This window comes from Budorcas taxicolor, chromosome 2 (genome assembly GCF_023091745.1).
Source record: "Budorcas taxicolor isolate Tak-1 chromosome 2, Takin1.1, whole genome shotgun sequence".
Lineage (NCBI taxonomy): Eukaryota > Metazoa > Chordata > Mammalia > Artiodactyla > Bovidae > Budorcas > Budorcas taxicolor.
This window is the reverse complement of record NC_068911.1, coordinates 134998358-135262879: the sequence shown is the minus strand read 5'-3', so window position 1 is coordinate 135262879 and position 264522 is coordinate 134998358. Positions and strand designations below refer to the sequence as shown.

The following is a 264522-nucleotide window of genomic DNA, read 5'->3' as shown; positions in this document are numbered from 1 at the left end:
TTTCCTTCCCACTTCCCAGGCCCTGAAGGCAGATTGCTTATAAATGTTCAGTTGCAACATGTTGAAAGGTTTTCCAGTAGTCATGTTTGGATGTCAGAGCTGGACTATAAAGAAAGCTGAGCGCCGAAAAATTGATGCATTTGAACTGTGGTGTTGGAGAAGACTCTTGAGAGTCCCTTGGACTGCAAGGAGATCCAACAAGTCCATCCTAAAGGATATCAGTCCTAAGTGTTCATTGGAAGGACTGATGCTGAAGCTGAAACTCCAATACTTTGGCCACGTGATGGGAAGAGCTGACTCATTTGAAAAGACCCTGATGTTGGGAAAGATTGAAGGTGGGTGGAGAAGGGGACAACAGAGGATGAGATGGTTGGATGGCATCACCGACTCAATGGACATGAGTTTGAGTAAACTCTAGGAGTTGGTGATGGACAGGGAGGCCTGGAGTGCTGCAGTCCATGGGGTTGCAAAGAACCGGACACTACTGAGTGACTGAACTGAACTGACTTGTGAAGCTAAGGTCCAAATCCTAAACCACATCTTAATATGGGCCCAGGCAGACCATCAGCTGGCATTTACCTTTGACATTACCATTTCTGTTTTAATTTCTACATTCCTTGCCTGCAGGGAGCTTACTATTTTTTCAAAAATAAGATCTATGTGTGTTAAACAATTACAAAATTCTAAAAGATAAATAATTTTTGATATACCTACTACATACTAGATCATATATTTTGTTTTGGTCATTCAAAGACATGAAGTACATAATCCTTGCTGTGAAGGAGCCTATGATTGGTGGAGAAAGACAATTAATACAATATAAAAATGATACAACAGAAGTAAGCAAGAGTCTAAAGCTCAGTCTTGCCTCTTACTACTTATAGGTCTTTGGGTCCTTGAGTAAATGATTTAACTTCTTTGGTACTTTTTTTGTGTGTGTATAAAATAAGAATAACATTTACCTCACAGAGTTTTTGTGACTTAAATAAGATAATATTTTTGTTTGACATAAATGCTCAGTAAATGGCCTTTGTTACCATGCAATTCAATTAAGTTAAAATAATAATTCAGATAGACTAGTGGAGGGAGATGTCAAGAAGGAAACTAAAGAAATGTGAAACTAAATTGACACTGACTGCTTCTGCTAAGGATAAGCGGACATACTGCATCCCCCTGATAGGAAATAAACATACACACATGAAACGGAGCAGGACCATATGGTGCTTGCCCCCCACCATGTCCTCTGCCTGCCTTTTGCCCGTGGAAAACTTTAGTCAAAGAATAAGTTTAATCAGAGAAGTGAGAAATGCTGAAACACAGGAAAACCAGCAAAGGAGACTAAATAATAATGTAGTCATTAAGCATGGTCATGGGTCTTCAGTTCTTTCTCAAGGGCTGTAGATAATATTCTGAGCCATATCCTGTGAGCTGTCTTATGGATACTAAAACCTCAGGTGGAGAAGTTAATTACCTGATGACCAGACTGTACCCAGGACCTGAGCTGCCACAATTCTGAGAATTGACTGCAAAGAAATGGGAACAAGTGCACCCAGGAACTAAAGATTAACTGTACCTAAAACAACCAAGATGATGGTAGTCAGACCAGTGATGACCAATTTGAAGATGACTGTTAGACTGTGCTGTTTCTGCATGTAACCATCTCCCCACACTCTGTCTATAAAAGTTCTCACCCTCTTCTTGTGGCCGGGTGGGGGGGCGGTGCAGGGCAGAGTCGGCCTTTGGACAGATGTCTGTCATCCTCCACCTGCCCCTCCAGTTGCTGGCACCTGAAATAAAGCAAACTTTCCTTTCCACAATCTGACCTGTTTACTGTCTTTGAAGCAGCAAGCAGCCGGACCCCCCATGACTACCCTTCAGCACATACACCACTTTGCACACTGGAAAAACAGAAACAAAACGGGACAAAGCCAGGATCCAGCTCTGGATCCCAAATTAAATGAAACCTTGAGCTGTCCTATAACTTCCTGACTCTCAAACAAAAACAATTCTGTTTTTGACTTTTGCAGTGAGACTATCTGAAGATATGAGGGGAAGCTTTACAGATAATCGTGTGAGAAAATTGTTATTTTTCCTCTATTTACAGATTGTTAACTTGATAAACTTGGCAACTTTTTGAGTATTTTTCTTTTAATACATGTTTGTTCATTTATTCTTGTTTGTTTTGTGGTGAGCCAGCCTTTAAAATACTGGCCCCCTTAATAACTTTTTGGCAAGTAACATTTTTTTTTTTTTCTAAATTACTTTCTCCCTAGTCTTCTTTTGGCAGTTTCAGATTCCACTGAGAATTCCAGGTGCATTTTACCTATAAGATCTGAGTACACTGCATTGCCAGAGAAGGGAGCCAGTGGGCTATTTTCACTAGACATAATCTTGCTGACTCCTGAGTTCACTCTCATGTGACAACAGAGTTTACTTGGACTAAATCTCTGGGTTTCTGGTTCTGTGTTTCTAGTTAGTGGTAAAGTCTGGATGTAGTTCTGGTTTTGATTTGTGTACAACTGGTAGCAGAAACATTAAATCTGGCATTTAGTTGTTTATGATATAACTAGTCTACGCCAGATGGCAGACAGCCAGAGGGAATCTGGTCATGACTGGGTAGCAGAAGTCAAAGTATCTTGCTTTTTCTGTTTTTTGAGTTTTTTTTTTTTTTTTTTTAAGTTCTTGTTGGTTTTTCTATTTGTTTGGTTTGGCACTCTGTATTGTTTTTCTTGTTTGTAGGTCATTATGAATTAAAGAACTAAAATTAATGTATCTGTCTGTGAACAGAAAGTTTTTTTGAGGTTTGGAACTGCTATAACCAACTGGTGAGTACTGTGTTCTGTGTTTCCTTTCAACCCGTGGCTAAGGTTGAACTATGACTACTGGTTTACTTTTCTGTATGAATAAAAAAAAGCCTTTTCCTTCCCTGCAAAAAGTTTAGATAGCTTTTATGATGGTTAATTTGTATTTCTGTATCTATAGCTGTCTACCCTTTCTCTGAAAACTATTACAGATTAATTGGTGGTAAAAATCTGTCATTAGTATGCAATCAGGAAAATCACCATCAAAGGGGAGAAAATGTATACAATGAAAGAAAAATTGGGTGAATTCCCTTCCCTGGTGGTCCAGTGGTTAGGGCTCTGTGCTTTTACTGCTGAGGGTGTGGGTTTAATCCCTGGTTGAGGAACAAAGGGAGATTGCAACCCAATGGATTGCAGCACACCAGGCCTCCCTGTCCATCACCAACTCCCAGAGTTTACTCAAACCCATGTCCATTGAGTCAGTGATGTCATCCAACTATCTCATCCTCTGTTGTCCCTTTCTCCTCCAGCCCTCAATCTTTCCCAGCATCAGGGTCTTTTCAAATGAGTCAGCTCTTCCCATCAGGTGGCCAAAGTACTGGAGGTTCAGCTTCAATATCAGTCCTTCCAATGAACACCCAGGACTGATCTCCTTTAGGATGGACTGGTTGGATCTCCTTGCAGTCCAAGGGACTCTCAAGAGTCTTCTCCAACAGCACAGTTCAAAAGCATCCATTCTTTGACACTCAGCTTTCTTTAGAGTCCAACTCTCACATCCATACATGACCACTGGAAAAACCTTAGCTTTGACTAGATGGACCTTTGCTGGCAAAGTAATGTCTCTGCTTTTTAATATGCTGTCTAGGTTGGTCATAACTTTCCTTCCAAGGAGTAAGTGTCTTTTAATTTCATGGCTGCCATCACCATCTGCAGTGAATTTGGAGCCCAGAAAAATAAACTCAGCCACTGTTTCCACTGTTTCCCCATCTATTTGTCATGAAGTGATGGGACCTGATGCCATGATCTTAGTTTGGCCCATATACTTTGGCTGTAATAAATTGTAAGCATGAGTATAACAGCTGTCAGTAAATTCTGTGAGTCCTTCTAGTGAATTATCTGAGGGTGGTTTTGGGAACCCTCTCAACTTGCAGCTAGTGTCTGAAGTGAGGGCAGTCTTGTGGAGGACTGAGTACTCTCTAAACAGGACAGATGACTCTAAACTCTTCAGTTTGGCTAACTTCAGGCATATAGATTTAGAATAAAGAAAAGAATCAGTTTAAAATGGATTCACAAGTATAGGAATGAATAAGTATATGAATGTGTGACAGAATGGAAATCTAAATAGAGGACTTACTGTTTAGGGGTTGTCTGGAATTTCACCATCTCCTGAGAAATCTAAAGGATTCTGGAGGCATGACTTTTTCTCTCCCCTTTCTTGAAAGTAAATAGGAAACTCCCATAAGTGAGTGAAGTTGCTCAGTCGTGACCGACTCTTTGCAACCCTATAGACTGTAGCCTACCAGGCTCCTCTGTCCATGGGATTTTCCAGGCAATAGTACTGGAGTGGATTGCCATTTCCTTCTCCAGGGAATCTTCCCAACCCATGGCTTGAACCCGGGTCTCTCGCATTGTAGACAGACGCTTTACCATCTGAGCCACCAGGGAAGTCAGGAAACTCCCATATAAATATACAAATGCACTAAGTCAAGTTGTGAGGGAGAGCTACAGGTATAAACAAAGTATTAATAAATCCTATAGTTATGCCCCTGGATTAATCCATAACCTAGATTAATCCAAACAAATATTACAAAACACAGTGCATGACTTGGGGAGAGATCCAGTGAGAATATTCAGAAACCCCTTGCTTGCCCAAGATTTCAATAAGATTCTACTAATTTGTGTGTGTGTGAAATATTTTCTGAGTAAAGATGTTAGTATACTCTTGCCTAGCTCCAGAATAAAAGTATTAAAAATTATTTTAAATTTAACAGGGCCTCTGTTTCAGATGGAAAAAGCATCTGCCTACAACTCAGGAGACCTGGGTTTGATCCCTGGGTCGGGAAGACCCCCTGGAGAAGGAAGTGGCAACCCATTCCAGTACTCTTGCCTTGAAAATCCCATGGACAGAGGAGCCTGGTAGGCTATACAGTCCATGGGGTTGCAAAGAGTCGGACACAACTGAGAAACTTCACTTTCACTGTTTTATTTGGCTTACAGAGATTAATAGTTACTTATATGACTTACATTCATATTGTCTCCTCTGATAAGTTTTTAATTACGGTCCTTCTCCAATTCAAATCCCAAATTCAAAATGATAAAACTGTTCAGATGACTTTTATACCTAAACCTTACTTGAAGTTTCCTAGATAGCAGTAGTGGGCTTCCTTGGTAGCTCAGCTGGAAAAGAATCCACCTGCAACACAGGAGACCCCAGTCTGATTCCTGGTTCAGAACCATCCCCTGGAGAAGGGATAGTGAGAGAGAGAGGGAGGGACTGTGCAAAATCTTGATGATTTTTGAATCTGGATGATGTATGAGATTTTTGAATCTGGATATTTGGGCTAGAGATGAGGTGGCTGACTGAGATACTATTTGAGTTTCATGGGAAATAGATGGGGAAACAGTGGAAACAGTGTCAGACTTTATTTTGGGGGGGCTCCAAAATCACTGCAGATGGTGACTGCAGCCAGGAAATTATGAGACGCTTGCTCCTTGGAAGAAAAGTTATGACCAACCTAGATAGCATATTCAAAAGCAGAGACATTACTTTGCCAACAAAGGTCTATCTAGTCAAGGCTATGGTTTTTCCAGCGGTCATGTATGGGTGTGAGAGTTGGACTGTGAAGAAGGCTGAGCGCCGAAGAATTGATGCTTTTGAACTGTGGTGTTGGAGAAGACTCTTGAGAGTCCCTTGGACTGCAAGGAGATCCAACCAGTCCATTCTAAAGGAGATTAGCCCTGGGTGCTCTTTGGAAGGAATGATGCTAAAGCTGAAACTCCAGTACTTTGGCCACTTCATGCAAAGAGTTGACTCATTGGAAAAGATTCTGATGCTGGGAGGGATTGGGGGCAGGAGGAGAAGGGGACGACAGAGGACGAGATGGCTAGATGGCATCACCGACTCAATGGACGTGAGTTTGAGTGAACTCTGGGAGTTGGTATTGGACACGGAGGCCTGGTGTGCTGCAATTCATGGGGTCGCAAAGAGTCGGACACAACTGAGTGACTGAACTGAACTGAACTGAAATAGATAGAAATGTTCCAAGTGAAATGAACTAAGACAGAGATAGGATTCTCTTCTAGTCAGTGATTGCATTAATCACTTTTTTAAATAGTCCAAATTTTATGGTGACCTTAAGGACCAAGCGAGGGCTGCCCCTCCCTGTTTAATTCCTAGAGATAGTAAAGGACTTGCTTGGGAACAGACAAGCCAGTCAATCCTGAGTCCACACCCCCACCCATCTCCTTTCATCAGGCTGTTGCAGTTCAGGATGCTACCATCCTGCCTTAAATCACTCCCAGGCCAGATATGGGACACAGACACCTAGGGACCACCCCTGCAGTTCTCTACCAAAATCAAACTGTCCAATCCTAAACCTGCTCAGCTTGCTTACCCTGCCTCACCCTTTCCTTCCTGTGAAAACCACAATAAGGTCTTTTGCCCATGCTTTCCCCTCACTCCCGTGCCTCACGGTGCTTCCGCATGTGGTCCTGTGTAGTGTGCCATGTCTCCTGCTTCTAGGGATCTATGAGTATACAAACTTCTTCCTTTATGACAGTCATTTTCGTCTGCATGTTGCAAAAAGTCAGACAGGACTGAGCGACTGAACAACATCTTACTATACCTGATTAAAATGAATCCTAAAACAAAAAAAAAAAAGACACAAAAGAAACAAATCTGGAGCATATTTTAAAACAAGCATGTCCTTCCCAAAATAAAACCATACTTTATTCTTGCCTGGGAAGGAGCCTGGTAGGCTAGGCTATAGTCAATGGGGTGCCAGACATGACTTTGCGACTAAACCCCCACTTCTCTGGTGGCTCAGTGGTAAAGAATCCACCTGCCAATGCAGGAGGCACGGGTTCAGTCCCTAATCCATGAAAGATCTCACATGCTGTGGAGTGACTAAGCCCAAGCGCCACAACTACTGAACCTGTTCTCTAGAACCTGGGATCTGCAACTACTAAACCCTTGTGCCCTAGAGCCAGTGCTCCACAAGAGACTAGCCCCCACTTGCCACAAGTAAAGAAAAGCCTATGCAGCAACAAAGACCCAGCAAAGCCAAAAATAAGTAAGTAAATAAAATTAAAACAAAACAAAAACATACTATAGAATGTAAGCTCAGGGAGAGTAGACACTTTATGGTTTTGCTTCCTGGCCATGCCATGTGGCATGCAGTAACTCACTGTCTCCTGACCAGGGGTGGGAGCCACACCCCCTGCAGTGGAAGTGCAGAGTCTTAACTGCTGGAGCGCCAGGGAAGTACTGGGTGGACTTTGTTTTGTTCTCTGCTTGAAGTGGAACACTACTGCGGAACAAACAAAAAAACTCCAAAAACCTACGTGGCATTTACAGAGCAGGTGGGTTGCAACAAACTTAGTATTAGTGGCTGTAAAGATGGTTAGCCAGGAGATGTAGCAGCAGCACATTTTGCAACATTGTTGCCTGAGGTTACTTGAGCATCAGACCATGTGTCTACCCAGTCCTGGATGACCAAAATAGAAAACAGAAATTTAATAGAGGTTATTTTTAGTGGTGTGTGTCAAGATATTATAAGAAAGAGATGAGATCAGGAAAGAATTCTTTCATGGGATTGTAGGAAATAGAAGAAAACCGAGGCAAAAATTTAGAGCCTTGCAAGTAAAAGCTGTGGCTACTTCTAGACTTCCATAGTAAGAGATAAGAAGTCTTTGAGCTTTTTCTTTTCCTCTTCCTCTTTTCCCTTCACTTTCTCTTCTTTTTTCTCTTTTCCTTCTGGAACTATGTCATTAGGTAGAGTCATTAACTAATGTCCTGGTGTTACTTGAATAGGTGTGAAGAGCCTGGGGTGAGAAGGGTGTCCTATAGACGGGAGGGTTAGAAAGGGATGTCAGAACTTGGGACTTCCCTGGTGGTCCAGTGGCTAAGACTCCACACTCCCAATGCAGGGGTCTCAGGTTCAATCCTTGGTCAGCGAAGTATTTCCCACATGCTGCAACTAAGACCTGGCCCAGTCAAATAAATACTAAAAAAAAAAAAAAAGATATCAGAACTTGGGAGGGAGACTTCCCTGTGGATGACTACCCAGTGCAGGATATTAGAGCTTGAGGGGCATGAGGGCATCCTTGTAGAGTAGCAGGCTGTTGTGAGGTATCAGAACCACATAGGGGTTGACCCTACCCCCAGAGAAGGAGACCTTCACGTGTTTACCCAGTGGGATTTCAGAATTGCTGTGGCCCAGTGAATACTGTGTGTCTTCAGTTTTTCCTTGTTCTGATTAAAAATGTTTCTCACAGTCTTCAGTCTTCCTTGAGTTACCAGTGGGTGTGTCTGGGAAGATGACTTATCTTTTTAGTTCATAGGTCATTGGACCATAACGAGTCATATCTGAGCCTGATGAAGAAAACTAACCACCACCTGGAGAGCTTGGACTTTGAGCTGGATGTATTTACTGGGGAGGGCGGGGGCGGGAAGAGGGCATGGAGGGGGACTTTCAGCTGTCCTCTTGCAGAAAGCATTATCTATACAAAGAAAAAAATAGTAAACAATATATGGTGACAAAAAGAGCTGACAGTGCCACAGCCTTGCTAGCAGATAAGCGATGGCTTTTCCTTGCATTGAGTCATAGAAAACTACATACCCTAGACTCATTTCGCTGAGGCCATGTGAGTGGATTCTGGCCAACAGGATATGGGTTGAAATCATGTCCCATTTCTAGGCCTTCCTCATTCTTTCTCTTGACCATTTGAAAGCAGAGAGGATTCAATTCAGGACTCTGAGAAGACTTTGGAACAGGGTTGGTAAACTATGGCCCATAGGTCAAATCTAGCCTACTATATATTTTTTGCTAATAAAGGTTTATTGGAACATTGTTGTTTAGTTGCTAAGTTGTGTCTGACTCTTTTGCGACCCCATGGACTGCAGCCCACCAGGCACCTCTGTCCATGGGATTTCCCAGGCAAGAATACTGGATTGGGTTGCCATTTCCTTCTCCAGGGGATCTTTCTGATATAGGGATCAAACTCGAATCTTCTGCATTGGTTCTTTACCACTGGGCCACCAGGGAAGCCCCACTGGAACATGCCCATTTATTTACATATTGTCTATAGTTGCTTTCATGACACAATGGGATCATTGAGTAGTTATGACAATATGCCCCACAAAGCCTAAAATATTTGCTATCTGTCCCTTTACAGAAAATATTTGCAGGTCTCTGCTTGAGAAGATGGTGCCATCACATGTTGACTGGAGGCAGAATTCTGAATCAAAATATAAAAAGCTGCCTGCTGAGCACCCAATTCAGGCTGTGATATGAGTGAAAAAGAAAGCTTAATTTTGTTAAGACATTGAGATCTTTGAGTTATTTGTTAGTAGTTAACTACCTTATTACTAAAATACTGCTCTCCCTGGTACCTGGCTCATAGTGTTAGCAGCTCAGTCATGTCTGACTCTTTGCGACCCCATGCACTGTAGCCCGCCAGGCTCCTCCGTCCATGGGATTTTCCAGGCAAGAATACTTGAGTGGGTTGCCATTTCCTGGCTCATGCCATTTCCTGGCTCATGGCAGGAACTAAATAATTTTGTTTACAAAAGTAGTATATCCATGGTGTAAAAAACAATCTAAATATTACCCCCAAAAGTAACAGAATTTGAAAGTCACTGTAATCCCTCCTTGATAAAGAACTATTGTTTAGAGTTTGATGTATATCGTTGTAAACTGTGTGTGTATAAGCTTACATACAAACATTAGGTGGCCTGGCATAGTGGCTTAGCCAGACTGCCAGGGTTCAAATTCCAGCTTTTTGTCTATGAATTCTTGGGTAACTTACATTACCTATTTGTCCCCCATTTTGCTCATCTTCAAATAGTGTTATCTCATAGGGTTGTTCTGAAGATTAAATGAAATAATTTATATTTCACATAGGACATTGTCTTATAAATGGTGTTTGCTGTTATTAGCAATAGTACTACAGTTAGCAGTGGTATAGCAGTTTTTTTTTTCTTCATAGAAATGGAAATTGTAATAAGCATATAATTTTTTTTTAACACTAAGTATAGCTTGGACATTTTTCCTATGTCAGTCTCTACAGATTAATCTCATTTTAAAAAATGATGGTATGTAAATCTAACGATGTGGCATAATTGTTTTTAATCTTATCCCTCATTGATTGACATAGGTCTCTTTTGATCTAGAGACTTATGAACTAAAGGGGCAAGGTATCTGTACCCACATACTCAGAATGCCAAGGTGTAGCAAGGACTGGGTACTGGGTATACATAATATAATAAAGTTCCTATTTGGCAAGTGGGGAAGGATGGGAAATACACAGTAGTCATTTGTCCAAGGACCCCAGATCCTTGTGGTGGGGAATATGGTCCTGTTTAGGTCTAATTCTAGTCCTTGGGAGGAACTCCCTTGTCCATTGTTCTCCAGGCTTCTTGTCGATCCATTCTGGGAGGTTTTTTGGTTATTCTTCTTAGTCATATGTGAAGTGGACATTTCATGTATTTTGGGGTAGTTTGCTCTGCTTTGTCAGCCTATTTTCTGCTCATAAAATGTTGGGGCCCCAAGGTTAAGACCCTAGGGGCAGAGGGACCAACTGGGAGATTGGGATTGACATATACGTACTACTATATATATCAACTAGATAACTAATAAGGACCTGCTGTATAGCACAGGGAACTCTATTCAATACTTTGTAATGACCTATATGGGAAAAGAATCTAAAAAAGGGTGGAGATATATATATATATATATATATATATATATACACACACACACATATATGTGTAACTGATTGACTTTGCTGTATAGCAGAAACTAACACAACACTGTAAATCAACTATACTCCAATAAAACTTTTAAAAAATAATAAAATAAAATGAGGAACAAAGTTCAAGGACTCATCTGCTTTCAAGATATCATAAAGTCTGACATGTATCAGTTAACTTACTTTTCAGCAAAGACACCAAAGCAAAAAAAAAAAAAAAAAGGCATCTGAGGCTTACCTAGGCAGTGAGGATTTTCAGGGAGAAGCTGCCAAAGAAGAGGGAAGTCCAGAGAAGTGAGTCCCTACTTTGGTGCCATTTCTCACTTTGTAGAATTTGTTAACCCAAAGGTGATGACTATGGGAATGAGAAAGTAAACATAAAGCAGTGGCTGAGAGATAGAGAAGCTAAACAGACCTTTGGGGGTGAGGGGTCAAAAACTAGAGTTCAATTGAAGGAAATGTTTTTTTTCCAAGGATATGTGTGGTGGTGGTGGTTTAGTTGCTAAGTTGTGTCCAACTCTTGTGACCCCAAGGACTGTAGCCTTCCAGGCTTCTCTGTCCATGGGATTCTCCAGGCAAGAATACTGGAATGGGTTGCCATTTCCTTCTCCAGGGTATCACTTATCAAAGCTAACCATATGCTAGGCCTTAAAGTAAGTCTCAACAAACTCCAAAGCACAGAAGTTGTGTACAGAATATTCTCTGACATTAATAGAGATATTATTTGAGATAGATATTAATAACAAAAAGATAAGTAGAAAATTACCATACATTTTGAAATTAAGGAATAAACTTCTAAATAATCCATGAGTTAAAGAAGAAATCCCAGTGAACATTATAAAATATTTTTAGTTAAATAATAATGGAAATATGAAAATTATATGTCAAATTTTGTGGGAGGAAGCTGAAGCTACATATAGAGTGAAACCTTTTATAGATGATGAAGAATATAAAGTTAAAAATCAGTGATCTCAGTATTAACTTCAAGAAGCTAGAAAAAGAACAGATGGTGGCTCAGACGGTAAAATGTCTGTCTACAATGCGGGAGACCTGGGTTTGAGCCCTGGGTTGGGAAGATCCCCTGGAGAAGAAAATGGCAATCCACTCCAGTACTATTGCCTGGAAAATCCCATGGACAGAGGAGCCTGGCAGGCTGCAGTCTATGGGGTCACAAAGAGTTGGATATGACTGAGCGTCTTCACTTCACTTCAAACCCAAAGAAAGCAGAAGGAAGGAAGTAGGATAAAAGCAGAAATAAAATAGCAAGAAACATACAATATAGAGAATCAAGAAATTAAAAAGTTGGTTTTTGAAACGATTGATAAAATTAATACAACTCTGATGAGACTGTTCAAGAAAAATAGAGAAAGTATAAACAAACAATATTAGGAATAAAAAGGCAGGCATCTAACTGATTTTACATATATTAAAAAGATAACAAAATAGTTATATACTTTACATCTGATACATAATAGTTTCAGAATAAGGCTTCCCTGGTAGCTCAGCTGGTAAAGAATCCACCTGCAAAGCAGGAGACGCTGGTTTGATTCCTGGGTTGGGAAGTTTCCCTAGAGAAGGGATAGGCTACCCACTCCAGTATTCTTGGGCTTCCCATGGTGGCTCAGATGGTAAAAAAAATCTGCCTGCAAAGCAGAAGACCTGGGTTGATCCCTGGGTTGGGGAGATTCATGGCAACCCACTCCAGTATTCTTCCCTGGAGAATCCCCATGGACAGAGGAGCTTGGCAGGCTACAGTCCATGAGGTTGCAAAGAGCTGGACATGACTGAGTGACTAAGCACAGCACTGTTTCAGAATAACATTGGTAACACTGTTGTTAATACTAAATTCATTTAAGATTTGTGTTTTTTGTCTCTAGAATATGTCCCATTTGCTGGGTACAATCAAATTATTGTCCTTTAAATAATTCTTTACTAATTGTTAGGTCATTAATTTCACACAGTTTAGGTTGAACTGATTTTTTAAAGAGGAAAATATAAGACATGTTACTGATACTATGTCCCAACTTTGTAATTTTTATGAGATATAGTGACTTAAGTAAAATATTTTGTTTAGAAATGCTTCCCCTTGTTAAGTTCATCTGTTTTTATCTGAGGAGGCTATTTTCCTTTTGATTTCCAAAAAAAATTTACTCTGACATTAGTCAATATTTAACAGGTTTTTAAAAATGGATTTGTTGCAATAAATACAATATACTTAAAATTTTGAAATCAGAAACAGAAAATAGGCTAGGTCCAAAAATCACTCCAAAGACCACCTAAGTCACATTTTGACGCTAAAAAGCAAGTGGAAAAGAAGTCAAATTTTTCATTCTATGTTTTTTTCCCCTTTGACTCAATTTTTTTTCTCTTCCTTTTCTTAAAAGAAAAAAGAAAATTCTCTATCTTCTGACTTCTTTCCCCAGTGTGGCGATTACAGATTTCACCAGTTTCTAATTTTAGGCACTTTTTATTCACATCAAACATATAGTTTTATTGAAAAAGCCTCATCTTCAGAGATAATAGGGGAATTATTAGAAAAACAGGAATAGTTGAAGTTATAAGCCTGTTGATCTGCCAATGGATGGGAAATCCTTCCACTTTGTGTTACTTTGCTCTTGCACCTGAGGCAAAAGGTACCACATTTTAACAAAGGCCATTTTCCCACCATTTCTTACTTTTACTTTTGATGCCTTTTCCAGCCCTTAAAAATGTTCCAACTAGCAATGGCTTCCACAGATAGGGCTTAATTCCCTCAAATGGCAAAGAAGTTGTTTATCCCTCACCTCAGGAATTTATTCTTGGCTGGTTTGTCCATCAATTAACATAGCTGTGGAATTCTGCTTCATCCAGAGTATCCTGCTAGTGTAGGAAAACCACTGTTGTCATTCTTTTCTGGAGAAGGGAAGGAGAGCTGGTGACAAAAAAGAATGGCCCGGGGCATGGGTACAGAATAGATTTGCAGGTAGTTTCATTTTAATTTCTTCAAGAATTTTGTTTGAGAAACACTAAAAGATTGGTCAAAGTTCTTCCTGTTTCCCAGTCTTTCCAATAGTACTTTCAGACAAGCATTCTTTAGTTTAGTTTAAACACTTGTTCTTCCTCTTTACACTAAACTTGGTCCCTGGTTCACTGGCTTCCCCAAGCCCTGCTGTCTTCTAGGGCTAAGTTGCTTCAGTCATGTCTGACTCTTTGGGACCCTAGGGACAGCAGACTTCTAGGTTTCTCTGTCCAAGGGTTTCTCCAGGCAAGAATATTGGAGTTGGATGCCATTTCCTACTCCAGGAGATCTTCCCGACTCAGGTATCAAACCCTCGTCACTTTCCTCTCCTGCACTGTCAGGCGTGTTCTTTACCCCTAGCGCCACCTAGGAAACCCACTGTCCTTTAGAGTGGCTTTAATTTTTATGTTATAATTCATTTTATAACACCCTAATCTTATATTCCTCTATCCCTTCATTTCTCAGAACACTTTAGCCACTCACTTCCAAGACCACACCCTACTCCTTGTTATAACCAAGAATTTCTCACCTCTGAAATCTTAAGACACTCTATTATTGCCATAACACACCTGAGGAATGTCAGGCCTCCTGGCAATAACTGTGGATTACCTTGTCTGTGATTCTCAAGCTGAGGAGTGACGAAGAAAGGAACTAACTCCTAAGTGCATTCATCTGAATCTAGGAGGTTTGCTTAATTTGAAAACCTCCACAGATGACTCTGATGGGCATCCTACAGGTAGCATTTATCCTGCCCTCTCTAGCTGATATAAATCACTGAAGGAACTGGAGTAAATGTCTCCTGTGTTTAAATACTGACACGTCACTTATTTGTGTGAATTCAATCTCTCTTGCCTCTGTTTTTGCATCTATTAATATAAGATGAGGATAGTATTATCATTTACCTTATAGGATTAAGTAAAATAACAAACATATAGTACTTGAAAGAGGGTCTGCTGGTAAATAAATGTTAAGAATGATCATCATCGTCAACATCTATATGCCAGTGATTTCCAAATCTCTTATCTTCAGCGTGGGTTTCTCTCAGTGCTTCAAACTGTATCAGTTGCCTGCTGGACATGTTTTCCTGAGTGACTCTGTGCACTTCACATTTACATTTAAATCTTATCATTTTTTTTCTTTTTAAATCTGTTCCTCATCTCAAAGGTTTTCTATCAAATCTCAAAATGCATCATCACATCAAATTACCCAAGTCAGAATCTAATAAAGAAAAATAGTATAGATGAACTTATTTATAAAGCAGAAAGAGACACAGATGTAGAGATCAAACATTTGATACCAGGGAAAAAGGGGTGGTGGTGGAATGGATTGGGAGTCTGGGATTGACACATATACACTACCATGTATAAAATAGATGACTAATGAAAATCAACTTTATAGCACATAAAACTCTACTCAGTGCTCTGTGGTTAAAAAAAAAAAAAGCTCTGTGGTGACCTAAATGGGAAGGAAGTCCAAAAAAGGGGGGATATATTTATATGTAGAGTTGATTTACTTTGCTGTACAGCAGAAACTATCACAACATTGGAAAGCAACTATACTCCAGCAACTCTGGAGAAGGGCATGGCAACCCACTCTAGCATTCCTGCCTGGAAAATCCCATGGACGGAGGAGGCTGGCAGCCTACAGTCCATGGGGTCACAAAGAACTGGACATGATTAAAGTGACTTAGCACACATACTCCAATTAAAAAAAATCTAATCAATTTCCAAAACCTGTTGGTTGTATGATATCCATTTCCCTCTCTACTACCACTGATCTGATTTTCTGTCATTCTCTTTTTTTTCTTCTTGACTACTGCTGCAGTTTCCTTATTTCCCTCTTATTTTGTCTATTTTTCACACTGCAAGCCTATTGCTTCCACTGATTAGAAACACTTTATGCCTCCCACACCCCTTCACTGCCAACATTATGCCTTTCAGGTTTAAGTCCAAATTTCTTAAAATGGTTTACTAGGCTTAGTTTTTGGAGAAGGAAATGGCAAACCACTCCACTGTTCTTGCCTGGAGAATCCCAGGGATGGGGGAGCCTGGTGGGCTGCCGTCTATGGGGTCTCACAGAGTCGGACACGACTGAAGTGACTTAGCAGCAGCAGCAGCAGCAGGCTTACTTTACTAGACTTATGGGCCCTTACTTTCCTTTTTGGTGTTTTCTTCTAGCTCCTTCTTTTCAAACCATGCTCCTACTACAGAGAACTTGTAATGCTTGCTTCTTTATGTCCTGTCATTTGTCTAGGCTAGGGAAAACCTTTACTTCCCTTCTTCTAGATCAAAATATAGTCTGTGGACTACTGGAGGACCTGGCACTTTTATGGAGGTCTGCAAGGTCAAGATGGTTTTCACAATAATATTAAGACATTATTTCCTTTTTCCATTGTGTGGACATAGGGACTAATAGTGCAAAGCCAATGGTTTGTAAAACTTCTGGCATTTTAGCATGAATCAAGACAGTGACACCAACTGTACTATTATCTATTGTATTCCTCACTGTGGTGCACTTAAAGTTTCACTTGGGATTGTCATTGATGAAACAGTAAATTAATTATAGTAGGCTAATTAATGGCATCCCAAAGATGTCTACTTCCTAATCCCTGAAACCTGTGAATATGTTATTTCACTTGGCAAAAAAATATTTTGCTGATGTGATTTAAATTAAGGATCTTGAGATAGGGTGGCTACCCTGGATTATCTGGGTAGCTCAATGTAATCCTAAGAGTTGTTAAAAGAGGGAGACAAAAGGGTCAAAGTTAGAGATGGGATCACAGAAGCTAAGGAGAGAGAGAGAGGGAGAAGGGGAGAGAGGAAGGGAGTTGTGAAAGATCCAGCTAGGCCCTGAAGATGGAGGAAGGGGCCATGAACTAAAGAATGCAGGTGGTCTCTAGAAGTTGGAGAAGAAAATAAATTCTCCCCGGGACTTCCCTGGTGGTTCAGGGCTAGGATTCCACATTTCCACTGTATGAGGCATGGGTTCAGTCCCTAGTAGGGGAACTAAGATCCCTCATCATGGCCAAAACAAAACACCTCACAATTCTCCTCGAGAGCCTCCAGAAGATATTGACTCAGCAACACCCTGAGTTTAGGATTTCTGACTTTCAGAACTATAAGATAAATAAACCTATATTGTTGTAAGCCATGAAGTTTGTGGGAATTTCTTACAGCAGCAATAGGAAACAAACATTAATTTTGCTAAGTTTTAATACTTGAGATGGTGACTGCAGCCATGAAATAAACAGACGCTTACTCCTTGGAAGAAAAGTTATGACCAACCTAGACAGCATATTAAAAAGCAGAAACATTACTTTGCCAACAAAGCTTTGTCTAGTCAAGGCAATGGTTTTTCCAGTAGTCATATATGGATGTGAGAGTTGGACTATAAAGAAAGCTGAGTGCCGAAGAATTGATGCTTTTGAACTGGGGTGTTGGAAAAGACTCCTGAGAGTCCCTCGGACTGCAAGGAGAGCCAACCAGTCCATCCTAAAGGAAATCAGTCCTGAATATTCATTGGAAGGATTGATGCTGAAGCTGAAACTCCAATACTTTGGCCACCTGATGCGAAGAGCTGACTCATTTGAAAAGACCCTGATGTTGGAAAAGATTGAAGGCAGGAGGAGAAGTGAACAACAGAGGATGAGATGGTTGGATGGCATCACCGACTCAATGGACATGAGTTTGGGTAAACTCCGGGAGTTGGTGATGGACAGGGAGGTCTGGCGTGCTGCAGTCCATGGGGTCACAAAGAGTTGGACACAACTGAGAGACTGAACTGAACTGAATGCTGGAGTAATGTTTAAAAAATATTCTATGTGAAGAAAAGCAGTCTTTTCTGTTCCATAAGGTGACTATATGTAGGGAAAAAAAAGCTCACAAGAGATTGAGTTATAAGCTTATTCAGCTGTTTTAAAAAAAAGGAACAGTATTTTTATGTCAGAATGAATGACAGGTCAATAATGGTTATTCATTATTGGAATAACCAATGGAAATATAGCAGACATTTTCTCAAAAAATGAACAGATGAGCCTAACACTTAAAGAAAACAACTGACAATGACAAAATTTGACCTTTCACACAAAAATTAGCATTTTAGAAAAATTGTATTCATCACTGTGAATTTGACAGTTTCTCAGAATTTAAAGACTTTCTGATGTCTGTGAAAATAATATGATCTTTATATATTGTATAATGAAGTGTATCAACATTTAGGAAACCTGTATAGCTCAGCAAATCAGTGTTTTTCTAAATGACCAACCCATCACGTTACAAAATTATTCATGGAAAAAAGACCTTCCTGAAGTGTAAGATAAACCAATGGAGTTTTACTGTAACAGAGTACAAAAAGTTCATTGATACAGTTTCAAATTCTACATTCCAATTAAGAAACTATGTCAAGTTTGGTGTGCTATTGAAGAAAATATTACATTTAGCTACTAATATAGTCTTCTCCCTTCCCCCAATTACATACATGCCTGTATGAGGTTGGATTTTTTTTGTTACATATTTCGACCAACCACAACCAGTATGGTAACAATTGAATGAAATAGTATATATAACTACCCTGCTGTCTCCTCCAAATCAGGCATTAAGGAAATTAAAGATACTTGCAGAAATGAAATACATTGTGACTCTACTCACTATTTTTTGTTTTTGGAAAATATGGTCATTTTTCATACAAATATGTTATTTATGCTAATATATAAAGGATTTATTATTTTTCAATGAGTTAATACATAGTTTAAAATTTTGTTTTAATCTTTAATATGGTAAATATCAATAGATATAACACACAAAGGAAAACTCTTTAGAGTCTTCAATCAATTTCAAAGTTTAAAGAAGTCCTATGATCAAAACGTTTTAAGACCGATGCTCTAGCCTATTTCAACTTCCCCTCTGGATTTTAATTTAGATTTTAAAGTTCAAATAAAAAAATTTTGGGGGGAAGCTGTTCATGACAATCGTTATTGGATGTGAAAATCCTATATACTCCTTTAATAATACGCTATACTTCACTTATTAGCATTGTATTTTTTGCTTTATATAATAGTTTGAGAGATACAATTAACATATCATACAGCTCACCTATTTATACAATTGGTAGTTTTTCAGTATATTTACAGAGCTATACAATCATCACTCAATTTTAAAGCACTTTGATCACCCCCTGCAAAAAACACTTTGCCCTTTAATACTCACTCCCCATTTCCCCTCAATTCTCCAGCCCTAGTAGAATTCACTGAAGCAGTAGCCTACTAATCTATTTTCTGTATCTATAGACTTACCTGTTCTGGATACGTCATATAAACAGGATCATACTTTGCAACTGGCTTCTTTCACTTAGCATAATGTTTTCAAGTTTCATCCACCTTGTATGAGCACTTCATTCCTTTCCTTTTGTGCCTAATAACTTTTCTTTGTATAGCTATACCACTTTTGGTTATCCATTAGTCAGCTAATGCACATTTGGGTTCTTTTTCTTTTTCTACTATGAATATGTCTGCTGTGCATATTTGTGTACGTTTTTGTGTGAACATATGTCCTCAATTCCTTGGGTGTATATCTATTAGAATTACTGGGTCATGGTAATTTTATACATAATAGTTTGAGGAAGGCAGGAATGTTTTTCAAATGAAGTGTTTTCCAAAGCATTTTATGCTCCCATTAAGTACAGTACAACAGTTCCAATTTCTTCAGAACTTATTTTTCTTTTCAGTTATAGACATATATCCTAAAGGATCTGAAACGTTATCTCATTGTGGTTTTAATTTGCATTTCCATGACGGCAAATGATGTTGAGCATCTTTTCATGTCCATTCGTCTATCTTCTTTACAGAAATTTCTATTCAGATAGTTTGTCCATTTTTTAATTGGACTGTCTTTTAATTGTTGAATTATAATAGTTCTTTACGTATTCTTTAGGGCTTCCCTGGTGGCTCAGATGTTAAAGCGTCTGCCTGCAATGCAGGAGACCTGGGTTTGATCCCTGGGTCGGGAAGATCCCCTGGAGAAGGAAATGGCAACCCACTCCAGTATTCTTGCCTGGAGAATCCCATGGACAGAGGAGCCTGGTGGGCTACAGTCCACAGGGTTGCAAAGAGTCGGACACGACTGAGTGACTTCACTTTATGTATTCTAAATATTAGACCTTTATGAGATACATCGTTTGCAAATATTTTCTCCTATCCCTTAGATTATCTTTTGATGAGGTCCATATTATTTATTTTTCTTTGGTTGCTTGTGGCTGATCCAAAGTCGAGAAGATTTATACCTATGTTTTCTCCAAAGTATTTTAAAGTTTAAGCTCTTACATTTAGGCCTTTGATTCATTTTAACTTTTCAAATGTTATGAGTTAGTAATCCAAATTCATTCTTTTATATATGGATATCCAGTTGTCCAAGTAACTTCTCTTTTAGCCTATCCATTTATTCTGGAATCTCAATTCAATTCCGCTTATCCATATCCTTATGCTCTATGCTTTTGCCAGTAGGGCCACTAGTTTTGTTTGCTTGTTTGTTTGTCTTTTTAAACTAACTCATGGAAAGACCCTTCATTAACTCAAAACAACCAAGTCAAGCGTGGGAATCAGCTTCTTCGCACTACCAGTTTAGGAGCTAAAGATGCTCCTAAAGTTTCAGGAGCATCTTTTTCATCAGCAGCCATCAAAATCCCGCCCAATGCGATTGTTTTGTTTTGTTTGTTTTAAATTAAGGTGTGTTTGGCCAGGGTTGGTTAACCGAAAATGTTACCTCCAGGCTAAGAATCACTGGTATTCAGTCCAGTTTATTTAGGGAGGTAGATGAGCAAGGCCAGAAGCAGACAATATAAGTACTTTGGCTCAGCCTTCAGAAACGCGCAAGGTGTCGGCGGGAGGAGGCTGGCCTGTCAGTACGGTTCCAAACAGAGACTGGGCACCGGAAACTTTTCAGAGGATGGGCTCGGGCCCGAGGCACAAGGCCTATCTCGGAGCTGCGGTCATTAATTCATCTGTGCGACCGCAACTAAAGCCCGCTCTCAGTCCTCCAGCCTGCGGTGAGCCCTCCTCGGGGAGCGCCCCCGACATCCGCCGCCCCTCGCCGCCCCCCACTAGTTTTCCCGCGTCGCCTTTCCTCTTTCCCCTCTCTGTCCTCACTGCGCGTAGCGGAAGTGACGCAAGGCGTAGCGGAAGTCCCTCCAGCCGCGGTGTTGTGCTGTCGGGTAGAGAGACGGATTTGTAAACCCCGGAGCGAGGTTCTACCTACCCGAGGCCCCTGGTGTGCGGAGACCCCGGGGGAAACCACCGTCACCATGTCTGACCAGGTACCGGGCTGGGAGCCAACCGATGGCGGTGGCCGAGGCCTTACTCTGCAGGTCCGCCTGCTGATCGGCTGGGGCCGGGGATGGAGGCGCGGGGGAGGGGAGCGCGGAATGGGGGAGGGGGCGGCCGGTGGGGACTGGGCTTGAAGAGGGAGGGGAGTAGACTAGGGCAGGAGACGCCTGGGCCTGCCGCGGGCCTCTAGGAGCCACCCTGCCCCTCTCCGGGCTGGCTCATCACCCCCTGTGCCCCAGCGCCTCTGGTCGCGGCCTCCCTCCAGTCGTCCCTGTCTTTTCTCCGAGGCGGACCAGGTGCAGAGCCCAGCTTCCACTTTCCCAAGAGGGTCCCTGAGGATCCCGCCCGCCTGCCTCTCCGGAGGACTCACTGCAGAAGCAGGGCCCTAGGCCCCAGTTATGTAACGGGAGAGAATCCCTGCCCCGGAGGCTCTGTGGCCCTGAAAAGCGGGTGGACTCCACTCCTTGATTCTTGGTCTTTAGATAGTCGCGAAGTGGGACGTGGGGACGGAGGGAGGGAGACATTGTCTCGTGTTGCTGAGAGCCTCGAAAGCTCCCCTTTCCATTTGGATTGCAGCTAGGCCGCCGCTGCTCTGCTCTGAGTGTTTCTCCGTGTGGGGGTGCAGAGCTGTCGCCTCTTTCCTTGTACTTTCCCATTTCTCACTCGGGATTGGTTCAGTAGCTCTCCAGTTGGAAGAGAGCGCTCAGAATAACCAAGAAACTAAGTAGAACGAAACTGCTAGAGCTACAGAAAGCATTTCATCTGGGAGTTAACCTGAAGATAACTGATAACCTTTGAGGAAAAGGATAGGAAAACTTCGTGTGCGGTGAAGCAGTTGCAGAACATTTGCAGAAAGCTTCGTGTTATAGCAGAGTGCTCCATCTCAGTGTTATTAGCAGGAATTTACTTGGGATTTGCATTCAATCAGGAGTGTTCGATTTTCCGTGGTGAGTTTTTCTTCCTCATACATTTCTAGTTAACCTTGTTTGTGGCTGATGGGCTTCGTTGTTGGCTCAGAGTAAAGAATCAGCCTGCCAGTGCAGGAGATGCGGGTTCGAGCCCTGGCTCGGGAAGATGCCCTGAAGGAGGAAATGGCAACCCACTCCAGTTTTCTTGCGGGAGAAATCCCATGGACAGAGGAGCCTGGAGGGCTACAGTCCATGGGGTTGTAAAGTCCTACACGACTAAGTGACTAAACAACAACAAAATGTTTATAGCTAGTTTTTACTTTATAGGTTTTTTTTTTTAATAGGGTTTTTGTCTGGCCTTTGTTTTGTTTGCTTAGATGACTTTGACTTTTTAAAGTATTATTGAACCTTTTGCTTGTTTAGTGATAGTTATTTAGAAAACTGTTTCTCATTCAACTCCACAATGTACTTGAACTTTTAAATTTAACACACTATTCCCTTGGCTTTCAACCCAGTTCAGTTTTGTGCCACTTGGTGAGAGAAAGTGAGGCTTTTGTGGGTTTGTACTGTTGCACAAAATGTACATTTATAAGGTTAAATCATAATCTAGATTAGTTTTGAGTGGATCTTCTAACAGTCTAGATTAACTCCCAATTGAAATGGGAACGGAGTTATAACTATCTCCCTAGGTAGTTGTTTACTTGATTTCCAGGGAGGAAAGAAAGGTGTAAATGCTTTATTTCATCAGCCTTTTATTTTGATGCTCAGAAGTGGCTAGGAAGTATGTTGAGATTTACTATGTAGTCTGAGGAAAGAGCAGTGTACAGAAGGAATTATAAAATGAATTGTAGAATTTATTGCTCCAGTTTCAATTCCAGCTATTTAAGAGAAACTTGAAGAAATAAAGGACCTAGGACACTAACAGGTGGCCCAAACTATTTTCACAATAATGCTGGGACATTGTCTTTTTCACTCTCATTCTTTCATGGGGTTGTCTAAAGATTGACATGACCTGGGATATCACAACAGATTGAAACATAGAGGCAGATGTGAAAATCCAGTTGCTTTCTATTAAGCCAGACATTGAAGAGATTTGCAAAAAATGCAAAACAGTACAACTTTTCTTATTAATTTTGTTTTAAAAAAATGTTTTTTTAAGATTGATGCTTTATTGCTACTTTTAAGAAATTGTATTTTATATACACAGTACCATTTAATGAGGGTATCATCATATCCTTACAGGTGTTTCATATTGTTACTATTAAAATACTTTTCATAAGTAGCAGTGTGATTTATTATCCTAAAATGAATTATATGTTTATAAAACATATTTCAGATAAACTTCAATAGATACAACCAACCTAACAAAAGCTTTATGGAGTTCTAAATTATTTTTAAGAGGAATCCTGAGACTATAAAGTTTAAGAACTGTTGCTCTATGCTGATCAACCAATATCATTATTAATAATCAGGAGCCATTACAATTTTAGTGTTGTAGTGCTAAGGATTTAAAGAGATAAGAAGCAGAACTCTTACCCTGATGAAGCTTATGCGTGAGAATCCCGAGTTACTCCTGCACCATACCAGTATCATGAGACTGGACCACAGTCCCCAGAAGACAGTCTTAATATCAACCAAGTGGTTTTAGAATGACGTATATTCTGAGGCACCTCTCCCAGAGTTTTTTGTCTGTGCTGAAGATACTGGAATTGAGCAATAATTTCAAGTTAAAATAGGTGGATGTTAAAGTCATGCAAGACTTCAGTTGCTGGGTTCTGCACTGATTAATGGAAAATGATTATTTTTGGAATTTGAGTGAAATAATTTCTCATAATTCTAACAATGCTAGCATTGTCCAGTGGACCATTTTTGAATAATCCTCTAATACAGATTCTGAACTTGAGGATCATGAATCCTCAGGGCTGAAAATCCACTGAAATTTTATGGCAATCTGTGGTTTTTTTGCATGTGTATTTGTTTAGGGAGAAAGGATCCATAGGTTTCATTAGGGGTACCTGATCACTCAAAAAGGTTAAGGCCTAGCCTTTAACCAATAATAGAGATCCGATGATGTGCTTACTTTTAGCCTGATTTCACCTTGCAGCAAAACTGAGCACAATATATAGACCCAGATGCCAGTGTCAAACTGGTAAGGATAATTTGTACAAATATTTTTCCTTCTTTCTTCTCTGTATTCACATTTATAGTGTTTCTTTTCCATACTCAAATCCTGAAAGACAGCATGGACTTCAGCTCTTCAGTTTAGGTCTGTTAATTTGTAATAATTGAATGACTGGTTTGATTCAAATGCTAACTGAATGTGTTGTAGCAGATTTACTCTCTCCATCCCAACCTCAGAGAAAGGAGGGGTGGAGAGGGAGACAGATACTGATTGATTGAGCTCCTTTTATCTTTAGTCAAGGATTTGGAAACCTTTTGTAATTTTGGCTATCTGTTGGTACCTAACAAACTACTTCAAAATGTAATGGCTTAAAACTACAGTCTTGTTTTGCTCATAAATGTTTGGGCTCATCACTGCTTCTTGACGTGTGGGGCCTCTGCTGGGATTACTGCCATGACTGTGGGCTGTAATGGATGGGTTCTTCATATAGTCTCAAGGCCTCTCTGAGTGGTCTTGTCATGTATTCTCTTCAGCACAGGGAACCCAGGATATTCAGACTTACGGCAGCTCAGGGCTCACAAGACAGTGTTCAGAGAACCTTGGGTAGAAACCCCAAGCCTCCTAGAACCTAACTTTGGAAGTCACTTTTGCATTGTTTGTCAGGCAAATCACTAAGTTCAACTCAAATTCAAGGGAAAGGCATTTATTTATTTCAGTGGAGATATAATTGACATATTAGTTTCAGGTTATACAATGTAACGATTTGTGTATATTGTGATATGATCCCCAGGATAAGTCTAGTTAACATCCATCAACACACACAGTTACAAATTTTTCTTGTGTTAAAAGCTATTCTCAGCAACTTTCAAATATACGATACAGTATTATTAACTATAGTCACCAAGGAAAAGACATCTAGATTCCATTTCTTAATGGGAAGAGTAACAAAGAATTTGCAGTTATCTTTAATCTACCACACTAGTTGTATTTCTTTTGTTAGGATAGCATTATTCCCTGCAGCATTATTTATATCTCCCTGTTTTTGGTGTTTGCTGATCTCCCTGTTAGCCTGAGATGGCAGAAGAATATGATAAACTAGGTGTGTATTGAATTTCATAATTATGTGTACTACTTACCTCGTAGAATAAATATGTTACACTGATGCTATGATTTGAGCATTTAGTTACTGATACGTATGCATCACCGACTTGATGGACGTGAGTTTGAGTGAACTCTGGGAGTTGGTGATGGACAGGGAAGCCTGGTGTGCTGCAGTTCATGGGGTCGCAAAGAATTGGACTGGACTGAGCGACTGAACTGACCTGATACTAAGTATTCCCTGCCCCAGGAGAGGAATGTTATATTCTGTTTCTGTCTGACAGATACATGAAGTGCTGCTAGTAGATGTTGCAAACATATTGATTATAATAAAACATTTCAAATAAAGTGTAAATATTATTTAATAGTATTTTTAAAACTGAGTATGATTATTATGATTAGAGTATTTATGAGTGTTAGTGGAGTAGTTCAGATTTCAAAACTAAAGCAGTTGTCAAATATCTCTTGATACTCATTAGCCTCCCCCCATACCAATTAGAATAATATTATATATTATAGCTTTTATATATAGTGTTACAATTATTTAAGTACCTTTCTCCATTACACTGTTTGCTTTCCAGGGTCAGAAATCAGGCTTTACTCACCCTTTTTTCCTGAAGTTCCAGCAGTGACTGAATACTTAGTAAAAGTTTTTAAAGGAATGAGTGGTAAGAGTCATTCATTTAACAAGTATTTATTGAATGTCAATATGTTCCAGGCACCATTCTAAGCCCCAGAACTGGAAGGTTGTCTCAAAAATGTGAACCAGCAGGTATTTTCCTCCTCCTCTTTTAATTCCCGTTATGTTTTGTTATTGATGAAGGATTGATTGTCATGCAGTAGTTTTCCTTTTATGATGTTTGCTTACCTTCTTGGTCTTTACTTCTATTAGCAATAGAACTAGTAACTTTACCTCTAAAGTTCAATCATTTGCTTCTTCCAGGACATTGGGATTGTTATGGATAATAATAATCCCACGTGGTTTGCAGGATCTTAGTTCCCTGAGTAAGGCAGTAGGGGATTGAGCCCCGGCCCAGGATAGTGGAAACGTCAGGTCCTAACCACTGGACCACCAGGGAATTCCCCACGGATAATTTTCTCAGCGTTATGTTTGGTATCTCATTTTGGAATTTATTGAAATTGTGTTTTTTTCTTTTTGGTAATTATTTCTCTGATACTCTAGAGAAGTCATGTGGGTAAAGTTGCACAGATCCTATTATTGAATACTTAGTCTTACAGTTTAAATTATTTTGAAATTCCTGGAACATGATTTAAGTTTATTTAAAGATGTGTTGTATTTGTTGTACTTTTATATTTTGACCATTCTTTTTGTATTTGATTGCCTTTACTGAGCTAGTGAGAATCTGAAGAAAAAGACCCGAAGGAAGCTAGGGTGGAGTTCTGTTTGCTAGACCCACTGTGCTCAATAGCTAAGGCCAGATATTTTGAAAGGTTTTACTGAAGATTAATGCATATATGAAAAAATGTGCATAAATGTGCAGTTTGCTAAATTTTCACAAACTGATCACATCCATGCAGCCAGCACCCAGATTAAGAATGACTGTCCTGACTGTGTGCGTGTGTTTCTCTGTCATGTCCAACTGTTTGTGACCCTATGGACTGTGGCCCACCAGGCTTCTCTATCTATGAGATTTCACAGGCAAGAATAATGGAGTGAGTTGCCATTTCCTCCCCTAAGTGCTTCTGTGTATGGCTTCTTTTGCTCAGCATTGTTTGGAAATTTGTCTGTATTATTGTGTGTAGTTTGTTGTTAAATCTCATTACTATGTTGCATTCCATTGTGTGACTATATACCACAATTTACTTATCTCTTCTGCAATTCGATACACACAGGGGTGGTTTTCTAGAAGCTGTTTTTTAACATAAGCCAAATGCTTCCTATTTAGACCACCTTCTATGTCAGTTTGGATTGCTTCTGGACTAAATAACAGAAAATCTGATATATAGTAGGTTAAACAAGTATGCAGTTTGTTTTTCTAATGAAACAAGTCCAGACATAAGTAGTTCAGGGATGGTAAGACAGTTCCACTATGCCTTCTTACTCCTGTCTCCTTAGCAGATGTCTTCGCTGAAAAGATAGTCTCCTTTTGGGCGAGATTACTTTGTTTCTTTATTCCAGGCAGGAGAAAGGAATGGAGAAAAGGGAAAAAGTATGTCAAAAAGTATATACCAGGAAAAAGTATGTCACTTTATATCTCCATGGCCAGCACCTCATCACATGGCCATGAGAGAAGCTTAGAATTCCCTCCACCCACCCCGCCGCTGGCAAATTTAGGAAGAAGGGGGACATGGATATTGGATAGGTAATTAACAATGTCTGCCATACCTGTCTACATTTGCATGCTATACTTCTGGATACAGTGGACCCAGTTTGCTCTAGGCTTTGCATAGGTCCAAAGTATGGCTGCAGAGAGTAGGGCTTATACAACCAGTGGGATTTTCAGTTATAATTTTCAGTTCTTCAGAAGTTGTCTGTGTTTGTCTGGTGTTAAACTGCAATTGTAGGGTTGAATGTAAATTTACACAAGTCCCAGTGTCTCGACAGGCTGACATAAACCTCCAAGTTATAGAGCTAAGTCTGGTCAGTTTTATTCCAAATGTCTAGTAGTGTCTCCTTAAGTTTGCACATAGGTAGCATGAACTGAAACTATATGAGTGTGTGCTTTTAGAATTGTGGTAAATCTACTGAAGTATTGTAATTTGGGTTTTTATATCGTTTAACAATGGATATAATTGTTAGAATCATCCAGTTTAATCCTTTGTTGAGCTTTCTTTATTAGGAAATAAAATGAAATAAATGGACATATAGTAAGAACTACAGTTACAGAAATTTTGGAAACTTTGAAGGCATTTAAGTGATTTATTATGGACAAATTTAGTGTATATATAATTATACCCATATCTTATTTCATCTACATGACCCCACACCACTTCATAATATCATTTTGAAACTAGTCCCAGACATTGTATTATTTCATCCACAGATATTTCAATATATATCTCTAACAGAGATTTACTTTATTTTTTTGGCCATGCCATGTGAGATTTTAGTTTCTGGTCCAGTGATCAAACCTGAGCCCCCTGCATTGGGAGCTTGGATTCTTAACCACTGGACTGCCAGGGAAGTCACTCAGTATGTGACTTTTTTTCTTTTAACATAAACAGAATACTGTTGTTGCACCTTTAAAGTTGAACAGATTTGCTAATGTCATCAAATAAGAGTAAATGCAGTCTTTATTTTTGGTTTTCCCCAGAATCCCCCCTCTTTCAGAAGAATGAACAATCCTTGTACAACTAACTGGAAGGGTCAGTTTCAGGCTGGGAGTAGTTAAGTGTGGTGCTCTTTCCCTGTGATTGAATTGTCAACATACAGATTGTCATAGAGATTCTTAGCAAAATTTTTGTTCTTTTGACTTTGAAATGGCACAATAAAATTATTTTCTTGAATTCTGTGCATTTGTAAATGAGGATTGTTGGGTTTTGTGTCCTTTCCTGTCTTGTTCTTCTTTTCAGATCCAGCCATCTTCTATTTCTAGGCTGTTACATTTATATCTTGGTAAGAAGAGTTGATAGTGCCTGGTGTCTGATAAATTCTTTTCTACCATTCTAGTTACCATGATTCAATCTCTAGATGACACAGACCTGAAAATTTAGAGGTTTCCAGTTCTTGCCTTTGATCTTGTACATTCCTTTACTTTTCTTTACATTATTAGTTTCTTCTGCTCTGGGACTATGTAACCTTCCCAGCTAATCAGCCAGGCTCTCTGGGATTATCTTTTCTCTGATGACCTACTGTTCTGGGTCCAGTGCTGAATGCTTTTAGTGTTTTGTGACTCGTGTGCCATACCATTCTGTATTGGCAGCTTCTTTTTTATTTAAACAGAGGAGAGAAGGAAAGAAGAAGGAAAGAAGGCATACGAAAGACACTGAGATAGCTAGAGACAAACTTTGGCCTTTTTCTGTACAAGATCTTCTCATTTTCCAGACTAGTTTGTTGAAGGGAAAAAAACACATGAAAAGTTAGATGACTGCATCGGGCAAGCGTGAGGCTATTAAACAGTGGGTACAGATGGCATTGCTCCTGTGCTTCAGAGTTGGGAAGAGATTGCCAAAATGGAGTGACTAAGGAAAGTGGCAGTATTGTTGGAAATTTCAAATTTTAGTGTTCACATGTTCTTGTGAAATTGAAGTGAATTACCTCTTCTTCCCAACTGTGAATATAAAATGCTGAAAGGATTTTGTTTGTATTGACTGCTGTGTACGGTAGAAGTATGAAACATTAGTAAGATTTTGTGGATGATACAGATGATAGTGCTATCAACTTAATTCAGCCAACATTAAATAATTGCCTGGTATCTGTCAGTATAGAGAGTATAAAGATGAAAAATGTGGACCTCCTCCTTGTAAACTTGTAGGAAAGTCAAGACATACAAAACTGTCACAGAAAATGTTAATTTAACAAGCATATTGAGTATCTTTAAAATACTAGACACTGTACTTGACCAGAAATACAAAGAATAAGACGTGTCAGTAAGGAACTCAGTCTTGTGGGAAACACAGATAAGCAGACATGTGGTTATAATAAAATTAAAGTAAGCAGTATGAGAACATTTAAGAGGGTGATCAGGGAAATGATTTTGTGGCAAGTGATGCTTGAGTGGTCTTAAAAGGGGGATAGGGTAAGAACGGGCATACCAAGCAGAGGTGAGTAATAAGTACAGGGATAGTGGAGATAAGGTAGAGAGTGCCATGTTTAAGGAGCTGTAGATAGTTCAGTTTGGCTGGAGCAAAGAATATTATTAGCAAGAGAGGTAGGAGAATAAGGCTTGATTGCTAGGCAGGGACCAGCACATGGAGGACCAGTATGTGTCAGCTAAGGAGTTTGAACTTAATCCTGAAGATTCTGGGCAGATCAGATTGCGTTTTAGAGAAATGGCTCTGGTTGTAGTTGGGAAGAATTAAATTGAGGGAGCTAAACTTGGGGCATCTGTTATGCCATTTTGGTATTGCTAATGAGCAACAGTGACTGCCCGAAATAAGGCAATGGGATAGAGAATGAGAGTCACTAAGAGATATAGTTGTCAGAATGGTGAATTATTAAGTGTGAGATTTAGGAGAGGAAGATAGCCAAAGATGACTACTAAATTTCGTTCTGTGCAGTTGAGTGTGTGTTAAACATTTATTGTAATTGGGAATCCAGGAGGAGTTGTAGTCTTTTTTGGGTTTTGGTTTTCAGGAAGAGGAGCTAGAAGTAATGCACTCAGTTTTGGACACTTAAGTTGAGCTACCCATGGAGACATCCAGAGTGGAGATAAATGTTCAAGATCTTGGGTAAATTGAGTGAAACTCAGGAAAGTGGTCAGGTTTTTGAGAATGGTTAGTATCTGAGAGAGAGTTGGAATTGTAGGTCACCCAGGAAGACGAAAAAAAGAAGCTTAAAGACTTAGGGCCCAGAGGTGCACCAGCATTTAAAGAAGTGGTCAAGATGAGGGGACATAGAATCTTAGAGGCCAAAGGTAGAGAGTTTGAAGGAGTCATCAGTGTCTATTGTTTAAAGATAAGACTTTAGATTGTCCTTTGGGTTTAGCAGTAAGAAGTTGAACTGGTAACCTTGGTGAAAGAAGTGTCAAGTGGAATGGTGGGGTACTATATAAACCTGATGGCAGTGAGTTCAGAGTAAAAGTGGAAATAGCAAATGCCAATGGGAAAACAGTGGAAACAGTAGCTGAGTTTATTTTTCTGGGCTCCAAAGTCACTGCGGGTGGTGATTGCAGCCATGAAATTAAAAGATGCTTGCTCCTTGGAAGGAAAGTTATGACCAACCTAGACAGCACATTAAAAAGCAGAGACATTACTTTGCCAACAAAGGTCCATCTAGTCAAGGCTATGGTTTTTCCAGTAGTCATGTATGGATGTGAGAGTTGAACTATAAAGAAAGCTGAGCGCCAAAGAATTGATGCTTTTGAACTATGGTGTTGGAGAAGACTCTTGAGAGTCCCTTGGACTGCAAGGAGATCCAACCAGTCCATCCTAAAGGAGATCAGTCCTGGGTGTTCATTGGAGGGACTGATGCTAAAGCTGAAACTCCAGTACTTTGGCCACCTGATGAGAAGGGCTGACTCCTTCGAAAAGACCCTGATGCTGGGAAAGATTGAGGGCAGGAGGAGAAGGGGATGACAGAGGATGAGATGGTTGGATGGCATCACCGACTCAATGGACATGGCTTTGGGTGGACTCTGGGAGTTGGTGATGGACAGGGAGGCCTGATGTGCTGCGGTTCATGGGGTCGCAAAGAGTCGGATACGACTGAGCGACTGAACTGAACTTACAAGAAATCTGAAGAAAAATATGAGGACAACTTGAGGTGACAGTAAAGGGAGAATGTTTTTAAATTGAGAATAAATGCCTTTTAAAGGATATGAATACACTGTCAATAGGAGCATTAAAGGAAAATATTAATCTCAGTTGGAAAGTTGAGGGGTGATGTGGTTCCCAGAAGAGTTGTTTACATACTGGACTTCAGATGATGGACCTCTGTGAGATGATTTCAGGAGAGGTTATGGTAAAGGGAGGATGTGTATTACAGGTAAAGGAAACGAGGACAGTAGAGGGCTGAAGATGGAAGGAAGTTTATAGACATGTTCAGGGAACAGCACAAATCCAATCTAACAAAATCCTTGGGTTGTAAAGAAAGTGGTGAGGGAAAAATGGGAGTTAAGGTTGGTACTGGCGGAACTGAATGCCGTGTTGTGGACTTTGTTTCTAGGCCTTAAAGTGCTGGGAGCTATTAATGCTTCCTGATAGGGGTAGTTATATAGTCAGAGGGGAGCTTCCCAGGTGGCGCTAATGGTAAAGAACCTGCCTGACAATATAGGAGACACAAGAGACGCGGGTTCAATTCCTGGGTCAGGAAGATCCCCTGGAGAAGGGAATGGCAACCTACTCCAGTATTCTTGCCTGGAGAATCCCACGGATAGAGGAGCCTGGCGGACTACATACAATCCAAGGGGTCATAAAGAGTTGGACACGACTGAGCGCACGCAAACAAACATACAGTCCGAGAAGCTATGCTTTGGAAAGAGTTTTGAAGCAATGTGGAGGATGGATTGGAGAAGAGGGAAGAACTCTTTTGTTCTGAATATCCTCTGTCTAGGAAACACTGGAGCACAGTCAGTCCCATTGTGCTGATGTATTGCTGATCCTCTTGGAGGGGGATGTTTTCTTCCTTGTGCAAACTCAGATAAAGCTTAACACACCTTCTCTCAGTTAAAGAGGACTCAGGGTTTCTTTCACCCCACTCCAGCACTTGCCTGGAAAATCCCATGGACGGAGGAGCCTGGTAGGCTGCAGTCCTTGGGGTCGCTAAGAGTTGGACATGACTGAGTGACTTCACTTTCACTTTTCACTTTCATGCATTGGAGAAGGAAATGGCAACCCGCTCCAGTGTTCTTGCCTGGAGAATCCCAGTGATGGGGGAGCCTGGTGGGCTGCCGTCTATGGGGTTGCAGAGTTGGACATGACTGAAGCGACTTAGCAGCAGCAGCAGCAGCAGCAGGGCTTCTTTGCTCTTTATTGCCTTTCACTGCATGGAATAAATTGTCCTTGTCCTCTCTCAGTACTTAAAGGAAGAAGGAATTGTTTACTTTGAATATAAATTCAGAGAAATGTGGTTGTGGGACTGTTTGAAGACAGTCTTCTAGTTTTCAGGTGAAATACTGTCTCATTTAAGAAGGTTAATTTTGCCAGCTGCCATAAAATGCAGTAGTCAGCAAATGTTGAAAGTAGTGCAGAATGATAAACAGGCAAGAATTCATACTAGTGAAGTCAGTTCTGTTATCTAAGCATTTCCCTGGACTCTAGCCTGTATCTTAAATTTGAAAGCTACTTCTAGTTTAATATATTTTGTTAAATTTTGAATGTTAAAGAGTTTGTTAGTTTTCAGTTACTGGCATGAAATAAACAGGTAAAGTCCCTGTTACTTCTGAATTACAGAAGTATTGTATATTAAATTGTTAAGAATACACAATATTCTGATTGTATGTTATTAAGTATACAAGATTCTTATTCTATATTCTTAAGTAAGCTGGTTGTATTCTTACCAAAAGGCTTCCCTGGGGCTTAGTGGTAAAGAATCCACCTGCCAATGCAGGAGACTCGGGTTCGATCCCTGGACGAGGAAGATCTGGAGAAGGAAATGGCAACCCACCCCAGTATTCTTGTCTGGAAAATCCCACAGGAAGAGGAACCCAGAGGGCCACAGTCCATGGGTTTTCAAAGAGTCAGACATGACTTAGTGGCTGAACAGCAACGGTTCTTACCAAGAGTAGATTAACAGCTTGAAATTACTGTGAATAATAAAGAAGTATATATTTAAATAAGTGAATAATATGGTTGCCAAACTAAGGTAAAGTGCATGGGAGAGCTACTTTCATCACACCATTGAGTGAAATTTACCAAGCTACCCTTTTACTAAAAATGGCTTACCTTTCTTAATACTTCATGGCAGAGTTGTTTCAACTAGTTTATTCTAACTTCATTTTCTTATGGTATAATTTGTGAGAGGGTTATACTCTTTCCTTCTGTCTTCCAGTTTTGTTTGCTCTTTGCTGTTAGTACTTACCCTGCTTGGGCTTTTTTCTTGTTCCAGTTTAATTCTCCTAATTTTTTTTTTTCACCCAAGCCTAATCTTTTGAAATTGCATATACTGCTTCAGATAGTCTAAAATAATAACTGATATAAAATGATTTGTTTTGACTCAAGTACATTAAGCCAATACTTTGCTGTTTGATTCTCCTTCCTAAAAAGACCTTTGCTTGTGTTAATGTGATTAATTTATATTTCTTAGTTCAGTTTTGTAATTGGAGTATTTAACTTCTCCCACTAGGTTGTAAGAAAATAATCTTGGATTCAAAATGTTTGGTCAAGGATTCCTGGAGGATGAGCTTCCTCTGACTGATAGTAGTTGACTGTAAGATAATGGCTTCCAGGTTGTTCCTTTGCCCAGAAACATTAGTATTGCCTGGTAATTAGTCAGAAGTGCATATTACAGCCCTACCCGAGACCTCCTGAATAAAAAGCTGGGTGTGAGACCCAGCCACCTTTTTAACAAGTCCTTCCAATGATTCTGAAGCACCGTGAAGTTTTAGAACCTTTACTGTAGGATTATAATAAAAGAGACTTCTTTCTTGATTTTCAGTGAACTGTTTGAGAGAGTAATTGACTTAGAACCTTTTTTGCTTGATTGACTGGCAGAGAAAATAAATGCTTGCTGTATTTTTAGTTGCAAATTTTGTACCCTAAGTCAAAGTAATGAATGAGTAATTAAAATAGCAATGGAAACTTTTATATTTATATGTACTTTCAGGAAGCAAAACCTTCAACCGAGGACTTGGGGGATAAGAAGGAAGGAGAATATATTAAACTCAAAGTCATTGGACAGGTGAGTTTCATTATTTTTCTCCTTTGACTCTGGAATGTGTGAATGATTTCTGAAACAGAAAAAATGATTCAACTAAGGCAAGTTATTGAAAAGTGGAGTTTCGTTTACTGTATGTGCATCTGGTAGAGGTAGGAGAGGGTGATATTGTATTTTTAAATTGCTCCACTAGGCAACTTATCACTTTAATTTCTTCTAGTAGAACTTTTTCTTGTTTAGCATGCTTCAGTGGCAAATACAGTGACTACTATTAAGTGATAACGCTAGAGGCCTTACACAAAAAGGCCTCTCAGGCCTTTTCCTGATCCCTTTCTCTCTGTTGGCACCTTATTTCTCCAGACTCTGATCTTTATCTTATTGACCCTTTTTGAGATGCTGCTGCTGCTGCTAAGCCGCTTCAGTCGTGTCCGACTCTGTGTGATCCCATAGACGGTAGCCCACCAGGCTCCCCCATCCGTGGGATTCTCCAGGCAAGAACACTGGAGTGGGTTGCTATTTCCTTCTCCGTGTGAGATGCTAATAGATAATAAAGGTTAGCTGGAAATTAGTGGAGGAATGAATCGTCATAGTTGTTTTTTTTAAGGGACAGAAGAACTAGTACACTCTCACCATGGAAGTGTGAGAGTACCATTTTCCCACATTCTCTGAAACATGGGGTATTATTATACCAATCTTTCAGTTTTGGGCCAGTGTGATAATATTGCTTTGAATATTCATTATAATTTTTGTGTGGATATGTTTTCAATTCTCTATGGAGAATGTAGGAGTGCAGTTATTGGGTTTAATATAGTAGTAACTTTGTTTAACATTTTGAGGAGCCTTCAAACAGCTTTTAGCAGTGGCTGCACCATTTTATACATTATTCTCACCGACAGTAAATGAAGGTTTGTTATTTTACATTTTACCCAGTATTTGTTGTTGTTGTTGTTTTTTAAATATATATAGTCATCCTAGTGCAGAGAAGGCAATGGCACCCCACTCCAGTACTCTTGCCTGGAAAATCCCATGGACAGAGGAGCCTGGTAGGCTGCAGTCCATGGGGTCTCGAAGAGTTGGACACGACTGAGCGACTGACTACATTTTCACTTTTCACTTTCATGCATTGGAGCAGGAAATGGCAACCCACTCCAGTGTTCTTGCCTGGAGAATCCCAGGGATGGGGGAGCCTGGTGGGCTTCCATCTATGGGGTCACACAGAGTCAGACATGACTGAAGCGACTTAGCAGCAGCAGCAGCAGTCATCCTAGTGAGTGTGAAGTGGTATCTCATTGTGTTTTGGATTTGTATTTTCCTGATGGTTAATGATGGATATCTTTTCCTGTTCTTATTGGCCATTTGCACATCTTTGGAGAAATGTGTCTATTCAGATCTTTTGTCCATTTTTAGATTGGATTATTTGTCTTTATTTTTGAGTTGTAATAACTTTTCACATGTATTTTGGTTATTAGATTCTTATCAGTTAGATGATTTGCAGATGTTTTCTCCCATCTTTGGGTTGTCTTTTCACTTTCTGGGTTGTGTCCTTTGCACAAACAGTTTTTGATTTAAATGAATTGAATTTATCTTTTTAAAAACTTTTTGGCTGTGCTGGGTGTTTGTTCTTTGCACAGGCTGTCTCTCGTTGCAGTGAGTGGGGACCTCTCTGTTTGCTGCGTGGGCTTCTCATTGCAGTAGCTTCTCTTGTTGTGGAGCATGGGCTCTGGGCACTGGGGCTCAGTAGTTCCCGGACTCTAGAGCACAGGCTCAGTAGTTGTGGCACACGGGCTTGGTTGCTCCTTGGCATGTAGAATCTCCCCAGACCAGAGATCAAACCTGTGTCTCCTGCATTGGCAGACAGGTTGTTAACCACTGGACCGCCAAGGAAATCCCTATTTTTTTCTCTTTTTGCTGTGATTTTAGTGTCATATATAAGAAACTATTACCTCAGTCAGGGTCACAAAAATTCACAGCTATAGATTCTTTTAAAGTTTTATGGTTTTAACTCTTACATTAAGTTTTTGATCATTTTGAGTGCTTTTTGCAAGCTTTTAGTACGGGTTTGAAGGAGAGTCTAACTTATTTTGCATATGGCTATGTTTTTCCTAGAACACTAATTGAAAGTTCTGTTCTTTTCCCATTGAATTGCATGGCATCTTTATCAAAATCAGTTGACCGTAGATATATATGAATTTATTTCTGGACTCTCAATTTTATTCCGTTGATTTATAGGCATACTTCAGAAATATTGAGAATTTGGTTCCAGACCATTGCAATAAAGTGAATCACATGGATCTTTTGTTTCCCAGTGCATATGAAAGTTATGTTTACACTATAATGTGGTTTAAGTGTATAATAGTGTTATGTCTGGAAAAAAAACAATGTACACACATTAATTTAAAAATACTTTATTGCCAAAAATTACTAACCATCATCTGAGCCTTCCGTGAGCTTTTTCTGTTGGGGTAGGATTTGAATTACTGAGAGAATTACTAAAGTACCGATTACCAAACTGGGACACACAGACCTGAAATGAGCAAACACCATTGGAAAAACGGTGCGGGTAGACTTGCTGAATGCAAGTTTGTTACAAACTTTCAATTTGTAAAAAACGCTGTAACTGCAAAATTCAATAAAGAGAGCACAGGGGCTTCCTTGGTGGTCCAATGGCTAAGACTCAGTGCTCCCAGTGCAGCGGGCACAGATTCGGTTCTTGGTCAGGGAACTGTGGATCCATGTGCTGCAACTGAAGATTCTGTGCACCACAACAGATCTGGCATAGCCAAGTAAGAAAAAGCAGAGTGTAGTAAAGCAGCTGTGCTTGTGTACGTTTCTCCTATGCCATGGATTACCTTTTTAACAACTACTAATTTGTAGGAATTCTTCATGTTTACTTATTTTTTCTTGCCTGCTATATATGTTGTGAATATTTTCTTCAGAGTCTCTTAACTTACTTATAGGTGGTTTATGTTTTTATTAAGTTGGCTTTATCAGTCTCCTTTTTTTTTTTTTTTAATGTTTTATGAGTTAAAATCTTGCTTTAAAGTAAGGATTTACTAATGTCAAGATTAGGGAAAAAGTCTTTCCCAAAGAAGAGAAGATAATTAAATTTTTAAAAAATATTTTAATTAATTATTAAACATTAATTAAGCTCTTTAATTCATCTAGAAATGATTTTAGCTGATGGAGTGAGATATTGCTCTAGAAATTTTGTCTGTTCCTGAAATTATCCACAGGATAAGAATTTATTTATTATTATTTTTAAAGAAAATTTGGCTATACCACACAGCATGCAGGATCTTAGTTCCCCAACCAGGATCAGACCGAGTCCTGGCAGTGAAAGCACCAAGTCCTAACCATTGGACTGACTGCCAGGGAATTCCTTTTTTTTTTTTTTTAATAATTATAAACAAAACATGCAACTTCCGCTAATATATATCTGTGAATGTGTTATGTAATCATTAGAATTGGCTTTGAAATTTTTACAGTGTGCAAGTGCCAATATTTTTTTCTGATGGTTGCCTGATAGTTTACTTGACAGTCTAGGTAGAAGAAAATTATCTGTGGTCCCATATTTCAATTTGAGTGACTTAGATTATTCATTTTACTCATGCAAGAGAAACCAGACTCTGTATGGTGACTTTTTACGGCCGGAAGAATTGTTCAGTCTGCTGTTTTACGGTATACATCTCTCATAGCTTTGACCATCTTTAATGGCACTTCAGTTATAGGGGGCACTTTTTATTCTGAGTTGCCTTTGGGAATTTGTGATAGTTTAGGTTTTTATTTTGAAAATAGAATAGGTATGCAATTGTGAAGGAATGCATTTTTGACATACATACTTTTACTTATACTGCTGATTTTAATACCTAAAATAGATTATGTTTTGACACTTACTCCTTGGAAGGAAAGTTATGACCAACCTAAACTGCATATTAAAAAGCAGAGACATTACTCTGTCAACAAAGGTCCATCTAGTCAAGGCTATGGTTTTTCCAGTAGTCATGTATGGATGTGAGAGTTGAACTATAAAGAAAGCTGAGCACCGAAGAATTGATGCTTTTGAACTATTGTGTTGGAGAAGACTCTTCAGAGTCCCTTGAACTGCAAGGAGACCCAACCAGTCCATCCTAAAGGAGATCAGTCCTGGGTGTTCATTGGAGAGACTGATGCTGAAGCTGGAACTCCAATACTTTGGCCACCTGATGTGAAGAGCTGACTCATTTGAAAAGACCCTGATGCTGGGAAAGATTGAGGGCAGGAGGAGAAGGAGATGACAGAGGATGAGATGGTTGGATGGCATCACCAAATCAATGGACATGGGTTTCGGTAGACTCTGGCAGTTGGTGATGGACAGGGAGGCCTGGCGTGCTGCGATTCATGGGGTCGCAAAGAGTCGGACACGACTGAGCAACTGAACTGAACTGAAACTTGCTTTGAAATGAGTATAAAGCAACTTTGAGGATGATTATTTTAATAAAACCTGTTAGGAATGCTAAAAAGAATATTTCGGAGGGAAAATATAGGTGACAAGTTGTATGTTTTTGTATGTAGTATATGTATAATTAAATAATTTGTTTCAGGCAAAGCAAGTAACTTACACAAAGAGAGATAATCCTTTTCCTCTTATCTCCTTAGGATAGCAGTGAGATTCACTTCAAAGTGAAAATGACGACACATCTCAAGAAACTCAAAGAATCATACTGTCAAAGACAGGTCTGTATGTTGTAGTATTAAATTCAGTGCTTTATATATCATTAATTTTTCTTTTAAGAAAGCTTGTCAAAAGAAAATAATCTTTTGGGAATTCTCTGGTAGTCTAGTATTTAGGACTTTGCAAGAAGAAAAAGAGATCATTTAGGTGTTGGGATAAGGAAAACAGTGGGCTTCCTGGGTGGCTCAGACATTAGAGTATCTGCCTCTAAGGCAGGAGACCTAAATTCTATCCCTGCAGAGTCAGGAAAATCCCTTGGAGAAGGGACTGGCTACCCACTCCAGTGTTAGGATAAGTGAGCCAATAAACATTTTTTTTTTTTTTTTTTGCTGTGCTGCATGGCTTGTGGGATCCTAATTCCTGGACCAAGGATCGAACCTATGCCCTTGGCAGTAAAAGTTCAGTCCTCACCACTGAGCTGCCAGGGAATTTCCTGTTTCTGTTTTTGATGTTAATTGTTAAGCTCAGTAAAGTCTTATTAATTGGGGCTCAACTAGCTCACGTTTGCAATAATATTAATGGGAACTAAAACTGGAAATGAACATGTATTAACTGCCCTGTGCTAATGGGTACTTAGATACATTGTCATTTACTCTTCACAATAACTCCAAAGAAAATATGTAGTCTTTTACCTCATCTGTAGATAATAGAGTTGATTATTGAGGAGAAAGTGCAAAAGTGAAAACTAAACTGATTCAGGATTGAAATTGCTGTGCTGTGTCTAGTCACTCAGTTGTGTCTGACTCTTTGTGACCCCATGGACTTTAGCCCACCAGGCTCCTCTGTCCACGAAATTCTCCAGGCAGGAATACTGGAGTGGGTTGCCATACCTTCCTCCAGGGGATCTTCCCAACCCAGGGATCAAACCCAGGTTTCCTGCATTGCAGGTGAATTCTTTACCAGCTGAGCTTACCAGGGAAGCCCTAAGGTGCCAGGGGAGATAATATAACATCAAGTTGGAATAATTTTTTATGCTTCAGAGTTTATAGTCTTTAGAAAAAGTTTCTATACTCAGTTCACAAAGGCTTGATAATTTTTTTTCTTATGTTTGCTGATATACACGCAGTGGGATACTTAATTTATCTGAAGTATGGAATTCTTACCCAACAAGAGAGCTGAATCATCTTTCCATTTTGATATTATAGACTTGTTTCTGTAGAAACTTTTATAACTCCAATATAAGATACTTACTTTTTGAAAGATCCTATATTTAAAATCAAAGAATATTTTTTCCTTGTCAGTTATGTTTATTAGTATAACCCTGGAAATAATTTAAAAGTAGAGAATTTTCTGGTGGTTCAGTGCTTAGGACTTTGCAGTTTAACTGCTGGGGCCCAGGTTCAATCCCTGGTCAGGGAACTAAGAAAAAGTTTAAAACCACTTCCAGGGTAAGTTTGCACGGTCTTGTATATATAAGTGTAGTACATATTGGGAAGATAGTTTGAGTTTTTTATGATGTTTTTGGGATAGTACTTAAACATGGCGGAAATCTTAACACATTAGTTATTGAGCAGAACTTTCTGATACTTGTGGACTAAATAAATGATTCTTGATTTATACTTGTTAGTGAAGTTACTTCTCTTTAAATGAGCCATCTGTTCTCTTTTAGCCATTTTTGTGGAATAAGTGATTAGAAACATATATTTTAATACCTTTTGTGATACTTACAGTGCTATAAATACCATCACAGGTTTTCTGTAGTTTATCTGCCTTGCTACTGTGCTTTGCCAAATTTCTATGATTTAGTCTGTTTATAACTAATTTTGCTTGTACAGTTGGTAGCTGGTGCTCATCCAATATCTGATTTTATTTTTATGTTAGCTTATAGATTTGAGAGGAAACTGTATAGAATAGTGGTTAAGAATACACAGGGTTGGGAACAGATTTGGCCTTCAGTTGTTGACGAGCTTGTGTGTCCTCTCTATACCTTGGATTTTCTAGCTGTAAATGAAGATAAGGTGATAATGATTACCTTTTAGGGCTGCTGTGATGAAAAATTTATGATTCTGTATATAAAATATTTGGTATCAGGAGTACCTAGCGAATAGTTTTTACTCAGTTAAAGGTAATAATAATAGAATTAGCTGTCTAGTTTTATGTTCTACACATTCTGTTGAAGCTCTCATGTTTGCTTTTTGTGCATCAAAGTTTATCTCTTGTAAGGTTTGTATTTGTACATTTTCTGTCTTTTTAGGGAGTTCCCATGAATTCACTCAGGTTTCTCTTTGAAGGTCAGAGAATTGCTGATAATCACACTCCAAAAGAAGTGAGTATAATTTCTTCTCTGAATTCAAGACATATTTTGAATTTTGCATTGAATGATGTGGTTTGCTGGTACCATTAAACTGCCCTTTTCTTGAATATTCTCTGAGTTAAGTGCTATATTATTTGTCAGAGAGAAACACAGTCTTTTGGGTTGAATTTCCCTTTTAGTGCCTTCAAATATGCCAGTAAAAAGAGGTGAAAAGTAGGGACTGAGTGCTTAAATTGTTATAAGGCACATACTATGCCTTTTTAAGGATGGACAGATGGTTCTCAAATTTGGCAGATTTCAGGTACATTTTCATGGTGATAGTGATCTTTAGAGTTCGATTTTGACTTTTGGCCCATTTTGAGAACTTAATATAGAAGCTTAATATATGTTTTTGGCTTTGTCCTTTTGGGTTATGGTTTTTAATGCTTCTATGCCTTCATTTGTTTTATTGAATATATTGTTTTATTTTCCTGTTTATATATTTCACCCTCTCTACCCTTATTCTCACTCCCACCTCCAGATATCTGAAAGTAATAAAATGTGAGAAAAAGAGCGTGTGTGTATTTACAATTATACAGATTCCCCTCCTCCACATACAAAATAACATTTCTGGTATTTCTGATAGTGGGAACGATATATGGTTATTATTAGCTTTTTTATTTGAAAACATTTCAAACTTATTGAATGATGAGACTAGTATAATATTCTCCTGTATAACCTTTTTTGTAGATTCTTCATTTATTAACGTTGTGCTGTGTTTGATTTATCATTCTCTCTGTATGTACAGATTATCACTACTGGTGGACCATTTGATATTAATTTGCAGGTGATATGGCTCTTTACCCCTCAATATTTCAGTGTTATTGTTCTCCTAAGAGTCACAGTTAAATTATCTAGGTGATTTACCTTGATACAATACTGTAATTGAATATACAATCAAAATAATCTGATTTTGCAATTTGTCTCAGTAAGGTCCTTTATAGCTCACCTGCCTTTTTTTTTTTAACTTAACCTGGGATCTCATCAGGATATGCATTCTAACTGGTTATCATGCCTCTTAGCTTCCTTTTCATATGAAACAGTTCCTCAGCCTTCGTTTTTCATTATACTGTTGTTGTTCAGTCGCTAAGTTGCGTCCAACTCTTTGTTTCCCCGTGCACACAACAGTCTTGCAGCACCCCAGTCTTCCCAGCCTGTCACCGTCTCCTGGAGTTTGCTCAAACTCATGTCCATTGGGTTGATGATGCCATCCAACTATGGGGTCCCCTTCTTCTCCTGCCTTCAGTCTGTCCCAGAATCAGGGTCTTTTCCAGTGAACAGCTATTCGCATCAGGTGGCCGAAGTGTCGGAGCTTCAGCTTCAACATCAGTCCTTCCAATGAATATTCAGGGTTGATTTCTTTAGGACTGACTGATTCATTACACTGACATTTTAAAAAAATTCAGGCCAACTGTGTTTTAGATTGTCCTTCATGTAAAGTAATTAGCCTCCGATTAAAATAATTAATTAAAAAGAATGTCCTTCGGTTGGGGTTTGTCTGTTGTTTCCTCATGATTAGATTCAGGTTTGAACATTTGGTAAGAGCAACACCGAGTGAAGCTGTGAAAATCCAAGTGCATCGTGTCAGGAATTATATGATGTCCATGTCTTACTCCTTGGAGAAGGAAATGGCAGCCCACTCCAGGATTCTTGCTTGGAAAATCCCATGGACGGTGGAGCCAGGTAGGCTACTGTCCATGGGGTCGCAAAGAGTCGGACACGACTGAGCGACTTCACTTCACTTCCATGTCTTACTATGGGTAATACTAATTTTGAGCACTTAGTTAAGATGCTAACTGCCAGATATTTTATCCATTGTATCATTTTATCCACTGTAGCATTGTATCAATTTATCCAAGTTATTTTGTGATTAATAAGTAATTTGTGGGGAGATACTTTGTATGAGTGATGTTCTTTAGATATTAGCCAGTGGGAAGCCCTTCAAGTTGGCACATCTGTTCTTTTTGACATCCCTTCATCTTTTTAAAAAGTTTTAATTTTGTGATGATTTTCAAATTATAGAAAAGTGGCAAGAATAGTGCAAAACATTGTACTCTCTTCTACCTAGATTTACCAGTTTTTAACATTTTGCTACCTGTACTTTATTATTCGCCTTCCCCCCACCCCCGCCATATGTGTGTGTATGTGTATCGTCTGAACCATTTGGGAGTAGGTTGCATACACCATGGCCATTTACTAAATATTTTAGTATGTATTTCTTGAGAACAAGTATTTTCTTTTACATAACCAAAGTACTGTTGTTAAAATTCAGGACACTTAATACTGTTAGAATACTGTTCTGTCATTTGTCCCAATTTTCCCTTTTTCTCCCTCATTGTAGGATCCAGGTCAGTATGAACACATGGTGACTCAGCTGGTAAAGAATCCGCCTGCAGTGTGGGAGACCTGGGTTCGATCTCTAGGTTGGGAAGATCCTCTGGAGAAGGGAATGGCAACCTACTCCAGTATTCTTGCCTGGAGAATCCCATGGACAGGAAGGAGCCTGGTGGGCTATCGTCCATGGGGTCGCAAAGAGTCGGACATGACTGAGTGACTTTCATTTTCACTTTAATTATCTTTAGCTTGGAACAGTTCTTCAGACTGTCTTTGTCTTCATGACATTTACATCCCCCCCCCGCCCCCGCCCCACCCCGCCTCGACTGGAGATCAGTTTATTTCACCTAAAATACACTTACATGTGGAAAACACTAAGTTATTTGTACTGGGAAAGGTAGTTTAGACCCAGAACAGGAATCCCAGAGAAACCAGATCAGGAGAAGGTACTCAGGAATATATAGGGGAGAAAGAACAATGGCGGGGGGTAGAGAGCAGGGAAGAGAAGGGAGAAAAAAACTACTACAATGTAGCCACTGGATCAGAAAACAAACACAAAAATATAGTAAAATATAAACATCAACAACGTGTCATATTCGTGGGAGAGAGCAAAGATGTGGAAAATACCTGGGAAATCAAAATTTCCTGCTTGATTTCAGTAGGCGGGCATTATGATCAAGAGAGGGGAAAAAGTTCCATGTTCAAAAGAAACAAGAAAATTAACAAGGAAAGATTCAGTCATCACATTTTCATCCTGGAACATCCCAGGGAAAATTAAAGCTGATAACGATCTGAACATTAGGAGAAAACAAACTAGTAGCCTCACCCCTGCTTCTGATCACTTACACACAACATCCTCTTCTTACCTCTGTACCTCCTGCGCTGGGCACTGAATGGAATGAACTCCCAACCTGCTGTGTGTCTTCAACATTCCCTCTGCCCTCACCAGCATTTTGACAGGCCCATCTGAGTCTCACAGGTTAAGGACTCGACTCCCCAGCCTTCAACTGCCATCGTCAACACCAGCATGGTGTTTTGTTTTGAACTGGAGGTGGGTGGGTGCCTCGTCTGGCTCAGAACTTGAGTCCAGAGTAAAGATTCTCATTACTGAACTCTGTTCTCAGAGAGGGCAAGTGGCTCATCACTGCCAGACATTTACATTTTTGAAGAGTACAAACCAGTTATTTTCCAGATAGACTCTCATTTGGGCTGTTCTGTTAACTCATGACTAAATTTGGATCATGTGTGTTTGGCTGGATTATTATGTAAATGGTGATGTGTCTTTCTCAGGCTGTAATATCTGGAGTATCTGAAGTCCTTTATCACTGGGTTTAACAGTTACTGTTTTGTTTTGTTTTTTTCCCTGTGTAGTTAAACCATTTTTCCTGTTGTAATTGAGTAATATGTGGGCACATGCTTTGAAACTATATGACTATCCTTTTTCTCATCAAATTTTCCCCTGTTGGTTTAGTATCCATCTACTTTCTTGAGTACTTCCTTACTGTCTGGCACAAGATATTCCAAACTCATTTTATATTTTCCCTGTCTTAACTTGGCTAAGGCACAGGGATAGGGAGGCCTGGCATGTTGCAGTCCACGGGGTTGCAGAGTCAGACTTAGTGACTGAACAACAAAAGCTTGCCATAATCTCAGCAACACAGAAGGTTATTTAATACATTTTAGTGACACCTCCCTTACTATCATTAAAAGATTTATCTTTTTAGAAGAATAATGGGGCAGTGGGAGAGAGTAGGTATTTAGGGAGTGACCTCTTTGTACTGTTGTTTATTTACTCTTATCTGCCAATGTACTTAAAGCTGATGGCTTCATATTCACCATAGTTTAAGGACATATGCTACCTTCCCAATTCAAGGGTTCCTTGTAATATTTAGAATTCTAGTCCTTGCAGTGTTTACCAGGCTATGTGTGCAATTAAAATTAAATTTTAATAGCACCTTTAATTAATAACTATTTTAACATTCATATGTTTTATCACAGTCAAGATATCTGTGACACCAGAACCAATTAATCACTTTAAAAAATTCTAAATTCACTTATTTTTCGATTTCTTAGCATATTTTAATTTTCATATTTTGTATTCTGCATAAAATTGTCCTGTATAAAATATAGAACTTGTCTCATTAGAGATTACTTGAACTTTCCTTTGAACCTGTTATTCTTCATTTGCTTTTGTGATTCACTGTAGTTCATTGGAAACAATGCTGAGTTTTGTTTTCAGTCTGCCTGTTTCAGTGTTCTTTAACCTGGCTGCACACCAGAATCAATAGATTTGCAGTTCTTTACAAGCCTCATTGAGGGGTCTATGGGTTTCTATGCAACACCAGCCCCCTTCTGTACACTTTTATTTTTTAAATAAAGAACACTTGTAGTTAAAAATGAAAGTATTAAAAAACCAAACTACCAAAGTATATAAAATGGGAAATACACTCTAGATATCTCTGCATTCCCATTTCTCAGAGGCAACCATTATTAATAATGTCTTTAAGAAAACATTCCAGAATACTTCACGCATATAAAAAAAAAATTGCATATATTTTGCTTAATGTTCTGTAAAGGGCATTTTAAAGGGTCTTTTTTTTCCCCCCTTTTCTATAAGAATTGAGAATTGGCCTGAAAAATCAAGCCTATAGAATTGAAGTGTCAAAAGTAGATGTATAGTAACTCTTCATTGAGAGTGGTCACTATCAAAGAAAATAATAGAAATGAACCCTTAGACAGTATTTTTCTAGCCAAAACCTACATATATTTCAACTGAAGTCAGGTTTTTTGAAAGAGAAGAAAGAGATTGTATCGAGTAATTACATCTGGAAGTAAAATGATTTTTAGAAAATATGGCATCAAACTATTACTTAAAAACTATTCTATACATGTTTCATTAGATTTAAAACTCCTTTAAGGTACTTTTCAGAAACACTTAAGTTTTACATGGTGAATAAACTGGGAAGTGAAGTTGGCTCAGCAAAGTAACATGAATGATTTCATATCCACATAGTATCAGAAGAAAAGAATATACCTCTCTGTTCTTTGGATTAAAGGAAACAAGATTGTTAGTTTCAGAACAGGATAACTATGGATTATTTTTGTATCTTTTTTGCACAGTTGCCATGTAATTGCAGCCAGTTAAAAAAATAGTACTTTTTATTCTACTACTAACACTTTTCTTTCCTCTTACAGCTGGGAATGGAGGAAGAAGATGTGATTGAAGTTTATCAGGAACAAACAGGGGGTCATTCAACGGTTTAGATATTCTTTTTATTTTTTTTCTTTCCCCTTAATCCTTTTTTATTTTTAAAAATAGTTCTTTTGTAATGTGGTGTTCAAAACATAATTGAAAACTGGCACCCCATCTCTTTAAAACATCTGGTAATTTGAATTCTAGTGTCCATTATTCATTATTGTTTCTTTTCATTGTGCTGATTTTTGGTGATCAAACCTCAGCCCCCTTCATATCACTCTCTCCTTTTTAAAAATTACATGTGTGCATAGAGAGCCCGCCTTTTCCAGGACTGTGCATTTGCAGGCTTGTGATAAATAAGATCAACTAATGCAAGTGTTCTTAATGACTTTCCAATTGGCCCTGAAGTTCTAGCATGTGATTGCTTCACTCCTGGACTATGACTTTCAGTGGGAGATGGAAGTTTTTCGGAAAACAGAACTGTGGAAAAATGACCTTTCCTTAACTTGAAGCTACTTTTAAAATCTGAGGGTCTGGACCAAAAGAAGAGGAATATCCAGTTGGAGTCAAAATGACAGAGAATAATGACTAACTCCAAAGATGGCTTCACTGAAGAGAAGCATTTTAAGATGAAAGAAAAGTCTTGTCAGAAGATCCCAGAAAAGATCTAATTTTCATTAGCAGTTAAAGTTATTCATGCAGAAGTGTATACAACAGAACACTGCTCTTTTTGACTTTATTTGTACTTTTTGGCCTGGGATATGGGTTTTAAATGGACAGTGTCTGTACCAGCTTCATTAAAATAAACAAAATATTTGTAAAAACTGTACCCATGTTTATTTTATTTTTAATTGTACAGAAAGAAAAAAGAAAATGCTTAAAACATAAGGTTTTTTTGCATCATACTGGCAATTATTGTTCATACATGGTACAGATTTTTTCCCAGATTGTGTGGTGATGATCATGACTTTGAAGCACTGAAAGTTACTGAAGTGCCTTCAGAATTAAGGATTTAATTAAGGTCACAATACCTTCTTAAATACCCACTGTTGTTTTTTAAAAAAACTTGATATTCCTGTATGGTGCATTTGTATGATACAGTTAACCCAATATGTTGAATAAATGGGCACGCCAAAAATTCTTAATTAATATTGATAATTTCAGTTTTTCCCTTAACAAATTTCAAAATGTTCTCTGTAGTTAAGGTTGTTTATATTTTCTTTCTTTATATTGTCTTTTCAACTGTAAAATTAAAATACTAAATTAGTTCCTTAATTAGAGGGCTTAACTTTTTCTTTTAACTCCTTAATGAATCACAAAATTCAGAATATATATGCACATATGTAATCCAATTTCGTATTATTCCAAATAGAATGTCATCTAAGCTACCTTAGAAGAGCAAATAAAACCTATCTCTAATGGAAACTGTTATAGTTTGAATACCTTCTCAAATTTTCTGTTGAAAAATAATTGGCTTGTCATATAAATTCTTATTTTGACCATACCTGAAAAATTATTTGTATTGTACATATATATATAGTCTAGGTAAATTAGAACTTTTAGACCATTGTATTGAATAGTAAATAGAAATAAGGCCCATTTCCAGAAAGTCCTCATTGAGTTGCATGTTTCTGTCAGGCCTGAGAAAGCTGATAGGCTCTTTGAGCTATCCAGAATGCATGTGTATGTAGTTTGGGATCTTAGCTTTGTTTGCATCTCTGAAGACTTGGCATTTAGGTGGTGGAGCTTAGCTATGGGGGATACTTGATTTTAGTTTATTGGATTCTTCTAAAATGCTGTGCATTCTGCTATGGTTAACTGAAAAATGTGCTTATCTGGTCAGTAGTGCTGATAAAATAGGCCTTTAACAGCAACAGTTTAATAGAATATCAGATTTGGAAGGCACCTCGAATAACAGTGTAGCTACTTTACCTGGTGCTTGACTGCAACTTCTGAAATTTGTAAAACAGAGAAAATAAAATCAGGAATGGTGATTTTCCCCGCAAGGATGTTTTCCTTGAGTGTTCTTTCTTCTCTTGGTTGAATTATTTGAGATGCTTGTTTCTCATCTAAGTATTATTGAATCAGTTGAATAATGAATGAATGTACGAGTAGGGTCAACAAGTTTGAGGAAGACTGTGACATATTCACTACGATAGCCAGTATTTTGGCCATTTTATTTCTATGTTACATAAAGCAAGGAGTTGAATATCAAATTTAAGCAAGTCCAGTAACAGCAGTACAAACACAGAGCTTGACTTCTGGTTTGTGGAAGTGGCAGCTCCTGTAGAAAGCACCTTATAAGCATTAGTGTGAGATTTCCAGGGAATCATCTGTAAGTATTAAGTTTTTAAATGCAGACTGAAGTATAGAGTGGGGCTAAAGGAAATTTGTGGGAAAATTTTGCTTCAGATACTGCTTGCTTTATGTATCTTAAAGGTTCTTCATCCCCTTTAATGATCGATCTGTAGTAGATACTTATTAAAGAGATGTTAAAGATACATTATCTAATCAAGACTTGATAGAGTCAGTATGGTTTTTAAAATGGGGAAATCATGTGAGTGGCTGGTTTTTCAAAGCACAGTTAGGAGCAAAACCTCAAGGCTGGTTAATTTTCAGGGCTCAAGAATACAGTGTTGTCCAATATAACTTTCTGTGATGAAAATGGTCTGTATCTGCTGTCCAATATTGTAGCCAGTGGCTACATTCAGTTATTGATTACTTGGAATGTGACTAGTCTGACTGGAGAACTGAATGTTTTACGTTTATATAGCTACATGTGGCTACTTACTGGACAGTGGTGTGGATGGAAGTCCTAGAGTGAAGTTAGCTGTACAGTGGGGTGAACTAGATGAAATGGAACAAATTGAGCTCAGTATGGAACTTCATTATAGAAGGAAGGTTCTCTTTTTCCATCACTGTCTTTCAACTTTTAAGTTTTCTTCTTTAAGGTCTTGGTATTTGTAGGAAGTAGAAGTAAGAGTAGACCCATGGTCTGGAAATGTTGTGTGTCCACTGTAGGCCACTGGCTTCCTTACGGAGTTCTTGGTGGAAATGAAGATGTTTCTTCAAAGCATCTTTTTGCCTAAGAAACAATTCACACCCATGATCACAGCACCGATAAACCATCCTAGAAAACTGTCTTTATAAGATAGTTGAATAATTTTCACTAAGAATTTCAGTAATCATCATTAGACTTGGGGCTACTGACTTGCATTTTAGTGGAAGGTCATACTGTCTTCATACAGTAACTTTAGATATGAGGTTTCAAGGATCATGATCTTCCTACTAGAAATGTTGAAGGGTGTAACAGTTCTTAAATTTGTATTCATGAAGGGACTCTCTTGTCTTAGGGATGAAGAAATAGGCCAGAGAAAGTATACCTGGGCCAATGTCACACAAGTGAACATGAAATCAAGCCAGCTAGCATTAAGTTCTAACACTTGCTGGAATGAGGCTCTTTCACACCCTTCACATACCCCTTTACTTACTTATTCTTGGTGGAGATGAAGATGTTTCTTCAAAGCAACTTGGATTAGCATTGCACAGTAGCTCAACTTCCCCCTTGTATTTCTAGCCAGTTTTCTTTGAGGAAAATTGCAACTCAGCTTTGCTTTTTGTTTCCATACTTACGAACCAGTCCTACTGTTGTGATACGTGAACACATAATTTTGAAACTGAATCAAGACTTCCCTTAATCTATTTTGTAATTCCCATAACAGCTGAGGAACATCCAGGAGAACAACTCAAGGTAAGGTGGAAACCCCTGAAATAGAGTTATTCTGGTTTCCTTCTTTTTTTTTCTTGTCCCCTGAAGAGTATTTATTAGCTTAGATTCAGCTTAAGTTGTAGAAAATAAATTTCAAGGGGGTAAATTGTTTACAGTTAAGATTGGAATCACATGGTTTTCTTTGTCGGACTTCTTTACGCTTCAGTTGTGATGGTTCTAAACAAGGATGACTTTGTTGCTTTCACTATGGAGGGGAAATTTATGATAATAGCCACTATGGAGGACCTGGTTTTTAAGGAGTCAATTGAAAGCACATTACTAAAGAGATTCTGTTATCAGAAAGGTGTAATAATCATTATTGTAATGGCTGATTCTGAGCTATTTCTACTAAAAAGGCCTACCTCTCTGACCTCATCTACAAGTATTCTTTGTGCCTTGTTCACTTGGTTCCAGCCATGCTAACTTTTCTTTTATTCTTTCGCCATCCCAGCCTTATTCTTTTCTTTGAACTTTTTGCACTTGGTGTTTACCTCCTGGGATATTTTTCTTCCAGATGTTCCTGTGACTAACTCATTGTCATTCAGGTCCCACCCTTATATATCGCCTCTGCTAAGGTTTTGCCCTGGCGAACCTGTCTAAACCAAACCTCCCGCAATCCTATTACATCTCTTTAAAAAATTCTTGAATAACATTTATTGCCAACTCAACCTTTGTTTAGAGTCTGTCTCCCCACCCCCATCCTTAGAATATAAATGCCATGGGAGAAGAGATGTCTGTCTTTCTTCATCCTGAGTTCTCAGTGTCCAGAACAATGTTTGGCACATAACAGGTACCCAGTAAATACATACTGAGAAAGGCAGTGGTTCAGAATCAGGGGTGGGGGTGGAGTCTTTGGTCTAGTCTTGGGACTGCTCCTAGTTCACCGGTAGCCCTGATCAGGGTCCTCCTCTCTCGGACTTGCTTTTCTCATCTGTGAAGCAAAGGGCTGAGCTAGATAATCTCTAAACCCTGTCTAGCTTCAATGCCAATTCTTTAAGTTATCAAACAATTCTATCACCTTTGCAGCAGGAGAATCTCTATTTTTCAGTTCTTCCAAACATGCTATGGGAAGTGGGAAAACACGTGTCCAAAAGCAGCTCAAAGCTAGTACTAGAAGCAGGCAGTCAAGTCCTTGAACAATCCCACTCTTGCAACTGTTGTTCAAATGTCAAATACCTGGCTTGATCCTGGGCTTGTTTCATGGCTTCCTCCTGAGCCAGCCTTGCCGCTTCCTTTTCCTTCTGCCATCTGTCCTCTGCTTCCCGCCGAGTCTTCTCTTCTGCTTCCTGTTTCCGCCGCTGGTACTCCAGCCGTTCTTCTTCAGCCATTTCCATCAGGTGCTTTTGCTCTTCTGCTAACTGCATTTCCAGCTCCTTCAGCCTTTGCTTTTCTGCTTCTGCAGAACAGAAGAACAGGTAGGCTCAGCAGGGGTCTCATTATTCAAGAAAACAACTCTCTGATCTGACTCTCAGGTCTGATTCCCAGGGACGCCCAATGAGATGTTCTATGGCTTACCTGAGAGCTGGTTGCCAGATCTTCTGTGGGTATTACCCTGTGTTCATTTACTAACTTGAGTCCTTTATCAGGTACCTACTGTGTGCAGTGCAGTGTGCAATGAACACAAAACTTTGGGGAAGAATCTTCCAGAATCTGGTATGCAGATGGGTTGGAGACAGGTGTCAGGGCAGGGCCTGGAGAACCTTGGTGCTTACTCATCTGGTCTGACCACTCTACAGCGGCATCATCTGCTGAAGCACTTTCCTATTCCTCAAATATGAGGCTACAGAAAATCCATACACCACCTGAAAGGCTGCCCAGCAGCCATCCAGGTGTTTGTTTCCATCTTCTAGGGAAGCAGGCAAGGAGCAGAGCTGTGTCTCCAATGTAGGCAGCTTCTGAGCAATGCTGGAAGGGCAATGCAAGGGGCTGGGTCCCACTCCAGGAGATCACTGGGACCACAAGAGTCATTGCTACAAACAAGTCTTTCTTATTTTGATCTTCTATCTCAGCTCACTAGAGTCACATCTACTAATCACTTTGAAAAAAAAAATCAGCTTACCCATTTAGAGTGCTTCACACTGAGACCTGGGATAGGAATAACTGGGAAGAATCAAATGAACACCCACAGGGGGATAAAAATATTTCTGTCCCAGATAGAGGGAGTTGCAGAGAGCGGAGCACCTCTCACCAGCCCTCTCAGCTTCCTCCTGCTGCTTCTTTCTCTGCAGCTCCTGACATTTCCTCCGGAACTCCTCCTGTTGCTGCCGAGCTCTCTCCTGGGCCATTCGCAACTGGAGCCACTGCCTTCTCTCCTCCTCCTCCTCCCGCTGTCGTTCTTCCTCACGTCTCTGTTTCCTCAAGCTGAGAAAACCCATAAACAGGTAAGGGAGATGGCAGAAACACTGCAGTGTCCTTACAGGACAAGCTGTGCCTCTGGTGAAGGGTTTGCAGGCTGTAGTTCACAAACAGCATCTCATGCAGAGACTGCTTTTCCAAGGGAAGCCTGACTGAACAGCAGAAGCCAGAACACAACAGGACAAACTAGAAGCCTGAAAGTTTCGACAGCTCTGTGCTCTGGGGCCCGGCCTTCAGTTCCCAGATCCTCATTTTCCATTCCTATCAAATGGATTTTGAAGTTCCTGTTTCACTGGGTTGTTGGGAAGATTAAATGAGCCCAGAAGCTTATGGAAGGGCCTTGCGCAATGCAGACAGTGTGGCAAGAGGCATAACAAATGTTCGCTGGAACGGATCTCAAAGCCTTCCTGGGAAGATCCACAAACATCTGTCTGGAGTAACCCTAACGGTTTAAGACAGCTTATCTTATCTTTGGTCCAGACTGTCCCTGGGATAACTGAAGATAAAATGAGACATGCTGTTTTCCCTTAGGGCATGAGCCTCTGGAGAAGATTCTTTTAAAGAGTCCCTTGAACAGCAAGGAGATCAAACTAGTCAATCCTAAAGGAAATCAACCCTGAATATCATTGGAAAGACTGATGCCGAAGCTGAAGCTCCAATACTTTGGCCATGTGATGCGAAGAGTGGACTCATTGGAAAAGACCCTGATGCTGGGAAAGATTGAAGACAGAAAGAGAAGGGAACCTCAGAGGACGAGATGGTTGGATGGTATCACCGGCTCAATGGACATGAGTTTGAGCAAGCTCAGGGAGGTGGTGAAGAGAAGCCTGGCAGTGGTGCAGTCCATGGGGTCGCAGAGTTGGACGTGACTAAACGACTGAACGACAACAACAATGAGCCTCAGAGCCAATGTACCCCCAGAGGAGGTCAGCCCCACTTGTCTTCTGCTTCCCGTCACAGCCGTGGCCACGACCTCTCCACCCACCGGATTTCCTCCATGCGGTGTTGCTGCTCCAGCTCCAGTTCCTCCTTCATCCTCTCTGCCCTCTCCAGCTGCTCCTGCTGGAGCCGCCTCTGCTCCTCCTGCTCCCTTCTCTTCCTCTCCACCTCCAGCCGTCTCATCTCAGCCCGCTCTGCTCGCAGCCTGTCCCGGGAAGCCTTCTCTTGTTCCCTCGTGACGAGGAAGGCCTGAGGAGCCAGAGTGTTGTCAGTGAGCAGTGACTGCGGGTGACCTCGTCTTGGCAGCATGCCCTCCTCCACCCCCACCCACATGGCCTCTAATCAGAGGTAAGGTGGTTTCCACACTCTGACCACAGTCGTACAAACTCTGCTACCACTGGCCCGGGCTCTGGGCTCTGACTGACCTGGATCCAAGTCTCTCTCTTACTTGCTTCAGAATTCAAGGGTAACAACTTAATTTCTCTGAACTGTCTTCCTCTTGGCTGGCTATTACCAGAATTAACTCAAACAGTGAAAGTGCCAACATAATGCCTGCTGTGCTGTGCTTAGTCGCTTAGTTGTCAGACTCTGCGACCCCATGGACTGTAGCCTGCCAGGCTCCTCTGGCCATGGAATTCTCCAGGCAAGAATACTGGAGTGGGTTGCCATGCCCTCCTCCAAGGGATCTTCCCAACCCAGGGATCAAACCCAGATCTCCCACATTGCAAGCGGATTTCTTACCATCTGAGCCTCCAGGGAAGCCCAAGAAAACTGGAGTGGGTAGCCTATCCCTTCTCCAGGAGATCTTCCTGACCCAGGAGATTCTTTACCAGCTGAGCTACCATGTCTGCTGCTGCTGCTGCTAAGTCGCTTCAGTCGGGTCCACCTCCTAGCAACCCCATGGACTGCAGCCTACCAGGCTCCTCCGTCCATGGGATGTTCCAGGCAAGAGTACTGGAGTGGGGTGCCATTGCCTTCTCCGACCATGTCTGCTACATGTGTCTAATAATCACCCAAGGAGCTTTGAAAGATTACTTGAGGCCAGAGCCCCACCTGGACCAATTTAATAAGAATACTTAGGTGGGAGGCCTTGGCAGGTTTTTAAAATTTAATTTAAAACAATTTTTTTTTTGGCTACTCAGCAAGGCTTGTGGGATCTTAGTTCCCTGACCCGGGATTAAGCATGGCTGGCAGTAGAAGCACAGAGTCCTAACCACTGGACTGCCAGGAAGCTTCTCCTCCACCTCAACCACCTACTTAAAAATATATTATTTTTCTTGGTGGTTTTAAAAAACATCTTCAGTGATGCTAATGTGAAGCCAGGGCTCATAACCACAGGTTCTAGCTAAAGGCTCCTCTAGGAGCAGTCTTAGGTGTAGGTGTGTCAGACTCCTATTTAATCCTCTGCAAATCTACTTTTCCAATGAAACGTTCTCTCAGTTTCTGTGAAGAGTGTCTTAGATTTCTTGTTCTTCCTGATGCCTCCTCCTCAGTCAGAAGCATGCCTCTGAGGGGAACACTGGATGGCCGCTGTCCCATGGGAGCTCTGTGTATCCAGTATGGGGGTGGGTACTTCCTTATCTTATTTAGTCTTTGCAGAGGCAATGCAGTAGTGTATATTGATAATAAATCCAGAAATTCTGAGTCTAGAGCAGGCTCAGAGAAGTTCTGCCCACAGCTTAAAATTTCCATCTGCTATATGGAGTAGAATGCTGTAGCCTTGGCAGCTGGGAAGACTGAGAACCCGAAAGGAAAAAGCTTCCTGAAATCCTTTTTGGAAGACCAGGGGCTATAAAATACACACATAATAATTAAAAATAGTGCAAGAGCTCTGGAGCTCTTTTGGAGTCAAAAGATCTAAGTCTTGACGCTGCCACTTGATGGTTGCCCAACTTCTGGCAGCAAACATCTAACCCTTTTAATCTTAGCTTGTAGGTGTATGAAACGGGGTGCATCATACCTGGGTCACGAGTGTGGCTGTAGAGATTAAATGAAAAATCAGCAGAATTGTTCCTATTTGCACGTAACTTCTGTGAGTTTAACCATAGTGGTTTAGCTGTGGGTATGTTTGCAGTGTTCAAAGAAAAGGCAGATAGATGTGTGTGTGTGTAAGTTGCCTGTGGCCCAGGTTTGTGCCGCAGTAAAGCAGATTAGGAATGGAGGAATTTCTACAGTGTTGGGTAGGCAAGCCATGCATAAACTCCTGGCTAAGTCAAGAATATGTGCTTGGCTCTGAGGCCTGAATTCACCTTTCCTTTTAACTGTGAGGCCTGTACTTCTCACAGACGAGTGCTGTGCCGCCTTTCTGCTCATGGGGGTGGGTACATGCCCTGGCAGTTCGGGAGCCTCACAGAATGCCTCATTTCAGAGGGACTTTGCCACCCTAGTGTCTTTTATCAGATCTGGCATCTTAAAGGGTCAGAAAAAAACAAAGTAGAATAAATAAAATCATTAGGCAGTTTAATATAATCCAGGGCAGTTTTCCCCACCTCTGCAGTTGTACCAGTGAGGACAGAGATCCCTTTGGCCAGGGTGAGAATATTGAAGCCTACCTTGGAAGGGTCCTCGTGGCTTCTCTCTTCTTCAGGTTCCATGTTTCCAGGGACAGTTGCAGTCTGGGTGGGTGATGACCTTCCATCTATAGAAACTTGGCTCTCAGGAGCCTCAACTTTGGAAGAGAGCCAAGGGTCCTCTACCCCAGAGCCTGAGCGGAAGAAACCTCCACCTGAGCGGTCTTTGGTTTCCTTAGAGTTAATGACAGCAGGCCCACTCAGCTCCACAGCTGTTTCCAGATTCCCTTCCTTCCGTGTCCTTTTCCCTTTGGCTCCTGTTTTTTTTCCTTTGGGAATTAGCTGTGATTTCTTTTCAGCTTTTGATTCCTTTGACTTTCCTAGGAGAGAACAATTGGGGATAGGAGGCATAGCTAATAAATATGATCTCTGTATCCTTTTCAGTGACTTTAAAACTCCCATGTGCAATGGAATCATCTGTGTGCAGATACTTGAGCCCCGCCCTTAGAATCTGATTTTGTAGGAATCTGCATTTTAGCTATCACTCCAAAGATTTTGAGAAGGGTAGCCCATAGACCCAGGTGGTGCTAGTGGTAAAGAACCCGCCTGCCAATGCAGGAGACATAACAGACGTGGGTTGAATCCCTGGGTCAGGAAGATCCCTTGGAGGAGGGCATGGCAACCCAAATCCCATGGACAGTGGTGTCTGTCCAGCTACAGTCCATAGAGTCACAAAGAGTCAGATACGACTAAAGCCACTTAGCACAGCGCAGCCCATAGACCACCCTTTGAGAACCTGCCTCAACTGTGATCAGCAGTCTTGCTACTAAAAAGACTTCTGATTCACCCTGACCTATGGTGGGGACAAGACTCTCTGGAGGGAAGAAGACCTATAGACACAGCTGGAAAATCATGCCTCAAGAGTCTAGCTTGAGGTTGCAACTTTGTAACCTGGCACAGTTTGAGTCTTCCATACTGTAGGGCTTCTTTCTCAATTCACTGCTGGGGGCCACAAGTATTTCTTTTTCCAGTCCTGCCAATGCTACCCAAGTTACAGGCTACAGCAATGTAAACTCAGCAAGACTTTAAAAAGCAGACCTCAAAAATAGATCTGGATAAGCAACAGAGTCCTACTGTATAGCACAGGGGACTATATTCAATATCCTGTGATAAACCATAATGGAAAAGAGTATTAAAAATGTCTATATTGTATAAATGGGTCACTTTGCTGTAGAGCAGAGATTGGCACAACATTGTAAGTCAACTACACTTCAGTTAAAAAAAAATCTGTCCCAGAAGTCTGGCTATCCAGTGTCATTTCTTGCTACGGCCTTTGATTTGTTTTGAGGGTCTTCGTATGGCCAGGAAAGAATGAATGTGGGTTTCAGGTTAAAGAAAGTCCTCAGAACACAACATTGTAAATCAACTACACTTCAATAAAAATTAAAAAGAAAGAAGGTCCTCAGAAGCATAGGCACCTGAATTCCTAGTGAGGTGCAACACAACGAACCAAGAGGAAAAATGGTAGCTGGAATAACCATTCAGCTGCTGCTGCTGCTAAGTCGCTTCAGTCGTGTCTGACTCTGTGCGACCCCAGAGACGGCAGCCCACCAGGTTCCCCCATCCTTGGGATTCTCCAGGCAAGAACACTGGAGTGGGTTGCCATTTCCTTCTCCAGTGCATGAAAGTGAAAAGTGAAAGTGAAGTTGCTCAGTCGTGTCCGACTCTTAGCGACCCCATGGACTGCAGCCCACCAGGCTCTTCCGTCCATGGGATTTTCCAGGCAAGAGTACTGGAGTGGGGTGCCATTGCCCTCTCCGGTAACCATTCAGAGCATGCTGCAAACTTCTTCCCAAATGCTCTCATGGCCCAATTCTCAGCTTATGGCTTATTTATTATTCATAGAGGCAGGGTTTGAAAGGCATGAATTTGGAATCAAATGGCAGGTTCAGACCCTGGGTCCACCACTTTTTACTGTTCGATGTTACTCAAATCAGCCAGCCTCTCCACATGATACAATAATGGTGATTAAGGATGTGTGGGGATTTCATGACATCATAAAAGCAGAGCTCCTAATGAGAGAGTCAATTCCTAGGCAGGTTGATAAGAAGTCTGGGGTCCCTGAGGAGGAGAAAGGGGTCTGGGGCTCTCAAGGAGACAGGGGCCTAGAATTCTCAAGGAGGAGGAAAGGACAACTTTTTTCCTACATTCTTTAGTAAAGACTATATAACAATAATGTATCCTGCTTGAGGACATGTTTCTCCTTCCTGAAAACCTTCTGACTAATCCTGTTATCTTAAAATGTATACTATGGGAGTGGGTCTAGTAAGATCTTTACAACCATGAGATATTCATTTGATTTATTGTAATAACTAATTTAAAAAGTATATAATTCCCTTCCTAAGACTAGCGAGTGGGACACTCTCCATCCCCCTTCTGATGTCTATGTCAGAAGCTTTCTTTGTTTCTTTGAGTGATCAAGCCTGGTCCCTGGTCCTGAAGCTAAGTGTTCTTTGGAGATCAAGAATCCGACACCCGTTCACCGTAAGCTATCACTAATACAATGCGAGTTCATTTAGTAGGTGTTGGTATTATTATTGTAATTTCCTTTCTTGTTAATTACAGGCCTCCAGGCTCTCCCAGTTTCCTCTATCCCTGTCTCCCAAGATACTGACAGGAAGTAAGGCCGCAACACCATCTTAGCTGTGGTCGTCAAGGAGACTCAGCACAGACAGTTTGTCCCATAGGATCTATGCTAATTCTCCGTAACACCTTCCGGCTCCCATTAGGTGTCTTCTCTCGGATGGACCCTTACCAACAGCAGCCTCTGCTTCCTCATGGAGTTTTCCTTCTTTCTCCCTCTTGGGTGCCTTGGACTTATCTGTCTTGGCCCTTTTCCTGCTCTTGGCTTTTTCAATCAACTCCATCTCCTAAAGGGGAAAAATTAAGGAAAGGGAACATTTTAAAGTAGAAAGCAAGGGAAAAAAAAAATCAAAAGGAGATTATTTTGGGAATTCCCTGGCAGTCCAGTGGTTAGGACTCAGCACTTTCAATACCTGGTCAGGGAACTAAGATCCCAATTGCCAACAAACAGAAATAGAAAACAGAAGAAAAGGGAGATTATGTTGAACAAGACAGAATGGCTTAGAATGGAATTTATATGGGTTCCAGATGAAGCAAATGGATGAGACAGAGAGTGTGGAGCTGGAGGGGAGATCCTAAGATTCATCCTTTGATATAATTTCAGGTGTAATTTCATAGAAGAAAAGAGAAATAGAACGTACTTGGTGATCTGCCCCCCCTTTTAAAATAATTATAAAAGAATAATTTTATTTAGTTATATCTTTTTGGCTGTGCTGGGTCTTCGTTGCCACAAAGGCGTTTCTCTAGTTGCAGAGAGCGGGCTCCTCGTGGATGGCCCCTCTGGTTGCAGAGCTGGGCTTCAGAGTGCAGGCTTCGGTAGTTGCAGTATTTAGGCTTAGTTGCCCTGTGACATGTGGGATCTTCCTGGACTGGGATCCAACCCATGTCCCCTGCATTGGCAGGAGGATTCTTAACCACTGGATCACCAGGGAAGACCTGCTCCCTTTTTTGATGCTAAACCATCATCTACAGAGCTGGATCAAAGTGAAGCAGTTTTCACCTTTGACAGATTGCTGTTGTCACAATTAATGATTAACTGGTTTAAATCAAAGCCAGCTTTATTCCCTGTTTCATCATTTGCTAGCTTTTGGGAAACTTCAAGCATATGACCATGGCTATGTCAGTTTTTGCCTTTCTCCAAGGATTGGGACAATATAGTGTTTCTTCCTAACAGGGGATGGCACAGTCAGGCCATGACTACCCCCTCAGTACCTGTAATATTGTGACAAAATAAGAAATATATGTTTGGCCTTTGAACCTAGCCTCTGACACAGAGTTCCTAAAACCCTTGCACAAACATACCTCAGAGATAGTGTGGGTTTGGTTGTAGACCACCCCAACAGTGTGAATACTGGAAATAAAGCATGTCACATGAATATTTTGTTTCCCAGGGCATATGAAAATTATGTTTACTTGTGTAGTCTATTAAAGTGTGCAGTAGCATTATGTCTAAAAAAATAGTGTGCATACCTGAATTTTAAAATGCTATATTGCAAAAAAACTTAACTATCATCTGACCCTTCAACAAATTGTAATCTCTTTTTTTCTTTTTTTGCCGTGTCACAAGGCATGTGGGATCTTAGGTCCCCTACCAGGGACCGAACCTGGGCCGCAGCAGTAAAAGTGCTGAGTCCTAGCCACTGGACAACCAGAGAATTCCCCACAAATGTTCTTAATGGCATCTAGGATGCTGAATACTTTTCAGAAGGTTCTCAATCGACTTTACCCAGATCCATCCAAGGAATCACCAAGTGTGGCAGCTATAGTCTTAAGAAGTGTATTTGTTAAAAAATAAGAATTGAAAGTCAAAATGGCTCCTTGATATGTGGGCTGCACAATGTTGTGTTAGAAGGCATGAAAACAACCCTAATCTTGTCCATCTCCATTAGAGCTCTTGGCTGGCTAGTTGATTGTTAATGAGAAGTAATATTTTGAAACGGATCTCTTTTTTTTCTGAGCAGTAGGTCTTAACAGTGGGCTTCAAATACTCAGTAAAGACGTTGCTAACAGATAAGCTGTCATCCAGGCTTTGTTGGGCTACATATAGAACACAGGTGGAATAGATTTAGCATAAATCTTAAGGGCCCTAGGATTTTTAGAATGGTAAGCATGGGCTTCAACTTCAAGTCACCAGCTGCATTAGCCCCTAACATGATGTCAGCCTGTCCTCTGAAGATTTGATGCCAGGCATTGACGTCTCTCCAGCTCTGAAAGTCCAAGATGGCATCTTCTTTCAACGTAAGGCTGTTCATCAACATTGAAGATCTGTTGTTTAGAGTATCCACCTTCATTAATTATCTTAGCTAGAGCTTCTAGATAACTTGCTGCTTCACTTTCATGCCTTAAACCTTATGAACCAACATTTGCTCACTTCAAATTCTTCTTTTCCAGCTTCTTCACCTCTCTGAGTCTTCATAGACTTGAAGAAAGTTAAGACCTTGCTCTGGATTAGGCTTTGGCTTATGGGAACGTTGTGGTTGGTTTGATCTTCCATCCAGACCACTTAAACCTTCTCCATATCAGCAATAAGCCCATTTTGTTTTCTTACCATTCATGCGTTCACTGGAGTAGCACTTTAAATTTCCTTCAAGAACTTTTCCTTTGCAGTCGCAACTTGGCTAACCGTTTGGTGCAAGAGGCCAAGCTTTTTGGCCGCTCTCAGCTTTCCACGTGGCTTCCTCATTAACCATTTCTAGCTTTTGATATAAATTGGGAAACATGAGTTGTTGTTGGCTGTTGTGAGACACGTGAGACGTTTCCTTTTACTTGAACACTTAGAGGCCCCTATGGGCTTCCCTGGTGGCTCAGAGGTTAAAGCGTCTGCCTCTAATATGGGAGATCTGGGTTCGATCCCTGGGTTGGGAAGATCCCCTGGAGAAGGAAATGGCAACCCACTCCAGTATTCTTGCCTGGAAAATCCCATGGACGGAGGAGCCTGGTGGGCTACAGTCCATGGGGTCGCAAAGAGTTGGACATGACTGAGCGACTTGACTTAACTAGAGGCCCCTACAGGGTTATCAACTGGCCTATTTCAATGTTGTCGTGTCTCAGGGAATGGGGGTCGGGGAGAGGCTTGAGGAAAGGAACAGAGGGAACGGCTGGTTGGTGGAGCAGTCAGAACACACACATTTATTGATTAAATTCACCATCTCATATGGGTATGGTTCATGATACCCCCAAAACAATTACAATGGTAACATCAAATATCACTCACTGATCACACTTCAGTATCAATATCAATAACCTCAGATACACAGATGACACCACCCTTATGGCAGAAAGAGAAGAACTAAAGAATTTCTTGATGAAAGTGAAAGAGAGTGAAAAATTTGGCTTAAAACTCAACATTCAGAAAACTAAGATCATGGCATCCAGTCCCATCACTTCATGGCAAATAGATGGGGAAACAGTGGAGATGGTGGCTGACTTTATTTTTTGGGCTCCAGAATCACTGCAGATGGTGACTGCAGCCATGAAATTAACAGACACTTGCTCCTTGGAAGAAAAGCTATGACCAACCTAGACAGCATATTGAAAAGCAGAGACACTGCTTTGCCAACAAAGGTCTGTTTAGTCAAAGCTATGGTTTTTCCAGTAGTTATATATGGATGTGAGAGTTGGACTATAAAGAAAGCTGAGTGCCAAAGGATTGATGCTTTTGAACTGTGGTGTTAGAGAAGACTCTTGAGAGTCCCTTGGACTGCAAGGAGATCCAACCAGTCCATCCTAAAGGAAATCAGTCCTGAATATTCATTGGAAGGACTGATATTGAAGCTGAAGCCCCAATACTTTTTTACCTGATGCAAAGAACTGACTCATTGGAAAAGACCCTGATGCTGGGAAAGATTGAAGGCAGGAGGAGAAGGGGACGACAGAGGATGAAATAGTTGGATGGCATCACTGACTCGATGTACATGAGTATGAGCAAGTTCCAAGAGTTGGTGGTGATGGACAGGGAAGCCTGGCGTGCTGCATGCAGTCTATGGGGTCGCAAAGAGTTGGACACGACTGAACTGAACTGATCACATATCACCAAAACAAATACAGTAATAATGAAAAAGCTTGAAATGTTTCGAGAATTATCAAAATGTGACACAGAGACAATGAAATGAGCAAATGCTGTTCGAAAAAATGGTGCTGATAGACTTGCTTGAACTTTCAATCTGTAAAATCACATTATCTGTGAAGCCAATAAAGTGAAGCACAATAAAATGAGAGACATGCCTGTAACTTCCAGAGCATAAGCATGAAAGGATTGTCTTTTGTTATTCATTAACAAGCCCCTTTCAACAACACCTGAGATTATGTTAATACCATTATTTTGGAAAGCCCCTAAAAAGGGGCACTGGTTGCCAGGAGAACCAATCACGTGATCAGAACGTTGGACCTTTCAGCCCCTGCCCCTCCCACTACCTTGGAGGAGGGGAGAAGTGTTAGAAGTTGCATTAATCACCATTTGCCAGTGATTTAATCAATCGTGCTTTTGTAACGAAGCCCCTATAAAAGCTCTAACCAAACATGTTCAGACTGCTCCAGGGCTGGTGAACACATCTGTGTGGTAGGAGGGTAGCACATCCCAAACTCCAAGGGGATGGGAACACCTGTGTTTGGGACCCGTCAGGGCCTTGCCCTGTGTATCTCTTCCTCGCTGTTCACTTGGACGGTGAGTCCCCTACATATGAACCTTCAAGTTGTGAACTTCCAAAGATGTGGACATGCCTTTGCATGTCCAATCACATAAGTTAGTTCACGTGTCTGGTGTACATTGTCACATGCATGCATCCTCTACAAGTGGTTGTGTTTTGGTGTACTTTACAATTTGATAGAGTAGTACAGTATCTTTACTGCAAGACCAGGATGTTCACCCAATGCCAGCTTTTGTACGCCAGCACTGTACTAGTCTACTTTTCAAATGTTAGTCGCTCAGTTGTGTCTGACTCTTTGGGACACCACAGACTGTAGCCCACCTGGCTCCTCCCTGTCCTTGGGATTCTCCAGGGAAGAATACTGGAGTGGGTTGTCATTCCCTTCTCCAGAGGATCTTTCTGACCCAGGGATCGAACCCACGTCTCCAGGACTGCAGGCCAATTTTAGGGAAGATTAAAAATGTTTTGTTTCTGTATTTGTTATGTATTATTTGTGTGAAAGGGCTTCCCTAGTGGCTCAGATGGTAAAGCGTCTGCCTGCAGTGTGGGAGACCTGGGTTCGATCCCTGGGTTGGGGAGATCTCCTGGAGAAGGAAATGGCAACCCACTCCAGTACTCTTGCCTGGAAAATTCCATGGACTGAGGAGCCTAGTAGGCTACAGTCCATGGGGCCCCAAAGAGTCGGACATGACTGAGCGACTTCACTTTACTTTATTTGTGTGAAAAGTATTACAAACCTATTACAGTATAGTACTATATAGCTGACTGTGTTAGCTGCGTACCTAGGCTAACTTTGTTGGACTTAATGAACAAACTGAACTTATGAACACGCTCTTGAACTCATTCGTATGTAGGGGACTTACTGTATCCTTTAAAATATCTTTTGTAATAAATCAGTAGTAGTAAGTAAATGTTTCCTGAGCTGTTCTAGCAAATTACTGAACCTGAGGATGGGTTGTAGGAACCCCCTATGTGTAGCTTTCTGATCAGAAGTATAGGTGACAACCTGGGACTTGGTGGCTGAAGTGGAACAGGCTTGTGGGACTGAACCCTTCACCTGTGGGGCCTGTGCTAATTCCTGGTAGTCAGCGTCAGAGTAGAATTGTAGGACCCCTGGTTGGTGTCCAGAGAGCTGCAGAATTGGTTGATGTGGGAAAACCCTTCACACATTTCATGTCAGAAGTGATATGAAAGTGTAGGAAAACTAAATGTCCTCCTAGTACCTTTGTAGAAATTAGAAAAGTGTACCCCATGCTTCAGAAAGATGCAACCCATTACTGGGATGCAGGGCATGGTGAGTGAACCACAGAGTGGATTTGAGGTCTCACTGCCCCCTTTGCAGGTGCCCTTGTCTAGTAAGCAGTCTATACAACTGGACATGGCAACCCTGCTGGGAGCACCTTCCAGGTGGGGTTTTGGACCAAGCACATACCGAGGTGTTTGCACTCACGTTACTGACGTCATTTGATGTCTGCTGGTTGAACAGCCTTGGCTCAGTCTTCCCTTCTTTTCCTCTTGGAAGAAAAGATGTGTCTATAGGATCCAGCCCTTCTGGTGAGTCAGGCCCACGTCCTGGAAGTCCTCTGTGCCGATGGTGTACATTATAATCTTTGCCCCTGTGAAAAAAAGTAAAACAGGACCAAACTAAAGAAAAACCCTGGTGTACACACCACTATATGTAAAACAAACAAGAGAATTTGCTGTGTAGCACAGGGAACTCTAGACGACACCTTGTTACAGCCTACGACGGAAAAGAAGCAGAAAAAAAGAGCCATGTGCAACTGAGTCACTTTGCTGCTCACCTGAAACTGTACCACAGCCTTGTCATGGCGAAGGGGCTTGCATAACCCCATGAAGCTGTGAGCCATGCCTTGCAGGGCCACCCAAGACAGGGGGTCAGAGTGGAGGTTTTGACAAAACGTGGTCCACAGGAGGAGGAAATGGCAACCCACCCCAGTATACGTGCCTAGAGAGCCTCACGAACAGTGAAAACGCAAAAGATGTGACGCCAAGATAAGACCTCCAGTTTGGAAGGTGTCCAATATGCTATGGGGGATAGCAGAGGGCAATTACGAATAGCTCCAGAAAGAATGAAGCGGCCGGGCCAAAGCAGAAACAATCCTCAGTTGTGGATGTGTCCAGTGTTGTAAAGAGCAATATTGCATAGGAACCTGGAATGTTAGGTCTGTGAATCAAGGTAAACTGGACGTGGTCAAGCAGCAGATGGTAAGATTGAACGTCGACATCTTAGGACTCAGTGAACTAAAACGGACGGGAATGGGTGAATTTAATTCAGATGACCATTATATCTACTACTATGGGCAAAAATGCCTTAGAAGAAATAGCCTTCATAGACAACAAATGAGTTCAAAATGCAGTACTTGGGTACAACCTCAAAAGTGACAGAATGAGCTCGGGTCATTTCTAAGCAAACCATTCAACATCATCGTAAATCAACTATACTTCAATTAAAAAGAAAAAGAAAAACTCTAGTGAACAGGAAGAGGGAAAATGAACAAACACTGATTGAACAACTGTGTTCTGCCAGGCACTGCACTGTGGCGGGCATTTGACACACTTGATCAGCCCTCTTTTTCTCAACACATCCTGAATAAAGGAGATTAGAAAGTTTAGCCTTCACTTTTGGGGTTCTCTCAGGCTCAAGTTTCTTTTATCAGTGGCTTAGTAAAGTAAAGTAAATGTTGCTCAGTCGTGTCCGACTCTTTGTGACCCCATGGACTGTAGCCTACCAGGTTCCTCCATCCATGGGGTTTTCCAGGCAAGAATACTGGAGTGGGTTGCCATTTCCTTCTCCAGAAGATCTTCCCGATCCAGGGATTGAACCCAGGTCTCCCGCGTTGTAGGCAGACGCTTTACCATCTTTATCAGTGGCTTGGTTGAAGAAAAAGTGACCTTTAAGAAAGAGTGCCATCAGAACATGAACCTACCTATATATCTACTTTTTACACCCTCTGAATTCTATTCCTGATCAAATTCAGCCACCAAAGGTCATTGCTGTTTGAGTATGATCCTGTGTAGAACCGCTGTCATAGACCATGTGCCTGGAGGGCAGCTGACTTATGTTCTCCAGGTAAAAATGTCACTACGACAGAGCCACATGGATTCAGTAACAGCTGCTGCAGCAGCTACTGTTGTGTCAGGCCTGGTCCTGAATATTTTACTTTTTAGCTAAATCAGTATTGTATTTACTGTGCTGGGCTAGTACAGAGCCTTACTATAGAAACTTGAGAAATACTTGTCGAATGAGGTAAATGGAATTTCCTATAAATATATGAGTCTTTAAATCATTCAGTGTCACTCTATAAAAACCCATAGAAGTATCCTTTAGAATTTAGTGGTAGGAAAACCTTTATTTCCCCTGAGGAATAAGCATGCTGCAAATGAAAACCACAAAACCTGACTGAGTTGCTCCTTTTTGGCTTTTTTTGCATTCACATTCAGTCTGAAAGTCTGAAGTTTTCAATTTTTCAGTTTTTTCTTTTTTTTGAAAGTCTGAACTTTAGTCACTTATTGAAGATTGCTGATGTCCTTTTTTTTTCCTCCAGATTAAAAAAAACTGGGGGGGGGGGTTATTATCTAGTCTTTTTTTGTGTGTGTGGGTAGGCTGGGGTGGGGAGGTGTGTTATTATAAGCAGTTTAAATCCAATTTGGAGAAGATGAAATACAAAAGTTAAAAAGTGGAATTCTTCAGATAGCTGCCTCACCACCCAAGTGCTCATCCTTCTTTATTCCTAGGGAACACCCAGCCTTTTTTTGACCCAGGAGGGAATCCTTATACCACAAGGCAGGTGAGGACAGATTCACATATCACTGAGGCTCATGGGAGGTCACAAGAGGCTGTCGTTCCAGCTGCTACTGCCAAACAAGGCTTAGGTCAAGTGACTAAGCCTGACTGGCTGAGCTGCTGGCTGAGGAGCTCATAGTTAGCACATAGTCAGCACGTAGGAAGCACTTAATACATGTTAGCAATTTATTAGTATTAATGGTATTATTGATTTTACCCAGGGCTGGGTGAATGCTGAGAGGAGAAACCAAGGTTGGGTTGCCCATGCCTTCTGGGCATGGCCGCAGAGCTCAGATGTGGAGAAATGGAGAAAGCAGCTTCCACACGGTTTAGAGTTCAACTTTGCTTCTCACCCACCCAGCCAAAGAACAGGTTTAAAAGTAGGAAACACATCACGATATAATCTTTCCCCCAAATCTTTGTTTCTTAGCCAGTAATTTGATTCTGGCTGCCAGAGCCTGTGGTTGGTTAGCTGAGAATCTTCATGTCGCTTAGGAAAAAACAGAAATGAAGTTCATTAAAAGCAAAGAAAACCAAAAGTTGAGAAGTCCATGTTAGGACGGCTTTGAATACTTACGCCTTTTGGACAGTATCTGCCTCAGGGGTCTGCATGTGCTCAGCCAGGGAAGCACAAAGAGGGTCAAGGGTCATATTCCTCGGCACTGTGTCTGCAAAGACAAAGAGCATCCTGAATCAGCAAAGGACAGCAGGCTGTGATCCCAGACACGAGAATACATCTACCTGGTGAGCAGTCAACAGCATGCCAATTAGAACAATAGGGTATGTTATACCTAGGAAATTCACAAATACTGCAGAAACTAGAGCTGACACATGGCAAGTGATATTAAAATCAGTAAGCCCCATTGGGAAAGCGATATGACAGTACATACCAAGATCTAGAAAAACGTTCTTGTCTTTGATCAGGAATCTCACTCCTGGGTATTATCATAAGGAAATAATTTAAAAGAAGAAACAAGCTTTTTGTACAAAGTTGTTCATTACAACATCATCAGTAATAAAAAATTAGAAACAGCCAAACAATGGGAAATTTGCAATGCATTATTTTGACATTTAAAATTATGGTTGAAAAGATAAATCAGCAGTATGGAAAATATGATATAACGACAAGTTTAAAAATAGTAGACTATAGAATTGTGTGTTAAAGCTCTATAAAATATGTGTGTAGATGGATAAGAGCTGGAAGAGAAAACAGAAAGAGGAAATAATATGTTAAAGGGGTTTATGGGTGTTTAAATTTTTTCTTAAAACCCCAGCATTGTTATAACCTTGAAAAGAAAATTGATTAAAAATTCTTATATTTTGAGGAAGGTTTATGCAGGCTACACAGCTATTACTGGGTTCTCTGAAGACCATACTGGGTAGTTTTTAGAATGAAAAGAGTCTCCAGACTGACTTCATATTAACTAGGATACTTTTAATGTTAGTTACTTTAAACAATTTTTAATTATGAAAGATATATTTCATTGAAGAATATAGGAAAACACAAGTATAAATAAGAACCCTCCCCATCAACACGTAATTATTACAATGACTAAAAAGACTGACTATACTGAGAACAAAGATCCAACGGAACCGGAATGCAAATTCACTGTTGGTTAGAATGTAAAATGGTACAATCACTTAGGAAAACAGTTTGACCGTTTCTTGAAAAATTAAATATTAAATATACCATATCATCCAACCATTATACTCCCAGGTATTTTACTCAAAAAGGATGAAAGCATATGTCCACATAAGTACTTATACACAAATGGTCATAGCAACTTTATTTGCAATAGTCAAAAACTTGTAACAACCGACATACCCATCAACAGGTGAATGGATAAAATGCTAGTATATACATACAATGCAATACTACTCAGTAGCAAATAGAAAGGAAATATTGATACACTCAGCGATATGGATGAATCTCAAAAGAATTATGTGGAGTGAAAGCAACCAAAGAATGGTATATATGGTATGCTTCCGTTTATATAAATTCTAGAAAGTGAAAACCAGTCTGTAGTGACAGAAAGCAGATTGGTTTGGAAATGAGAGAGACTGGTGTTAGAGACTAGAGGCAGAAGAATCGTTTGGAAAAGATGAAATGTTTTGTCTTGACTGTGGTGACTTTCATGAGTACAGACATGTATCAGAACTTACCTAGTAGACCTTGAGTTCTCATCACAAGGAAAAAAAGTAACTATGTGTGCTGGCTGATGTTAACTGTGGTAACCATTTTGCAATATATATCACATCATTATGTGGTACCTCTTAAACTAATTACAATGTTATTTGTCAATTATATCTCCAGAAAACTAGAAGCTGCCCCTTCAAATCATAGCAATATTTAATGTTTCTATAGAAGAAAACTGATGGTTGAATAATTTTATATTCTACTAAATAATTATATATAATTAAAATCTAAGGAAAAGTGAAGTTGATTGCATTAAAATCTTTATAGAAAAATAGCAGTATTTAACACTTAAAGATAATTTATCTAATTGTACAATTTAAATAGGTGTAATTTATTATAAGGCTGTTTAAAAAGTTTAACAAAGTTAAGTTTTATGGCCACCTCATGCGAAGTGACTCATTGGAAAAGACTCTGATGCTGGGAGGGATTGGGGGCAGGAGGAGAAGGGGATGACAGAGGAGGAGATGGCTGGATGGTATCACCGACTCGATGGACATGAGTTTGGGTGAACTCTGGGAGGTGGTGATGGACAGGGAGGCCTGGCGTGCTGCAATTCATGGGGTCGCAAAGAGTTGGACACAACTGAGCGACTGAACTGAACTAAACTGAAGATATATTAATACAAATAAAGTGTTTAAAACAGTGCTGGCACCTGCTAAAAACAAGAATCAAAAAAAAAAAAAAAAAAAAGACCCCACCACTACAACAACAAGACCCCCAAAACCCCAAAAAACCTTGACTCATGATCCCTCTACTTACATACAACTACAGCAAATATTTTGGTGTATATACTTTCATGCATATATAGTAAATATACACTCATATTTTAATAAGTTAATGAAATGATAGATATAATTCAAATCAACTTTTATGTTATTAGAATCTCCCATATCATTAAATATTCTAAAAATGATTTTAATAACAGTATGGCATGTCATCCTATGGATACCTTAATTGACTTAACCAAACATGTAGCTTTTAAAATTCAAGTTGTTTTGAATTTTTATAACTAAAATATACTTTATATAGCATATGCTTATCAGGAATGTTTCTGTTTACCAAAGGACTTAATTCTTTGTCCACATCTATTACTATTGAAGAGTGTACCGGCTTTTGGGTAAAATGTCTATTGCTGAATTTCTTCCCAGAAAATTTGTACCAATTTACATGCCAAAGAAATGGTCATCCATCCCTTCATTTATCCCATGTTTATTAAGTACCTGCTACATGATGGTCATTATATTAGGTGCTGGGAATATAGTGGTGAGTAGGATGGATACACACCCTGGTCTCAGGAAGCTTAAATTTTAGTGGGGAAGATGGATACTAGCACAAAGAAAAACAAAGAAAAATGAAATAATTTAAAAAGTTAAAAAAAAAACTTTTTGAAAGGAAGACTCTACTATTCAATCCCCTCTCTCTTTGAGCAGTAGATTCTTGCACGAATTAATTGATTTTTCCTCAATTTTGTTTATTTAAAGATATCATAACTTCAAAGAACCTCTTGATGAAAGTGAAAGAGGAGAGTGAAAAAGTTGGTTTAAAACTCAACATTCAGAAAACTAAGATCATGGCATCCGGTCCCATCACTTCATGGCAAATAGGTGGGGAAACAATGGAAACAGTGAGAGAATTTATTGTTTTGGGCTCCAAAATCACTGCAGATGGTGACTGCAGCCATTAGATTAGAAGTTCCTTGCTCCTTGGAAGAAAAGCTATACCAACATAGACAGCATATTAAAAAGCAGAGACGTTATTACTTTGCCAACAAAGGTCCATGTAGTCAAAGCTATGGTTTTTTCAGTAGTCATGTATGAATGTGAGGGTTGGACCATAAAGAAAGCTGAGCGCTGAAGAATTGATGCTTTTGAATTGTAGTGTTGGAGAAGACTCTTGAGAGTCCCTCGGACTGCAAGGAGATCCAATCAGTCCATCCTAAAGGAAATCAGTCCTGAATATTCATTGGAAGGACTGATGCTGAAGCTGAAACTCCAATAGTTTGGCTACTTGATAAGAAGAGCTGACTTATTGGAAAAGACGCTTATGCTGGGAAAGATTGAAGGCAGGAGGAAAAGGGGACGGCAGAGGATAAGATGGTTGGATGGCATCACTGACTCAATGGATATGAGTTTGAGTAAGCTCCAAGAGTTGGTGATGGACAGGGAAGCTTGGTGTGCTGCAGTCCATGGGGCTGCAAAGAGTCGGACACAACTGAGCAACTGAACTGGTAACTTCAAAAAAAGATTTGAAAAGAAAAAATGTACCTGTTATCCCACCAGCATTATTCCCTTAATAGTAGTAATAGTTTACTCATTTTTCAGTGTTCAGTGGTGTCCGCACTGCCATGCAGAGGCACTTGGGTTCCTTTCTGCTATTGCCAAATGTTAAGGATGGCATCTACTGTCTCATACATCAACCTCCAGACTTTGGAGTGGGGACAAAATTGTCAATGTATGAGGTTGTTGAGGAAGCTGGAAAGGTTGATTGGCTTGGTACCCGGAATTTATTTGGTCTTGGATAACATGTAAATATTAATAGAGAGTGGGAACTGATTTAAGTATTTTTGTGATTAAGAGGAATTCTGTGAGGGTTTCTTTCCCTAACTTGCCGGCTCAGTAAAATCTGTCTCATGGAACGTATTTCACTGCTCTTCACCACTGTTTTGAAATTTGGGACAAAGCACTATATGACCAGCAGAGGGCGCTTTGGTATTGACCAAAAGCTGAGGGTTTACAACTGGTGTGATTTCACGGTTTTGATTGGAATTGATATCCTGTCACTGGGGTGTGGACCATAGAAGGGTGTTTTGTATTGCTTCTCTAGTAAAACAACCTTATCTTTAGGAAGTATTGGAATAAACCAAGTCAGCACTTTGACTAATAACGTACAATTTTAACTGTTTTTTAAAAAGCTAGAACAGCAGAGCATAGAAACACTGCTGTATAATGATTACCCATGTACTTCCCACCTACCTTTGTGAAATCTTAACATTTTGCTGTATTTGATGCACATTTTTTCTGAAGAGATAAAACAATTCAGATATCACCTAAGACTTAATTGTATCACATAAAATCCTATTTCTCTCACTCTCTCCCCAGAGGGGAGTCACTAAGTCATGTCCAACTCTTTGTGACCCCATAGACTATAGTCCGCCAGGCTCCTCTGTCCGTGGGATTATCCTGGCAGGAATACTGGAGTCGGTTGCCATTTCCTTCTCCAGGGGGTCTTCCCGATCTGGGGATTGAACCCCCATCTCCTGCAATATAGGCAGATCCTTTACCACTAAACCACCATGGAAGCCCTTAAATTTGGTATTTATCAACTGAGTTCAGAATATGCTACCCCCTAAACACTGCACCTTGGCATATTGACTACTTTAAGCGGAAGGAATCTGAGAAAGGGGAGTGCAAATTATCAGACCTACTACTCATGTAAGAGGTAGGTTCTATTGGTTGGCCGAAAAGTTTGTTTGGGTTTTTCTGTAAGATGTTATGGAAAAACTCAAACAAACTTTTTGGCCAACTCAATATCTGGAGGAAGGGAGCACCCTTATCTCTGAAGACAGAGGGACTCTGAGAGGAAAGCAGACAAACAAGCCTTGCTCTCTTTCCTCCACTTGATCACCCTTTGTACTTACCCCTTTCTCCTATCACATTTTCCCACAACTTTCCACTCTTCGTCAAACCTACTTAAAAAAATGCTCAGGCTTAACCACTTCTTTGGGTCCTTATTTCTTAATGAAACCTCCCTTGTGACATAAAGCTTGTATCAAATAAATTTGTGTGCTTTTCTCTTATTAGTCTGTCTTTGTCATTTTAATTTTTCAGGCCCAGCCAGGGCCTCAAAGAGAGTAGAAGAAAAGTTTTTCCTCTCCTACACAGGTCTCTCCCAGGTGGCTCAGTGGTAAAGAGCCTGCCTGCCAGTGCAGGAATCATAGGAGACGTGGGTTCGATCCCCGGGTTGGGAAGATCCCCTGGAGGACGAAATGGCAACCCACTCCGGTATTCCTGCCTAGAGAATCCCATGGACAGAGGAGCCTGGTGGGCCCCAGTCCATGGGGTGGCAAAGAGTTGGACACACTGATTGCACACACTAACACAACTTCCAGATTCTAACAACCAGTAGAGCTACCAGGCTGCGATGGCACAGGAGTGGCCGAGAGGAGCTACCCCAATTCTGAGGGTGGGGCAGAAGCCGAGAGGAGCTAACCCACATCCAAGGAGCGGTGGCGGTGCGGGCGCAGGAGGGCCGACAGGAGCTACTCCATGTTCAAGGTCAGGAGGGGCACTTGTCCAAGGTAAGGAGCAGCAGCTGCGCTTTGCTGGAGCAGCCATGAAGAGATACCCCACGTCCAAGGTAAGAGAAACCCAAGTAAGACGGTATGTGCTGCGAGACGGCATCAGAGGGCAGACACACTGAAACCATAATCACAGAGAACTAGTCAATCTGATCACACGGACCACAGCCTTGTCTAACTCAATGAAACTAAGCCATGCCATGTGGGGCCACCCAAGACGGACGGATCATGGTGGAGAGCTCTGACAGAATGTGGTCCACTGGAGAAGGGAATGGCAAACCCCTTCAGTATTCTTGCCTTGAGAACCCTGTGAACAGTATGAAAAGGCAAAATGATAGGATACTGAAAAAGGAACTCCCCAGGTCAGTAGGTGCCCAATATGCTACTGGAGATCAGTAGAGAAATAACTCCAGTAAGAATGAAGGGATGGAGCCAAAGCAAAAACAATACCCAGTTGTGGATGTGACTGGTGATAGAAGCAAGGTCTGATGCTGTAAAGAGCAATATTGCATAGGAACCTGGAATGTCAGGTCCATGAATCAAGGCAAACTGGAAGTCAAGGCAAACTGGAAGTGGTCAAACAGGAGATGGCAAGAGTGAACATCAACATTCTAGGAATCAGCAAACTAAAATGGACTGGAATGGGTGAATTTAACTCAGACGACCATTATATCTACTACTGTGGGCAGGAATCCCTCAGAAGAAATGGAGTAGCCATCATGGTCAACAAAAGAGCCCGAAATGCAGTACTTGGATGCAGTCTCAAAAACGACAGAATGATCCCTGTTCATTTCCAAGGCAAACCAGTCAATATCACGGTAATCCAAGGCTATGTCCCAACCAGTAACGCTGAAGAAGCTGAAGTTGAACGGTACTATGAAGACCTACAAGGCCTTTTAGAACTAACAACCAAAAAAGATGTCCTTTTCAATGTAGGGCACTGGAATGCAAAAGTAGGAAGTCAAGAAACACCTGGAGTAACAGGCAAATTGGGCCTTGGAATGCAGAATGAAGCAAGGCAAAGGCTAATAGAGTTTTGCCAAGAGAACGCGTTGGTCATAGCAAACACCCTCTTCCAACAACACAAGAGAAGACTCAGCACATGGACATCACCAGATGGTCAACACCGAAATCAGATTGATTATATTCTTTGCAGCCAAAGATGGAGAAGCTCTATACAGTCAGCAAAAACAAGACCGGGAGCTGACTGTGGCCCAGATCATGAACTCCTTATTACCAAATTCAGGCTTAAATGGAAGAAAGTAGGGAAAACCACTAGACCATTCAAGTATGACCTAAATCAAATCCCTTATAATTATACAGTGGAAGTGAGAAATAGATTTAAGGGGCTAGATCTGATAGACAGAGTGCCTGATGAACTATGGATGGAGGTTCCTGACATTGTACAGGAGACAGGGATCAAGACCATCCCCATGGAAAAGAAATGCAAAAAAGCAAAATGGCTGTCTGATGAGGACTTACAAATAGCTGTGAAAAGAAGGGAAGCAAAAGGCAATGGAGGAAAGGAAAGATATCAGCATCTGAATGCAGAGTTCCAAAGAATAGCAAGGAGAGATAAGAAAGCCTTCCTCAGCGATCAGTGCAAAGAAATAGATTAAAAGAACAGAATGGGAAAGGCTAGAGATCTCTTCAAGAAAATTAGAGATACTAAGGGAACATTTCATGCAAAGATGGCTAAATAAAGGACAGAAATGGTATGGACCTAACAGAGCAGAAGATATTAAGAAGAGATGGCAAGAATACACAGAAAAACTGTACAAAAAAGATCTTCACAACCCAGATAATCATGATGGTGTGATCACTCACCTAGAGCAGACATCCTGGAATGTGAAGTCAAGTGGGCCTTAGAAAGCATCACTACGAACAAAGCTAGTGGAGGTGATGGAATTCCAGTAGAGCTATTTCAAATCCTGGAAGATGATGCTGTGAAAGCGCTGTACTCAATATGCCAGCCAATTTGGAAAACTCAGCAGTGGCCACAGGAATGGAAAAGGTCAGTTTTCATTCCAATCCCAAAGAAAGGCCATGCTAAAGAATGCTCAAACTACCGTATGATTGCACTCATCTCACATGCTAGTCAAGTAATGCTCAAAATTCTCCACGCCAGGCTTCAGCAATATGTGAACCGTGAACTTCCAGATGTTCAAGCTGGTTTTAGAAAAGGCAGAGGAACCAGAGATCAAATTGCCAACATCCGCTGGATCATGGAGAAAGGAAGAGAATTCCAGAAAAACATCTATTTCTGCTTTATTGACTATGCCAAAGCCTTTGACTGTGTGGCTCACAATAAACTGTGGAAAATTCTGAAAGAGATGGGAATACCAGACCACCTGACCTGCCTCTTGAGAAACCTATATGCAGGTCAGGAAGCAACAGTTAAAACTGGACATGGAACAACAGACTGATTCCAAATAGGAAAAGGAGTGCGTCAAGGCTGTATATTGTCACCCTGCTTATTTAACTTCTATGCAGAGTACATCATGAGAAATGCTGGGCTGGAAGAAGCACAAGCTGGAATCAAGATTGCCGGGAGAAATATCAATAACTTCAGATATGCAGATAATACTACTCTTAAGGCAGAAAGTGAAGAGGAACTAAAAGGCCTCTTGATGAAAGTGAAAGAGGAGAATGAAAAAGTTGGCGTAAAACTCAACATTCAGAAAACGAAGATCATGGCATCTGGTCCCATCACTTCATGGGAAATAGATGGGGAAACAGTGGAAACAGTGTCAGACTTATTTTTTGGGGCTCCAAAATTACTGCAGATGGTGATTGCAGCCATGAAATTAAAAGATGCTTACTCCTTGGAAGGAAAGTTATGACCAACCTAGATAGTATATTAAAAAGCAGAGATATTACTTTGCCAACAAAGGTTTGTCTAGTCAAGGCTATGGTTTTTCCAGTGGTCATGTATGGATGTGAGAGTTGGACTGTGAAGAAAGCTGAGTGACGAAGAATTGATGTTTTTGAACTGTGGTGTTGGAGAAGACTCTTGAGAGTCCTTTGGACTGCAAGGAGATCCAACTAGTCCATCCTATAGGAGGTCAGTCCTGGGTGTTCATTGGAAGGACTGATGCTGAAGCTGAAACTCCAATACTTTGGCCACCTCATGCGAAGAGTTGACTCATTGGAAAAGACCCTGATGCTGGGAGGGATTGGGGGCAGGAGGAAAAGGGGACAGAAGATGAGATGGCTGGATGGCATTACTGTCTCGATGAGTTTGGGTAAACTCTGAGAGTTGGTGTGGACATGGAGGCCTGGCGTGCTGCGATTCATGGTGTCGCAAAGAGTTGGATATGGCTGAGCGACTGAACTGAACTGAACTGAGAGCTACACTGAACCCACTCCAGTGTTTTTGCCTGGAGAATCCCAGGGATGGGGGAGTCTGGTGGGCTGCCGTCTATGGGGTTGCACAGAGTCGGACATGATGAAGCGACTTAGCAGCAGCAGCAGCAGAGCTACCCTGGATAGTACTGTTGTATTGACTGCAAGTGAGACCAGGGGACTGATTGACACAGTCCTTATGTTTATTTTTATATCTTTACCACATATAAATGCACCTATAAACAACAGATGATGTTATTTTGCATATTAAAACTTCATATCAATAGTATTATATCACTTATGAAACCTGCTTTATTTTGCTTATCATTTTGTCTTTGAGATTGTTATTGTTGTTTAGTCACTCAGTCATGTTCTACTGTTTTGTGACCCCATGGGCTGTAGCCTGCCAGGCTCCACTGTCCATGGAATTTCCCAGGCAAGAATACTGGAGTGGGTTGCCATGCCCTCCTCCAGGAGATCTTCCCAACCCAGGGATTGAAGCCGTGTCTTCTGCTTGGCAGGTGGATTCTGTACTTCTGAGCTACCTGAGAAGTCCATGTTTTTGAGATTAATCCCTGTTAATACACGTAGTTTCCATTCATTTATTTTAAGCTGCTGTACCTTATTCCATTGTATATGTGCGTGCTAAGTCACTTCAGTTGTGTCTGATTCTGTGTGACCTTGTGGACTCTAGCCCACCAGGCTCCTCTGCCCATGGGATTCTCCAGGCAAGATTACTGGAGTGGTTGCCATGTTCTTCTCCAGGGGATTTTCCCAACCCAGGAATTAAACCCATGTCTCTTATGTCTCCTGCATTGGTAGGTGGGTTCTTTATCATTAGTGTCACCTTGGAAGCCCTATTCCATTGTATGGTGTTACTTGCTCAGTTGTGTCCAACTCTTTGTGACCCGGGCTCCTCTGTCCATGGAATTTTCCAGGCAAGAATACTGGTGTGGGTTGCCATTCCCTTTTCCAGGGGATCTTTCTGACCCAGGGATAGAAGCTCGGTCTCCTGCATTCCAGGCAGATTCTTTACTATCTGAGCCACACAGAAGCCCATTCCATTGTATAAACCTACCACAATTTATTTATCCGTTTTGGTGTTGATGGCCATTTTATTTCCAGGTGTTTTTTTTTGGTGATTACAAACAATGCTGCAAGGTACCTTCTTGAGTGAGTAACTGTTTACATGTGAGTTTCTCTAAGGTATATCTAGGAATGGACTTGCTGGGTTGCAGAGTACATGCATCTTCAATTTATTCAGTTCAGTTCAGTTGCTCAGTTGTGTCTGACTCTGTGACCCCATGGACTGAAGCACACCAGGCTTCCCTGTCCATCACCAACTCCTGGAGCTTGCTCAAACTCATGTCCATCGAGTTGGTGATGCCATCCAACCATCTCATCCTCTGTCCATCCATTTAATTTATTGGGTATCATTGGGTATTTCCAAATTGCTCTGAGTTTCTAAAACTCCATACCTTTATAAATAATGAGTGTTTAGAGACTTAAAATTTTTTTGCTAATCTGATTTATATGAAATCAGATTTTTGTTTTAATTTGAATTTTCCTGATTAGCAAGCTTGACTAATAAATAAATGGTTATTTATTTAGGTTCCCCGCTAAAGAAAACAATAAACAAACAAAAAAAAACCCCCCACAACAACCCATTTTTCGTTTGAGCTCATTGTCTTTTTCATTCTTTATTAGTAGCAGTTCTTGGTGCATTTGGGGTGCTAATACTTTGTTGGTTAAATGCACTACAGAAATTGTCTTCTGTATTTCTTTTTTCAACTGTAACATGTCAAAAACTTTAATTCTAATATAATTGGGCTTGTCAATAATTTTTTTTGGTTTGTATTTTGAATCATGTGTAAGAAAATTTTCCCTTCTTGAATTCATAAATATATTCTTGTATATTTTCTTCTAAAGGCTTAAGAATTTTGCTTTTCACACTTAGATCCTGAATATATCTGATACTTTGTGAAGTAAGGATTAAAAATTGGATAACCAGTTATCTCAAAATTATATAGTGAATAATAGTTTGTGCTTTCCCTACTGTTTTATAATACTTTTCCACATATCATTTCTATATGCTGCTGCTGCTGCTGCTAAGTCACTTCAGTCGTGTCCAACTCTGTGCAACCCCAGAGACGGCAGCCCACCAGGCTCCCCCGTCTCTGGGATTCTCCAGGCAAGAACAGTGGAGTGGGCTGCCATTTCCTTCTCCAATATATAGGGGTGCATTTATTTCTAGATTTTTTATTCTGTCTGTCCCTAAGTCAACATCATACAACCTGAAAGTAATTTTTGATATTTGACTAGGAAAACTCTTCCTCTTTGCTTTTCTTCAAAATTGTATTGGCTATTTTTAGCCCTTCTTTATGAATTTTGGGATCAGCTTCCACCAAAAACCCTATTGGGGATTTTTAAAAATGGAGTTTCATTGAATTAATAGATACATTTAGGGAGAACTGTCACCTTCAAATCTATGAATATTATATGTAGCATTATGCAGAATATTATATTTATTCAGGCCTATTTTTAGTTAATTTAATAAAATTTATAATTTCTTCGTGAAAGTCTAATACTTTTTTTAGATTTATTGATTTATTGCTAGGATATATATATGTGTATATTTTATATACATAGGATATATACAATATTTTATATTATAATAATTATTATGTATGTATATTAATATAAAATACATACATACTATATATGTCTTAAGATTACATTTATTCTGCCTTCCTATATAATCAATACCACTAGACAACTAAACAGTAGAAGGAAAAAAAATTCTGGCAGGAGTTTCCCAAGTAATAAAAGAAGAAAGTATGATAGGATTTCAATATTACTATTTCATAACCTCTAATGAATTAAGGGATCTGCAGCTGCTAGCATCATGAAGAGACCAGTAAACACCATGCCTCCCCAGGGAAGAGCAAGAACACAGTGCCCTCCTCCGTAAAGTTGTCTTGTCAAATGGAAAAACCAAATTGACTCTGATCAAGTCTCTAGAGCTAAGTACTAATTTACAGAAAATACAGAAGACAGAGAAGCATGGAAAACTGTGCCATGAGAACACAATCAGCAAAGTCTAGATTGTGGGAAACTCTATAGGGCAAGTGACCCAATTTCCTAAAAATAAACTAAATGAGGGAGGAGAAAAATAAATGAGGAAAACCGATAAAGCCATATGTCAACCAAAAAAAGTCATATTAACTAACCACAAACAAAAAACAATTATAATAATTTTGATACAATTAGGATGTTGAAAAAACTGATCAGACATCCAATTATATTAAAGAATAGTTCTAATTTTTAGATACAACAGTGGTATTATGGTTATGTCAAAAGAGTCTTTTCTTGTCTTTTAGAGATATGTACTCACATGTATATGAGTAAAAGGGTATGAGCCTGGAACTGGTTTCAAATACTATGGAAGGGAAGAAGGGATTGGGAATATGGGTGAACAGTATTGGCCAGAAGATGGGTACATGAGACTCATTGTCCTGTCCATCTTTGTGCATGTTTGAGGTTTTTTATAATAAGAATTATTTTAAAATTGCATTATAAATTGTACTTTATTTTGCAAACACTAATTTTTTCCACAATTGATTTTTTTAATATTGATCTATAGTTAGGAAAAGATTGAGGGCAGGAGGAGAAGGGGGTGACAGAGGATGAGATGATTGGATGGCATCATCGGCTCACTGGACATAAGTTTGAGCAAACTCAGAGAGATATTGAAGGGCAGGGAGGCTTGGTGTGCTGCAGGCCATGGGGCTGCAAGGAGTCAGACACAAGACTGAACAACTACGTTTAGTAATCTTGCTGAATTTTGTTTGTCTTTTAATAGCTTGTCTTTAGAGGCCTTCAGACTTTTTACCTAAGTAGTACTATTGTCTGAGAATAATGACAGTGTCATTTCCTCCTTTGTATTCTCTTCTGTTTCCCTTATTTTGCTTTCTCTACTGTACTGGAACGATGGTGAAAGAGAAGCAGTGATAGAGGGCGTCCTTATCCTAGTCTTGCCTCTAATGAGGCTGCTTCAGAAGTTCTACCATTCAAGTGTGATGTAAACTACTCTTTAACAAAGTCAGGTATTCCTCTTTCATTCCTCGTTTGATCATTTTCAGTCAAATGGGTGAATTTTATAAATTGATTTTTCCTTTTGGATCTGTTGAGATGATCCTAAGTACAGACGTGTTAGACCATTTTCAGTTTGTGGGGTAAACTGAATTCAGTTGTGGTAGGTTTGGATACACGTATATGAGTGAGACTGGTCTATAAATTTTCTTTCTTATGCTGTTCTTGTCTCTAGTTTCAACTTCTTTTTGGTTTTGATGAATTTGAGTGTCAAGTTAGAAATAAGCTTTACTTCCTGGGAGGTGAAGAGGATTTTCAGGATCAAGGGGCAACAGCTGTATTCTGGGATTCTGGAGGGTTTCCATCCTGGGCTGAGTGGAGTGAGCCAGAAACGGTCTTTTATAGTGAGCCACTCCTCACTATAGAGGAGAACTTTGAAATCCTTTCCAGAAGGAAAAATAAAGGAGTGATAGAGGGTGCAGGTCATCTAGGCTGCTAAGAGCTAGCAGACTAGGCTGAACCCGGTGCCAGGGCTCCAGGCAGCGGAGCCTGACAGTGTAGGGAGACTGTGCAGACCAAGGCAGAGCAGTTCTGGAAGTGAGGAGCTGAGACCCACGTTGCAAGGAGGCCCTTTTGCAGTGGGAAGCACCTTCCAGGCTATGGATGCTGGTGCAGGAGCAGTGCCTCCTCTCCTGGGTACATCCTTCTGGTGTCCCTATTTTATCCCCAGCTGTAAGAGAAACTTTTCATCAATGGCTGCTTCACTTCTTGGCACAGATTAGGTAGTCATTATTCTTGTTCCTTTCGGAGCTGTTTATTCCTGGAGTTGGGAACCGCTCCTGAGGAAACGCCTTCAAAACCAAACTAAATTGATCTAAACTAAATGAAACACCTAGGGACACTGAGTTGAGACAGACTTGAGTTACCTCGGTTTTCATTATTAGCCACGGTTTTGCATGATTTTCTTGGCTTTTAGACCTCAAGTTCCTTTACCTACAATAGAGATTCTAAATAATCTCCAAGTTTCATGCTGGCTTAAAAAAGAAAAAATGCTGCCATAATTTTGTGGTGTTTCTCCGACCTTGTAATTATTTCCTAGTCAGAAACACATGGACGGCTTTTACCACTTCTAAAGAGCCAGAGGCTTGGCGTATAGAAACCTGGGTTCATGGCTCAGCTCCTTCACTTAGGGCTGTGTGACCATGGGTTAGTTACCTAACCTCTCAGCCTCATTTGCCTCTTCTGTGAAACAGGGATAAAGCACCTTATCTTCTACGGTTATGGTGAGGATAAAATGAGATAAAAGTACCAAAAGAAAAAAAAAAAGCACCTTGTAAAGTGATCTGCTTCAGAGTAAGTGTCAAACATTCCTTCCCTTTTCTCTACCCAAGTGATGATGTCCCGAAAGCTACCAAAAGATAAACTTTATAAATGGCAAAGTTTATACTGTTTGGCTGGCACTTCAGAGTGTTGCCCATTTGCCTGCCTTCCACCTTCTTCCTACAGTCTGAGTCGCTGTTGGGCAGATTTTGAGACCGTCTGGCTCTGAGGGTGTTCACCCAGGCCTGGGATCCGCAGGAGGTCTTGGCAGGGAGAGACATCACACACCACAGCTGGGAGAGGACAAACAGACACAGGAGGCCCGGAGCACAGACCCTCAGGGGCCAACCGAGCCTGCAGTCCCGGCCTCGCTGCAAGGAGGTCAGGAACGACAGGTGGGGAAGGCCTGGTGCTGGCGGCGCTGCAGGTCCGGGAGCCTCAGGTGGGCGTGGGGTGGGAACCAGAGAAGCCACCACCCCCTGGGAAGCAGAGACAGATGCTGCTGGGCCCTTCTGGCCTCTCCTCCCTCTCCCCGATTTACCACACATTTTTTTTCCTCTTGGAAAACCTGCCTGAAGACTCTCTTCATTTCGATTTCTCCTGGGTGTGTGTGTGAAGCATTTCTTCTCCATTTCCCTTTGACCTTTCTGCTTTCTCCCCGTCTACCTGCCAGCACTCCAGGGTCTGCAAACGTTCCTTTTGGTAACTGTTAACAACCAGGAGAATTGATCTCTACAGATGGAGTCTGCAGCCTTGCCTCTGCCCAGTTCTGTGAGAAAGGACAGTTCAGTTCAGTTCAGTAGCTCAGTCGTGTCCAACTCTTTGCGACCCCATGAATCGCACGCAGCACGCCAGGCCTCCCTGTCCATCACCAGCTCCCGGAGTTCACTCAGACTCACATCCATCGAGTCAGTGATGCCATCCAGCCATCTCATCCTCTGTCATCCCCTTCTCCTCCTGCCCCCAATCCCTCCCAGCATCAGGGGCTTTTCCAATGAGTCAACTGTTCGCCTGAGGTGGCCAAAGTACTGGAGTTTCAGCTTTAGCATCATTCCTTCCAAAGGAATCCTGGGGCTGATCTCCTTCAGAATGGACTGGTTGGATCTCCTTGCAGTCCAAGGGACTCTCAAGAATCTTCTCTAACACCACAGTTCAAAAGCATCAATTCTTTGGCGCTCAGCCTTCTTCACAGTCCAACTCTCACATCCATACATGACCACTGGAAAAACCATAGCCTTGACTAGGCGAACCTTTGTTGGCAAAGTAATGTCTCTGCTTTTGAATATGCTATCTAGGTTGGTCATAAATTTTCTTCCAAGGAGTAAGCGTCTTTTAATTTCATGGCTGCAGTCACCATCTGCAGTGATTTTGGAGCCCCCCAAAATAAAGTCTGACACTGTTTCCACTGTTTCCCCATCTATTTCCCATGAAGTGATGGGACCGGATGCCATGATCTTCGTTTTCTGAATGTTGAGCTTTAAGCCAACTTTTTCACTCTGCTCTTTCACTTTCATCAAGAGGCTTTTTAGTTCCTCTTCACTTTCTGCCATAAGGGTGGTGTCATCTGCATATCTGAAGTTATTGATATTTCTCCCGGCAATCTTGATTCCAGCTTGTGTTTCTTCCAGTCCAGCATTTCTCATGATGTACTCTGCATAGAAGTTAAATAAGCAGGGTGAAAATATACAGCCTTGACATACTCCTTTTCCTATTTGGAACCAGTCTGTTGTTCCATGTCCAGTTCTAACTGTTGCTTCCTGACCTGCATACAGATTTCTCAAGAGGCAGGTCAGGTGGTCTGGTATTCCCATCTCTTTCAGAATTTTCCACAGTTTATTGTGAGCCACACAGTCAAAGGTTTGGCCTAGTCAATAAAGCAGAAATAGATGTTTTTCTGGAACTCTCTTGCTTTTTCCATGATCCAGTGGATGTTGGCAATTTGATCTCTGGTTCCTCTGCCTTTTCTAAAACCAGTTTGAACATCTGGAAGTTCACGGTTCACATATTGCTGAAGCCTGGCTTGGAGAATTTTGAGCATTACTTTACTAGCATGTGAGATGAGTGCAATTGTGCGGTAGTTTGAGCATTCTTTGGCATTGCCTTTCTTTGGGATTGGAATGAAAACTGACCTTTTCCGGTCCTGTGGCCACTGCTGAGTTTTCCAAATTGGCTGGCATATTGAGTGCAGCGCTTTCACAGCATCATCTTCCAGGATTTGAAATAGCTCTACTGGAATTCCATCACCTCCACTAGCTTTGTTCGTAGTGATGCTTTCTAAGGCCCACTTGACTTCACATTCCAGGATGTCTGGCTCTAGGTGAGTGACCACACCATCGTGATTATCTGGGTTGTGAAGATCTTTTTTGTACAGTTCTTCTGTGTATTCTTGCCTCCTCTTCTTAATATCTTCTGCTTCTGTTAGGTCCATACCATTTCTGTCCTTTATTTAGCCATCTTTGCATGAAATGTTCCCTTGGTATCTCTAATTTTCTTGAAGAGATCTCTAGCCTTTCCCATTCTGTTCTTTTAATCTATTTCTTTGCACTGATCGCTGAGGAAGGCTTTCTTATCTCTTCTTGCTATTTTTTGGTGGAACTCTGCATTCAGATGCTGATATCTTTCCTTTTCTCCTTTGCTTTTCGCCTCTCTTTCACAGCTATTTGTAAGGCCTCCCCAGACCACCATTTTGCTTTTTTGCATTTCTTTTCCATGGGGATCATCTTGATCCCTGTCTCCTGTACAATGTCACAAACCTTGTCCATAGTTCATCAGGCACTCTGTCTATCAGATCTAGTCCCTTAAATCTATTTCTCACTTCCACTGTATAATCATAAGGGATTTGATTTAGGTCATACCTGAATGGTCTAGTGGTTTTCCCTACTTTCTTCAATTTAAGTCTGAATTTGGTAATAAGTAGTTCATGATCTGAGCCAAAGTCAGCTCCCGGTCTAGTTTTTGTTGACTATATAGAACTTCTCCATCTTTGGCTGCAAAGAATATAATCAATCTGATTTCGGTGTTGACCATCTGGTGATGTCCATGTGTAGAGTCTTCTCTTGTGTTGTTGGAAGAGGGTGTTTGCTATGACCAGTGCATTTTCTTGGCAAAACTGTTAGTCTTTGCCTTGCTTCATTCCGCATTCCAAGGCCAAATTTGCCTGTTACTCCAGGTGTTTCTTGACTTCCTACTTTTGCATTCCAGTCCCCTATATTGAAAAGGACATCTTTTTTGGTTGTTAGTTCTAAAAGGCCTTGTAGGTCTTCATAGAACCGTTCAACTTCAGCTTCTTCAGTGTTACTGGTTGGGGCATAGACTTGGATTACTGTGATATTGAATGGTTTGCCTTGGAAACGAACAGGGATCATTCTGTCGTTTTTGAGATTGCATCCAAGTACTGCATTTCGGAGTCTTCTGTTGACCATAATGGCTACTCCATTTCTTCTGAGGGATTCCTACCCACAGTAGTAGATATAATGGTCATCTGAGTTAAATTCACCCATTCCAGTCCATTTTAGTTTGCTGATTCCTAGAATGTCAACGTTCACTCTTGCCATCTCTTGTCTGACCATTTCCCATTTGCCTTGATTCATGGACCTGACATTCCAGGTTCCTATGCAATATTGCTCTTTACAGCATCAGACCTCGCTTCTATCGCCAGTCACATCCACAGCTGGGTATTGTTTTTGCTTTGGCTCCATCCGTTCATTCTTTCTGGAGTTATTTCTCCAATGATCTCCGGTAGCGTGTTGGGCACCTACTGACCTGGGGAGTTCCTCTTTCAGTATCCTATCATTTTGCCTTTTCATACTGTTCATGGGGTTCTCAAGGCAAGAATACTGAAGTGGTTTGCCATTCCCTTCTCCAGTGGACCACATTCTGTCAGACCTCTCCACCATGACCCGCGAGCAAGGACATATTCCCTAATTTCGCTGTGCCTCAGTTTTCCCATCTGGCAAAATGAAAATAATAAGAGCTCCTTCTTTACAAGATTGTTATAACAATTAAATGAAGCAATTTGCAGAAAATGCTTAGTCTGATGCCTGGCACACAGTGAGAGTAAACTGCTGCCCCTGTCACTGGCTTCATTGCAAATGGGTGAATGCACTCTGCGTTCAGTAAACTCCTTCCAGCATGTCTGGCATCACCGCCTCCAGGCAGCCCTCCCTGACTTTTCCCCGTCTCTGCCATGTTGGTCTGTACCAGCTCTCTTGGAGTGCTAAATACATTGAAGACACAGATGGTTTAAACCATGCCTGCACCTGTCTGGGTCCTCTATCAGAGTAGGTGTTCCATAAGAGTGTGTCTTATCCAGTCATGGAGGGCCTGGCAATTAGCACCCTGCTAATCAGCAAATAGTTGCTAAGTAAATGAAGGAAATCCCCGTTTGTGTAGTGAGTGCTTGAAGACTCAAGAAGGCCCAAATCTGGGGTCTGAACCCTGGAGCTTCTTGGTGGTAACACTGAGACTTCCACTCTTCGCTTTAACAGAAACAATCCCAAGATCACCGAATCACAGGAAATGAGCAGTAGAGATTGAAAGGTGAGCCTTGGTATTTCCTGATGAGGGAGGAAGCCAAAGCCTAGAAGCCAGCAGGTTCCTGGCTGCCTCACGCTGGTACAGGAGGACCATGGTAAAGCCAGTACTCTCATTCTTGACCTGCTGGGCTCTCACTCACCAGCTGCTGTGGCTGAGCCTGGGCTCCTTGTGCAGCACGGGAGCTGCTGGTGTCCTCCCAGACTCTCTGGGTCAGGGCCCACCCAAGGTTGACTGGGCGGCAGAGCTTTATGTGTTGAATGGCGGTTGGCTTTCCCTGGGAGTGGGTGTGGTGGAAAGAGCTTGGGAAGGAGCTCTTCCCAAGAAGAGCTCCTTATCACTTATCACCAAGCCTGGTGACTCACAGATGCAGAGAGAGTGAGGGTGGGACATGGACTCAGAGGTTATCCAGCCCTCCTTCTTGGTTTAAGGGAAAGGAATCTACCGCCCAGAGAATTGATGTTCTCTAGGCTCTGGGGCCTCATCAAAGGCAGAACTGGTAACTGAATCCATATCTTTCGAATCTGAAACTCAGTCTCCTCAATGAGGCTATTCCAGGGTTTTTGAAATAATAATGGACACACGAAGCACTTGAAGATCTTGTTAAGGCACAGGTAGGCCTGGGAGGAGACCCCAGATTCTGCCCAGATTTCTAACAAGTCCCAGGTGGATTTTAATCCTAAAGGAAATCAACCCTGAATATTCATTGGAAGGACTGATGCTGAAGCTGAAGCTCCAATACTTTGGCCACATGATGTGAAGAGCTAACTCCTTGGAAAAGACCCTGATGCTGGGAAAGATTGAAGGCGGGAGGAGAAGGGGACAACAGAGGATGAGATGGTTGGATGGCATCGTCGACTCAATGGACATGAATTTGAGCAAGCTCTAGGAGATGGTGAAGGACAGGGAAGCCTGGCAGTCCATGGGGTCGCAAAGAGTCGGACAGGACTGAGCAACTGAACAACAGCAAGGTCTGGGAGGAGACCCCAAATTCTGCCCAGATTTCAAACAAGTCCCAGGTTCTAGCTAGAAAGGGCCTAGGCCAGTGATTCTCACAAAAACCAGGGCTAGAAAGGCCAGCTCTACTATGATATAACTACTCAGTGCATTAGCCGTTAGTTAGACCAGACTGTTGGGTTAATGAAAGCATGCCAGCTATAGGGCCCTTCACACAGAAGCCAGTGGGGCCAGGTCCTCCTCACCAGCTCGTCCTTATTGGTCACCCCTATTGGCTGCTTCTGTGTCTTCTGTGCAGATGCAGGTCCTGACTGGTGGCTGTGGGTATGTAAGTGCAGTCCTTCTGGAAGACTTGGACCTTACTAGCCCCTGCAGGCACTGTTTCTTCACAGCAAGTATGCTAAGCCCAAAGTTGAGTCTTCCCTGTAAGCTCTTAAGGGTAGGAGCTTGGTTTGTCTTCTTTGAATCTCCTGAATGCTCAGGCACTCATTCCTCCATTTACTGGACTGATGCATCTATGAAACATCTGCTGCTGCTGCTGCTGCTGCTGCTGCTAAGTCGCTTCAGGCCTGGCTAAATAATGCACATCCTTGCCTTCAAGAAATATACCTAACATGTGGGCTATAATGTGGTACTTAGAGGTTGCTCAATAAGTATGTTGGAGAAGGAAATGGCAACCCACTCCAGTATTCTTGCCTGGAGAATCCCAGGGACAGAGGAGCCTGGTGGGCTGCCGTCTATGGAGTTGCACAGAGTTGGACATGACTGGAGCGACTTAGCAGCAGCAGCAGCAGCAGCAATAAGTATGTGTGAAATTGGATTAGACTTCAGTGCTCTGGGGGAAGTGGCAGCGTCATCAAATGACAGAGAGGGCGAAGGAGAGCAGCTGGTGTTGGCCGCTCCCTAATAAGGGGCTCATTTTCAAAGAAGGAGGTCTGGCTCCTTTGGCAGTTCCTACTGGGGTTGCTGGAAATGAGAGCACTGAAGCCTTACTGAAGTCTCCGCACTTGAAAGTTATCAGGCAAATTCTCAAATGCATCGTAATTTTTAGTTTTCCCTTTGACGCTGTAAAGACCAATGGGAAACAGGGATACACAAGCTCCTCTTCTCAGGCCAGTCACAGAGGAGGTGGCTAAAACATGTATGGTGTCTGCAGCAGAGAGAGAAATGGAACTTCCCTGGCGGTCCAGGGACTGGGACTCTGAGAGTCTAAAGCAGGGGGCATGGGTTCGATCCCTGGTCAGGGAACTAGGATTTCGCATGCCGTGTGGCACAGCCAAAAAAAAAAAAAAAAAAAAAAGGAAGAGAGAAATGGCCCACCATGTTGACTCTGAGTCTATGAGGTAGGGGAAGTGGTAGCATCTGCCAGACAGAGCCATCTACCCACCTTGGCAGAGATGCTAAGTCCCACCTAATGTCGATTCTGCCCTGTGTTTGGGTGGCAGACCCCCTCACATTTTAGCTTGACACATGAACACACAGCAAGACATTTCATTCCCCAACCTCACTTGTAGCCAGGTAAGCCAGCGGGATATGAGCAGAGGTGGAAGAGGTGCAATTCCTGAATTAGGCTCTTACAAGGCAGCTGAGCCTTTCCCTCCCGTGTCCTGCAGGGTGAGGGGGAAGCTGAGCCAGCTCTGACCAGGCAGACAGGGGTGACAGCAAATGGAGTGCCAGAGAGATGATAAGAAAGAGCCTGGGTCCCTGGACAGCCCTGTGGAGCGGAGCTGTCCCACCCCCTGCCTGCCAGCTCAGATTCTTCCCTGAGAGAGAAATAAACCTTCCCTCTTGTTTGGTCTTTGTTAGAACCAACATCCTAACTACTGCGCGTCTGTCTCTTGCATGACAGAACAATGATGCTCTGGGCCTTTCTTCCTGGTAGAATAGAAATGGTTGGTCTCTAAGGCTTTCTGCCAGATCTGCCTTTTGTCTCCTACCCTGTATTTTTTCAGGCTAGTCACTGGGGAGCCCCTGAACTCATGCAGGGGCTCCCCCGATCTTTCAAAGCTCCTGAGACTATTTTAAGGTCTGCCACATTCCGAGGGGTTCTGTCACGATGCAACATGACCTCATTCAGACTGGGTCTGCTACCTGGCCCCGGACCTCAGCAGAAGAAGGACTCTCAAAGAGGACTCAGTCAGCCCCTGAGAGCCAGCAACCCCACCCTGCCTCCCTGAAAATGAGATGGATTTGGAAAGTAAGTAAATCATTGTGTTACATCACGTTAAACCGAGAACAAATCTTTCCTGATAGGGCTACTAAAATAAGGTATTTAAGAAGTAGCCTGGTATCTAACCTTCAGTGAGTACTCACTGTGTGCCGAGCATTCTTGCAAGCACACTATATGTATTAACTCCTGTATGTCACAACCACCCAACAAGAGAAGTACTGTAGTATCCCCGTTTTACAGATGAAGAGAAAAGATACCCAGAGAAGTTTAGTAACTTACTCAAAGCTGCACAGTTAGTAAATGGTGGAGCCAGGATTTGAACGCTGGGACTCAGATTTGATAATTGGTGCTCTTTTTTCTTTTGGCTGTACTGTGAGACTTGAAGGATCCTAGTTCCCTGGCCAGGAATTAAACCCAGGCCCACGGCCCACGGCCCACGGTCCCAACTGCTAGACCACCAAGGAATTCCCAATAATAGATGCTCTTGATCATTGTGATGCTGCCTAAACAGAGCCCTCCAATGTTCATACTCCTATCATGTCCAAAAGAACAGATTAAACTGAATCACTGTCAAAATTCAGAGAGATAAATCCTCGAAGCAAGGCCCAAGATTGTGGTTCTCAAAGTGTGGTCCCTAGACCATTAGCCTCAGAATCACTGAGGAACTTAATAAAATTGTAAATGCTATGACCTCAGCCCAGATCTAGTGAGTCAGAAACTCTGGAGGCCCAGACATCTTTATTTTTACAAGTCTTCCACATGGTTCTGAGGCACACTGAAGTTTGAGAGCAGTTGGCCTAGGAAATAAACAAGAATTGAAAGAAGAATGGAAATTTTGGACTTCGCTGGTGGTCCAGTGGATAAGAATCTTCCTGCCTATGCAGGGGACACAGGTTCGATCCCTGGTCTGGGAAGATTCCACATGCAGAAGAGCGACTAAGCTCATGTGCCGCAACCTCTGAGCCACGTGCTGCAATCACTGAAGCCTGCATGCTCTAGGGCCCGAAAGTCACAACTATTGAGACCCTGGGCTACAGCTACTGAAGGTCCTGCTTTGCTACAAGAAAAGCCACCACAATGAGAAGCCTGTGCACCGTTTAACTAGAGAAAGTCCACGCACAGGGGTGAAGACCCAGTGCAGCCACAAAGAAAACAAAAGAATGGAAATTTTATTCCTTCCTTGGACTTTGGGGGTGAGAAAGAGAGGCAGAAAGAAAAGTTTCATATTTAAAATAAGAGCTGTTTCCCAAGCCCTCTCTGATTTGGGGGTTGCTGATTTGACCTGTCTTGTGAAAACTTGCATGCTGTGTTCTCAGCAAGTCCAAGACTCGGGGTATTCTCACTGGATGTGGCCCTGGCTCATTGCTTATAGTTAATCTTGCAGCTCACTACTTAATTTAGAGGAGGAAAAAAATCCTGACAATTAGTTGTAAGACCTATGAGGGGAAAACTGATCCTTAAATAGTTTAAAAAAATTCCTTGGCATTCCCTCCTTTATTTCCCTTCAAAGATTTGAAATCCTTTTTGAACATTAGCATTTATCATTTGGGACAGGCAAATGCTTTCTTTAATTTTCTGTGGTGATATTTCATTGGGTTAAAGACTGTCTGAGTAATCTTTATGGAACTGAGCCGGGGCCTGTCCCTCCCAGGAAATCTGTTTTGACTGACTTGGTCATTGCTTAGATTTGGCCATGTTCTGCACTGCGTAAAACCTCCACTGCACTTGGCCAAGACCTTGGGGCCTCATCAGTGTTCACAATCTGGACATGCGATTTGATATGGAAGATCTGAAGACCGGAATACATTTCCCTGGCTATTGTTACTCAGCTTTTAAAATGGAGGTGGCAGGAGATGTAGGTCAGCAGAAACCTTGCTTAAAAGTTTGACTGAACACAGGGATCAGGCTACTGTAATATTTTATTGTCTGATATTCAGAAGCAATGCAAATTTTTAAAATGAGTATAAAATTATACTGAATATTAAAATTAATTTGAGGAGTGGAGTGTCATTTGAAAAAAATAGCAAAAGATATAAACTAGAAAAAGATCAAGTTAGGGTGCAACCCCCAAATCCATGACTTGCACTTTTATCTCCAGTGAGCTCTATGGTCTCTCTCACCCTAGGAGGGTCCAGACAGCATAGAAAGAATTGTGCCGTCATTTCATTCTCCAAGCCAGGCTTCAACAATACATGAACTGTGAACTTCCAGATGTTCAAGCTGGTTTTAGAAAAGGCAGAGGAACCAGAGATCAAATTGCCAACATCCGCTGGATCGTGGAAAAAGCAAGAGAGTTCCAGAAAAACATCTATTTCTGCTTTATTGACTATGCCAAAGCCTTTGACTGTGTGGCTCACAATAAACTGTGGAAAATTCTGAAAGAGATGGGAATACCAGACCACCTGACCTGCCTCTTGAGAAACCTGTATGCAGGTCAGGAAGCAACAGTTAGAACTGGACATGGAACAACAGACTGGTTCCAAATAGGAAAAGGAGTACGTCAAGGCTGTATATTGTCACCTTGCTTATTTAACTTCTATGCAGAGTACATCATGAGAGATGCTAGACTGGAAGAAACACAAGCTGGAATCAAGACTGCCGGGAGAAATATCAATAACCTCAGATATGCAGATGACACCACCCTTATGGCAGAATGTGGAGAGGAACTAAAGAGCCTCTTGATGAAAGTGAAAGAGCAGAGTGAAAAAGTTGGCTTAAAGCTCAACATTCAGAAAACGAAGATCATGGCATCCGGTCCCATCACTTCATGGGAAATAGATGGGGAAACAGTGGAAACAGTGTCAGACTTATTTTTTGGGGCTCCAATATCACTGCAGATGGTGACTGCAGCCATGAAATTAAAAGATGCTTACTCCTTGGAAGGAAAGTTATGACCAACCTAGATAGCATATTCAAAAGCAGAGACATTACTGTGCCGACTAAGGTCCATCTAGTCAAGGCTATGGTTTTTCCTGTGGTCACGTATGGATGTGAGAGTTGGACTGTGAAGAAGGCTGAGCGCTGAAGAGTTGATGCTTTTGAACTGTGGTGTTGGAGAAGACTCTTGAGAGTCCCTTGGACTGCAAGGAGATCCAACCAGTCCATTTTGAAGGAGATCAGCCCCAGGATTTCTTTGGAAGGAATGATGCTAAAGCTGAAACTCCAGTACTTTGGCCACCTCATGCGAAGAGATGACTCATTGGAAAAGACTGATGCTGGGAAGGACTGGGGGGAGGAGGAGAAGGGGACGACAGAGGATGAGATGTCTGGAAGGCATCACCGACTCGATGGACGTGAGTCTGAGTGAACTCCGGGAGATGGTGATAGACAGGGAGGCCTGGCATGCTGCAACTCATGGGGTCGCAACGAGTCAGACACGACTGAGCGACGGAACTGAACTGAAAATGTGGCTGTGAGAATGGTTACTCATTGAGATATCCAAGTTGAGATTCATATTCATTAAAGGGCTATGGTACATGAATTACTTCATTTATCCCTCATATACACTTATGAGGGCAGGGCAGTACTTTTTTTTCTTTTTTTTTTTCTGACAATTTTCCGGGCAAGCCATGCAGCATGTGGGATCTTAGTCCCCCGACCAGAGATCAAACCCGCAGCCCCTGCAGCGGGAGCTAGGAGTCTTACCCACTGCACCACCAGGGAAGTCCAAGGGCAGTCCCGTATTCATCTCTGAAAACAGGATACTGAGGATACTGAGGTGCGGAGGTTAAGGAATAGGTAGTCCATCTCCAGAGTCCAGGCTCTCCACTCATCTGCTCAGATCTGCTGCTGACCGGCTATCCAGAGAACCTTATGTGACTTACAGAAAGGTGTCCCAGTAGAAGGACCAAGTAGGGAAAGGAGCCTCCCCTGGGTGGATGCACCCAGTGGTGGAGCGCCTGGGAACAGAGCAGAGGTGGGATTTCAGCCCCCCCTGGCTCCCTCTAGGGATTCCCTGGTGGCTTAGACGGTAAAGTGTCTGCCTGCAATGCGGGAGACCTGGGTTCGATCCCTGAGTTGGGAAGATCCCCTGGAGAAGGAAATGGCAACCCACTCCAGTACTCTTGCCTAGAAAATTTCATGGATGGAGGAGACTGGTGGGCTACAGTCCGTGGGGTCGCAAAGAGTCGGACACGACTGAGCGACTTCCCTTTCACCTTCTGGCTCCCTCTGCTGGACGCTTTTATACAGCAATCCACGAAAGCAATTCTGGCGGACCCTGCATCCACTCCTTGAGAATGCAAGTGTTTCTCACACAACTGTTTCCACTCCTGCAAGATAAATACCACCTCTGTGGACCTGGGCCTAGCTAACTGAAGCATCCTGTAGCAAGCCCAGGTGCTCCCCGGCAGGGAAGAGCTTCCAGTTCAGGGTATCAGAATATGAGCTATGCCCCAGAGCCTAATTCTGGGCCCAGTCTTTCCCAGAGTCATCATCATCATCAAATGCAGCATCGTTTTTGGAGGAAGCCACATTCAAACAGCTCTGGTCACCCAGAGCTGTGGGTGTCAGGGGCTGGGTTTCCAAAGGTGCTGGTCTACCTTTGTTGTAAGGTCGTCCCTCCAGACAGGGAATCTCAGGTCCCTCACCTGTATACCCAAGTGCTGGGGAAAGCAGGAGAAGCCAGAGACAGACGTGCATGTGGGGTCTTTTTGTAAGGCCCCAAAGTCTCCACTGCCTTCCATCAATCTGCAGCCGCTGGCAGGCAATAAATCTCTCAAGTCCAAAGACATAAAAGCATGTCATTATCAGTTGGCTTGTGATGCATTAAGAGTGCATCAGAGCCTATACTCTGACTTCCAGCCCATGGCCTGACAGGAAATGGAACGGCCATTCCTCTTTGACATCTTTGAACAATGCACAGATGCACAGTTCATCCCACAATTATCCTAATCAGTTATGATAAAACCCAACCCAACTGTCTCTACCTGGAGCATCTGGATGATTTTCTCTGAGTTCTCCGCCTTCCTCATGATCGTCCATCTCTTCTCTACTTGCCTGTTAGATAACAACAACAAAAGACACATAAGACCCAATAAATGCAAGTGTTCCTAGGGTCCATGCCCTTTGCTACAACAATCTAGCTTTCTTAGTGGTCTCTTCTCCTCCTTTGTCAGTTTATTTTAACTTAAGTGTCCAAGAAGTCTGCTGCCAGGGTGAATGGCCCTGAAGAGCCAGGTGGGCTTAGCAGTGACCTTGAGCACTGTCTTCATCTGTCATTCTCTGGGGAAGGCTTGTCTACGTGTCCAAGCTGTGCTCCATGCCTGGCATACCTGGGGAAAAGAATGTTGCTGGCAAAGATTGACTGACAGAAGGCAGCGAGGTACCCGCAGGGACTCGAGGGGGTTCCAGTGTGACCGCTGCAGAGATGGGGCAAAGTGGAAAGGCTGGGGACAAGTCAGACTCTCAGTACCTTAGTCCTTACCTTGAAAACAGATGGAAGGTACTGAGGGATTGAAGTGAGGGAGCGAAAGGGTCAGGCTTGTAGGGTTTCCAGGATAACCATAGATTGGATTTCTTATCACATGAAACCCTTTCTTCTTTCTCTGACTGATACAAGCTGCTTGCAATCCCACAACCCAGAAATCTCCATAATGATGGTCCTCAACACTGGCTGCGGAGAAGGCAATGGCACCCCACTCCAATTCTCTTGCCTGGAAAATCCCATGGACGGAGGAGCCTGGTAGGCTGCAGTCCATGGGGTCGCTAAGAGTCGGACACGACTGAGCGACTTCACTTTCACTTTTCACTTTCATGCATTGGAGAAGGAAATGGCAACCCACTCCAGTGTTCTTGCCTGGAGAATCCCAGAGACAGAGGAGCCTGGTGGGCTGCCGTCTGTGGGGTCGCACAGAGTCGGACATGACTGAAGCGACTTAGCAGCAGCAGCAGCAGCAACACTGGCTGCATCTTAGAATTATCTGTGGAATTTATACAAAAAAATTCTTAGGCAGTTGTTGTTGTTCAGTCTCCAAGTCACGTCTGACTCTGCAACCCCATGGACTGCAACATGCCAGGCTTCCCTGTCCCTTACCATCTCCCAGAGTTTGCCCAAATTCATGTCTATTGAATTGGTGATGCCATCCAACCATCTCATCCTCTGCCACCCTCTTCTCTGTTGCCTTTAATCTGTCCCGGCATCAAGGTCTTTTTCAATCAGTTGGCTCTTCCCAGCAGGTGGCCAAAGTATTGGAGTTTCAGCTTCAGCATCAGTCCTTCCAATGAATATTCAGGACTCATTTCCTTTAGGATTGAAGATTCCTAGGCCCTAACCTCAAACATTAAAATCAGACTTTCTGGAGCTAGAGCATTTTTAAGGCTTCTTGGCTGATTCCAATATGCAGCCAGGATTGAGAACCATGGGTCTTCTCTAGAGGGCAGGAAGAGCAGTCCTTGAGTTGCCAAGGAGATGTGGCTGGTAGAGTCAATGACTCAAATAAAGCCCCCAGTGTCCAAAAGGCCAGCTCTTGGCCCTTGTCACCTGAATCTGCTTAATACACAGCTTCACTTCAGCCATGGAGAGGGAATCTGAAGGGCCTAGAAGCCTCCCCTGGGACTCAAGTTCCTCACCCTTTAGCTGACAGTCAGTTTTCCACTTTATCATCAAATACCTAAGCTCCTTTGAGAAGAGACAGTTATCTGCTAATTCGTTTGGACATTCTCTGCTTGTTTGGTGGCTTTTTACCCTGTGTGCTTCTCACCTGTTACCTTAGTGTTTGTGGCTGCTAAGCTATTCTGACTAAGAAAACCTACAGCAGGTAAGTAACTTTCCTTCTTTTGCATGTGTCCTTTTGGAAACAAAGCAGATTTGGCGTGATGCAGTAAAAAAAAAAAAAGAAAAAAAGAAAAATTCATCCCTGAGTAAATGGAAAGGTTTTTAAAAAAAAAAGATTGCAGGAAAAACCTGCCTCAGTCTAGTAAACTGCTAAGTTAGAAGACTAGAAAAGAGATAAATTTTAAAAAATCCTGTTTATAAATCCTTTTAGTCTAACAGGAAATTGGATTAAAAGGGAAAAACAAGCTTCCTCTTTTGGAAGAATTTCAAAACCCAGAAGAATAAACCTTCAGTCTTAATAGCAAGCAGCTATGAGCTTTCAGGGGCAAGAAATACTCTTCTTTCACAGATGGAGAGATGGAGACAGAATTGGGGATTTGGGAAGAATTTTCTGATGAGTCCCTGTTAGAAAAATAGTTTTAATTTGAAATTCTGGGGGGCTTCCCTGGTGGTCCAGTGGTTAGGACTTCCTGCTTCCACTGCCAAGAGTGTGGGCTCAATCCTTGGTCTGGGAACTAAGACCCCACAAGCCATGTGGTGTGGCCTTAAGAAAAAAAATTCTGCCTGTTGCTTAGAAAGGTGTCAAAAACCTATCATTTTTTACATATATGAACACACATGTGAAAAGACATCTGAGATCATTCATTGCAGCCTATTGGAAACAACTTACATGCCTCGTCAATTGGGGAGGTAATAAGTAAATCATGGTAATTTACATGATGGAATACAATGCAACCATTAAAGAGGATCTCTTAATGAATTGAAGTAGAACTCTAAGATATATTAAGTAAAACAAAAAAGTAAGACCGTAAGCAAAGTGTATAATACATAACCTGCCAAGTCACTTCAGTATTGACCGACTCTTTTTGATCCTATGGATCAGGCTCCTTTTGTCCATGGGATTCTCCTGACAAGAATACTGGAGTGGGTTGCCATTTCCTCCTCCAGGATAATATGTGAAAACATATATAAAATATGTCTTTACCCCAGGAAGGGTACCCAGGAAACTAGGCCATAGTGGTGTCTGATGGGGAGGGAGCCCAGCTGGGAGACATGCCCTTTAATAGTTAAATATTTTAAACCTCCCGAATATATTTTGAATTCAAGATTTGAACGGAAAAAACTAAAACTAAATAAAATGCTGTTGCTTTTAATGAGTTACAAAGGCAATGATTGAAACACAGGCAATAGTACTCGTTAAGTGAGCAAACAAACCGAAAGACAGAAAATTCAGATCCCAGCTCAGTTATTCTGGCCAAGTCGTTCGCTCTTCATCTGTTCATTCAGCTTACGACTATATATTGAGTGTCTGCTGTGTGCAAGGGACTGTGCTGGGCACTGGGGGCACCGAGCTGAAAAAATCTGTGAGAAGCTCAGTAGCTTGTTCTCAGTAGAGAAACAAGAAATCTCACCGTTGCCATGCAGTATGATAAATGTAGTGATATGACAGATTTCTGCAGGACCTCAGGGGAGGTGAAGCTAAATTAGGCTGGGGAGGTTTGTTTACCAGTGGACGTGGTGCTAAGTCCTGCGGGGAAGGGGAGGCGGGCAGTTCCCGCGGAGCAAGGAGGCTGTGCTGGCGCCAGGGATGGTGGGCATGGCTTCAGTGCCCAGACAGCGGGGATCAGACTCTGACCAGCCAGATCTTGCATATTGCAGTCTGGAGTTTTTAAAAAAATTTTTTGTTTGCTCTATTTTTCTATTTATAAAAGAAATACATTTTTTGATGCCAGGATTTAACCGGAAGGCCAATGGGGACGTGGTAGGAAATTTCAAGCAAACCAGTGGCATGACTGAGCTGTATTTAGAAAGAGTGCTGGCAACAGCGTGGCATTCTAGGGTTGGGGAGGGGTGCGGGTGAGAGGATGTTAACAGACACCTGGTAAACACAACTGCAGCGCTAAAACCAGACGAGAGAGACAGTTGCCTGAGGGGTTGGGATGCAGGCCCTGCACTCAGACCTTGTGCGCTGAAGCTCGGATCCTACATCTCAGGCCTTACAGATCATGGAGGTCCTTACTTCCTGAGCCTCAGTTTCTGCAACAGACAGGGGCTGGGCCAGGTGTCCTGAAGGTCTCAGCTATTCTTGGAGAAACTTCCACTGGCCCTGCCCTCTCCCCTCACACCCAGCCCACTATCTGAGCATGGTACTTCTAGGCCCATGGCAGGCGCCAGGAAAGAACTACAGGGTGAATTGGGGAGCAGGAGCCAGAGGTGGGGCTCCAGCTGGCCTCGCGCTGTATGAACGGTCACAGCCTCTCCATCTGTGAAGTGGGAGTAATGATACATTTTGTAGAGAGTTCTTGAAAAGCTAAATTAGGAAAACATATTTGGAAATTCTTTGTAACATATCATTTAACACATGCATCTACATGACCAATTTCAATGTCTAATTGATGCTGGAAGGAAATTAAGGTCTCATTTGTGAGTTTCAACTGCAAGGTTGTTCAACTTTTCTCATGTATTAAAAAGATCTCATATTCATTCTTCAATAAAGTGAGTGGATTTATGAAAATCATAAGGTATCTTGCATTATTAAGATGAAAGTGTTAAATCTCTGTTCCTCTTCCAGGTACTGAAAGCCTGCACAAAGATTTACAATTAAATTCTTCTCAGGAACAGCACAGGTAAACCTCATCAATAAGAGGAATTGTGCATTTGGTGGCTTTGAAAACTAGCTCCCTCTCCCGCCAGTTACATCACCCTTTGGTTTGCTCACCTCACCAATCCTCAGTTTCCTCATCTGCACAGTGGTGAACTCTACCACCCCCAGGAAGGGGGTGGGGGAAATTAAATAAGGTTTAATATGTGGGAGGCCTGCTCTTAGCAGGGATCAGTGAATAGTTCTTTCTTCTTTGTGAATTGAATCCTTTATAGATGTGAACACTCTTTGAAAATTATTATTTCATTTAATTCTCACCTCACCATTGAGAGGTAGGTAGGGAGGTTCCAGTATTATTATTTCCATCTTACTGAAGAGGCAGCTGAAGAGGAGTCCCACAGGCGTGGCAAGGTTGCTCAGAGTCCAAGAACACCCGGGGCTTCCCAACTGCTGGTCAGATACTTTAATATTGATAAGAGTCCACTTAATTCGGGCTTGTTTTTTTGGGGGGGGAACTGTCACAGACTCAATGCCCTGAATATTCTTGCTGGCAAAATCATTTTCAAGTGTCCTGGGGTCATCGCATCTGGAAACCAGCTTGGGATTCATCTGCAGCTTGCCTGCTGGTGGTCAACAAAGCAGGTTTCAATGACTGGGCACCGGCACTTCCCTCCTCAGGGGCCCACTCCACCTCTGGACAACGTCCCGAGCCCAGGATTGTTTTGCTGTTACTTCTCCTCACTGAAATCCATGTTGTCTCTTCCCCACATGACCACAGGGTTCAGGGTAGTGACAGCCAGATGCGTCTTGGTGGGATGTACCCACACCTGCCTGCGTAAGTTACATCCAAGTAGCACCTGACTCCCAACCGAGGACAGGGGACAACTCAGGGTACCTCATTTCAGGCAGGTCCCTCTGTCGGGATTCAAAGGCACCAAGCAATGACTGCCTGTGTGATGGCTGTGAGGTGAAGGCTTATTTCTCATTCTTCATATCTTCTGGGCATAACGTACATACCCTTTGATGTCAATGTCAAGTTTAAGCATATTCAATTCTGTCTCTATCATTAATTGCCATTATTGCTGTTTTCTTCCCCACGACCATGACCTAACCCTGTAATTTATTAAAATTCCCAGGGGAAAAAAATCTCTATCTTAATTTATTCATGAATTACCATTTCTTTTACAAAAAATAGATTTAAAAAGAAAAAACATGGGTCAATTTTTATGTGAACCCAGATGTACTCTGGATTGATCATGTTTCCCCAAATCTAAGCCTGATACAGATTATCCTATAAAATGGGCTGACAGCATTGCCTTCAGTGTTATAAAGAGGTTCTTGAATCTGAGGAGGATTCCACGTGTCATAAATGAAGGAGTCTCTCCTGTAGCAACCTGGGCCGACCTCTGCACAAAACTGTGCTGATACTCTCCACTTCGTTGTTTATCTGCCTGTTAGATTACGGACTCCTTGGAAGGCCAGGGATGGCGATGATTCATCTCTGTACATTCAGTGCCTAACAGTGTCTGATGCACAGTGGACGCTCAGTGTATCCTGTCTGAAGGGAAATGAGCGATCATAGGGGAGAGAAAGCTTTACGCTGACTCCACAGAACGCAGGTGAAACGGAGGGGAATGGCAGAGTCCCGCAGAATCAGAAAATCTTCCTGCAAAAGACTGGATGAGTGCTTAGGGATGGAATTTTCTAGAAGGAGCTGTGTTGGATGCTTATCTACTTTGGTAGGCACTGATTTTGATTGGATAGGACTCAGCTGAGGTGTGCAGGGAAGTTTCATGGTGAAGTGGTTGAAAACATGGGTCCCAGGATTTCCCTGGTGGTCCAGTGGTTAAGCCCACACTTTCACTACAGGGGGTGCTAGTTTACTCATGCCATGTGTGTGCCCAAGAAACAAACAAACAAACAAAACATGGACTCTGGAGCAGGGCTGCCTGACCAACTGTATGACATTTGAGAAGTCACTTCACCTCTCAAGACCTTACTTTTCTCATCTGTAAAATGGGATAATGCTACCTCATTCTTAGATTCGCTTTGTGAGTTAAATGAGTTCTTGCATGTAAAACTTATAACAGAGCCTAGCACAGAACAACTGTTCATTCATGTTAGCAATTGTGATTATTTATATCCCTTTCCATTTCCTTTTTCTGCTCCAATATTGTTATTTCTTATCCTCATCCCCTGAAATGTATACTGCTTCCTACATGCACCAGCCAAAAATGAATGAAATGCCTTGTGACTAGGCAGGAAGTGCAGAGATGAAAAGTATAGACTGAGTTGAAGAGCCTGTGTGCCTTTCTTGATTTGAGCTTTCCATCCTTTGATGTACCATCCTGAGATCTGAGTCTTTCTACAAGGCAGCCCCTAAGAGTCTGGCATCTGCCACATCAGCAAGCAGAAGGTCTATCTAGGGAGAGCTGTTAGCACTGAACATTTGCAAGGAAAGATGTCGTATGAGGGGCAAGGACTGGTCTGGGAGTCAGAAAGTCTAGAGTGTCCCCATCAGTCTCATGCATAAGCAGACTGAGTTATAATTTCTGTGAGTCCTGAAAAGGATGGAGTAGAAAGTGGGCCTTGGGGATGACAATGCCTTTCCTTCTATTACATGGTGCCAAAATTGCTGAATGAAAACGTGTAACAGGAAAGCACTGTGGACACTAAACACAAAAATATTGTAAAATCCCTCACTTGCAGCTTCTGGAGGCTCCATAAAAGTGTTCTTGTCTTATTTACATAGCACTTATTAATTTACTGTATACGTTGCCTGGACAAGGCTTTATCTGTTTTGTTTGTAGATGTATCTCAAAGGCCCAGAAAGTGCCAGACACATAGTAGGTAGTGGATGCTCATTATGAGTTGAATGAATGAATAGTGCTAACGACGATATCACCTCCCAGGAAGCATCAACCATAATTCTTCAAGCTCTAAGGGAAACTAAAGCGTTGCTAAGGAAAAGAAAAACATAGTTTCATTAATATAAGTGTTTGGGGATGAATTGTGTTTCTCTGAAATTCGTATGTTGAAGTCCACCCTCAGTACCCTAGAATGTGACTGTGTTTGGAGATAGGATATTTAAAGAGGTAAAATGAAGTTGTTTGGATGGTCTATAAGCCAATACGACTGGTGTCTTTAAACAAGAGATTAGGACATTGACATGTGTAGAGGAAAGATCACGTAAAGACACATAGAGAAGATGGCTATCTGGAGCAATGAGAAGACCTCAGAATAAATCACCTCTGCTGACACCTTGAGTTTGGACTTTCGGCTTCCAGAATTGTGAGAAAATAAATTTCTGTTGTTTAAACCACCCAGACTGTGGTACATTGTTTTGGTGGCATACGATGAGTAATGAGTGAAAGTAATTATTTTGAATACTTCTAGGAAAATCTTCAGTTTTTCTTCCCAGAACCATTCTCTTCTTCTGCTTTCAAGTTTTCCTTTTGGAAACACTCCTCTCCTCGCCACTCTGCGTTCCTGTGGCTCCAGGCTGGGAAAGTCAGTGTCTTCCGTTCCTCTGGCCACAGGGATTCATCTGTGCATGGCCATGTGACTCAAGCTGGGCCAGCGATTTAGAAAACAGAAGCTCATGGCTGTCTTGAAACCATGGGGAAAGAGCCTATCTAAGAGGAAATAGGAAAGAAGAGCCCAGCCATGGAGAGAGACAGATTTGGGGCAAATGAGTGACTCTGAATCAAAGCCCCACCTGGCAGAGCTGGGACTGGGACCACTCAAAGCAGTTGGAACCTAAGAACTCTGGACCAGTGAGGTTAGGAGGGTGACCCACGTGAACCTGGAAGTCTCTGCCAGTCTACAGCACTGGGAAGTGCTCCCATCACGAGCCCCATGATGTTTGACGTCTTCACCTTTGTTTCTATCTTTCTTAGTCACCACTTCTTATCAAGGACCTGGGATCTTGTGTTTTGAGGGCAGTATGAAGGATCTGAGATCCTTCCAGGCCAAGACTTGCTTTGTTTCTGATCAGTTTCTTTCACTCCAAGGTCATTTATTTCTTGTTCATTCACCTCTGAGGGGAGCAAATAATGGGGAGAAAGAGGCTCTTAAGCCAGAGGATTGTGGGATTAAAAAGGGATCCACTTATGGAGCATTTAGGAAGCATCTTCCATGAGCCAGTTGCTGTTAGATCGCAGGGCAGGAGGGTGTATTGCAAAGATGGACAAGCACCATCCCCACCACAGGAACTCTCAGTACCCTTAGCTGAATTGAAGCTGAGCTTGGGAAAGTAATGAACTCCTAGTGAGCGGAAAACAGGGTCAGACATCCAGAAGAGGATTGGCTGTTGCCTTCTAAATAGTTAACTCAAGAGTTAGCCTTCTCTATGGTAGGATTATCAGCTCTACCCACTTACAGTGGTAAAACAGTAACAATTATTGTAACGACTGTCAAGATAAAATGAGTTATATTTACCTGTTTTATGAGTGGTTCAAGGTTATCCTTTCTCCTCTCTCTTCCCTGTCCTCCACCAACCAAACCAGACACCCAACTGATTTGTCCCCGATGGCTGCCTGTGATTACTGTCCTAATTTGTTCTATCTTCCTCTGCTACAAGCTGCCTATTTTCTGTCCTTTCTGATAAAGCAGAAACTCTGAGGGACTTCTGAAGCTGTTTTTTTGTACCATGCAGAAGTGTATTAACTGGAATTCCTGTGTATGTGTCTATAAAACCCCTCGTCTTCTCAGTGTGAGATCACCTTCAGGAACGGCGTCATGTCGAGGTGCAGCTTGCGCGTGTAAAATTCTTTTCTGTTTGAACATATCAGCCCTTTATTTATACAACTTTGAGGCTCTCCTGTCTTCTGAGCTGCTGCCTCCAAGGACTGCTGGGCTCCCTGTGAAGAGAAGCAGAAAGCCCAGCGTTCATAGGAATGATATACAGTGCGACAAGAGCTAGTCCGAATTCCCAAATATTTATAGAAAGCAATTCTTCATCGTTGGAACACTAATAGTAACACCTATTTTTACCATGGAAGAGACAGGGGGCTCATATGTGTGGAGGCTAACTTGAGGCTGGTTATGAATTCACACCTGGAGTCGGCATGATGGGAAATTGGGAAAAGGCACCTTACTGTATTGCTGGGTAGGAGTCACTTTATATAATCCTCCCAACGGCTCTGTGAGGCATGTATTGCTAGTTCCATTTTGCAGATGAGGAACTGGAGGCTCTTGGAGGTTAAGTAACTTGCCCAAAGTCACACAGCAGGTAAATACAGAGCCGAAATCATGGACTGCCCTGAACTCCTTTTTTTTTCCAAACTCGTTTTTTTGATGAGATTTTTTTGCTACTTCTACAGCTTCCATGAACAGTTATTAAATCTGCCTTTCAGCAAACACAGTTATATAAAAACGTCAGTTTATCTCCAAATTTAAAATGTATTTGATGTGTTAGAAAGAGTGATTTGAACAAATCTAGCAGAGAGGGAAGGAAGAATGGGCTGGTGGAGGTGTCCGGGGGCTTTTCTGATCTCCTGTGGCTACAACATGCAAATGCTGTCACCCCACAGAGCATGACAAAGTATATCCTGAACTTGCTTGCCAGCCCATCCTCTGTGCTGCAACCTAGGTGCTTTTTCCGGATGCAAACTGGATCATATCATTCTTCTGCTTAAGACCTTCAAAGGCCTTCCCTTCAGGATGCAGGCCAACCCACTTAAAAGGTTTACGTGACTCTTCTTGCCTGGCCCTGGACTATCTTTCCTATCTCATTCAGTCATTCGACAAATACTTATTGTGCGCTTGTTCTATGCCCAGGAGAAAGCATAGGGCAGTGCAAGAAGCAGACAGAGGCTTCACTCTCAGGAAACTGCACATACATTCCACTGAGAGAGGTGAGATAACAAGCAAATAGGTGGAACATCAGTTACATCTGAAGGTTACTCGTGATATGGAGAAAAATAAAGCAGAGAGGGGAGTGAGGAGCAGCTGGGCAAGGTGATGGAGGTTGCAATTTTAAGTAGTCAAGGACTGCCCCCCCACCAACCCCCACAACCCCTAAAGAAAGCAGTGTTTGAGCAAAACTCTGAAGGAGGTGAGGGGAATTTTGGTGGGGCTCTCTATAGGAAGCTTTGACCTCACTGTGGGAAAAGCAAGTTCAGAGGGCTGCCATCAGCTCTGACCTTTCAGTTCCAGGAGCAAGGCTGCCCACATGCCCCCCATCTCTGGGGAACACACCCCTCCCTTTTAACTCCTCCCCATCCTTTGGGTCTGGCTCATCTGTGCCTCCCGTGACATCTTAAAGAACACAGCTCTTCCCACCACTGCCCAGAGAGATGCTCATGCATGTGCAGCCACCTTTTCCTCCCCACCAGACTGATTGTAAGCTCCACGAGGGCTGGAAACCGTGGCTGTCCTGGTCCCAGGTATCTGCTGTGCCCTGCACAGGGTCAGGAAATGAATACACACTTGCTACATACTGGCCAAACGAAACAAATATATTAGCACGTATATGTGGAATCTAGAAACATAGTACAGAAGAACATTTTTGCAACGCAGAAATAGAGACACAGACAAAGAGAACAACCATATAGACACCAAGGGAGGAGAGAGAGTGGTGAGATAAATTGGGATATTAAGATTTATATATATATATATTCACATATACACTATATATAAAATACATACATAGGGCTTCTCTTGTGGCTCAGATGGTAAAGAATCCCGCCTGCAATGTGGGAGACCTGGGTTTGATTCCTGGGTTGGGAAGATCCCCTGGAGAAGGGAAAGGCTACCCACTCCAGTATTCTGGCCTGGAGAATTCCAGGGGGAGAAATACATGGGGTCGCAAAGAGTCAGACACGACTGAGCGACTTTCACTTCACTTCATGTATAAAATAGGTAACTAATGAGAACCTACCACAGGGGGAGAAAAAGAAGGTACAATCTGTAGGACATAAATTAACATTAAAATGCATTCCAATATACATTAGGTGCACACAAATACGGTTTGATTCCACTCATACGAGGTACCTAGAATAGACAAATTCATTGAGTCAGAAAGTACATTGGTAAATGCCAGGGGCTGGGGAGTAGAGGCGTGGGGTGGGGGATAGGGAGTTAGTGTTTAATGGCTCAGAGTTTCAGTTTAGGAGAGGTGAAAAATTTGGGAGATGGATGATGGTGAGACCTCCACAACAATGTGAAAGTTCTTAGTGCCACTGAACTGTACAGTTAAATGCAGTTAAAATAAGTATATTTTATATTATATGACTTTTACCACCATAAAAAAGCATGGGGAAAAAAAAAGTAAGGATAACATTGTGCACAAGCTACATGTTATGGCCCAACTTGCTTGGGGAGGGCAAGAGAGACATCCAGGAAGCACGTGCTGACCTCGAGGACTGTCCTCTGCGTAGCGCTGGCTTCCTCATTCCCAGAGGAAAGTGACGTGTTATTTTTCAGGGCTGATTTCCTGGGGTCACATACATTAGTGTGCTATGAGATCACCCTGGGCGTGGATTTGATCATTTCCATATTTTCTAAGAGACTAACTCTCAGAAGGCTGTCTCTGGGCATAGCTCTCCCTCCCGTCACATTTGTATTACTTTTAAGTGTTAATGATGAATTAGCAGTCAGTGAACCCCCATAAGCAGCCATCATTCCGATGAACATCCACACCCTTTTCCTTTGTTTTGAAATGGGGCTAGATATAAAGATTTTTCTGGACAAATATATACGCTTTGTGTGTGTGTGCGTGTCATTTCAGTTATATATCTGATTAGCTTCTCCAAGTGAGACCTCCCCTCCCTGTTTCTAGATCAAATGAAAGCATTTGGTCCAAACAAGAATCAAACAAAGCATTTGAAGCTTTCTAGCTTCCAAAACCATACATGAATCACTGGGTGGAATAACAGAAATCAGACAACACTGATTTTGAGGGAAGTTTCTTCATGATCTTCAAGAGAAGATTTTGTGTTAGGTTGGAGGACAAAAGACACAGCCAAGACTTGATCCAATGGCTGGAATTATTTTAACTCCTTATGTGGTGCTCAGATTAAAGAGCAGGGAGCTGAGAGACTTTGAGAAATCTCTCCAAATCACTTAGCCTATAAATCATTTGATAAAACAAGTTTCTTGACTGTATGGCTCATCTCCCTAAGGTTCAGGGGCCATCAATTCTAGCTTGATGGAATGTTTCCAGTGAGACTCTGCAGTCACTGGAATGTGCAGTACTGGTTTTTAAAATTTATTTGTTTTTTGGCTGCACGGGGCCTCAGCTGCTGCACGCAGACCTTCTCTAGTTTCGGAGAGCGGGGGCTCTCTCCAGCTGGGGTGTGAGGGCTTCTCTTGCTGTGGAGCACAGGCTCTAGGTGCGTGGGCCTCAGGAGTTGTGGCACACAGGCTTAGTTGCTTCACGGCATGTGGAATCTTCCTGGACCAGAGATCAAACCTGTGTTCTTTACTTTGGAAGATGACTCTTATCCACTGTGCCACCAGGGAAGTCCATGCAGTACTGTTTTTGCTTATTATGTTCAAGTATTCTAACAAATATATGATAGAGAAAGGGCATTTGGGAGATGAGAGGAAAGAAGATTAAATACATAAATAGGATTCTGGAAAGTAGTGATAAGAGGAAAAGGAAAGCTATGCATTGGGGTGGTTTTTCATTTCACTTTATTAATTTGCTGTTTTTCAGTTGCTAAACCATGTCTGACGCTTTGTGACCCCATGGACTGCGGCACAACAGGCTTTGCTTCCCTGTCCTTCACCGTCTCCCGGAGCTTGCTCAAACTTATATCAAGTGAGTCAGCGATGCCATCCAACCATTTCATCCTCTGTTGCCAACTTCTCCTCTTCCTGCCTTCAATCTTTCCCAGCATCAGGGTCTTTTCCAATGGGTTGGCTCTTTGCATCAGATGGCCAATGTATTGGAACTTCAGCTTCAGCATCAGTCCTTCCAATAAATATTCAGGGTTGATTTCCTTTAGGATTGATTGGTTTGATCTCCTTGCTGTCCAAGGGACTCTAGAGAGTCTTCTCTAGGACCACAGTTTGAAAGCTTTATTCATTTAACTGTTATTTATTGAGTGATACTGTGTGTGCCAGAAAAACACATAAACAAGCAGAGTGATTTTAGATGGTGATAAATCTATGAAGACAATGAAATGGTGATAGGATGGAGGTTGGTGGGGAAGGAGTGGGGTTTTACTCTGGGTGAGCAGGGATGACCTCTCTGGGGAAATGACATTTGAGCAGAGAGCTGGGTGACAGGAAGAAGCCAGTCCTGGAAGGATCTATCTTTGGCAGTCAGCATAGCCTGTATCTCATTATTCAGAGGGGTTCTTTGGAAAGGAGAGTTCCTGATACCCAGGCCTGTTCGGCCCCAGCCTTCTGACTCCATCCGGACCCTGTGAGGCACCCCTCTGTTTTCTGGGTGGTAGAGTCACACGCTAGGCTCTTAAAGATCACAGAATAAATAGTCACAGGGAGTCAAGGTCTCAGGGAGTAGAGGGGAGGAGAAAACACAAATTGAGAGAAGGAAAACAGGGCAAGCAGAAGAAAGCAGAGATGCCTGAAGCTTTTTTTTTTTTAATGTGTCTGCTTCAGTGAGAATGATTACAAAACTGAGGCAAGGGTGAAATGTTTAGCAGAAAATCAAAACCCATTCCTTCACCTGTATTGTACTGTAAATACTTTAATATTATTATGTTCTGCTGAAAACCCCAGGAAGCCTTTCTCTTCAGGAAATGAAATAATAAAGATTAATGAGCTAATTTGGTAAAGCTGATTTGAATTGCACAGAAGCCATTGTGTTAAGTGCTTGGCATTTAAGAATTTATCTGACATTTAAAAGGAGATGACTGTTAATGAATTCAAGAGCTAATCTTATGCTCTAACAGACTGAGCCATGGAAAATCCAGGATTATTATCATGCTGTAAACATAATGGGAGTTACTTGAAAGCCAGAACAAAAGACAGCTATTGGCTGTGTACAAATATCCATTTGCACACACATATAAAGTAGGAAAACCAACAAAGGACGTCCATCAAATAAAATAAATATCATTTCCTTTCTTACTCTGGGATTATAATATCTGAGCCACAAACTCAAGGTGAAATCCTCTCTTAGATAATTTCCTTCCTCCTTTCAAGTTGTTTTTCGAGGGTTCACTACCATGGGCTGCAGCTACAGGAACGTCTTTTGTTAAGAAGGGAAGGAGATTCTAACACAGCCAGCTAGACTGTCCCGCCCCTTATAGGTCCCACAGAGCCACACAGATTTGGGTCTGTTGGGGGCGTCTCTTCACTTCTCCCACTCCTTCCTAACTGGGGTCCCCTATCTCTGTAGCTGCAGCTTCGCGGCTCCAAGAGGAGCTATTGTCCCTCATTAAGGAGGCTGCAACACTCTGGCTGTCTCACCGCCTCCCACGCAGTTCACAACTTCAGTTCTGCCTGAGAGCAAGCTGCCAAGAGTCTCTGGGAACCTGTGGGCCAGCTGGGCTGGAGAAGGAAAACAGAAGGAAGGAGGGCCTTTGTAGGCAAGATCTGAAATATGCTACACACCCCAGCATTATCTTAGTGCATGGAGAGCGGGGTCGGGAGGCCTTTGCTGAAACCCTTATGTGGTCTATCAAGTTGTCACATCAAACCTCTCTGCACACTGGGCGTTTGTCCCCCTCCTGTGAGCAAACAAAAGGAAAAGAGTCAGAGGCTCCTTTGGACCACCAGGTCCCCTCCTTGGCCGAGAATCTGTCCCTCCGCTTCCCTGGAAGGTGGGGGTGGGGGGTGGCTCTGAATCCCAGTGGGGATGGGTAAGTCACTGGGGATGGGGACCAAATCCTGGAAAAGGTCACTCCTGCCTGGAGTTATGAGCTGAAGGGCCTGGCGAGTTCCCCTGCATTTGGCCTTCTCAGGCTCTTTCTTGCCCTTGGCAGCCTGTGGAGCTATTATAAAAGCAGGCAGTAGGAATGGGGACACAGGTGGGGCTGAGTGGGGCCCCCCATGGCTGGACTGCCTGGGGAGGGATCTGAGCCCTGTATACACTGTCAACTCAGGGTGACGCAGAGGGACCCAGCCGTGTAAGGCCAGCCACTCAGCCTCCCCAAGTCCCACTCTGAGACCTTGTCTGTCTAGGTTTCCCTGGCCTGGAGGATGGGGAGACCTTCGATCTTCAGGAGGCCAGAGGAAACACCAGGATCTCAATTCAACAACCTGGGCTGCGAGACGTCCCTGGTGGTGGTCCAGTGGTTAAGACTCTGCATTTCCACTGCAGGAGGTGAGGGTTCGATTCCTGGTTGGGGAACAAAGAGCCCACATGGTGTGTGGCCAGACCCCTGCCCCCTGAACAACCCTGTCTGCCTGCACAGCCTCTTTCTGAGGAACACATGGGGCCCCAAATGGCAGCGTGGTTCCACCCACCACAAGTCTGCTCAGTGGTCCGCATGCCCGTGACCTGTGGTCATCCTGCCCAGCTGGGCCACTTGACATCCTGGCCCTCTTTTTACATTCTCAAGGCAATTTGTGCTGGGGAAACAGGCCAAGTGGACGGTGTTTTAGGAGTTCTCCACAAGGAGGCGTGGTGGAGGTACAGTTTTGTTGGAGGCCAGAGAAGAGCTTTCTTGTTCCCTGCCTGTCTTCCTTCATTTTATCCTCACTTCTGTGGAAGGAGATTTTACATCTTCCTAAGCATTTACTTACTGTTCATACTGTTAGTACAGTATGTAAAAGCAAAGGAGAAAAGGAAAGATATAAGCATCTGAATGCAGAGTTCCAAAGAATAGCAAGAAGAGATAAGAAAGCCTTCCTCAGCGATCAATGCAAAGAAATAGAGGAAAACAACAGAATTGGAATGACTAGAGATCTCTTCAAGAAAATTAGAGATACCAAGGGAACATTTCATGCAAAGATGGGCTCGATAAAGGACAGAAATGGTATGGACCTAACAGAAGCAGAAGATATTAAGAAGAGGTGGCAATAATACACAGAAGAACTGTACAAAAAAGATCTTCAAGACCCAGATAATCATGATGGTGTGATCACTCACCTAGAGCCAGACATCCTGGAATGTGAAGTCAAGTGGGCCTTAGAAAGCATCACTACAAACAAAGCTAGTGGAGGTGATGGAATACCAGTTGAGCTCTTTCAAATCCTAAAAGAGAATGCTGTGAAAGTGTGGCACTCAATATGCCAGCCAATTTGGAAAACTCAGCAGTGGCCACAGGAATGGAAAAGGTCAGTTTTCATTCCAATCCCAAAGAAAGGCAATGCCAAAGAATGCTCAAACTACCGCACAATTGCACTCATCTCACATGCTAGTAAAGTAATGCTCAAAATTCTCCAAGCCAGGCTTCAGCAATACATTCAAGCTGGTTTTACAAAAGACAGAGGACAGAGATCAAATTGGCAACATCCGCTAGATTATGGTAAAAGCAAGAGAGTTCCAGAAAAACATCTATTTCTGCTTTATTGACTAGGCCAAAGCCTTTGACTGTGTGGATTACAATAAACTGTGGAAAATTCTGAAAGAGATGGGAATAATAGACCAGCTGACCTGCCTCTTGAGAAACCTGTATGCAGGCAAGGAAACAACAGTTAGAACTGGACATGGAACAACAGATTGGTTCCAAATAGGAAAAGGAGTACGTCAGGGCTGTATATTGTCACCCTGCTTATTTAACTTCTATGCAGAGTACATCATGAGAAATGCTGGGCTGGAAGAAGCAGAAGATGAATCAAGATTGCCAGGAGAAATATCAATAACCTCAGATATGCAGATGACACCACCCTTATGGCAGAAAGTGAAGAGGAACTAAAAAGCCTCTTGATGAAAGTGAAAGAGGAGAGTGAAAAAGTTGGCTTAAAGCTCAACATTCAGAAAACGAAGATCATGGCATCCGGTCGCATCACTTCATGGGAAATAGATGGGGAAACAGTGGAAACAGTGTCAGACTTTATTTTTTTGGGCTCCAAAATCACTGCAGATGGTGACTGCAGCCATGAAATTAAAAGACGCTTACTCTTTGGAAGAAAAGTTATGACCAACCTAGATAGCATATTGAAAAGCAGAGACATTACTTTGCCAACAAAGGTCCGCCTAGTCAAGGCTATAGTTTTTCCTGTGGTCATGTATGGATGTGAGAGTTGGACTGTGAAGAAAGCTGAGTGCCAAAGAATTGATGCTTTTGAACTGTGGTGTTGGAGAAGACTCTTGAGAGTCCCTTGGACTGCAAGGAGATCCAACCAGTCCATTCTGAAGCAGATCAGCCCTGGGATTTCTTTGGAAGGAATGATGCTAAAGCTGAAACACTAGTACTTTGGCCACCTCATCTGAAAAATTGACTCATTGGAAAAGCCTCTGATGCTGGGAGGGATTGGGGGCAGGAGGAGAAGGGGATGACAGAGGATGAAATGGCTGGATGGCATCACTGACTCGATGGGTTTGAGTCTGGGTGAACTCTGGAGTTGGTGATGGACAGGGAGGCTGCAATTCATGGGGTTGCAAAGAGTTGGACACGACTGAGCGACTGAACTGAACTGAAGCACTTACAGGGCTTCCCAGGTGGTACAGTGGTAAAAAAAAAAATCCACCTGCCCATGCAGGAAACACAAGAGACTCCGGTTCGATCCTTGGGTTGGGAAGATCCCCTAGAGTAGGAAATGGCAACCTGCTCCAGTATTTTTGCCTGGAAAATTTCATGGACAGAGGAGCCTGGCAGGGTCCATGGGGTCTCGAAGAGTTGGACACAACTGAGCACACACACATTTACAAATTAGCCTGAGAGCTGGTAAACATCAGACCAGGAAGAGAACACAGCAATGTCTAGTTCAGTTTCTGGGAGAGACTGGTGGTGACTTTGGTCAACTCGTTAAGCTTTCTGTGCCTCAGATTCCCTACCTCAGTTCTCAAGGAGCTTTGGAATAATGAAACACAGGACCCTTGAATTCCAAGGCTTCAACTATCTGGAAGAAAATCTTATCCGGGAGTTCTAATTGATACTGTCCTCAGTTTAATTAAGTGCTTTGTTGACACAACAGAATCATTGTTTATCTGGCTTAGCAGGGGTTGGAGGAGAAAAAATTTAAGCCAAAATAGTGATCTCTTCTGCCCCAAGGGAGATGGAAACTAGCTTTTTCTGTGAGGGGATGTCTGGCCATATTCAGGCTGGAACTCTGCCTGTATTTGAGACATGACACATTCTATTTTAGACTTAGATGGGAAGATGGGAGGTGGTGGGTTGTGGGGCAGGCAATCTGAAGAAGTTCCGAGCTCCTTCTAACCCCAAACTTTAACCCCCGACTGTGTGCCTTCTGTCTTATGTTGACTGTGGTGTGTCTTTTCCAACCTGGCAGCTGGGAGACAGGGGATCTCAACTTGCAAACTGATTTCATGGTAAAAAATGAAACTTTCACTAAAAAAGAAATGTTACCTGTGGTGCTTTGATTCCCACGTGGATCCATTAAAAACTTATTTAACCCATGATTTAGCTGGGCTGAGGAGCTGAACTAGTCTAGTAATGCTGGTACAGCCCTGGGCTGGGAGAAGAGAAAGGCATCCTTCTTTTTCTTTCCTGCCCCCTTCCCCTCCACTGCCCTCCTGACCTCTGACCTTTCAATGTTTCTGGGCAGCCACCTTCTGAGGGATCTGGGGCCCTGCTGGATACAGGATCCCTCACCCCCCCTACAAAATCTCTGCTTCCCCTTCCCCCTGGCATTCTGCTGTGCTCCCTTAGGTGCAGGGGGAGAACAGATAAATAGCAATCCACAGTGGGATAGGAGACACCCAAAGCGATGGGCAACAGCTGGGACTACATAAAGGAATGAAACAAAAAATTCCAGACAGCATGGAGGATACTTGCAGGGTTGGGGGTGTCTGGCCTTGGGGGTTGAAGGTGCGTGGAGTGGGTAAGCCATAGTTAGATTGACTCATAGTCCTTTAGGTTATTTCTGCCATTCGAACTTCTCTTTTTCCACACGTGAACACTTAGACTGCTTACAAGCTCCAAATTCAGCTGTATAGCAGTTTTCAAGCAGAGAACAAGGGCCTGGAGTAATAATTACTATTGTAATTTATCAGGATTGCCTAGTGACAACATTGTGCTAATCCTATTCCATATGTTGTTTCATCTAATCCTTGCCATGACCCCATGAGGGAACTACCACTGTCCTTTAATTTTTTTTTTTGCCACACTGTGCAGAATATGGAATCAGGGAGCAAACCCGTGCCCCCTGCATTGGAAACACACAGTCTTAACCACCCAGTCATCAGGAAGATCTGTCATTTTCCTTCATAGATGAGGAAATCGAGCCTCAGAGAGGTTAAATAACCCCCCTGAAGTCACAGACAGTACAGAAGAAGCTGGGATCTAAAATCAGCTTTGTTGTTGTTGAGTCAATAAATTGTGTCCAGCTCTTTGTGATTCCACGGATTTCAGCACGCCAGGCTTCCCTGTCCTTCCCCATCTCCCAGAGTTTGCTCAAACTCATGTCCACTGAGTCGGTGATGCCATCCAACCATCTCATCTTCTGTCGTCCCCTTCTCCTCCCACCTTCAATCTTTCCCAGCATCATGGTCTTTTCCAATTTTCGAATCAGGTGACCAGAGTATTGGAGCTTCAGCTTCAGCATTAGTCCCTCCAATGAGTATTCAGGCTTGATTTCCTTTAAGATTGACTGGTTGGATCTCCTTGCTGTCCAAGCATCAAAAGCAGCTTTGAGGGATTCCCAAACCAGTAGGCCTTTTGGCAACTGCAGGTTGCGTGTTAAATGGGGCCATGTCTGGCATGCCATCTGTTTCCTCATCTGTAAAATGGGGACAATAACTGCACCTATCTCATAGGGCTGTTAAAAGGATTAAGGGAGAGAATCCTAAATCCTGCACACAGTAAACCTCAAAAACGCTGGCTGCTATGACCATTTAAAAAGACCCTCTTGATAACGGAGAGATAATTGTTGAAGGTTATGACAAGTACAGTTGTAGCTCAGTTCAGTTCAGTTCAGTCGCTCAGTCGTGTCCGACTCTTTGCGACCCCATGAATCGCAGCACGCCAGGCCTCCCTGTCCATCACCAACTCCCGGAGTTCACTCAGACTCACGTCCATTGAGTCAGTGATGCCATCCAGCCATCTCATCCTCTGTTGTCCCCTTCTCCTCCTGCCCGCAATCCCTCCCAGCATCAGAGTCTTTTCCAATGAGTCAACTCTTCGCATGAGGTGGCCAAAGTACTGGAGTTTCAGCTTTAGCATCATTCCTTCCAAAGAAATCCCAGGGCTGATCTCCTTCAGTATTGACTGGTTGGATCTCCTTGCAGTCCAAGGGACTCTCAAGAGTCTTCTCCAACACTACAGTTCGAAAGCATCAAGTCTTCGGCACTCAGCTTTCTTCACAGTCCAACTCTCACATCCATACATGACCACTGGGAAATGGCAACCCACTCTAGTATTCTTGTCTGGAAAACTCCATGCACAGCAGAGCTGGGTGGGCCACAGTCCATGGGGTTGCAAAGAGCTGGATATGACTAAGCATGAATGAATGCAGGCATGATAGGTACGTGGAGGTTTGTTATACTGTTCTCTACTTTTCCCTGCATTTGAAATTTTCCATAATAAAAATAAAAAAGAAAATCAGATGCATATTGAGTCTGGTCAGGCTAGTAGCCAACATATCAATAAATACAGAATTACTGGAATAAATAATAGCTGCAGTGATAATTCAACAAACAAAAGCCTCAGTTTGGTAATTAAAAACAAATCCCTCTCAGTAAATTATCCTTACATTGTCAACAGAGTTTTTGGGCTGACAAAGTAATCCTGTGGGTAAGACTGAACTAGAAGATGAAGTTTGCTTAGATTTAAAAAAACAAAAAACACAAAACCCTTTGAATCAAGTTTCCTAACCAAAGCCATTTACAAAGCCAGGGAGAACGAAAGCAGGAAGAAAAAGAGAGGGGCTGGCTGGGGTGGGGAGGAAGAGCACGGAGCTCCGGAAATGCTGTGCCATGCCATCAGAAATGAGAAACAGAAGGTGAGCAGTAAAGTGTGCTTTTCTGGATGGGGAGATACAGATGGTTAATTCTCCCAGGCATTCCTGCTAGGTCCAATCTCACTTCTCAGCCCCAAAAAGACTCTAAGAAGTATGCCTAGTGACATCTCCAATATGCACAGGACCAAAAGTTTTCAGAGCATGAAATGCCAAATCATGGCAACCAACAGCAGGAAGTATTCTGAGATGGTGTGAGTTATTAGAGAAATGGGAGCTGAACTTCCATATCATTTCCTTGGAGATAAAACAAGTGCAACCTGGGACTTCCCTGGTGGTCCAGTGGCTAAGACTCAGTGCCTCCAGTGGTAGGGGCCTGGGTTTGATCCCTGGTTGGGGAACTAGATCCCACACACTGCAACTAAAAGAATTTGCATGCTGTCACTAAAGATCCTGCATGCCACAATGAAAGATGGAAGATCCTGAATACTGCAACTAAGACCTGGTACAGCCAAAGCCAAATAAAATACATCAATAAGTATTAAAAACCCCTGCAATCTCTGAATCCTATTTAGAGGCTTTTCCCATCTAGGACATGGACCTTAATGTCAGTAAGAGATTTATTTGTCAATTTTTCTTTTTTTTGAGGCGGTAGCATATGCCAAGAATTGTCCTAAACATGTGAGATGCTATGGTGAGTAGAGCAGAATACAAAAAAAAAGTCTGTCTTAAAAGAGTAGTAGCTTGTTCTCTAAGACGACAGCTAAAAAGCTCAACAAAAGGCAGGCTATGGTTCAGAAAGACACTGAAACGAAAGGTTACCTTTGTACTCTTGCACAAAAACTTAGTGTGTCTACAGGTGTTCTTTTTTTCTCCTGAAAGAGGAAGGCTGAAAGGGGATATGAACACCATCTGTGAAACCACCAAGGAAGCAGATGGGGTAAACATAGGTTTATTCAACCTAAATCCTTTAGTGCACTAGAATTACAGGCTGCTCTTTGAAATCAGAAAGAGGTAAATTTAGGACACACAAGATCAAATATGAATTTATACTGTCGTACGTTCGTGAAATCTGAACTCAAGAATACAGTATAGGTGGAAATAGAAGTGGCTTTGTGCAATGGGAAAAAGAGACATAATTCTTGTTTAACAGGATTTTTAGGATACTACCAAAGTTCTAATCCCCACAAAGCAACACAACAAAACCCAAGATAAAGCAAGTGAGAAAGGATGTTTGCTCTCCCTAACAAAGGGAGAGAACAGACAATGTCAAAACTGGTGAGATGGTTTCTTTCTTATTTTAAACAGAGACACAGTGATTCTTGGAGAATCTAATAAAGTTTGAGCTTGTACTCTGATACTCTTTTACTGACAACCTTTCTGCCCTGACAACTCTATGAATCAGTGGGCTCAGGGCCTGTCTAGACCCCAGCTTAAAAAGATGGATCTGGATGATTAGAGTTTGATACTTTGAGATCCAGACTTTTCAGAAAAATAGGTGAATTTCGTTGCCTCCCCAAAGTCTAGGATCAGAGGGATAAAATGCTGACAAGAGCTTGAGATTCTTAAGAGGAGAATTTTGATGGTCCCATCTAATAATCTAATGAAAACCTAATTAGTGTTAAACAACTACAACTAACAGTAGTTAATAATGGCACTACAGTGTTGACCCTTGTTTCACTTGCTGTATATTTGCTGTTTACTGTGACTCCTGATCATTTTAAGCTAGGCTTGAAAAAAACCAGCTCTGCTCATAGTCCCACCTTTCCTCCTTATAGCAAGAATTTTGAAAAAATAGAAAAGAAAAAAAAAAAAAAACCCAGGAAGATAAAATAAAAATAAAAAACCCAACATATTCCTAATTTCAAACAAGTATGACTGTGCTCTTTTGCATGTGTTATTTGCAAGTCTTTATAGATATGGTAATTTTTAAAATATAGTTGCAGTCATAGTTGACATCACTTTGATTTCCACTTTTAAAATGAAATTGGTAGTTCTCAACGTGGAGTCGGGGCTGTGGGGTGTGTAATTTTCACCTTACATGGGGCCATTTGGCAAAGACTGGAGACACTGTCACTGAAGATGGGTTGTCCTACTGACACCTAGTGGGTGGAGGCTAGCGGTGTTGCTCAACGTCCTACGATGCCCAGGAAAGCGCCCCACAGCAAAGACTATCTGGCTCAAAGTGCTGAAGTTGAGAAACCCTGTGTTAAACCTTTTGTACTAAATCACATTTCTAGGATGAACAAGCATCATTTTTTTTAATGTCGAATTAAACCCTTCACAATTAATTGAATCGTTTCTCTGATTGTTTCCAGTTTTTCTCTAGGACATCCTCACTCGATTTTTCCCCCTCCTGCTGAATTATTTCCTTAGGATAAATCCCCAAAAGTCAGAAATACTGAATCTGAATATACTGAAAATACTGAATGGGTATGAATATTTTTCATGTTATACAAGTTATACTGCCATTTTTCCTTACAAGTGGTTTGAATCAAATTACAACCCACCAGAAGTGTATAAGTGTACCAGTTTTGCCAAAAACTCAACAGTACCGCGTGTTATCATTAAAAAAAGGTGAGAGGAGGCACATATCTCCGATATAAAATTGCACCTCCAGTTTGCCTCAATTCGAATTTAAATTGCTACTCAGAAGTGAATATTGTTTCCATATATGTTTTCTATTACTATCATTTTTTATATGAATTATTTATGTCTTTTGCTTATTTTTCTAATTGGTTCTGTTTTCTTATTTTTAAAAAAGCCTTACTTATTTTTTTTGGCTGCTTTGAGTCTTTGTTGCTGCACACAGACTTTCCAGAGCTACTCTCTAGTTGCGGTTCTCTCTTGGGCTTCTCTCATTGCGGCAGCGTCTCTTGTCCGGAGCACAGGCCCTAGGGCATTCAGGCTTCAGTAGCCGGGGCTCACAGGCTTATATGCTCTGTGCCATGCGGGATCTTCTGGGACCAGGGATTGAAACTGTGTCCCCTGCATTGGCAGGCAGATTCTTAACCAATAGACCCCCAGAGAAGCCCGATGTTTTTCTTTTAAAATTGAATGTGATCTTTACCAAGCATAGATAGTAATACTGTTGTAGTTACTGCAATTATAATTGTTTTTCTTACTTTTTAAAGAAAGTTTTACTTTCTCCCCTCTCAAGATAGATATGTTAACCCTTCCTTATAGAGTTTTAATTTACACGTTTAATAATCTTTTTAGGTTCTGCTCACCTCACTCAACCTTTGGCCTCTTACATAGAGAGGCCCTGGGGAAGAGGAAAATCTCTAGTGATTGAGGTCAGCCACCGAGGTAAGAGCAGTGCTTCGTTTCTGATGGTATCCCAGGAACTAATTTCCCTTAATCAAATGAAATGCCTTAGGAGGCGCCACAAGGCAGAAAGGAAAATACATGGGAAGAAGAATACCAAATTCTGTGAGGAGTTTGAAGGACCTGCATTAAAAAAGGGCACCATACCTTTAGGACTTCAGAACTGGAAATGTTTCACATGCAGCTATTAATATGCAAAAAATGCCTTCATAAATACTTGATTCTGTTCACAGTGGGGAAGCAGCTCATTTGAAAGAGGAAATGGGAGCTTGGAGTTGAAACAGGTCTGCTTGTCTCCTTTTTCTTTTTTTCATTTCTCATCTCCCAATTTCCTCTTGTAGGTTTGTTTCTTCCCTACTTAACCCCCTCCTTCAACTCCTAGGAAGTTGTTGATGTCGGTTGCTACTCCTCTCTATTTATGGATTTACCGCCTAGGCCCTGATTCTCGGCCAGGTGCGGAAGAGGTGGCTCAGGAGCGAGCCCACGGTCTGCCATCCTGGGTGCTAGAGGCAAGAGCTCTCTGCCTCTTTCTTATCCTCATAGCGTCCACCGCCTCTTCGGAAACGCACAGCGGAGGTTTTAAAATCCAACCACTAGGGGGCACCAGAGGCAGCATCCAGAACTGGGTAAATCCAGGAACCCAGGCATGTCCTGCAAAGCGCTGTCTGTCTGGCTTTCTCACCCACCCGTCAGAAATTTTTTTCCAAATCGAGGTGTGTGACTTCTCATTTAAAGCACGGTGATGCCAAAAGATTCCACCTTTGGGTTTTTCCCTCCTCCTCTCAGCACACTGATAAAAAAGTAAAAGTATCTTATGTGACTGAACTCCTAATATGGTCAGATCCCAGTGGTGGGAGGGGGCGGGGTAGGGGGCGGGAGTCGGGGGTGGGAGTGGGGATTCACGGAAAGGAAAGAAGAGCACAAACGGCTGGCGCTGATAAAGATCAATTTTGTGTGATATCCTAGCCTGCTTCAGAGAGGGAAGGCGACAGTAGAAGGACTCTACTATGTTTGTCAGTGGCCCATCAAGGTACATAACTGAAATCCGCTGGGCAGAAATTTGTTTCTAAATCCTTTCCAGATGCTTTATAGTAAACATGAAATTAGCCATTTACATGGAGTAGGTTGAGGAAGTAGTTAAAGTTGAAGTCAGTGATTAATCTAATAAAGAGCCATTAGCCTCAAGAAGTAAGGGGGTGAGGAAGGCATGGAAGGCACCTCCCCCTCTCAGACCTTACCCCCATTTTCTCTGGATTTGGAGGCTGGTGAGACTACCTAGGCTGAGCACCGAAGAATTGATGCTTTTGAACTGTGGTGTTGGAGAAGACTCTTGGGAGTCCCTTGGACTGCAAGAAGATCCAACCAGTCCATACTGAAGGAGATCAGTCCTGGGATTTCTTTGGAAGGAATGATGCTGAAGCTGAAACTCCAGTACTTTGGCCACCTCATAAGAGGAGTTGACTCATTGGAAAAGCCTCTGATGCTGGGAGGGATTGGGGGCAGGAGGAGAAGGGGACGACCAAGGATGAGATGGCTGGATGGCATCATCAACTTGATGGACGTGAGTTTGAGTGAACTCCGGGAGATGGTGATGGACAGGGAGGCCTGGCGTGCTGCAGTTCATGGGGTCGCAAAGAACCGGACACGACTGAGAGACTGAACTGAACTGAACTGAGACTGCCTAGACATTTCCTTGATGGCTTTCCTTTCTGGTACTACTTCTCAAGGAAGCAAGACTACTGCGACTTGAACAAACCAACAGGTTCTGGTGGGAACAACTCCCGTCCTTTCACAAAGCAGGGATGCGGGCAGAGTGAGTGGGTTTGCCAGAGCCTCACAGGGGAAACCCAGGATTAGAGTTGAAGACCCTGGGTCTGGTGTTCCTCTTTCTGGATGCAAGGTTAATAATTCAGTCTAGGATTTAATTTGACATAGCTGAGCCACTCTTATTGCAGGTGATATGAGGTCTCCTGGAATATAACGATGGGGCTGTGTGAATTTGGAGTACATGAGGTGTTTGCAAGGCCTCTGGAGTTGTGGAATTATTGAAATACAGCATATTTTCCTCAGTCACAGCCTCTCTTGAAGAAGAAAACCTTTCACATTCCATATAAAGGGTATCTTCAAAACAGGCATATTAAAAAAAATGCAAATGTTGGTTGTGTGGCTCCTCAGTAGCAGGAAGGGTTGACTCGGTTGTGTTTCAGCTCAGGGGAGGCCTGACCCAGGCCTGGGGTCCTAACAGTGAGAGTTCAGGTCCTTCCTCAGAACCAACTAGGCAAACACAGGGAAACAAAGCTACTTTTATTTTTACTGTTTTTTAATGAGTGTGAGGGAAGAGGAGAAAGCCAGGAAGTTGGAGATAAGCAAGAAATAGAGGCTATGTTGGTTCATCTCTCAACCACCAGCACCGCGCCCCCCCCAACCGTCCCCTTCCCCCCAGCTGCTGTCACTCAGCAGGGAGAGCCCTGGGCTGTGCTGCATCTGCTGAGACCCACAGAGCTCTAGGAAATACCCTGAGTTGTCTCTCTAGAGTGAATCTCAAGGCAGTGCCAGCTTCAAATCTTTAATTTTAAGGAAACAATTTATAAATATTTGTGAACATATGTCCTTGAATCACTAATAAGTATTCTTAATCCACCCAGATAAAGCATTTTTCTCATTTCTTCACAGTCTCCTTGCATTTTTTCCTTGGTTGCAATTTTTTTCTCATTCTCAGGAATGAGAATTAGAGTAGGAAAAAAACAGGCCCATTGGCACAAAGTCTTAGTCCCCACTGCCTCCATGGAGGATGCCTTTCTGTGTTTTCCTGTTCCCTTTTGACTTTGCAGAAGCCAGGGAAAGGCCTATTCAGCTATTCGCGCTTATGAAGAGCCAGACAAAACAGTCCAAGTTGAGTTAAGACATTCCAAGTCTATGAGTTAAGGAACCTCTGTGATTTTATAGTCTACTTGTCTCATTTAATTGATGAAGCAAATGAGGCCCAGAGAGGTGAAGAATCTCACCCAGGGTCACACAGCAAGCAGGGACAAGAAGCTCAAAGTCCCGACTCCCAGTCACTTGCTCATGCAGAATCAATACTGTACCTGATTCTCTGGCTTTTGAGTCAAAGGTGAGGTCTCATTAAGATTCATATGAAGATCTGTTCTGGACTCAGTGTTTACTATGATGAAAATCAGAGGGAAAAGGGTCAAGGTTGTCAGATATAGGTCTCATGAAATTTTATATATACCATACACCTACACACCTAGTTCATATGTGTAAGACTATAAACACACACATGCTTATGGCATTCGTATTTACTTACCAAATAACACATGTAACCTCTATAGGCACAGTCTAAACGCTCCATTTAATAAAGTGTTATAGACCTTATATTCAAATTTCTATTTTTCTTGTTTTGGTTGCTCTTTAAAAGAACAAAAGTAAATTCTTTGTGCTACTAAAATTCAGATAAAGCTGAAATTAAAAAGGAAATATTGATGGAAAAAATCTGCTGATACTGTTGAATATAAATTTTATATGATCCTACTTCACTGAAGTAGGAAAATGCTTCTGCAACCTTCCAGATAGAGAGATCAGAGCCTTCCCTTTTCCTCATTATGTGGAGGGGCAATAGGAGAGGTGGAAACACAAGCAAACAAAGGCAAAGGTCAAAACGGGGCTGGTGGGAAGGGACAAACAGAAATCTTGCCGCTCACCCAGAAGCAGGCACATACGGACAACCACATGGAGCTGGCGTGTAACCTTCACGACTCTCCTCCATGGTTGTGCTGTCATACTCTCTGTAGGTGTGGAAGCTGAGGCTCAAAAGATAAAGTAATCCACCCAAGGGTGTGCAACTAGTGAGGTTTTGAGCAAGGATTTGAGTCCAAGACTGCCAGACTCAAACTTCATGCTGCTAGAGGATAGGATTTATTTTGTTTTTCTTTTTTTCCCCTAAGAAAGTAAATTTCATGTCTGTAAAGGAATGTTTATTTGAGGAACAGATTCAGCTAAGTGCATGGCTCCTCTGAAAAGGATTTTAGTCTCTGGTACTGGACTAGTGTCCAGCACAAGGTTCTTTACATACTTGCTAGTCCTAAGTAGTTCTGTGACGAGTCTGGCCATATGCAATTCTGCATCTTTGCTTCTTTGACCTGAAGCCTCTACTCTTTCTTTGTGGGCTGACTTTCCGTTTCCCTTTTCTGTTGTTTCTCAGCTGTTCTATCTTGCTGGAAAATGGCTTCTGCACAGATTGAAAACATTTGTTATTTGAGATAACTAGGGAAACTGAGGCCCAGAGAGTGATTTCATGCGATTGGCTCAAGGCCATACCTTGAAAGAGTGCAGGACCAGAACTTGAACCCAGACCTCCTGACTTAGTATCTCCTACTTTTCCCCTCCACCTCACGCCTCCTCCTGTTAGCCTCACTTGATCTTGCCACATCACAGCTGTTTGGCCCTGATCCATCCTCTGGACAAATCCAGCCCAACAAAATTGCGTTGCGATGAGGTTCACTTGACCGTGGCTTGGAAGGAACCATGAGTCTCTTAGAAAAGAAACTTATAAATTCTAATGCATAAGGAAAGTTCTTGCAACACCAGGAGAATGAATCAGTCAGCCAGAGTTCAAGAAATGTAAACACGTTTTTAGATAGGAGACTGAAAAATTGCTTAAGACTTCTCCATCTCTTGGGTCAAGACCCTGGTAATTTACTGAGGTCCAAGCTGTCGAGGAGACACAACTCAAATTGCATTCCTGGGAGATAGAGCAATGGGGGTGGTAACACTTCCTCTCTGAACCATGTGGCGGGATCTGCGGGATCTTATCAAGCTGAAGAAACTGACTAACCCATCAACCATCGCAGGCAACTGGCTGTGAATACAGGCACAGTTCTATCCCATTATTCCTGAGCTGGTGTGTACATTCACAGACCACAGACTACACAACTTCCAGACCTGCCTGAAACTGGGAGCCCAGAGTCTTTTTGTGGTGACCATTTCTGCCACTAAAGAGAGAAACAAAAAACACATTCCTTCCCCTGCTGCCCACCATTGGGCCCAAGTAGATTTTCAAACGCTAGCATTAATCTAGCGGCAGGCTTTTAGCAAGGAGATAGCATTCCTGCCAGATAATCAGGCAATTTCAGAGATGACCCTTACTAGGTGGGGTCTCATGCTAAACCTCCTCTGCTTTCTTCAAATCATGGGATCCTTCAGCAAGCACTCAAAACTTGAAAAGCAGCAAAGAGCATCTGATACTAGCATGCAGTATAGGTGGCTTAAAATTTCCTGCAATTTCGAGAGTAGAATGGAAATATATACTGTACGCTACCATAGGTAAAACAGATGAAAGTGAGTGAAAGTGTTAGTTGCTCAGCTATGTCCGACTCTTTGCAACCTTATCAACGATAGCCTGCCAGGCTTCTCTGTGGGGATGGTCTATGAAAGCATACTGGAGTGGGTTGCCATGCCCTCCTCCAGGGGATCCTCCCAACCCAGGGATCCAACTCACATCTCTTATGTCTACTGTATTGGCAGGTGGGTTCTTTACTGGGAAGCCCTGGACATGTGTATACCTATGCCTGATTCATGTTGATGTATGGCAGAAACCAACACCATATTGTAAAGCAAGTATCCTTCAATTACAAATAAAAATATATTAAAAATTTCCTTCAATTTCAACATAGTTATTGTTGTTGCTGTTCAATCTATGTTGCTGCTGCTAAGTTGCTTCAGTCGTGTCTGACTCTGTGTGACCCCATAGACAGCAGCCCACCAGGGTCCTCCGTCCTTGGGATTTTCCAGGCAAGAGTACTGGAGTGGGTTGCCACTGCCTTCTCAACCTATGTTGGCCACGTTTAATTCCCAAGTTGTTGTTTATTGTTTTAAATAAAAATGAAACATGGCTCTATTTATTCTGATTGTTTCAGAATACTTATTTCTCTTGGTATAGGATGCTCATCTGATATCAAGAGACTGAAAGTCACCTTATCAGGCAGAGTGGCCACCTGATTCCTTCCCAGTTGTGTGTCAGTTCTTGTGAGAGAATGTCAGACCTGCAGGCTCCAAAGGGGTCAAACGCTTGGTGGGTACAAGGGCAGGAGCTATCAAAAGTGCTGGCTGGAGCCTTTTAAATTATGCATAGCGTCTTTTTCCACCATGCTGTTCCTGAGGCGTGAGTACCCTTTGACCGCTAATGTTCACTCATGGAACTGCCCCCATAACTTGCAGTGGTTTGTCGTTGAGGGGATGTATCCAATGCCAAACAGATCTCAGAAAGTACTTTTGCCTTCCCACAGCTTTGCATGTGGACTTGCAGCAGAAACCAGTGGGAGGAGGCTTAAAAGTCAGCCTTCATACCTTCATGGTTTTGTGTTTTTGGTCAAAAATGGAAAATGCAAAGGCAAATTCCAGATTGTTAAAAAAAATTCTTTCCAGTAGAAACGAAACCATAAAAGGAAGGATAATACTGGCCCCTTTACATAGCCCTGCTGACCTTTCCTTAAGAATAGTATCTAAAAATACTTTATTTTATATGATATGACTCAAGATGCCTATGACCTGTAGAGCTTTTGTTGTGTTATAATAAATCTTGAACCTGTTTGTTTAATGCAGGAGATCAAGACCCAAGATGGCCTTTTGGTATTGTCATTATCAAATTCTTGGAACAAGATTTAAGGTCTTGTTTACGCTACACATTTTCACTTTAAATCTTCCTGGATGAGGAGGAGGATGAGATGGGTATATCAAACAGTTGTTTAAGACCTGTGAAAGTCTCCAGCCTAAAGACATACCCCAGGGAGCTCTATTAAAGGAGCCAAGTAGACAGATCTAGAAGATATGACTCAGTCTGGGTTTAAATATGGAAATGTCTAGTTAAATGCAAGGACATTATTTTTCTTCCAATTTGAAATAACTTCTTTTACTTACTTATATCTTCTTAGACCAAGGCTAACTCAGTCTCAAGAGTCTAGCTTTGGGAATACCAACTTCTCTCAAAAGTTCATAAATTACTTTTTATGGAGAGGTCCGAAGGTGCATGGCAGTTTACCAAGCCCCAGATGGAAGGCAAATTGAAATTCAAGTTGTGTAGCAATAAAATATCAACTGCACTAGAAATCCTCCAATTGACATACATCATATGACTAATAAGGATACTTGTGGTAGAAGATGGCATGGAAGAAGGGAATTCAGAGAAGAGGCTGAAGGTGGAGCTACATACAGAGCGGCCAATCAGTTCGGTTCAATATTCTGTGGAAAATACTGTCCTTGGACACTTGCTCTCAAGCAAGTGTAGATCTCTGGTCTTACCCTGCTCAATCCATTGTCTACATAGTTGGGAGAGTCATTTCTCTAAAATAAAAACCTGGTTATGTCACCTTGTGTGTAAACAGGATCTCACAGCCTTTAGGATAAATTTCTTAGTTGCTGCCTATGAGCCTTCCTGATCTGCTCCTGTCTACCCCACCAGCTGCAGTTCTCGCCACTTCCTCTCTTAAATGTACCCTGAGGTCCAGGCACTGCAAGCTACTTACATTTCTCCCATGCCACCATGCCTTCTCACCTTATGGTCCCTTTTCCTGGAGCATTCTTTCATCTTTGATATGGCTAGTTCCTATCTATAGCCTTAGAAACTCAGCCTTCTTAACCCCCAGATGGAGTTAGCATGTACTCCCTCATGTGCTCTCAGCACACTCCACTAGTCTGGATGACTTTAAGGCATGGACTTTATCTCTCAACTCTTATGCCCAGCACACTATTTGGCATTACTAGCGGGTCTATTAGTGTTTGTTGGATGAATGAATGAGCAATCTTTATGTGTCCTGTAAAACAGATGCACTAATTCTTTCCATTGGACATATTCTGATGCTGGTGTCTTCATTAATTTTCAAATGAGGGATTTCTAGGAATGAAGATGACCGCAAATGTAAATCCTCAGGCCATAGGGAGATGTGTGAAAGAAGCAAGAGAGAAACCAGGAGGAAAAAAATCCTTAAGAAAACCTCATGCTTCTTTATCATCTTTTTAATGAGATGGTAACACAAATGTCTGGAGAGTGATGAAACAGAAAACAGTATTTATGGATTACTAGTTAATAAAAGTTATCATTTTTTATCACTCTGACAGGACAAAACTTAATATTCTTAACTTTATTATAGCTGATACACACACACACACACACACACACACACACACACAGACATCTTGAAATCCATACCAGCCTTAAAGTGCATTGTGCTAAGCATGACTTCACTGCTTGAGCAAGCCCCTGATCCCTCATGCATGTCATACACTTAATGGACAGTGGATCCTGCTCCTATAGAAAGGACACTTCCTGAGCATTCCAAGAATCCTTAGATTTGTGAATGCTCCTAGTGTGTATCACATCCCCAGTAAAACTAAACTAAAAATGAAGAAAGAGGGGGAGCTCTTCAGACTCTTAATGAGTTGATAGATATACAGGATTTGAATGATTTATAAAACTATTATTTGGCAGAGAATCATCAAATTGTTAGACCACTTCACTTTCTCTTAATCCCATTATCAGTCACAGCAGTTGGTATACTTTTTAGGGCCGTTAAAAAAATTCAAGAACTTACTTCCTGGTGGTATAGTGGATAAGAATTCACCTGCCAATGTAGGGCACACAGGTTCGATTTTTTGTCTCAGAAGATTTCATATGCCCTGGAGCAACTAAGCCCATGTGCCATAATTACTGAGCCTGTGCTCTAGAGCCTGAGAACCCCAACTAAAGCCTACGTGCTACAACTACTGAAGCCTAGAAGATGTGCTTGGCAACAAAAGAAGCCACTCAGTGAGAAGCCTGTGTACCACAGTGAAGAGTAACCCCAGCTCATCGCAACTAGAGAAAGCCTGTGGACAGCAACGAAGACCCAATACAGCCCCAAACAAGCAAACAATGTTCTTAAAAAAAAAGAATTAACTTTCCAAGAGCTCCTGCAGATGTTACAATGAATATAGACCACAAGGCTCAGACTGCTTTAGCGTACTCACTAGCTTCTGTCTCCTAGCCTGGCCATATCTATTATTTGACTTCTTATCTCTGTAAAATGATAGATTGTATGTGTCCCTGACTTCTGAAGTCATTTGCAAATAGTCAAAACTGTCCTTCAAGTACACAAATACCTAAAGTCTGTCATCTATATAATTTTTAAAAATCTTATCATTTTTATCTGAAAATATTCCTTGGGGTGGAGATCTAGATGGCAGAAAAGAAGGACATGGAGCTTACCTTCTCCCACAAACACATCAAAATTACATCTATATGTGGAACAATTATCATAAAAACTATTCCTTAAAACCAAATGGCCAAGAAAACAAAAAGTTGTTAAAGCTCTATAGATTCCAATGAATAGATGTTTTAAATTGCTCTTTAAACTCAATCCCAGCGGGTATCCGGTATTTTCAGAGTAGTGTTACATCCATTTCCTTAAAAACAAATGGGCAGTGTTAGGCTTAAAGAGATGTAAGAAATTTTTGTTAAGGTCTTTGAGCAAATCGAGGGAACAAATAAGTTTCCTCTATTCTAAGCCCCAAAGCAGGTACTCTGTGCTTCTATGGGTAGGCCCATTGGAATGGGAGTTGTCATTTAATGGGGAGAGACTTTCAGTTTTGCAAGATAAAAAGAGTTCTGGAGACTGGTTACACAACAATGTGAATCTACTGAACACTACTGAACTGTACACTTAAAAATTGTTAAGATGGCAAATTTTATTTCATGTGTATTTTGCCACAATTAAACAAATGTCAGGGGACAGAAGGAGATGAGGAATTATGCTCCAGGCAAAGTGAACGGTGTGTTCAAAAGCTTGGAAATGAGAAAGAGATTTGCATTAGCCTAAGGTCTTTCAGTTACTAAGAATAGAGAAGAGAAGGAATTAAAAGTTTTCTTTCCTTCCCCTGGATACAAAGCTTGCCATGGGGCTGTTCTGAAGTAGCTCAGGTTTGTCTTTGGCACTTTACCGTTTCCCTTCCTTTACTTTTCTTTTTGAATCTCTTCTTCAATTTAGCTAATATTTTCCTATTCATCCAAGCCCTCCAATGTACCACAACTACCAGGAATGTTTCAACTCTTAAAGCTCCACTTATTCCCAAATTCTCCAACCTTGTTTCCATCCCATCAGAATTTTTAGTCCCTCAGGGCAGCTGTTCTTACCAGGTTGTGAGAGGAGAGTTACCTGATTAAACACATTTTTACTTAAGTGTGAATGACTGTTAGCTTCTCAGAAGTATCAACCTTTTAAGAGACCACTTCAGAATTCGAAGTGAATCTATTATTAGTGAGATTTTAACAGTAGTATGAAGTGAAACTGTACCATTTTCAGCCTTATTAGGAAGAATATTTTTGATCTGGAGAGCTACCCTGTAAACAGGCTTATCTGGCTTGATAATCTATCTTGGGAGTTTGGTTCTCCCAAACTATTCTGACTTTGTTTCAACTTCTTTCCATATCTCTAAAAGTTGTAAATCATTTTTGGTGTTATCCACAAAGAAGTGTCTGATGCTGAGTAACGGTCATTGAAAGGTGAAAAGGATGTGCAACAGAAATCATTTATTAGTGTGAGTCATTATTAAGTCAGGAACTTCCTAAACTCTTGTATGTTAGGTGGAAACATACCTGTCTATTCTATTTTACATTTTATTTAAGTATAGTTGATTTACAATGTTGTGTTAATTTCTACCTTACAATAAAGTGATTATATATGTGTGTTTATATATATATACATACACAATATTCTTTTGTATTGCGGTTTCTCACAGAATATTGAATATAGTTCCCTGTGCTATACAGTAGGACCTTGTGGTTTTTCACTCTCTATACAATAGCTTCCCTCTGCTGATCCCAAACTCCCAATCCTTCTTCCCCACCCCTGCTCCCCCTTGGCAAGCACAAGTCTGTTCTCTGTACCTGTAAGTCTGGGAAACATGCCTATTTAGATTGACGTCACCACTAACCATGCATAGTCTTAAAAATACAGGTTCCTATGGTTCAGATCCCAGCTTCACCAGTTAGGTGTATGACCTTGGGCTAGTCACCTCACCTCTCTGAGCCACCTCGTCTTAGATGAAAAGCGAGGACAATCTTAGAATTTTCCTCTTATCATTGCTCTGAGGATGAAGTGGTCTAATGAATGTGAAACATTCATCACAGTGTTCGGCGTGTGGAAGATAGACAGCCATGGTAGTTATCATCTTCATCGTCCTCATCTTGCCCGGGAGGGCTCCTATGAAGAGCTGCTTTGCCCAATTCCAGCCCAACAAGTGAGAATGAACAGAACTGGCCCTGGCACTCTTCCCACCATGATCAGGATGTCCCCCCAAGGAGAATGGCGAGAGGACTAATGCCGGGCTCTCTGGTGTTCCTCTGCTTACTTATTTTGACATTGGCAATCATGTGACAGTGCTTTTCTCCTTCGAATTTTGCCGTCTCTAGCAAAACCAGTGCCCTCCACCCATCTGGCTCCAGCCCTCTGTCTGTGGCCTCGCTTCCTGTTGCTATAGCAGGTCTCTCATGCAGGATTCATCCCTGCCTGTCCCAAAATAAGCAGTGAGGCAGACCACACACATTTCTCTATTAATCAAAGACTATTTTTAGGAGTGAGAGAAAAATCTTTACATAATCATCCTTCCCCCTGGTTTGAAGCAGAAGCAGCAGTCGCAGCAGCTGGAAGATGAGCTTCAAAGTCAGACCTACACCCCCAGTTTTTGCTTATTTCTCCATGGGGGAAACGAAATGGAAAAGGAAGCATGGAAGAGGCAGACCTGACCTCACTCCTGCATTTAGAACACAAGCCCAAGAACCTTTTCCGGATAGTTTTTTAGTTTGCGGATGTGAAATTTGAACCGTGCCCAACCCTGGGAGGCAATACTCACCTCGTTATAACGTGAACTGTGCAGCGTTTGGTCTGCGAAACCTACAGGACATGTGTGCAAATTCTCCTTTGGGAGCCAGCTCAGCACAGGCATTTGGTCTGACTTTTCTTCTCCCCTAATATTTACACTCAGACCACAGCACCAAGACTGCCCATGAGTAACTCTAGAGGATGCTGTATTTCTCAGACTTTCTATGAAAGGAATATTATTTCCTACTTACTGCTATATTTGAGGAGAAACTGTGTGCTTCTGGAGGTCTGGGTATGAAATAAAATGTATATGAGTGCAATAACAGAGGAGAAGTAGAAGTGACTCTTTAGGGGAAAATCTTACCTTTTAGTAGATGTTGAATACTAGATTCCTCCTCTCCGTGGCTGGCATTTGAACTGACAGATTCATAGGCTGAAAAACAATAAGGGTTTTACCCAAGTCTATGAAAAAAATCTTGCAAAAAAGCTATTTTCCTTACCCCAAGACAGGGGAAAATACAGTGGGATGGCTTGATGTCTAGGTCTCCTAATGAATTAAATAGTTTTGAAAACCCTTAGATGCCATCACTGAGGGAAGGCTGATCTAGGATTTAAAAAGCATGGAAGAAATAATAATATTTTTATTTGAGGTGTTGGGGGTGAAACGCTGTAGGTACTGTGACGTGTAAATTCGGAGAGGCGAACCTGGGACAGAACAAGAACATGAAACAGTTAACTCCTGACACCCGCTGTGAGGAGATGCCCAGATCTGAACAGCAGATGTGCCGTAGGGGCCCCAGTGCGGACAGCGATGGGGGGATGACAGACAGGCGTGAGGAGCCCCCGCCTCCAGCTGTAGCCAAATTCAAGGGTTGGACCAGGGAGACAGGAGGGCTTCTAGCCCATCTGATCCCAGCCAGAAAGACAGACAGGCTTTTGTACAGCCCTGATGAATTTTTTTTTTTTGCAATCTCTTCAGAGTCACTCTGGATGAGAAATATTCTCCTAGCTGCCCTTGTCAGTCAAAATGAAAACTAGTTAAAATAATGGCTGAAGAGGGTTAGGATAACAGGCCAGAGAAAGGCAGTTAGGGGAGAGGTAACGGATAGCAAGGAGATCAGCTGAGTGGATCAGAAACAGGTCTTTTAATGAGAAGTGTGTGTGTGTCTGTTTGTCAGAGAGACAAAGGTGTGAGATAACAGAAGGACAGAAATAGGGAGGAAGAAGGTCATAGAGAATCAAACACATCTGAAAGAGATTTTGAGACCTATCTAACTCCCCCGCCCCCACTCATTTCCCTATACATATTTGTATTTATATGCTTCATCATCTCATTACTGATAATACATATACCAGAGACACTGCCAGAAGAGAATGTTTGGTTTTGCTGATTTGCTAAACCATGGTGGGGCTTGGAAAAGCCTGCTCCTTGGCGCTTTCCCACCCCGTCATTGCATGCACGCAGCCACAAGCACGCACATATCCTAGGCTGAGCAGGGCAACTTGGGATTCTGAGAGGCAACACTGGAGAGAGAAAAAGCCATAATTAGTGTTAATTGTTGACCCTACAGTTCAAGAATATATGCTCTAGAGAATGGGAAATGAGAACAAACATTAATTATTGAGTAGGGACCTTGGAGACAGGCACGCTGGATTAAAAGGAGAGAGATAAATTGCATAATGAATGTTAATTTTCCCTCAAAGAATTGAGTGGTCGGTGGTTGGAAGGGAAAAAGAGGCTAAAACAATCATGAAAGAGAAAGCTCAATGTGTGTCAGGGTGAGAGGGTGCAGGAGGGTTATACAAACACTCTCCATCACGGCTTGCCCCTTCCTCACTCACAGCTCCAGAGAATCTGCGATCAGGGCTTTCCTTAGAACTCGTTATTTACCACAGTCTTCTGTAGGGATGCTCAACCAGTTCCCCAAGAGCACACACGCCTCAAAACAGCCACGGTGCATGACAAGTGGAGAGGCAGTTTATTTTTACTGTGGAATTTATTTTTTATGTGTGTTGGTGGGAGTTTGACTTTAAATCAAGGAAGCTGTGGGAACTGAGGGCCACACGGGAAAGGACTGTGGTCCTGTGTGTGCCCCCGTGGGGGGACTCGGGCTCCAAGGTCTTGATTTTTGTTTTACCTTAATTATAGCACACAAGACGCATGTGCATCCCCGCCAAGCCCAAAGTAATCCTTTTAACTGAAAGTGAAAACAGAACATGGTAGTTTGAGTAGATAATTGGAGATGAGGATGTGCTAAGTCGCTTCAGTCGTGTCTGACTCTTTACAACCCCATGGACTTGTCTCTCACTAGGTTTCTCTGTCCAAGGGGATTCTCCAGGCAAGAGTACTGGAGTGGGTTGCCATGCCCTCCTCCAGGGGCTCTTCCCAACCTGGGGATCAAATCCAAGTCTTTGAAGTCTCCTGAATTAGCAGGCAGGTATTTTACCACTAGTGCCACCTGGGAGATGAGAATTGTAGCCAATTTTGTGAAGAGACTCTACACACAGGCTTGTCACTGGCTGCTCAGATTCAATGTGCCAGTGACCCTCCCCATATGCGGCTGGTGGCCCTGAGGGCCGTCGCCTTGCCACATCTGCTATGTCTGCCCATTGCCTGCCATCCAGGCCCCTGGCAGCTGCTGTCTGGATGGCTCTGTAGTCGTCTGAGCACTTGGCTTTTTCTCCTGCCTGCTGCTGGCACCCCTGTTCCTGACATCCCTCCTCAGGCATCTATAGTTTCTTGTTGCCTAAAAAGCAGCATTTCAGCTCTTTTCTGGTGCACAAGGCCTTCCCTGGCCTGGTCTTGGCCTACCTTTCAGCCTCATATCCCTGCGTGAACCCCCTACCCCTGCCCCACAGAGCCTTCTTACAGGCCACTCATCATTTCCCACATGGACTCTGCTTTCCTATCTCTTTGGTTCATGCTGGTCCCTCACTGGGTCATGTCTTTCTTCTTTCTTAATCTACTTCTACCAGTTTCTTAAAGGTCAGTGCAAATGGGAATTCCTCTGCAAAAATCCTTTCTCATCCCCCAGGTTAGAATCCATCACACCTTCCACCAAGGCCCCTGCATTCTGTTGTTTAGGCCTCTGTTACAATGTTCACTTCATTCTGCCTTGTGGGAGAGTCAGTTGCATGTGAATCTGTTTTCATGTGGGCTGTGAGGTCTTTGAAGGCAGCAGCCACAGGGCCTGGTGCTGAGCCCTGGGCAGTGGGAAGAGAAGAGCACTGTTTCTGGAGCAGACGGGCCTAGGAACAATTATGCTGAGCTGTTCCCCAGGGGTGATTAATGTGCACAAGGGGGTTAACCTTGTCTTTCAGTTTCCTCACCTGTGATGTGAATGAAAATACTCCCTTCATCGGATTATTGGGATGATGGAATGAGATGACATAGATGCCTGAGGATGTCTGCTCTTGGTATTAACATCCTTTTCCATCCCTTGAACATGGTAGGCATCCTGTCCATTGATAGAGGAGTCAGGCACAATGTAATGCATCTTTTCTGTTTTAGGTCCAATAACATTTTATATTGAAATTTTACTTAATATTTTACAAGATGTACTGTATGTATGATTTGGTTTGGTTATCACAAAGCAAAGCAAACTAGGATGGCAGGTATTGTTATAGTTGCATTATATTAGGGAATGTAGTGAACTGCTGTAGGCTCCCCAGGTGGCACAGTGGTAAAGAATCTGCCTGCCAATGCAGGAGATGCAAGAGACGTTGGTTCGATCCCTGGTTGGGAAGATCCCTGGGAGGAGCAAATGGCAACCCACTCCAGTATGCTTGCCTGGGAAATTCCATGGATGGATGAGCCTGGAGGGCTACAGTCCATGGGGTTGCAAAGATTAGGACATGACTGAGCACACACATAAGCTGCTGTAACAAAGAGGTTCAACAAGATAAACATTTTTTTTTTTTCAGGTAAGAGTCCTGAGGGAGGTGGGTAGACTGGGGTGGCACTGTTCCACAAAGTTATCCGGGCATCGTGGTTCCTTCTATCTTTTGGCTTCATCATCCCCTAGAGCACTGCCCTTTTCCACGTGTTTGAAGTTCCTTCACCACTACAACCAAGTCCAAGGGGAAAGAAGAGGAAGAAGAGGAGGAAGAGAAGGAGGAGGGCAGTGGTTTCTTTTTAAGGAGATGACCCAGAATTGTACGCATTACTTCTGTTCACATTTCATCGCCACACCTGTCATACCTGGCTGCAAAGGAGGCTGGGAAATATAATTTCTAACTAGGCAGCCATGTGTTCAATTAAACTTCATGGTGAAAGTGAAGTGAATTCACTCAGTCGTGCCCAACTCTACCAGGCTCCTCTGTCTATGGAGTTTTCCAGGCTCAAGGGTGTTGGAGTGGGTTGCCATTTCCTTCTCCAGGGGATCTTCCCAACCCAGGGATTGAACCTGGGTCTCCTACATTGCAGGCAGATGTTTTACTATCTGAGCCACCAGGGAAGCCAACTTCATGGTAGGAGATTCTAAAAATAATAGGAATAATGGAAAAATATATATTGGGGAACAGGTAAAATCTTTGCTATTCATGGTTTTAATCAATATTTATGGATAGTGTTCTGGGAGTACCTATGGTGTTCTCTGGTGTATTCAGAAGTAGATGTGGGGGATATATCTACAGGAATTTTAAATCTCAGAGGAGAATGAAGAAAAAGAGTAAAAAAGATAAAAAAGTGAGGGAATGCCTGGCGAGAGACCCAGGTAGTAAGAATTAGTAGAACCTAAGACAGTAGCAGTCAGCGTGGGCTTTGACGGTCAGGTGAGGTGGTGCAATGAAAACGGGACTTCAGCTAGTCCTTCAAGCCTAGAAACTAGAGGCAATAAGTTTTAAGGAGAAGACCTTTGGCCTAAGTTGTTGCAGGAAGATCTGGGCTTGAACCTTAGATTTGTCACATAGAATCTGTGCGACTTTGAGCAAGTCGCCATAGCTCTCTGGGCCTCGGTTTCCCTTCCATAAAATGAGTTTTCAACGGTGGTCTCATAGTTCTAGTGACTCTGCACAGACCCCACAGCCAGGAATCATTTAGGAGGGAAAGAATTAGCCGGGCTCTGAAGACGTTGTGGGGGTGGGCGCACAGTCAGGCCATCCTCACTTTAACCAGGCAGCTCTGCTTCCACCTGTTTTCTCTATAGGTATCCCCAGAAAAATCTGTTTGATAAAATGCATCCCCTACTTACACGCTGATGAACGTAATGCCTACATTCCCTCTCAACCCTAAGGTTCTATGAAAAACTGTGAGGGGAGTAGAATTTACAGCCTCGCAGGCCCTGAAAGAAAAATATAAGTACATATGCAAAAAATAAAGAGGAATTAAGTATTCTTCAACACTTCATATTGAATTTCTTCTTAAAAAAGAGAATTTCCAGCAGATTCAGAAAGAACTGTTATTTTTAATATTTTTCTTCTCTGGAAGGCATAAAGTGGTGATAATATCACATTTTCAGCCAAATACAAGGAAGGGGAGTCTTTGTACTTAGAGAAAGCATGAGAGGTTTCTGTCAAAGGAGAGGAGACCGCCCAGCGGTTTTCAGTGACTCTCTGCAGGTGGCTAGCAGAGCACCGTCCAGCGTGGGCTGCTGAGGCTGCGCTGGGTTCACTGCGGTGAGGGAAGGAACTCCGCTTCTCTCTGAAGTCCTAACAAACCCAGTGATCACTGCCCTGTGGTCCATGGGACAGACCCAAATTAGCCTCACACCCGGCCTCCCGGGAACTGCCCATGATTTCTGCAAGGGGAGGAGAGTATATGGGTCAGGACTCAGTAGAGAACTGAAACCACCAAGGTATTTTAAGAGGAAACGAAGCTGCTACAGAAAACTTGGTGTTTCCAAAGTTGCTGCAGCAGCTGCCTCTTGATACCAAGTCTTCACCAGCTGGCTTGCCGGGAATAAGTAGCCAAAGTGCCTCTGCCTCATTTCTGCCCTTCAAGCCTCATGCAAGTGCATCTATCTGGCAGAACCTAATTTGCCTGGAGAATCCCAGGGACTGGGGGGAGCCTGGTGGGCTGCCGTCTATGGGGTTGCACAGAGTCGGACACGACTGAAGCGACTTAGCAGCAGCAGCAGCAATTTGCATTCAGGGCTTCCCTGGTGGCTCAGATGGTAAAGAATCAGCCTGAAATGTGGGAGACCTGGGTTTGATCCCTGGGTCAGGAAGATTCCCTGCACAAGAGAATGGGAATCCACTCCAGTATTCTTGCCTGGAGAATTCCAGGGACAGAGGAGCCTGGTGAGCTACATTCCATGGAGCTGCAAAGATTCAGACATGACTGAGCGACTAACACACACACACAATTTGCATTCAGCCTCCCTCACTGCAAAGGTTATCTGGGAAACGTGGTTTTCAGTCTGCCAGCCTCCGGAGTACAGGAAGGTGCCCTGGAAGGAACTGTTGGGTGCCAAATGACCATATCCAACCATGTTTTCCTTTATTTCAACATCTGAGATCTGCTAAATCCACCAACATGATTGCTTATTAACAAACACTGACTGGGCAAAGGGCCTTATCACCACCCAGGTTTCCTCCACCTTCCTTTTTACATGGAGATGGAAGGATTGTGGATTCAGAACTGAGGTTTGGGAAATGAAAACAAGAACAATCATGAATTACTGAATAGCTGATATCCTGCTTCAGGATTTAGACAACAGAACTCCTTTATGGAGGGAGTCTCCTTGGGAAATGGGGTTATTTACTAACATACAGCATTATACCTGGAAAGAACCTTAGAAATCATCAGGTTAGCATTTTCCAAAGTGTGTTCCAAAAACTAGTTAGTGTGCATGACGCTTTACTCAAACAAGAAAGAATTCAATGGTCAAATAAATTTGGGAAACACTGCATATTCTCATTTTGAGGAGCCATAACCCATATTAACATAGTAGAGGCTCCTACAGGGAGGAATCTGCTTCACTTTGGCCCACTGGTTTCCAACTTATTTAGTCTCAGAATTTTTTTTAAAAAACAGAATGCCTGCTAACCTTCTGAGGACTTGAATTTCTATGGGACATACACTGGGAGAACTGGATTGAATTCCAGTTCCTGTTTTTCCATACAGAGAAGCTGAGTGCCAAAGCAGTGAATTCATTTGCAATGATCACAGAAATCAGGGTGATAGAGCTGCGGATAAAACCCAAGACTGTGGACATTTAGTCCAGAGTTCTTTCTTCTTCTTCATGCTGTCTCATCTAATGGACTTCTCCACTTTCAAATCTCCAGGCATTTTTGCTAAAGCAATAGCTGCTAAGAGATAGGCTACTCAGGGAAAAGCACATGTTGTCAAATATCCCACCAATGTGGAAGGATCCTTTTATCCATGAGTCCCTACGACCAACCTTATAACAAAGGACAAATGGGGAGAACACAGAGAAAGTCAACCACTTTGCATATGTTTGCCTTCAAATAATCAGTGTTTTGAGAGAAACTGGGATATTCTTGGACCCTTCTTTCTGTTTACCAAATTGCAGACCATCAGGACATGGCACCAGTATATAATCTATTATGAAAACAAATTATCCCCAAATCTAGTGACTTACTATATTTAGTGATATAGTAAGCCTTTATTATATCTCACACAGTTGCTATGAGAATCTGGGAAACTCTTAGGCTGTGATTCTGGTACAGTCTCTTGTGAGGCTTCAGTACAGTATCAACCAGGGATACAGTCATCTGGAAGTTTCACTGGGGCATGACCATCTCCTCTCATGTGTAGCTCATGTCTCAGAAGTCACACACCATCACTTCAGTTTATCAGAAATGAGACTCTATGTCCAGCCCACACTCAAAGGGAGGAAAATTGGGCTCCCCTTTTTGAAGAAACAAGTGTCAAAGAATTTGGAGACATATTTTCAAACCACCACACCAAGAAAGAGCTGCAAGAGAGAAAGATGCTAATTAAATGGCCAAAAACCAAGACATGATTTGGGGGTGAAAATCCATTTAGGATGAAAGAAAGCGTTAACTGAAAACTCTGAAAGAGATAAAGAATTTTACATTTGCATGGGGGTTGGAGTCCCATACTGAATCATGGGCACAGAGATCCTTGAACTTCTTGCAATAAAGAACTCAATTAAAGATCTTCTGAAAGAAAACTTCTATTGCTGCCATTGTGACTATGGGAATAAATGAAGGATTTGAATCAAGGATAAGCAACTTGAAGTGAATATCCAATGTTTTGACTTGTATCCTTCCAAGTTAAAATTTCCTTTCTTAAGCCTTTGAATTTTCTAAGAGTAGCAATATCTCAACAAGACCAAGAGGGTTAAATTCCAGCTCAAGTCTTCACATCTTTTTTTTCCTTCTTCTGAAGGTTTATGCTCATTTCCCTATGCTATCTGAAAGCAAGATATCATGATCTAATTGCTTAAGAATTTATTTCCAAATAGATGTTGACAGAGTCTGAAAGTTTCAGAAAGATCAGACAGATAATATTCCCACTTTTACCCAAGGTTTTTTTTTCTTAAATTAAAAAACAACAACTATGATCTCCAAAAACTTTGTGGCACCTGGGGTATTGCGTCAATCAACATGCATTTCTTGGACATATGATAAAGATAAGTTCTCTAGGACTCTTCTAATATATTTGGGAGCTCAAAGGAAAAACAGATGTAGATAAATGCAGTAATCAAAAAAGTGGGGTTGAGAGAGAGAAATGGACTGAGGCTACACTGGGGCAGTTCAGTGAGTTGAGGAGGATTTATTTAGGACAATATCCCAGAAATGATGAGCCTTCCTCTGGAACTTAAAATAATTCTAAATATTTGAGGGCAGTTTAGGCAAGGCTGGGAGATAAGAGAAGGGAGACTGAATGTTTGAGTCATTGGACAGATGAGAAAAGGGTGGGCCTGAATACAGTGGGAGGTGAGATTGGAAGAGTGGGATGGGGATGGTGATCAAGATGAATTTGAACAAACAGCTGCAAAGAATTTGGTGTGGTTGGAGCAAATCCTTTGTAGGAATTGAAATTTTTTTTCCAGTATACTGCTTTTCAAAACAAAACAACAAGGCTTTCCCATTAGCAGAGACTCTTAGAGAGCTGGACCTGTTCTACGGGCGCTTGTGGGAAACGTGGGTTTAAGGGTTTCGTCCACCACCCTGGGCCCCAGCCAGTCACCATCAAGACTGCAGGTCCACCAGCCTGCAGTATATGGAGGATGGGATAGAGAGAGGCCAGTGACTGACTTACTGATGGACTGATGGTTCATTTGTTCATTAGCTAGCTAGCTCACAGTGGATGTCTCTAGGTTTGAGAGGCAAGTAGGATTAAATACATTGTTCACGGGAGTAGGAAGAGATAGTAGATTTTTTTTTTTTCCTTATGCGAGACAGTTATTGCTCAGAGCAAGTCTCGATTTATTCAGCATAGATTTCATTTCTCTCTCTTGTTCTTTCTTTCTTTTATGTGGCAATTACTGAAAGATTTTTTCAGTAAACATTTGCTGTGACCCTGTGACACTGGTGTCAGGGACTGCGCTAAGTGCCAGGGACACCAAAATGACTGAAACAGGATATTGACAATGTGATAACACACTTCAATATGTAACTTGAAGATGTCCCCTTTTGCTTCGGGCTTTTGCTTTGCCCGAAGGAGGGCTATTTCTCTTGGAAGAGAGTGGACAAATGTGCAGCAGATGAACAGAATCGTGTTTGCGTTCCAGCTGTTGTACCAGCTGGGTGGCACTGACGCTGGCCTCCACCTGTCTAACTCCTGCTTCCTTTAGTTCAGAACCAAGTTATTTTTATGCTTATATCATGGGACAGACTAAGTCGTGATGGAAGTTCTTAAATGCTGAATTTGGAATGAATGCATTCCTGTTTCTAGAAATCCATGTATTAATACTAAGTGGCTACTTCCACAGCAACAGACACAACACATAAAATGAAGTAATAATCAATAGCTGCAGGTGGCAGAGTCCATCCCTTTATTTCAATGGGATGAGGGGCGTTGGACACAAGGAAGGACTGGACCCAAAGTCATCTGAAAATACAGAGGACCAGCCAGGGTTACTGAAATCTCCTGGCTCTGAGTCCGTGCTCTTTTTATTGAGGCAGTCATGACATCACCCAGGAAACAAGTGCAGATTTTAATCTTCCTCATCAAGAGGCCTGATGGCTGTACGACTCACGCATACACATCATCAGGGTTCCTGGGTGGTTGACACTCATCACCCTCTGACTTCAATTTTTTTTTTTTCCCTTTGCAAGATGGTTATTGCTCAGAGCCAACATCCCTTTTCCAAAAAGTGAACATTGCCAGAAGGGTTTTTGGAAACTGCCTTGCTATCTGTCAGGAGCCAGATGATTTGCAGCAGTGAACCAATGCTCATAACAAGGAGACCTGATTGGATTACCAATTAGCCACCTCCACCTCTGGAGGGTGGTTGGAAAGAAGAGGAAAGATGGTGTTTAGTTTGGGCAAATACCAAGAGGGCTTTATCATCCTCATCCAGGCATCAGCACAGCACATTAGGCCTCCTCCGAGCCATTCCACAGGAACGTCTCTCTCCTGATGCAAGAGTGAACTTGTTGTGCAAACATTGGGTTATTGTGTCTGAACTACAGAAGCACCTCTGTGTCAGCGAGAGGAGAGAAACTGGCTGACTTGCGTCTGTTTTTAATGATGTCTCTGCTGCTGGGAAGTTTTGGAAGCTGCAGGTAGAATCTTCCCCCAAGGAAAGAGGGCTAACCTGGGCTGTCTCATCTTACCTTCCCCTGACAGAAGCTCCTGGGTGTGGGTGGGCCCTGGGAGGGACAGGCAGATGTTTTCTCCACCTGGACCTTGCAAGAAGTGTCCTGGCGTAGGGTCTCTGGATTTTTCTTGAAAATAAGCACAGGCACCGGCAGTGAGTGTTAGCACTAGAGCAGGGGAGGGAGGTTGAATGTGGCCTGCTCTCCCCAGCGGGGAGCTGCTGGTGGGTGTGCTCAGGAGCTTGCCGGGGTGCAGAGCCGCCCTCTCTCTCCTGGGGTTCTCCAGAGCTGCGCCATGTTTGGGCCCCATTGTCTAAAGTCAGTGTGGGATGAATGGGGTGGGGCTGCCACTTCACTTCTAGACCGTGAAGGTCTAGAAACGAGGGGGTTCTCTGGTTTCAGGCATCACTGCAGGGACAAGGTGAGGCTGGTGGGGGCATCTTCTGTGAAGAAAATGGAGCCCCATCCTTCAAGCATCTGTGCAGCCCAGACCCTCGGCGCAGGTATCAGAGATTCCAGCCTCTGCTTCCTGCTCTGCCATGTGCCTTTGTGTCCTACCCGGCAGCATAGCTGTGCCCTGACGGTCAAATGCTGCCACTCTTAGTGACTCCAGGGGCTCCGGCCAAGGAGGAGAAGACAACTGTATTTCTCCCTGTTGCTCAGAAAGATTGAAGATATTTCTATGACTTGACTTTCCCCATTTCCAAGGCAAAGAGGTCAGGAGAAGAGCTGGCAATCAATCACAGTGGACACTTACAAGTGTGTTTTTATACATATGCACTGAGGCCTGACACACATGGGAACACACACTCACACATACTTACACCGAGGTGTGCATGCATGTGTACACATACACGTAGCACACACATGCAGGTGTGTATGCATGGACAGGGACGCATAGCAACACAAGCACAGGCAAACATGCATGCCTGCTTAATCACACATACACACGTGAGCACACGAGTACATACATGCACTCACATAGCTATATAAGCACACACATGCCCTCAGGCACACATGTGCCCTTGTACGCACATTCATTTACACACACTCAACCTATGCCCTTGAGGCTTCCGGCTACACCTCTCTCATAGTCACGGCCCTGTTGTTTATTCTAATCAGATTCTCCTTTTGTAAGGGTGTCCGATTAGGGGTGTGTGTGTGTCTGTCTGTCTGTGTGTTTGGTGTGATTTGTCCTGGGCAACAAAACCTCCTAGGAATACCCTTGGTGGTGACATTATGGTACCTAAAGTTTAGGTAATTAGCTCCAAATTAAGACAGCATCATTGCCCTGCAAATATAAAAGGGAGGGAATTGTAAGAAAACGTTCCACCTTGAAACAGTTTGGAAGTTTCTTTGGTGAAAGAAAAGAGGTCAGGGGGTGGGGGGGAGACAGGATTTGATTTTGACCATTTCAGCCTTAAACAGAGAAGATGCAAGCACATAATGGGGTTATTGATCCATGTATTGAATTTATGCTTACAAGGCTTCAAATATACATGCTGGGTTTGAGGCAGGGGGAGTGTGAGCGAGCAGGGTTTGAACAGCGAGGTGTCTGTCCCTGAGTGAGTGTGGGATGGGACGAAAGTGGAGGTGCCTGTTGTTTCTTGGTGGCTCCCAGCTGCCATGTTCCTCTCTGAGTGTGAGCTTCTAGAAGCCCCGAGTGAGGCTCTACTGTTAACAGAGGCATTTTCTTCACCAAACACACTCCATCTCCTTCATCTGCTGCTCAACCTGAGAAAGTTGCCCATCCTCCGATGAGGGAGGAACAGCTGGTTGGACTGCACTTTCTAGAAGTTTGTCGGTTCATAGGTCTCCAGCCCGGGCCCTCCCTAAGGGATTTTCAGGGGTGATTTGGACTCTAAGCAATTTTTGCTTTGTGCGCTGCCCCCACAGAAGCTGTCACTGCACTCTCTGTCTCCTCCTGAGCTGTCAGCTCTTAAGGATGAGAAGTCGGGCTAAAGCACAGAGGGTGTGGTCCTGCCTGCCTCACCCTTCAGAAGAGATCTGGAATCCTCTCTCTGTTCACAGGCCTCAGGCCCTGCCCTGGGTTGGGGAGGGTGATTCCTTCCCGGGGACTCTTCCTCTTAGCCAGGTCCCCCGGCAGGCAGGGTGATGGCTCGGTGTGGAGAATGCCCCGTAAACCCAGTAGGGAGTCTCTGTGATGAGTGCAGGGAACCGCGTCATCACGGGTGCTGCCAGGAGCGAGGGAAGCACAGAACAGCTTGGCAGTGCGAGCTGGTGCAGAAAACCCTTTTTAAAAACGTGTACTGACTCTTGAGGAATAAGCATGGTGAGCGTTAATCCCACTGACATGGTCGGAAACTGCTGATTTCCCTTCTTCAGTGGGGTGGCTTTCAGGCAGTTTATGTGTGGCCCTGGAAGGTGATTAAAATGAGCCCAGAGTCACAGACAAGCCAAAGGGGCTCATCCGTATACCCCAGGAGTGAGTACCTTGTCCTGCTGCTGGAAGCGGCCCCCCAGCTGGTTTCTCACGTGGGGGGCCTGTGGGGCTGCTGCGGCCTGATGTCCTGGGGCTGTCTGGGCCTCTCTGGCTCTCTGGACTTTTCTTTCCTTTCCTCAGGGATGGTGATGAGGTCCCCTTCTGGGGCGGAGCAACATCCTCTTCAAAAGCAAAAGGAGAAAAAACATGAGTGAGAATCAGGATCAGCAAGAAGCAGAGGGAACCTCTTTGCTACCTCTCCGAGTGAAGGCTCCTGGTGTCTAGAATTGTTTATTCCCCACATTCTCACATTGGTCTCTCTTTTTTCCAGCCCTGCTAGGGAGCAGAGGCCAGGTATCTCCCATAGCCAAGGGGGGATTACTTTTGGCCCTTCCTTGGGGGGAACCTCTAAGAACTGGGAGGAGCCAAACAGTGGTTCTTATTCTTGTCCTGCTGATGGACTCCTGAGATAGAAGAAAGGCGAAGGAGGCTGCAAGGTCCTTCCCTAACTGGGGAGACCCAGCCTTCAAGCTCATGGGACTATTGGCTACAGTTTCAACCACAAATCAATTTTCCTAAGCAGACCAGTGATCACATGGCTCCTCTGGGTCATAAAGCACACAGCAGTGCCTTCCAGATGGTAGAGGGTAACAGCAGGGATGATAACACTCCACAAAGCACATCCTGGCCTCCATCTCTCTCTCTTTTATTCTTTCTTAAAGTCAGCAGGGACTACTCTAGGGAGGGTGAAACCTAGTAATCTAAAAGGGATTGAGACCTTGTCTTAATCTCAGAGAGAGTGGTCTTTATTTCATGCTCAACACACTCTTGCTGTTTATATTGGAAAGCTGGCTTCACACACAATCTCAAAGTACCGTAAGCCACTTTTTTACAAAGGGAAAAGGTGTCTTTACAATGGAGAAATCTAGCAGACACATCTTTAACCAAATAAAGAAGTTTAACATCACCTATAACGGAGCAAATTATAACAAATGGGATAAATATAAAGGGATATTTATGTCCCTTGATGTAACGCACCGGGAAGAACACGTAACCAACTTAGTATACTTGTCCAAAATGTTTGATCTGAATCTAATTATGAGGAAACAGACAAACCTAAATTGAGGATAATTCTGTAAAGCAGCTTAGCCTATCCTCTTCAAAGATGTCAGTGTCATGAAAAATGAGACTGGGGAAGTGTTCTAAAGAAAAAGATGCTCAAGAGATGTGACAGTTAAATACAACGCATGATTCTGAGTTGAATCCTGGATTGACTGGGAAGAAAACAGCTATAAGAAATGTTACTGGTATAATTAGAGAAATTGGAATGTGGACTATATATTAGAAAATTGTATGACATCGATGTTAATTTTCTTGAATGTGATAATTGCACTGTGGTTATGAAGGAGAAATCCTTACTCTTGGGAGACATATGCTGATAAGGGATGAATTGTACAAAGTCTGCAGTTAAGTCTCAGATGGCTCAGCAATAAAATCAAATATGTATGTGTGTATGAGCATATATAAAATCTGGCTTCATTTTGATGATATGAGAAGTGAAACAATCCAGGGCTAGGCAAGTAAACGGGTCTGTGCAACCTCTGGAGAGTGGGATAGTCTCACTTACTAGCTTTAAACACCTTTGCCTCAGGGACCCTTGGATGAGAAAGATTCCCATGGAAATCTTGCCTGTTTGAACCCCCGCATCCTTTTTTTTTGTTTTAAACGCATCTGCTACCCAGTTGAGTTACACACTGAACTAACATGTTAACTAATCAAGAGATCAGGGACTTCTTAGCCAACTTCCTTCTGGCAGGGTACTAGATCCTCGTAGATCTAGAGGATGGACAAGTTCTAGATCCTCTGTCCCCAGCAGCTCAAAACAAGTGGAGGGCTGGTGAGATGAGCAGCACAGAAGACAAAATTCCCTGGTGTTGCCATCCATCCTGGTGGCTCAGGCTGTGCCTTGAACATTGTGGTGCACAGGGGAAGCTGCTTTCTTACCTGTCTGCTCACAGAGTGATGCTTGCCATGTTTGGATTTTTTACAAAAGACTTGAAATTCTTTAGGATGATTAACTCTCATTTAAGAAATATGGTAAACAAGCCCTTGCCTCAAAAAATCAAAGGATTTGCATTTCCCTAATAATTAGCGATGTTGAGCATCTTTTCATGTGCCTCTTAACCATCTGTGTATCTTCTTTGGAGAGATGTCTATTTAAGTCTTCTGTCCAGTTTTTGATTGGGTTGTTTGCCTTTTTGATTTTGAGTTCCATGAACTGAAATAGCTAGTGGGAACCTGCTAAAGTACAGGAAGCTCAGCTTAGGGCTCCGTGATAACCTAGAGGGGCAGGATGAGGGGATGGGAAGGAGGTCCAAGAGGGAGGGGATGTATGTATACATATAATTGATTTACTTCATTTGTACAGCAGAAACTAACACAACATTGTAAAGCAATTATACTTCATTAAAAAAATGAGGTTGAACATTAAAAATAAAGAAACTACCTATATACTATTACTGTCTTAATATTTAAAATGACAAAATAAAATAATATATATAATAATACACAGTTAGAAAAACCGAAGGACCATTCTCAAAACTGAAGTGTGTCAAGAATGTCGTGACCTGGGTTCACTGCTTTGTTCTTTCCGAGAGGCAGTGCAGTGTGATGAGTAAGAGCACAGGTGCTGAGCCTGGAAGGCAGCTCCGAGCCCAGCGAGGCCACTTGTAATTGCGTGACCTCAGACAAGTTCCTCATCTCCCAGGGCTTCAGATTTCTGATCTGTGAAGCGAGGGTAGGACTGTTGTGAGGAGCAAATGAGATGAGAGGTGTTAAAAATTGAGGAGCGTGCCTGGCACTGAGGAGCAACTTAAATATTAATGTGCCTCCTTCTACTTCTGATTACCACCAGTCAGAGATCACCTAGCATCTGTGATCCTGTCATCTTGCCCTTGGGGAAGGAGGTTGTTTTCTAAAAGTGAAGAGCTTTCTAAATATGGCCCATTATTTCCAACCTATCCACACCTAAAAATATACACTTTGATATATACATAAGTTCAGAGGTTCATATGATATTTTGAAAAAAATGAAGACATTTATTGATATTATGAACTTTTAATGAATAAACACATATTCCTAAATAGATTAGGTTAAAAAGATAGGAGAAGCTATAGAGCATGCAGCGAATGTTTAGTAATTTGGTGCTGCTTTACATCTGCGATCAGAATATATTCTTGTGTGCTAAGTCTCTTCAGTCGTGTCTGACTCTTTGCGACCCCGTGGACTGTAGCCCACCAGGCTCCTCCCTCCATGGGATTCTCCAGGCAAGAATACTGGAGTGGGTTACCGTTTCCTTCTCCAGGGGATCTTCCTGACAGAGGATCAAACTCACGTCTCGTATGTCTCGTGCATTGGCAGGCAGGTTCTTTACCACGAGTGACACCTGGGGAGCCCATAGAATATATTCTTAGGGGGGCTTCATTAGTAACTAGTGAGCTAGATATGAAGTTGTTTTCACTATGGCACTTTGATTACAGCAGCTGCTGTCTGAGCAGAAGAACCTTCGAGTAGCTGGGGAGAAGCTTTGTCCCTTCTAGCTTCGTTTTTCGCGGCTGGGGACCCTGACATGTCTTGCCTTGCTCTCCTCTGGAGCAGGATCCTGTGGGGCGATGGAGGGAAGGAGTAGCTACCTTGAGGCGAGAGTGTGTCCCTGTCTGTGTCCACTGGGAGATACACTCTTAACGCCCTTGACCTCCTTAGGGACACCTGCTTCAGGGGAGGTCTCCACGACGGCCCGCACTCTTCCTCTGCTTCTGGTGCTGACTCAGGGTGTGGAGCACCTAGGAGACAGACAGAAGGCCAAGTTGTGCAGACATCCGTGGGTTTTGCCAGCTGTCTCTCCTTTTTAAAAAAAATTTGTTGTTGTTTTTTTTTTTTAATGCTTTTTATTTTATTTTTCTTAATCCACCAAGAAGGGATTGAACCCATGCTCCCAGCAGTGGAAGCACAGAGTCCTAACCACTGGCCCACCAGGAAATTCTTAAACATTCAGCTTTAAAAAAAAATTTTTTTTTTGGCCACAGCATGAGGGATCTTAGTTTCCTGACCAGGGATCAAGCCTATACCTCTTACACTGGAAGCATAGAGTCTTAACCACTGGTCTGCCAGGGAAGTCCCTGTCTCTTCTTTTTGGGGACCCATCTCTTTGTCACTCACTCCATGTGGTTTTGGGTGGTCTGTTCTCTGACTCTAGGGATGGGCATGTGACTGAAGCCTGGCTATGAGAGCATCTCATTGTCTTAGCCACAGTGATTGAGTCCAGGGAGGACACAGAGCCCAAGCCTGGCCAATCAGAGGCTATTTTGGTACTTTTTTCAAGAGCTTTTAAGAGGTATATCCATTCTACTGGGATTAACAAGCTATCATGGATTTGCAAGAGGCCATCTTTACATGGGGACAACCTACTTGAGAGGAAAGACTAACAGAGCTGAGAGACTCAGACAAATAGTGTCCAGAGGACATTTTCTGAAACCTGGATCCCGTTCAGCCTGGAGTTGGCTGATCCTTATACTATCCAATTACATGAGCGAATACATTTCTTTTTTTTTTTGCTTAAGAGAGTTTGAGTTAGGCTTCTAACACTTGTTACTGAAAGAGCCCTCACAGACGTACACAAGAAGCAAGAACTCAATGGATTCACTTTCTGTGTATTTTATTCCTGGTTTTCATTTGGCAGTGTGTTGGCAAGCTCAGTGGATCTAATAGCTTTAAAAATCTGGTGCATGATGTCCTGGTGACCTTCCTTCCAGGGTCATCATGGAAGATAATCAGGGTTCAACTGAATCCTGCTGATAGTCCTGTCTTTACGTGCACTAAGCATGTGCTCTTAAAAATTAGAGTATAGTTGATTTACAGTGCTGTGTTAGTTTCAGGTGTACAGCAGAGTGAATCAGTGAGCATGTCTTTTTATTCTAGTGTTTTGACTTCTGGGACGTTACTGACCCTGGGGAGACTGTCTTTCCCAGGGCTAGCCAGGCCCTTGAGACAGTAAAGGCAAGTGCAAATCTCCTATGGCAACTAACCCATCTAGAGCCCCTCCCCTCTCTCCCCAGGCATGACCCCCTTTAAACAGCTCTTAGACTTCCAGGACACTATGTTGTCGTTGTTTAGTCGCCAAGTCGTGTCTGACTCTTTGCAGCCCCATGGACTGCAGCACGCCAGGCCTCCCTGTCCCTGCCAGGCCGCTATCACCCTGCCTTTATGACCCCAGGGCCAGGTATCCAACAACCAGGGACAGCCCTGATGCACTGCCCAAATTATTCCAACTAGCCAATGCCAAACTCGCTTAGCCTGCTTGCCCTGCCTCGCCCATTTCTTCCTGCCAAAAATGGAATAAAAACTCTTGCTCATTCCCTGTACTGCCCCCTGCCCCCTGCCAACACACACACACACTGTGCACCCCCTGCCAGCACTTCTGCCTCCTAATTGACCCTGGTTCTTTCCATGTGGCCCTGTGGGCCATGGCATGCCCTCTGCTCTTGGGAACTGTGAATAACAGACTATCTTTTCACTGGCAAGTGTCTCCTGATCTATTGGCCTCATTAGACCTGAATAATAATTTAATAAACTCTGCATTTAAAAATACTGTAATACTGTGTGTGTGTGTTTTAAGGAGCTACATAATTTTTTTTTGAAAGGTAAAATCTATATACAGTGAAAGCAAGCAGATTCTAAGTAAACAGTTCGATGAGTTTTGATAAATGTATATATCCATGCAACCAACTAAGATTTAGAACATTTTCATCATCTCAGAAAGTTTCTTTATGCATCCTCCCATTGATCAGTCTTTTAAGCTTAACAGTTATGACATTCTTCATAGTGAGAATTCCAAACAGCTGGAGAGTGAAAACTGAGAAATCAGTGGCAGTTTTTCTTGAAGTTTCTAGAAAGCTCAGAACTAGGACTTTTCAAAATTGAAGTCAGCTGTTTAGAGAGTTGCCTTTTGCCTCAGGCTGCCCAGAAAATTCCCAGGGGCAATAATGTGTCTTTGGCCAGGGTGTTGTGGAATGCCTTGGGAAGATCAGAAAGAATTTCTGCTTGTGTGCAGGGTGAACTGAGTGGTCACTCAGAAGCCTCTTTCTAAGTCATAGGTTGGAATTGACTTGCCTTACCCGCACTCTTTTAGCACTTTGCTTAGAAGCTCAAAATCTCTTTCCTGACAAGGATTGTAGAAATCATCTAATGTTACGTAATAATGTTACCTAATTCACTATCAGGAAAATGGAACAGACTCAGAGACATAGAGAACAGACTGATGGTTGCCAAGCGGGAGAAGGGGTTGGGTAGGAATGGAGTGGGAGTCTGGAGTTAGCAGATGCAAACCGTAATATATAGAATGAATATATAACAAGATCCTACTGTAAGGCACAGGGAACTGCAGTCCATATCCTGTGATAAACCATAATGGAAAAGAATGTGAAAAAGAATGTCTCTCTCTCTATATATATACGTATAACTGAATCACTTTGCTGTACAGTAGAAATTAACACAACATTGTAAATCAACTATACTTCAATAAAATAAACTACAAAAAATCAGGAAAGTGGCTCTTCAGACAAACTTTGATCTTTCATAGAACCAAAATCCAAAGATCCAAATATCCTGGCTGCCAGGTAGCTCATCTAAATCCAGTGCTTATCAGAGGCAATGAATTCATTGCAGATGTCTGATAAAATTTATTTCTCTACTCTTTTTAACCAGATTTTAATTTTTCCAATTTCAGTTATATATGGCATTTAATTGTTGTAAACTGCCTGAAAATTCTTGCACCTTTATAACATCTATGGTGCCCTGGACTTATTTATGTATATGGCTGACTGCCATTTTCTTCCACAGTTTAGCAAAATGCTCTGCTTAATGAAGGATTCAATGCATATTTTAAAAACTGAGTTGAATATGACCAGTAGAGATCTACTTGCAGATTTATCCTTTTTGTTTCTTTTTAAAAGAGTTCTCATAAGGGGGTGACCCTGGAGAGGGTCAGCCGTGATTTAGGACCCGCATGGGCGGGTCCCACACCCCAGTCCTTCCTGGCCTGCCTCATTCCCTCAGGAGACCCGTTCACAGGGACCCACCTCTTCTTTGTGCCTTGCCTTTTGGCGGGTGTTGGCTATGATAATGAATCTCCACAGGGAAGATGAAGAGCTCTGCTGGGGGCTCACTGGCTTTAAGTTGACTCCACAGGGGGTCCAGGACTCTGGGTGGTTCTTCTGAGATAAGAGGTAATTTCAAAGCTTTAGGTGCCTGGAGAAAATGTAAAAACAAACAGACCCCAATATGGCAGGTATCTAAATCCTGCTGCCTGCAAGGGACAAATGATATGGTATCTTATTGACTCTCCAGCATCAGAAGCTGCTAGGTGTGATACTGCTTCTGTATCCAGGGCTGAAAAGGAAAACTGACCAACCTGGAAGCCGGTCAACTCATTAGAGTGGGGCTGCTTTGCTTGGTGGGGACTCGGTTATGTCCCCATTAACCCAGTCTCCAACTGCTCTGAGAAGTATAAATGTGGTAAATTCAAGAGCCTTTGAGAGGAAGGCTTTTTCTTTCTCTTTCTTTCTCTTGTAGCCCAGAAACAGCCGGACTGACATGTTGGAGCTGAGATTTCCATGTCTGGAGAGGGAAAAATCTTGACTTGTGTCGTTATGGGGAAAAAGGCAAGGCTCAGACTGTGGACTGTGCAACCTTTCAGGTAAGAAAGGGCAGAAATAGGAATATACATTTGTATACTTGCTGGCCTTGTGTAATCTCTCTAAGCCTCAATTTCTCCTTCTGTAAAATGGGGGTAATCATACTGCCCACCTCATAAATTGCTATGAGGATTAAATGAGTTAATTATACATAATTACAATAGTGTTTGGAACTAGGCTTATTTCTATAATATTTCTTTGATAGAAGAGTCTTCTGTCATTAGGGTTTAATACTGAATCTTGCCACTAGCGGAATACCTAGGTGTCTCCACACGTCTGAAATATGAAGATATCTAGAAAAAGAAAATCACTGTGTCAGGATCAACCACAGCTTTAACCCAGTTTCCTTTATGTCCAAAAAGCTCCAAAACATAGGTGTGTGTATGCACGGTGGGGGTGGGGGTGGGGAGAGGCACTAGGGGTAGTACTTAGAGCTTCCTGTTTCCAATTATTCAGAAGTTGCTAAAAATTTTTCCTTTTAGTTTGCAGCTTTTAACATATGAACTCGGCTCTATGAAATGTATATGTGTGCTGGGTTTCAGGGAGTTCAATTTCACAGGAGGAAAAATAAAAACGTTTCTCACTTTTTAGTGTTCAAAAAGAAAAAAAGATCAGACACACACACAAGCATCCTACGTGTTTAGAGTTGAATGAGGAGGAAATTCACCCAGCAACATTCAGGGTAATATGTATAGTTTTGAGACGTTAAGAAAATGATTAACCCAATGCATGCACATAGGATCTTTCTGTTCCTAGAGATCTCCACTCTCCAGGTGCCAGCTGCCCACCAACTGCCCTTTTCTGAATACCGACCTTTGTATTTTGTTTGACAAGGTTTGCATTGGGAAATCTATGTGGAAACTCAAATGGTTTGTGTGAGATATGGCTGACAAGCCACGCCTTAAATTTCTCCATTGTAATTAAAAATTTACAGAGTTTTAATATAGTGGAAGATATTGCTTTTCTCTGCTAAATCGTATACATGGGTTGATGGGAGGGATTCCTATCCTCTGAGCCTGGCTCAGTTCTGGGATGATCTGTGTGTGAGATTGAGGACTTTCCTTGGGCCTGGGTGACCCTGGCAGGTCAGGCTTGCTGTTTACTTCTGGCCCAAAGGAACCTGAAAAGCCAGAGGTCCTTCTGGTGTGAATGGAAAGATTTAGATCACCTTAGACATAGAGAATCTGAGAAAATCCTGAACAGATGGAAAACAACCTCTTCACTGGCACTGGGACCACCTGGCGTGCCCACGGCTACTCAGGGCCGCTGCAGATGGCATGAATCCCCACTAACGTTGTTGGTTCCTATCGGACACAAGGTACTTTCACATAAGTGCTTCATTTCCTTTCATCCTTCCATCAGCCCTGTGAGGCTGATATTATTATCCCTGTGCACAGAGGAGGAGCAGCTCTGCGGTGAACCACTCGCTCAAGTCATACAGCTGCCACGATGGCTGGACATTACAGAGCCCCTGATCAGTCTCACTCACCACAAGTTCAGGAAGATGTACCTGAAACTTCTGAAGGGGAAAGCCCCTTCACTCTCACCTGAAACTTCTGAAGGGGTTGATAAACCTGCAAAATTTATCCTACATTTTCGAAGGTGACAGACCCTCAGTTAAGCAAAACCATTGCCTGTTTCCAAGCATTATAAGTTTGAAGTGGGTCAGCTGCTTACAAACTCAAATTCTGTCCTTACATGCTTACAGATAACCCTCAGCCCCTTAACAGAGCAAAGGGTTCTGTTGCCATCAGTGTGGTAACACCATCTGCTTTAATGGGGGGGTGGCTGAAATTCCTCTTATTCACTGTTTTCAACATTTAGTGAATTACTACCCCTTTAGTCCAACTCCACACAGTGAGCTCAGAAGCAAGTAAGGCTAGTTCTTGGAGACATCTCTTTGAGTCAACTCGTTCCTAGAATCTTTTAAGCATATGTGTGCACATGTGCGTGTATACACACACACACACACACACACACACACACACACACACACACACCTTTCTCTTCTTCATGTCCCCAGGCATGTTTTTTTCTGAGCCAGCAGCAGATGCTACAGGAGGGAAAAGACATCGTTCAGCAGGAGGCTCCTTGAACAAGTGGCTGCTTCTGCCCTGGTGCAGCTTCATAGTCCTTTGTTTGTCTGTAGAGATAGGATGGCAACAAGAGCTTATTAGTTGGGGATGAACAGTTGACTTTCAACTTTAATCACCTTTGGGTTAATGGGAAGAGAGGCAAGGAGTTGCTGAGATGCCTGGAGAGCCATGGTGGCTGAGGCAGCTTCAGGGAGCCCTAATCTCATGATCTGGGTTGGGTTCTTGATGGCTGAGTCAGGTGATGGAGAGACTAATAATGATCTTAATAGTTACCACGTGTTAAGTGCTGACTGTGGGATGAGAATTGTGCAAAGTATTTTACATGTATTAACTGAATCCCCATAATAGCCTTAGTGTTAATAGTAATATGTTAGTCGCTCAGTCATGTCCGACTCTCTGCAACCTCATGGTCTGCAGCTTCCCAGGCTCCTCTGTCCGTGGAATTCTCCAGGCAAGAATACTGGAGTGGTTGCCATTCCCTTCTCCAGGGGATTTTCCTGGAAAACTCAGGTTTCCTGCATTGCAGGCAGATCCTTGCAGGCTATTACGCAGGGAAGTCCATAATAGCCTTATGAAGGTATTATTATTCCCATTCCACATATGAGAAAATGGAGCCTCAGTGAGATTAAATAACTTGCCCAAGGTCACAGTTAGTAAGTGGGGGTCATTTGAGCGCAGGCAGTCTGACTGTGGAACATGTGTGGTTGAGGACTAGTCTCATTCCCACCTCTGGCTGGACTTCAGTGGTTATTTTCTAAGGTGAGTGGCATGAGGGCATGCTCAGTGTTCTCTGCGGGATCACGTTTACCCAGATCAACAAGCAAGGCATTCAGCTTCTTACCGCTGAGGTCTGCCTTCCTGTTGGGGAAGGTGCCTCCGTAGTAGAATGCCGTGTGGGATTTGTCATGCAGGAGCCAAGAGTGATCGAAGAGGGCATGCCCGAGGGTCCTCCTGGAGGTTTGCTGTGCTTTTTCATGGTGGCTTTCTTTTGAAGCGTGGATACAACTGTGATTGTCTTTTGACGTGTCCTAGGGAACGACAGATATGCATTCCTGAAAACAGGTTTTGCAAAGGAACAGAGCCGGTTCCTCTAACAGTCAGACTTTGTGGCTAGACTTGTGATTCCAAGGATGAAATCTTCTTAGCAGCCTGGGAAGAAAAACATGGTTATCGTGGCCAGATCTCTAATGCTGTTTATTACATTCATAAAATGTTTTATTGCTGGTGATAGAAAGAATGACATTTAGCTATGCCTGATGTATAGTGCTTTCTTGAAAAAAAATTAAAAATCAAAATGGAGCTCTAGTATCATTGTCTTTTCTTTTTGGCAGACTTCTTTCTTTTATCACAGTAAAATATACATAACATAAATGTATCATTTTAACCATTTTTAAGTGTATAGTTCTGTGGCATCAAGTATATTCATGCTAGCATCACTGTTTTTATCCATCATAAAATGTCTCTTCCCTCTCACTAGGTGGTACTTCTCTTCTCCCCCTTTCCTGTCTCATTGGCACATGACCTTCTTGTAAGTCATGCCTGTTTATTCAAGATAGGAGCATGCGTTATCTATGCTTTTCTGTTGTACAGACACACACACACAGGCCTTAGAGTTTCAAAAGTTTATTTTTTTCCCTTTGGCTGCGCCGAGTTTTAGCTGTGCCATGTGGACTCTTAATTGCAGCATGTGAGATTTAGCTCCCTGACCAGTGGTTGAACCTGGGCCCCCTGCATTGGGAGCACAGTTTCTTAGTCACTGGAGCACTAAGGAAGTCCCTAAAAAGCATTTTTACATTTTTACTGACTTACTCCTCATAGCAAACTTGAGAGGTGTGTGTGATAAACAGCTCTATTTTACATAAGAGGTAATTCAGGCTCAAATTTAAGTTTCTTGGATGTGCTCATCACAGCTAGCAAGATACAGGACTCAACACAAGGCTTTTCCAACTCTAAGACCAAAAGCTCTTTTTTTTCTAGAGATGACTAGAGATGCCTAGATGGAGTGAAGAGTGTAGGGAGGATCTGTGGTTGAGTGAGATTGGAAAACCACAAGTTAAAGTTAAATCAGCTCTTCTACTAAAGAACTTCTCAAAAGGTCCATGGCCAAATGTGCACTGTGCCTCTCTGGGAGGAGAATGTGGTGCACAGCATTTACCAATTTATTTGTTTATTTTTTCCTGTGGAGCATCTGGCAGTGCTAGGGTTCTACCAGTTGCACCTTGAAAAACAGGGATCAATAGGCTCAAAGTATTAATACTTTTCTCTTCTCTGGAGGACCCCAAGAAATGGTGACAGGAGAGAGTATCATCTCCAAAGTCAAGAAGAACAATAACAGAAAGTGAAAGTGAAGTCGCTCAGTCATGTCTGGCTCTTTGTGACCCCATGGACTGTAGCCTGCCAAGCTCCTCTGTCCATGGGGATTCTCCAGGCAAGAGTACTGCAGTGGGTTGCCATTTCTTCCTTTAAGGGATCTTTCTGACCCAGGGATTGAACCTGGGTCTCCCGCATTGCAGGCAGACTCTTTACCCTCTGAGCCATCAGGGAAAGGGGACCCCCATTAGAAACGGTACCTCTGTCTGTGTTTCATCTTCCTGCCAGAGCTGCTTCCTGAGTGGTGGCAAGCAAGTCCCCTGGCTGCCACTGTCCTTGGCTACAGAGCCCGGGTCCACTTGTCCACCAGCCCCAGCTTCCCCTTCATCCAGGTCCTGCTGACCTGCAAAGGTAAACAGTGGGTCAACTTTGCAAGCCCAAATATGAGTATGATGCTCTTAGCTGCTTCCAAACTACCTCCCTTCCTGCTTTTCTGAGCAACAGTGTTGATCAAGGCCCCTGTTCCTCTGCCCTCCTGATTTCTGTATTTCTGCTAGTGTCTCTATGGAAGTGGCAGCCAGCTCAGTGGAACAGACTGTTCTGGGAGTCAGGAGCTCAAGGTTGAGTCATTTCTTGGACTCTGTTTCCACATCGGTAAAATGTGGATACTGATTTCTTGCCCTTACTTCCCTGCAGAGTTGTCTGGAGCTCAAATAAGATCATGCATGTGACAGCCCTTTGCCAACTGTGAGGGGCTAGGGGATAATCAAGGTGTGACGATGGTGGGATGACCTGATCTCTGTTGTTACTGAGATGCTCAGTCTGAAGCACTTGATTTCTGGGGCTGTCTACTGGTCGTTTCCTTGTGGAGAAACTCAGACGATCCTCTGTGGTGGGACGGCTGCTTAGCAAGCTGCACTTACCCTGTCTGTGCAACCCCCAGGAAGGATCTGAGTCAACAGATGACTCCAGCATAGTGAACAAATCTTTCATCAATGGTTTAAAGGGTCCTGCAGCTATTTTCATCACTTACTCAAGGTAGATTTATTGCTGAAATAGTCTGGCAAACCTTCCTTGTTTGGAGCTGCTGTAGCAACACCTCAAATCTCTGCTTGTGGCTCTGAGGCATGATGTAGGGTTGTATTTCAACCAGGGGCTCTGGAAGGCCTCAGGGGCTCTGTGTATGTTGGAGCACTGGACTTCTGGAGGCTCGGGGCCAGCCTCACCGTCCCCCTGTATTCCCCAACCTTCGCCATTCCCTACGTCATCCTCATCCTTGGTGTCACTGGGTCAACAGCCAAGTGCCCACCTATGGAGCACTCCCTCCTGCAGCTCCCCTTCCTCTGCCCATTGGCTTCTGAAGGCGACCTTGGCTCAGAGCTGATGCTGAGAGTGTTGGTGGAGCAGATGCAGACTCACGCTTAGGTTCGGGGGCTCTGCTCAGCTTAGTGACTCAGGGAGCCCCTCGATCTGCCTGTCCCCAAGAAGACCACAGCTGCATATAGGATGCGGCACTAAAGACCTTTTTATGTGTTTAGAATGAGCCTTTGAGGTCAATCCAGGCTTCAGGGCCATCCTTTCTGGTCAGACGCACTTGGTAGCCTCTACCAGCATTTCTAAGGGTATACCCTTGGAAAGTGAAACTCTGGGCAAATGGCTGCCGACATGCTGAATGGTCCTACATGGCAGACTGCTTAACCTGGGGCAGGGTGTTTTGTGTAGGAGGATACAGAGGGGGATTCTTCCTTTTGGCTGTATCCCAGGTGATATTGAATATATGACTCAATCTATGTGAGGGAAACCAAGATTTTTCTCAGCAAATGTCAGCTCTGGCTCATTTGTTTACGCTTAACAGAAACAGGTTAGCAAGCAAGGTATGGGAAGTTTCAGTTTTGAAAGGAGACCACACCATGTCCTCTATCTCAAATATGGGTTCAGGTTACTCAAACAGTGTGAATGGGGGTAATAATTTAGAGCTCTTAGACAGCTTTGTACCTATGTCTTCTCCTATGATTTTTTTTACAACAACCCAGAGAGGGTGGAATGCAGATAGCATTACTCCCATTTTATAGATAAGCAAATTAAGGCTGCATGAAGCATAAGTAACTTAGCCAACATCACACTGTTGGGGGATCTGAGATTTGTGGCCAGGGCTTTTGCTACTTTCTCCAGTACAGTGTCTGGCAAGGAGAATGAGGCCAAGGGGAGATAAAATTAAAACCTATAAAACCATCAGTCAGGGTTCGAGATATAGTCTGAGCTATTTTCCCTTCTTTACAAGTTGATTTTTGGTCCTTGTGATCATAGGCAATTGGGTGTTACAATTATGTTTAAAAAACACAAGGTAAGGATGTCTATAACTAACATTTATTGAGCACTTGCTATATGCCAGATACTGCATATCCCATTTGAGTCCCAAGGTGGGTATGGTCATCTTCATTTTATAAATGAAGAAATTGAGGCCCATATTATTCACGGGGTTCTTAAGGCAAGAATACATAGCTTTTCTTCCAAAGATCAAGAGTCTTTTAATTTCATGGCTGCAGTCACCATTTGCACTGATTTTGGAATCCAAGAAAATAAAGTCTGTCACTGTTTCCATTGTTTTCCCATCTATTTGCCATGAAGTGATGGGATGGATGTCATGATCTTAGTTTTTAGAATGTTGAATTTTAAGCCTTCTTTTTAACTCTCCTCTTTCACTTTCATCAAGAGGCTCTTTAGTTCCTCTTTGCTTTCTGCCGTAAGGGTGGTGTCATCTGCATCTGAGGTTATTAATATTTCTTCTGAGAGTGAAAATCCAAAATCTAAACTCTAGACATGCACTGTCCAATACAGTAGCCACTAGCCACATGTAGCTATTTAGATGTAAATTAATTAAAAGTAAATAAAAATTTAAAACTCATTTTCACAGTCATACTACCTACTTTTCAAGTGCTCAGTAGCCAGAGGTGGCAGGTGACTACTATATTGGAACTGGACACTATATATATATGTGTGTATATATATATACCTCATGGGAAGAGTTGACTCATTGGAAAAGACTCTGATGCTGGCAGGGATTGGGGGCAGGAGGAGAAGGGGATGACAGAGGATGAGATGGCTGGATGGCATGACTCGATGGGCGTGAGTCTGAGTGAACTCTGGGAGTTGGTGATGGACAGGAAGGCCTGGCGTGCTGTGATTCATGGGGTCGCAAAGAGTCGGACACGACTGAGTGACTGAACTGAACTGAACACACATATGTATATATATGTATATGCAAAACATCCCATCATTGCAGAAAGTACTATTGGATGGTGCTGGTCTAGACTAACTCCCTCAGTTTATAGGTGAGGACAAGGAAACCAAGACTCTCTAGACCTTATTTTGAAAAACTTCATTTTATGCTGTTAAAAATCCCAATATTTGAGATCTGGTTTGATAAAATCAACATGTACCTTGTCCAAAAGATTTTCCTTGTTGAATCCAAAATGGAGGGAAGACAGGCAGGAGATGGTATTTGGGCGGTACACCTGAAAGGTCCTGTTGTGGCCTGAGATTCTTTGGTACATTATGTTGACTGTCCTGAAGCAGCACAGAATCCTTGATGTATCCTGAAGAGTAGGTCAGGAGTTATTGGTAGAAACAATGGTTGTCAGTCTAGAGGTCTTGATGGTAACTACAGGTTTCCCCACTTGCATTAGTCTTAGCTTTGGACATTGCCCATCAAGAAAGACAATTAGAAGATGGAAGAGATTAAAAAATCAGATAGAACCCATAAAGGGTTCTCTAGCCAATGTCTTCAGTGCCTCAGGTTCTGTACCATATATATGCTTCTTCTACCTCACCATTCCCAGGAATTGGGTTCCCCTGGTGGAAGGAACATGGCTGTTTCTTTGGGATTGGGTAAAAGGCTCCTCCTGCCTTAGATGAAGTCTCAAGGTTTCTCCTGGATGTAGCTGGCTTGCTTCTGTACCCCTGTGATTCTCAATCCATTTTATAAGTATTTATAGAATGGATTACCAATGGTCCCACCTTCTGCTAGGTAGGACCTATGGCAAGAGGCCCAAGAATGCACAGACACACAGACCTTTCCTTAAACCACACCTTGTAGCCACATGACTTTCACAGGAGGGTCTGAGATATCTTTTGATATCAAGAAGGGCTTTCCTCCTTGAAGATTTTGGGCCTGGGCTATGGGGCAGTGGCCTGTCTTGCCCTCTGCAGCACCTAACAATAAACATATCTCTGGTTAAAAGGCTCTTTCTCACAAGCATTAGATAAATGGAACTGCCTAGAACCGTGGGCCGGCCATGAAGGGTAAACCAATTACTGGGCAAGCCCACAACTCCCATTTTCCTTCAAGTCATCACTTAAGTGGGGAGAGAGTTGTTTTCTCTTCTCTCCCAAAGTAAACCTATAAAGCAAGAGAGAGTCAGTCTTCCCCTGGTCCCGTCTGTTTGTTGGTGCTGAAGAGATGGCAACAAGCCAGGCAGGCTTTGGCAGATCCTACTGCTCACCCTTGTCTTCCCCAATAGGTTTGCCAAATACAATATGGGATGTACAGTTTAAGTTGAATTTCAGATAAACAACGAATACCATTTTTTAAAAGTAGGAATATGTACAAATATTGTAAGCTTAACTTTTCTTCTTTTTTTGGTTAGTGCCTGTGTGGGTGTGTATGTGCACATATGTAGGTGCTAAACTAGCCATTCTAATTCCCAGCCACTGCCTGCTTTTATTTTCAGGCCTTCACAGAGTGCATTTGGGGTGTCTGTTCAGCAGCGGGGTGCCTGTCTGGTGGGTAGTGCTGGAGAGCCACCATCTTCGAGGAGAAAGTCTAACATTTCTCCGTCCTAGAGGATCTGAGGTCCCCCCCGAAGGGGAAGCAGTGGTGTTGGGAAGACTGTGGTGTCGGAGGTGTGGGCAGGACCTGGCTTCCGGTCTCAGCACTGCTTTTGGCTGAATGACCATGGACATATTACTTTACCCCCTGAGGCTCTTTTTCCTTCTCGTGTAAAAGATCGAGATTGAACTGGAGGACATGGAGTCTCTGAGTGGGCAGGCCTGGGAAGCGCGTTTTGCTTCGGATGAGGGGCCTGAGGCTGCTGAGGGGCGCTAGAGGGAAGGCAAGACTTCAGGCTGCCGTCCCTCCGCAAATGTAGGAGAGGCGAAAGGTGTGATGGTTGCTTGCAAGCTAACAAGATCGAGCACTTTTAACACAGAATTGGGTGTGAAATTCTGATGTTTCAGACACTCATGGAAAACACACGCTTGTACCAGAATGCGGGGCGGGGCAGCTCAGGGCACACTTCCTCCCACGTCCCCACTGACCTGCACACTGGAGCTTGTATATGGTGCCAGGGGGCCACGTCCGCAAGAGGCCGCGGAGGTATCTCTTGGCTGAGTACCCAGGTTGGATCTGCCTCAGGCCCTGGCCCTCTGGTTGGCTTCGGAAGTGAAGATACGGCTGCCAGGCTCTGTCCTGCTCTCTCTGTGGGGACACCAGTCAGGAAACAGCAGGGCTGGTGAGCCCGGAGCCCCCCAGTGATACAGGCTGGCTAGCACAACCATCCTCATCAGTAATCCGAGGACTCCTTATAGATGCTGCAAGACACCAGAAACGGACGCCACGGCCAACAGACATAAACCAAGAGCCCAAGGAGCAAAGCTCTGAAAGTCCCCTGAGGATTTGCAGTTGGAAGGAGAGGGAGAAATGAGAACTACCAGACCCCATCTTGAGACAGAGCATCAGAAAAGAATAAAGAGCCTCAAAGGAAAACAGAGTATTTAGTTTAGCCTGTGGAAATCAGTACCTTAAAAGTAGCTCTGTACAGCGGTGGGAAAGAGCTTGACAAGTCAGTGTTAGCATTCTATGTTTGCCATATGAGTAATGGGACGGATAAGCTCTGTCCGTGTTCAAGGGGAGCACTGCATTTTGAAAATATCTGGCTCTGCAGCATTTCATTTCAGCCAGGGAGAAGTTTCTGGGCACCTACCTGCCAAAGCCACTGTAAGTCATGGCAGATAAATGTGAATAATAACATCTTACATTTGGCTAGGTAGGGCTTTATATAAATACAAATAACTTTTACTTCGTTATAATCCTTTATGGTAGATGAGTTAATATCATAACCACTAAGACGAGGCAGAACTCCTTCAAGCACAAGAATAGCAAACATGTGGTACTTGTGTTGATATCTCTTTTCATCCCCCTGGTGCCTGGCAGACATCACCAATCAATCACAGCACTCTTGACTGATGAACTGATTGTGATCTCAGCATCCTTCTCTTTTAAAAACTAAGGCATGATTTATATTTAATAAAATGCATAGAGCTTAAATATTCAATTTAATACAACCTGACAATTCAATTATACACCTTTGTAGCCACCACACAAAATAAAATATAGAACACTTTCATCAGCCCAGAAAATTCCCTCATGCCACTTTCTAGTCAGTGTCTCCATACGTACCAGGTAATCACCATTCTTAGGTGTGGTTAGTAAGATACTGGCCTGAGTTTCTTTGCCATATCCTGGCAAATTTACCAGTGAAGGTTTATAGTTTAACAAAAATAGAGAAAGGAAACAAGAAAAATATGGCAATTTAAAACCTGATTGATGGGTGAGAGGAAGTCTTTAGGGTTTGGGTGCTTGCCCTGCTACACAAAGCTGTGATTTGCTCGCATTCTGATTAATTCAGGAAATGGAAATGCCACAGAGTGGACGCCCACAGCCATTGCTGAGGATTCAAGACCACCAGGGACTTCTCTTTAGCTTAAGAGAGGGCTAGAATGCCAAAGTCCATAAAATGAAGGAATTCCTCTGCTGGGAAGAGGTAAACAGGTATCTAAGGCCTTCATTCATTCATTCATTCATTCACTTATCAAGCAATTCTAATGCCAAGCACTGGAGAAAAAGCAACAAAAAAAGCAGATTGATAACTAATAAATAAATTCAGTTAAAAGTAAAAGAAAGCATGGCTTATTATTCAATTGACTCTATTTTCTTGGAATTTGTTAATTAAATGAATGCTTGGAATCCAAGCACAGAACATCAAGTGGTCCTTGATGTCTAGACAGTTTATATGGCAAAAAAAAGAGTTTACTTCAAGTGCAAACAGAGCCTGAAAAATTCAGCCCCATTTGAGGCTTTTTCCAACGAACATGAGAGGGTGAGTTGTAGGGAGGTCAGTGAACACAAAATGACTTAAGTTCTTTCACTCACTCCATTTTTTTCATTCGTCATGTAGCAAGAATTTGTTGAGCACCTTCTATGTGCCAGGCACTGTGTTAAACCCTGTAATATAGAGCCATCATAATAAGGCCTTTTCTGGATGAACTGGAACTTCATTTCCTCCCATAAACCTTTGCTTTCAATGATTCTCTCTAAACGTGATAAGACCAAGGCTCCTCTGAAATGCTGTGGCCCTGAGCAGATTGCACGATGCACTGTCTGAAGTGGACAAGAGCTCCTTGTTTCTCTGCAGAATGCATTTCTGAAGCTCCTGCTTGGTTCTGGAGCTTTACTGGGCTGCTTGCTCAATGGGGCAGAGATTTAGGAAATTCCTTATCCTGGAATTTGGCACATCTTGGTACATTTTTGCTTCAAGTTTGAACGCTGATCTTGGCCTCTGTGTTCATTTCCTGTTGCTGCTGTAACAGATTACCACACATTCAGTGGCTTTATTTTTAAATTATTATTATTTTTTGGCCATGCCACTCAACTTGGTTTCCTGACCAGGGGTTGAACCTAGAGTAGTGGAGTGAAAGCACTGGGTCCTAACCACTGGACACCAAGGAATTCCCCTTATAGTGGCTTTAAGCAATACAAATTTGTTATTTTACAGTTCTGGAGATTAGAAGTTTGAAATGGGTCCCACTGGGATAAAATCAAGTGTTACAGGGCTTTCCAGAGGCTGTAGCGAGGAAGCTGTTCCTTTGCTTTTCCCAGTTTCTAGAGGCCGCCTGCATTCGTTGGCTTGTGACCCTTTCCTGCATCTTCCAAGCCAGCAACAGTGGGCTGAGTCCTTCTCATGCTGTATCCCTCTGGTTCTCTCTTTTGATTCCTTCTTCCATGTTTAAGGATCCCTGTGAATATACTGGATTTGTCCAGATAATCCAGGATAACCTCACTGTTTCAAGCTCATCTGGTTAGTGACCTTAACTTCTCTTTGCCATCTAACCTACTTTATTCATAAATTCCAGGGATTAGCATGTGGACATCTTTGGGGGGCCATTATTCTGCCTACCACAGCTCCTTTAAGTTTTTTATCCCTAGTTTTCTGGTTCCGGTTGGTAATTTCTCAAATTATGCCTGTGAAGTTGGTTGATAAAGTTCACATCTCATTGCATAAGTTGAAGCACTGCCAGAGGCCTAAGACCTGCTTAGGTTACTGAAAAGCTCACTCAGGGTTAAACCTGTTCATTTATTTCCAACATGTGTAAAAAGTGGCAAAAAGTGGAGTAAATGTCTATTATATTGGCAATCTCATAAAAGTTTATTTTATAAATGTATAATCATGGTGGAGACACTGGAAGAAAATACATTAGAATTTTAATAACAGTGGTATTAGAGTGTTGGGCATAAGATTGCAGATAGCTTTTTCTTCTCTCATTTTTATAGAATCAAAATTTCCATAAAATAGATTTTATAAATGGAAAACATGTTAAAAATTGATGTATTGATATTTTATTGCACCCACCGCCCTTACATAGTTTCTGTGTACTTCTCTCTTCCTTCTCCAACATGATCCTGGACCTCTAACTACCAAAGACGACTCTAAAACATGAAAGGAGGCAGAAGGGATCCAGGAAGGGAGTTCCTGGAATGGGAAAATACACAGCAGCAGGAGGGTGACTGCCAATGGCTCCAGACTTCTCAGGCTTGCCTTGGCTTTGCTGATCAACCCCAGCTTTCAGTTTCTCCTGAAATGAATGATTAGTGTGTACAGAGGGCTCTCTTGCTCTTTTAAAATTCATCCACTCACTCATTTCTTACTGTCCTGGGTCTTCCTTGCTGTGCGGGCTTTCCTCTAGTTGTGGAAAGTGGGGGCTGCTCTCCGTTGCAGTGCTCAGGCTTCCTACTGTGACGCTTCTCTTGTGGAGCAGGGCGCTAGAGCACAGACTCAGTAGTTGTGGCGCAGGGGCTCAGATGCTCTGCGGCATGTGGGATCTTCCCAGACCAGGGATGGAACCCTCATCTCCTGCACTGGCAGGTGGCTTCTTTACCACTGAGCCACCAGGGAAGCCCAGAGGGCTCTCTTATCCACACGCCACTAGGAGTGCATTCTCTAATGAGGAACTTATTCCGGCCTGCCGTCTCCTCGGTGTGCTCCGGCCCCCCTGTGCAGAGGGGTGAGAGGGTTCCCTTGCATCTGGCCCCAGCCCCCCACTGGCTGTCATGGCCACGTTATTCCACTCCTGGCAGGCGAGGGTTCTCAGAAGATGGAAGGAGCCCATATGTGCAATGCTCCCGCCTTGCAGATATGCGGTGGCAGGGTACCAGTGTGCCCAGGAAGACAAGAAACACCCGGATTGCCAGCTGCCATCGTACCACAGAGGGTGGCCAGCCTTTGTGTGCAGGAGTCCACAGAGAGATGAAGAGGGAAGTTCAGATATCCCAGGACTGGCAGGCAAAGCCAACTGTAACTTGACCCTACCCATTTCTCCAGGTAAGAGCCACACCTGTCTAATTATTCTTGACTTTCCTCTGCCACTCTCCTCTCTGGGCCTTCACTGACCTATGCCCAGGGAGTCTCTCTCCAATTATTTTTACCACAAGACTCAGCTCAAATTCTACCCCCTCCAAGATGTCTCTCTAGATTTTCCTAGCAAGAAGCAATCACAGTCTCTACCATCTTTATACGTTAAGTGCATATTAATAATTTGTAGTCTAGATCCTCTCCTAGGCTGCCTTGTATCAAGTGTCACGGGGGCGCAAATCTGCCTCCCTGATCACATTGTACCCCAATCCCTGCTGGGTAGGGGCCAGCAGGGGTTTATGGCCTCCCCCCGCCACACCCTGGCAACTACTATGTTCATCTAACGACTATTTGCTGAGAATTTGCCATGTGTCAGGCAATGTTCGAGGCATTATTTAATAACTATTCAAGATGTTAACCCAGAGGAGTGGAAATCCCCCAAATATCCCTGTACTTTTCTGCTGACAACTTGTCTCCTCAAGCTGCCCACTCCAGTCAGAAGTCCTTCCATCCAGAGGAGCAAAGCCGGTCATCTCCTGCTCTGAGACATAGAGTCCGTGTGCTCTGGCAAAGACCAAGCCCTAGGACAGAGAGTGACCATCATTGTTGTTATACATGTGTAGTAGCCAGACTTGGGGCTGCCAGGGGAGGGCAACCAGAGTCAAGGTGAGGGGAAGGTGGGGAGGGGAGAGGTGTGTGTCCACTTAAAGCTGTGCCTGAAAAGACTTCTCAACCCCAGCCTGACTTTCATCAGTCTTGTGTAAACAGTGCCACTTTCAGCCAGCTCTTTCTCTGCAGGTTTAATTTCTGAGAGTCTGTGCAAATGATACTATCTCTCCCAAATATCTTTGGTGGTCATGTGTTACTGAATATCAGGCCGTTAAGAAGAGAATCATAAAGTGGTTTGAATTTTCCCATAGCTGCAATGTTGTAACAGGGTTTGACTCCTGACCAAACCATTTAGTATCAAAGATTTGACTAGTCATATGCCACAAAAGCAAAGACAAAACAACTGGAATTGAAATCAGAAAATATGAAGCTTCAGTTCCTGTAAGAACTCAGTCTGCTTCAGTTTGAATCTTGGCTCCATCATTTACTAGCTGTCTGGCTTTGGGGAAATTACTTGACCCATCTGTGCCTCAGTCTTTCTGTCAAATAAGGATGATGAAAGTACATACCCTGCATGCAAAAAAATGAAGTTGAATCCTTACTGTGCACCATATATAAAAATTAACTCAAAATATAGGTAATATACAGGGCTTCCCCGGTGGCTCAGACGGTAAAGCATCTGCCTACAGTGCAGGAGACCTGGGTTTAATCCCTGGGTTGGGAAGATCTTCTGGAGAAGGAAATGGAACCCCACTCCAGTATTCTTGCCTGGAAAATACCGTGGATGGAGGAACCTGGTAGGCTACAGTCTGTGGGGTCGCAAAGAGTCGGATATGGCTGAGTGAATTCACTCACTCACTCATAGTTAATATAAGTGCTAAAACTATAAAACTCTTAGGATAAAACTTAGGGGAAAAGCTTCATGACATTGGATTTTGATGATTTCTTGGATATGACACCAAAAGAACAGGCAACAGATGAAAAAGTAGATAAGCTGGACTACATGAAAATGTAAAATCTGGAAATTCCCTGGTGGTTCAGTGGTTAAGTCTCTATGGTTCTCTTGCAGGGGGCACGAGTTTGATCCCTGGACAGGGAACTAAGATCCCACATGCCATGTGGCCAAAAAAAGAAAAGAAAATGAAAGACTCTTCTGCCTCAAAGAACACTTATCAGGAGTGAAAAGGCCAACCCACAGAATGGGAGAAATTATTTTCAGGTTATATATTTGATAAGGGATTAATATGCAGAATGTATGAAGAACACTTGCAACTCAAAAACAAAAATCAATCTGATTTTAAAGTGGGCAAAAGACTTGAACAGACATTTTCCCAAAGAAGATATATAGATGACCAATAAGCATATGAAAAGATGTTCAATATTACTTGTTATTAAGAAATGCAAGTCAAAACCACAATGAGATACCACTTCACACTCATTAAGAGCTATTATTAAAAAAAAACACACACACAGAAAATAACAAGGGCTATTGAAGGTTTGGAGAAATTGAAACCCTTGGGCAAGGCTAATAGGAATGTCAAATGATGTAGTGGCTGCTATGGAAACCAGTATGGTGGTTCCCCAAAAAACAAAAAAATAGAATTATGTCTGATCCAGCAATTCTACTTCTGGGTATATACTCAAAAGAATTAAAAGCAGGGAAATTGACAGATATTTGTACACCCATATTTATAGCAGCATTATTCATAATGGCCAAAATGTGAAAGCAAGCTAAGTGTCCATCAACTGATGAATGAATAAACAAATTGTGGTATATACACTCTTGAGAAACCTATATGCAGGTCAGGAAGCAACAGTTAGAACTGGACATGGAATAACAGACTGGTTCCAAATAGGAAAAGGCGTACATCAAGGCTGTATATTGTCACCCTGCTTATTTAACTTCTATGCAGAGTACATCATGAGAAACGCTGGGCTGGAAGAAGCACAAGCTGGAATCAAGATTGCCAGGAGAAATATCAATAACCTCAGATATGCAGATGACACCACCCTTATGGCAGAAAGTGAAGAGGAACCAAAAAGCCTCTTGATGAAAGTGAAAGAGGAGAGTGAAAAAGTTGGCTTAAAGCTCAACATTCAGAAAACAAAGATCATGGCATCTGGCCCCATCACTTCATGGGAAATAGATGGGGAAACAGTGGAAACAGTGTCAGACTTTCTTTTTTTGGGCTCCAAAATCACTGCAGATGGTGACTGCAGCCATGAAATTAAAAGATGCTTACTCCTTGGAAGAAAAGTTATGACCAACCTAGATAGTGTATTGAAAAGCAGAGACATTACTTTGCCAACAAAGGTCTGTCTAGTCAAGGCTATGGTTTTTCCAATGGGCATGTATGGATGTGAGAGTTGGACTGTGAAGAAAGCTGAGCACCGAAGAATTGATGCTTTTGAACTGGGGTGTTGGAGAAGACTCTTGAGAGTCCCTTGGACTGCAAGGAGATCCAACCAGTCCATTCTAAAGGAGATCAGTCCTGGGTGTTCTTTGGAAGCAATGATGCTAAAGCTGACACTCCAGTACTTTGGCCACCTCATGCGAAGAGTTGACTCATTGGAAAAGACTGATGCTGGGAGGGATTGGGGGTAGGAGAAGGGGATGACCAAGGATGAGATGGCTGGATGGCATCACAGACTCGATGGGCATGAGTAAACTCTGGGAGTTGGTGATGGACAGGGAGGCCTGGTGTGCTGTGATTCATGGGGTCGCAAAGAGTCAGACACGACTGAGCGACTGAACTGAACTGAACTGAACACATAGTGAAGTGCTATTCAGCTTTCAAAAGAAAGGAAATTCTGATACCTGCTACAGTATGAACGAACCTTGAAGACATTATATTAAATGAAATAAACCAATCACAAAATACTAAAAGGATAACTACCATATGATTTTACTCTTATGAGGTATATACAATGGTCAAATTCATAGACACAAAGATTAGAACAATGGAAAATAGGGAATTACTGTTTAATGTGTACAGAGTTTTAGTTTTTCAAGATAAAAAAGTTTTGGAAATGGATAGTGGTAATGGTTATATAGCAAGGTGAATGTACTTACCGCCACTCAGCTGTACACTTAAATTGATTAAAATGGTAAATGTTATGTTTATGTATACTTTACAACAATAAAAAGTACACATAAAGTTGTTGTGAGGATTAAATGAGATAATTAGTATTAAGTGCTTAGAATGCTGATGGGTACAATACTGTTACTTAAGTGTTTGCCTATTACTTAGGTATTAGCTGTTATTGTACATACTGTCCATCAGATGGTTATACCAGGGAGCCAATGGATGAAATACATACAGCCAAGCCTACTGGGTCATATGTATGGCTTAGTTGAACATGTTACCTGCAACCCAGGTTGGTTTTATTGAAAATCTGATTCGTGTTCCTAGAAGTATAGTAAAGGGTTTTGTAGGGTGTGTTGGAAGAACCAGAGACCTTTTAATAAAATGCTGTTTAAAGCAGGAGAGATGTTTTTCCCCCTTGGAGCATGTGGAATCTTCAGAATCAGGCCCTCTAGGTATTAAGAGTGGAGCTTTGGATCAGCTGTCTAAGCTCTAATTCTAGCTCCACCACTTAGAAATATAACTTTGGGAGAGTTAGTCAAGCTCAAGCCCCCATTTCTCCTGCTACACTATGGAGGTAATGGTGGCACACCACTCATAAACTTGTGCAGATTGAGTGTAGTTATAGAGATTAAATGGCTGACCTACCGCAAGCATTCAGTAAATGTTAGCTATTATTGATAAAACCTTTGACCTCGTCATCACGGATGACCCATGCATCTCTCCTGATGTTTCCTACTTCTAGTTTGTTAAAAGCTCTAAGTACAGCTGCTCAGGGGCTGCCTAAATGGAGCACACTTAGCAGAAGGAGTGAAGTCAGGTCATACTCCCCTCACTGCTTTGGTGCCTCTCTTGACACCTTGTTAGCTTCCCCAGTGGCTCAGATGGTGAAGAATCTGCCTGCAATGCGGGAGACTCAGGTTTGATCCCTAGGTTCAGAAGATCCCCTGGAGAAGGGAACAGCAACCCACTCCAGTATTCTTGCCTGGAGAATTCCACGGCAAGCTAGTCCATGGGTTGCAAAGAGTCAGACATGACTTAAGTGACTAACACTTTGACACCTTGTTAACAGCCATCAGAGCATTTCTTAGGGACACCATCAAACCAGTAGCAGGTAATTATTCAGGACTTGTAAACGGACTTTGTTTTCCTGATCAGTGGCTGAAAGGATAATGTATTATTCTTCCTACTTTTCTGTATCTTTCTATTTTATATAATGAGCTAACATTATGATTAGGATGGGAAAATAAACTTCATTCACAAAACATTATCATAATATTACTTGATATAATAGAAGCCTGAAGTTACCTTTGTGGGCTGCATACTGACTGTAAACACCCTTTGGATAGTTAAGCGCCTTGAGTACAGAGATTAGGCAGTGTGGAATCAGTGGAGCAAGGTTGACAATGCTTTTAAGTGTGCGTGTATGCTAAGTTGTTTCAGTCGTGTCCAACTCTTTGCAACCCTGTGGACTATAGCCTGCCAGGCTCCTCTGTCTATTGGATTCTCCAGGCAAGAATACTGGAGTGGGTTGCTGTGCCCTCCTCCAGGGAGTGTAACCACATTTATAAGGGAGATGACAGACCCAATACAACCTTGGTTGAAACCAGTTATAGTAAACTGAATCCTGTTCATCCTTCAATGGGATAAAGAAATGAGATGTTCTGTGAAATGAACTTTTAAACAAATTATTTTTAATGTATTATTTAGTCAAATGCCATGTTAGACATTTAAAATATTACTGGACTTATAAAATTCTAAAAATATAAGAAGAATAAATGCTAAACCAATGAAAATTAGTTACATTTTCTGATGATTTGAGAGGTACTTGAGGTTTCTGCTAGGCTTCAAAAGCATCATGTTGATTGTTATCTAAATACTACTCCAAATTATGGTTATTTAGATTTCATAGTTATTTGATTTTTAAATACATGATGGGAAGCTGGATGAAATAAGAAGCCTCATGGTTTTAACTTTGAGAATATTTGAACAGTATTTCCTTCTTCTTTTTTTTTTTAACCAAAGCAACGTATCTGTGTGTATCTAGAAGAGTAAGAACTCTGACATCTAATGTCTCGACTTAGCATTTATCTTTGCTCATTAGGAAGCTGGGCCGTCAAGAAAGTTAAAGAGTAGGTGTGTTGGGCTATAAAACTCAGACGGATTGCTGCATGCTTGTCTTTGGATGCATATATAGCACTGGAGATGGTGTGAGATGCTTTAAAATTTGATTTCACCTTCCTGCGACAGCCTTGGTTCTCACGGGTCTGAGTGGAGCCTGCGTTGTGTGGCTCTCCTGATTCGCAGCTCAGCCAGGAGAGTTCTCTCTGTGAGCAGCACTGCTCTATCGATTGCCCACCCTCACTTTTACCCCCTCTGCATTGTGGCTCTTTTGTTTTGAGTGTGGTGTTTTTAACTCTTGTACTCTATTATTTGGATGATAAAATGCTGGCCCCAAGGAACAGATGGTGTGATGATCGCAGGGCTCAATTTACAGCACTGTTTCTATTCCGGTTCCCTGCCCAATCCTACCTGGCTCTCTATGGTCAACCTGGAGACTACTTGTCACTACCCTTTCAAGGCCATAGGCTCTTATTTTTTAAATCCCATGACTTAAAAATATTTTTTTGGAAAGGATATATAAAAATAAAAGTATGACATAATCTCACCACCATGGTTAAATTTTGATGTGTATCTTCCTGTTTATATAACTAATTTAAAAAAATTGGGATTATAGTCGAGAGGTGATGTTTTCTATACTGTCTAGTCTTGAATTCTGGTGTAATTATCTACATGGCTGTATAACTTTGAGTGAATTACATGAATTCTCTATGGTTTAATTTCCTTACTTTTAAAATGAGATATTAATAGTACCTACCCCTACAATTGATAGAAAGTATATTGAGTTATATAATAGAAAGTACTTAGAACAGTGGCTGGAACATTTTAAATACTAAAAAATGTTAATGAATATTGGTATTTTTATTAACTGAGTACTATTTTTTAACCTGCTTTAAAAAAATACACTGTATTTTCTCATGTTATTCATGACTTTATTATTTACTCATGACGTGTTATTCATGAGTAATACATGACTTTATTGCCTGACCCCAAAATCACTGTATGACTGTGTTTAATCAATGTCCCATTGTTGGATATGTATTATTTTCAGTGTTTTGCCTGATAAATAACCCTGTAGTAAACATTCTTGTGCATGAATCTTTGGCCACATCTCTGATTATTTCCTAAGGCAACTTCATAAAAATAGAATGCTGAATCAAAGAGTGATTAGCCCTTTTCAGGTTTTTGCCAAAATGCCCTCTAGAAATGTCACGTGAATTTGTACTTCTACTGTATGAGACAGCTCGTTTCCCCATGGCCTTCTCAGTAGTGGATATTATGATTTTAAAAGTTTTTTTGCCAGGCTGTAGCTTTTGTAATCAGATGGTGCTCTGTAGTTTCCAAAGCTCTCCTCTTCTGACTGTGTTCATTGTTTTTAATACCAACTCACTCTTGAGTTATTTTTTCTTCTATTTTAATCTACTATGTCCTCTAATCTTAAATTCCTGCCTTATTGCTATTCCAAACATTTTCTTTCCTTTCTGATTTCCTCACACTATTTTCCTTCTGTTCACTGGAGTTAGACAACAGTGTTCTGTTTGTACATTTGTAAGTAGGGAAAAACCACTAGACCATTCAGGAATGACCTACATCATATCCCTTATGATTATACAGTGGAAGTGAGAAAGAGATTTAAGGGACTATATCTGATAGACAGAGTGCCTGATGAACTGTAAACAGAAGTTCATGACATTGTACAGGAGACAGTGATCAAGACCATCCCCAAGAAAAAGAAATGCAAAAAAGCAAAATGGCTATCTGAGGAGGCCTTACAAATAGCTGTGAAAAGAAGGAAGTGAAAGCAAAGGAGAAAAGGAAAGATATACCCATTTGAATGAAGAATTCCAAAGAATAGCAAGGAGAGATAAGAAAGCCTTCCTCAGTGATCAGTGCAAAGAAAAATAGAGGAAAACAATAGAATGGGAAAGACTAGAGATCTCTTCAAGAAAATTAGTGATACCAAGGGAAGGTCTCATGTGAAGATGGACTCAATATAGGATAGAAGTGTTATGGACCTAACAGAAGCAGAAGATGTTGAGAAGAGGTGGCAAAAATACACAGAAGAACTGTATAAAAAAGATCTTCACGACCCAGATAATCACGATGGTGTGATCACTCACCTAGAGCCAGACATCCTGGAATGCGAAATCAAGTGGGCCTTAGGAAGCATCACTACGAACAAAGCTAGTGGAGGTGATGGAATTCCAGTTGAGCTATTTCAAATCCTAAAAGACAGTGTTGTGAAAGTGTGGCACTCATTATGCCAGCCAATTTGGAAAACTCAGCAGTGGCCACAGGACCGGAAAAGGTCAATTTCATTCCAATCCCAAAGAAAGGCAATGCCAAAGAATGCTCAAACTATCACACAATTGCACTCATCTCACATGCTAGTAAAGTAATGCTCAAAATTCTCCAAGCCAGACTTCAGCAATACGTGAACCGTGAACTTCCAGATGTTCAAACTGGTTTTAGAAAAGGCAGAGGAACCAGAGATCAAATTGCCAACATCCACTGGATCATGGAAAAAGCAAGAGAGTTCCAGAAAAACATCTATTTCTGCTTTATTGACTATGCCAAAGCCTTTGCCTGTGTGGATCACAAGAAACTGTGGAAAATTCTGAAAGAGATGGGAATACCAGACCACCTGACCTGCCTCTTGAGAAATCTGTATGCAGGTCAGGAAGCAACAGTTAAAACTGGACATGGAACAACAGACTGGTTCCAAATAGGAAAAGGAGTACATCAAGGCTGTATATTGTCACCCTGCTTATTTAACTTCTATGCAGAGTACATCATGAGAAACACTGGGCTGGAAGAAGCACAAGCTGGAATCAAGATTGCCAGGAGAAATATCAATAACCTCAGATATGCAGATGGCACCACCCTTATAACACAAAGCAAAGAAGAAGAAAGAGCCTCTTGAAAGTGAAAGAGGAGAGTGAAAAAGTTGGCTTAAAGCTCAACATTCAGAAAACTAAGATTATGGCATCTGGTCCCATCACTTCATGCAAATAGATGGGGAAACAGTGGAAACAGTGTCAGACTTTCTTTTTTGGGGCTCCAAAATCACTGCAGCTGGTGACTGCAGTCATGAAATTAAAAGACATTTACTCCTTGGAAGAAAAGCTATGACCAACCTAGACAGCAGAGACATTTAAAAAGCAGACATTAAAAAGCAGAGACATTACTTTGCCAGCAAGTTCTGTCTCATCAAGGCTATGGTTTTTCCAGTAGTCATGTATGGATGTGAGAGCTGGACTATAAAGAAAGCTGAGTGCCAAAGAATTGATGCTTTTGAACCGGGGTGTTGGAGAAGACTCTTGAGAGTCCCTTGAACTGCAAGGAGATCCAACCAGTCCATCCTAAAGGAGATCAATCCTGAGTGTTCATTGGAAGGACTGATGTTGAACCTGTGACTCCAATACTTTGGACACCTGAGGCAAACAGCTGACTCCTTGGAAAAGACCCTGATGCTGGGAAAGATTGAAGGCAGGAGAAGGAGACAGCAGAGGATGAGATGGCTGGATGGCATCACTGACTCAGTGGACATGTGTCTGGGTAAACTCCGGGAGTTTGTGATGGACAGGGAGGCCTGACGTGCTGCGGTCCATGGGGTCACAGAGTCGGACACGACTGAGGGACTGAACTGAACTGAATGTGGTCATAATGGTAGATGGATACCTCAGGAAGATGGGAACTTCTTTTTTCCATCGAGCCCAGGTCTAACTAAAAAGGAAGCCATCCCCCAAAAGATTCATCTACTTTATAAAGAAATAAGATTCCTGTTGCCTGGAATATTTCAGCCATATGGACGAGCATCTGAAAACTGTAGAAGGTATTCTTGCTCTGGGCAGTAAGTCAGCCTACATATCAGTGTCCACCCAGTAAAACAGAAACCACTCTAAATATTTAAACAAAGAAGGAATTTGATTCAGGGAGTTGATTACACCAGTGACTAGAAAGCTCAGAAGCCAAAAAGATGTTAAGGCAACACTGAGATTACTAACTCCAGGAAGCCAGTTTGACCCCTAGGCTAAAGGGCAGAGGGAGTAGCTGGCAAGGTCACCTGGAAGAACCTGGAGCCACAATGGGCCTCCCTGGAGCTGGATCACAGAGGTGATGGAGGTACTTCTCACCACCACGGGTGGACTGGGAGGACAGAAATACCCAGGTTTTTCTCTTCTCCCTCTCCAACCTCCTTCCAATGTCACCCAATGGCAAATTCAATTAGAAGCCAGTTGACACAGATGTCTGTGGAATTACATGCAGCCTGTGGCCAATCCCACTGTGATACAGAGTGGAGTAAGGTAAGGGTGAGGAGAGGATGTGAGTGCAAACAGGCCAAGGTCTGACACAGATTCCTGGAAGCCCCCCCTAGTCCACAGACAACAGGGTGAAGTGCAAAGCATGGAGAGGTAGGCAGTCTTGGTGTGAATCTGGGCTCTGTCATTTACTAGCTCTGAGAATTTGGCCAAGTCAGTTAACTCCTTCAAGCCTCAGTTTCCTCATCTACAAACGAGGGCAAGAGAAACCACATCTCACAGGTCATTGTGAAGATTTAATGCAATAATGGTTGTAATATAATAATAAGTATTCAACAACAATTGGTTTCCTTTCATCCAAGAATTTATGATTTTTAATATCAAGGTCAACTGGGCATTTGGTCAAGGTCATTAAGCTTCTTTGAAATATTTTGAAAGAAGGGCAGAGAAATTTTCCTTTTGGAAGCTCTTCATTGGAGGGATATGATAAATTGTTCTATAACGATACTGGGGGATGATTTAAAACACATTGAGGGTATCATGCATGATTGATTCATTCATTTCACAAACATTTATGGGTACTCGCTATTTTTTTTCTGGAAACTAAGATTTAGATGTGGTTTCTGCCCTCAAGGAGATGGCAACTGATGGACCAGAGATGACTTGCGATATGCGATGGTATGGGAATGCTCACAGAGGAGGGAGCAATGGGATAGCTCTGTCTAGGGAAGTGGGAGAAGCTTCAGTGGGTGATGATAGTGGAGTTGTGTTCTGAAGGATGAAGAGGAGTTTTCCAGATGTAGAGGCATGTGCAAAAATCTAGAGTTACAAAAGGGCGTAAGATATTAGTGGAATGGTGAGCTCTGCACATGGATGGGGCCTTGCGGGGTCCATGGTCATGGTGGTGGTTAGACCAAGGGGCAGATATGGCTAGAAAGGAAAGAGAAAGCCAGTGCATGAAGGGCCTGGCATAGAAGTTAACGACTTTATCCTACGGAGAAAGAAAAGCCAGCAGAGACTTTTAAACTAGGCAGTCTCCCACCGTCTATGACCTAAAATTTCATGAAGTGGCACGTCATCCCAGTCTCTCTCATGGCCTCAACCAAAGGGCTGATGCAGTGCTGATGTAAAAAGCAGGGGACATATATACGTCTCACAAGGGATTAGAAAGCATGAATCAGAAGAATGAGCACAAGGGTTTCCCCTTAATATTAAATTCAGGGTGGAAAAAGTCATGAACTTATCCTGCAGATGCTGAAGGGCTCAAGGTAAATATTTAAAATATTCTCCTTTCCACAAAGCCAAGAATATCAGAGGTGTGAAGATGATGCTTGTGGCTATGAGACAGGATTTCAAGGATGCCGATGAAATGTCTGCTGGCAGGACCTGTCTGAATTCTGAAAAGGACCTTGTGTTATATAATGGAAAGAAAAACACAAAACGATAATAAAATAGTCCGGGTGGGTCAAACAGTAAAGAATCTGCCTGCAATGCAGGATACCGGGGTTCCATCCCTGGGTGAGGAAAATCTCCTGGAGGAGGAAATGGCAACCCACTCCAGAATTCTTGCCTGGTCAGTTCCATGGACAGAGGAGCCTGATAGGCTACCATCCATGGGATCGAAAAGAGTCAGACATGACTGAGCGACTTTCACTTCAATTCACATGTGTTCCAGAGCCCTTTCATGTTGATTACTTCATGTAAGCCTCATGACAGTGGCGTGCCATGAGTACAATCCCATTCTGGAGAGGAAGAAATGGAAATCTGAGGGTTTCAGAGCTTCCTAGTATCTGTGAAGAAGTTATACCCAAGTCTGTAGCTGGACTTCTAGACACACAGAACAGGGCCTTCTCTGAGCCTTGGACCCTGCTCTGCTTACCTGTCTCCTTCCGTATGCCAGGATGGCTTCTTTGAGGTCCTGCAGTGTGCGCAGTTCAAGATCTGGCCTCTTCCTGCAGCCTTTGGGGCGGTAGGGGCCTTTTCTCTTCTCTTCGGGGGTCCATGCTGAAATAGCCAGACCTTCCGAGTAGAGGATCAGGGCGCCTTTTCTAGTGCTGAATGTTTTAGGAAGAAAGAGGCTCCATGTGTGCTGGTCAGCGTTGCCCTCATCCTGTGGTTTTCTGACCAGGATGTAATCTTCCGGGGACTTCCAGTTCAAGTAATCCTGCAGTGGAAACAAAACTCCTTAAATTGGTCCACTGTGGAAGGCCCCTTCATGGCAAATACTGTCTGGGCAAGTGTTTATCATGTTGTCTATGACTGGTTTTCTCTGAATTGCTCACATGGTGTCACAAACACAGTATTTTTTTTTTTCATTTATTTATTTTTTAACACTGAAAACATTTTGTATTGGTGTATAGCCAGTTAACAATATTATGATAGTTTCAGGTGAACAGTGAAGGGACTCAGCCATATATATACATGTATCCATTCTTTTCCACACCCCCACATTCCTCTTAGCAACTGATTTTTTTCTCCACCTCTCAGAGTTAGTAGAACCCAGGGCATGGTTCTCTTTTACCCCATATAACTTTCAAGAGAGCCTTTTTATGCCTAGAGGCTTGCATAGGGTAGAATGTGGCTTCTAGGCCAGTTAAAATTTCCTGGTATGCAAGGAAGTAGGAAGAATTACCAAGGGCAGTAGATAACTTTGAAATTAGACCTGGAGCAGCTGGCAGTTTAAATGGGAGAAAACCATTCCAACCCATCGCTTCAGCTGTATGCAGGGAGAATTTCTATACGTTCCAGATGCTATGTAATGTTACCTAATTTGGCTGTTTAGGAGCCTATAAACCAGTTACATATCTTGTAAGTAAGTGAATGCCATTGGCCACAGAGGTCCTTTGAAACTTTATATGTCTTTTAATACAGCGAAGGTCGAATATCATGACAAACTACCATGACAATGGAAATCTCTGTGTGATCCAAAAATTTTCAAAGCACCCCCAGTGGATTTCTTATTCCTGGCAGGATTCAATGAAATAAAATTCCAGTACAACAAAGGAATTTTGCCACCTCTTTAAAAATCTTCTAAAATGAAAAAAAAAATTTTTTTTTCTTATATTAAATATGAGTCCTTGTGGGTTGAATTCCAGAAGGTTCAAGGAAGCCATTGAATTGGCACGAACACACTCAGCATTTCAACCACAGAACATGATGTCTAAAAACCCAAACAGCCATCAGCTTGCCTAGAACCCAGGTGGAAATTTTGGTCTTGTACCAAACTGCCCCAATTCTAGACCACGTGGAATCTCTTCCAGTCTAAAGCAAATGAGGCCATAAATCCGTGAAGGAGGGGGAGGACAAGGGCCCAGGTGGCAACTTCCGTGGGTCAAGCAAACTACCTTATTTTCTTGAGTTTCACCAAGGAGGAGGGATGATCTCTCAGTGACCCCCACCACCTCAGAAACAAAACCAACCAAAACACACAGGGCTCAGCCCCAAGTGGAAAAACAGAACGTTCCCCTCCCACCCCCCAGATATGCTTTTATTCGTTGGTAAGACTCACCTCCGGTTCAAAATAGACTTCTAGCTTCTGTTTGTCCTGGACCAGCTTGCCATGTCCCCGGCTCAGGAGGGAGAGGGTGAACATGGTTTTCCTCTGAGCACCCTTCTCAAGGGCAGTTCATCTTGGTTTTGAAGGCTGAAAACTGGTCACACCTCAGGGTTTCCTGAGCTCAGCAGTGAGCCCAAGAAGACCGCAAACACTGGGCCTTTTATGAAATACATTTTTTTTCACTCGTACAGCAGCTTCTTAATAACAACTAGCCACACAGTTTAGACAGTGTGTGTCTTTGTCAGGAGAAAAAAAAAACCACACACCCAGACTCCTCAAGCCCTGGATTGTCTGCTCTCTGGGGGGCCCTCTCTCTCCTCTTCGCCTGCACCCTTGTTGTGCCTGGTCCTGTTGCTCGGGTACCGCCCGTGTGCAATGGCAGATCTTGGCCACAGGCACCCTCCTTCTCACTGTGACCGGAGGTTGTTTCCTGGTTGCTATGGTAGCACAGGGACGTGAAGTCGCTTAAGCCGGAGTAGGCAAGGCAGGGACTGTTGAGGGCAGGGTTCACACCCTGTGGGGACGGAGGGTCAAATGGACATTGAAGAGACCAGGCTCAGATTTCAGGGATGGGGGGCATGTTGGGATATTCTTTCTGTTAAAGGACTTGTCCTGCTGGTAGAGAGTGTCTCCCCCTTCTTCGGATATAGAGCCTTTCACTGTCAACCAAGCATTAACAGACTCAGAGGAGTCGTCTAGGTCACCTAAAGTGACCTGTGACGTTTTCCTTGGCTGAGCTCCAGCGTCTTCTCAGCTGGACATGAGGCCCCCTTTTCTGGTAGTTGCTGCTTTGCAGGAATGAGTGCAAGTCACCTGGACTCTCGCGATTCCTCTGCACACCTGGGTCTCACTTGGGCAACTCCCATCTCTAGAGGGGTTTCCGTAGTGGCTCAGGTGGTAAAGAATCTGCCTGCAATGCAGGAGACCTGGGTTTGATCCCTGGGTCAGGAAGATCCCCTGCAGGAGGAAATGGCAAACCACTCCAGTATTCTTGCTTTGGAAATCCCATGGACAGAGGAGAGGAGCCTGGTGGGCTATGGTCCATGGGGTCACAAAGAGTTGGACATGACTGAGTGACTAACACTTTCACTTTCATCTCTAGAGGGAGGGGGTACTTGGGAGATGTGGGTAGTGGGCATTTTGGTTGTCACAATGACTGTCTGCTGTCCTGCCTAATGAAGAAATGTCTCACTCTGAGTGCCAAAGCTTTGAGAAACACTGTTGTGGCCTGGGGTGCTTGTTCTCCTTGATGCTGACACCATGAGGAGGACAGGACTGAGGGGAGGTGGCCAGGGAAAAAAGAGACCCTTTTGCAGGTGATCTGGGACTCTACTTTAGTCTGGAAGAGCGACCGGTCCTGTCATCTGTCATCAGAGTCTTCAGGGCAGTCCTGTGGGAGTGCTCCCTGCTGACCTGGAGGAAGAAGTAGAGCTGGACCCAGGCCCACACACTGTTCCATCTCCCTCTGTGGCTGTCACTTTCTGGGAGGCAGTCTCAAGTCTCATAAGGAAGAAATAGAGGTCATGGTGTATAATGAGATTGGATTTATCATGGGGAATCAAGGCAGTGAATGCAGAGGCTCAAAACCGAATTTAGTCAAAACCACCATGGATACCACTTCGACAGTCCTTGCGTGCTATGTGCTAAGTCGCTTCAGTCATGTTTGACTCTTTGCGACTCCGTGGACTATAGCCCACCAGGTTCCTCTGTCCACGGGATTCTCCAGGCAAGAGTACTGGAGTGGGTTGCCATTTCTTCTTCCAGGGGATCTTCCTGACCCAGGGATCGAACCCGGGTCTGTTAACGTCTTCTGCACTGGCATTGGCAGGCAGGGTCTTTACCACTAGCACCATCTTAGAATGACTATTAAAAAAATAAAATCAAACAGAAAAAGTCCAGAAAATAACAAGTGTTCTGAAGATGTGGAGAAATTGGGATCCCTGTGTATTACTAGTGGGAATATCAAATGGTGCAACAGGTGTGGAAAACAGTATGTCAGGGATTCTTTGGTGGTTCAGTAGCTGAGACTCTGAGCTTTCACTGCCAAAGATCGGATTCAATCCCTGTTATTGGAGCTAACATCTACAAGCCATTTGGCGTAATATATAAACAAAAAACTGTATGACAGTTACTCAGAAAATTAAACATAAATTACCATATGATCCAACAATTTTACTTTGGTGTATATGACCCAAAAGAAGTGAAAGCAAGGACTTAGATATTTGAACATCCATGTTTATAGCAATGTTATTCACAATAGTTGAAATGTGGGAAAAATTCAGCTGTTCACTTGACAGATGATAGATGAATGGAAAAACAAAGTGTGACAAATATATAAAACAGAATATTATTCAGCCTTGAAAAGGAAATAAACTTGGATATATGCTACAATATAGATGAACCTTGAAGACGTTGTTGTTCAGTTGCTAAGCTGTGTCCGACTCTTTGTGACCCCAAGGACTTCAGCGCACCAGTCTTCCCTGTCTATCGCTATCTCCCAGAGTTTGCTCAAATTCATGTCCATTGAGTCAATGATGCTATCTAACCATTTTATCTTCTGCTACCCCTTTCGCCTTTTGTCTTCAGTCTTACCCAGCACAGGATCTTTTCCAAAGAGTCAGCTCTTTACATCAGGTGGTCAAAGTATTGGAGCTTCGGCATCAGTCCTTCCAATCAATATTCAGGTTTAATTTCCTTTAGGACTGACTGGTTGGATTTCCTTGAAGACATTATGCTGAATGAAATGAGACAGTCACAAAGGAACAGATATTGACATTGCATGACTCCAATTGTATGAAGTAAATACTTTGAATAGTTGAATTCATAGGGACAGAAACTAGAATGATGTTTCCCAGGGGATGTGTGAAAAGGAATGGAAAGTTAGTGTTTAATGGGTACAGAGTTTCAATTTTGGAAGATGAAAAAGTTCTGGCAATGGGTGGTGGTGATAACTGTACAATAATATGAAAGTACTTAATGTCAATGAATGGTACATTTAAAAATTATTAAAATGATACTGTTTATGTTATGCACACTTTAGAGTTTGAGATAAAATCTAAAAAAATGTAGAGCAAAGAAAATAAAAAACTGAATTTAGCACTTTGTAATCTGAAAGCCATTGGTCAGCATTATTATAGAGTGAACTCCTTACAACAGATGAGGCAAAATTCTACAAAGTGAAGATTCCAAATAGTTTCCAGTGCTTTTAAGCTACTGATGTTCTCTCCCATGGGCTTCCCAGTTGGTGCTAGTAGTAAAGAGCCCGTCTGCCGAGACATGAGTTGGATCCCTGGTTTGGGAAGATCCCTTGAAAGAAGGCATGGTAACCCACTCCAGAATTCTTGCCTGTAGAATCCCAAGGACAGAGGAGCCAGGTGGGCTACAGTCCATGGGGTCACAAAGAGTCAGACACAACTGAAGTGCATGCACGTTCTCTCCCATCATCTTCTCCATCCCTGAAAGGTCAAAAGGACCTTTCAACAAAACTCAACTAGAAGATTACTACATGTGAGATGTGGTCTCTGCCCTCAAGAAGCTCCCATCAGGGTTAGAAGACAGGTGTGTGGGGACCAGCATCTGAAAGATGATGTGACAATAGTGATTTGGAGGTGGAAATGAGCAGGTGCTCTAGGAAAAGAAGCAAGGGTGGTGGTGGCATGATGCGTGGTGATGGCTGGGTGATGCATGGTGGTGGGCCTTATAGAAGGCCACGAGGAGGGGTACTAGAGACGGGCTTTAACAGACATTCACGGATGGTGAGCAGGGAGGGTGAGAGGGGCAGGAGCTGTGGACAGGAAAGTCTGAGATCTCTAGAGGAGGGCTAGCTTCTTTGCTGTAGCCACAGCTTTGGCTCCCATGGACAGAGATGAAGCTGGAAAGACAGGCCAGCTAGCCAAGACCAGGAAGGCAACATGTCCCTGTGAAGGCATCTTGGACTTCAATCTTCAAGTAGGATTTTGAAAACAGGGGGTTGTTGTGATTCTACCTGTATCTTAGAATGATAACTCTAAGAACAGTATAAAGGATGGATAGAATGAGGGATGTTAGCTTATCATAAACTTCTGGGTGAACTTTTAGGACCTTGCATCCCATGCCAAACTTCCCCTGGATTTGAATGAATTTGTTAAATAGGCCAGGAATAGTCACTTGCTAAATAGCCTTTGAGTGAGACATAGAAGGGAAAATTCCATACCAAGTGTAATGATATACAATGTTGCCATTTCACATGCTAGCAAGGTTATGCTCAAAATCCTTCAACCTAGCCTTCAGCAATATGTGAACCAAAAGCTTTCAGATGTACAAGCTGGATTTAGAAAAGGCAGAGGAACCAGAGATCAAATTGCCAACATTCACTGGATCATGGAGAAAGCAAGGGAATTCTGGAAAACCATCTACTTCTTCTCCATTGACTATGCTAAAGCCTTTGACCGTGTGGATCACAACAAACAGGAAAATTCTTAATGAGATGGGAGTACCAGACCACCTCACTTGCCTCCTGAGAAACCTGTATACGAGTCAAGAAGGAAAAGTTAGAACTGGACATGGAACAATGGACTGGTTCAAAATTTGTAAAGGAATGCATCAAGGCTGTATATGGTCCTCCTGTTTATTCAACTTACATGCAGAATATATCAGGTGAAATGCCAGGCTGGATGAATCACAAGCTGGAATCAAGATTGCCAAATATCAACAACCTCAGATATGCAGATGATACCACTCTAATGGCAGAAAGTGAAAGGGAACTAAAAAGGCTCTTGATCAGAGTGAAAGAGGAGAGTGAATAAGCTGGCTTAAAACTCAACATTCATAAAACTAAGATCATGCACCTCGTCCCATCACTTCATGGTAAATAGATGGGGAAAAAATGGAAATGGTGCCAGATTTTATTTTCAAAATCAATGTGGACAGTGACTGCAGCCATGAAATTAAAAGATACTTGCTCCTTGGAAGGAAAGCTATGACAAACCTAGACAACATAGCAAAAAGCAGAGACATCACTTTGCCGACAAAAGTCCATATAGTCAAAGTTATGGTTTTTCCAGTAGTCATGTATGGATATGAGAGATGGACCATAAAGAAAGCTGAGCACCCAATATTAGAGAAATGCAAATCAAACTACAATGAGTTATCACCTCACAGTTGTCAGAATGGCCATCATCAAAATGTCTACAAACAATAAATACTGGAAAGGGTGTGGAGAAAGGGAACTCACTTGCACTGTTGGTGGGAATATAAATTTATACAGTCACTATGGAAGAGACAGTATGGAGATTCCTTTAAAAACTGGAAATAAAACCACCATATGACCCAGCAATCCCACTACTAGGAATATACTCTGAGGAAACCAAAATTGAAAAAGACATGTGCCCCAATGTTCATTGCAGAACTATGTATAATAGCTAGAACATGGAAGCTAGAGGTCCATCAACAGATGACTGAATAGTGAAGCTGTGGTACATATATACAAGAGAATATTACTTAGCCATAAAAAGGAATGCAAAGGTGGATGAACCTAGAGCCTATTAAACAGAGGGAAATAAGTCAGAAAGAGAAAGAAAAATACTGTATACTAACTCACATATATGGAATCTAGAAAGATGGTACCGATGATGTTATTTGCAGGGCAGCAATGGAGATGCAGACATAGAAAACAGACTTATGGATGTGGCGTGGGGGTGGGGAGGAAGGAGAGGATGAGATGTATGGAGAGAGTAACATGGAAACTTACATTACCACATGTAAAATAGATAGTCAATGGAAATTTGCTGTATGACTCAGGGAACTCAAACAGGGGCTCTGTAACAACCTAGAGGAGTGGGATGGGGAGGAAGATAGGAGGGAGGTTCAAGAGGGAGGGGACATATGTGTAGCTGTGGCTGATTCATGTTGATGTTTGGCAGAAACTAACAAAATTCTGTAAAGCAATTATCCTTCAATTTAAAAATAGATTAATTAAACAAAAAAGAAAGCTGAGCGTCAAAGAATTGATGCTCTCAAATTGTGGTGCGGAAGAAGATTCTTGAGAGTCCCTCAGATAGCAAGGAGATCAAACCAATCAATCTTAAAGGAAATCAACCCTGAATATTTATTGGAAGGACTGATGCTGAAGCTGAAGCTCCAATACTTTGGCCACCTGATGCAAAGAGCCAACTCATTGGAAAAGACCCTGATGCTGGGAAAGACTGAGGGCAAAAGGAGAAGAGGACAGCAGAGGATGAGATGGTTAGATAGCATCCCTGACTCAATGAACATGAATTAGAGCAAGCTCTGGGAGATAGTGATGGACAGGGAAGACTGGTATGCTGCAGTCCATGGGGTCACAAAAAGTCGGACATGGCTTAGTGACTGAAGAAGAACAACAACATTTTGAAAATGCTGCTGCTCAAGGGAGACAGTAAGGGGCATAAGAGGAAAGTGATGGAATGATTGGAACTTGGATGAGATCCATTGTTGTTGGCTACGGAATAACTCCAAGGTTTCCATTGGCAATTCTTTCTCTGAGCTCACCTGACTTGGAAATGTTAACTCATGCATAGGTGGTGAAGCCAGTCCCCAGGAAGTGGTCTTTCTGAGCCTAGGTTGAGTGAACATCTCACCTGGAAAAATAGCCGGGAGCCCATCTGGCTCTCCCAGTGCTGTGCAGCAAGGCTGGGATGGTAGTCTGGGAGCAGCCAAACATAGCCCAAAGAGGGCCTCTCTTGAACTGTCATGTTTACATCCATGCTGTTTAATACAGACAATGAACAGATGTACAGATCAATTAATAGACATTTAAAAGCATTTACTCAGTCCCCACAGCAGTTTATGGAAAGTGCATTTAGAAAGCAATCGAGGTTATTGCTATTCTAAAGTGTTAGGGGATCCCGGATGAAAGGCCCTTGTAACTGGAAAGTATTTATAACTCAAGAAGAAACCCTCCACACCCATGTTATATAACACCAACACCATCTCCTGGCATGCCTGACCTGTCAGCCCATGCAGCATGTCTGTTTAAATTACACTGTAAATTCTATAGGGTGGAGACCTTGTTTTTATGGTTTGTAAAGCATCACGAATAACCATGGCTCTCTGTAAATAAATAGAAACCACATGAAACAAAGAAAAGAGATGTTATTCAGTGGCCATGTCCCCAGCACGTCTAGGAATTTGTCCCTTGCTCCAGAGTGTTTTGCAGTAAATGGATGCCACATGGGTGAAGTAGCCTATGGGATGGTGCAGGTCCTCATCCCCCTTTAAAGGGCAGTATGAGAACGTACTCCAAGAATTCTAGTTACCTGCTCAGGCAGCCTACAAGACTGCAATCATCAGCTGTCTTAGTTACTCCATGAGGCAAGACCAGGGCACAGAGAAATGAAATGGTTTGCACAAGACTTCCCTGGTGGTGCAGGAATAAGAATCCACCTGTCAATGCCAGGGACAGGGGTTTGATCCCTGGTCCGGGAAGATCCCACATTCGGTGGAGCAACTGAGCCCGTATGCCACATCTACTGAAGCCTGCACACTCTAGGGCCCACGAGCCATGACTGATGAGCCCCTGTGCAGCAACTACCGAAGCCTATGTGCCTAGAGCCTGTGCTCCACGACAAGGGAAGCCACTGCAGTGAGAAGCCTGAGCACCCCAGGCTTGCCCCGCTGTGGCCAAGTAGCCCTTGCTTGCCACAATTCGAGAAAAGCCTGCACAGCAATCAAGACCCAGTGCCACCGAAAAAAAAAAAAAAGCAGTGTGTACATGTAAAAAAAAAAAAAATAATAATTAATGATTTGCACAAAGCCACAGACAAACCAGAGGTGACATAAGACCTAGTCCCAATTTGGTCCTGCCTGCCTGAGTGCTAAGTCGGTCAGCCGGGTCTGACTCTTTGAGACCCCATGGACTGTAGCCCTCCAGGCTCCTCTGTCCATAGGATTCTCCAAACAAGAACACTGGAGTGGGTTGCCATGCCCTTCTCCAGGGGATCTTCCCAACCCAGGGATAGAACTGTCTTTTCTGTCTCCTGCATTGGCAGGCAGGTTCTTTACCACTAGCACCACCTGAGAAGCCCTAGTCCCAGCCTATTGGTCATCCTGCTTCTGCAACAGAGTAGCAGCAATGATTCATAAGAAGCTACATTACATCCTGGCTAATATCCCCCAGTCTGGAAGCTGCTAACTGAGGCCATCACACGGCCCCATTCTACCATCAAACTGGTGACTGGACACTGGATTTGTGTCCAACAGCTGTGATAACCTCAAAATAGTCATATCTCTTCAGCCTTTCTTCTCTTCACTTGACCTTTCAAATCTAGTTGCAGTGGAGTCCAGGCAATCACATTTTTAGCTTTTCAGCATCCTGCACTGAAGGGACATGGAATGAAGGTTGGTAAAGCCATCCGTGGTCATCTGCCACAAGCACCAAAGATAAATTGTCCAAGAAAGTCCAAACAAAGAATATTAAAAATGTGGGCTGTGTATGTCACAATCAGCATGGCTTTGCGTTATGAAAAGCTCTATTTGCTTGTGCTTTATACTCCCGACTAGACTGGAAATCTTTGGAAGGTAGAGACCACGTCTTATAGTTCTTGAAAGTGAAAGTTGCTCAGTCGTGTCTGACTCTTTGTGACCCCATGGACTGTAGCCTGTCAGGCTCCTCTGTCCTTGGGATTCTCTAGGCAAGAACACTGGAGTAGGTTGCCATTCCCTTTTCCAAGAGATCTTCCTAACCTGGGGAATGAACCCAGGAATCCTGCATTGCAAGTAGATTCTTTACTGTCTGGGCCACCAGTACTTCCCCTAGCACCCCTTATATATAGTAACAGTTGAATAAACATTTGTGACTTGCTTTTTAACATGTACAGAGAGATATGTGATGATCTTTGAGCCAGTAGGACTGATATATGGAGAGAATTAGGTTAAAGACTGTTTCAGTAGTTAGTAATTCACCTGTACTATAAAACTTAGGAAACATTGAAGGTGCTGGGAAACACTGAAGGCAAAAGAAGAGAGAGGCAGAGGATGAGATGGTTCGATGACATCACTGGTTCAATGAACATGAACTTGGGCAAATCCCTGGAGACTGTGAGGGACAGGGAGGCTTGATGTGCTGCAGTCCATGGAGTTGCAAAGAATCGGACATGATTTAATGACTGAACAACAACAAAAACAAAGTTTAGGGTCATAGGTGAAAGTCACTGACCGACAAAAACCTTGATATTTAGAGGCTGACAGGGCACCAAGAGAATTAATGGCAGAGATACAGAGCTCTCAATTTGTTGGAAGAAGCACAGACTTGCTGAAGATGTCTTCCTTGGCTTGTTCAGAGGCTAGGGTTAATTTCTCATGTGGTCCAGATCAGGTTTGAAAGAATAAAATGCAAAAGGCAATAAAGACTACTCTAGAATCACAGCAAGGGAGAAAGTATCAGCCATGACTCCCTGCTCCCTTCCTTTTCTTATGGATAAATTATGACCACATGGTCCATCTAGTTGAGGAGCTAGGGGGCTGGAGATCTATTTACTTCAGGTCTTTCTGAACAGTTTGTTTTGAGAGTCTAAAATATTTAGCTTTGTTTCTGCTTAGGGCTTCATGTTATTAGTAGGAGTGCTCACAGTAATTTCAAGCATTTAAATTTACGATGGAGAGATAGTAAGTTTGGAGAAGAAATAAAAATCACACATTCTTGATTCTTTCATAACATGTGGAAAATCAATCATTCTGGCTAGCGGCTCAGTCACCAGGGGCAATGAGGGGTTATGAGAACAGTGATTTTAATTCTAAGTGGAGAATCTCAGAGCAAATGTTCATCAAAAGCACACAGATTCTGATAATTTAGAAACATTGACTATTAGAGTAAGAAGGTAAAATACTTTGTTTATGTCATTATACTGTGGTGGGTAAAATTTTAAAATTTTTTCCTTTGATTTTCATTAATTATTGGTACAGTGATGTTTCTTTAATTAACAAATAAGATGACTTATGTAAGACACTGGATGTAGTGCCTGGCACGCAGTACCAGCTCAGTAAATAGAAAAAAAATTTTTTTCAATAGATAATGGACATGGAACAACAGACTGGTTTCAAATAGGAAAAGGAGTACATCAAGGCTGTATATTGTCACCCTGCTTATTTAACTTCTATGCAGAGTACATCATAAGAAACACTGGGCTGGAGGAAGCACAAACTGGAATCAAGATTGCCGGGAGAAATATCAATAACCTCAGATATGCAGACGACACCACCCTTATGGCACAAAGCGAAGAAGAACTAAAGAGCCTCTTGATGAAAGTGAAAGAGCAGAGTGAAAAAGCTGGCTTAAAGCTCAACATTCAGAAAACGAAGATCATGGCATCCAGTCCCATCACTTCATGGCAAATAGATGGGGAAGCAGTGGAAACAGTGGCTGATTTTATTTTGGGAGGCTCCAAAATCACTGCAGATGGTGATTTCAGCCATGAAATTAAAAGATGCTTACTCCTTGGAAGGAAAGTTATGACCAACCTAGTTCAGTTCAGTCACTCAGTTGTGTCTGACTCTTTGCAACCCCGCGAATCGCAGCACGCCAGGCCTCCCTGTCCATCACCATCTACCGGAGTTCACTCAGACTCACGTCCATCGAGTCCATGATGCCATCCAGCCATCTAATCCTTGGTCATCCTCTTCTCCTCCTGCCCCCAATCCCTCCCAGCATCAGGGTCTTTTCCAATGAGTCAACTCTTCGCATGAGGTGGCCAAAGTACTGGAGTTTCAGCTTTAGCATCATTCTTTCCAAAGAAATCCCAGGGTTGATCTCCTTCAGATTGGACTGGTTGGATCTCCTTGCAGTCCAAGGGACTCTCAAGAGTCTTCTCCAATACCACAGTTCAAAAGCATCAATTCTTCGGCGCTCAGCCTTCTTCACAGTCCAACTCTCACATCCATACATGACCACAGGAAAAACCATAGCCTTGACTAGATGGACCTTAGTCGACAAAGTAATGTCTCTGCTTTTGAATATACTATATCTAGGTTAGTCATAACTTTTCTTCCAAGGAGTAAGCGTCTTTTAATTTCATGGCTGCAGTCACCATCTGCAGTGATTTGGGAGCCTCCCAAAATAAAGTCTGACACTGTTTCTACTGTTACCCCATCTATTTCCCATGAAGTGATGGGACCAGATGCCATGATCTTCGTTTTCTGAATGTTGAGCTTTAAGCCAACTTTTTCACTCTCCTCTTTCACTTTCATCAAGAGGCTTTTTAGCTCCTCTTCACTTTCTGCCATAAGGGTGGTGTCATCTGCATATCTGAGGTTATTGATATTTCTCCCGGCAATCTTGATTCCAGCTTGTGTTTCTTCCAGTCCAGCGTTTCTCATGATGTACTCTGCATAGAAGTTAAATAAGCAGGGTGACAATATATAGCCTTGATGTACGCCTTTTCCTATTTGGAACCAGTCTGTTCTTCCATGTCCAATTCTAACTGTTGCTTCCTGACCTGCATACAGATTTCTCAGGAGGCAGGTCAGGTGGTCTGGTATTCCCATCTCTTTCAGAATTTTCCACAGTTTCTTGTGATCCACACAGGCAAAGGCTTTGGCATAGTCAATAAAGCAGAAATAGATATTTTTCTGGAACTCTCTTGCTTTTTCGCTGATCCAGCAGATGTTGACAATTTGATCTCTGGTTCCTCTGCCTTTTCTAAAACCAGCTTGAACATCAGGGAGTTCACAGTTCACGTATTGCTGAAGCCTGGCTTGGAGAATTTTGAGCATTACTTTACTAGCATGTGAGATGAGTGCACTTGTGCAGTAGTTTGAACATTCTTTGGCATTGCCTTTCTTTGGAATTGGAATGAAAACCGACATTTTCCATTCCTGTGGCCACTGCTGAGTTTTCCAAATTTGCTGGCATATTGAGTGCAGCACTTTCACAGCATCATCTTTCAGGATTTGAAATAGCTCAACTGGAATTCCATCACCTCCACTAGCTTTGTTCGTAGTGATGCTTTCTAAGGCCCACTTGACTTCACATTCCAAGATGTCTGGCTCTAGATTAGTGATCACATCATCATGATTATCTGGGTCATGAAGATCTTTTTTGTACAGTTCTTCTGTGTATTCTTGCCACCTCTTCTTAATATCTTCTGCTTCTGTTAGGTCCATACCAAGCACCGAAGAATTGATGCTTTTGAACTGTGGTGTTGGAGAAGACTCTTGAGAGTCCCTTGGACTGCAAGGAGATCCAACTGGTCCATCCTAGAAGAGATCAATCCTGGGTGTTCATTGGAAGGACTGATGTTGAAGATGAAACTCCAGTACTTTGGCCACCTGATGTGAAGAGCTGACTCATTGGAAAAGACCCTGATGCTGGGAAAGATTGAGGGCAGGAGGAGATGACAGAGGATGAGATGGTTGGATGGCATCACCAACTCAATGGACATGGGTTTGGGTGGACTCCAGGAGTTTGTGATGGACAGGTAGCCTGGCGTGTTCCAGTTCATGGGGTCGCAAAGAGTTGGACACAATTGAGTGACTGAACTGAACTGAACTGAATGGCGTCACACAATTGAGAATACACAGAAGTTCTCTCCCCACCGTTAGCACACAGTGGTGAAGCTTTGTTGTACAAAAGGATGCCCTGAAAGCCATTTTCTCACACTAGGGAGTCTCATGTGTTGTTCACAGTAAGTTACTGGGCTGCACAACCAGATACTTCTCTGTCACCTGGCTCCCAGTTCACTCTTCAAACTCTGTGATGGGAATGGTTTTTACACTTTCTAACAACTATGGAGTGAAAATTGTGAGCTGTCTGCTAATCATTTTAGCAAAATGTTAATTTGATGTATAACGTATTTGTATCTTTCCAGAGACATATGTATTGTATAACCCAAGGTACACAAATACCTCCCCCCTATTTGCCCACATTAATTAGGTTTTGATGTACCAATCAGTGTCCTCACTTTTAGCCCAGGAGGGGAGCTGCCAGGGAGCTGGAGATGACAGTCTGAGGAAGAGGAAGGGGCATCAGGGAGCCTGGGTTCTGGGAGAACTCCCCCTCAAGGCCCTTGCTGCTAGTGTTCACTTTGTACACCCAGGAGCCCCTGGCCCGCAGGTAAGCCCACTGCCTGTGACTCAACCTTTATAGTTTCCTTTGGAAAAGCATTCATATCTTTCGGAGAGCTGAGTTCAGATGCAAGTCCTTCTGTAGAGATGAATTAACCATACTGTGTAGGAAGGGGACCCAGAGCACATGCCTGGGTTTGGGACTGATGAGGGAGAAATGAGGGAGAGGAAGAGTTGGGGCAAGACGGTGGGTAAGTCTCCCTTGGGAAGTGGGTTCACGAGGCCCATCCTAAGTGGCTTTGCCTGTTTCCCCATTTCCCCAGAAAGCCAGCCTGTGCCTACACTCCTCCATGCAACAGTCTTAAAGTGGGGCAGACGTTGCCAACCTCTGACTGGCCCTAGGAAGCTCTGTAAGTAGGTGTTTAAGGAGGGAAGATACATTTCCTTCTGATCTCACAGAGCAGACCCACCTAGAGCAGCAAAGTCCCTTCTCAGAGTCCAAAGCCCGGATGCAGGCCTACTGCGAGTCGAGAGGCCCCACTAGTGTTACAAAAAGTGTGGTTAGATGTGAGCATGTCCTCTGCAGAACCTTGGGTCTTAACCAGTCCTTGCGCACACCCACCTCTGATGCCAACGCCTTCTAAAGCAGGTTTCACAGGGCAGTTGTTAGGTAGGAAGAACCTCTTTGAAAGAGTACATTCCAACGGGATTGGCTGAGAGGAGGGGCAGCTTTTCAGATTTTACCAAAATCCTCGTCTTGATTCACTGTCTAGACATGGTTAGGTGCACAAAGGGTTAACTGGCCTCGTAGGACTCGGCTGCCAAGTACACTTAATGCTCAGTCCAGCACTCCAGGCTTGTATTCTTATGCTGCTGGAGTGGCCTGTTCATGGCATCTGGTTCCCTGGCAACAGCTTTCATTGGCTCAATCAAAGCCCTTTCTTCTTAAGAAAGCTCCTACTGAGACGCCCACCACCACCACTAATCACCATCTTAACTCGGGGTCTAGGATGCAGCTGGTATGGAAACAGTATTTGTGTACTGAGAAGATAAAGCAGCGGACTGGGCTGGATACACCTGCCTTGCGTGATCCTTGTACTGGTTTTCTACAGGACCAGTTGGAAATTGCCTGCTTTTCCACTGGGACAGAGGGAAAGCCAGGGCCAGAAAGTTTCCCAGAGCTGGCTTTCTTTGTTCGGCAGAAATCCATGTGCCTCTGTGATTCATGACTCGCTGTTTCCTGGGCTGATCTGTGATATAACTGCAGGCTCTGTGCTTGACAAGGGGCGTTGTTGAACTGAGGGAGTTCAGACAACGAAATCCATATTGTAGAAGGCTTGTCCCCAGTCTGCCACAAGCTGGGGAAAGAAGTTTGCCTCCAATAGAACCCAGGGAGCCTGGCGTCTCCTTCACCCACCCCAAAATGTCTTAGCAGCTTCAGATTTGCTAAGAACAGGGTAAAGTAGCTCTTCCTGCAGCATATAGGGGGAAGAAAGTTGACAAGATTCTCTAACTAATAAAGATGGGCATTTTTAGGGGAATCCTTTAATCTTATAGAGAATCGTTTTTGAGTTTTCTTGTTTTGTCTAGTGAATGGATAGATGAAATCAATAGAGATGAGGAAGAAGGCAAGCTGTTCTCACTTTTGGCTCACCTATACCAATCCATTTAATTCATTTTCATTTTTTTAATCAAATGTCATCCCATGTCCTTATTATACTCTTATTATTATTAATCTAAATTATTATTTATTTTATTAATTTATTATTAATCTAAATTATTATTTATTAAGGATTATTAATTATATATTAATTATTATTTAGATTATAACATTAATTATTAATTATTAATAATCAAACACTAATCATTAGTGATTATCAAGTAATTATAATTAATAATTATTAATAATATTAAATAATTATTAATTATTGATCTAAACACATAGCATCATTCAGGAATTAAAGTGTTCAAAATGCACAGTAATCTTTAGAAAAGATGTTGACTTTTGGCTTGGCCATCCATCCTAATATTTGTGCTGCCCTAACCTTCTGGTTCTCAAGAGAAAACCGTCATCCTGGTCATGGTGCCAAGATGTAATGGGACAGTTGACAATTCAGAGACAGTTAGGGTTTGTGGCTGCTCTGCTTGGCAAGCCAAGGTCCTCCTCTGCAGCTGTGTGTGCAGATGAATGAGTCTCTGTGTTTGATACCAGCCTGCCTGCAGCTTAGCCGAGTGAGGGCTCTGGGTGGTGCTACCTCACAAGTTGTTAAAAGATGCTATTGAGGACACTTAACAAGAACAACATATATTTGAGAGTCATTTGGGGACTAGGCTTGTGCCAACTCTTGTTAGATGTGTAATGGAAAAATTCTTCCCATCTCTGAGCCTCAGTTTCCTCATCTGGAAAATGGGGATGGCAGCATCTGTCACGTGGGGCTGTGCAAGGACTAGGAGAAATGATGTGCCACCCCCACTGATCCTGATTAAATCATTCTGAAGTAGGGTCCTGACACTGATCATTTTTATTCACAGGAGCTCCTCAGGTGATTCTAATGTTCAGCCAGCATTGAGAACCACATGCAGCAGGTAGGAGACTCCATGGTTATTTATTTTTTAGACTGAGGAATTACTGGGGATGGATATGAAGAGGATGTAATAAGAGAAACAAAATTCCTTAGCTCTTTCTTCAGATCCAGGACTTACAGCGGATTGGAATGGAGGTGTAGTCTGGTGCAGTGGAAATGTTCTCTGTCTTTGAGCCTTTTCCAAATAGTTTTTACATTCAAAACAAGGAAAAAATTATGGAGCATCTTCATGAAGGCTTTGATAAAAGATAGTGTGATATGGGTAAATAGATAAATATATAGTTCCTGGGCTCAGGAAGCGTACATCCTAGCAATGGAAAAGAAGACATGCTACAGTGAGCCTACACATTACTGGGCTGGGCACAATTAAGTATTAAGACTCCAAGCTGCTCTTGCCTGGGGGAATCTTAATGGTGTGACACAGGAAGTTTCAAGACACTCTGAAGTGGGAACACATTTTCAGCTTGGATTATAAGCAGGAAGTAATTCTTGTCCTTTCTAACAAAGGACAGTGCACACTGGTTAAAGACCAAGAGAATAAAGACACAGAACCCTTGGTTAGTGCAGTCAGCTTTATGACATACTACACCACCATTTTCATTAGTTAGCAGACCAGGTAGTAAACAAGCATTAGTATGGCATATTTTAAGAAAGAAAATCTTTCATAGGCATCAAGTGAAAGATTTGTTGTTGTTTAGTCGCTCAGTCACGTCTGACTCTTTTGTGACCACGTGGACTGTAGCCTGCCAGGCTCCTCTCTCTGTGGGATTTCTCAGTCAAGAATACTGGAGTGGGTTACCATTTCCTACTCCACAGTTGAAAGGTGCTTGGTACTTAAAAGCTGTATAGGAGTAAATATGTAAACAAATTTTTTGTGGTTACTAACAAGGTGGGGTGGCCACAGCAACACGAGGGCATGAGGTCTAGAGATTCTAGAACTTGCAAGAAGATTCCACGCTGATCCCCACATGGTCCTTTTGGCCACACTGTTGTGAGTTTTCATTAATCCTTAGGATGGAGAAAGAGGAGACTGGGGTTAAAACTCCTTACATATTCTTTGGAGTTAAGTCTACAAAAGAATATATCACAGGCATGGCATATAGGTTAACTGTTATGTTAAGTAGAAGCAGTTGGTAGTGGCTCCCTAGAACACTTGATTGAAAATAATTCCACAGGACCCCAGCCTAGCAAAAAAGAGTTCCATAGCTGATTTTACTTATGTCTTCCATAGGTGAGGGAGAAAGAGTAAATTGTGATACATATACTGAGCTTTGCCAATTCAATATCGTAAGCTGTACAGATTCTCATTACAGAGTGTAGATTTCATTATTCTTAACAAATTCTTTGGGTGTTAACACAGAATCAAAAATTAACCATTCCATCTACTAGTATGTTAAACCTAGTTCCTCAATTCCAACATGTCATATATTTTAAGATATATTCCTGATTTAATAACAGGTTTTAAGGATAAAAAAACTACTGTAAATCTAAACACTAAAAATAACATTTATCTCAACATTTTTTTTCAGTACTCCATTCAACTTATGAGGATAAACATTTTTTAAATTCAGCCTGATGATTCTTCCTGAATCATTTTTGACCATTGGCAGCTGTACATAGCATTATGGGGATTCTCTGCTTTTTATTACCTTGCCTAGTGATCTTGACTTCCTTAGCAAGTGCAGGCCAGGCATTTTCATTGTTAGTCAAATTGCAGACTACCAGGGGCCTGGCAGGTTACAGTCCATGGGGGTCCCCAAAGAGTCAGACATGTCTTAGAGATAAGCAACAACAACAACAACAACAAATGACTACTAGGGATTCATTTGTATTTCTTGTTCAATTAAACTCATAGTTTTGTCCTACTCTTAATTAAATTACTCCTTTCTGGAAGGTAAACAGCTTGTCTTGAAAGTCATCCAGAAGGTTCAGAAAGATATTTGGCACCTGTGGGTGACTTCGCAATGAATGAATTGATCGTTCCAACCTCCTTTAACTTTTAAAATTCTGTTTCTCCTGAGAGATGTGTCAGTTTTTATTGTATGTAATTACAGTGCCCATTGTGTAGACTGGCAAATCCCCTTTCTGTGTCCTCTGAAATGCTTGGCTGTTGTTTTGCTAGAAAACATGAAAGTGTAGTCATGCCTTCAGCAATAAACATTTGCTTCACTTATTGTAAATATGCCTCGCTAAGCTCTCCCATGGGTAGACAATGACAACTCTGTCTCAACTCACTCTCCCGCCAGCAGGTGGCAAATTTCTTTGCTGTGATATAAGCAGCATCCCAATTTTAGAAAGGTGAAGATGTGAACAAATAGAGTCTGAGAATAAAGGGAATACGGCGGATATCTGAGGGAAGCAAACTCGCAATATTCGTTTTAGGATTCTGGTGCTCAGGGTTAGCAAAGGGACAAGTAGCCTCCTCCCCCTTACAGAATCATGTTTTCCAGGAATTAGTTGTATCTGGGTGTGCTGCATATAACACACACAACACAAAATGGAAAATATTACAAGAAAGTAAGACAATATAGAAAGTATTCAGTTGTGTAAGAGAGGAGTGGAGAGATGCTATGTGAATTCAGAGGGACAGAGTACCTCAGCTAGTATGGATCAGGGCAGAGGAGCAGACGATATTCAAGTGCTCTTGAAATAGGTTGGAGAAATAAGTACTGGGTGGGGTCTTGTGAAGAAAACAGGCCAATTGTTGTGGCCATGAAGAAGCAACGACTGTGCGGAGCATAACTGATCGAGGACCCCACCTGTGCACTCTGAGCTCCATCATCACGTTGGCATCGAGGCCAAGCTTCCCACAGACCGTTTCTTGTGGAGGACTGAGAATGGCAGAGTTGGTGTGGCAGGCAGGCTAGCTCTTGGGAGGCTCTGCTGGTGGGGGTGACTTTGGCTCCAGGACTTCTGGCAGCCTTGCTTCTTCAGAACTGCATCGAGTCTAAGATGCTTCCAATGCAAACTTTCTTCTCCCCTCTTCATGTGGTCAGACCTGTCCCTGGTAGTTCTCCTGGCTCCCTTCCCATTTTCCCTCACAGGCGTTTTTCATAATAAATCCCTTGCACATCTAATGCCCTCGTGGTGTCTGCTCCTTGGAGGACCTGGACAGACACCCAGTCTTGGTGGAGGTGCCAGGTGAGTGTCTTCAATGCGTTCCAAATCTGTTGCTGCATTTGCTTCGATATTTCTCACCCCTTTTCCAATTACCACTGTGTTTTAGAAGTTGGCGCCATTGGGTATTTGCCAGGGTGAGCGATACTTTCGGCAGTAAGAAGTGCGTATAGGAAAGTCTCTCAGAGGAAAGGAAGCAGACCTAGAGGATGATTAGAAAGGCATCCTAATTTTTTCTTATTGTGCCAATTATTTATTTAAATAGAGTTTGCTTTTTTAAAGAAAGGTTTGTTTCGTTAGTTAGGACTCTTTTTGTTACAAATGACAGAAACCTAAGGCAAACTAGATTAAACAAAAAAGGGTGAACTATGATGCTGATGGGGCTTCCCTGGTGGCTTAGCTGGTAAAGAATCCTCCTGCAGTGTAAGGGACCCAGATTTGATCCCTGGGTTGGGAAGATCCCCTGGAGAAGGGAATGATTACCCACTCCAGTACGCTTGCCTGGGAAATCCCCACGCACAGAGGCGCTGCAGTCTATACGGTCACAAAGAGACACGATTGAGAGACTAAGCACACGTGATGCTGATGATATTGAGTTCCTGCATCTCAGGGACAAGCAGAATCTGAATGGCAGCCAGATGCTATTGCTGCCTCTCATTTCTGAGGACCATCGGGTGGCCACTAATGGCTTCTGGCCTTTTACATCCTGCAACCCAGAGACCCCAAAAAGAGACTGATTTCCTTTTTCAGTTCCCATTCTGAGTCCCAAGGGAAAGCTCAACTTGGCCCTGCTGCTGCTACTGCTGCTAAGTTGCTTCAGTTGTGTCCAACTCTGTGCGACCCCATAGACGGCGGCCCACCAGGCAAGAATACTGGAGTGGGTTGCCATTTCCTTCTCCAATGCATGAAAGTGAAAAGTGAAAGTGAAGTTGCTCAGTCGTGTCCGACCCTCAGCGACCCCATGGACTGCAGCCCACCAGGCTCCTCTGTCCGTGGGATTTTCCAGGCAAGAGTACTGGAGTGGGGCGCCATGCCCAGCTTGGGTCAGATGGGTACCCTCACCACAAACAGCCATGTTCATGGAGACTGGGTCAGGGAAGGGACCGTGATGGTCCACATTATACCAACATGGGGGTTTCACGGTCACTCTGTGCAGGTGGAAGTTCTCAGAAGGAAGGAGGGTTGCTGAGAGGATAAAATCGTTTCTATACTGTGCAGAATATGTTTGCAGTATGTGTTCCTGCACCAGTGCTCAGCCATGTATAAACACCCAGACCTTGCTCTTCTCTGGAGAGCTCGATAACCTCTCAGGAGGAGACTGGTTTTTACTGCCATTCTGTCAAGAATAATAAAACAGTTTTTGGAGCTAGCACATTTGTTCATTTAACAAATATTTTTTGAATATCTAATATGTGCCAGGCACTGTGTTAGGATCCCAGATGGGGTGACAGACCATCAGTACACACGAAACAAAAAATACATAATTATAAGTTATAATAAGTTTCAAAAAGGAATTAAACAGGGAATGTGGATGGAGAATGATGGGGTAGGGAGGCACCTGATTAGATAGTAGAGTTGGTGAGATCGTCTTGAAGGGGACATTACAGCTGAGACCCTTAGAGAAAAGGAGACTGCTGGGCTAAGCGGAAGCAGTAGGGGCATGGCATTCCCTCGCTGAAAGCCTTGTGGTAAGAGTGTTTGGTGGGTCTGACCAAGGGAAGGAGGCCAGTGTGGTGTGGGGTGTGGTGGGGGGAGCAGTTGGCGAAGGGAGGATAGTAAAGGATGAGGGTGGGGGAGGTAAAAACCAGGTCAAGTGAGGTCTTGTGAGTTAGTGTTAAGGGGTTTGGGATGGGAAGTCATTGAAAGATTTGAAGCAGCAGCATGACTTAAATTTGTGCTTTAAAAGACGGTTCTGACTATTAGGAGTGTTGCGTCTTCTGTCTGATGGAAGTGGGTAGGAGTGTGTTTTTTGAAAGTTGTTTGGCAGGTGCTGAGAGAAATAGAGGAGGAAAGAGAAGTTGCTCTGCTCCTATCCTGGTTCAGCACATCCTTCAAGAGAACCATGTGGGCCAGATGGAGAAATGGGGGAAGCTTTCTTTTCTCCTTTGGCTGATGACTCTTCATTTAATGGAAAGGTAAAAGCAAATAGAAAAAAAAGAAAAGGGAAACTGGGATATTAGACTCAAATACTGGTCAGAAGATTCAGGACCAGTTATTTAACCTTCTTCAACCTCTTTTTCCGTATCTGCTGAATTGCAATAATACCGTGAACCTTGCAAGGTCATTGTAAGACTGAACTGAGGCAGAACTTGCCACAGGTATGCCAAGCACATGGCAGCTGTTAGAACTGTGTCCAGAGCCGGTCACCTTTTAGGCCTTAAGGATCAAACCAGGCTTTGAACCCCCCACTTCCTCTTTCAGGTCCCCAGTGGCTGGCTACCTTCCTTCTTACCTGAAACTCCCATAAAGAAAATGTCAGTTTACTAGAGCTTAGAGCAGTGAGGGACTTCAAAACGTGCCTCTACTTTCAAGTAGGTATGGATTAGTTTTATTTTGTACTTTATTAAATTCCTCTGGAATGTACTCATTTTTAGCAGGCACCTGGCAAGACTGCTTTTGGGCATTTGAGAGCCCTGGGAGGAGAAAGATTTTGCATTCTCCTCCCCCACTTCATTGTAGCCCCTCTGGACTGACTCAGTGTCAAATTGTTAATGTGGTCTCCAAATGCTCACTGTTGGCTCCTGAAGTCACAGCCTCTGGCACCCTCCGTGCTTTGGACACCGGGAATGTGAGGTTTCAGAGATGCCCTCCATTGCTTTGATGGCCCTGCTTAATGCTGGGCTCCTTGTCCAACCCCTGGTTCAGCCGCAGTGACTGCCACCTGGTGAGATTGCCTTTGAAAGCTGGTGTTTCCTCGGGAAGAACTTAAGCCCCAGTGGCAGACTTGGGTTGCAATGGAAAGTAGATTCCAAAGCTGTCCCTGGAATGTGAACTTTTCCTGGAAACTTTCCATGTTGCCTCTTAGAGAACAGCAGGCATCAACGTATTCACACCAGGAGTCAATTAAAGAAACCCAAATTATTGCCATTCCAACAAACAATGATCTCTCTTCCTTTTCAAATAAACTTGTTAGAATGGCCTAAAAGCCGAGTGTAATTACATGATCAGATAGCATAAATCTGATTAGAAGCTTTTCATCTACTTTATTTTCTCCTGCAAACAGAGCTATTTTTAGTAAATGCTAAAAATGTATTTGAACAACTTCAATGTATACCTCTTCTAAAACCTTTTTGGGGTCCTTTTCATTCATCCTTTTTCCTTTTTGATGAGGCATGAATGTTCCTATGACACTATTCAGAGAGGAAAAGAGAACACCGTACCTTCATAATTTAACCTATGATATCAACACATGTATCCTGGATACAAACATATATCATAGGTTTTTGAGGGGAGTCATTTAAGTTCTGAGTTAAATGTTTGATCCACTGGAGGGAAAGTGAGGAAGTAACACGGTGGGAATATTAGCAGTAGATCATGACTATGCCTTTCAAAATTGTCTTAAAATAGGACCTTGAAATAGGACCTCCCAAGGGCAATCATTCTTAGCAATTATCTTTCTTCTGCTCCTCCAACTTCCTGCCCGCCCCCCCACACATCAAAGACAGTTTCCTCATCCCAAAGTGCATCTTTGTCTATCCAAATTTCAGATAACTGCCGAAACCTCCTAATCTTACAGGAGTAGGAAGTATGTCAATCCCCTTTGCTTAGCACAGTGCCTGATACATAATGGGAAGTAGGGAAAGATGGAGGAAAGGAGGCAGGGAGAGAGGAAGGAAGGAAGGAGAGAAGATTGCTCAAACTCTGCGTTGTTAGGGTTCAATAATCTCTTTGAAAGACAATTCTTCTGGTTGAAATGCATGACTGGTGAATTTTGGTAATATGTATTTTGACCAAATGCAGAGCACTGACTAATATCATATGTCAGATACACTTAGTATGTGGCATGAGGAGTGGGTAATTGTGGGTGAACACTTTTCCCTTTGTAGTGGGATTTCTTAAGGGTCTGAGTTAAAATTCCATGTCATCTTCATATTGATGAAAATTACTGCTGTCATTTTAGGTTTCTCTTAGTTCACCATGTCCTTGTCAATTCTGATGATGAAAAAAGCTCCCTTGAGGTTTTTTTTTTTTTTTTTAAACAAATTCCCATAGAACTCAAGCGATTGCCCTTTTTTTCTTTTACCTTTTTTTGGAGCGTAAAAAAATGTTAGCTTGAAACATTTGAGTATAACAACAATTTACTAATTGTAGAAATTCCTCTTCTTTTTTTGTTATGCTTATTAGTTCTAAAACCAATGTCCCCGAAACCAATGGTCATCACATTTCTCTGTTTTTTCAAATTGCCCAAGACCACCAGAAATAAAGGGGGGGAAATTCTATGTAATCATTCCTTTTAGGTGATAAAAAAATTGCAACCACCAAACATGAAATAACATTTATTTTCCTGTTGATGTATTTGAATAATTTGCATCGAAATTAATACAGCAAAGGAAGAACTCCCTAAAGATTATTGCTTTAATTCGTATGCACAAAGAGATTTAGGGCTCACTGTTAGTAAAGGATGGAGCCTTTAATCAAATGTAGTCAAATGAGCTGTTTGCACTGCTCAAGGGGAGGTGATAGGGCCCACTTATCAGAATCCCCAACACTAGCTGCAGGAGACCTCCCATACTTTCTGCCTTAGAGAAAGAGCCCAATTTGGCCAAACAGTAGATAAGAAAAAGGACTCACCACTGGCTAGGTCAATGCTGGCATGGCTGAAGTTTGATAATGTCTAATAATATCTCATGTTTACATAGGAACCTTTCCCTGGGGCAAAGTACTTTACCAGCATTATCTCATTAACCTGTCCTCTGACCCCCAAAATCATCCACATTTTACTAAAGCTGAGTGTGAACAGAAGAGAGAAAGAACAAAATAATTAAATGGCAAAGCTTTAGAATTCAGGTCTCTATATTTCCAGACTGGGTTGCTGGCCCATAGCCTGTCTTTACTCTTTGTCGAGGCCCTGAAGTCCAAGCGAATGATGGAGGCCTTCAGATTTGGCAAGGCCTTTGAAAATGGAAAAACAACTCTTGCTTTTCTCTGTTTTCAGTGTGTCCAAAGAACTGGTGAAAAAGCCTAAATAGTCTACCTGTATCTTCTAATTCAGGGGTTCTTAATCTTGATTCAATGGGTTTTGGGTAGGCGGAGATTATCTGCAGTCTTGGGCATATATGACCATATTATGCATCTTTTTGGAGACTTAGCCCATAGTTACATCAGATTTTCAAAATGATCTATGCTTCCTTGCAAAGGACCTCTAAGTTCTTAGTTTTGTTCTCTTACTGGAGTGAGGTATTATAGCCAGTCTACAGCAAAACTAGTAGAGTTCCAACTATGTGTTCAGCTCTGATCATGGGCCATGGAGCAGGAGAAATTGATTTTGCCTGATAACCTGTAAGTCACATTTCTAAGGGTACTAATACTCTATTTGGCTCCAAATAATTTTCCACCTGTGATTCATTCATTGTTTCATCAAAACAGACATTCACTGAGTATACTAATTTCCTAGGTCTGCCATAATAAGTTACATAAATTAGGTGGGTTAAGACAACAGAAATTTATTCTCTAACAGTTCTGCAGGTTAGAAGTCTGAAATAAGATGTCAACAAGACCATGCTTTCTCTGTAGGTTCCAGAGGAACAACTGGACTTGCCTCTTCTGGCTGCTGGTGGTTGCCAGCAATCCTGGGCATTCCTGTCTTGTAGATACATTGCTCCAGTTTTGGCTTTTGTTATCACAAGATGTTCTCTTTGTGTGTCTGTCTTCTTCTTACAAGGACAATATTCAAACCAGATTAAGGTTTCACCCTGCTCCAGTATGATCTCATCTTAACTCAATTAACTGCATCTGCAGTGACCCTATTTCCAAATAAGGTCACATTCTGATGTTCTGGAAAGGACATGGATTTGGTGGGGGACACTATCCAACCCAGTACACTGAGCATCTCTCTGTATTGGATATTACACTGGGCACCAGAAACTAAATATAAGGCAAATCACTGCCTAGGTACTAATAATATATAATGACCTTGCTTAAAGTCCACCAGTATTTCTTCTCCTTGGAATTCCTTTAGTTGTCCTGGAGTGATGTAGGAGTCCCAGGGTGATGGTGGAGGTATTTTGGTCTTCACTCTGATTTCCTTCTGAATCTATATTCCTGTCTATTTTTGAAGAGAGCTGGAGTGCATCCAATAAGGGGCATGAAACTTTCAGCAGTCGAAATAGCTACAAATTCTCCCTTTCATCAACAAATAATTCTGTAATAGAAAATCAACAAGGATTTACTTGTTAGAATTCCCTAACAAGCTTACTTGTACAGGATTCCCTATGGCACATGGAATGCATGGCACAATGGTGAAGAATCTGCCTGCAATGCAGGAGATGCAAGAAATGTGGGTTTGATCCCTGGGTTGGGAAGATCTTTTGGAACAGGAAATGGCAACCCACTCCAGTATTCTTGCCTGGAAAATCCCATGGACACAGGAGCCTGGCAACTTACTGTCCATGGGTTGCAAAAGTGTCAGACATGACTGAGGGACTGAGTGCGTGCACACACACACACACACACACACACACACAGAGGGAATTATATTCAAATCTTATAATAACCCATAATGGAATATAATCTGAAAAAATATAACTGAATCACTTTGCTGTACACCTGAAACTAACACAATATTGTATATCAATCATACTCTAATAGTGATAGCAAAAAAAGAATTGTGTGAATCATGAGTGTGTAGGACAGGTGTAGGTAGATCAGCACTACCAGCGTACTCTTCGCAGAGCTGAAATGCTGAGAGCTGAGGCGAGAGAGTCAGACAGAAACCACGGAGGACTTTGTATGCTGAGTTTAGGGTTTTCAATAAGGAAGAGACATAGTTGCGTTTACCATGTTTCCCTCTGGCATGGAGTGAGATGACTTGGAGGAGGGATCACAGTGAAGGCTGGGAGCCCAGTTAGGGGGACATTACAGTATCTAAGAAAGAGATGGTGGTCATAGGGGAACTGGAATCCAGGTTGGTTGGCTGACTCGAGGTTAAGAGAGAGGATAGAGCCAAAGATAAGTTGCAGCTGCTGGCAGAGTGAAATACCGACCGTGTTGTGGCAGCCACAGTGCTTCTTAAATGTTAAGAGCCTGCAGGACAGCAGGGGAAGACAGAGGAGCCAGCCAGCCCTGACAACAACAGGGGAGCACAATTTCCCTTATAACCACCTCTTCTCCCCTGAGGCGAGTGCCATAGAGGAGTTACGATGACTAGTTACCTCTCTCTAGAGAGATGCCTGCTCCGCTTTATTCTTCCAGCAGTGCTCTCTTACTCAGGATGCTTCGGGTAGAGAAAGAGGACATGTCAGGATAGAAGATGGCAGAGCCTCGTTGGCTTGGAGACATCCTTTTGTCCTTTGACCATCTCAGCATCATGCACTAAACAGCTGAGCCCACGTTACTCCCCCAGACTGGAATAATAGCACTGACTTCTTTTTTTTTTAATGTTGTGAGGGAGCCATTAACTCATTTTCCCAAACAACCCCCAAACTCCTTAGGGAACCTGTCATTATTTCTCAAATCACTCATTTCCATGGGGGGGTTTGGAGACTGGACTCAGAGTGAACACTTGGGGAGCACACACAGTTGTCATGTGGACTTGGGTCTTGATCTTCTGGAATCACTGTGCCCAAGGGGGCTCTTATTGGGCTCCCCTGCAACCCCTTTAAAGTAAGAACACAGTGAGACGAACTCAGTCCAAATCCACTCTGGCCCCACCAGTCATCAGCTCCCCCACTGGTGGCCACGATTCTCCTGTGATACCCTGCCATGTGGGGTGAAGTCATTAAACATAGATCATGGAAAAAACAGGGTCTAATACCCTGCTAACCAGGAACACATGACTTGGAATAGATATATTTCACAATCCTGAGAAAAGCTAATCACAGTTTTAGAGATATTTCAAAGAAACAGAGCCTATTCTATGTACACCAATAATTCAGTATCAGGGTAGGAAAAAAAAAAAGCAGGAAGAGGAATGCAGTACTGCACAGGAATCAAGAGGTCTTGAGCAAGTAACTTAACCTCTTGGTGACTCAGCTTTCCCTATCTTTAAACTGGGATAATAGTATCCATCTCAGAGAGTTGTTGAGAGAATCAAATGAGATAAGATGTGCTTAGTATACTCTGAGTTTGTGCTTGGTACATCAAAACCCTCAATGTTACTGCTTATCATAATTCTGGGGGCACAGGGGATGAGACTAAAGATGGGAAGTCAACTGTAGTTGTCAAAGGAATGATTGAATTGAGGTGTCAGTGGCTCAGAAGCAGGGCTGTGTTCAGAATTTTCTCTTACTATCTCCGCTCTCTCTCCTTTCTGGGTTTTCCCTTTGATCTTTTTTTTTTTTTCCTCAAACTCATTCCATCTTTGTGTTTCCTTTTTCTTGGTTCAGAGTGACAGGTAAGAAGGATCTCTAGGTTAAAAGAAGTGTCCCTGAGGAAAATGAGGCTAACTCCATTCTGCTTTTTCTTAAAGGCTGGTCCTATGCAGAAGGCTAACCCTGGGTTAAGTTCTTTCATTTTTAAAAATCAAATAGCCAGGATTAAGAGACACCGTAATGTTTATCCTACCCATGCTGTATCTATCTTGGAGGTGGAACCCATTGAGTATTTCTGTTCATAAACAGATTCCCAAGCTGGTGGTCTGACTAGCAAAAAAATTGTGTTTTATGGTTTCAAAATAAGAAAGGCATTTCAGGTAGATTCTGATTGGACAGCAGAGATCGATTTAGATTTTTTTCAGCCACCACTGCAACGGATCAGACAGATTTGGGCGATGCTGAGAGACGAGCACAGAGCAGTTATAAATACGTAATAGCGGTGGTGTGCACTGAAAGGGAACTTGGTTATATGGAGTAAACACTGGTATAATCTGTAGACCAAAAACCACTTGGTGAACGGAGGAACTGTGTGTCGCCTTCCTCTCATCAGAGATGAATTAACTGAATTTCCTTGCTATTTCACTTACCTCTTAGAGTGAAATAGATTCCCACCTTAGATGAACTATGAATCTGCTTTTGTGGAGGGATTTCCCCTAAGTGAACCCCAAACCCCGAACGGAGAACTTGAAAGCTTAATTTTTAGCCTTCCTTTTTGTCAGCCACTGGTTCTAGCAGTAAAATGAAACGTCTTTGTGACTTGAGAGGATGATTTGGTTTGAACATTTGTTCTCATTTTCTGGGGCTCTTCTGACTTTATCAAGCCTTTTGGCTTTTTTAAGAAAGCTGCTAGAAGCACTGGCAAATGAGTGCTCTGCTGGAAGCCGGAAGTACTGGTGGCAAATTAATATGGCATTGACTTTTTCCTAAAGAAAATATGTTATATAGTAGTTTTATTCCTTGGAAATGCTAAGTGCAGATGGTGATGAAAATGGCAACAAATCCTTTCTGCTAAAAATTAGTTTCCTTCTAGGCTGGTATGTGTCTTTGTGCGAGGGTGTCAAATGGATGCCACTTGACATCCATGTCAACCCTCACTGAATGAGACCCAGAAGTTAACAATGAGAAATGCAGCTATTACCACAGTATTCAGTATTAATCAAGAAGGACTGAGAAAGGAAAAAAGAGGAGGTGGGGGGTAGAATACATTTAAGATACATTTTAAATAACTTATTAAATTTAAAAAGATCTTACCTTAACATTTAGATTTTCCCCTCAAGTCAGCCTCCCATTAGAGCATCAAATTTCAGTTTGAACTATCTCTCACATGCAAGCTTCCTTTTATTTACAATAGTCTGCGTGTGCACACACACACACACACACAACCACCACCACCACCACCACCTACCTTTCATTTCTTTTATGCATGACTTGATTTTCTGTGAGACTGTTTAATTTCTAAGCAATCTGAAGCTCACCTAGTCCCATAAACTAATGAAGAGGGTCTGGATTCTCCTTATATCTAACTATCAGGGTTTGATGAGAAGATTGGCAGATAATTGCACTGGGCAAAACCGTTTGTGTTTCTTATTTACCAGTTTCTGCTATGAAGTCCCCTATGACTACACTCTTCTCCCGGTCGGAAATCCAGTTATCTCACAGGGGCATGTCGTAAGCCTGCAGAAATGTGGCAGGGGAGGTGCAGTGGGCTCAGAGCTCCTGATGTTCACCGTCAGGGCAGAGGCACTGCTCTCTTACTTCTTTCTCTGCAAATGCACTGGATTTATTTTTGCTGTTTTATTTTTTTATTAAAGAACAGCAACAACAAACAGAGTGTTCCCTGAGAATTCACACTTTTCAGAGCAAGGTGTGGGAGGAAGAAGAATTGAACTACAGTCCCTGGAATTGTTTTCATTCTTTCCACTCAATCTCGTTTTGTTAAAGAGCACTCCAAGGGGGAAACGACCTAAAATATGCCTCAATTTTTGGGGGCTCCAAAATCACTGCAGATGGTGATTGCAGCCATGAAATTAAAAGACGCTTACTCCTTGGAAGAAAAGTTATGACCAGCCTACACAGCATATTCAAAAGCAGAGACATTACTTTGCCAACAAAGGTCCATCTAGTCAAGGCTATGGTTTTTCCAGTGGTCGTGTATGGATGTGAGAGTTGGACTGTGAAGAAGGCTGAGCGCTGAACAATTGATGCTTTTGAACTGTGGTGTTGGAGAAGACTCTTGAGAGTCCCTTGGACTGCAAGAAGATCCAGCCAGTCCATTCTAAAGGAGATCAGTCCTGGGTGTTCATTGGAGGGACTTATGCTAAAGCTGAAACTCCAGTACTTTGGCCACCTCATGCGAAGAGTTGACTCATTGGAAAAGACCCTGATGCTGGGAGGGTTTGGGGGCAGGAGGAGAAGGGGACGACAGAGGATGAGATGGCTGGATGGCATCACTGACTCAATGCACGTGTGTTTGGGTGAATCCGGGAGTTGGTGATGGACAGGGAGGCCTGGCGTGCTGCGATTCATGGGGTTGCAAAGAGTCGGACACGACTGAGCGACTGAACTGAACTGAACTGAACATCTTAAGGGCTTCCCAGGTGGTGCTAGTGGTAAAGAACCCGCCTGCCAATGCAGGAGACATAATAAGAGATGCAGATTTGAGCCCTGGTTTGGGAAAATCCTCTGGAGGAAGGCATGGCAACCCACAACAGTATTCTTGCCTGGAGAATCCCATGGACAGAGGAGCCTGAAGGGCTAGTCCATGGGGTCTCAAAGAGTTGGACATGACTAAAGTGACTTAACATGCACACATGCACTACATCCTTAAGGCCCAGATCAATTCTCTGTGCCTCAGTTGCCCCTTCTGTAACCTGGAGACAATACAAGGGTATTTAGGGTAGGATGCTTCCTCACGTGCTCTCTTATTCAATTCTGATGCTCAGTGAGATTCCAGAATCCCATACTGAGAGCCTATAAAATGAGAAAAAGAATAGTTTCCAACTCATACTGTTGTTGTATAGATCGAGTTAATGCAGGTGCTTCACAAAGAACCTGCACAGAGTAAGCTACCGTATTATCATTTTGATATGATAACACTGATATAATATCCATGATAACAGTACTGTGGAGGCTCCTGTGATTCTTGCAATAGGGCTTTAGGAAGGGGGTCTCTGCCACACGAACGCTGTTGTCCTTATGCTCCCACTCACTGACCCCTGGTTAGCAAGGAGCAGGAGTCTTCCCTCTAAGCCCCTGTCCCAACTCTCAGGCTGGAACTGGCACGGAAGGTTGAGGAAGCCTCTGGAGGGACTCAAACCAGCCTTTTGAGGGGCTGCATCTGGGGTGGGGAGTGGTTTGGGAAGCATTTCCACAGGTTCCTTCTTGCTGCCAGGCCCTTGAACCACAAATTAGAAACTCAGGCAATAACAAGGGGGCATCCAGCCCTCAGAATTTAAATAGCACTTATGAGTCTTCTGCTTCTCACTAAAAAACCAAAACAAACAAACACTTCCTGGGACTAGCACTGCAAAAGTCCTGCTTGATTCCATTCTGTCCTGATGTAACTTATTCTCATTGCTTACGCTCACTTCAATCCTGGTTTAAATTAAAAAGAATGATGCTTAGAAGATTTTGAGACCTCAGTAAATATCTGTAGCTGGGTGACTGGGGGCATGGCTATATAAATTTTCGGCTTTGAGGCTTACCTTTCAGAGCCTGTAAACTGAGGGCGGGGGTGGTGGTGGTGGTGGGGATGATACCTACCTCTCAGAGTTATTGTGAAGAATAAATGAAATAATTATATATTAATAATAGTAATGCTGACATTTATCCATCACTTATTAGGTGTCAAGTACTGTGGTTCTGGGCTGTGTGTGGATTATCTTAACTGCTATACTGTGCTGTATTGTACATAGAGCTTAGCACATGGCCAATATTTAATACATGTTAGCAATGATAAAGACAATGATGATATCAACAAAGTACAAAGAGCCAGCCTTCACTGCTCTTGGCAATGTGTTTGGGTAATCATGCTCCTTTTCCCAAAGCTGGGAAATCACCCATCACTCCCCTGACCTCCTATGGTCCCTTTCCTCTGGCCACATCATATCTTGAAGCACACTGCTCTGGTGGAAAAGATGGCCACATTCAGGGTCTTTGGGAATCATGAGTGTGTCCTTCACTATGGCCTGGCTTTTGTTTACTTGTGACACTCAAGCTGCTTTTAGCCGCATCAGTTTCTCCATCTTCAGAGCGTGATCAAGATACCATTAACCACTTATTGTACTTTGGTACAGTGAGGAGAAAGAATTTGTAAACACTAAGAATGGTTTTTCTGGCCTATTCCCTATTCTAGAGGCTGGGGTGGGAAATATGTGAGGTAAGAAGTGTGTGCTTAGTTCTGGCTAAGACTCAGGATAACAATTTCCAGAAGTCAGTCTGCTATACCCAGGGCCTGGCATAGCATCTGGCATGTCCTAGGTCCTCAAGAAATGATTTGTTGGCATTGAAGATAATCCCTGATTTTAACTCGAGGGCTTATTCTGTACGTCTGCTGCAAAAAGCAACTCAGGGACCAGCTGCCACTCATCTCTCCTTCCAGTTATCCCAGATTTGGAATCTGGAACTAAATGCTACATGCCATTTGTTTTCCTTTGGAAATGAAAATATATAACTGGTGCTAGGTTATGCCACACATGTTTCATTATTGGTTATTACACTTCCTATTTGCTATCCCACCATACCCTCCCCAAGATGCTTTTCTCGTTCAGTGAATTGTCCTCCAGAGTCTGCAAGACCACGCTGAAGTTGAAGGATCACTTTTTCTAAGAGTGAGTAATATTAGGTTGTCTTACTGAAACCAGCTGAGCAGTTTGTTTCCATTCACGGAGTATAGGGCGCTTTATCTCCTTACTCTTCCTCCCTTTGTTTCTGTCTTCTAAATGCCCTCTCTTGCTTCTGATATGCCCATCTCTTGGAGACCCACTTCTTGAACTCAAAGCTGAACTGATGCCTGGGTTATACCACAGAAATAGATTTGTAGGTGGGAAGCAGTTTAAAGGAAGGTCAATAGCAAAAGAGGTGGACTTGAGCTCCCCAAAAGGACCATTCCAAAGTGAGGTAGACCCCCAGCCAAGGCACGATGGAATCCCTCACAGTAGCTTCAGTTTTATTTTGTTAGTTTGAAGACTTCTGAAAGAGGCTTTAGGGACTATGACCTAGAGAAGCATTTAAGGTTTTGGCTGGTATAACTGTTCAGAATCAAAAACTTTGTCGTATTATTTCAGCCACGTAGAATGTTGACTTGGCTGTGAAATATCCAGTAATGGGAATTCCAAGATAGAAGATTGCAGCCAACCAGGAAATATGGATGTGGTCTTTGAAAGAAACCAGGAAGATATGATTCAACATAGCCCTTTGGTGTTGAGGAAGGCATGCTTCCAGTGGCAGAAAGCAATTGCTACAAACAGGCATGAGGAAAGGCACGGTAGCTAGCTCAAGAGATTAGATAGCCCCCTAACTTGGCACCCCACTCCAGTACTCTTGCCTGGAAAATCCCATGGACGGAGGAGCCTGATGGGCTGCAGTCCGTGGGGTAGCTAAGAGTCGGACATGACTGAACAACTTCACCTTCACTTTTCACTTTCATGCACTGGAGAAGGAAATGGCAACCCACTCCAGTGTTCTTGCCTGGAGAATCTCAGGGACAGGGGAGCCTGGTGGGCTGACCCCCTATGGGGTCCCACAGAGTTGGACACGACTGAAGTGACTTAGCAGCAGCAGCAGCAGCAGCAAACTTGTATTTTGACTTCAGTGTACAGTAATACAGTGATGATCTTACTTTTTGAATTGGGCTTTTAAAAAGGCCAATGGGAAGTTCATTTTCCTTCACTGAGCACACACTGGCTTGGCTGGCTGAGAGGTGGGACACACTGGTCTACAGGAGGGTAAAACAACTAGTCTGGGATTTCAAAATAGCCGTGGACAGTCCACAAATGGATGAGTCAGTTCAGCCTTCATAATGGCTGCATGGAATCACAGGCCCCTGGAGGAAGGTCTTCATCTCAGATGTCATCTTCATCAGCTAATGAAAGAAAGGCCTCCAGAGATGAAGGAACTGATCTAAGAGGATGAAAATTATGGAGAATCACATAATCTGAGTTCTTGGGAAAGGCAGTCTTTCTGGATACCCACCCTCTGCCATTAGAAGCGTCCTTCCCATGACTCACCCTCATAGTACCTTTAGAGAGGGGTTATGTGACATGTTACAGAAAGTGGGCTGAGCTCAGAATCTAAGGATGGGATGTGATCCCTTTCTCTTCCCGTGTCACTTCAACACACTAAGCTCCTCAGCTTCTTCATTTTTATAATAGAATTTATTCCATGTCATAAGATTGTTACAATAATTTTGAGGATAAAGTCAAATAATGAGTGTGAAAGCAGCTTTTAAAACAGTAAATGCCACCAAATGTCAAGTAATATTACTCCAAATAACATTTGAGCCTCTGTGATGATTTACCACGTTCTGTCTAGAAAGATAATTATTTACTTATTCCTCCACTGGGGAGGCTGTGCTCATTCACCCTGAATTAGGCTCCAGGTTACTTCAGGTGGAGTGTCTTTTTTTATCCTGAATCCCTCCAGACCCTGGTATAGCACCTTTTCTATAGTGGCTGCTTGGTTAGTACTTCTTGGGCTGGATCACTTATAATAAACAATTGTCTTGGTCAAAATTCCTTTTTTCCACCACTGTGGTGCTAATTGAGAAAATTCCAATTAGAACAATTTTTTTTCAACCAGAGAGTAAGAGGCACAATGTGTATTTACCAAAGACTTGACATTTTAATGGTACCCTTTTAACTAGTTTACTTTTGTATGAAATTTGAGGAATATAGATTCAGAGGTAAGAAATGTTACAGGTTGAAAAGTAAGAGTTGAAGAACCAAGTTTTATCAATTTACATTAATGTCACTGAGAGTGAAATGAGAGAAAAATAGAACAGACCCACATGTAGGATTTCTTGAAGCCCTGTAGACTGTTACTCACCGTCCACATATGCATACATAAAAATATACCATCTATAAATAGCCACCTGCCTTTTCAGTGAAATTAAAGATGGGAGAGTTAGAAGAGAATTTCCCAGTATAATTTCAGGGTTCAAACCTACAGCTGTTAGACTCCTGTAGTTCTGTCCAGAGAACTAATATCACTATTGCTAATATCACTATTTTCTATCAAGCACATTAAAAAAAAACAACCTACCTTTCATGGGTAAGATGTTGTCAATAGGGCTTTTATTTGTTTCTCGTCAAGATTTCTCACAAACCTACTTTAAAAGACTAGATGTTGCATATTGTATAGACTAATTTTGTTTGATAAACTGAAGTCAATTTTCACAAGTCTTTCTGCTCCTCACATAGGGATTAACACCAAACTCCCACCAGTGTTTCTCCTCAGCTCCACACATGCCCTTCCATACACACTCTCTCTTTCACCTATTTTCTGCGAAGATGCACCTCCTGAAAGATCCTTGAGCCTCTAAAATTCTTAGGTAAGAATCTGCTACCTTAGGACGCACCACAGTGTGAAAGGAACGAAACAGAACACTTTCATCTTTGCTTTCGAAAGAGCAGGTAGTAATTTATTCATACACAGTCTTTGTTCCCTCACTAAAGACCAGTGCTCTTCAATCTGCGAGAGCGCTGAAGGACGAGGCCGTGCTGACTAGAGGAAGGGGACACATTTACAGGAACAACCACCTCGCTCTCCCCACAGAAGGGTCTAAGTGCCTTTAGCAGTTAATTTGAGAGCAAAAACCCCATTGGGAGCCTTCCATTGACTCTAAAAGAAAACATTCTTAACAGGCAGTATTAGTGTGGTGTTAAAAGAGGCATGCTTTAACCTAAAAGGTGTCATTTTATGAGCAAAAACTAGATAAACCTTAAGAGACTTGAAGTCTTCTTTTTTTTTTTTCTTCCCTAGCCGCCAAAATCTTCACAGTTTAAGATGACCTCACACCCATTGTGATGTTCAAAACCCAGGAGGATCTTAAAGCTGCTTAGCACACACTGTGTAGCCGCACGCCTTCCTCCTCCTGGTGAGGACTGTCTGTCACTGGTTTTTATTCCCTGTGTTTGTAAAACACACCAGCCATGTGTGTGTGAGCCTGTTAATTAAAACAAAAACAGAACTGTTTCTGTTGAGCTTTAGAAGTGCAGAAATGTAGAGCTGAGGGAGGGCAGGAGAAACAGCAGCGTCCTGTCCATTGCTGTGATCGCTGCGGAGAATGAGTGGACTCTAGACAGACACCTGAATTAAAGTGGGTAAAAAAGAATCTGGTGAGGCTTGAAAATGGAAGTATTTAGAATGCCTTTATCATTTCCCTGAGGGACTGTTGAATATCAAAGTGCCTGGATAGTGAAGGCTTCTTCGTCTAATCTGATTCCAAAGTTAGCCTCCCCGGCAAGAGGAAAGAATAGTTTCAGTGGCTTCTGAGGCCATGCAGGGGTCAGGCGTGGAGTCTATTACAGCTGGAGCTGCTGAGTCACTGCCACCTCGGGGAATCACTTGACCTCCAGCTCAGTTGACCTAGAAGGGAGAGTGAAGCCTACAGCCGGGGAGGCTCCCAGAGCAATGCTCCCATTATAATCTCTGGAATCAACTACAGACCTTCCAGTCACCTGAACCCAAAGGATTTAAGCCCTAACAATTCAAGTAAGGGGCCTTAGAATATAAAGACACCGACCAGTGAAAAAAAACATTCACAGAATTCTCCCCAAGGAAAATATCTCCAGAAAAGTGGACCAAAAATGTCTAGTCCTCTTTCAGATACGGACTCCATGCCTGAAGGGTAGTAAAAACATGGATCAGATAGCACCTCTCTAAAAGAGATGCTTATTCTGTATCTTCAGTAGATGATTCAGGGCAGGATGTGAAAATGCTTAGGGGTGTGTGTGCACTGGGGTGGTGGGAAAGAGGCAGGAAGCAACAACAACAGAAAAAAAAAATTAAAGGACAGTTAAGGCATTCATTAAACTCTGTATTTTAAAAGGCAAGGATAAAAGACCTTCATATATATAACATCTTCTTTTATGAGGGACATATTCAGTGGATGTCCCTCCATACCATCTTTCCATAATACAAAATTCTGTTCTTTGGCTTATATAGGAACTATAAACTAAATAAACGTTCACTTTGTATTTAAAAAAAATTTATTTGTGATCTGTACATGTGATAAAGTGGGGCTTCCTTGTAGACTTTAAAAGGCAAAACAAAACAAAAATTCAAAGTAAAAATGTATAAATACAATATATATTTTCTTACAAAAATGGGAGATTTACAAAATATACATACTGCACTCATCTCTATTTTACAAATTTCACATGCAAGAGATATAACACAAAAGATGCCAAAAACTGTGTAGTGGGAGTTTTAAAAATCTGACAAATGAGACAGTTTTGGAGGTTTAAGAAACATAAGGTCAATGTTAAACTTTAATATAAAAAGCAGCTTCACTCAACTGAACGTTACATGTATAAAGCAACTTGTACTCTCGTAGTACCCTCTATGATTTAAAAACGGTTTCAAACAGCATTTAAAGACTGTTTTGAGAAACAGGATAGTGTTGCTGGATTGGAGGGTGATGTCAAAGGTGGAGTAAAGGTTAGCTCCCATGATTCTCTGTTCAGCTTTAGACCATTATGCAAAGGAATTGGAGTCCTATTATAGCGGAAAAAAAGGTACATGATTTAAGATTAATAAATTTAAGTCATCCAGCACATTTCAAAGAACTCCAGACTTACTTTGAAGTTTACCTTCTTTTAATGACTTTCCTTAAAAATGGGGCCCATGGTTTGAACTGTCCTCTTCACTCACTGTCATTTCTGCAGGTCACCTCCCCACCCAGCCACACAAAGACAGGGTCAGCATACACATGATATTTTATAAACGGATTTATGGAACAAAGAAAACAGGACAAAATGCTCCTTTGACTTTTTAAAAAATTTAACATTCCTTTATTATGAGGCTAAAGGCATTATGCTTCTCCTTTTATCTTGAAGGATTCAAATTGGAGGGAAAAAAAAATCGAAACAAAACCTAAATGCAGGTTTAAGGGAAGAAAAAGAAAATGAAGGGAGAGATTTCCCTGAATGTTTTAACAGAGCCTGTTGGATCATGTGTTCTGAATTAAATTTACTTAAACACAGCAAAACCCCTTGCATTTCCTTTAGCCAAGTCAGTACCTCTGACAGAAAGGGGTATGGAAGCACACCGCCCTTCACTTTTCCTTAAAAAGGAATGTTTATTACAACCAAATTAACATCCAAAGGGAAACCTCAGATTTGCGCTGCTTTGCCTATAAAAGTTGCTGTCTTCACAGTTGTGCCTTTCCACAGGGAGACACTTGTTTCCTCTTTTGTCTCTTACAACAAAGACAAGGGAAAAAATGCATTCCTGTTTTGAAAAGCAACAAGTCATCACTTCTTTTCAGGATATTAAACCAAATAAAACAGCCTTCTTTCTTCCTTCTGCTTCCCCAGAAAATAAAAAAGTAGTAGAAATACCTACTACTTGCCTCCTTTTCCTTGTTGCAAAATGTTGTCATTTCTTTTGCATCCTCACATCAGGATTCTAGGAGGCTGGCCTCCCAAGACTTCAAAATGCTTATTTTACAAGACTTGAAAGGAGTAGAGGAAGAAAAACAGGCGGGGAGGAGGCAGAGGTGGAGACTGTAATGTCTGACCCTGGAAATTAACCCATCTGGACTCCAGTTTGGCCCCAGTGAAAAGAGATTATGGTTTGACCACCGCTTGACAAGGACACTGCAGGGTGTCCTCCCTTTTCCTAACAAAGCAGCGGCCTCAGACAGCTGTACCTTTCACCCGGGCCTCACAGGAGTGAGGACAGGCCACTTGTCTTGCAGCAGGGAAATCGCTCACAGTCCCAGTTCGGCCCAGAGCCGGGAAGAACTCACAGCAACCTTCTGATCTCAATCTTTTCCGACAGGCCCAAGGCGGCCCGTACCGCACATGATTAACATCACTGTTACCATCACCAGCATCATCCTGCAAGTCTTTGCCAGAAGTCTTTTCATCCAAACCGTCTTTCCACCCAGGCCTCTTTTCCCAACCCACATATATCTACATATATCTTCTCATTTCCAGGTGACTTCTCACTGGAGCGGAAGGAGGTTCCAGAAACAAGTCCCCCCACCCCGCAGTTCTTTCCCTACCGCCCCTTTCCCACCCCCGGCGGCGGGAAGGAAGGGTGGGGGAGGGGCCGGGGTTCATACCGCAGTCTCGCCCTTGCTGCTGTGGCTGAGTCTGTGGTAGAAGCGGCGCCACGACTGCAGGGTCTTGCCCGACCAGATCCAGAAGCCAGTGGTGATGCCGACGATCATGGTCATCAGGTACTTGATCATGAAGACGGTAAAGTCGGGGCTCATGGGAGGGAAGTGGCCGGGCGGGCAGGGCACCGCGTAGCTCTTGCACGTCTGCAGGAGCCAGGTGCGTTCCCAGTGTTCGCGGAAGGCCTGCTCATAGAAGTAGCAGGCCAGAACGATGGTGGCCGGCACCGTGTAGAGCACGCTGAAGACGCCGATGCGCACCATCAGCTTCTCCAGCTTCTCGGTCTTGGTGCCGTCGTGCTTCATGATGGTGCGGATGCGGAAGAGAGACACGAAGCCCGCCAGCAGGAAGGACGTGCCGATGAAGAGGTAGACGAACAGGGGCGCCAGCACGAAGCCCCGCAGCGCGTCCACGCTGGACAGGCCCACATAGCACACCCCGCTGAGCAGGTCCCCGTCCACCTGGCCCATAGCCAGGATGGTGATGGTCTTGACAGCGGGCACCGCCCAGGCGGCCAGGTGGAAGTACTGCGAGTTGGCCTCGATGGCCTCGTGGCCCCACTTCATGCCGGCCGCCAGGAACCAAGTGAGCGACAAGATGACCCACCAGATGGAACTGGCCATGCCGAAGAAGTAGAGCACCATGAAGAGGATGGTGCAGCCCTCCTTCTTGGTGCCCTGCGCCACCGTGCGGTAGCCGTCGTCGGAGAAGCGCTCCACGCACACCGCGCGGTCCTCCAGCAGGAAGCCGGCCACGTGCGCCACGGCCACCATGAAGTAGCAGCCTGACAGGAAGATGATGGGCCGCTCCGGGTAGCTGAACCGCCGCATGTCCACTAGGTAGGTGAGCACGGTGAAGAGAGTCGAGGCGCAGCACAGCACAGACCACACGCCCACCCAGAGGCGGGCGAAGCGCCTCTCCTCCTCCTTAAAGTACATAAGGCCATTGGCTCGGCCCGGCTCGCAAGGGGCGCCGCAGTCGCGCTCGCCAAGGAAGCGGTAGCCCAGGTAGGGGGGCACCTTGAGCTGGCGGGGGCACGAGAAGGGGAAAGCGGAGCGGCCCCGGCCGTCGGCGGCCCCCGGAGGCAGCGCGGTGAAGGGCAGGTCGGGCAGGTAGGGTGCGGTAGGGTAGGCGGTGGGGCCGCCGCCCGCGCCCCCGGAGCCGTCCGACGTGTTTTGGCCCACGCAGATCTCGCCAGCGCCGTGCACGGGGAAGTTCTCGCAACGCAGCCGCTCAGGCCATTGGAAGCCGAACTTGTTCATGAGTGCTTCACAGCCCTGGCGGGCACGCTCGCACAGAGAGCGGCACGGAGGGATGGCCTTGTCGAGCACCGTACACACGGGTGCGTACATGGAGCAGAGGAAGAAGCGCAGCTCGGGAGAACACTGCACCTTCACCAGCGGGTAGAACTGGTGCACCTCGAGGCCCGCCTCCTCTTGGTTCGTGTGACCCAGCAGGTTGGGCAAGATGGTCTGGTTGTAGGCGATGTCCGTGCACAGAGGGATGGAGATGGGCTGGCAGAAGCCGTGGTCTGGCACTGAGATGCCCTTCTCTCCGTGGTACGGCTGCGCCCCGGCGCCCGCGGGCAGTGCGCCCAACAGCGCCAGCACCAGGGTGCAAAGGTCCAGAGGCAAGCGCGACACCGCCGCGCAGGAGCCCCGCATCGCCGGCCGCGGGTGCAGCGGCACTCTCAGCCCGAGAAACGCGACCAGGCAGCCGGGAGAGGCTGGGATCCGGGGAGGCGCCGCTGCGCCGGGCGCATGAGAGTCCTCCCGGCGCCGGGGCTGGGCCGTGGGCGGCGCGGAACAGAGGGCGCTGCAGCTGGGGTGCTCCCGCCACGGGGGCGCCGCCGCCTCCGCCCAGCACTGGCGCAGCCGCCGGGGGTCCAAACTCGTCTCGCTGGGCTGGGGGCGCAGATGGGGGCCGCCTTCTCCTCTTGATGCGACGTAACGGTGCGGCTTTTTCTGCGGCGAGGAGCAACAAGCGTCTCCGGTTACCCTTCAAAGTTTGCCCAAGTCTCCCGACTCACTGAGCTCAATAGGGCGCGCGCCGCACCCCCACACTAAGTCTGGCCCCCGGCAGGCGAGAGCCCGGCGCCCCGCTTGCTAGCCAAAGCCGCCGCCTCAACGGTGCTGCTCCGCCTTCTCTCCTCGAGGCTCCGCTCGCCGCCGCCTCCTCCTTCGCCTCCTTCTCCGCTCCTTGCTCCTTCTTCAGCCCCAGAAGCTTGGCTCCAACTTTCAGCCAAACGGCTAATTCTCGCTCTGAGTCCGATCGGCGTCTTGGAGCCAAGAGCTCGGCGAGTTCTTTTAAGAAATCCAGTCACACTGCGTCCGAGGCTGCGAGGTCCTGGTGCCCGCGGCCTGGGCCTGGCCTCTCCAGCCCCGCGCAACTCTGAGCGGTGACGGAGCGCTGCCCGCCGGGAGGGAGCGCAGAGTAACGCCTCGGAGCCGCGCAACTCCACAGAAGAAGCGTCGGGCTCTCAGGGTTCCGGACCGCCCCGCCCCCTCCCCTCCCCCCATTCACAAACCACTCCGGGGGCGGGCCCTCGAGCTCCAGGGAGGCCCAATAGCAGCCTTTGTTTTCTGTGTGACTGCCTTCGGATTGGGTGGAAGTCGGAAGGGGCGGGCAAGGGAACGAGAGAGGCTAGGTCTGCGGAGCTCTGGGCGGATTCCTGAGGGGAGGGGCAGGGGGCTGGGAGGGAAAAGTTAAGAAAAACTTTTACCCTGAATTCACTGGGGGGAGGGGGTAGAGAAGCGCACCAGAAAGGGAATTTGCTTGAAATATTTGTTCCTTAGTGTTCCGGGTACACTAAAATACAGATTCCTGAACAGAAGGGCGCACCGGGCAAGGCTTTTGCATGGAGAGGTTGAGAATAAGAGTAGCGCCTCCCCGGAGAGAGACGCGACCCGGAGTCGTGTTTAGCACTCCTTGGGCTGAAAATGCTGGATTTGGCGGGGGGCTTTTAGGTGACAGGATCCTAAATGTGGGGTTCGGAATGGGGCAAGAAATGGGTGCGCCTCGCGGATTGCTTTTCTCTCGGCAGACTTAGACCACGTGAGGCCACAATCCCCGCTCACCCCCTCTCCGGGTTGTAAAAAGGAGGAGGGGCCGAGGCTGAAGAGAAATAGGAGTCGGGCGGAGGGGGCCGGCTTAAGGCAGGAGGAAGTGTCGACCCCTCCAAGGGGACAGGGCCGACGAGCGGCGGGCGCGGGGGACTCAGGCTTCAGGCCACCCTGCCCGCACGCACGGCCCAGAGTCTAGGGATTTGGTATAGCTTTAGTGAAATCGTAAGAAAACTAGTGCGGGAAATTATTGTAAAAAAAACCTACGGCCGAGTGCCCAGAACACTGTACAGGTTTACAGCGAGTATTTAATTGCCTATTTTCTTTAGTTCTGCGGCGTGTGGCCCTTGGGAGTCCCACCTTCGTCGCAGAAGCAATGATTTGATTCTTGGAATCTGCGTAGAAAAGTTTTAATGCATATTATAAACCAAAGCCATTTGCTAATTAAAGAGTTTCCAAAACACAAAGAGAAGTTATCCTTGTTCTCGGGTAGCGTTTTCTGATTGGCAAGCGTTCTTTTGTTCTCGATCAAATCTTCGCCCCGCTGAAGGCACTGGGCCCTGGCGCGCGCTCTCTGGTTACTCACAGCGAAATCAGAAGTTACAGCGGGTGGAGGTGGGGGATGTTCCTACCCTCTCACCGGACCGCGAGGAATAGCATGAATTCCCATGCAGCAAAGTGACATGCTAAGCAAGGAAAAATCTTCTCTGTGACACTCCTTCTCCGCCCTCCCCCAATCCTCTGCCTTAAAAAACGTTACTCCTGGCCTAGCCCTTCCTCCTGCCAGCTCAGTTCCAGGCGCTAGAGCCCTGAGGGATTCTGATCAGGATGCAAGTTTGCAGAAGTTAGAAGTTGCTGTCTCTGCTGCCCGGAGTGAGCCTCTTCTCCAGCAAGAAAAGACTGATCCTGAAACCGAAGACAATTAATTGGGTTCCCTTCCATAGGAGACTTTGGCCTCCTCTGTTTTTCTTTTTTTCTATTACTGCTTTATGGGGAATCTGTTCTTCCACTTCACAGTTCTTTGTCCTCCACTCTTGTTAATGGGCCTGGAAGGTTGAATCATTTAGGCCAAGGTAGGGTGTCAGACTGCTCACATTCTCCATCTGGTCCTCAACAGGAATCCTCGTCTTTTTTCTTCCAAAGGATCAGTTTTCCCTTCACACCCAGGACTTTTTTTGTTTTTTTTCTTTTTCTTTTGGGCAGTCTGCCTCAAGGTAATATGAAAGATTAATAATATTTTCTTTAAACATATTTTCTTCTCCCTTTGTATTTTTCAAGGGCTCCTCTTTTTCTTTCTAAATTATTATTCTTATCACTTAACATTGGGGAGCCTTGATATTGATTGCATTGAAAGATGCTGTTTAAAGACAATGCAGCTTCTTTGCTTTGTCATTTAAAATGTGTGTGTGGTGGGGGGTTGGAAATCCTTTTTTCTCTCTGTGAGCTCCAGGATATTCTCCTTTTCTAAATCAAATTTTCATGCTTATTCATCAGGCCACTGATCTAAGTTATCTTTGCTTATTGAGGGAGAAATTGCAAGCACTGTCATGTAATAAAATGAAAACCGACAGGATAAAATACTGTCTTAAATACAGCTAAAACCAATTTAGTTATGAGCTTCTCCTCGTAGCCTCAGACAGCTGCCTGATGAGGTAATAGGGATAATTTTTTTTTTAAGAGGGGGGAAAATAGCCTTTTAAAAATTCAAGGGACAAATGAAATGTTTTTTAAAACAATCTGTGTATTAGATGCAGAAAACCCATCCCCATTTATCTTGATGAACTGTATCACAGATGAGAGTCTTGCTCTGACTCAGGTAGACAAGCGCAAAAAACAGAAGCAAAGGCCAATTTTGGGGGGAGTGTTTTGTGTTTTTAGGAGGATTTTTAAAAAAACCACTCCAAAATTATCTGGAAAATAAAAATTCACTGTTTATGAGAGAGGTGTGGTAGCTTTCTGTGCCTCATCTGACATAGAATGCTGATTTCAAGGAGCTAAGTAATAACATGGAGTAGTTTAGAAAAGTAAGCTCATCGTGTAGGGGGCTAAATATTCTGTTTTAGGCTCTGTGATGGATGGAGTAACATTTGTTCACATCTGTTCAGAATCAATTTAATTGTCTTTTCCAAGTAACACCTTCCACACCCAACTCCCAAAGCCACTAACTGGTATCTTCCTTGGAAAGCTAAGGGTGGAAAATTTTGTAATCGTCTGCTGCAAAACTTCCAATTGTCTCTGCCCTTTAAAACAACAAAGGCTTTTATTTCTTCACATCATAGTCATATGGTTCCATAGAAAAGTGATGACTATTCATTGGCTCCAGTTATTTAAATGTTACTTATCTTGGCCAAGTCCCAGGTTTATCTAGTTGAATTTCATTCTGATGTCAGGCCAGATTTGAAAATGGCCACCTTCGTAGTGCCACAATCCTGTGGTTGTAGTGAAGCTCCAGCTGCAGGAATTACTCACGCAAGACCAGAAAGGGCAACTTTTAGCATATACTTTCTGGCCTCTCTTTTACCAGACAATTTGTGACTTTATAACATTGAGGATTTGGGATTACCAATGGCCAGGTTGCCTTTGGCTTCTTTTCACTTTAGTTGGGAGTGTTGGATCATTCAAAAAACGGGAACATTTTGATCCCTAGGGCAGACTTTCAAGTATTAATGAAAGTTAGAGATGTCTAGATTGAATTAGGGGAATTAGAGGGGGGCCATGCTGAAATTCTGTCAGGTATGCTAGACCCTACATGTGGAGGTGGTTTGTGTGGCAGATTCAGTGATTGTGTCTATTCCACCATTTTCCTTGTTGGTTGAGGACTGTATTAGTTGTCTGTAGTTGTATAACACATCACTCCCTAACACAACAGGTTAAAACAGCAAATATTCAATATCTCACAGTTTCTGTGTGTTAGGAATCTGGATCTGCTGAGCTTGATTCTCTAGCTTGAGGTCTCTCACAAGACTGTAATCAGGGTGTTGGTCAGGGCTGCAGTTATTTCAAGGCTCGATTGGAGGAAGATCCATTTCTAAGCTCATAACAAGGCTTCTGGCAGGCCTCAGCTTCTTTTTATTTAAAAAAAAACCACAACTTTTTATTTTGTATGGGTATAGTTGATTAACAAACACTGTTGTGATAGTTTCAGATGAACAGCAAAGGGACTCAGCCATACCTATGCATGTATCCATCCATTCTCCTCCAAACTCCCCTCCAATCCAGGCTGCCACATAACACTGAGAGGAGTTCCATATGCTATATAGTAAGTCCTTGTCGGTTACCCATTTTAAATATAGCAGTATGTACAGGTCCATCCCAAACTCCCTAAATATCTCTTCCTCCCTTTCTTCCCCCCAGCAACCATAATTTTTTTCTCTAAGCCTGTGAGTCTCTTTTTGTTTTGTATGTTCATTTGTACCATTTCTTTTTTAAGATTCCACATATAAGGGATGTCATACAGTGCTTCTTCTTCTCTGATTTACTTAACTCAGTATGATAGTCTCTAGGTCCATCCATGTTGCTGCAAGTGGCATTATTTCATTCTTTTTAACGGTTGAGTAATATTCCGTCATGCATGTGTACCACATCTTCTTTCTAGTTGTCGGCCTGAGACGTGGGTCCCTTACAGTGTTCACCTCTCATGTGGCCCACTTTGACTCCTGCCTCCCCTCCCTGGCCCGAGATGGAAGTCATGGTCTTTTTGTAATCTAATCTTGGAAGTGACATCCTCTCAATTTTGCCTTACGCTATGCATTAGAAGCAGGAAACTAGGTCTATCCACAATCAAAGGGTAGTGGAAATTACTCTAGAATGTGAAAACCCATTAGAGGGTGAGCCATTGTAGAGATGGTTCACCACTAGGGCTATTTATTCCTTCCCAAAGTATTATGGAGATAATGCCTCAGAGAAAAACAACTCTTGGGTCTCTGCCTTTGGAATGTTCAGAGGAAGGGTCACAGATAACATGAGTTGGTTGATTATAATGCCACTTGCATCTGCTGAAGTCAGAACAGAATCCTAATTCTGGTCAACTGTTTTTTCAAACACATGTCTTTGGACTAGAAGGAGAAAGAATGTGGGAAAGTTGATTAATACAAGGCTATCAGCAGCCCTGAGGAAAAACCTCCAAGTGCAGAAGGTAGCCATTCTGGGAAGTCAGATTGGTACTCAAGGACCAAAGGCTTCCCTGGTGGCCCAGATGGTAAAGAATCTGCCTGCAATGCGGGAGACCTGGCTTTGAGCCCTGGGTTGAGAAGATCCCCTGGAGGACGGCATGGCAACCCCCTCCAGTACTCTTGCGGGAGAATCCCAAGGGCAGAGGAGCTTGGCGGGCTACAGTCCACAGGGTCGCAAAGAGTTGCGTACCATTGAGTGACTAAGCGCAGCACAACACACATATCAAGGACTTGGACCAAATCTGTAGAGAGACTGGCTATCTGGGTTGTGAGGTTAAAGTACCACTGGTAATTGTTTTGTTGTTGAAGTGAAGTGAAGTGAGCTCGCTCAGTCGTGTCCGACTCTTTGCGACCCCATGGACTGTAGCCCACCAGGCTCTTCCATCCATGGGATTCTCCAGGCAAGGATACTGGAGTGAGTTGCCATTTCCTTCTCCAGGGGAACTTCCCGAGCCAGGGATTGAACCCAGGTCTCCCACATTGTGGGCAGGCACTCTGAGCCACCAGGGAATTAGTCTCTAAATAGTGTCTGACTCTTTGCAACCCCATGGACTATACAGCCCACCACGTTCCTCTCTCCATGGGATTTTCCAGGCAAGAATTAACCCATGTCTTTATGCCAGTTTGGACAATAATGATGTGTGGGAAGGGTGGCAGAGGTGGTTAGTACAGACTAAGTTAGTTCTGCTTTTCACCATTGATTTCCTGTGCTGCCTCAGGCATCACTTAACATCCCTAGCTCTCCAGGGTGTTGTGAGAAATAATGAGATAATATTTACAAAATGCTTGTAATCTATGGGCAAAAAATCATGAGGGCAGAATCCTGGTTTAGTTATATGGATGCAAATCATAGATATAAAATAAAAGAGCAAGTCAGGTGCATATTTTCCGGTGCTGGCTCTTTGCTGAGGTTGTGATTTTTTACAGTAGTATGCTGGGAAGTGTCTACCAACTAGCCCTCTAGGGAAAAAAAGCCCTGACCTATGTACATTTGCCAATTTCCATGGTGTAAATACTGATACCATGGCTGATTTCATGTCACATAATATCACTGAACTTGGAGTTTGGAAAAGATATACATAATCAGCTCTCACAAGTCCCTGAGTGCTGATCCTGTCACACCACTGGATTTGTAGGACTTATTCTGTTCAGATGATTTTAAGCATCAAAAATAGTTATATTTTTAATAGAATGACAACCATTTATAAGGTACCAGTTGCTTTAGGTACACTAACTCAAATTTTATAACAATCCTTCATGGTTCCAGGTATAAGCTCCTTCTTTATAGAATCAAAGCTTGGACTAAAACCTGATCTATAAAACATTTTTCACTTCACATTGCACTGCTACTTGATGTCTCCATGGCAAATTTCACTAATATTGGTCCTTTTGTATATCTAATCAAAAGCCATCCCAAAATTTAGAGATGTTAGCCAGAATTTCTAGGCTTATCAAGATTTCTAGGTTATCAAGCCCAGATTGGTGATGACCCCCTGAATATTATACCTATACAGGTTTCAAACCCGCTTGGTAATGACCACTAATTTTTTCTAATTTTCCAAGGAGCAATTTAATTCCCATCATTGAAACTGCACCAGTGGGTTTCTAGATTAGGAGATGTTGGTGTTCTGCCTCAGCCCACTAGGGCAGATGGAAAATTTGACAGGGTACCAGGCCTTCCCATTTTGGCAGGCCAGGACAGTCAGCAGAGAGCTAGGAAAAGCTGCAAGAACAACTGCTCACAGTAGTAATAAAAGCCCCAGTACTTTCTAGAAAAGTGAAGATGAGAGCTAGAGCAGGAGATCTCAAAACTGGCTGGTCATCAGCACCACCTAAAGAGTCTTTTTCAAAAGTTTGGGCCCCACCTCCAACATGTTGAGTCAGAATCTCTGGCGTTGGACTTGGGGTTTAATTTTTAAAAGCTCATCAAGTGAATCTTTTGAATTAGTCAGATGCGAGAACCTCTGACCCAGACTCATATTGCAAAGCAATGTATGGTGTTGCTGATGGCTCATAGAAGGTCTTTGGCCTTGCATAGAGTCCTCCTCCCTCTACATGATGATGTTTTGAACTGAAGGATGAAATAATGAGGATGAGATGTGTGTGTGTGTGTGTGTGTGTGTGTGTGTGTGTGTGTGTGTGTGTGTCTGTGCGCAGAGAGAGAAAACGCGGGGGCAGAGGTGGGGTGTGTGTGTTGCTGGTTGATTGGTTGCAGGGTGTGATGTTGGGTCTGAGACTTCATTTATGAAGCTCATTGAGTTCCCAGTGGCTATTCTAAAAGGTAACAGCTTCTGTTCCCAACAGCTAACTCATAGCATTTCCTCAGATGATGTTGCCATCCTTGTACCTTATATCACATGCACCCTCAATTCAGATGACTGAGCCAGGAATAGGCAAGCATCTGACCTAGCCATGAGGTTGTCTGGCACGAGACCTCTGTCCAACAAATATGCCCACTGGCCACCCAATCAGATCCTTTCATTTGGGGAATCTGAGTGTAAAACATATAGGCAAAGAGCTGAGAAACATTCAGTGAGAAAGGAATAAGCAGAAACCAGGAAACAGAGTTGGTTCCTAGCTCCTTACCTTGGAATTCCACTATCCCCATTAATGAAGTCACCTGCCTGTCTGTCTGCTCTAGCAACTAGAGAGACCCTTTCTAACCATAGTGCTGGGGTCTGCAAAAGGGTGAAAACACAGGTCTCTTCTGGCTTTTTCCTGGGGCATGGGCCCTTAGCTTTTGGAAGGCTGACCTCCAAGTATCAGCACCAACCCAGGAGAGGCATCCATTCAGGCTTGACTAACAAGGCTCAGTCTTGCAGTCACCTTCATCTTGCTCAATGGCCTGAGTAAAGCATTTGAGAAGATACTTCCTAGGACTGCAGTTGTCATTGAGTTGACTCAATTGAATGCTTGCAAAAGTGTTTCAAGATAGGAATTATCTATAAAGGCACAGGAAACCTCTTTCTTCTGAGTTATTATAAGAAAGAGAAATAAATGCTCTAAAATCAGATCAAATTGCTGACATCTGTAGGTCATAGGAAAAGCAAGAGCATTCCAGAAAAACATCTACTTCTGCTTTATTGACTATGCCAAAGCCTTTGACTGTGTGGATCACAATAAACTGTGGAAAATTCTGAAAGAGATGGGAATACCAGACCACCTTACCTGCCTCCTGAGAAATCTGTATACAGGTCAAGAAGCAACCGTTAGAACCAGAATAGAACAATGGACTGGTTCAAAATTGGGAAAGGAGTATGTCAAGGCTGTATATTATCACTCTGCTTATTTAACTTCTATGCAGAGTACCTCATGCAAAGGTTGGATGAAGCACAAGCTGGAATCAAGGTTGCCGGGAGAAATATCAATAACAGATATGCAGATGACACCACCCTTATGGCAGAAAGTGAAGAGGAACTGAAAAGCCTGTTGATGAAGGTGAAAGAGGAGAGTGAAAAAGTTGGCTTAAAATTCAACATTCAAAAAGATCGTAGCATCTGGTCCCATCACTTCATGGCAAATAGATGGAGAAACAATGGAAACAGTGACAGACTTTATTTTCTTGGGCTCCAAAATCATTGCAGATGCTGACTGCAGCTGTGAAATTAAAAGACACTTGCTCTTTGGAAGAAAAGTTATGACCAACCTAGATAGCATATGAAAAAGCAGAGACGTTACTTTGCCAACAAAAGTCTGGCTAGTCAAAGATATGGTTTTTCCAGTAGTCATGTATGGATGTGAGAGTTGGACCATAAAGAAAGGTTACCACCGAAGAATTGATGGTTTTGAACTTTGGTGTTGGAAAAGACTCTCTAGAGTCCCTTGTACTGCAAGGGGATCAAACCAGTCAACCCTAAAGGAGATCAGTCCTGAGTATTCATTGGAAGGACTGATGATGACGCTGAAGCTCCAGTCTTTTGGCCACGTGATGCAAAGAACTAACTCTTTGGAAAAGACCCTGATGCTGGGAAAGATAAGGCAGGAGGAGAAGGGGATGACAGAGGATGAGATTGTTGGATAGCATCACCAACTCGATAGACATGAGTTTGAGCAAGCTCTGGGAGTTGGTGATGGATAGGGAGGCCTGGTGTGCTGCAGTCCATGGGGTCGCAAAGAGTTGGATATGACTGAGTGACTGAACTGAACTGAACTGAAAAAATATAAAGTCCTTAGCATGGTGCAGAGGCTGCTAGTTGCTCCTCAATATATGTTTTTCCTTTCTTTCACAATAGTGGAGACCCCAGTCTTTAGCCAGACATATGACCACTTGGAATAAAGACTCCATATAAAAACCTCCCTTGGGTCCTTCCATTAAGTTCTGGCCAGTGGAATATCAGCTGTATGTGTGCAACAACACACCTGGAACTGTGTCCCCTCCCCTCAAAGGCTGGAACTCTGGAGGCTATTGTAGACCATGAAGTGACCTTGAAAGGAGAAAAAGATAGAAGGACCCGGGTCTCTAGCATTGTGGTGCACTATACCAGCCTATGATGAATTCCCTCTGGATTCTCCAATATGAGATCAAAATAAACTTATGTCTTGTTTAAGCCAGCGTTATTTTAGGATTTCTTATGACATTGTACAGGAGACAGGGATCAAGACCATCCCCATGGAAAAGATATGCAAAAAAGCAAAATGGCTGTCTGGGGAGGCCTTACAAATAGCTGTGAAAAGAAGAGAGGCAAAAAGCAAAGGAGAAAAGGAAAGATATAAGCATCTGAATGCAGAGTTCCAAGGAATAGCAAGAAGAGATAAGAAAGCCTTCTTCAGCAATCAATGCAAAGAAATAGAGGAAAACAACAGAATGGGAAAGACTAGAGATCTCTTCAAGAAAATTAGAGATACCAAGGGAACATTTCATGCAAAAATGGGCTCAATAAAGGACAGAAATGGTCTGGACCTAACAGAAGCAGAAGATATTAAGAAGAGGCGGCAAGAATACACAGAAGAACTGTACAAAAAAGATCTTCACAACCCAGATAATCATGACGGTGTGATCACTCACCTAAAGCCAGACATCCTGGAATGTGAAGTCAAGTGGGCCTTAGAAAGCATCACTACGAACAAAGCTAGTGGAGGTGATGGAATTCCAGTTTAGCTGTTTCAAATCCTGAAAGATAATGCTGTGAAAGTGCTGCACTCAATATGCCAGCCGATTTGGAAAACTCAGCAGTGGCCACAGGAATGGAAAAGGTCAGTTTTCATTCCAATCCCAAAGAAAGGCAATGCCAAAGAATGCTCAAACTACCACACAATTGCACTCATCTCACACGCTAGAAGAGTAATGCTCAAAATTCTCCAAGCCAGGCTTCAGCAATACGTGAACCGTGAACTCCCTGATGTTCAAGCTGGTTTTAGAAGAGGCAGAGGAACCAGAGATCAAATTGCCAACATCCGCTGGATCATGGAAAAAGCAAGAGAGTTCCAGAAAAACATCTATTTCTGGTTTATTGACTATGCCAAAGCCTTTGACTGTGTGGATCACAATAAACTGTGGAAAATTCTGAAAGAGATGGGAATACCAGACCACCTGACCTGCCTCTTGAGAAATCTGTATGCAGGTCAGGAAGCAACAGTTAGAACTGGACATGGAACAACAGACTGGTTCCAAATAGGAAAAGGCGTACATCAAGGCTGTATATTGTCACCCTGCTTATTTAACTTCTATGCAGAGTACATCATGAGAAACGCTGGACTGGAAGAAACACAAGCTGGAATCAAGATTGCCGGGAGAAATATCAATAACCTCAGATATGCAGATGACACCACCCTTATGGCAGAAAGTAAAGAGGAGCTAAAAAGCCTCTTGATGAAAGTGAAAGAGGAGAGCGAAAAAATTGGCTTAAAGCTCAACATTCAGAAAACGAAGATCATGGCATCCAGTCCCATCACTTCATGGGAAATAGATGGGGAAACAGTGGAAACAGTGTCAGACTATTTTTTGGGGCTCCCAAATCACTGCAGATGGTGACTGCAGCCATGAAATTAAAAGACGCTTACTCCTTGGAAGAAAAGTTATGACCAACCTATACAATATATTCAAGAGCAGAGACATTACTTTGCCGACTAAGGTCCGTCTAGTCAAGGCTATGGTTTTTCCTGTGGTCATGTATGGATGTGAGAGTTGGACTGTGAAGAAGGCTGAGCGCCGAAGAATTGATGCTTTTGAACTGTGGTGTTGGAGAAGACTCTTGAGAGTCCCTTGGACTGCAAGGAGATCCAACCAGTCCATTGTGAAGGAGATCAACCCTGGGATTTCTTTGGAAGGAATGATGCTAAAGCTGAAACTCCAGTACTTTGGCCACCTCATGCGAAGAGTTGACTCACTGGAAAAGACTCTGATGCTGGGAGGGATCGGGGGGCAGGAGGAGAAGGGGACGACCCAGGATGAGATGGCTGGATGGCATCATGGACTCGATGGACGTGAGTCTGAGTGAATACCAGGAGATGGTGATGAACAGGGAGGCCTGGCGTGCTGGGATTCATGGGGTCGCAAAGAGTCGGACACGACTGAGCGACTGAACTGAACTGAACTGAACTATACCTCTCAGCCAAGCCTAATTCTAATATATATCACGGGACCTGGCACATAGTAGGTACTCATCAAATGTCAGTTTCCTTCACCGTCTTTTTCTGAAGGTTCTATAGCTCTTTTGATGGTACTTCTATTCTCTCTTCTCTTTTAAGGCCTATCTTATACCAGGTATTCATCTCAAAGTTCCTTGAGAAGAGAAACGATGTCTTATTTTTCTCCTTTGCCTTTCATAATGTTCCATTTATTGAATCAAATTGAGTGGGATTGAGTCAGATGAAGTTAAGTGAAAAAAAGAAATTTAAACCTCTAGTTGCAGAAATATAGGATTGTGAAAGACTAGCTAAGGACAGAAGATCTGGGGATCATGACAGACCGCAAGCTAAACATGGGTCGTCAGTGAAATGTTTTAAATTGAACGTGCTTTGGGATACATGAACCAAATTAAGTGACATGAAGGCAGCAGCAAAAACAGTAGTAATTAGAACAAGTTGAAAGGGAGATCCTCAAAAGGGAGGTCGCCGTGGGGGGTGGGGGTAGTTAGCGGTGGAGAAATTTAATAATTAAAAAAATCTACTTAAAAAAAAAAACAAAACTAGCTCCTGAGTCCTACCCCAGAGAATCTGTTTAAAATCTCCCATGTGCCCTGGAATGTACGGCTGGCATCCCAAATAGTTGAGGAGAAGACTAGGTGAGAATGTTTGGTTGTTTCACTTGGAAAAATACAGGAAGTCATTTAACTGTCTTCCCGAGTCTAGGGACATTCGTTTTAGGATTTCTCTTTCCAGAGGATCAAACAGAGGAGAAAGCCTTCAGTTACAACTAAGGAAATGAGAGGAATTCCCCGGGTCTTGATCCAGCCACTAACCCCCTTGGCCTTGAGCGAATTGGTTAACCTCTGTGGGCCCGTGTCTTCCTTGATAAGGCCGGGAAGCTGGGCTCTGCGATCTGGCCCAAGGAGAGCCTTTGGCTTCTTCGGGGGTTCTTCCCCTGGGCCACGACTTCTCACAATAGGGGCTTTGTCGTGTATCCTGTGGAAGTGACCCTCGAAGCCAAGCCAGCCTCTTTTCAGCTCCTGACGAAGAGTGGCACAGAGCAGCCCCTTCGCTGTGCCCGACGTGTGCCCTGAAGGCGAGCGCGCGGTCTGAGAGCGCCCTTGAGGGCCACTTACCCGCCGCTTTTCCTCTCGTTCACATTTCCACTTACTCCCTTTCGCCTCTCCCTGCCCCTCCTTCCTATTGTAAAATAGTACTTTAAGCTCTCGAGCCAGGCTCTTCAATTAAGGTGTAGACAAAGTGGTTTGACTCCACTTGATTAAAAACGCTGTGAATGGAAGAGAACACAGACCTCGAAACATTTGCCTTTCAAAGCTGGGGGGCAGGGGGTGGGGGCGGGTCGCGGCGCGGGGGAGAAACTGTGACGGGATCTCGAATTTGCCAGATGTCAGTTTAAAGGCACCTAAAGAATTCCTAAGCCTTTGTTTACCAAATCCTCTCTCTACTGGGTCAGAAACTCACTGCGGCCGGGGCCTGTGCCCCCTTGCAGAAGGGGCCAACGAAAGGCCAAAACCGGTTGGTCAGGGGCCCGGGGGGTGGGGGAAGGTATTTGAATTTTGTTTCTTTCCCCGTCTTAATTATCTGGGGCAGCTCTTCGAGAAATGGTCCTCTTTGCGTTGAGAAATTCTCTTAATCGCCACAAATGAGGGCAATCAACCCATTTACTAAATAAACACAGATCATTGCAGACTGGCTGCCCCTCTTTGTGATTTAATTTGAGAACAGCTTCACCTGAGGGAGGAGCCGAGGCGTGGCTGGGTCCGAGCAACCTGGCAGGGTCCCTAAGAGAGGGTGGCAGGTTGAAGAGGTGGTTAGGAGAGGTTGGAAGGAGCTTGAAAAGGCTTTGAGGTTTCCTTTCCCTGTGTAAATCGAAGTCCCTCGCTGGCTTGGGTCTTACCTTCTGAGTTTTTTGGGGGCCTTCCGTTAAATGGTGTTAATTTTGACTTTGAAAGTGTGAAGCTGGTAAAAGCAACTTTTATTAGAATGCTGGCTATCAGAAATCTTGGGGGAGGGGAACAGAGAAGCCCTTTATTTCTTAGCTAACTCTCTCATTCACGTGTTGAGGAATCTCTCCTTGCTTTTAATTCCCCTTCTCAGTCAGCAGTTACTTTCTTTTTAAGTGGTCACAGACGTTTATTCAAGTTCTGGGTAGTTACACTGCAGTCGAATGTGGTGCTGGGCGCATGGGATGCTCAGTACATGATTGAATGAATGAAAAAAAAAGAAAGTTGCTCAGTCGTGTCTGGCTGTTTGCAAGCTCATAAACTATATAGTCCATGGAATTCTCCAGGATAGAATACTGGAGTGGGTAGCCTTTCCCTTCTCCAGGGGATCTTCCCAACCCAGGGATTGAACCCAGGTCTCCTGCATTGCAGGTGGATTCTTTACCAGCTGAGCCACCAGGGAAGTAAGGCACCTCTTAAAAGATGAAATAAAATCCCATGGCCTTCATTTATTTTAAAAAATATGTGTTTATGTATATTTACAGATTACAGTGTGCTAGGCACTGCTGGTAAGGTAATGTATCCCTGCCATCATGGAATTAAAAATCTTTTTAAAAACTGAAGTATAGTTGTTACAATGTTGTGTTAATTTCTGCTCTATAGCAAGCTGACTCAGTTATATATATATATATATATATATATATATATATATATGTGACTCAGTTTATATATATATACATGTCTATATGTATATACATATATATATAACTTCCCCCACCCTCCTTTGCTATATAGCAGAAATTAACACAACATTGTAAATCAGCTATACTTCAATTTTTAAAAAGATTTTTAATTCCATAATATAGAGAATCTTTTTTAAAATATTATTTTCCATTGTGGTTTATCATAGGATACTGACTGTATTTCCTTCTGCTATGCCCAAGGACCTTGTTATCTGTCCTGTATATACTCCAAGCTCCCATTTCATCCCTCCCCTACAGAAACAAGTCTGTTCTCTATATCTGTGAGTCCATTTCTTTTTTCTCAGATAAGTTCATTTTTGTTGTATTTTAGATTCCAAATATTATAATGTATTTATCTTTGTCTTTCTGACTTACTTTACTTAGTATGATACTCTCTAGTTCCACCCATGTTGCTGCATTCTTTTTTGTGGATGAATAGTATTCCATTGTATATATATACCACATCTTTATCCATTCATTTGTTGATGAACCTTTAGATTGTTTCCATGTCTTGGCTACTGTGAATAGTGTACAATGAACATAGGGGTGGCATGCATCCTTTTGAACTATAGTTTTGTCTGGATATATGCCCAGGAGTGGGATTGCTGGATCATATGGTAGCTCTCTTTTTAATTTTTTAAGGAACTTCTATAGTGTTCTTCCTAATAGCTGCACCAATTTATGTTCCCACCAATAGTGTAGGAGGATTCCCTTTTCTGTACACCTTCTCTAGCATTTCTTGTTTGTAGACTTCTTTGATGACGGTTGTTCTGACTGGTGTGAGGTGGCACCTCATTCTAGTTTTGACTTGCATTTCTCTAATAATTAGCATTATTGAACATCTTTTCATGTGCCTGTTGGCCATCTCTATGCCTTCTTTAGATAAATGTCTTTTAGTTCTTTGGAATTAATAATCTTGATGAACAAATGAATTGTTTTTTTGTGATGACATTGAGTTTGTATCAAAATTATAAGGGGAGTCTGGCACTGAACTAGGAGCCAGCCCATCCTGTGATTAAAAAGGAGAGACTGAACTGGAGAATGGTTTGAGGGATTTATTTTTCAGAAAGGACATCAGAGTTCAGTAATTTTTCTCTTTCATTTTACAGATGAGAAAACTGCAGCCCAAGATGGTGGATTGAATTGTCTAAGGGTTCAGAGAATGACAAAAGTAGAATTCACATGTTTGGGCTCTTGGGCCCTGTGATTTAATCTAAGAACTTTGCATATGATGACCTGACTTTACCTATCTATTTATCAACTACCTATTTATTTATCTCTGCTTTATGCTCACCTCACATTGGAAATGACGTGTGGGCGCTCCAGAGTGAAAGGTGACAGGTAACTGGCGAAGCGAGGGGCCTCAGGCTGGCTTGAGAGATGCACAGAGTACTGGTGACGCGCCTGCTCTGCTCATGGGCCACAGTCTGAGCGGAGCCCCACAGCTGTGCTGTGTCAGGAAGGTGTTGGAAAGGGGGCTGCAGAAACCACTGTGGAGCCAGCTGGACCCCAGAGTCAGGGGAAGGGCTTGGGGCAGCTCCCACTGGCTCTTTGAGCTGGGGAGAGGGGTGTTGGCCCATTCCTGTGGCCTCCAGCAGACTTGTGAAGAGCTGCTACCAAAATGGAGGAGTTTTGAAAACCGCCCAGGAGGTGGGAGAGGAAACATTTAGAGAAGAAATAAACAAAAGAGGCGACAGACTTCTCACTCTAGCAAAAGGGGCTTTGGCTTACCTGTGAAACTTCACTCCTCCTCTTCCCCTGGCCTAAAATTTATCAAGCTAGTCCACTGCTCCCAGAGATGACTCATTGTTATAAAGCCTTAGTTCTGAAGACCATATTGGTCCTGCTGTGTCTTAGCACCCAGTGTTGATGATACCCTGGCTTAAATTCCAGCCGAACGGTTAAGACAAAGCCAACTGACAGACTCCAGTGTCTGGTATTAGTCGTATCGTTACTATGTTTATTAACAGCTAATGTTTATCAAGGGCTTACCATGCCAGGCATTGCAATAAACCCTTAACTGGCACCATCTCCTTGAATCTTTGTCCTCACAACAGCCCTTTGAGATGGCAACTATTTATTGGGCCCATTTTATAGATGGGGAAACCAACGTAAAGAGAAGTCCAAAATCACACAGTTGGTGGATAAAAGAACAGGACTTTGAACCTAGTTCTCACTTGGAAGGGAAAAAAAACAAAAACTAGTGGGAAGGAAAGTAGTAAAGGGAAGAAGTTGAGTCTGCTTCCGAGACTGTGAGCTGCCTAAGCACCTAAGTATGTCTGGCCTGGAGAAAGCCCCAGAAAGCAAACAGATAGGGTGAGCACATGTTTTTTATGGAAGCTTCCCTGAGAATGTGTTTCTATCTAAATACCCGCTTTGCAGCCAGCTGTCCAAGAGGACATCACAAGAACAGGACATTCCTGGGATACTGGGTCACTGTAAGGTCTATAGGATGCTGGGCCTCCCCCAGGGGCCATATCACATTTTTTACTCTGCTTGGAGGAGTGATGGAGTAGTTTTCCCATTAATGATTCTGGAAGTTCTTATATTTGTTATAGTGGGGACTTGTCTTTCTTTGGAGATGCAGTTTGAGAGTAATGGTTGAGAGCAGAGGTTTTGTAGATTTAAATCCTTGTTCAGGGACTTCCCTAGTGGTCCATTGGCTAAGACTCTGTGCTTCCTATGGAGGGGGCCAAGGTTCGATCCCTGGTCAGGGAACTAGGTCTCACGTGCTGCAACTAAGGATTCTGCGTGAGGCAACAAAGATCGAAGATCCCAGGTGCTGCAGCAAATACCTGGCACAGCCAAATAACTACATAAAATAAATATTTTTAAAAATGCATGTTCAGCAGTTTGTTATTTTGTGGTTTTGGACAATCTGCTTACTGCTGTGGGTTTCAGTTTCCTCATCTGTAAAATGGTGATAATACTAACACCTGCTTCACAGGATTATGAAGATCAAATAAGATGATGCAGTGACTTTAGTGTCTGGCATGTTGTAAATGTTCAATAAAGGGTAATTATTATGGTTCTTTAATGAAGAAGGCTGAGTGCCGAAGAATTGATGCTTTTGAACTGTGGTGTTGGAGAAGACTCTTGAGAGTCCCTTGGACTGCAAGGAGATCCAACCAGTCCATTCTGAAGGAGATCAGCCCTGGGACTTCTTTGGAAGGAATGATGCTGAAGCTGAAAGTCCAGTACTTTGGCCACCTCATGCGAAGAGTTGACTCATTGGAAAAGACTCTGATGCTGGAAGGGATTGGGGGCAGGAGGAGAAGGGGACGACAGAGGATGAGATGGCTGGATGGCATCACTGACTCGATGCACGTGAGTCTGAGTGAACTCTGGGAGTTGGTGACGGACAGGGAGGCCTGGCGTGCTGCGATTCGTGGGGTCGCAAAGAGTCGGACATGACTGAGCGACTGAACTGAACTGAACTGAATGGTTTTAAAGAGATGGTCTGGTCTAGGCAGATGGGGGTTAAAGTTTCTGGTTTCTCAGAAGGCCACCAGCATCCTCTATGCTCAATTGAGAATGAGAATACTGTAGAAACAGCAGGGTCAAGGAAAAGTCATGTTTCCCATTGAGTATTTTGAGTATTTCCAGTGAATTAATAAGCTGCTGAGAAGGATATTTGAAAGTTGTGCTGCAGACCACAGCCGCTACCGAAGAGAAGGTTTTCTTTTCCAAATCTGGATGCCTACAACCCATAGAAAAAAGATATTTTGGGCATCCCATGTTTATTTCTACCCATGTCCTTTTTAGGCAGAGGGCTTTCAGAACCAAGAACTGTGCTAAGTACAAGTGAAAGGGAAAAAAAGTTATTTTTCATTCCTAGGCAATATGTACATAGTTTATCAACATGATCACAATCTTTAGAGAAGCTAAACTTTAATGGAAAATGCAGAAACAATTTAAGTGGTACATTTTTTGCCATACTTTATATTCTTGTCCTGCCCATTTATTTTAGAGTATAAACCAATCTAAAATGCCCTACAGAGCATTTTAATTTTACAGAGCCTGTGGAACACAGCCCGTTTTTGCAAATGGAAGGGTCAGAGGCAGTTATTTGCTAACACGGCAAGCCCCAGGCAGGCAGATTTGCGTCCCAGCCATACTTGTGTTTCCCAAGAGGCTTTGCATGAGGTGAGTGCTTAATAAATATTGGTTGAATAAATAAGTTTTGTTTTCTACCTTTCTTTCCCCTCTGCAGTTCAATTTGTTGGTTTAAAAAATTTTCCTCATCACAATTTCCGAAAGTTTAAACACTAAGGTTTGTGTTACATATGTAGGTATGTAAAATAACAATTAATTACAAAATACTGTTTTATGTTGTAGCTAGTGAAAAATGGTGACCTCTCTTTTACGACTTCTATAAACCAGTAAGAGCCTTGAGAACCCAAAGGCTTAGAACACTATCTTACTGTTTAAAGACTCTTTTGATAAGCCTTAAAACACACACACACACACATACACACACACACACAAACCCTCACAATTGCCAGAAAGTCTAATGTGTTTTTATCTGCATTTTTTGGAGAGGCTAAATAACTTGCCCAAGATCATAGAGCTAGTGAGTTTTAGGGTAGGATTTGCACCTGGGCAATCTGGCTTTAGAAATGGAGGCATTGCTTAATCACACTGACAAATGGGAGGTGTGTGTGTTGCTGGCCATCAGGCAGTTCTGGCTGGAGAGAGCTCACTCCTCCTTGAACTCCAGGGAGAGAGGGGTCTCTAAAAGGGTTCCCTTCCATTTTTCTGACAGCTTTAATTGTTAAAAAGTCCTTCATTATATTGAACTAAAATCTGCCTCTCCAAGGCTTCCATTGATCTTCACAGTATAAATTTAATCCCTCTCCCACACAGCCGCCCCTTGGATATGTGCATGCAGCCCTTCCCCCTCACCTCCTCCTCTGGCCTGTTGGTGGGAACATTGGAAGGAGACCCTCTCAAGATTCCAGGCCCCCAGAGTGGCTGAGGCCAAGGGGAGGCCGGACAGGGCTTATGCAGGAGGCGGAATATGAAATCAGGTATTGTAAATAGCTCTTAGGCAATGTTTAGAAAAGTGGGCAGGGAATTCCCTAGGAACCAGCTAAGGATGGCTCATCATCCTTGAATTATACACTTCCCTGTAACACAGACATTGCCATAATATGTAATTGGGACCGAAAGTGGTGAGCTCAGTGGAATAGCAATGACTGAGCCCTCTGATTTGTAGTTGAGTCTTTATTTCAGCCTAGATGGGGTTCAGTGGGAAAGGGAACCAGACACACAAAATTAGTGAGGACGAGACCAAAAAAGACTGTACTGGGGAGGGGCCTGAACAGGGATACAGAGAAGGTTGCTCAGGAGGGATGATTACGTGATTCCTGGTGGGTTGGAAATGGCAGAAAACCCTTGCTAAGTGCAAAGGATATGCGAATACCCTGGCGAGAGAGCCAGAAATGCTGATTAAAAAATATTCTGTCCCCTCCATTAATTACATTGTAGAAATAAAAACACGTGTGTATACTAGGGGTGTTTGTAGTATATAGTATACAGCAGTGGGGACCAGCTCCCCTGGGCAAGCTCAATCCAGAGGAATGAAGTCTCCAGCACCTCTGGGCAGCTGTTTCTAGCTGTCTCCAACCCACGCCCCTACCCGCCTTTGGCTAGCCTATGGTGCCTGATGAATGGATGGCTTTTTCTTGTGTAATCACACGGCTGAATATCTCTAAATGGTCAGCAAAGATGTGATAGTCCCAGAGTGCTGTGGAACCCCAGTCTTGATCAGAACTGAGATCCTTTGAAGAGGCAATGAAGATAGCCAACCAAAAAGACATCTTCACTGCCCCCAGATGCGTGTGTTCAATTCTTCCATCCCAAACCGTGCGCACTAGGTGCTGTGCTAGGTGCTTGTGTTTGTATGCATACGTACACTGTATGTATCTACACATACAGTGATAAACAGGGCCAGCACAGACCCTGAGTCACGCCATTCAAGCTTCTTGGGTACCTGCTGTGAGCAAGGCTCTGGGCTAGCCTGAGTTGCTCTGCAGGCTGTGAAGGTTCCATCCTCTTTTTAGAGCTTCTGGGAAAAAGACATGGAGGGTGGAATTCTGTGCTGTTGGGATAATGATGTTTCTGGGAGCAGGAAGGTTGGACATGGAGACTGCCCAGGCTGGCTGTCTTCTTGGAGGTGTGAGGTCTGATGGGCTCCTTGGAGGAGGCGTACTTACAGGACCTCCTGGCCCCTTCCCCCTGTCAGCTTTTATGTCTGTCTTACTCTTGGAGACAAATTCCCCTTTGTCTAAATTTTGGATATTGACCTCTTTCATGGAGTGGAGTAAGGCTAGCAGTGCCAGCGTTCCTTGGAATCTGAAGCCAAGCCTTTGAGCAGATAGGCATTCTCAGTCTCTCAGCATCACCCAGCGATTAACATAACATGACACCAGGCGCATCGAGGTAAAGATCGTAATGGCCACAATGGCTTCCCTTTCTCCCCTCAGCCCTTCTTTACTGCTCTGCACGGTATGCTCACTTCCAGCAGGGAAGAGTTTATAAGCGTGGGGCTAGGCGAGCCCGTTTGGCAGGCAGCTCCCCGCAAGGCTTGTGTGAGGGCTCCAGGGACAGAGATGCGTTTCCCTTTAATAAGCTTCTCACACTACATTAAAGATAAAAGGGGAAGGGAAATATTTATATTCTGACAAAGCAGCTCTTCCCTTCGGGCTCTTGTTTTATTTATTAACTTGCTCTGTCCCTCTCCCAGTTTTTCTGTTGCAGGGGCTAGGCGTTTCCTCTCCTTCTCCCCTTTAGTCATGAGTTTTACAGGTGAGTGACAGTGACAGCGGGACTTTAGCATCGTTGTCAAAGAGATGGGGTTTGCATGTGGGTGCCCTTCCCAGGTGACAGAAACAGCTGTTCCTCCACCCTCCTAGGAGCAGCCCCCGTTACCACCCTTATCATATAGTGCTTGAACGGCATTGCACTGGTTAAGTTACATCATTTGAAACAGTTCTGTGTCAGTCCAGCAAATGGTTTAGAGATACAGCACCCCGGACCCGTGACTGCCTACACCTGGGACTTCTTCAACCTTTTGTTGATTATGCATTTTCTTCTCTCACTGAGGCAATCTCTTAAGGGTGCATATTTCCTCCAGCTAATCTGTCCAAAGCCAATAAAACACAGGTACGCTATTTTGAATTTCAATTCAACACTTGTGCAATGATTATTTTTAAAGTCTCAGACCACCTATTGTTCAAAGCCTGTGCTAGTTTGTGAAGGAGTTAATCCTCTGAACACCGCTCCCCACCCCCACAGAAGTCACCTAGATGAGTAGTCAGGAGGAGGATGTGTGGGGGGCTATTTTAGGCTCTGCTCAGTGGGCCTATATGATACCTGGAGTATTCATCCTGTCTTCCAAGCATAAGCTCTTTTATAGTTAGGTAATGACATTTTAAAAAAATGACACATAATCATCAATTAAAAATTTAATGTACAGGGACAACAAAGAATGACCTACCTACCTACTTGTGGACAAGCAATATAGGGTGATGGCTAAGAGTGTGGACTTTTGAGCCTGAAGTCTTGAGTCTGACTCTTAGCTCCTCCAGTTACTACTTGTGCCTAGATAGGAAGCATCTCTATGTTTGTTTCCTCATCTGTAAAATGGGGGTGATGATAGCATCTACCCTTTAATAATCTTATAAGTATCAAGTATCTAATGCATACAAAGCACTTAACATAGTGCTTGACACAGTGTAGTAAAGGTAATATGCTCTTTCCACTATCTTTCCATGCTGCCATAATGGTGTGCATGAATGTCCTGGCTGATGCTCTCAAGGGTATCATCAATGCTGAAAAGAGAAGCAAATGCCAGGTGATTATTAGGCCATGCCCCAAAGCCATTATCAGGTTTCTAACTGAGATGATGAAGCATGGTTACATTGGAGAATTTGAAATCATCAGTGATCACAGGGCTGGGAAAATTGCTGTGAACCTCACAGGCAGGCTAAGTAACTAGAGTGATCAGCCCCAGATTTGATGTGTAACTCAAAGATCTAGAATAATGGCAGAATAACCTGTACCCCTCCCATCAGTTTGGTTTCACTGTACTGACAACCTCAGCTGGCATCATGGACTGTGAAAACACACAGGAGGGAAATCCTTGGATTCTTTTTCTAGGGATGTAATACATACATGCAAATAAAATGCCTCAGAGGAAGCAGTGACAGATTTTCTTCTCTTGGGTATCAAAATCACTTCTGATCGTGACTGAAACCATGAAATTAAAAGACACTTGCTCCTTGGAAGAAAAGCTATCACAAACCTAGATAGTGTATTAAAAAGCAGAGATATCACTTTGCTAACAAAGGTACATATAGTCACAGCTATGGTTTTTCCAGTGGTCATATATGGATGTGAGAGTTGGACCAAAAAGAAGGCTGAGTGCCAAAGAATTGATGCTTTCGAATTGTGGTGCCAGAGAAGACTCTTAAGAGTCCCTTAGACAGCAAGGAGATCAAACCAGTCAATCCTAAAGGAAATCAACCCTAAATATTCACTGGAAGGACTGATGCTGAAGCTGAAGCTCCAATACTTTGGCTACCTGATGTGAAGAGACAACTCACTGGAAAAGATCGTGATAGTGGGAAAGACTGAAGGTAAAAGGAGAAGGGGGGACAGAGGATGAGATCATTGGATGACTCAATGGACATGAATCTGAGCGAACTCCAGGAGATAGTAGAGGACAGAGGAGCCTGGCATGCTGCAGTCCATAGGGTTGCCAAGAGGTGGGCACAACAACAACACAACAAAGAAAACAGATAATAAGAATTACCTATTGCTACTATTACTGTTCAAAAATAATGAACATACGACATACAGTAAGTATATTCTAAAGAGAGAGAAAGAATAAGGGGAGAGGGCAGCAATAATTTTGTGGTAATAGGATCATATTATGCCTGCTTTTAAAAGTAATTTAAAACATTAGGTTTGGTTTTACAAACTTAACAGAAGAAAAGCACTTAGTTGAAATGGATGAACTTCAAGTATCTGTTCCTGAATGATAAGATATGTTAATTCCTAAAAGATCACTCCCAGGTTAAGAAATGACATGAGGGACATGAACTTGGGTGAACTTCAGGAGAGAGTGAAGGACAGGGAAGCCTGGCCTGCTGCTGTCCATGGAGTCCAGAGAGTCAGACATGACTTGATGACTGAACAACAAGGGTAAGAAAAAGCGATGATGAAAATAAGTTTGGGTGGGTAGTTTTGATTGACTTCCTATAAGGTGACTAGATGTTTTGGTGCTGTCATATTTCTTCCTGTCTCCCAATTTTTGATACTTCTATTATTTTAAATTTGTTTGGATTTGTAATACCTACCTTCTGATTTGCATTTATTTATTTCTTCAGAGGTTTAGTTCTCTGGATTCAGTGTTATTGCTAGTCTCTTTAATCAAACTTACATATTACTAATCCTCTAATTTGATGAGTTTCTTGATGGCTGTATTTCATTGTTAAGTAGCTTTTTAAAAAAATTATTTTTGGCTGCGCTGGGTTCTTTGTTGCTGCATGTGGGCTTTCTCTAGTTACAGCGAGTGGGGGCTACTCTCTAGTTGCAATGCATGGACTTCTCATTGCGGTGGCTTCTCTTGTTGCAGAGCATGGGCTATAGGCTTCACTGTTACCAACAAATGTTAGGATTTTGGTCAAGTCGCCTAACTCCTCTGGGTCTGATGGTCTGCAAAACAAAAGTATTGGACTAGATTTTGAAAACTTCCTCAACTCTGAAATTTCCCTTCTCTTTTTCTACTTTGGAATCTTAGTGTAATAATCTGAAGGTATGTGTGATAGATAGACTACTTCAATTGCAAGCAAAAGAAACCAACTCCAATTCATTTAAGCCCAAAATATATTTATTGAGGATATGAAGGTAGGTCGGAAAGCTAAAGGTAAAGCAGAAAACACAGGTTCAGAGAGGAGAGAAGTCAGAGCAGGTCCTGGGGTCCTGGCAGCAGGAGCTAAGGAATAATCTCTTTGGGATACTGTAGTCTCAGTTGATATACACAGTTGCACTCATTTCACATGCTAGCAAAGTAACGCTCAAAATTCTCCAAGCTAGGCTTCAATAGTATGGGAACCAAGAAATCCCAGATGTTCAAGTGGATTTAGAAAAGGCAGAGGAACCAGAGATCAAATTGCCAACATCCGTTGGATCATCAAAAAAGTATGAGAATTCCAGAAAAACATCTACTTCTGCTTCATTGACTATGCTAAAGCCTTTGCCTGTGTGGATCACAATAAACTGTGGAAAATTCTTTTTTTCTTAACCTTTTTATTTTTAAAATTTATTTTAATTGGAGGCTAATTACAATATTGTGGTGGTTTTTGCTATACATTCACATGAGTCAGCCATGGGTGTACATGTGTTCCCCATCCTGACCCTCCCTCCCACCTCCCTCCCTAAACTTTGGAAAATTCTTAAAGAGATGGGAATACCAGGCCCCCTTACCTGCCTCCTGAGAAACCTGTATGCAAGTCAAGAAGCACAAGTTAGAACCAGACATGGAACAACGGACTGGTTTAAAATTGGGGAAGGTGTATGTCAAGGCTGTATATTGCCCCTCTGCTTATTTAACTTCTATGCAGACTACATTGTGTGAAATGCTGGGATGGATGAAGCACAAGCTGGAATCAAGATTGCCAGGTAAAATATCAATAACCTCAGATATGCAGAAGACACCACCCTTATGCAGAAAGTGAAGAGGAACTAAAGTGTCTGTTGATGAAGGTGAAAGACGAGAGTGAAAAAGCTGGCTTAAAACTCAACATTCAAAAAACTAAGATCATGGCATCTGGTCCCACCACTTCATGGCAAATAGATGGGAAACAATGGGAACAGTGAGAGACTTTATTTTCTTGGGCTCCAAAATCATTGCAGATGGTGACTGCAGTCATGAAATTAAAAGACACTTGCTCCTTGGAAGAAAAGCTGTGACCAACCTAGACAGCATATTAAAAAGCAGAGACATTACTTTGCCAGCAAAGGTCCAGCTAGTCAAAGTTGGTTTTTCCAGTAGTCATGTATGAATGTGAGAGTTGGACCAAAAAGAAGGCTGAGCTCCCAAGAACTGATGCTTTTGAACTGTGGTATTGGAGAAGACTCTTTGGTCTTTGGATAGCAAAGAGATCAAACCAGTCCATCCTAAAGGAAATCAGTCCTGAATATTCATTGGAAGGACTGATGCTGAAGCTGAAGCTCCAGTACTTTGGCCACCTGATGCAAAAAGCCAACTCACTGGAAAAGACCTTGATGCTGGGAAAGATTGAAAGTGGTAGGAGAAGGGGACAACAGAGGATGAGATGGTTGGATAGCATCACTGACTCAGTGGACATGAGTCTGAGCAAGCTCCAGAAGATGTTGAAGGACAGGGGCAGTCCATAGGGTTGCAGAGTTGAACATGACTGAGTGACTGAACAATGTCTCAGTTGAACTTTGATCATTTGCAAGAACATTCCAGACTGAAATTCTGATGTTATGTTTCTAGCCTAGCTTAGACCTGTGTGTGTGTGTGCATGCTCAGTTTTGTCTGACTCTTTGTGATCCCATGGACTGTAACCAGCCAGGCTTCTCTGTCCATGAGATTTCCCAGGCAAGAATACTGGAGTGGGTTGCCATTTCCTCCTCCAGAATATCTTCCTGACTCAGGGACTGAACCTGAATCTCTTGCATCTCCTTCATTGGCAGGCAGATTCTTTACCACTGGGAAGCCCCCCATTGTATAAAAGAACCATGATGATTGTATCCACTAGGGAGGGGTTGTTCCTAAAGCCATTGAGGGGGTACTACTAGAAAAGGGGGGACTGGATATCAAGCAGGGGTCCATGACAGAGTGAAGGGCAGAGTTGTCTAAATGCTAAACATTATAGCATGAGGAGCCAACAGATGATTCCAAGAAATCAAAATGGTGGCATGAGTCCTTTGTTCATTCTCTTAGTAAATACTTACTGAATTCGTGAATGGCATTTTGGAGGAGACGAGAGAAACATAATAATGACCTGTGAAGACGGTGGGAAAAGGTGCTTGGATCTTACACAAGATGATCTGGGAACAAAATGATGTTCCCTTGTAATCTGAATCATTAAAATATATCCAGGCATATGCAGCTGCAACTCATTATAGGAGAGATGTTAAGTAATTCTCTAATTATATATATTACACTGTAGGCAGAGGATCCCAAGACAAGTGACTTATCTCACATGTCAAGGGGCAGAGCCAAAAGCAGGACTTGACTTCCTGACTCGAATAACTGTTCTGAATCAGCTGCCTAGCAACCATGGCCCCCATTCAGGAGCTGCCATCATGTGAGTTGCCTTGGCATCTGGCTCCCGCACTAAATTCTGAATTTGTCAAGGGCAAGAGCTTCTGGGTTCGGTTCCTCTGTGCTCCCTCAGGGCCTCTCATGGTGATGGACATGCAGAAGGGGGATATTCAGTGAGCATCTGCCTGATAGCCTCCCTGGAGAATGCCGAGCCTATCCTCACTTTAGATGCAGCCTTGAGCTGCAGAGTATTGAAAACAGCTCTGGCTACTGTCACAAAGACTTGGTCGGGGGCATAGGAAGAAGGACTTATTTCAAAGCTGAAGGATTTCAGAGACTTTTTCCAGCAGGAGGTGGAGCCATAAGCTGGGTGGTATCCATGTTAGGTGGCTCATTCATCTCAACATGGACATATTATAATACTTGCGGCAAATAATGAAACATAAGGACTTCATCAAGAAAACCTGAGGGTGCAGGCATCTCTGTTAGCTCCTGCCTTTTCCATGGGAGAAAGCTGGCCTGTGCCTTGAACTCTGCTCAGAAGGAAATGCTTATTGAAATTTGTCCCCCATCAAGGACGTGTGTGTGTGTGAGCTCTTTGCTTAAGGAAACTTACCAACCAGCATGATTCACCTTCAGAAGCTCCTGGCCAGGCCTCTACCCAGCTGTCCTGGGTTCCACAGTGCCCTTGGCCCAGGCAGGCTCCCCTCTCTAAGACTGGAGCTTGGCAATACCAACCCCACAGCTGGATCCCAGAAGGATAGAAGTCTGACGCCATGAAATCATGTATTAAATACTGTTGCTTCTTCTTTTTATGATTAGTTACCTGCCAAGCGGGGGAAGGGGTTTCGGTTACTGCTGTTTCTTTCTTTTTTCCCTGAGGCGGTCAGTCTGTTCCTCTAAACCCAGTTTTGCGGGATGGCAGGAACTTCTAGCTTCAGCTTCACAACAACCAGGCTGTCTCCAATTATCGGAAGCCTGTTGAGAAATCCTCAAAGCTAAATTACCCTTGTTCACTTATGCTTCATAAACTGACATCACTCTGCCCTGAGAGGAGCAGAAGGCAGCGTGTTGGGAAATCAGAGACTTTGCAGATGGTTGTATCTCCGAAAAGGTAGGTGCTCTTGGTGAGCATTTGGGGCTGCTTCATCCTCACTTTTCATACTTCCATGGCACAAATATGGTATTGATTTGTTCAAAACAAGATTCCTTCCCCCCTGAACCTCAGCATCAACCAGTCCTTTACATGTGCTCAACAGCCCTTGTCTCACTGTATCCATGTGACTCTGGTTATTTTACCCCCCTCTTTGCCTTCACCCCATCTTCCATCCCCAGTGCCATGTCACATCCATCCCCTACCTTGTGTGTGACAGTGAATCTGAGCTATTTATTAATAAGGCCTATTTGAGCTGATTTCTCCATGCCAGTTTCCCCGGCAACTCCAATGAGTTTACATCAGAGAAATTTCTGCTGGGCCCTTAGCTGCATGCGTGCGTGCTTAGTGGCTCAGTTGTGTCTGACGCTGCAACCTCATGGACTGTAGCCCGCCAGGCTCCGCTGTCCATGAGATTTCCCAGGCAAGAATACTGGAGTGGGTTGCCATTTCCTCCTCCAGGCGATCTTCCCAACCCAGGGATCGAACCTGTGTCTCTTGCATCTCCTGCATTGGCAGGTGGATTCTTTACCACTGAGCTACACTGGGAAGCTCACCCTTAGCTACACCTCCCTTATAATCCAAGAGACGCTCCAGAGAACTCAGCTCGCCTCCTCAACTTGTTTTCTAATGCTCACTTAAAAGCAAACTAAAAGAAAATAATCTTACTTCTACTTCAGTTGGACTTCAGTTTTCTTCATGTAGCCACAGAGATTTAGAATCATGTAGATCTAGAGTGATGCTGAAGGGTGTTCCAAGAAAAGCCCAGACAGAGGGTGGCAGCAATATCAGTATCAGTGATGGGCTGTCCAGATGTGACTCATGCCACACTTGCCCTCCAGAACCTGCCCTCTGGCTTTCTGTGTGGATCCATCCCAAGATAACACAGGATCACTTTTTTTTTTTTTAAGACAGTTCTTGCACTTCCCCTCACTGTTCTCCCTTTCTTGCTCCAAAAATTTACAAACTTTTAAATTTTAAACCCATTTTAGATAGTGATTCAAACACCAGGAACATCCAAAGAACGTTTCAAGTTTCCATTCATCAAGTGGCTTTGAGTGAAGAGCAGAAGTTCAGGCAGAACACACCCAGGACTGTGGGTGGACTCTATCAAGGCTGCAGCTGAGCATTTGGGGAATGGGGATGGGGGAAAAATCTGGGACTAAGTGTTCTCCAGGGTGAAAGGTGCACGAAGGAGAAAGGAATCGCAATAGAAACATGTATGTGCAGCTGATTCCAGCCTGGGGTAATTTCCCTTTCTGTAGACTGGGTATTTCTGCCTACTGAAGTTGACCCCACCGACACTCTAGCATTGGATAATTAGCATTCTGTGCAAACAGAGCTTTTGTTTAGGGCTTTTTCCTCTAGGGAAGTTGTGAGGAGCATTGGAGAAAAGGGAAAATTTTCAGCAGGGATGAACCCGCAAAAGAAGGAGTTATGGAAAGCAGAGACATGCAGGAATTTTTTTTTCCCTTAAAGTTAAGTACAGTTGATTTACAAGGTGTTGGTTTTTGGTGTATGGCAAAATGATTCAGATTATATATGTATATATTCTTTTCCATTATAGGTTTTTCCAAGATAATTGAATATAGTTCCTTGTGTTTATACAGTAGGATCTGGTTGTTTATCTATTTTATATATAGTAGTTTGTGGCTACTAATCCTCAACTCCTAATTTATTCTTCCCCTGCTTTCGCCTTTAGTAACCATGAGTTTGTTTTCCTTGTCTGTGAGCAGGACTATTCTTTATGCTGTTTTGTTGATCAAATAAAAACCTGTGCCAGAGCCTGATTTCAATTTATCTTTGTTACATCAGAAGAAAATCAGCTCATATGTTATGCGAAGGGGGAAAAAAAACAACTCACACCAAATTTTGTTCCAAAGTTTGTCAATGAACATGTTCCTTTCAGTTCAGTTCAGTCGCTCAGTTGTGTCCGACTCTTTGCGACCCCATGAATTGCAGCACACCAGGCCTCCCTGTCCATCACCAACTCCCGGAGTTCACCCAAACTCATGTCCATTGAGTCGGTGATGCCATCCAGCCATCTCATCCTCTGTCTTCCCTTTCTCCTCCTGCCCCCAATCCCTCCCAGCATCAGAGTCTTTTCCAATGAGTCAACTCTTTGCATGAGGTGGCCAAAGTATTGGAGTTCCAGCTTTAGCATCAGTCCTTCCAATGAACACCCAGGACTGATTTCCTTCAGAATGGACTAGTTGGATCTCCTTGCAGTCCAGGGGACTCTCAAGAGTCTTCTCCAACACCACAGTTCAAAACCATCAATTCTTCGGCACTCAGCTTTCTTCACAGTCCAACTCTCACATCCATACATGACCACAGGAAAAACCATAGCCTTGACTAGATGGGCCTTTGTTGGCAAAGCAATGTCTATGCTTTTTAATATGCTATCTAGGTTGGTCATAACTTTCCTTCCAAGGAGTAAGCATCTTTTAATTTCATGGCTGCAATCACCATCTGCAGTGCTTTAGAGCCCCCCAAAATAAAGTCTGACACTGTTTCCACTGTTTCCCCATCTATTTCCCATGAAGTGATGGGACCAGATGCCATGATCTTCGTTTTCTGAATATTGAGCTTTAAGCCAACTTTTTCACTCTCTACTTTCACTTTCATCAAGAGGCTTTTTAGTTCCTCTTCACTTTCTGCCATAAGGGTGGTGTCATCTGCATATCTGAGGTTATTGATATTTCTCCTGGCAATGTTCCTTTCAGTTCAGTTCAGTTCAGTCGCTCAGTCGTGTCCGACTCTTTGTGACCCCATGAATCGCAACACACCAGGTCTCCCTGTCCATCACTAACTCCCGGAGTTCACTCAGACTCACGTCCATTGAGTCAGTGATGCCATCCAGCCATCTCATCCTCTGTCATCCCCTTTCCCTCCTGCCCTCAATTCCTCCCAGCATCAGAGTCTTTTCCAATGAGTCAACTGTCCGCATGAGGTGGCCAAAGTACTGGAGTTTCAGCTTTAGCATCATTCCTTCCAAGGAAATCCCAGGGCTGATCTCCTTCAGAATGGACTGGTTGGATCTCCTTGCATTAGTTCCACCCAAATTGATGGCCACCAAATATCTCTGTGCAAACTGTTAAATTTTTTAAAAATTGAAAAGTAGTTGACGTATTGGAGAAGGCGATGGCACCCCACTCCAGTACTCTTGCCTGGAAAATCCCATGGATGGAGCAGCCTGGTAGGCTTCAATCCATGGGGTCGCTACAAGTTGGACATGACTGAACGACTTCACTTTCACGGTTCACTTTCATGCACTGGAGAAGGAAATGGCAACCCACTCCAGTGTTCTTGCCTGGAGAATCCCAGGGATGGGGGAGCCTGGTGGGCTGCCGTCTCTGGGGTCGCACAGAGTCGGACACGACTGAAGCAACTTAGCAGCAGCAGCAGCAGTTGACATACAACATCTTGTTAGTTTCAAGTGTACGATATAGTGACTTGATATTTGTATGCATTATGAAATAATCACTCTGATAAGTCTAGTAACCATATTTGTTGTTTAGTCGCTAAGCCATGTCCGACTCTTTTGCAAACCTATGCACTGTAGCTTGACAGCCTCCTCTGTCCAATAGATTCTTCAGGCAAGAATACTGGAGTATGTTGCCATTTCCTCCTCCAGGGTATCTTCCTGATCTAGGGAAGATTGGCAGGCAGGTTCTTTACCACTGAGTCACCAGGGAAGGCCTCTAGTAACCATATATCTCCATACAAAGTCATTACAATATTATTGGCCATATTCTTTACATTGTAGTCTATGTGAAAACTCTTAACTGTAGTGTCCAGAGCCCTGCTTGCAGCCAAGCCAATGAGATTATTAAAAGTCACCCAAGGGCTGCAGACAATTAAAATAATGATGTGCAGCTCCACAAATTGGCATGAGTAACTCGGGTGATACCAAAGAGGAAAGGAGGATTTTGAGCCTCTCCAGTAAATCAGCTTTAATGAGGACGTCCTTTGCTTTTCCTGCCATCCTTTCTAGTTATAAAATAAAGCTACCAAGATCTGTTGATGTAATCCCAAAAGACGATGCTGCCCCCACACAGGATGGCCCTCAGTCTAAAACTCACATTCCCTACCTGATCACCTCTGTTCCTCTTGAACGGAAAAGGTCAGCTTGAATGAGGTACTACATGTAACCCTTACAATTTCCATTTAATCCTATAAGGAAAGGGGGCGATTAGTTTTGAGTTGTGAGAAAACTCAGTGCTTGCTTCACTGCTCTCTCTTCCTGTACATGCGGTGGTATGTTTTCCAACCCAAGTGATTAAACAAGACTCATCCTGAGTTTGAATCAAATATGAGTTGAGGGCTTGGGAGGCCCCAGCTGTTTGAAGGACCACCTGTTTGCAAATAAACGTTAAAAAAAAAGAGTAAAAAGATTTTTCTGGGGATAGAGTTAGCTCTGGCAAGGTAACACCTTAAGGGAATAAGCTGTAACAGAATTAGAAACAGGTGGATTAACTTTTCTTAAAAATATCCTTCATTAAAACAATTAGGGGAAAACCCTTGGCATGATGCATTTCAGATTTGGAACAAGTAACATTGGAGACAGGGAGGTAATTCACTGAACCCATGGACATGTCAGTTAACTTTGATGTTATGGCATACGAGTATACAATGTATACTTACTATACATGTTACCAATAAAGCCTTTCATTGGCTAATGTGTCTGATTTATAATAAACTCTGTGTGCTTACACTTTTGTTTTAAAATCATTAGCTTGTGCTAAAGCACTACCACCATGGGCAACCAAATCTCCAACTCTATCAATACGTAATTCTAAAAACAGAAGTTTAAACAAATATCTGTCTTATTATCTCATCTTTTAACTGTATGTCATTTGACACACTCATAGCTCCTAATAAGGAAAGTAAAGATTAATTTATTAGGTTAGAAAAGGGCATGTCAAGATTGGCCCACTCTACAAAAAACTGTGACTCATTCTCAAATTCTATGTGCATGCGCATGCATACATGTGTATGAATAATCTTGTTCTCATACCTCTAAAATGTCCACTAAGTAATCCAGGGATTTTCCCCTTAATTTTCCCCTGTAATTTCAGAACAGAGTCTAGTATGCAGCAGGTGAATCTTACTTAACTGCATTGTACTGAGTGTCTACCACAAGATGTAGGGCAAATAAGCCTATGTAATCTTGGAGTCAAGGTTATCGTCACTGGCTCATGAAATACAATACAGGGACAGTCCTTGCTGTGTTTTTCTCTAACAATGGATCAGGTTGCTGTTCTATTTGCTTTTGCTTGGGAACCAAATGAATCAGCTGGCTCTTATTTAGAGACCCTTATGTACCCCCAAACACTTCTCTTTCAAATGCAAGCCTTACATTTAGCCTCACCTTTAAGAGATACTGGGAAAGTAAAACCAAGCCAAGCAAACAGCAGTCTCCTCCCCAGGTTGCTGAATTTGGGGCCTGTCATTGAGTGACTAGGTGCTTGAAATGTCCACACTATTGAAAGTACTGTTTTTCTTCCTTTTTGGTAGGGAAGAGACAGGCCAAGTGCATATAGTTGAATTTGTACCATATGATATGTTATGACTCTCTAGTAAATATTTATTGAATTAATAAATACTTGAGATGTAATAGATGTTTGGTTTGGTTGCTTCTTGTTTGAATATATGCTGTTTTTCCTCACTGGAAAAAAATCAATGGTTTAAATGGCTTTTAGAAAGAGTTGTTGCTGCTGCTGCTAAGTTGCTTCAGTCGTGTCCGACTCTATGCGACCCCATAGATGGCAGCCCACCAGGCTCCGCCATCTGTGGGATTTTCCAGGCAAGAGTGCTGGAGTGGGGTGCCATTGTCTTCTCGTTAGAAAGAGCAAAGGATGTGGAAAAGACTAAGAGAAGAAATTACCAATCACTATAAAAAGGAAAAAGGAAAAAACCCAGCCAGACTACTTAGATGAAGGCCTCGCCATAAATATGCTTAATTTCCTAGGGGTACAATATATAGCAATACTGGCAATTTTAATACCATCACTAATCATTTGAAATACTCTGACATCTTTTCACTGTAATATTTGTGCATTTGGTGGAAACTTTTTGAAAAGTCATTCCACTAGCCAACAAAAGTCATTTCATAGTTATGATGTAATTGTGAGGTAGTATTTCAGGGCTGTCAAGATCAAAGCCTTGAAATATGACTTATAAAAAAAAAGTTCAGGAGAGACCCCTTCAAATAACCCTTTAAAGTAACTAGCCAATAGTATCTCATCTCTTTTCCTTTGGTTTTTAAAGGTAGAATCATACAAAAGATATATTCTCCAGAGGCACATGTATTAAAATTAAAGAGGGAAAATAAATAATCCTAGACAAAACTTTTCCCTCTGATTTAAACAGTGAGAAATATATGTATTCAATGTATTGGCAATAAAAATAGGAAAACTGTACTCAGTGTGAATTGGGCTAAAAATGAAAACCTGAAAATGAACGTCATGAAAATCATTTAATGGTCATTGTGTTGACTGAAAGACTTTTTTTTAATGCTTGGGGGGCATATGTCTAGTTTATCTTCTTGGGCCTTATAAAAACTAGAGATTATCTTTAAGAATGAAAGTCCTTTCTGTACAGTAAAACCCAAGTCAACATGTAAGTTTTTCTATATTTTTCCTTGCTGACCTCTGTAAGCTCAGCTATAAACTATTGATCAGGTCCGAATGGACTGATTCCTGGGTGAATTCAGAAAGTTGTTTATTTTCTCTGGCTTGTATAAGGTGATAAAGGAAACTTCAAATTATAATTCTCTCTTATAACACTCTCTGACTGCCCCAAGCTAAAAAGAGGAAAGCAAAACCAACAAAACATAACACATGTTCCCATATTAAACATTTTAAATGATGATAATTAAAAAAATCATGATCCACTGGGACTCATGTTACAGTGGTTAAGAATCCACCTGCCAATGCAGGGGTTCGATCCCTGGTCCGGGAAGATCCCACATTCTGTGGAGAGACTAAGCCCATGCACCACAATGACTGAGTCCAAGCTCTGCAGCCTGTGATCTGCAAGAGAAGCCGCTTCAGAGAGAAACCCGTGTGCCTCAGTGAAGAGTAGCCCCCACTTGCTACACCCAGCGCAGCCAAAAATAAATAGATAAATAAGTAAAGTAAATAAATCATGACCTGCCAACCCTTTAAAAGAAAATTAAGGGAAAATAAGTGTTTCTGGTGCCTTGCTTCCTCCCTCTGGTACCTCAGAGTAGGACTCCAACCCAGCATCTTTCGTTTGTCCTTCCTCATAGACTTGGCAGAGAGGATCTTAACCTTTTTGAAGACAATGCATCCCCAGGGGTGGATGAATCACTGAACGATCACTTGTAAGTAAAAAAATCAATTAGATTTCCCCCCCAAAAGATGGAATATTTGCTTTTGTTACTGAAAAATGCCGCTTCCAGCGAAAAATCTAAATTGGTACACTGTGGTATGTTCCTGTTCAAGTCTTAGGTATGCTGCTCCCTAGAGGGGTTTTCTCCCAAGGTTTCCCTATATTACTTATTGCTAAAAGGCTCCCCTCCTTCACTAAGCACAATCCTGTTAATAACACAGCTGGAGCAATAGTAATAATAATAAGTAACCACCACAACAGTAACTTCCCTGGTGGCTCAGATGCGGAAGAGTTGGGTCAGGAAGATTCCCTGGAGAAAGAAGTGGCAACCCACTCCAGTTTCCTTGCCTGGGAATTCCCACGGACAGAGGTGCCTGGCAGGCTACAGTCTGTGGGGTTGCAAAGAGTCGGATATGACTGGGTGACTCACACAACAATAGCAGGTACCATGCAGCAGGTATACCGCGTGTCTGGCACTAAACTGGTGATCTGCACTTGTTAACAGATTGGGTTTATTATCACCATTTTTATAAATGAAGAAACTGAGCTCAGAGATGTTAAGTAACTTGCATGCAAATGCTTGGTTATTCAGTTGTGTCCAACTCTGTGCGCCCATGGACTGCAGCCTGCCAGGCTCCTCTGTCTGTGGGATTCTCCAGGCAAGAATACTGGAGTACATTGCCATGCCCTCCTGTAGGGGTTCTTCCCAACCCAGGGATCAAATCTGGGTCTCCTGCATTGCAGGCATATTCTTTATTGTCTCAGCCACCAGGGAAGCCACGTTAAATAGCTTAACACCTCATAATAAGAGAGAATTGGGTTGGCTAAAATGTTCATTTGAGTTTTCTCATAATATCTTATGGAAAAACCCAAATGAACTCTATGGCCAACCCAATAGTAGAACTGCAATTTGAACTCGTCTGACTTTAAACTCACTCTTTTGTGCTCTTGTTTTCTGATACTCTATCCAGCTGTGATGGCCATTTCTCAGGGTAGAGGTGAAGGAGGAGCCAAATACATGGGGAGAGAGCATCTGGACATTTTTCAGGAAGACTGGAGAATAAACAGCTACCACTGTCCTGGATGTTTCCAATAAACTGTGATGGCCAGGTTCCATCCCAGTTATATTCTCACTGGCAGTCACCTACTGGCTTCCTCAGTGGCTCAGGTGGTAAAGAATCTGCCTGCAATGCAGGAGACCTGAGTTTGATCGCTGGGTCAGGAAGATTTGCTGGAGAAGGGAATGGCAAGCCACTCCAGTATTCTTGCCTGGAGAATCCCTGGGCAGAGAAGCCTGGCAGGCTATAGTCCATGGGGTCACAAAAAATCTGACATGACTGAGTGACTAATACTTTTCACTTTCAGGAGATGAATACACGTGAAAATGGAGCTAATAGGTGCTCATTAAATGTTTCTGATTAAATGTTAAGACCACTGCCATACCAACAGTCCAGGCTTCACAGTTTCTCTGCGGGAGGGAGTTTCGGAATGGCATCTGGTTGACGGGGGGTCGAGGCAACTGTCTTGGAGCGTATCTAGGGGTGGGTGGTTTTGGTAACAGCGGTAGTAAATGGTAGAGATGGTAACTCAGGGCAGGGCAAAGTCCTCACGAGTCTGTTCAGGGTGGCGACTGAGTGCCCTCCCTGGCCCAGGGATGGGTCAGTGGTCTCATGTCCAGTGGAGCACCCACCACCTACTGCAGACGTGGGAGGGAGGCTTTGAGGGAGCGGAGGGCTTGGCTGGGTGGCCTGCCCTGGGACAGCGCTGTTTTGCCGGCAGCGTGCAGCTGGGCTGCTTAGGGTGTTTTCTGCAGTGCGATGACAGTGTGATGGAAGGGCCGTCGCCTCACAACTGTGCAGTCCTGCCAAGCCCCGGGAATGCTCGTTTGCCTCAGCTGCTCTCCTGAGAACCCACCCAGCCCCATGGGGCCCAGAGATGGAGGGGAGTAGAGGGCGCTTTTCCTAATGCAACATCTTAGCACATTAATCAAAAGCAAAATAAAAACGAATTTCCTCCCAAACATAAGCTTGTGTCGACGGCACACCTCTCTTCAGATCAGGGCCGTGGCCAGGTCTAGCTGGGCATGGACTCGCCGGCTTCATGACCATGGATGTAACCCAGAAGGGTGCAGAGGATACAGGAGATAAAGTTTCTCTGTCGGGGAAGAGATTGGAAACCAACTTCAAAGGAAAGAGAGGGGCGTTATTGTTGAGGTTTGGGCCTCAGAGGAAGCCTTTCCAGCTGAAACACTTAACAAACCAAACCCACAGAATTGGAAATTCTAGACTCTTTGGTCAAGAGCACCTGGGGGCCCGGGTCTTACTGATCTCTCTCCTCTGGCCTGCAGCACTTTGGATATGTCTCCCACGGGTCTGGCCTGGATTAAGCGAGGCCTTGAGCCTTTCCCTGGAGGTTTCCTCTCTGCAATCTGAACTCCCTCACCAGGCTCTAAGCATTTTCAATCCAGAAGCTATTTTCCCCTCTCCTTTGGCATCTGTCTGAGTTAACGGCAGGTGAAAGCATCTTATAAATGGGAATGTATTTTACAAACGAGTTCTCTTGAAGACTCCTTTATCCCTCTCAGAGCCCAGAACAGTGGCAACCTGAAGCAAGAATGTAACGGCGAACCATGGAATAAATGAAACAATTGACTGGAACAACACTTTTGCTTGCCAGTTTGGAGACTGAAATCCCTACAGGCAGCTTCCTGTTTTGCTACATTGGCCTCATTTCTGGAAGTGAGAAAAGGTGAGGAGAAAGGTGAGGAGAAAGGCTTGACAAGAAACGTCTGTGAAGGCAGGATGTTGAATGTAACCTTCCCCTGAGAAAGAGGGGCTGCAGAACAGAGAAAGTTTCTGCCTTTTCCTTTCCTCCTGGGCGGCCTGGTTATCCTGTTTGTGGGGAGAAACAGAGATACTTTCCAGAGTAGCCAAGAGAAGAGAGTTCAGTAAGACCCAGACCTCTAGGGGCTTTCAACCAAAGTGTCTAGTGGACTTTTGACCTTTCAAATACGACACACACACACAAATTTTTTCTGTACCTTCTCATTTATGAAGTACATCAAAGTGAGACAAACATAAAATAAAATTAAGCCTGTAAATTTAACAATCCACTCACTTTTGCTCTTAGAAGCCTCTAAGAATTTATGCCCAAGTTTCTATTTTATCTGTAACTATAACTCTGTTTTCCCTGGAAGGAGAAGTTCCTCCAGCAGAGGGTAATTTAATTTTGTCAGTAACCAGACACATTCTGTTTAGATTTGGAATCCTTTTAAAATGGGAGCTTTCTATCAATCACCCTCCCTGAGCATGTTTGGATTATACCCTCTTTGAGAAAAGGGGCTCTCTGCCTATTGATGATGCTCAGTGACCAAAGGGGACAGACCACCTAAATATCATCAGTGTCCCTGGGTTCATGGGCAGGGTACGGCCTGGAGACAGCTCTCCTGGCCACGTGGTCCCTCACTGCCCCAAGGCTGTCCTCTCGGTGAGTGGCCACTGTCCGATACTGCTGAAGAGTTCCAGCACCAGTGAAAACATAACTTTCCACTCCATCACAAGAAGCCAAACACAGAAACCATATTCAAAGGGTTCTTTGTCTACAAGATAACGTTTGAATCGGAAACTCGTTTAGCCAGATTCTCTTGTTACAATTTACTGCTTCATCAGGTGGGGGCAGGGACCGGCACAATCCATCCTTTAACTAATAGAGGATGATTCCCACAGGAAGGTCTGCAACTCCAAGTGTGTGTTTTAAAAAAAAAATCCCTCATCCACCCACATCTCAGCCTCCAGTGCAGAGAATGCACCTTGGACAGCTGGAGGGTGTTCACTCAGTGGGGGAGGGGCCCATGCACAAACAACCACAGGCAAGAGCGTGGGACTTTCAGGTTGGAGAGGGAAAAGTAGCCAAGAGCAATAATATTAGAATCCCTTCCCTCCCAGGGATTACAAGGCAGGGGCAGAGACTAGAGGGATGGGAAGGGAGGACAAGGATGGACAGACAGTCCTATGAGAACAATCGCCTTTGTTCTGAGCAGGCTCAGAGTGCTGCTTGGGAAGCTCTGGGGCAGGTTAGGGCTTGTGTGTGCGTGAGTGAAGTCTCCTGGTGACCAAGGGCTCAGGTGGGTGGGCCTGGAATGCTGAAACTAGCGCTGGACTGAGGGGGTGTTTTTGGCCCATTGTCTGCCCACCTCCACCCAGAGTTCCTATGGCTTCCTTCTTGAAGCCCCCTGGAGCATTCTCAGTGGGGGATGAAGGCTAAGCAAGGATTTCTTGTCTCCCCAGGGAGGGCCAGATTAGCTGTGGGGACCAGACTGGGATTCTGACTGTCTGATGCTCAGTTCTGGATGGGCTACAGTCCCCTGAGGAGTGAAAACAAAACACACCGCATTCTTGGCCCCCCTAAGATCTTTTGAATCCAAATCTCCATAAGGATTAAGCTTGAGAATTTGTGTTTCCAAAGCTCCCCAGATATTTCTCATGCTACTGGTGAGGAAACCTGTGACTTGTAAGCCTGCTAGCATGAATACAGTCTTTGTTTTATTTTAAACCTGCTAATATGAACCAAATCTGAATTCCAAATGTGAAAACGGGCCAAACTTCTAAAGGACTAGGGCAGAATCCATTGCTAATACATTTCCTAAAATGGGTTTGGAGAGAGACACTCATCTGGCCTCCTTCAAACTTCTGGTCTCCCTGGATGAGCACTTACACAGTCATCAGACTTTTGTTTTTAAGATCCGATATCTTGGAAAAGTCAGGCATGGCTGATCACAGGTCCAGGCCAGCCATTGGAAGGTAGGAGAGAGTGGAGGTAGGAAACCAGAGGCATGCTTCTTAGTGCAGGACACTCTGTGCAGCATGGCCGCTAAGCCTCCATTTCATCCCTTTACACCCGTCTTGGCCAAGCTCTTGTTTTCACACTGTTCTCATTTGCTTCAAGTGGATCTTTGGGTTTGTTTTGTTCTTGTTGTTCAGTCACTAAGTTGTGTCTGACTCTTTGTGACCCCGTGGACTGCAGCATGCCAAGCTTCACTGTCCTTCAATATCTCCTGGAGTGTGCTCAAATTCATGTCCGAGTGGGTGATGTTATCTAGCCATCTCATTCTCTGCTGCCCCCTTTTCCTTTTGCCTCCAATATTTCCCAGCATCAGGGTCTTTCCCAATGAGTCGGTTTTTCACATCAAGTGGCCAAAATATTGGAACTTCAGCTTCAGCATCAGTCTTTCCAATGGATATTCAGGGTTGACTTCCTTTAGGATTGATTGGTTTGATCTCCTTGCAGTCCAAGAGACTCTCAACAGTCTTCTCTAGCACCACAATTCAAAAGAATCAGTTCTTTGGTTCTCAGATATCTTTGGCCTTCCTTGGTGGCTCGGAGGGTAAAGAATGTGCCTGCAATGCAGCAGACCTGGATTCGATCCTTGGGTTGGGACGAATCCCCTGGTAAAGGGAATGGCTACCCACTCCATTATTCTGGTCTGGAAAACTCCATGGACAGAGGAGCCTGGCAAGCTATAGTCCATGGAGTTGCAAAGAGTCAGACATGACTGAGTGACTTTCACTTTCACTTTCAGCCTTCTTTATGGTCCAGCTCTCACATTCACTCATACACGACTACTGGAAAATCCATAGCTTTGACTAGACAGACCTTTTGTTGGCAAAGAGATATCTCTGCTTTTTAATATGCTGACTAGGTTTGTCATACCTTTCCTTCCAAGGAGCAAGCATCTTTTAAGGTTTGTTTACGTTCTTGCAAGATAGATCATGTCTTATTCATTGATTCACTCAACAGTGTTTGTTGAGTACGTACCATGTGCTAGGCATTTGGCAATGCTTTAGTGAAGAAAGCCATCATATTCCCTGCCCTTATGGAGTATATATGCTAAAAGAGGATGAAAGATAATAATCTATAAGCATAAAAATAAGAAAATTATCAGTATGTTAGATGGTGGTTAAGTGCTATGGAAAAAATAATCCAGAAAAGGGGTATCAGGAATGCTGACTAGAAGGATTTGGGCAATTTACAGTGTTAAATTTTCTGAGCATCTATTTTTGGTTTATATAGATAGTATTATTACATATCTCATTTTGCCTTTTATTTATATTTTTGCATCACATCAAGTTGTAAATTGCTGCATAATATTCTATGAGAGTCCTTTGGACTGCAAGGAGATCCAACCAGTCCATCCTAAAGGAGATCAGTCCTGGGTGTTCATTGGAAGGACTGATGTTGAAGCTGAAACGCCAATACTTTGGCCATCTGATGCGAAGAGCTGACTCATTTGAAAAGACCCTGATGCTGGGAAAGATTGAGGGCGGGAGGAGAAGGGGATGACAAAGGATAAGATGGTTGGATGGCATCACCAACTCAATGGACATGGGTTTGAGTAGATTCTGGCAGTTGGTGATGGACAGGGAGGCCTGGAGTGCTGCGGTTCATGGGGTCACAAAGAGTCGGACACGACTGAGTGACTGAAATGAACTGAACTGAACCGATTCTATGATATGTGTTTAACATTCTTACCTACTTTCCCAGTATGGACACTCAGATTGCTTCCAGTTTCCCATCGTCATGAATAATGCTGCAATCACCATTATATAATAGAAAATGTGTTTGGGATTTATATCTAGGAGGGGACTTTCTGGGTTATGTGTTCCTTGTTGTTTAGTTGCTAAGTCATGTCTGACTCTTTGCGACCCCATGGACTGCAGCTTTCCATCTTGGGTGGCCCTGAATGGCAAGGCTCATTATGCAAGAGTTATGCAAGCCACTCTGCCATTTCAAGGCTGTGATCCATGAAGGGGGTTATAAAATCTACCTATGCTTAATATCATCAAATTTCCAGATTGCTCCCCAGAGTTGCTGCAACAGCCCACAATCCCATCAGCATGTACAAAGGCACCTAAGTCTCCACACCTCTGCCAGCATTTGGCATTCTCCAGCTTCCTGGATTTTTTGGCAGAGAATTCTGGCTTCTGTTATTAGCACTCTTGCTGAAATAAGGTTCTGCCATTGTTATCCATGCCCTGTCCTTCTCTGGCTCCCTTCAGCTCTCATCTTTATATCACCCACCTTCTATTTCTTTCTGACTACAAACACTTTTTGTCTGCATTGTTGGGCTGTTTGTTTTTCTAAGCTCAAGACTCACGCCATTTAGACTTCCTATCCTAAGGTCAGAAATCCCACCTCCCAGTTGGCTAGATAGAAACCTCCTCTTCCTGGTCTAACAGCTTTACTTCCATACTGTTTTCAGGGCTTATTTCGGGCCCACAGTGGTTTCCTCTGCCTTGCCTCTTCTAATCTAAACTCTCCCTTCTGGCTTGAAGAGCTTCCACCACCTTGACCTGCTCTTCCATCCCTCCTGGATCTTTGCACATCTTCCTCCCTCAGCCAGAACCTCTCTCTCTCCCACTCAGCTGAGACTCCTGTCTCCTTCCCCCAGATCTCAGGGAGATGTCCCTCACACAAGCCCATGCTCTGTGCTTCCTTTCCTTTTTGTGACACTTCTGCAGCCTCTTTGTCATGGATACCATGAGACGTCATGCTCTTGTTCACTGTCACAGGCCAGCATCTCCTGCTCTGTGTGGCACACAGTAGGTGTTCAATCCATATTCATTGACTGAATGAAGGAATAAACCAGGGAGTGAGGGCTTTCCATCTTTTACACATAGGATGTTGGCAGCCCTGGGTTTTTGTACCCACTTGAAATACTTCTCTCTTCTATCCTTTCA

General features: G+C 43.0%; 3 protein-coding genes and 1 non-coding gene across 5 annotated transcripts; 1 reads left to right on the top strand and 3 right to left on the bottom strand.

Annotated features, from left to right (window-relative positions):
* The first annotated feature begins 20944 nt into the window (after positions 1–20944).
* SUMO1 (small ubiquitin like modifier 1) lies at positions 20945–48304 on the top strand. Of its 2 annotated transcripts, none has more exons than XM_052660409.1 (5): positions 20945–21075; positions 34599–34673; positions 39285–39362; positions 41555–41626; positions 47183–48304. In XM_052660409.1, the coding sequence occupies exons 1-5, from the start codon at positions 21064–21066 to the stop codon at positions 47249–47251; spliced, it is 306 nt and encodes a 101-aa protein (XP_052516369.1). In that variant the 5' UTR covers positions 20945–21063; the 3' UTR covers positions 47252–48304. The 2 variants fall into 2 exon arrangements, with proteins under 2 accessions (XP_052516369.1, XP_052516361.1); XM_052660401.1 differs by having other exon boundaries at positions 20946–21126.
* On the bottom strand, positions 45055–45139 carry LOC128044045 (small nucleolar RNA SNORD103/SNORD85). The gene has a single exon (XR_008199025.1). It is a non-coding gene; the product is annotated as a small nucleolar RNA SNORD103/SNORD85 (small nucleolar RNA).
* Positions 48305–50129: 1825 nt separating the features above from the next.
* Positions 50130–180906, bottom strand: KIAA2012 (KIAA2012 ortholog). The gene is made up of 23 exons (XM_052660389.1): positions 180823–180906; positions 179194–179478; positions 162867–163026; positions 160991–161146; positions 157811–157953; positions 156082–156268; positions 155145–155287; positions 152530–152698; positions 149086–149235; positions 145405–145575; positions 142969–143079; positions 132620–132688; positions 123493–123569; positions 104863–105000; positions 95690–95759; positions 68428–68518; positions 65496–65661; positions 59572–59686; positions 56799–57136; positions 54293–54495; positions 53141–53313; positions 52129–52348; positions 50130–50268 (listed from the first exon to the last, which is right to left on the bottom strand). The coding sequence occupies exons 1-23, from the start codon at positions 180904–180906 to the stop codon at positions 50130–50132; spliced, it is 3558 nt and encodes a 1185-aa protein (XP_052516349.1).
* A 36445-nt stretch (positions 180907–217351) lies between these two features.
* Positions 217352–221893, bottom strand: FZD7 (frizzled class receptor 7). Its single transcript, XM_052663802.1, has one exon. It carries the CDS (start codon positions 221124–221126, stop codon positions 219402–219404), a length of 1725 nt encoding a protein of 574 aa, XP_052519762.1. The 5' UTR covers positions 221127–221893; the 3' UTR covers positions 217352–219401.
* Between the last annotated feature and the right edge of the window lie 42629 nt (positions 221894–264522).

Bases quoted from the DNA above. Each gene is read 5' to 3' on its own strand.
- SUMO1 (XM_052660401.1), top strand. From the start codon at position 21,064: ATGTCTGACCAGGTACCGGGCTGGGAGCCAACCGATGGCGGTGGCCGA. The intron at 21,127-34,598 runs GTCCGCCTGCTG...ATGTACTTTCAG, and splicing joins GCCGAGGCCTTACTCTGCAG to GAAGCAAAACCTTCAACCGA. The intron at 39,363-41,554 runs GTCTGTATGTTG...CTGTCTTTTTAG, and splicing joins AATCATACTGTCAAAGACAG to GGAGTTCCCATGAATTCACT.
- KIAA2012 (XM_052660389.1), bottom strand. From the start codon at position 180,906: ATGTTCACCCTCTCCCTCCTGAGCCGGGGACATGGCAAGCTGGTCCAG. The intron at 65,662-68,427 runs GTAAGTATTCAA...TTTTTTTCACAG, and splicing joins GCAGATACTGTCCAAAAGGC to GGGCAAAGATTATAATGTAC. The intron at 52,349-53,140 runs GTGAGAGGTGCT...TCTGTTCTGCAG, and splicing joins GGAGGAAGCTGAGAGGGCTG to AAGCAGAAAAGCAAAGGCTG.
- FZD7 (XM_052663802.1), bottom strand. From the start codon at position 221,126: ATGCGGGGCTCCTGCGCGGCGGTGTCGCGCTTGCCTCTGGACCTTTGC.